This window comes from Hemiscyllium ocellatum, chromosome 44 (assembly GCF_020745735.1).
Source record: "Hemiscyllium ocellatum isolate sHemOce1 chromosome 44, sHemOce1.pat.X.cur, whole genome shotgun sequence".
In the NCBI taxonomy this organism is placed as follows: Eukaryota; Metazoa; Chordata; class Chondrichthyes; order Orectolobiformes; family Hemiscylliidae; genus Hemiscyllium; species Hemiscyllium ocellatum.
In genome coordinates this window covers 9,166,428-9,454,785 of record NC_083444.1, presented here as the reverse complement: position 1 = coordinate 9,454,785, position 288,358 = coordinate 9,166,428, and the positions used below count along the sequence as shown (strand labels likewise).

Sequence of the window (288,358 nt, the reverse complement as noted above, 5' to 3'; positions counted from 1 at the left end):
AATTAAGCTTCTCTGCACTAAATTACATCTATCTCTCCTCTGTCCATTCCACTAACCTGTCCACAAGTCATAGAATCATAGAGTTCTACAGCACAGAAACTGACCCTTCAGTCCAACTCATGCATGTTGACCATATCTCCTAAATAAATTTAATCCCATTTGCCAGCATTTGGCCCATATCCCTCCAAACCCTTTCTATTCATGTACCCATCCAGATGCCTTTTAAATGTAATTGTACCAGCCTCCACCACTTCCTCCAGCAGCTTGCTCCATACACCATCTACATTCTGCTTGAAAACATTGCCCCTTAGGTCCCTTTTAAATCTTTTCCCTTCCACCTTAAACCTTTATCCTCTAGCTTTGGACTTCTCTACTCTGGGGAAAAAAGACCTTGGCTGTTTGCCCTATCCATGCCTCTCATGATCTTATAAACCTCTGCAAGATCATCCCTCAGTCTCTGACAGTCCGGGAAAATAGCCCCAGCCTATTTAGCCTCACCCAGCAACATCCTTGTAAATCTTTTCTGAACCCTTTTAAGTTTAACAACATCCTTCCTATAGCTGGGAATTGAGCACAGTATTCCAAATGCCTTTGATTATTATTAATTTTTTAAAGAACAAATAATGTAGGGCCTGGTCTCTAGGGTCAATTGTTAAAGAAGTCCTAGAGAACTGCAGAACTGCTCTCTCATTGGACAGAGAGATGACTGGTGAGGATTTAACCTGAGGGTCACCACATCTCAGGCAATGGGCAAGGTTGAGAAGATGAGGCCTTCTTGGTATCCTCAGCTGGTATAGGAATTGAACCAGAGATTCTGTTGAACAAGTTTAAGACACTAGTCCAGCCTCAGCTGCAGTATTGTATACAGTTCTGGGCATTACATTTCAAGAGAAATGCCAGTAAATTAGAGCAAGTGCAGAAAATATTGAGGAGAGTGATTCCAGGGACGGGGAACTTCAGTCACATGGACAGATTGGAGAAGTTGGGACTCTCTTCATTAGAGAAGGCTGAGAGCTGTTCAAAATCATACAGGGAGTGGACAGGGAGAAACCGTTCCCATTGGTGGAAGGATTGGGAATGAGAAGGTCGCACTTTAGGGTCACTCACCAGCTGTCCAGCTAACTGATGCTAACCAACCCCTCTGTAGCAACCCACTGGGCAAATTAGAACATGGAACATGGGACATGGGACATGGAACATAAAACAGTACCGGCCCTTCGGCCCATGGTGTTGTGCCGAGCATTTAATTAATCTAAGATCAACCTAACCTACACAGCCCTCAATTTACTGCCATCCATGTGCTTCTCCAGCAGTCGCTTAAATGTCCCTAATGTCTCTGACTCTACTACCACTGCTGACAGTGCATCCCACACATCCACCAATCTCTGCATAAAGAACTTACCGCTGACATCTCCCCTAGACCTTCCCCCAATCACCATAAAATTATGACCCCCTGTGACAGCCATTTCTGCCCTGGGGAAAAGTCTCTGACTGTCTACTCTATCTACGCCTCTCATTATCTTGTACACCTCCATCAAGTCACCTCTCTTCCTCCTCCTCTCCAGTGTGGAAAGCCCCAGCTCACTCAACCTCTCTTCATAACACAAGCCCTCCAATCCATGCAGCATCCTGATAAATCTCCTCTGCACCCTCTCTAAAGCATCTACATCCTTCCTATAATGTGGAGACCAGATCTGGACACAATAATCCAAGTGTGGTCTAATCAGGATTTTATAGAGCTGCAGCAAAACCTCATGGCTCTTAACATTAATCCCCCTGTTAATGAAAGCCAAAACACCTTACGCTTTCATAACAAATTCTTCAGATGAAACCAGCCACAATTATTCCTGATCTCAAGACTGTGATGAGAATACCAGGACTGGTGGGGGGAGAGGGGGGAGCATTCAACTCCTCCAGCCTGTTCTCTCATTCAATAATCCCAGAGCTGATCTGTATTTTAGCTCAATGTATCCACCTAGCTTCTGTAACCCTTAATATCCCTTCCACCCAACTACGTTCCATCAATCTCCCAGAAGGAGGCCATTCAGCCCGTTCTGTCTGAACCAGCTCTCCTGACGCGCATCTCCATTTTGATATTTTCAGCTGAGCCTCCAGCCCCCGCAGACAGGAGGGTTAGAGGAAGCTCTATATTCCCACTCCCTTCTGAATAACAAACTGCTTTTTGGCATCATTCCCGGTTGGCTCGGCTTAAGAGTGTTAAGATTTTGCCTCTTAGTCTGAACTGCCTCAAAGGGAGGAAGTAATTTCTCTCCATCTGTCCAAGCCCAATCATCCTAAATGCCTCAATTAGACGCCTACTTGATCTTCAAAGCTTGAGGGGACTAAGTAATCGAACCTCATTGATTAACCCTTTAAGATTGCTGACCAGAATTGAACGCAGTCCTACATTATTACAAAGGCCACCCACCCCACATTTATTGGATCTTTATTGCAGATGCCCAACCTCCAGAGACGCAGCAGTTAAACCGAGAAGACAACATCTACATTGAGAACGAAGAGGTAGGACACCAGGGGCTTTTCCTAGACCATTCGACCAGTAACTTCAATTGTCTTCTCTGCTGAGCCTCCTGAAAGGGCAGAGGGACTTCTATGGGAGTGGCCTCCTCAAGCTGTTGTTACACCGAGCCCTGCTCCCGAGGGCTCAGTCAGGTAGAGCACAGGTCTTCTGCTCGTTGGCTTTCACTGAGTTACTGGGATGGACAATCCTCTGAGACCGGTGTAAAGGGAGCTCGGAGGGTGAGTCTGCCCAGAACAGAGCACACCTCAGAGATGGAAGTAACTCTCCCATTCTCCTTCTAAGCTAGGCCTCCTGACAAAAGACGGAAAGGACTGAAGGGCTATCAATATAAGGGAGAGGGGTAGTTTTTCAAAAGAAAAAAATCCTCACTAGTCTTTTATCCTTGACAGGCCAAAGCGATTCAAGAAAGTCGCCCATCAAAATCGAGCAAGCAGAAGAGGTTTCGTTGCTACACTGTGGTAATGAGGGAGGATATTAATTCAACTGGGACTGCAGTGTAGGGAGGAAGGAGTCTTAACGTCCATCTGGCAAATTGGTCTATTTGCTGTGAGGGGCGATGACAGGGAGGTGAGGGAGGAGTGCTGCCCAGTGAGGTATGGGTAGGGTACTGGTCGGGCTACCTGCACTGCCCGTTGACTCTGGCGTGGGGTCGACGCATTAAAAATACGGGAGACTATTACGTTCCATGGAGCTCCTCAGACCAACCAATCAGATAAGGGTAAAGCAGATAATTCCCTCTTGGTAGTCTTATATCTCTGGAGGGAGGATCACACTGGAAATTGAATCCCACTTCTCCTCGTGCTACTCCAAGAGTGCAAATCTTTTATTCAATCACCCAAATGGTCAATTTGTTTCTCTTTATTACAGTTAACTGGAACAACAAGAGACTTTCACCAGGCGTTTCCATTTACTATAAGCAGAACTAGTCAAACAAGTGGCAAACTGGGTGGCAGCTAAGCTACTGTGGAAATTAAACTAAACACCTTCATTACACACACACACACACACACACACACACACACACCCATGTTCAAAGATGGAGGTGGCACGGTGGCTCACTAGTTGGCACTGTTGCCTCACAGCGTCAGGGACCTGGGTTCGATCGGGTGACTGTCTGTGTGGAGTTTGCACATTCTTCCTGTGTTTGCGGGTGCTCCGGTTTCCTCCCACAGTCCAAAGATGTGCAGGTTAGGTGAATTGGCTGTGCTAAATTGCCCATAGTGTTTAGGGATGTGTAGTTTAGGTGCATTTGTCATTGGTAAATGTAGAGTAGGGGAATGGGTCTGGGTGAGTTACTCTTTGGAGGGTTGATGTGGACTTGTTGGGCTGAAGGGTCTGTTTTCACCCTGTAGGGATTCTATAACTCTGGAGAACGTGCAGAGAAGATTTACCAGGATGTTGCCCATATGGGGAGATTTACCAGGATGTTGCCTGGGCTGGTGAATTTCAGTTATGAAGAGAGATTGGACTGACTGGGATTGTTTTCCTTGGAACAGAGAAGACTAGGGGTGAATGTGTTTGATATGTGTGGAATTATGAGGGGCACAGACTGGGGAGACAAGAAGGAATATTTCCCCTTGGTGGAGGGACCAATGCCCAGGGGAATGGATTTAAGGTAAGGGGCAGGATGTTTAGAGGGGATATGAGGAAACATATCCCCTGGGAATGTGGATATCTGGATCTCACTGCTTGTCATGGTGGTAAAGGCAGAAACTTTTCATAACGCTTAGGAAATATTTAAATGTGCGCATGCAATGCTGAGACATCCAATGCTGTTGGAAGTGTTTGAAAATGAAATCAGAATTGTTAGGTGATTGTTTTTGATGAGTACTTTCCAAATGTGCTCTAGATCTCTATGACTCTATTACTAATCTAGTAATGTCCAGAACTCCATTTTCCAGTTCTCATCATACATAAATGTATGGGTTCCCAACAGCTGGGTCAATTAATTTGTCCAAACTACATGTCCCCCCCTGAAAAGCAGGGATGAGGAATCCTCTACATAGTCCTAAACTTTATATTAAATGATTGAACAATGCTCATTGTCTCAATAAATGCTTTTAATTTAACTTTTATTCCAGGATGGAGAGGAGGTCTTGGACACGATGACCACATGGGAGGTAATGATGTTTGTATTCAGTAGTGAAGAAAGAGCTAGCTTTTATTTACCTTTCATGTCACCACAGCATTTTCCTTTCGTTGCTGAGGCTAACTTGGCAGCAAATGTTGTACATAACAAGATCCTGCAAGGATTAAGTGGGAATGAATGATGCATTTTGTCTTTGGAGAAATTTGATTAATATTGCCGAGGGCAGTGGGAGGTCTCTGCCTCCAATAGAGCCAAAAGCTACATTATGTGTACACCACATGACCAAGTTAACAGGGCCACGGTTAAACAAACTTGTCCGAAAGGGGCCACACAGCACCTCCCCATGGCACTGTAGTGGAATGGCAGCTGAGTGCTACATGCTAAAGCCTGAGATTTCAGAGCCCCTTAACCCAGAGAGGTCAGTGGTACTGACCAAGCCAAGGTGGCCATCTAGTGGGAGAGGGACTGGACTGACATCAGCACCTGTAATCTCCTGCAACAACAGGGTATGATAAACAGGGCCAGGCATGTTATGAGTCACCAACCATTGTGAAATTTGAATAGGGAGAGATTCTTTATAGTAAACAGACAAAGGAGCATTCCTCAATCATCTAAACTAAAGAGAATTAATACATTGGTGAATGAGAATGAAGATGTCAGTGCTCCCAAGTGAATCATTGGAGTTTAACCACTTAATAACATCCAATTTAACCTCAGGTAGACAGACAGACCCATTTTGCCTTCTGAGAGGGTTAGTAAGGTTGTTGGGAGCTGGGTCGAAGGAGTCTCCTACATTCCCAAGCCTTAGAGCTGCATTAAGGATCTGCTTGCATCCAATCTCAGACCTCCATAGGAGCAGGAGGCCATTCAGCCCCTCAGGCTCAGTCCTCTATTCCGTTAGACCATGGCTGATGGGGGTTCTAAGCTAACATGCTGGGAGGCACCATGCCCAACATTTAGGACTTTGGAGGCTCCTGCAGCAACAAGAAAAATGTGGGAATGTTGGTCATAGCTCCAGTTACCTGTCTTGATATTGGAACCCTGAATCGTGCTACCCAATAAAAACCAATCAGTCTCCATTTTAACGGTTTCATCAGCCTCAATGTTTTGTTTTGTGAGAGGAGAGAGTTCCAGATTCCCATTACACTTCGAGTGCTTCCTTATCCTACACTTGCCAAAGGAAATAATTACCTTTCTCAATAGTACTGTGGGTGTACTGGTGCAAGAGACAGCTGATTCCAAACCAAATTCGGGTGCAGCCACCAATGCCCACATCCTGTGTCAGAATTAAACAAAAATTCTAATGAAATTGTTTAACCACCGTGAATAAGTCACCCCCGTAACTTTTGCATTCAAGGGAATGGAACCCTTGCATTGTTGCCCTTAGACCCAGTGCAGCCATCCTGTGAGCAGCGCCCTTCTCCAGGGTAAACCTATCCTTCCTGAAGGTATGGTGCCTGGAATTGAACCTCGTTCTTCCAGACTCCTGATGAAGAGCTTATGCTCAAAATGTTGACTCTCCCGCTCCTTGACCAGCTGTGCTTCTCCAGCACCACACTCTTTGACCCTGATCTCCAGCATCTGCAGTCCTCACTTTCTTCCAGATAAGGACTGATCAGAACCTTGTGCCATGGATTCTATCCCCTGCTTTTCAACCTGCCTGAGACAAAACTAATACTCCAACCCACTTCTACTTTCCTGGATCTGCTCAGAGGCATGTGTGGAAGAAGCTTTAATCTGTATCTAACCTTATGCTGTCCCTTTCTTGGAGTGTTTGATGGGGGACAGCGTAGAGGGAGCTTTACTCTAAATCTAATCCTGTGCTGTCCTGTCCTGGGAATGTTTGATGGGGGGGCAGTGTAGAGGGAGCTTTACTCTGTATCTAACCCCGTGCTGTCCTTGTCCTGGGAGTGTTGATGGAAGACAGTGTAGAGGGAACTTTACTGTGTATCTAGCTCCATGCTGTCCCTGTCCTGGGAGTGTTGATGGGAGACAGTGTAGAGGGAGCTTTACTCTGTATCTAGCTCCATGCTGTCCCTGTCCTGGGAGTGTTTGATGGGAGACAGTGTAGAGGGAGCTTTACTCTGTATCTAGCTCCATGCTGTCCCTGTCCTGGGAGTGTTGATGGGAGACAGTGTAGAGGGAGCTTTACTCTGTATCTAGCTCCATGTTGTCCTTGTTCTGGGAGTGTTGATGGGAGACAGTGTAGAGGGAGCTTTACTCTGTATCTAGCTCCATGCTGTCCCTGTCCTGGGAGTGTTTGATGGGAGACAGTGTAGAGGGAGCTTTACTCTGTATCTAGCTCCATGTTGTCCTTGTTCTGGGAGTGTTGATGGGAGACAGTGTAGAGGGAGCTTTACTCTGTATCTAGCTCCATGCTGTCCCTGCCCTGGGAGTGTTTGATGGGAGACAGTGTAGAGGGAGCTTTACTCTGTATCTAGCTCCATGCTGTCCCTGTCCTGGGAGTGTTGATGGGAGACAGTGTAGAGGGAGCTTTACTCTGTATCTAGCCCCATGCTGTCCCTGTCCTGGGAGTGTTTGATGGGGGGACAGTGTAGATGGAGCTTTACTCTGTATCTAGCTCCATGCTATCCCTGTCCTGGGAGTGGTTGATTGGAGACAGTATAGAGGGAGCTTTACTCTGTATCTAGCCCCATGCTGTCCCTGTCCTGGGAGTGTTTGATGGGGGGACAGTGTAGATGGAGCTTTACTCTGTATCTAGCTCCATGCTGTCCCTGTCCTGGGAGTGTTTGATGGGAGACAGTGTAGAGGGAGCTTTACTCTGTATCTAGCTCCATGCTGTCCCTGTCCTGGGGAGTGGTTAATGGGAGACAGTGTAGAGGGAGCTTTACTCTGTATGTAGCTCCATGCTGTCCCTGTCCTGGGGAGTGGTTGATGGGAGACAGTGTAGACCAAGCTTTACTGTGTATCTAGCTCCATGCTGTCCCTGTCCTGGGAGTGTTTGATGGGAGACAGTGTAGAGGGAGCTTTACTCTGTCTCTGACCCCATGCTATCCCTGTCCTGGGAGTATGGTGAAAGTGTGGAAAGGCCTTTACTCGAAGCTTTATCTAAACCATCCTATTCCTGAGTGCTGACTTCAGTCTGTTTCTGACACATAGCTTTGGTTGATTCTGATAGGCCAGCCCCTCCAGGCCTTGACTGTGCTTTTCTAAAACAAATGAGCTTTGATCTTCTTTTCTGGGTGCAGGTGGAGAATTGGGAATACGCTCAGCTGCAGGAGGTGCTGAAGCTGGATGAGTGTGTCATTGACCCAGCCCCGTTCAGACTCGTGGAGAAAGAAACCCTGTATGAGGTAAGAGCTCGGTCCCAAGAGTGGACTGATCTGAACCATCGCCTGCTCCTCTGATTGGCTCCCTGTTGACTGAGAGAGCAGGTTTACTGCGTCCAAGTGAGACAGGAGCCAACGTGCTGCTGACCTCCATTCCCCAACCTGCCTGGATGTTCAGCTCATCCACCTCAGTGGGACACAGCCTTGGAGGTACAGTCATGTGACCCACCTGTGCCCAATCGCCCAAGCTCCTTACTCTCCTGCCAATATGTCCATTCCTCACAGTGCCCCAACCATTTGTTGCCTGATAAAAGATACGACCATAAAATATAAGAGCAGAATTAGGCTATTCCGTCTTTGAGCCTGCTCCACCACTCGATCATGGATTAGATTAGATTACTTACAGTGTGGAAACAGGCCCTTCGGCCCAACAAGTCCACACCGACCCGCAACCCACCCATTCCCCGACATTTACCCCTTTACCTAACACTACGGACAATTTAGCATGGCCAACTCACCTGACCTACACATCTTTGGACTGTGGGAGGAAACCGGAGCACCCAGAGTAAACCCACGCAGACACGGGGAGAATGTGCAAACTCCACACAGACAGTTGCCTGAGGTGGGAATTGAACCCGGGTCTCTGGCGCTGTGAGGCAGCAGTGCCACCGTGCACAGTGGCTGCAATGTTACAACAAGATCATGCTCTGTAAGTCTTGTTTTATATCCCCAATGCCCCCTCAACTTCCCAGCCAGTGTCTTACATTATCTCGTAAGAGTTGATCGCCTTTGTTGACTGCTCCCATCTGTCGAATACTGTAAGACCCGACCATTTTGTAATTCTCAGTCTGAGAGGCGTAAATGTCAAGGGTGGATCCCTTTGGCTTGTTCCCTGGGCAGACAGTCGAAGTCATGTGGCAGAACGCCTCGTCACCAAAGCTTTGCAACATGCGCCAAGACATGGTTTGGCTAGTGGTGAGATGGGCATTACCTGTGAGATCCTTCACGCATGCCCGGACACTCAGCGCCATCGCATGCTGCCCTCAAGGTGGCTGCAGGGGTGGGGGAAGAGACTGTCACACAAAGAGACCACGAGGAGCAGGTGAATGGTTCACTGAAAGTAGAATCGCAGGTAGGCAGGATAGTGGTCAATGCATTGAGTGTAGGAGTTGGGAGGTCATGTTGCAGCTGTACAGGACATTGTTTAGGCCACTTTTGGAATACGGGTCATTCACGTATAACGCATGTTTCATTAACACAAGTTGGCTATAATGTGATTAACGAATTGGATAACACAAACTTTCTACTGAATGGATATAGTGACTTTCTATTAGCGATCTGCTACATTGAGATTTTCTATAGTGGTTTTCCACTGTGCAATTTTCGACAGTGCGAGATTATAGAGGAACGCAACTGCCGTGTTATCGCAGAACTGTGTTCAATTCTGGTCTCTTTGCTATAGGAAAGATGTTGTTAAACTTGAAAAGGTTCAGAAAGGATTTACAAGGATGTTGCCAGGGTTGGAGGGTTGAGCTACAGGGAGAGGCTGAACAGGCTGGGGCTGTTTTCCCTGGAGTGTCGGAGGCTGAGGGGTGACCTTATAGAGATTTATAAAATCATGAGGGGTGTGGATATAGCCAAGGTATTTTCCCTGGGGTTAGGGAGTCCAGAACTAGAGGGGCATAGGTTTAGGGTGAGAGGGGAAAGGTTTAAAAGGGACCTAAGGGGTGCAACTTTTTAACGCAGAGAGTGGTGCATGCATGGAATGAGCTGCCAGAGGAAGTGGTGGAGGCTGGTACAATTGCAACATTTAAAAGGCGTCTGGGTAATTATATAAGCAGGAAGGATTGAGAGGGATATGGGTCAAATGCTGGCAAATGGGACTAGATTAGTTTAGAATACGTGGTTGGCATAGATGGGTTGGACCGAAAGGTCTGTTTCCGTGCTGTACATCTCTGTGGTTCTACCTCCATCTGGAATGTGTCTTTGCGAAGGTCTGGAGAGAGATTTTGTTGCGGTTTTGTCCTACATAGCTAGTGACGCAGACCTCTACGGGCTTTTCCCCAGGACACACAATCATCGACTGTGCTTTGAAAAACAGTCTGTAATCTTCCTGAACCTCGTGGGTCTCCAACTGTAAGAAGTTGTCTTGAACTAACTATTACATTCTGGCAGCATCCAAGGCCAGAGTCTAGATTAGAGCGGTGCTGGAAAAGCACAGCAGTTCAGGCAGCATCCGAGGAGCAGGAGAATCGATGTTTCGGGCAAAATCCCTTCATTCCTGATGAAGGGCTTTTGCCCGAAATGTCGATTTTACTGCTCCTCGGATGCTGCCTGAACTGCTGTGCTTTTCCAGCACCGCTCTAATGTAGACTCTGGTTTCCAGCATCTGCAGTCATTGTTTTTACCTAGTATTCAAGGCCAGGACTTTATTCTGAGGGATGAACTAAACCTTAGGGTAGTCACTGCCAAAGTGTGAGAGGTCACTTTGAGGCCTAGTGGGCTGGTAATGTCTGCTGGTAGTGGGCTGGTAAGGGGCTGGTAATGTCTGGAACCCCTCAGGCTGTGCGCTTATAGTTAAAGCACAGTAGTGCAGTTGGAACGTGACACAAGAGCATGCATTCTGCTCAACTGAGGAAAGCAGAGTTTTATTGTCTTTTCCACAATGTCCAAGTCGATATGTTTTGTAACTGTGTTGCTGGTCAAAGCACAGCAGGTTAGGCAGCATCTCAGGAATAGAGAATTCGACGTTTCGAGCATTTCCTGATGAAGGGCTTATGCTCGAAACGTCGAATTCTCTATTCCTGAGATGCTGCCTAACCTGCTGTGCTTTGACCAGCAACACATTTGCAGCTGTGATCTCCAGCATCTGCAGACCTCATTTTTTACTCGATGTTTTGTAACTGCACAAGGTACCCCTTTACCTCCTCCCTGCTCACCACCCAAGGGCCTAAACAGTCTTCCCAGGTGAAGCAGGGTTTTCTCACCTGCACCTCCTCCATTCGCATGTTCGTTCCATTCACTGCGCCCAATGTGGTCTACTCTACATTGGAGAAACCAAACTCAGACTGGGTGACCGCTTTGCAGAACACCTCCAGTACAGGACCCCGACCTTATCGTAGCCAGTCATCTTAACACGGGGTCCTGTTCACATGACCGTCTTCGGCATGCTGCAGTGTTCCGGTGAGTCATAGCACAAACTGAGAGGCAAACATCTCATCTTCAGACTAGGCACTTTATAGCTTAATATTGAGTTCAACACCTTCAGATTGAGAACCCACTCCCATTCCTTCCCTTTCTTTTAGCTTTGCTTGTTGCACGCTCTGTCCTTGTATTTTAGATTACTTACAGTGTGGAAACAGGCCCTTCGGCCCAACAAGTCCACACCGACCCGCCGAAGCGCAACCCACCCATACCCCTACATTTACCCCTTACCTAACACCACAGGCAATTTAGCATGGCCAATTCACCTGACCCGCACATCTTTGGACTGTGGAAGGAAACCGGAGCACCCGGAGGAAACCCACGCAGACACGGGGAGAACGTGCAAACTCCACACAGTCAGTCGTCTGAGGTGGGAACTGAACCCAGGTCTCTGGTGCTGTGAGGCAGCAGTGCTAACCACCGTGCCACTGTGCCGTCCTCTCTCCCCTCCCCCCACCCCCAGGGGGACTTGCCTGTCCTTTCCAGTCTTTAGACTCACCATTGCTCTGCCACTCTCACATTCCAGTCACTTAACCTGAACTCTCAACACCCTTTCTCTCCCACCATTCCACCCTCTTCCCCCAACTATTGCCGGAATGCTGTCCCCCACTACAGTTCCCATCAGCTCTGATGAAGAGTCATCGAGAGTCGAAACCATAGCTTGCTCTCTCTCCGTGGATGCTGCCTGACCCACTGTGATCGCCAGCATTTTCTGTTTTGAGCTGTACTTATAGAAATTTCATAAATAAAGAATGTTTTTACAAAAAATAATTATTTTACAATTTCGCTCACCGTAGGGGCTCTGGCACCCTCTTGTCTTTTTAAGTTCACTGTACAATGTCAGTGTAACTGGGGGATAGATGGGTTTCGTCTGTCTGGGTATACATCAAGAACATAGAAACCAAGACCAGGAGTAGGCAATTCTGCCCCTCGAGCTTGATGTGCTGTTTAAAACAGTCAAGACTGATCTCATCTTGCCACCAATTCTAATTTCCTGCCTGCTCCCCATAATCCTTCAACCCGTCACTGATTAACTTCAGGCCGACTTGCATTGATGTAGCGCCCTTAAAATTGTGAAGCTGTCATTAAGGTGCTTCGCAGGGAGTGCTGTCTGCCGAAACTGGCGGGAAAGGTGGTGAAAAGCAGGAGGTTTCAACGAGAAGAGAGAGTGGGAAAAATTTCAGCACCCAGGCAGCTGAGGGGATGGCCGTCAATGGTGGACTGTTGTTAGGCTAGAACTGGACACATCGCATTGGAGGGGGAGTGGAGATGGAAGAAATTGCAAAAGGAGCAAGGGGATTAAGTCAGGGAGGGGTAAGCCAGTCTAGGTCTGTCAGGAGTGATGGATGAATGGGAGTTGATATGACAGAATGTCACAGCAAAGACATATATATTACGGTTTACATAAGATGGAAGCTACAAAAGTGTTGGACAAACAAACAGCAACGCTCAATTCGGGTGACGGTTGAACTTTGTTTATCTGCTTTTTTAAAAAAAATAAATGAATAAAAGCACTCCTTTAATTTCAGTGTTATGACCTCTTCAATCTCCTGGGACTGAGGATAGCCTACGTGACGTCAACTGGAAGACTTGTTGGTGTCGTTGCTCTGAAAGAGGTAAGGGAAGGCAGCCATCTGTATCCTGCATCCCTCAGGGACTTTCCCCAGATGCTGTGATTCAAAATCGTAGAGATTCGCAAAATGAAAAACCTGCATTTGTATATCGCCTCTCACAATCTCTAGAGCCCTCAGAGGGCTTACAGTGGCCACCCATGAGGTGCTTTATTGCTACAGTGTGTGAAACAGAGCAGGCTATTGGTACACAGTGAGATCTCGCAGACAGCTGTGCAATATCAACAAGATAAGTCATGACTGATGCTGAACGAGAAGTACAGGACTGGCTACTTACTTGCTCTTCTTTCAAATAGCAGCTAGGGGATTGTTTATTTACAACCATCTCAGAGACTAGGCAGGGCCTTCCATTTAATGTCATCCCAAAGGCAGCAGCAGCAACTCCAAACCAGGACAGTCAGCCCTAATGTTGTCAAGTCATAGGGCCATACAGCGCAGAAACAGACCCTTTGGCCCAACCAGTCCATGTTCCCAAACTAAACTAGTTCCACGTTCCTGCATTTGGCTCATATCCCTCCAAACCTTTCCTATTCATGTCCTGATGAAAGGCTTATGCCCAAAACGTCGATTCTCCTGTTCCTCGGATGCTACCTGACCTTTTGTGCTTTTCCAGCACCACGCTCTCGATTATTCATGCACTGATCCAAAAGTATTTTAAATTAGATCCTCTACAGTGTGGAAACAGCCCTTCAGCCCCAGCAAGTCCACACCGACCCTCTGAAGAGTAACCCACCCAGACCCATTCCCCTCCCCTATATTTACCCTGACTAATGCACCGAACACTCTGGGCAATTTAGCGTGGCCAATTCACCTAACCTGCACATCTTTGTGACCGTGAGTGGAAACCGGAGCAAACACTGGGAGAATGTGCAAACTCCATACAGACAGTCACCCGAGGCTGGAATTGAAGCTGGGTCCCTGGTGTTGTGAGGCAGCAGTGCTAACCACTGAGCCACTGTGCCACCCTTTTTTAAATGTTGTAACTGTACCTGCATCCACCACTCCTTCTGGAAGCTCATTCCACATACAAACCACTCTCTGTGTTTAAAAAAAATGTTGCCCCCATGTCCTTTTTAAATCTTTCCCATCTCACCTTAAAATTATGCCTCCTAGTTTAGAACTCCCCCACCCGTGCTGTTCATCTTATCCATGCCCCTCATGATTTTATCAACCTCTATAAGGTCACCCCTCCTATGCTCCAGTGAAAAACGTCCCAGCCTATTTTTATAACTCAGACCCCCCCCATTCCTGCCAATTTCCCAGTAAATCTTTTCCGAGCCCTCTCCAATTTAATAATATCCAGGGCAACCAGAACTGAGTCTCTGGATTGGGACTCAAACCTCAGTCACCTGTCTCAGAGGCAAATGTGCTACCCACTGAACGACAGCATCAGGTGGAATACAGTCTGATATGGTGGGCGGCATGGTGGCACAGTGGTTAGCACTACTGCCTCACACCGCCAGAGACCCGGGTTCAATTCCCGCCTCAGGTGACTGACTGTGTGGAGTTTGCACGTTCTCCCCGTGTCTGCGTGGGTTTCCTCCCACAGTCCTAAGATGTGGGGGTCAGGTGAATCGTTCATGCTAAATTGCCCGTCGTGTTAGATAAGGGTAAATGTAGGGGTATGGGTGGGTTGCGCTTCGGTGGGTCGGTGTGGACTTGTTGGGCCGAAGGGCCTGTTTCCACACTGTAAGTAATCTAAAACAAACTGTGAATGTTCCTACAGGGTGACCTGTGCGAAATGACCATGTCCAGTTCCATTCTCTGAATTAAATAAAAGCATGGGGACAATATTTACACAATATGCCTCCATCAACTAGAGTTAACCTGCAAAACAATGAGTACCCTTTTCTCAAGCAGTAGAACTAATTGCTACTGCTAATATTTGCATCAGTCCTGATGAGTACAAGTGAAATATTTGAATCAAATCTTTGGGAGCGTAATGGAGATAGATCAAGAGTTAATGATCGGGATGGACAATCACACAATAATTTACAAAGCAAACTACAGGTTTTCAGACACGGCATGGCTGGAGGTGGTTGTGACTGCATCGGGGTGTATTGCAGTTAATTTAAATTACACGCAGTTCTACAGCTGGCCGGACATTCTTCCACAGCATTCCCGGTGTGGAGATGCACAGGAGTGTCACACAACCTGAGATTAGACTGTCCTATCCCTGAAAATCGAACAATCGAGGTCAGTGCGAGAGACTTCTAGAGCCCAATACAGCTGTAACATGTCAAATGGCTTTTGTTCAACCTCCTCGCCAAGTTCATGTACACCATAGTGCATAAATTCACAGAACCTAATCAGGTATTTAGTGACAGACCCATCTGCACAAGTACTGTACACCAGTGTTAGACAGGGACAGACCTGTCCCCACCAGTACTGTACCCCAGTATTATACAGTGACAGACCTGTCCCCACCAGTACTGTACACCAGTGTTATACAGTGACAGACCTGTCCCCACCAGTACTGTACCCCATTGTTATACAGTGACAGACCTGTCCCCACCAGTACTGTACCCCAGTGTTATACAGTGACAGACCTGTCCCCACCAGTACTGTACACCAGTGTTAGACAGGGACAGACCTGTCCCCACCAGTACTGTACCCCAGTGTTATACAGTGACAGACCTGTCCCCACCAGTACTGTACCCCAGTGTTATACAGTGACAGACCAGTCCCCACCAGTACTGTACCCCAGTGTCATACAGTGACAGACCAGTCCTCACCAGTACTGTACCCAGTGTTATACAGTGACAGACCTGTCACCACCAGTACTGTACCCCAGTGTTAGACAGTGACAGACCTGTCCCCATCAGTACTGTATCCCAGTGTGATACAGTGACAGACCAGTCCCCACCAGTACTGTACCCCAGTGTCATACAGTGACTGACCTGTCCCCACCAATACTGTACCCCAGTGTTATACAGTGACTGACCTGTCCCCACCAGTACTGTACCCCTGTACTATATAGTGACTGACCTGTCCTCACCAGTACTGTACCCCAGTGTTATACAGCGACAGACCTGTCCCCACCAGTACTGTACCCCAGTGATACACAGTGACTGACCTGTCCCCACCAGTACTGTACCCCAGTGTTAGACAGGGACAGACCTGTCCCCACCAGTACTGTGCCCCACTGAGTTATACAATGACAGACCTGTCCCCACCAGTACTGTACCCCAGTGTTATATAGTGACAGACCTGTCCCCACCAGTACTGTACCCCAGTGTTATATAGTGACTGACCTGTCCCCACCAGTACTTTACCCCAGTACTATATAGTGACTGACCTGTCCTCACCAGTACTGTACCCCAGTGTTATACAGTGACAGACCTGTTCCCACCAGTACTGTACCACAGTACTATATAGTGACTGACCTGTCCTCACCAGTACTGTACCCCAGTACTATATAGTGACTGACCTGTCCTCACCAGTACTGTACCCCAGTTTTATACAGTGACAGACCTGTCCCCACCAGTACTGTACCCCAGTACTATATAGTGACTGACCTGTCCTCACCAGTACTGTACCCCAGTGTTACACAGTGACAGATCTGTCCCTATCAGTACTGTACCCCAGTGTTATACAGTGACAGACCTGTCCCCACCAGTACTGTACCCCAGTGTTAAACAGTGACAGACCTGTCCCCACCAGTACTGTACCCCAGTGATACACAGTGACTGACCTGTCCCCACCAGTACTGTACCCCAGTGTTAGACAGGGACAGACCTGTCCCCACCAGTACTGTGCCCCACTGAGTTGTACAATGACAGACCTGTCCCTACCAGTACTGTACCCAAGTGTTATGCAGTGACAGACCTGTCCCCACCAGTACTGTACCCCAGTGTTAGACAGGGACAGACCTGTCCCCACCAGTACTGTACCCCAGTGTTATACAGTGACAGACCTGTTCACACCAGTACTATACCCCAGTGTTAGACAGGGACAGACCTGTCCCCACCAGTACTGCATCCCAGTGTTATACAGCAACAGACCTGTCCCCACCAGTACTGTACCCCAGTGTTATACAGTGACAGACTTTTCCCCACCAGTACTGTACCCCAGTGTTATATAGTGACAGACCTGTCTCCACCAGTACTGTACCCCAGTGTTAGACAGGGACAGACCTGTCCCCACCAGTACTGTACCCCAGTGTTATACAGTGACAGACCTGTCCCCACCAGTACTGTACCCCAGTGTTAGACAGGGACAGACCTGTCCCCACCAGTACTGTACCCCAGTGTTAAACAGGGACAGACCTGTCCCCACCAGTACTGTACCCCAGTGTTATACAGTGACAGACCTGTCCCCACCAGTACTGTACCCCAGTGTTATACAGTGACAGACCTGTCCTCACCAGTACTGTACCCCAGTGTTATACAGTGACAGATCTGTCCCTATCAGTACTGTACCCCAGTGTTATACAGTGACAGACCTGTCCCCACCAGTACTGTACCCCAGTGTTAAACAGTGACAGACCTGTCCTCACCAGTACTGTACCCCAGTGATACACAGTGACTGACCTGTCCCCACCAGTACTGTACCCCAGTGTTAGACAGGGACAGACCTGTCCCCACCAGTACTGTGCCCCACTGAGTTGTACAATGACAGACCTGTCCTCACCAGTACTGTACCCAAGTGTTATGCAGTGACAGACCTGTCCCCACCAGTACTGTACCCCAGTGTTAGACAGGGACAGACCTGTCCCCACCAGTACTGTACCCCAGTGTTATACAGTGACAGACCTGTTCACACCAGTACTATACCCCAGTGTTAGACAGGGACAGACCTGTCCCCACCAGTACTGCATCCCAGTGTTATACAGCAACAGACCTGTCCCCACCAGTACTGTACCCCAGTGTTAGACAGTGACAGACCTGTCCCCACCAGTTCTGTACCCCAGTGTTAGACAGTGACAGACCAGTCCCCACCAGTACTGTACCCCAGTGTTAGACAGGGACAGACCTGTCCCCACCAGTACTGTACCCCAGTGTTAAACAGGGACAGACCTGTCCCCACCAGTACTGTACCCCAGTGTTATACAGGGATAGACCTGTCCCCACCAGAACTGTACCCCAGTGTTATACAGTGACAGACCTGTCCCCACCAGTACTGTACCCCAGTGTTAGACAGGGACAGACCTGTCCCCACCAGTACTGTACCCCAGTGTTAAACAGAGATAGACCTGTCCCCACCAGAACTGTACCCCAGTGTTATACACTGACAGACCTGTCCCCACCAGTACTGTACCCCAGTGTAATACAGTGACAGACCTGTCCCCACCAGTACTGTACCCCAGTGTTATACAGTGACAGACCTGTCCCCACCAGTACTGTACCTCAGTGTTAGACAGGGACAGACCTGTCCCCACCAGTACTGTACCCCAATGTTAAACAGGGACAGACCTGTCCCCACCAGTACTGTACCCCAGTGGTATACAGTGACAGACCTGTCCCCATCAGTACTCTACCCCAGTGTTAGACAGGGACAGACCTGTCCCCACCAGTACTGTGCCACATGGAGTGCTGCAACTCGTTGTGACTCCCTTATGCTTCTCTCCAGCTGAAGGCAGCGGTTGAAAGCTGTGTGAAGGGGACTTCTACCAGGGGGAGCTTTTCCAAGGAGGAGGACCTGCCTCAGAATATCACCCTGATCCACAACGAAGGTGCCAAGGAGAGCTGAAGGCCAAAGGAATGTGGCAGTGCCTGGATGTTGGAATCTCCTTGATCTGAACACTGCTAGAGTGATCACTTTGCCTTCCCATTGACAGTAGCCACTACTGAAAAAGCCAGAGAAAACCATGTTACTAATGAATCTATCGTTCACCTCTTGCATTCCACCCAGCTGCCCTCTCTCTACCCCTGTTCCCCCAACGCTGTCTCTGGAATAGAATCATAGTTTCTCTACAGAGTGGAAGCAGACCATTCAGCCCATTGAGTCACATCAACCCTCCCAGACCCATCCTCCTACCCTATCCATGCAACCTGCATTTCCCATGGCTAACCCACCTAACCTGCACATCCCTGGACACTATAGGCAACTTAGTGTGGTCAATCCACCCTAACTAACACATCCCTGGGCACTATGGGGTAACTTAGCATGGCCAATCCACCCTAACCTGCACATCCCTGGACACTATGGGCAATTAGTGAGGCCAATCCACCCTAACCTGCACATTCCTGGGCACTATGGGGCAACTTAGTGTGGCCAATCCACCCTAACCTGCACATCCCTGGGCACTATGGGCAATTAGTGGGGCCAATCCACCCTAAACTGCACATCTTTGGATTGTGGGAGGAAACACCGGAGGAAACCCACACAGACATGGGAAGAGCATGCAAACTCCACACAGCCAGTCTCCCGAGGGTGGAATTGAACCCGGGTCCCTGGTGCCGTGAAGCAGCAGTGCTAACCACTGAGCCACGGTGCCGCCAACGCCACATCTCCCACTTCATCCCTCCCCTGTCAACAAGCACGCCTTTGCCCGTCGGAATCTGAGCTTTCCTCCCTCCATTCTGTTGGAGGTGCTGCTAAGATGCAAGATGTTGTTGTAGTGCTTGCTGTTCTCAGTCTTGCCACACGGTGACACTGTTTCTCCATCCAGCTCTCGATCAAAAGTGCAGCTAAATTCTATCATTGAATTCAGTGGCGACTCTCTGCTGGATGGATTGAACAAAAAGAAAATGGTTGTGGTTGTTGGAGGTCGGTTGGCTCCATCCCATTGCTGCAGGAGCTGGTCAGGGTGAGGTTCCATCTTCAGCTTCTCCATCAGCGGCCTTCCCACCAGGTCTGAGGGTGGGTACCTTCGGCTGGTGATCACATGCAGTGTTTAGATTAGATTTCTTACAGTGTGGAAACAGGCCCTTCGGCCCAACAAGTCCACACCGACCCGCCGAAGCGCAACCCACCCATACCCCTACATTTACCCCTTACCTAACACTACGGGCAATTTAGCATGGCCAATTCACCTGACCTGCACATCTTTGGACCGTGGGAGGAAACCGGAGCACCCGGAGGAAACCCACACAGACACGGGGAGAACGTGCAAACTCCACACAGTCAGTCGCCTGAGTCGGGAATTGAACCCGGGTCTCAGGCGCTGTGAGGCAGCAGTGCTAACCACTGTGCCACCGTGCCGCCGTTTAGTTCCATTCCCCAGTTACAGGAGCACTCCACGTCCACAGGGGGCATGACCTGGTCAATATCCTGACCTGGACTGAAGGTGGCCAGCAAAAGAGAATCTAATCATCGATCCCCCCCCTCGACATTCAATTAAAAATCACACAACACCAGGTTATAATCCAACAGGTTTATTTGGATGCACTAACTTTCAGAGCGCTGCTCCTTCATCAGGTGGTTATTTAACCTGATGAAGGAATGGCGTTCTGAAAGCTAGTGCTAAACCTGTTGGACTATAGCCTGGTGTTATGTGATTTTTAACTTTGTTCACCCCAGTCCAACACTGGTACTTCCAGGTCTTGACATTCAGTGGTGTGGTTGTCACAGAATCCTCGACTCTCAACGGGGCTACCATTGACCCAGAAACTGAACTGGACCAGCCATATGAACACTGTGGCTACAAGAACAGATCAGAGGTTGGTAATTCCGCAGTGAATAACTCTGATTCCAACGTCGATTTCGCTGCTCGTTGGATGCTGCCTGAACTGCTGTGCTCTTCCAGCGCCACTGATCCAGAACTCTGATTCCCAGTCCACTATGCCTGTGTCATATTGACCTTCTCACACGGGTAACAAACACTCCCACAGAAAGTTGGGAATTTAGACTTTTTTTTGAGGAAGTGGAAGGGATTTTTTGATTCAATGATCAGTCCAGGTTTCAGGATAGGATTTCCAAATGATGGCATCGTGAACTGCGCATCCAAATTGTGCGAGACTGAGCTGCAAGCAGTCATGGTGGATCATGTAGCACAGAAGGAAGCCACTCGGCCCATCGGACCTATACTGGCTCTTTGCAAGAACTTTCTAATTGCACTGGATGTAGTTTGGCGAACCTTCAATTGGCTGACTGTTGAGGTGAAGGGTTATGAGGAACTGCTGTTGGAGTTTAGAAAAATGGCAGATGGTTTTATTGAAACGCATAGGATTCTGAATCAACTGGACTGGGTAGATGCTGTTTCCCCTCGTTGGGAGAGTGTACCACACTGTTTCCAAACAAGGAGCCTCCTGTTTGCGTTGGAGCTAGAGGAAATTTCTTCTCAGAGAGTAGTTAATATTATTGTTTCATTTGTTCGAGAGATGTGGGCAATGCTGACTGGGTCAGCACTTAATGCCTGCCCTAATTGCCCTTCAGGAAGTGTGTGGTGAGCTGTCTTCTTGATCTTCTGCATTCCTTGAGGGCTAGGGATACCCAGATAGTGCTGTTAGGGAGTGACGTCCCGGATTTTAACCCAACAATGGTAAGCAAACATCAAAACAGTTCCAAACTTCTCCTCTGTGGAACCTTCTGGAGACTGGTTGAGGCCGAGTCATCGGTTCTGTACAAGGCTGAGTTAAACAGATTGTTGCTGGTCAGGAGTTTTAAGGATTTATGGGGGGACAGATGGGAAAGTGACATTGAGGCCACAATCAGGTGAGCCATGATCATATAGAATGGCAGAACAAGGGACAAAATGGCCGTCTCCTGCTCCTATCTTATACAGTCTTAATGATAAAGGGGTCCCTTACTCGTTTCCCTGACTCTTGCTGGTCAACCCTATGAATTGTCATCTTTTTTGCTGTCTGGACATTGGTAGTTTTGAGGAGTTCAGGAAATGAATTGCCTCAGAATTACAAAGACTTGGTAGCCACAGTATTGATATCCAGTTCAGTTTTGGTGATAGATTGAAAGTAATGGGTAGAAAAATCAGGAGAGATTTGAGAAGAAATGTTCCACTCTGTTGAAGTTTGGAGATTGTTGAAGGACACTGTTGTTTGCATCACCAGTTGTGGTTAGAGTGAGTTTTGTAATAATTTTTAAAATATAAATTTACACTTTCATGCGTTAGAAAAGCCTTTTACTGATTCAGTGTTAGCTTCCTGTATGAATTCCCAAGATCCTTGAAGGTAGTGGTGGGGCAAAAGGAATGTTAGTTGTTTCCTGGAGTTGACGTGCAGAGGGAATTGGTCACAACAAAAATTTAATGCTTTCTGGTATGGACCCCTGATACAACTGCTCTCAAAGGAGATTTATACGAATGGTTTAATTACCCTGACTGCCAAAATTGTGAATACAATGCTCACCAACCCCGTTTTCAGTCAGCCTTTTGGTGAATTGAGGGCCAGCTCACTAGTACATCTGTTGACAACAGTGTGCCAACTGATGACTAAGAGATATATAGAAAAACTCACAGCAATCAATCTATTCTGAAGTCTGTTTATTTCCCAGAGTTCATTAGTGGGATGTGGGTATTGTTGATTAGGCCAGTATTTGTTGTCCATCCCCAATTGCCTCTGGAAAAGGTGCTGGTGAACTGTCTTCTTGAGCTGTTGCAGAATGCATGGCACTGTTAGGAAGGGAGTTCTGGGACACTGAAGGGTGGTGTGTGGCTTGGAAGGGAATCTGTCGTTGCTGGGGCTCCCATGTATCCGCTGCTGTTCTCTCTCTCTAGGTTGTAAAGTTGCAAGTTTGGAATTTGGTATGGAAGGAGCTGTGGTAAGTTTCTGCAGTGAATCTTGGAACTGGTGCACGCCGCTGCTATTATGCATCATTGGTGGTGGGAATAGATGTTTGTGGATGTGGTGCCGTACGAGTGGGCTGCTTCGTCCTCGAGTCATGGAGATGCATAACACAGAAACAGACCTTTCAGTCCAACCCGTCCATGCTGACCAAATATCCTAAATTAATCTAGTCCCACCTGCCAGCACCCGGCCCATATCCCTCCAAACCCTTCCTATTCATATACCCATCCAGGTGCCTTTTAAATGTTGCAATTGTACCAGCCTCCACCACTTCCTCTGGCAGCTCATTCTATACACGTACCACCTTCTGCCTGAAAAAGTTGCCCTTTAGGTCCCTTTTAAATCTTTCCCCTCTCACCTTAAACCTATGCCCTCTAGTTTTGGACTCCCCTACCCTGGGGAAAAGATTTTGGCTATTCACTCTACCCATGTCCCTCATGATGTTATAAGCCTCTATAAAGTCATCCCTTAGCCTCCAACACTCTAAGCAAAATAGCCCCAACCTGTTCAGCCTCTCCCTATAGCTGAAACCCTCAAGTCCCAGTAACATCCAGGCATATTCCTGACCTCTGTCTGGTAGATGGTGAGAATGATGGGCTTCTGGGGAGACAGGAAGTCATTTACACACTGAAGGGCTCCCAATCTTTCACCTGCACTTGTAGCCACAGTATCTAGGCAGATGGTTTCGTTACATTTCTGATCAGTACTAATCCCCTGGCCAATCCCCAAGATGTTGATAATTGGAGATTCAACAATGGTAATGCTGTTGAATATCAAAGAGATGAGGTTACTGTGATTTGTGTGACGGTTCTTTTGCCCGAAACGTTGATTTTCTTGCTCCTCGGATGCTACCTGACCTGCTGTGCTTTTCCAGCACCACTCTAATCGAGTTCAGAGAGGTCAAAGACCCTTTGGCCCATCGGGTAAGCAGCGGTCACAAACAAAACCACATGCTAGAGCAGTCTAGACACCTTACAAAAATGTAAGTCATGACAGTAACTGCAGCAAAGCCATCCAGTAAAAGCAGGATAATTTTTCCAGTGAAATACAGCCAGTAGGGAATAGTTACATAATACATAATCTGAGTGTAGATGCAATCCCATTCCCGACAGCAGTGGAATTCCAGGAATGATTGATGCCAATTAGCACAATCTATCATTATAATTATCTGCCTGTTTTATAACCTGGAGATGTACAAGACCCTGATTGGTTAATAAAAAATATCTTTAATTATGTAAAACGATATTGGTTTAGCTGTTATTAAAGAAGATGAGCATTGTTCAATTTTCCATTAAATAGTGAGTGGTTTAATTAAAAGAAAATGGCAATCTGGAATAGTGTGAAATAAAATGGATAGGAAGAACCTGTTTCCCTTAGCAGAGAGAGTCATTAGCTGGTAAATTTTTACTGCCGGGGCCAACATTTCTAGATTAGATTACTTACAGTGTGGAAACAGGCTCTTCGGCCCAACAAGTCCACACCGACCGCCGAAGCACAACCCACCCATACATTTACCCCTTTACCTAACACTATGGGCAATTTAGCATGGTCAATTCACCTAACCTGCACATCTTTGGACTGTGGGAGGAAACCGGAGCACCCGGAGGAAACCCACGCAGACACGGGGAGAACGTGCAAACTCCACACAGTCAGCCACCTGAGTTGGGAATTGAACCCAGGTCTACTGGCACTGTGAGGCAGCAGTGCTAACCACTGTGCCACCGTGCTTATTAATCTCTAATTGCTCTTGAGAAGATGATCGTGAGCTACCTTCTTGAAATGCTGTAGTCCATTTGGCACAGTGCAGCTAGGGAATGAGTCCCAGGATTTTGATGCAGTGACGGTGAAGAAACAGCAATGTATTTCCAATTCAGGATAGTGTGTGGCTCAGAGGGGAGCTTGCAAGGGGTGGTGCTCTGCTGCCCTGGTCCTTCTGGATGGTAGAGGTCGTGGGATTGGAAGTTGCTGCCAAATGAGCCTGGGTGAGTTGCTAAAATGCATCATGATGATGGAACACACTGCTGCTACCATGTGTCAATGGTGGATGTGGTACAATCAAGTGGGCTGCTTTGTCCCGGATGGCGTTGAGCTTCTTGAGTGTTGTTGGAGCTGCACCCATCCAGGCAAATGGAAAATATTCCATCACACTCCTGATGTATGTCTTGTGGATGTTGGCCAGGCTTCCAGGAGTCAGGCGGTGAATTGCCTTAGAATCACGGCACTCTGGTCTACTCTTGGTAGCCATAACATTTATGTGGCTGGTCCAGATCAGTTTTGGTGATAGATTTAAGGCAATTTAATATATAAAGATTAGAGGAGATTTGAGGAGAAATGTTTTACTGAGAGGTTGGGGATCTAGAAATCCAATGTCCAAAAAGATGATTGAGGCTGGAACACTCACCGCATTTAAAAAGTTCTTAGATATTCACTTTCTGTGCTCTAAACTATAGGGATATAGTTAAAAATCACACAACACCAGATTATAGTCCAACAGGTTTATTTGGAAGGACTAGCTTTCAGAACACTGCTGCTTCACCAGGTAATTAGGAGCAGTGCTCTGAAAGCTAGTACTTCCAAATAAACCTGTTGGACTATAACCTATGATCTTTAACTTTGACCACCCCAGTCCAACACTGGCTCCTCCACATCATGTCTATAGGGATATGGGAGCAAGACTGGTAGTTGGGTTAGGCTGGATATCCTCTGCCTGTGCCATACCTTTTTCATGTTTCCATACTTACAACTAGAAAATCACGAAGATACAAAACAATGCAGGAGGGAGTGGGTGGGTTGGGACAGGATGGATAGAGGAAGCTAAGTAAGTTTTATCAGAATGGGTTTGATTTAAAGAATCCTTCTCAATGCAAGGTGTTTGCCTGATTATCATGTTCTCTGTGATCTGGACTTCATTCCAGCATTTTCTAAGCCTGCGCAAATCATGTTTTATTGACCTTTTGCAGGTATTACATTTATCTGCCTCCTATCAGTCTGAGCACAGGACCAGGTGTAACCTCTCAAACCTGCTCCCCCGTTCACTGGTTGATCTGCATCCTAACTTTATTAACACAAATTAAGTCCCACAAAAATCTATCACAGTTCTGCACAGGATCTCTGGTAGTGGAGGAGGCCATTCAGCCCAAAACATCCTTGCTGGGTTTTTACGTTCCACTTGAGCCCCTCTCAGCTTCCCACATTTAAATCTGTTACACTAATTCTCATAATGTACTTGTCTCCTTGTCCCCTGAAATGCAACTAAGTTATTTGCCTCAACCATTTCCTAAAGGAATGAGTGCCACATTTTTACTAATCACTAGGTTTGCCTTTCGTTCCAAAATATATTTTATTCATAAATATAATCTCTGTACATACATACACACACACGCATGCACACACACTCTCACACATACAAACACGCATGCACACACACACACACACATATGCACACACACTCGCACACATACAAACACTCATGCGCGCACACACACATACACACAAACACACACACACACAAACATACAACCACACACATACATACACACACTCATGCACACACACACACATACACTCATGCGCGCGCGCGCGCGCGCACACACACACACATGCACACTCACACACACACACACAGAGTCACTGAAGCAGTTTGGTTCTGTACAGTAGAATATGAAGAAACAAATAAACATTGGAGTTTGACTCCATCCAGCAAACAGACTCTTTTACTTGTGCAAGATACGACCTACATATATTTGAGGAATGCTTCAATAACTGAATGCAGCCCCATTCAATTTTGGCTGAAAGATCTCAGGTGATGGTCTTTGGCCACTGTGCCTTGTCAGCGGCTGCCCCAGACCTTATCTACATCAATGGAGCTGAGGTGGGGATGGTGGAGAGCATCATATTCCTAGCAGTGACAATCACCAACAACCTGCCCTATACTGCTCACGTCGATGCGACGATCAAGAAGGCGCAACGACCTCTTCTTTCTCAGGAGGCTAAGGAAATTTGGCATGTCCATAAGGACCCTCTCCAACTTTTACAGATGCTCTACAGAAAGCAGTCTATGTGAATGCATCATGCCTTGGTACAATAACTGCTCTGCCCAGGACCGTAAGAAACGACAGTCAGTTGTGATCACACAAGCCAACCTTTCATCCGTTGACTTCATCGACACTTCTCGTTGCCATGGTAAGGCAGCCCAGTAATAATCTCTTCAAGCCCCCTCCATCAGACAGAAGATACAAAAGCAGTAGGTTCAAGAACAGCTGTTATTAGTCTTTTGGATGGACATCTCAAAATTTCAGATCTAATGTTGATTTTGTTTTTTGTGCACCTTCTTTGCAGCTATAACTTTGTATTCCTTGCTCTGTTCAATCACCCCGTGACCTTGGTGTCTTTGTATGAAAATGATCTGCTATACTGCATGCAAAACAAAACTGTTCATTGTACTTTGGTACATGTGACAATAATAAATTAAATAAAATCGTAGTGCGTCCCTCAGCATGTAATCCTGGACCCTGGAAGATGCCAGTCTGCAACACCCAGTTGGGATCAACTCCTTGCTCTGGAAGCAAGTGAGGACAGTAGATGCTGGAAATCATAGTCACAAAGTGTGGTGCTGGAAAGCACATTCCTGATGAAGAGCTTTTGCCTGAAACGTCGATTCTCCTGCTCCTCGGATGCTGCCTGACCGACTGTACCTTTCCAACACAGCACTCTTTGATTCTTTGCTCTGAATAACGAACAATTTTTGGGTGGACCAAAGAATGGCTTTCACCAAGTTGATGACCCTCCAGCCATACTTCCTGAGGAAACAACGGTAGAGCACCGAGTCCTGCGTCACGGAGCTGCTCGGGACAAACCCTGACAAACACCACTGCATTTCTGTCCAGGTCTCTTTTGCAAAGGCACAGTCCAGAGGAGATGTGTGACAGTCTCTATCCGCCATCCTCCACCACATCCCCTCCCCATCCCCAACAGCCACTTTGAGGGCAGTGCACGGTGGCACAGAGAGTCTGGGCATAAATGAAGGATCTCACAGGTAGTGGCCTTCTCACCACCAGCCAAGCAATGGTGCTTTTTGGAAAGTTCTGGCGATGATGCTTTATGTCAAATGCCTTTGAGAGTCTGCTCAGGGAACGTCCCGACAGAATCCACCCTCTCCTCTTCCAACAACGTCTCGAGGATGCTAGGTGCTGACTACTTCCTGATGGACTTGTGGTCAAAGGTATTTTGCTTTGCAAATTTCTCCACGAAGGTCAGGTGAAACAGAACTACTTCCAGCATTCCGCAGCAATGAGGCCAGACCCATCCATCACAACACCGGGGATAGGTAAAACCTCAGTACGTAGCGACACTTGGTATGTGCATACTGAGGGTCTATGTTTGGCCATATGCAGCTGCTTGCAAAGGTGGCCATCAGGACGTTTACTTGTCTCTGGCAAAGGGGTTTCTTCTGAATTACACAATCATGCAATATGGTGGTGTACTGGCACTGTTCCTAGGTTACTAAAACCTGTAGCCCATGCTAAGGCTCTATGGTCATTCAATCAAATCCCAACAGAACAACTACTGAAATTTAAATTCAATTTATAAATCTGTACTTGAAAGACAGTTTCAATAATGGTGACAACACTATTGTCATAAACAATACATGAGATTGACTGATGCCTTTTAGGGAATCTGCCATCCTCGTCTGGTCTGCCCTAAATGTGACTCCGGATCTGCAGCAAAATGGTTGACTCTTCACTGCCCTCTGAAATGATCCAACGAGGTACCCACTTCAAGGGCAATGAGGGTTGGGCATCAAATGGTGGTCTTGCCAGTGATGTCAACATCCCACAGTAGTCCCAAGGGAGTTTGCTTTTTATTCTACCTCATATCGACGACCTTGAGGAGTGCTCAAGGTCATCAATATGAGATTCCCCACAAAGGAAATGTTCTCTCTGTCCCTTGTAGGTCACGCTCGCCGTCTTCTCGCTAAACAGATCTGCTGTCATACATACATTTCTGGCATTGTTCTTGTAAATCTTCTCTATGTATTCTCCAGTGGCTCTTTATGCTTTCAGAAGATGGTGTTAGGGACCAGACCCCCTCAAAGTATGTTAAGAAGGTAGCGTAGACCCAAACATTTTGATATTTTTACAGGGAAATGTGAAATGCCATTTTCCAGATGCAATGCGACTGGTCCAACTTCTCCGTGTTAAGCAAGACACAATTTATTTTAACACTATAGTTAAAATACAAACAAAGAAAGAGGAATTTTGAATAACTTAACTGTATCGGAAAACTTAACAGACATACATACAGTGACTATTACTAATTAACTGTTCCAATACAGTAACATCCCACAAACACAGCCCTTGGTAAGAAAGAAAGAAACAGACACAGATTCTCACATGCAGTTCTCCAGTCTAGGAGGAAAAAAACATCAAGAGAAAATTCAGAGGAGTAACCAGGAGACATTCACTGAAGCTTCCAACTCCGTTGAGATCCCAACCAGCTGATGAAGGAGCTGCGCTTTGAAAGCCTGTGCTTCCAAATAAACCTGTTGGACTGTACCCTAGTGTGTGATTTTTAACTTTGTACACCCCAGTCTAACACCGGCATCTCCAAGTCATAGAGATCCCAATAGCTTCTGATGTTACTGACAAAACCAAAATCCAGAAATCCTAATCTGTGAGAGCTGGCCACACCAATTCAGGTTGTTTTAAAAAAAAAACAAAGCCTCCCGAACTGTTTAGTTGTTCTGGTAGACTGCTCCACAGCTCTGGCTTACAACCACTCTTCAAAACAAAATCAGGACGAAATAACTTTTTTAAATTCACAGCATCATCACAATGGCAGCCAGAACTCCATTCACAGCATGGACTAACCAAGGCTTTATACTGGCTTAGACCAGCCTTCTTAATTTTCAATTCTGTCCCTCTGGAAAATAATGAGTCGAGAATGTGGCACTGGAAAAGCACAGCAGGCCAGGCAGCATCTGAGGAGCAGGAGAATCGATGTTTTGGGCATAAGCCCGGACGAACGTCAATTCTCCTGCTCCTCGGATGCTGTCTGACCTGCTGTGCTTTTCCAGCACCACACTCTCGACACTGATCTCCAGCATCTGTAGCCCTCATTTTTTTCCTCTGGAACTAGCACCGAGTGTTTTGTTTTGCGTATTTTATTTATGCTCTTGCCAAGCTGTGTGTATGTTTATATCTGAAATTGAACACATATTTAAAATGGCTAATTGAGCTAAAATCTAACTCTTTATACGTTCTGCATTGGCAACACCCAGTGGGGAAGGTGTGTTATATAACTTGTCTGTTTCTACTTTAAGATCCTCAGATTTAATGCCTGATTGTGCTGAGTTAGATTCTGAAGTTCCCTCCACACCTCTTGAAATTCTCGAGTCTACTTGTGATGAGAAGCAAATTTAATGCCTATAGTGAAAGCAGAATGCTGTGGATGCTGGAAATCTGAAATAAAAACAGAATGTGCTGTAAAATCTCAGCAATGTTCCAAGTTAGATTTGCCTCTTCTTTTGAACCTGCTGTTTTTCACATTTTAGAAGTTTAATGTCTGATTTAAAAGAGGGCATTATGGGGTATCACAGCCCTCCCACACGTTTCAGTTTGGTGTTAGACTGCTGCATTGGCATAGAACTGGTCAGTCATTTGATGTGGCAACAACTTGTCCATCCCTTGCATATTTAAGGCTGAGGTAGACAGATTCTTGGCCAGTCAGGAAATCAAAGGAAGTCGATGTGAGGACTGTCAGATCAGCCGTGATCCTATTGAATGGTGAAGCAGGCAGGAGTGGCTGAATGGTCGCCTCCTGCTTTTATTTCTCATGGTCTTATCACACTTTTATGTTCTTATCATTGTTACTCCTTCCAAAGTGAATCACCTCACACCTTTCCACATTAAACTCCATTTGCCACCTCTCCGCCCAGCTCTGCAGCTTACCTATGTATCTCTGTAACCTACAACATCCTTTGTCCCCATCCACAAGTCATCTGACCTTAGTGTCATCTGCAACTTTACTAACCCATCCTTCTATGCCCTCATCCAGATCATTTATGAAAATGACCAACAGCAGTGGACCCATGCGGTACCCGAATAGTCGCTGAACTCCAGCATGAATATTTCCAATCAACCACCACGCTCTGTCTTAACAGGCGGCATACAAAGAAAGGGAACTCAGATTTCTCCAGTTTCCTCATTTCCCCTCCCCCCACCTTGTCTCAGTCGATTCCCTTGAACTCAGCACCGCCCTCCTAACCTGCAATCTTCTTCCTGACCTCTCCGCCCCCACCCCACTCCGGCCTATCACCCTCACCTTGACCTCCTTCCACCTATCACATCTCCATCGCCCCTCCCGCAAGTCCCTCCTCCTTACCTTTTATCTTAGCCCGCTTGGCATACTCTCCTCATTCCTGATGAAGGGCTTATGCCTGAAACGTCGAATTTCCTGTTCCTTGGATGCTGCCTGACCCGCTGTGCTTTAACCAGCAACACATTTTTCAGCTAGAAAGGAAGGGAAGCCAAAGTTCCTTTGTTCCCAATAGCTCAAGAAGGGTCCTGCCCCCACTACTCCACCCTGGAGTGTTGTACAGGTTGGCATGAAGAACCCAAGTTGATGCCATCATTGAGCCATGGACTGGCCTTCTTTGTTGAGGGTGAGGTAGGTCAGTGGAGGGTGGGTGGAGTGGGGTTGGCTCAGTGAGTGTCACACCCAAGACAATGATGCCCCTGAGCTCCTGTGTGGTGCCACCCCAAGGGAGGAGGAGCACGTGGAGGGCATTGGCGGGAAACGACAGCCACGCGTCACGTGGTACTCCGCGGCTGGGCGCTGGCGGGGATGACGTGGCGCAGGGGCGGGGCGGAAGGCGAGTCACGTGAGCGCGCGGCCGCCATTTTATCAGCGGCACCGGCGGCGGCGGCAGGAAGGAGAATGGAAATGTGAGGTAAAGGAGCTGGGGTCATCTCTGAGGGGGTGGGGAAAGGGAAAGAAAGAAGAGAGGGGGGTTCTGAGCTGGGGACAGCCTGATAGGGGGGGAGCTCCGAGCTGGGGACAGCCTGATAGGGGGAGCTCCGAGCTGGGGACAGCCTGCTAGGGGGAAGCTCCGTGCTGGGGACAGCCTGATAGGGATGAGCTCCGAGCAGGGGACAGCCTGATGGGGGGGGAAGCTCCGAGCAGGGGACAGCCTGATGGGGGGGGGAAGCTCCGAGCAGGGGACAGCCTGATGGGGGGGGAAGCTCCGAGCAGGGGACAGCCTGATGGGGGGGGAAGCTCCGAGCAGGGGACAGCCTGATGGGGGGGGAAGCTCCGAGCAGGGGACAGCCTGATAGGGAAACCTCCGAGCTGGGGGTAGCCTGATAAGGGGAAGCTCCGAGCTGGGGGTAGCCTGATAAGGGGAAGCTCCGAGCTGGGGGTAGCCTGATAAGGGGAAGCTCCGAGCTGGGGGTAGCCTGATAAGGGGAAGCTCCGAGCTGGGGACAGCCTGATAGGGGGGAGCTCCGAGCTGGGGACAGCCTGATAGGGGGGAGCTCCGAGCTGGGGACAGCCTGATAGGGGGGAGCTCCGAGCTGGGGACAGTGTGGTGTGGGGGTTGGGGAGAGTGGGGAGAGGGAGGAGCTCCGAGCTGGGGACATACTGTTATGGGGAGTGGAAGCTCCGAGCTGGGGACAGCCTGAGTTTGGGGGGGGGAGAAATCTCCGACCTAGGGGCAGCCTAAGGGAGGGAGGGAGATGGGGGAGCTCCGAGCTGGGGACAGCCTGAGGGAGGGAGAGGGGGCATCTCCGAGCTAGGGACAGACTGAGGGAGGGAGAGGGGGCATCTCCGAGCTAGGGACAGACTGATGGGGGGGGAGCTCTGAGCTGGGGACAGCCTGATATGGGGGAGCTCCGAGCTGGGGACAGCCTGATTGGGGGGGGGGAGCTCCGAGCTGGGGACAGCCTAATAAGGGGAACCTCCGAGCTGGGGACAGCCTAATAAGGGGAACCTCCGAGCTGGGGACAGCCTAATAGGAGGAGCTCCGAGCTGGGGACATCCTGAGGGGGGAGAGGGGAGCTCCGATCTGGGGACGGCGTTGGGGGGGGGGGGCGGGGGGGAAGCCTGAAGTGGGGGGGGAGCTCTGACCTGGGGGCAGCCTGAGGGAGAGGGGGGAGCTCTGAGCTGGGGACAGCCTGAGGGAGAGGGGGGAGCTCTGAGCTGGGGACAGCCTGAGCGGAGGGAAGCTCTGATCAGGGGACAGCGTTGGGGGGAGGGGGGTGGGAAGAGAGGGAGGAGCTCTGAGCTGGGGACATACTGTAGAAGGGGGGGGGAGCTCCGAGCTGGGGACAGCCTGAGGGAGGGAGAGGGGGCAGCTCTGAGCTAGGGACAGACTGATAGGGGGAGAGGGGGGGGGGAGCTCCGAGCTGGGGACAGCCTGAGGGGAAGAGATGGGACAGCTCCAAGCTGGGGACAAACTGATAGGGGGAGGGGAGGAGCTCCGATTGGGGACAGCCTGAGAGGGGGTGGGGGGGAAGCTCCGACCTGGGGACAGCCTAAGGGAGGGGGGGAGCTCCGATCTGGGGACAGTGTGGGGGGGGGGGGGGGGGGGGGGGGGAGAGAGGGAGGAGCTCCGAGCTGGGGACATACTGTTAGTGGGAGGGGGAAGCTCCGAGCTGGGGACAGCCTGAGGGGGAGAGATGGGACAGCTCCAAGCTGGGGACAAACTGATAGGGGGAGGGGGGGGAGCTCCGAGCTGGGGACAGCCTAGGGGGGCGGGGGAGCTCTGACCTGGGGACAGCCTGATAGGAGGAGCTCTGAGCCGGGGACAGACTGATGGGGGGTGGGGGGGACCTCTGAGCTGGGTACATTGGGGGAAGGGGGGAGCTCCGACCTGGGGACAGCCTGAGAGGGGTGGAGCTCTGACCTGGGGACAGCCTGAAGGGGAGGGGTTCCGACCTGGGGACAGCCTGATAGGAGGAGCTCCGAGCCGGGGACAGCCTGATAGGAGGAGCTCCGAGCCGGGGACAGCCTGATGGGGGGAGAGGGGGCAGCTCCGAGCTGGGGAAAGGGGGACTCTGAGCTGGGGACATGTGGTTGTATGTTTGGCACATTGAAAGCTCTAAGCTAGGAGAGCTACATAACTTGGGAGGGGGAAAGCTCTCAAAATTAACTGACAGCAGCAGTTCTACTCCCTGTCTTGTTATACCTTTAAATTTGTTCAATGTCCCCAGAAATGGTAGGGGGACAGATCTGGGCTATTGACGATCACCCTCCAAGCAAACAGCTCCCATCCCTCATCAGTCTGTTAGCCACCTTCATTCTCTCAAAGCAATTTTTCCAAAAAGTTCATAGGGTGACAGGCATGTTATCTGACTTAAAATTTTCGTATCTGTAGTCTTCTCTCCTCAGAAGGCATCCTTTCAGACCAGGCAAGCTAGTCTGCGTTGTATGTTCGGCACATTGAAAGCTCTAAGCTAGGGGAGCTAGAAGTGAGTTTAATATTCACTTCTTCATGTTTGTGTCAACTTTTCAATATAAACTGAGATTGTAACTTTCTGGTGATTTGTTTCAGTTAAACGCTGAAATTAGGTGAAAACATTGTGTTTTTGAAGAAGAATTAGAGATGAGGTGGAGCTCAATCTTGAATACAGTTAAAAAAACTGATTGCTGTTCTCTACTCAAAGGTTAGACAAAGATTCAAGACCCTCTCCAAGTGAAGAAATTTCTCCTGAACTCAAGAAATAAATGGCCTGAGGCTGTGATCCCCTATATTGAGATATTACAATCGGGGAGATAGTCTGGGGAGGGAATAGTCTTTTTGCAAGGCTATGTCTACACTCTCAAGCCTCCAAGTATTTGTATTTTTAGTGAGATTGTCCTTCAACTCCCAGAGTGCCTGCCTAATCTCTCCTTAAAAGACAGCATCCTCTTCCCAGGAATCAATCTCAGAAGCCCTCAGTGCAACCCCTCTGATTAACAGTTCTTGTTTGAAAACAGTGATACTTGAAACTTTAATTTAGCTCGAAATAGCTGTTGTTTTGTGTTTTGCTCCTTGGAAGGCCAGTCACACCATGATTGATCCATTTACTGAGCCAAGAAACTCAGCCTTGATCTGTACTTCAGCAGGTGTCCTTGACAAGTACTGGCTGCTGTGTAGCTGCACCTATATCAACACTGTGTGACAGACCCAGGTGTTGGTACCTGTTCTGTCTGCACCAGTGGAATATCTGATTAGTGGAAGTTATTTTTTTTTACAAGGATTATGCTATTATTCATTAATATCTGGTCTTGTTGCTTGTGTTATAATGATGGCAGTGTACATGAACAAAATAGCATTTATAAACTGCGTGTCGACTGTTCACCCAGAGTTGTATTTATAAATTCTATCTTTTCCAAGCCTTGGGCTTGAGTAAGCCATCGATTTATTCTGACCTTGACTAGAGTATATTTAAGGCAAATTGCAGATGTGACCTCTTCAGGATTGGAGAGCTGACGTTTTCTAAAATGTCATGTTAGGTGGTATTTTCCAAAAGAAGTTGCTGGTTTGCCTAGGAGTGTGCCACACCAATTCTGTGGCTTATGGCAACATTCATGGAAAGTCCTGTATCACCACTAACCAGAATGATTTTCCTCATTGTAAAGAGGGTGCCGTGGTGGTTAGAACTGCTGCCTGACAGTGCCAGGGACCCAGGTTTGATTCCACCCTCGAGTGACTGTTTGCATGTTCTCCCCTTGTCTGCATGGGTTTCCATGGGTTTCCTCCCACAGTCTAAAGATGTGCAGGTTAGGTGGTTTGGCCACGCTAAATTGCTGCAATGTCCAGGGATATTGCAGGACAGGTGGACTAGTCATGACAAATGTAGGTTATGGGGTAGAGGGTGGGGGTGGGTCTGGGTGGGATGCAGTTCAGAGGGTTGGTGCAGGCTTGACAGACTGAATGGCCGCTTTCTAGGCTATAATGGTTCCATGTATTTTTTTTAAAAAAGAATATTTTGTTGCAGTTGTACAGAGCATTGGTGAAATCCTATCTAAAATTTTCTAGATGTTGTCGCCTTGTATAAAAAAAGACACAATTGCATTGTAACCAGTTCAGAGAAGGTCTACTTGACTGATAACTGGGACTGAGGGACTTCAGAAAAGTTGAAGAATTTGGGTCTGTGTGCATTAGAAAGGAACTAGGAGAAAGTGAGGACTGCAGATCAGAGTCAAGAGTGTGGTACTGGAAAAGCAGTCAGGTCAGGAAGGTTCCTGATGACGGGCTTGTGCCCAAAACGTTGATTCTCCTGCTCCTTGGATACTGCCGGATGTGTTGTATTTTTTTTTCAGCACCACACTCTTGACTCTGCGCTAGAGTTTAGAAGAAATGAGAGGTGGTGTTACTAAAATGTAAAATTCAAGGGTAAATACTGAGGATGCTCCCCCTTCGTGTGGGGATTCTAGAATTAGGAGTACTCTTTCTAAATAAGTGGCATCCCATTTATTGTGGAAATGATGAGAATCTATTTGAGGGTTGTGTGTCTGTGGAACTTTCTTCCCCAGAGAGTGGTAGGGGCTGTGTTACTGAACATTTTTCAGGCAGAGCTACATAGCTGCTTGACTAACAAAGGAATCAAAGGGTAATGGGGACAGGCAGGAAAATAGAAAGGAGCTCACAACCAGATCGACCATAGTCTTATCAGGCGTGATGGACTGACTTGATAATGTGAAACACTTTGCAAATTAATTTACTTAGCACTGCCCAGTACCTGAAAAAAAATCAAGCTTCCAATAAACTCTATTTTTAAAAATGGTCCTTCTGCTTTTGCCTTTATTTTACCAGTAAGTGCGCAAAACAGGCATATATGTTGAGCGTCTCATGTCCAGCATTCGGGTCTGTTGCTCATCATTCCTTTACTACTTATAAAGGAAGTTAAGTCAAACCGGCATCCCTAATTAGCTTCGTTGATTTACTTACTTATGTAACTGCTCTCATATCCCATTGGATGCCAGAATGGTAAACACTGACCACATTGTATATCATTTACTCAGCTGCAGAAGTGTGGCTGTAAATTCTTAATTGGTTACAGTATTTGTTGACTCTCACGTTTTAATGGTCCATTAATCGCCTCTTGCCAAGGACCAGAGGAAATGAGGCTGCATGGCTCGGGATGGGGTAATACTGACCAACTACTTCCACTGGCATCCAAATCATGAGTAAACGTATAGTATGAGCTGTTTGTTTAGTGATGGGAGTGCTCAATCAATGGTGTGGACAAAGGACTGATAGAACTTTCAGTTCCTATTCCCTTGTTTCTCACTCACTTTTCCTTGGAAGTGCTGCATAATCGTGTGCATCTGCGTTTTGATGTTTTACGTCTTTGCCTGGCTGTTGAATTTGCAGAGTCGAAAAATGTGGTGCTGGAAAGGCACAGCAGGTCAGGCAGGGTCTGAACAGCAGGAGAGTTGATGTGTCGGGCTTAAGCCCTTCATCAGGAATTTCTCCCAGTCGTTGAATTTGCAGTTATGGATTAGTAAACAGGGAGAACCTGTAACTGTTGCCTGTTGCCAGCAGGAGGGTCACTGACTTGGAGGATTCCTTTCCCCATCGTAGTTCACTGATCTTCAGAAGAATTGAAGTTAATTCGGTGGTCAGCCAGAGAGCGAGTTGACATGAGCTGGGAACGATGTGTATCTGGTTGTGATCTGGAATACGCTATCTGAATTGTAGGCGGAGGCGGATTCATGATGCACTTGTTCATTGTCAAGTGAAGACATTGGATAAATACTTCGAGAGAACTATTAGAATGAGCCAGTGGCTAATTGGTCAACTTTTTCAAGGAGCTGGCATTGGCACAATATGTAAGTGCCAGCCCTGTATTATCCTCCCCTGTCATCGAATCTCGACAGTGTGGAAGTCCACACCAACCCACCCACGACCCTGTCCCAGTAACCCTGCATTTCCCATGGCTAAGACCCGGCCTGCATGTCCCTAGACACAATGGGACAAATTCGCATAGCCCGCCCACTTAACCTGCGTATAAAGTTATAGAGTCTAAACCTCTAGTTCTGAACGCCCTCACCCCAGGGAAAAGACTTTGCCTATTTACCCTAACCATGCCCCTCATAATTTTGTAAACCTCTATAAGGTCACCCCTCAGCCTCCGACGCTCCAGGGAAAACAGCCCCAGCCTATTAAACCTCTTAGGACTGTGGGTGGAACCCGGATATAGCTAGGGTCAGCCCCTCGAGCTAGTGCTGTTTCCCTCTGACCTTCAAGATGTTGCTTTTCTATCTGCGTTGCTGCCAGACACATGAATAGTTTACGTTTTCTGTCATTGTTCTTGCTGCTGCGTAGACCTCCAAGGTCTGTGCATGTGGCAACAACTTCAGGAATGAGAAATCACTGTGTCTGTGCGCTGACCAGCAAGTGCAGACCCTCTGAGCAACTGTATAGCTGATGATTGCAGAAAGTCAGGCTTGAATAGCCACACCGCTGTACATACCATACATTAATGCCTTCCATCCCCTTGAATTATTTTACATGGGTTTGAGGGCTTCCTATGAATTGGAAGTCTCTGCAAATTGTTGTTTGGTTTTGCAAACAACTGTAAATTGGTTCCTGGTAATTTAATATTTTTAACGTGCCTAATTGCAGGATTTGAGAGATCATTTATAATATGCAGTTTTCTGCTTTCAAGGTTGAACTGCACAAGGACTGAACATGGAGTTGGTGAAGAACGTTCACTCTGGCCTCCCTCTCCCTGAGCCACACTCCGAAATCCAGCGGCTCTCTCTGGTCCGCGGTGATTACCTCTACTATCATTACGGCTGTGATGGGACAGACGACTGTGGCTGGGGCTGCGGCTACCGGACGATGCAGACTCTCTCCTCCTGGATTATTCTGCAGCAAACTAACATAAAGAACCACCAGGTGCCTACCTTGAAGGAAGTGCAGGAGGCACTGGTGGAGATGGAGGATAAGCCCCCGAACTTCATTGGCTCCAAGACCTGGATTGGCTCCTTCGAGATCGCGCTGTGCATCGACAAGTTCTATGACATCCCATGCAAATTGATTCACGTGCGACGAGGGGGCGAGCTCTTGCAGAAAGTCGACGAGCTCTACCTGCACTTTGACACACTGGGGTCCCCTGTCATGATGGGTGGTGATAATGACAATGCTTCAAAGGGGATTCTGGGCATGTGCACAGGCATAGAGAACCATTACCTCCTCGTCCTGGATCCCCATTATTCTGGGAAGACCCTGGACAAGGAATATGCCCAAAGGAAAGGCTGGGTTGCTTGGAAGAAGCTAGACTTGTTTGACCAGAATTCGTTCTATAATTTCTGCCTCCCTCAGTGTAAAGGTGTGTAACCTAGTAACTTCACTGCCACAGACTGTTACTGTTCACAAGTATCATGTCCGTCTGCTGTGTTGTGATCTATTTATTAAACAGCCATAATTGGCTGAATTGAAGCTTCAAGTAAACAATTCTCAGTAAAACATGCTCCCTATCCAAGGTTAATGTAACGTGGTTCTGTGTCTCATGAGATGAAGGGGTGGGGTATTCGAGGAGCAGGCCTTCCTGACTGAAAGGGTGAATGTGGGGTAACATCGAAGGAATGTCTTATTGTTCTTTGCAAGGGCCAGCATTTGTTATCTGTCTGAAATTCCCCTTGATCTGAGTGGCCTGCCAGACCATCAGTTGGCAGTTCAGTCAATGATATTGCTGACAATCTAGAGTCATATGTAGGTCAGACAGGGTGAGGATGGTGGATCACATTCCCTCAAGGACATTAGTGAAACAGATGGTTTTTTTCAACGATCACCATCATACCCTTTCTTGTTATGATGTACCTGTATCCATTATGTGTATTCTGATATATCCCCTTAAGTACCACATCTAGAGTGACTCATTCCTTTCTCCTTTAAACAATGTAAAAGTCAATCACATTATAATAGTTGCTACCTGGATTTTTTTCACAGTGAGGTCTCACTACATAATACCATGTCTAATGTAGCCTGCTCCCTGGGATCAGATCCTGAGTATGCTTTTCTAAGAAACTATCCTGAAAACATTCTCTGAACTCACCTATGCTATATTTATCAATCTGATTTTCCCAGTCTGTATGTAGCTCAAAATCTTCCATGTAGCTTTTCGACACGTTCCATTACTTCATTTTTTTATACTTCAAGCTATTTTGAGATTACTGTTAAAGTAATCTTTCTACCACTTCCACATGTGATTTCTTGCCTTTTATCATTTCATATTCCTAGCCAAATTGTCTCCACACCTTGATTTCCTGAATTTAGGTCATCCATCTCTATTGTGATGATACCATCATTAACTAACACTTTACATTTCCTAGTTTCCTGTCCTGCTTTCAATGTGTACCTTCAATATTCTGTACCTAATCCATCTCAATCTGCAGCCATGTCTATGTAATGTTACCAGATCATATATATATTTATCTCGTTTCAAATAGTGTATGCAGGCATATATAGCATCTTTAGCTTGATTTTATTTCCCTTTAATTTTTTTTTTCTGTTGGAATTGTAGTCTGTCCCTTCCTGTCATGATCTGTTTATCATTTCCCCTATTATTACTTCTCTCTTTTGTCTTGACTCTATTCTTTAATTTACCTCATCCTCCCAAATTTATTCCCTTGCCACTATTAGTTTAAAATTCCCATCCACTTGCCAAGTTATGCAGCCCGCTAGAATCAGCATGGTTCACGTATAAGAGGTGTCCGAACAGTATAGATACCATTCTCCTCTGAACTGGTGTCAGTTCCCCATGAACCGGAGCCTATTTCTCCCACAACAGTCTTGGAGCCATGCATTCATCCCTTTGATTTACTCAAGTGACAATCTGTACGTGGCTGAGGTGATAGCCTAGAAATTAATACCTTTGAGGAGGTTTTTAAACTTTTGGACCTAACAACTCACTCTGACTGAACAGAAACTCTTTTTCTTTATCATAGAGATGTGATTCAACAATCCAGCAATATGTCATCTTCTACCTGGTATCTCTTAGCCTTAGCAGCTGCTAACCTGAATTGCTATTGTGTGCAAACGCATCTGTTGCTGAATTGGGATGCAGTGGCTCTGGTTTGAACTCGAGACAAAATTATGCATTTGGTTAGTTGTAACTTGCACTTCTGGGATAGGATTAGGCTTAACCGTGCTTGATACTTTAGTCAGTACCTAACAACACTCATTTGCCAGGACAGCAAGTGGCTGTTTGAGATTCTGAAATGTTTCCTGGATCTATGTGACTATAGGAGAAAGTGAGGACTGCAGCTGCTGGAGATCAGAGCTGAAAATGTGTTGCTGGAAAAGCGCAGCAGGTCAGGCAGCATCCAAGGAGCAGGAGAAGAAGGGCTCATGCCCGAAACGTCGATTCTCCTGCTCGTTGGATGCTGCCTGACCTGCTGCGCTTTTCCAGCAACACATTTTCAGCTCGATGTGACTATAACATGAGTCAGCACAGCTCCAAGAATCAGGAACAAAATAAAATTACATTGTCAATTAGTTTAAACATGTTTATTTGTAGATTCTGATCATTGTCAAACTGATTGGTTTCAACTTGCAAACTTGTTACTCCTAAATGTGCAAAGGGCTCTGCATAGCCAAATGAGATTTTACTTGCATTCAATGGGTAAAATTAAAATAACACATTCACGTTTAGTTTTACCCTATCTGCCATACAATACCAAGGAATCTGGATTACACAATTGGTCATATTCCTGCCTCTGAGCTGGAAAGCCCAAACTGAGGTCTCACACCAGCACTGAAAACTCCAGTCATGGTTTGGAGGAGGAGGTGTATAAACAGTCTGCATCTGTGCTACTCCCTCAGCCTGGATAAATGGGGAGGGTGAGCGGTTGGAATCATCTATTCTTCACACTTGCTGCTGGATGCAATAGGGTTAGCATTGTTTCCTCATGAATCCTCTGAATTGTACACACTTAAAATAAAGATGCAAACATTTATACCAAAAAATTACTGTTTTATAAATTGAGTGAAATATTGTCACACATAAAATCTCACTTATCATTCGACTGTGGCCTTACTGCCCAACATTGAGAAACAAAGCAAAATTTTAACACACAACCTGCATGATCCTGAGCTTATAATGCAAAATTGCAGACTTGTGTGATGAAAGATGTAATGCCATGCTAACAAACCTCATCCCTATCAACTATGATTCAATTTTAATTGAAAAGTGTTGCAATCTCTCAATAAGAAGTGAATGACATTCTGTAAGAGCAGGAGCTGTTGTAAGTTGGTCTAAACTCCACACCATTTTGCTTTGGATCTCACTATTCCAAATTTTTAGCTTGTATCCTTGCTTGGGATCCCGACACCAATGTTAGAAGCTCTGTGTTGTAAATGTTGTTATATACGGATAAAGTTCCTATGTACTGAATTAAATCGCATCAATATTGCTGTTGGTTTATCGTAGCTAAAAGATGTGAAATTCCATTTTTATTAAAATGAGATTTTGCAGAACAATTAATATTTTGGGAAATTACTTCCATTCTTTTGTCCAGTTTTGGATAAAAACTGTTCAGTGATCTGGACAACAAGGATGTTTATCCTATTAGCCTGACATTACATTGCACCAAATGTTGGCACTTTTTATTTCAACCACTTCCTCCATCCAAAGATTAACTGTGAATAAGCTTGCCAGTTTACAAAATCCCTCAGTTCAAAAATGATTTTTGAAGTCCTCCTGAACTTTTCAACATGTTAAAATCTTGGCTCACACTCCAATGTAGCTCACTAACATGGATTCAAGACTTCCCTAGATATCACCTGTTCCATCGGTGAAGCTTTGAAGTTTTCTCACATTGTTATTGTAGCTGTTGCTCAACTTTTGCATTATTGTTCACCCAAACAGATTGAGAGGCTGAACATCTGCCTCACCTATTGCTGATGCAGCCCGTTCAAGGAGTCTAACTAACTCAAGAAAAAGGTAATTCAAACTAATAGCCCACTGCTTCACATTCCTCAGGGACATAAACTCAAACAGAACTCTCAATACCATAAATAATTTCTAATTTTCACTTACTGATCCATTTGCTTTTTTGAATATTGAATTCTCAGTCATTAAACCAATAGAATTCATTTCAGTGCAATTATCATTCACCAGCAGCCACTTTCTGTATCTTTCTGAAAGATCTCAAATTTTAAACCACCTTAATATGTCCCAGCTGTGTCACAGATTAGTTCTGAAAATAGCTGTTCCATCTTCCCTGGCTCTCACTAATACCCACATGGGAGCTATGAGGGATAACTCGACAAGCTAGGCAGAATGAACTTTACCATGTTGAGTTTCTACAGTTGAATTAAAAATATTGTCAACATGGGGTAAAATCTTTGGCTGAAGATCTTTTTCCTCTATCTGCCATTGCTGTCCTACTTGGGCTTGATAACTTACATTTATTTATCTGTGGCCCAATTTCTTTTACAATATCTTCAAATTGTTTGACTTGGCTGTGCTAAGTAGGAAAGTCACAACTGCTGACTTCATTTTCCTGAGATACATCTGGCACAATGCCCACAAAGTCTACAGATTCTCTCCCGATACACAGCAACTTTTCAGTTTTAATCTTGGTCTCTGAGGAAGTGCTTGATGGTCTACCTTCAGATTTTGTGGATGCTTTAGTGGAATCAGCATATTTGAGTTCCCATTTAGACTCAGCTACATGTTTGATTTTATAAAGCTCTGTGGTTGGAGAAGATTCCATTGAAGTCTTGCTCCAGCTGTTAAACTGGGGGTTCTTTTGTTTGGGGACATCACAATCCTTTATATTAGAATCTTCTGGGTTGGCTGGTAACTTAACACAGTTTGTTCCAACATCCTGGTGATCCTTTGACTGGTGAACACATTTGCTCTTCAGTGTGCATTGCATGGTTTCTGTCCTTGTGCTGTCAATGTGGCCACACTGGCTAAGGTCCAGCAAGGTAGTGATGGCATCACGTTCTGCTGTAGATACAGGGTGGCTCTGCTCCTGGCATCTATTCAGAGAGTGAGAAGCATGACTGACTGGAGTGTGACTGTCTCTCTGGACACTGGGAGCCACACTTGCAGACATGATGGGTGAAGGAGTGTTGAGCCGTAAACCTTGAAGCACCTGCAGAATCAATTGGATTTTAACAATTAAGTCCCGGTTAATTCTTTATCAACTCCAGTCACAAGAGAAAACAAATCATTCATAGTTCTTGCTAAGGACAAATGGATGAAGACGGGTTTGGGTTTCCCCCAAGCACTTTGTTTTAAAATTATACCTCAAAGCCAAAGATCCAGACTTGGCAGAGCCCTTATTCAGAAGGAGAATTGGTAACTGTAGGGTGAGAGACAGGAAACTCATGTAACATCTCCTACGTAACAATTCAATTAATTGAACAGACATCTGCAACTGGAAGTATCTTTCAGGTAAGTTAACTTCTTTGTTCTATGCAGAATATTAAAGGGGACTTATAATAGAAATGCTAAAAATTGTGGAGGGTTTTGGCGGAATGTATAGGAAAAAAAACTTTCCATTGGTAGAGAGTGTCAGTCTCCAGAAGATTCGGATTTAAGATATTGACCAAAAATAAAGCAAAAAGGTTCAGAATTTTAATTTTACATGAGCTGGAACATGCTGACTGATGGTCATGAAAGATTTAATAGCAGCTGTGGAAAGGAAATTGAAAGAGCTGCAGGGAGCTTTTTCAAAAAGAGTTGATCCAAATATAATGGCCTGAATGGTCTTTCCCTGGGCTGAAAGATCATCATACAGTAACTTCTACATTATGAAAATGCAAAAGAAAAACAAATACTGGAGCCAGACCAAGGCAATAAAGTAATCTTAAGATATTCAAACAAAGACATGCATGAGAGGCATGGCATCTAATCAGAACTTGATCAATAAACACCGATTTTGACCCTATTTATCTTCCCTTGAGAGAGAAAAAAAGAACCAGAACCAGGGCAGCATGGTAGCACAGTGGTTAGCACTGCTGCCTCACAGCACCAGAGACCTGGGTTCAATTCCCGCCTCAGGCAACTGTGTGTGGAGTTTGCACATTCTCCCAGTGTCTGCATGGGTTTCCTCCAGGTGCTCCGGTTTCCTCCCACAGTCCAAAAATGTGCTAAATTGCCCGTAGTGTTAGGTGAAGGAGTAAATGTAGGTGAATGGGTCTGGGTGGGTTGCTCTTTGGAGGGTCAGTATGGACTTATTGGCCCTAAGGGCCTGTTTCCACACTAAGTAAACTAAACTTAACTGACATTACCCACCTTAAGAAACCAAGATCTATAAATATATACCCACTAGCACTTCACCAGAGACTCTCGGTGACGATGTTACCTAGTGACTAAATGTCTGAAAACAAACCTTCAAGCTCAGCGAGTTAACTTACATACATATTTAAACATCATGATCAACTTTTATCTTGGAGAATATTGCATGAATCCCACTATTAAATTGCTGAAACAATTCTCTTATCCCCAAAGTGGAATTCTGCCTATTGGATCAGGGAGATGATTCCAGTAATACAAAGAAATGCACAAATTTTACTTTCTAAATTCAAACTAAACAAATATCTTTTGAAAATCACATTTTTGCTTCTTTATTTCCATCCAGTAGTTGAGGAGGTAATAACACTGTAGTGATACCTTTTAATGTGGGCAGCAGGAAGTCAACATTGACTTGGACAGATTGTTGAAGTTCCCTCACATACATTAACCAGAACTGCCAGTTAGTGTCTTGGTGAAGCCTGCCAGGGTGAACAATGGAAGTCAGGCTGAAGTAATTCCTAGCAAGGCCAGCAACACATGGCAGGTCCCTGAACGCCCAGATTATTTTAGTTGACCTCGGATTTGAGAATATCTTCCATTTCCCTGTGGAAATTCAGTCAAATTGGTTCCTACTTTAAATGGCATCTGGTGTCCTATTTACATCGTAGGATCCCAATTTCCATATTAAAATAGGGCCAATCGCAAGTGGATGTTTTAGACACTTTGTGGTCAGTCTCTTTTCTAAATTATTGGCCACATTACGAATGTAAAGGAGACAAATGAGCTATAGACTTCACTACGAGGTGGCTACCACCTAGCCAAACACAGTCAATCCCAAATAGCATTAAATTTTAAAGAGTCAAAAAGTTGCGGAAGCTTAAGATCTGAAATGAAACAATGTGCTGAACAGACTCAGCAGGTCTGGCAGTGTTTGTGGACAGTAGAACAGTTTATTTTTCAAATCCAGTATGACTCCTTTGGAACTGCAGAGTTCTGAAGAGTCAGATGCACAGCACAGAAACAGACCCTTCGATCCAACTCATCTATGTCGACCAGATATCCCAACCTAACCTAGTCCCACCTGCCAGCACCCGGCCCATATCCCTCCAAACCCTTCCTATTCATATACCCATCCAAATGCCTTTTAAATGTTGCAATTGTACTTGCCTTCAACCACATCCTCTGGCAGCTCATTCCATACATGTACCACTCTCTGTGTGAAAAAGTTGCTCCTTAGGTCCCTTTTATATCTCTCCCCTCTCACCCTAAACCTATGCCCTCTTGTTCTGGACACCCCTACCCCAGGGAAAAGACCATGTCTATTTATCCTATCCATGCCCTTCATAATTTTATAAACCTCTAAGGCCACCCCCTCGGCCTCCGACGCTCCAGAGAAAACAGTCCCAGCCTGTTCAACCTCTCCCTATAGCTCAAATCCTCATAACATCTTTATAAATATTTTCTAAACCCTTTCAAAGTTTCATAACATCCTTCCAATAGGAAGGAGACCAGAATTGCACACAATATTCCAAAAGTAGCCTAACCAATGTCCTGTACAGCTGCAACATGACCTCCCAACTCCTATGCTCAATACTCTGACCAACAAAGGAAAGTATACCAAACACCTTCTTCACTATCTTTTACTTTCTACGAGGTATGAACCTGCACTCCAAGGTCTCTTGTTCATCAACACTCCCTAGGACCATACCATTAAGTGTACAAGTCCTACTAAGATTTGCTTTCCCAAAATGCAGCACCTCACACTGATCTAAATTAAGCTCCATCTGCCATTCCTCAGCCCATTGGCCCATCTGGTTAAGATTCTATTGTAATCGGAGGTAACCTTCGGTGTCCACCAGATTGGACTTGGAAACATTATTTCTGTTTCTCTCTCCAGATGTGCAGAGTTTCTTCAGCACATTATTTTTATCTCAAGTTGCGTTACCCTGGAGCATTCAAGACACCAACAACTTGCATTTATATAGCACCTTTAATGTAGTAAAATGCCCAAGGTGCTTTACATGAATATTGGGGATGTACTGAAGTTCAAGTGGAAACCCATTACAAAAATGCTGCATCCAAACAGCCTACATGTTCCAAGTGTTCCAACATTACCTGGCGTGTGGGAAGTGAAAGACGGTTGTAAACCCGATAACCAGATGGCAGCATTGGGTCAGTATAGAAAAACTCACATTGATGGATGGCCGGCACTGAAATATAATAGCAGAACATTGATGAAACAGTGAGTTAGATGTTTCCTTTTATTTAAGTCTCACCAATAATTTGCATTTAGATAACACCTTCCATGGAATATCACCTAGCAAAGTTCTAAGATAAAGATGAGAATCAAGAAAAACGAAACCGGTTTTTAAAATAAAATCTTCTGTGCCAACATTTATTGTCCATCCCAAAGTGCCCTGTGGAAGTGGTGGTGAACCACATTCTTAAATCGAATTTACTACACGGTGTTAGAGGGAAGTCAAGGGTCAACTGTTATAGGTCTGCAGTCACATGTAGACCTGACCGGGTAACGATAGCAGTTTTCCTTCCTCAAAAGGCATTGTGAAACTATTGGATTGTTGTAAAACGCCACCTTAGTTGTCTCAACTGAGCTCATCTTTTTAAAGTACGGATTTAATTAACTGAATTTGAAATCCCCAGCTAATGTAGTGAGATTTTGAAACAAAGTTGTGTGTTTTGGGACAAAATTCTCAGAATTGGCATGAACCACCAGTATCCAAACAGAATAAATATTGTTCACAGTAGCTCACTATGTCAGTATGCTTGCCACAATCTGAAGAGCACTAACTACAGTGGGGAGATTCTGATATATTGACAGTGTCACTGGATCAGAAGCCTAGGCTACTGCTGGTGAAACTTAAATGCAATTAACAAAATATGGAATTGAAAACTACTCTCACTGATGGCGACCATGACAACAATTATTAATTGTTACAAAAACCCATCAGTTTCACTTGTGCCCTGTGGAAGGAAGTCTATTCTAACCTGGTCTGGCCTACATTTGACTCCAGATTACAAATGGGTTGACTTTTTATTGGCCTTTGAAATGGATGAAGAAGCCAGTAAGTTCAAGGGCAGTGAGGACTGGGATATAAATCGTGGCCTTGCCAATGACTCCATGCCTTGTGAAACAATAAGTTGAAACTACACACCACTTGAAAAGTAATTTGCTGATTTTGAAGAACTTTGGGCTTGCCCTGTGGAAGTGAAAGCTTCCATATAAATGCTTTTTCTGCCTTTTGACATTCAAATGATGAAGAAAGATGTAAAGCAAAAAGTTAGACAAGAGAGAGATCTCGGATTGCATGACAGAATGTTGCTTAGCCATGCCTTGTACTGGGATTTTAAAAATATGTAATGCCTGTATTACTGTTTTGGACTGGAATCCAACAGAGCTTGTTACTTACTGTGAATTTCTTGGGAACGGAGAATGCTGGCTTCAGATTTCACTGTGTGGTCAGGTCTAGAGTGGCAATCAGTGGAATCTTTGTTCTTAAATCTGCAGTCATCAAGTTCAGCAAAGACACTCTGTGACTGCTGAGATGAAACAGCAGCATAAAAGGAGTGAAAAGATGGGTGTGATAGAGTCCTGTTGGAGAATGGAGCAACAACACCTGAATGTGCCACCTGAACAAAAAGAAGAGACACCTGTGAGTACTCAAACAGCTGTGTGTTGATTTCAAATTGAACCATGAGATTAACTAATGGCTCAGGGCCCAGAAAAGATCTTGCTTTTTGAAATTCAGAATCTGTTCAATGCTGCCATGACCCAGTACAAGGTGTAAGGGTGATATAAATTCAGTTTGAAAGTTGGTCAAAATGATAAGTATGTGTGGATGTCCCACCTGATTATTCAAAGGAACTGGATGTTGGATGAGAAGTAAGTCAGGGTGCTAAGAGCTGCAGTCACCCAACTAATCTTATGGGTCTCAGGTACTGCATTCTTGCTCCTCTCAGGGTCCCACAGAATAATTCAACTTCATCTCTGAAGGGCCTTTCCACTCTCCCCAATGAAGCTGAGAACAAACAACCTGCATGATCCCGGCCGTTTTGCAGGACAAATTGGACAGTTCAGCACACATAATGGCATTGCGCTATAACTTTGTCTTTGGGCAGGTTCATTCGTTACTTTAAGTCTCCCATCAATAGCCTAATCCACTGGTGGCAGTGCAGTCACAAAGGGGAGAAGAAATCCCAAAACTGACAATTAACGGTTGTGCCTATCTGCAACTCTGATGCACCTACATCAACAGGAGGCTCTCTCTCTCTCCCTGGCTCTCCCTGTTATTGTAACCGACTCCTGACTCTTAACACCCTGTTTAGCCAAGCAAACAGCACACAAAAACTAAATACTGGGAACATACAGCAAGTCGATTAGCATTCCATCAAAAGGATGAGATGGCATTTCAAGTGCCTGCCATGGAAGCATAAATGATAGCATTCCCCACTGAGTCCACATACTCACAAGTAACTAATGATGAGATCTATGGCAGGCACACTCTGGTATCACAGTCTGAATTTTTTAAAGGGACAGACTGCCACAGAACACATTTCCTTGTCTAAGATTTTCTACCAGTTCCTTTTCTTTAGGGAGAGTTGCTGTGAAGCAGGCGGCTTCCCTAGAAAGGAAGGGAGGGAGGGGCAAATCAATTACAAAGTGGTAATTGTGTAGGCCTGAAAACCGGTGGTTCCAATTTGGAACAAGTGCACGCGTGGGCCCGTGAAGCGGTGGGGGTGGGGGTTGACAGGTGGAGAGAGTGATACCGTAAGAGTAAAGTTCAAACCTCTCTGCACTGGGAAACATTCCTTGAACTAGATGTGCTTGCATCTCCCACATTGTTAAATGAAGAAGATTTATCTCTGTCCGATGATAATGCAGCAAGCTGATTGTGGACGGTCTCTCCTTCTCCTAGGTTGAAAGGAAGCATTAATTCCAGAGTTCCGTACAGCCTTTAAAGTATAGAATGATAAGATGTTGGGCATACACATCAAATCAGTCAGATGTCAACAGTTAACAAAAACATGCAGGTCACAGCACTGGGAGGAGGCTATTCATAGAATCACAGAATTCCTACAGTGCGGAAGCAGGCCATTCAGTCCATAGAGTTCACACCGACCCTCAGGAGCATCCCACCCAGATACACCCCCTACCCTATTCCTGTAATCATGTATTTCCCAAGATTAACCCAGCTAGCTTGCACATCCTTTGATGCTATGGGCAATCTAGAATGGCCAATCCATCGAACCTGCACATCTTTGGACTGTGGGAGGAAACCAGAGCACCAGGCGGAAACCCATGCAGGCATGGGGAGAATGTGCAAACTCCACACAGTCATCTAAGGCTTGAATTAAACCAATGTCCCTGGGGCTGTGAAGCAACTGTGCGAACCATTGAATCGCCATGCTGCCCTCAGACCCCTTGAGCCCACTCCACCATTCAATAAGATCATGGCCTATCTGATTGATCTCAACTCCACATTTCGACAATAACTATAAATTGTTGATTAACAGGAGTATCAATCAACTTCTGCTTTAAAAATATTCAATGACCCTGTTACCACGGCTGACGGGCGGGGGAAGGAGGGATACTAAAAACAGAAAGAAATCCTCTTCATCTTTGATTTAAACGGAAGACTCCTGATTTTTAAATTGTATCCCCTAGTCCTAAATCTCTCCCACAAGGGCAAGTATCCTTTCAGCATCCACAATGTCAAGTCTTTCAAAAAAAAAGATAAAAAGTTCACTCTGCCTGATTGCATTAATGTTTCTAAGTGCCCTGCTTGAAAAAGATATAAATGTGTTAAAATTAAAGTGATTTCCCACTGCAATAACCAATAATAACCAATGCACAATTAGAGAAAACACTGTTACCTCCCTGTAATCTCATCAATTCTCTTACCTCCAGCATGCAGGGATGAGAAAGAACTCTTTATTCCAGGACTATTCATAGCTTTCTCAAACTCACTGTAATATGGAAATGGGGGAGGTTCCCCAATGATTCGCAACAGGGACCTACAGTAAAAAAAAAGCCCAATGATTACTCACAGGCTCAGATTTAGTTTCATCCCTCCAAAACACAAACTTATCCTTTGTTGATCTGGCAACGAAGGCCCATTTGCTTTGTTCATCAGTCCCTTCCACTGTGAGGCAAGAGGTAACAATACCCATTCAGTTCCTTTAGTTTCATTGCTAGACTGGTTCCATCAGTCATTGGTCTTCACACAGTTAAATAACTGACCCAACTGGAGTAACTCTTCTAGCATTTTGATCTTTTTGTGCTTCTGTTCCTTTACCCAGGGAATGGTGACAATGTGGCACTCTACTATAGGGAATGGTTCAGGTGTACAGCATTTTAGGTGGATAAACATGAGGGAGAAAAGAACAGAAGGGTACACTGATAGTGTGATATAAAAGGAGCAGACTCTTTCAAACTAAAAACACCAGCATGGTCCAGATACCAAACCAACTGTTTATGTTCTGTACAATCTGCTAAACATTAAATTTTCAGCAACTATTACTTTTGTTTTTGTTCATGGAGTGCAGATGCTTCTTATGCTTTATTTCAAACTTGAAACTTCCATTTATCATTTACGAGTAATGCAAAACTTTCTTATCAGACCTGGACTGCACTCTCCAAGTCCAAAACCTCTCTGCTCATTCTCCAACCAAAGCTTGGTGTTATCTACACTGAAGCCATTAGCTTTGTACACTTAGGTGTCATATGGTCTTTTTATTGCTAATAATAAAATAGTGATATATGATGAAAACAATGGTTTTTGTCCCTGCTCCCCTGAAAATACCAATTCTAACTGCGTTGCAACCCTCCAGGGTATTTCCACCCCCTCCCCCAGTTCTTCATGGCTAAACTGAAAATTTGGAAGTTAGCAAGCTAATAGAGGGCTCACCCAGAATGTGCTTTGTGCCAGCAGGGGTAATGATTGGAACCAAAGTTGACATTCCTTCCATGCAACTGAATCAATTCTTTGTAATCAGTGAATTTGCAACTTTACCTTATGGCACTGTTCATAATCATAGAATCCGTACAGTATGGAAGCAGAGCATTTGGCCCATCTAGTGCACACTGGCCCTCCAAACAGCTGTCCACCCAGACACATTGCATGGACTGTTTCAATATTTGAGGATTTCAGAGGTCAGCTAAGAGTCATTTACATTGTTGTGGGTCTGGAGTCACATGGAGGTCAGACCAGGTGAAGATCTCAAATTTCCTTCCTTAAACAGGACATTAGTGAACCAGATGGGATTTTGTGACAATTAATGTGTTTGCATTCTTGCCAATAGGCCAGTTTTTTAGGTTCTAAATATTTACTGATTTCGAATTTGCTATGGTAGGATTCAAAATCCATGACCCCAGAACATTTACATGGCGTTTTGGAATACTGGTCTAGTGATACCATCACTTAAAAAGGACATTAATGAACAAGAGAGATTTAGTAAGAGTACAGATGATACTTTCAGTCACCATTGTTGAGACTAGCATTTTTTTCTCAACTGAATTTAAATCCACCAAATAATGCAGTGGGTCCCATGACTCTTACTACATTTTGGTAAAAACAAGGACTGCAGATGCTGGAAACCAGAGTCTAGATTAGAGTGGTGCTGGAAAAGCACTGCAGGTAGTTTTCCTGCTTCTCGGATGCTGCCTGACCTGCTATGCTTTTCCAGCACCATTCTAATCGAGACTCTTACTACATTTTGTCTGGGCCTCTGGATTACTAGTTTAGCAACATTAACAACTCCTGTTCCTTAACAATACTTGACTCAACACTTCTCTCCACAGTAAGAGAACACACAAGGATTCAGGAGCCACTTTGGAAGCCGGCAGCACTTTAGGTAACATATCTTGCAGGAAATACCTGAGATAGTCATGTTCTCCAGTTAATTCCTCGTCAGACAGCACACTGTCAAAGTCAGAAATGTAGTCATCCGAATCAGAAGTTGGGGATTCTGGGCAATCCCAGCTTTGATTCCCCTCGCTCCCTGTACGTTGGTCACTTCCTTCACCCATTGCTGGTTCATGGCTCCATAGTCCTTCCTCCTCTACAATTGCAGGGATAAAACAAAATTACAATTCCAAGTTAATTTGGGTTAAAAACGGTTGGCATAAAGTTTAAAAAATGTAGTAAAAGGTAGTTGCAGATGGGATTTAGCTAGAAACTATAGAATTGTAAGGGGAGATTTTGTTTCTGCTCTAATTTTGGAAATGGTGAAGTTCCCACCTGGTGATAGCATAGGTATTAAAATCAGTACGTACAATACCACTGACTAATTTTCCCAATTATTGCTTCATAATACCTACATGGTGGAAATATTGAAGTGAATAATCTCTCCTTTACAAGTGGCTGTAATAGAACAGATTCAAAGTTGTTCATATGCTCACATGACAATTCTAAGGGTAAAGGTACATATGGGTTTTTTTAAAACAGCAAACTATATGAACTTGGTGGCTGCGTTGAGCCACTTACCATCAGGTAATCAGTTCTACAATTCAGAGTCAATGCCCAAGCAATTCAGAAAGGATCCCCACTCCAAATTGCTATTTAGTGCCCCTGCAGGGAAGAGCAGGTAAAGGGTAGGATCAGATGTGATGCCCCCTATAGTTGAATAGGCTAGCAACACACTCTTATGCTCATTCTTGAAGAACGGCCAAAATGCTGGTGCCCATGGAAACGACATGAGCCACTGCCATTAAAGAGAGGACAAACACTCCAGGAAGCTAAAAAAGAAAAGAACATGCTGGGGGGGAAAAAGAAGTGATTTTATTTTTCCAGCTGTCGAGCTCCAGTTTGCAAACGTTGCTGCTCTCTCCACAGCCATCGGTGATCACAGAAAATTGGAATTACTTGCCTCCAGTGCGTGCAGAATTGAGGCTTGCTCCTGTCTTGGGTGGGCTATGACTGTCTTTGCTTGGAGTGGGATAGTTGGCCACGACACAGTCCGAAACTCTAATATCGGCCTCGACAACGGCATTATCGGTGTCGTCCATCTCTTGGTCAAAATGTCAGCAAAACCAGGAGTTGCATCATGAGAGGAGGTACCAGCACTGGGAGTCTAAAGGACAATGGCAAGTTACCAATCTCCACCCACATCCTAAACATGTTTGCCAAGTAGCACATGGTACAATGATCTGCAGGTAGTACCAGCTGGACTGAAACTGGCTTTCAATCAACTCTGAAGGAAGTTTTTTTTTAAAAAATGCAAGCGTAGTTTAATATAAAAGTCATGTAGAACAGCTCAGATGACAGTGCACCCACTCAGTGTGTTATAGAGGCACATGGACAAAGTTCAGTTCCCAGTCTGTGTTTGACAGAAGCTCCCACAAGGGTGGCATCCACTGTTGATCTAATAGACACCAGCTACAGTGGCTGTAAAAATGGGGTAATTCTTACCCCCACCATTGGAAGACTGAGGATGGATGTTATGCAAGAATGGGATCAGGTTTGACTGGGGTATCTCTTATGGTCCAATGGTTGTCACAAAGACATTTAAAACATGAGGAATGTCTACACAGGTCATGCCCACCAGCAGTGTCAGTAATTGGGAAGCAGACGGGTTGCCAAGGGCACAGAATGATGTTGCTCAAACTCACTGGAGACTTAGTTCCTCCCTGTTTTTCCTCAAAGAAGAAAAACAAATGGCTGAAGATGGAGGTAAACACAATCCCTGCAGTGAGGGACTGAGCTTGATCTAGCAAAAAGGGATGAGATGGCCAGTCTGAAAATGGGCAAGGGGGTACCCGTCATGTGGGATGAGGACAGCCTGAAAGTAGGTGGGGCAGGCCTGATACTGGCAAAAGGTGAGCTTTGTGGAGAAGGCAGGGCTGATATGGACGAGGAGCTGTGGCCTGAAATAGGCAAGGTAGGAGGTCTGATAATGGGTCAGGAATTGTATGGATGAGGAAGGTGGCAGCGAAGAGATTAATACAGGTGAGAAAGGGTGTGGGTGACAATTTGTGTCTCTGTGTGGGCAGGGGTAAGTCCGTTATGTGTGAAACAGGCCAGAAAGGGTGTGGACAGGGAGGGGTGGGAAAGCAGCTCTAGGTGAGGAGTGGAAAGGTTGGATTGGCTGAAAATGGGCAAGCAACAGGCCAGAAAGGGTGTGGGTGACAATGTGGGCATTGGGGGGGGGGGGTGCAGGGTTTGGCCTGAGAAAGGGTGGGGGTTGCTGCTATAGGTGGGCAGGGAGGAGATTGGATTGGCTGCAAAGGGCCCAGCAGTTGGCCTGAAACAGGCGAGAAAGGGTGTGAATTGGGGGGGGTGGTGTGGGGGCAGCAACCGGCCTGAAAGTGAGCGGAGGTGGCCCGCTACGGGCGAACGCCGCGCCCGTTTTGTGCTAAAAGCGGCCCCCACCCGGGGGGGAAAAAAAAGTAGATGGAGTTGATGTTGTGATATTGGGGGGGGGTAAAGAAATGAAGCCTGTCACCGCCTGGCGATGTTGGTGGGAGGAGGAGGAGGGGCCTGATTCCAGCGCCGGGCCTGACACGGGCGGCCGCCGGAATGTGCGCAACGTTGCGCAGACTGAAGGGACGGAGGGGCGGGAAGGCGGTAAACGACCGTTGGCGCCCTCCTCCCCCCACCCCCCCGACCAACCGCCGGCTCTCGCGCAGCTGTTGGAATCCTCCCGCGCCGGGGGAAGGGGGGGGCAACGCGCAGGCGCACGGCCCCTCGGGGTCCGAATGCGGACCGTGTCGGGTGAAGTCGGCGGACCGCGCAGGGAGAAGGCAAGATGTCGCAACCTGCCGGACTCGGTAGGAAAACAAAACTGGTTGGCGTCTTTCGTACACGGACGTGCGCTCGTTTTAAACACTCCTCCCCACTAATTCTCCGGGTCTTCTTCTCACTGGCTAGCTCCCGGTGGGGGGGAAGGCTGACTTTCTTACCCTTGCTTTACCGCGACTCTCGAGTTCGCAACGAGGTGCCCCTTTTGCAAACTTGTCCCAGTCCCTCGGGGGAGTGCAACAAACACACACTGGTCCCCAGATTTTGAAGCCCTTACATTTTTTATTTCCGTCAGGAACCCCGTGACCCCGATGGGCAATGCTCTCTCTCTCTCTCTCTCCCTCCCTCCCCAACGTATTAATAATAATCACCTGAGGATAGGTCTTTGGGGCATCTCGATGGGTTCTGCCCCTTCAGACCCTCTGGGACAGACAACATTTGGGTGCCTGTTAAGCGCCTTCCTTCTGTAAGATACATATGCCCTTAAACGCAACCTAAACTTTACCAGAATAGTCCATTCAGCCCATCAAGCTTGTTCCATACAGAGTCCAGGCTTACTTTTTAGGCACTTCAGGGCATAAAGATGCAGGATTGGCGCTGATGGGATTACCCTATATAGAGTTGATTCCTCTCTGACAGAATAGAGTCAAGTCCTTCTCAACATCTCCCTCACCTGAGACCTGGTTAAAACACCACCAGTTGTCTCTCTCTCTCTAAAGTAGACAGGGCTATGGTGACTTTTACCTTTTTTTTCCCCCTGCTGACCCAGTTGGATAAAAAGCTGCTTCCTGTAGTGTAAGATTTTGTGATTGTATAGGTTATTAAAGTGTTCTTAAGGTGGGAGGGGGATTCCACCAGACCGCAAACCATTACAGTCCATTGAGACCATGTCCATCAGAAAAAGCATTATCCAGCCCTAATTTCACTTTTCAGCTCATGGTCCTATAGATTATTAGGACTTCGAGTGCATATTTAAATGTACTGAGGATTTCTGCCTTTTCCGTCCTTTACAGTGGGATTTTCCACATCCCCTAGCTGTAAAACTATTCTCAACTTCCCTCTAAACCAACTTCTTCAAGTCAGTAAAAGCAAAATAAATTGGATGCTGGATATTTTAAATAAAAGTCATTTCTGGAGAAATTCAGCAGACCTGATCGTGTCTGTAGAGAGAGAAACAGGGTTAGGGTTTGTGTCCATTCTGACTGTGTATTTTGGTAGATATTGGACTCAAAATATTAATTCTGTTTCCTTCTGTTTTCAGATGCTACCAGACCTGCTGAGTTTTTCTCGCACTTTGATTTTTATTACTTTAAATCTCTGCCAGTGACCTCTCTGCTGAGGGGAAGGAGGTTTTCCCTATTCTCATGGCTCTGTGTGCTATTAATTAGCAAAGTATGATGATTGAAATCTTTTTTTTAAACTTATCAATGTGTTGCTGTTGAAAATAAGCAACCCAGTAATAAGGTAGTAGTCAATAATGAGAAAAGGTTTCTGAAGCCAGCCACTAAATATACTCTTAATCACCAATTTAAAACTAGGCACTATCTCTGATCACTAACTCTAATCTCAAACTCCAATCTCAATTTTATTTCCTAACCCCAAAATTGTATCTTAATCCCATGTACTAACCCTCACCTTAAGCACTGCTCCTAACCCTAAATGGTACAGTTGGAGTTCACTGTGTTGTGAATAATCCCTCCACAAAGTAAATGGGTTATGACAATGGTTAAGAAAAAAATCAAATTACTGTTTTAATATTAATTTTCTAGTATGGCATGGTATCATTTCAAGGTCTAAATTCATAGAAACATCAAAAATAGTTATAGGATTAGGCCATTCGGCCATGGTTGATCGTGCAATCTAAGTATTCCATTTCTGCCCTCTCCCTAAATCCTTTGATCCCTTTAGCTACAAGGGCCATGTGCAGCTCCCCTTTGAATTTATGTAAAGAACTGGCCTCAACAGGTTCCTGTGAGAGAGAATTCCACAGGTTCACAACTGAGTGAAGAAAGTCTTCCTCAGCTCAGTCCTGAATGGACTTGAAGAACATCAGGGATGTTCTTCCCTCATCTAGCCTATTCCTGATGAAGGGCTGATGCCCGAAACGTCGAATTTCCTGCTCCTTGGATGCTGCCTGACCTGCTGCGCTTTTCCAGCAACACATTTTCAGCCCTGTAGAACTGCAGCAAACCATTAGTATCAAGATTAGAGCGTGGTGCTGGAAAAGCACAGCAGGTCAGGCAGCATCCGAGGAGCAGGAAAATCGAAGTTTCGCGCAAAAATCCTTCAGGAATGAATTCTTTTGCCTTGCAGCAAGACATTGTCACTCCAAGACTCAAACAGCTTCCTTCTATTTCAAAACAAAGGAGTCATTCAGCCTGTTGTCACTCTCTTTAACCTTCAATGCCTGTTCTGAACACTTGCTGATCTCTTCTGCCTTTAAAGACATAAAATTACTTTTCAGTCAATGATTATCAAAGTATGGACCTCACACAGTTGGGTCCTCCTCGGGGGTCCACAGACTGGAACGTAGGATTTAGGAGTATTAGACCATTCTGCTGTGATGACTTTATTAGCATGTTGCAAGTAAATATGTTCTCTTGCAGAATTAATGTCCGTAATTTGAAAATTCCTACACCTTTATGGCATGAATAATTGACTTAAGAGTCATAGAGTTATACAGCATGAAAACAGACCCTTTGATTCAACTGTGCAGAGAAATCAGAGTTAATATTCTGAGGAAGGTTCACTCAACCCAAAATGTTAATTCTGATTTCTCTCCACAGATGCAGCCAGACTTGCAGAGTTTTTCTAGCAACATCTGTTTTCCATTTTATCTCTGATTTACAGCATCTGCAGTCCTTTTGGTTTCCTTTGGTTCAACTCATCCAAGCTGACCAGATATCCTAAACTGACCTAGTCCCATTTTCCCTTATGAACCCTTCCTATTCATGTACCTAGCCAGATGTCTTTTCAGTGTTGTAATTGTACCTGCCTCCATCGCCCCTTCTGGCAGCTCGTTCCATACATGCACCGTACTGTGCATTCTGACACTTTAATTTTTTTAAAAATGCCATTAGATGATAACACTGAGGAGCAGAAGTAGGCAGTTCATCCCATCAAGTTTGCTTCCCATTCATTGAGATCATGGCTGACCTGATAATCCTCAATTCCATTTCTCTGCCTTATCTCCACAACCCCCTTGATTCCCTTACAGATCTGTCTGTAATTCACATAATTTTACTCATTTAGTACTTTTAAGAGCAGAAAAATATTTATAATTCCCACAATTCTGACAAGGTTATTTGTGGTGCCAAGTGAAAGTGGTTGGGTGGGACTGGTAAGAGGCCTGTGGGATTTTACTTGCTTAAGTGGTCTGTGGACAAGAAAAAGTTTGAAAAACACTATTAAATAACTGCTTTCTCTGGGATGATACTCATTATCTTGGAAGGAATAAAAACTAATTTTAATCAGTGCTAAAAGTCATTGTATCCCCTCATTCTAGACACCTCCTTACTCTTACTTCTATCTTACAATGGATGTAGATGATTTTGAAATGAAAAGGAAAAGAAAAGAGAAACTATCCACACCTGAGAAATACTTAAAAGGAGAAATAATCCAAACCAGACAGCAAAAAAAAATCAACCAGGGAATTCAAGAGAAAGCTCTTCATCCAAAGAGTGATGAGAATGTGAACCTGCTCCCGTAGGGAGTATGTTGAAGCAAGTCATGGTATAAGCACCACACTATCTATATGGACTGAGTGGCCTGGATTTGGGCTGTATATCATATGTATTGAGATTGCAGTTGGAATAATGTCATAGAAACACACAGTAAGACAATAATACTTTGAATGGAGGTCTACCTCTGGAGTTTAGAAAAATAGGAACTGATTGGCTAGAAACTTACTTAAAGGGTTAGACAGAGTAGATGCAAGAATGGATGTTTTTTGTCTTGCAGTGTGGTCCAGAACCAGGGAACACAGTCTCAATTTAAAATGTAAGCCATTTAGCTCTGAAGTGAGGAGAAACGTCTTCACCCAGAGAACTGTGAACGTTCAGTTGTCATTAAGTTCAAGAAAGAGATTGATTGATAGATTTCTAGATATTAGTGACATCAAAGGATAGGGGAATAAGTGCAGGAATATGGCATTGAGGTAGACTATCAGTCAAGATCTAGAATGGAGGAACAGGCTTGAGAGACTGAATGGCTATGTTCCTATATAGTACTCAGTTTTCTCAGCATAATTGTGGAATTACTGCTGCAGCATCTACTTTCCCAATAATGCATCCTGTACTTCTCTCCGTTGGCTGTGGATCTGACCAACTCTGCCACAAAGTAATTTATTTAATTGTTCTTACATTGTAATATTGTCTACAACTAAAGTAATAGATTCCTACTTTGTTTTGAACTTTAATCTATGTGCCTTCCAATCCTCATATCCTGTTCCTAACAGAAGTTCCCTGGATACTTCTGCCCTGAAAGTCTGGCATTCTTTACCAGGCTTTTCCTATGTCTGCCATTTCTCCAGAGAATGAATTGTCATCCCTAAGACCGTCAATATGCAACTCTGTAACACCTGCAAACTCTACGCCTGCATCACCTTATCTTGCTTTAGAAACATTCATTCCAGGCTTTGTATAATTTGGATTTGACTATTCCAGTGCACTCTCCTTCCACCATCTATACATGACATCCATAATAGTGAGGTAATTTAAAGTTTATTTTCCCTTAAATTTCCTTAAATTCTAAATCCAATCACCGACCGCACCTTGTGCTCACTGATATTCACCAGGCTCCTGGTCAAGTTATGCCTTGATTTTAAAACTCATCCTGATTTTCAGATTCCTTCATCCTTTTCCTTGACTTTATCTTTGTGCTCTCTTCTGGCTTTAACTCTCAGGATATCTGTGCTTATCTCTTTTTATTTTGAATTGCACCATGAGTGGATTTGCCTTCAGCTGCAGATCCCTCCATTAACCTTTCCACTTTTCTCCTTTAAAACACCCCTTAACAGCAAATACCTTTGACCAATGTGAGATCACCTGTTTCAGTAGCATATTTGGCTTGATGTGTGGTATTGCTGTGAATTGCCTTTTATTATGTCAAAGCTACGATATAAATACAAATTATTGTTTAAATCCTAATGTAGGCAATCCTTTTTTAAAAGTCCTTATTCTTATTGAGTACTCTCCTTTCCTTTCTAGTTGCAACTTTATAAAGCATGAAATTGAACATTAGGGCACCTGACATAGATATTCCAAGACCAAACACACTACTTAATATCATTTCCTTGCACGTAAAAGGTGCACTCTTAATATAATACTTCTAATGACCAAATCACCAAACTTTACACTTGATTTCACAGATACGTACTCTGGTAACTGAGCAAGATGTTATTTACCATTTCTGTTTCACTATTTAGAATTGTGGATTGACATTTTGTGTCAGTTCACCAGAGACTCTTAATAAATTCTTACCCCTCAACTCCTTGTTCAGGAACTGTCAAGAATTCATTATTCAGTCTACATCTTGAGAATGAGATGCCTAAAATCATGAAGCATTTGGACATCAGCCTATTAAGATATATTAACATTTAAACCACTTATGTGCATATGAAGCCATAAACTAACATTTCATTATCAACACTAGATCATTTTAGATCCTTGTGACTGATCTGTCGTTCAGTGTGAAGATCATGGCTGATCTCTCCACTATCTTCATGTGGACCTTTGGCAATAAACCCTTAATAATTTGATTATAAACAAATCTTAAATTTAAAGTTGACAGTTGATCTGACATCAAATACCGATTACAGAAGAGAGTTCCAAACCTCAATCACCCTTTTAGTGTAGAAGCCTTTATTCATTGCAGTCCTGAAAGATTCAGATCTAATGTTTAGACTGTGCTATCTAGCCCTAGATTCCTGACCAGTGGAAATAGTTTCTCTCTTACTAAATCTATGAGGCACTAGTCAGACAACAGTTGGTATATTTTGATCAGGTCTAGTTCCCTTACATAAGGAAAGATATGCTGCCATTCGAAACAGTCCAGAAAAAGTTCACGAGGTTGATCTTAGTTATGTCTTACGAGGAGAGGTTGAGTAGATTGGTCCTATGTTCATTAGAGTTTAGGAGAATGAGAGGTGACATACAAGATTCTCAGGTGACTTGACAGGTAGATGTCGAGAGATTGTTCTCCTCTGCAGGAGAGTCTAGGACCAGAGAGTATAGTCTCAGAATAAATATCAGAATACTTTTAACACAGGGATGAGGATGAATTTCTTCTCTGAGGATAGTGAACCTGTGGAATTCTTTATTGTAGAGGCTGGATTATTTAATATATTCAGGATTGAGACAGACATTTTTAATCAAGAAGGTAATCAAAGGTTATGGGAAAAATGCAGAATGAGTGGAGTTAAGATTATCAGCGTAGTCATGATATCATTGAGCAACAGAACAGATTAGATGGGCTGAAAGGCCTAGATTAGATTACTTACAGTGTGGAAACAGGCCCTTCGGCCCAACAAGTCCACACCGACCCGCCGAAGCGCAACCCACCTATACCCCTAAATATACCCCTTACCTAACACTACGGGCAATTTAGCATGGCCAATTCACCTGACCCGCACATCTTTGGACTGTGGGAGGAAACCGGAGCACCCGGAGGAAACCCACGCAGACACGGGGAGAACGTGCAAACTCCACACAGACAGTCGCTTGAGTCGGGAATTGAACCCAGGTCCCTGGCGCTGTGAGGCAGCAGTGCTAACCACTGTGCCACCGTGCCGCCTACTTCAGCTCCTCAGCCTTTTGGACTCTCAATCTCCCCTACCAGTTTCTCTTGGGCAGTGGGTGTAGGGTTGCCCTATTAGTAAAAAATGAAATTGAATCAATAGTAAGAAACTAGGTATGGTCAGTGGTGTAGAATCTGTATGGGTAGAATTGAGGAAGAGCAAAGGTGATGTATAGACTTCCAAAAAGTGGAGGCAAGATATACCAGGAGATCGAAAAGATGTGTAGGAAAGGCAAAGTTACAGTGATCATGGGGGATTTCAAAATGTAGGTGGACTGGGAAAATCAGGCTATTAGTAGGTCACAACAAAAGGAATTTTTGGAATGTCTACGAGACAGCTTTTTGGAGCAATTTGTGATGGAGCCTACTAGAGAACAGACAATGCTGGACTTAATGTTGTGCAATGAGGCAGACTTGATAAGGGAACTTAAAGTGAAGGAGCCCTTAGGAAGCAGTGATCATAACGATTGAGTTTACTCTGCAATTTGAGAGAGAAGATAGAATCAGAGGTAACCATATTTCAGCTGAATAAAGACAACTGCAGAGGCATAAGGGAGGAGCTGGATAGAATGGACTTGAACAGGAGCCAAGCAGGAACGACAGTGGAACAGCAATGGTAGGAGTTTTTGGGAGTAACTCAGGAGACACAGCAGAGATTCACCCTGAGGGAAAAGACGCATGGTGCGGGGAGGATGAGGCAAACATGGCTGACTAGGGAAGTCAGAGACAGCATAAAAGCAAAAGAGAAAGCATATAATGTAGCAAAGAACAGTGGAAAACCTGAGGATTGGGAAGCTTACAAAGACTGTGTTACTCTTCACAGTTGAAGACATGAGTAGTTTCCAAAAAATTTAGGAGTGAGGCGGCAGAGCTGAGTATGATGGCCATCGCCAATGAGAAGGTGCTAGAAAAACTGAATGGCCTGAAGGTGGATACATCACCTGGAGCAGATGGACCCCAGAGTTCTAATGGAGATAGCTGAAGAGATAGTGGAGGCGTTAGTGGTAACCTTTCAGGAATCACTAGAATCAGGGAGGGTCCCAAGGACTGGAAAATCGCTAATGTAACACCCCTGTTTAAAAAGGGAGTACGGCAGAAGACAGAAAATTATAGATCAATTAGCCTAATCTCGGTCATGGCCAAAATATGGAATGTTTTCAAGAGGAATGATATAGTTCTTAGGCAAAAGGGATCAAAGGATATGGGGAGAATGCAGGAAGTGGATACTGGGTAGGATGAACAACCACAATTATACTGAATGGTGAAGCAGGCTTGAAGGGCTGAATCGCCTTTTCCTGTACTTGATTTTTGTGATTCTAAACAGGCATAGGAGTCATGGAAAAGTCACTTGGTGACAAACCACAATTTGTGGAAATGAGGCAGTCTTTGAACCACCACGGCATGAGTTATCCATGATAGACAGATTCAGGATAAGCCAGGGCCCTGTGTAGCCAACTTCCACTGCTGGGATCTCTGTGCCAACACCATGTGAACCTGTGGAGAGACACAAACAATGCTGCACACCACCTATGAGTAACCCCTCTACAGTCTAAAAGTGGTAAACTAATCAAATTAAGCTCAGCAAAAAAGCTCTGTGGATCTGTACTTGTCAAAATTTGGAATTGTTAACCAATCAAGTCAATAATTGGGCTAACTTCCAAAGCAATTCTGACAACAGTATGCAACATAGCTGATTATTAATTGAAGCTGACCTCAAACATTTTCCTTGGATCAGTGGTAGAATTCCTACTTCTGGAGTTTGTTGTATGTTCCACTCCAGAGATGTGAGCATGTAGCTGAGCTGAGCCTCAGTTGTGCCCAGTTAGTTGTTCCTGGTTGTACTTGTCCCTTTTTTGATAAGATGTTAAACTGTGGCCCACCTCTGGCCCATTGGCTGGGTGCCAAAGACCTTGTGAAGAAGAGTGGGAGCTCTCTTCTGCCCGAGACCCTAACCCCTCCCTATTTCCCTGGTGATCTAGACCAGTATTTTGGCTTTTGTCCAATGTTACAAACACACAAATTAGGAGCAGAATCAGGCCATTTGAACCTGCACCATCATTCACAAAGATCATGGTTGACTTGTTTGTGTTCCGCATTCCATATTCTCATCTACCCCAAATAACCTTGATTCCCTTGTCTATCAGGTATCTATTTCCTCCTGCCTTAAAAATATTCAGTGAACTCTGTTTTCACAGCTTTCTGAGACAGAGTTCCGAAATTGCACAGCCATCTGAGAGAAAAAAAAACACCCGACTTTAAAACTGTGTTCCCAAGTTCTGGAATGATTTGGTCATAGTTAATTACTGTTTGCGGGATCTTGCAAGCCACCATACTTGCCACAGCCATGACACTTTAAACATTCTTCTTTGGCTGCATACTCTCAGAAGGGTCTGAGGTTATGACAGGAACTAAATAAGAGAAGCCTGTCTCTAATAAATCTCCTATATCTGATCATTATCTGATCTGAGTGATATGTGTGCTCCCAGATGTGAATCACTTTAGCTGTGTTTCAAGGAATTGTAACAAGCCTTCAAAAAACAGGTCACAGGGCATGTTTACTTCCCTTCTCGTCGCTCAAATGAAATTAAACACATAATTTGAGTCAAAGGCTGTTTTTTTTAACATTCCTGCCACTCTTAGTTTCATTCTTCTCTCAATCCCACCTGAATTGGTTGGGTTATTAATCGGAGCAATCACCAGTTCACTGCCCAGACCTTAATTTTAACTCTCAACCCCTGCCCGCCCTTTCTCACCTGCCACAAACGGCAGTAGTGCCTCAGTATATTTATGCACGTGTGTATGTGTGCTAGGACTATCACTCATCATAATGCTTTACAAGTCCATGGCAAGGAGAGAAGTATGTATATTCAGATGATGTCTTTCACAACCTCGGGACATCTCAAAGCATTTCACAGCCAAAAGGTTACTTCTACAGTATAGTTACTGTTGTAGGAAAGTAGCAACCGTTTAATGTGCAGTGACCTCCCATAGTGAAGTAATGGTTAGATCATCTGCTTTAGTAAAGTTGGCTGAGGAGCCAGGACATGGGTGCAGTTGCCACCACTCCCCCTTGACTTATTGCCATAGGATCTTTTTATGTCTTACCCAAGAGGACAGAGACAGTCTAGATTATGGGATGTGAACCCTTGCCCGAAGAGGCTTGATCATTACATACATTCAAAACAGAGACTTTTTTTAAAATCTGTGAAGGACAAAGGACTACGGGATAAAGGCAGCAATGTGGAGTTGAGGATTATGAGATAAACTATGTGCTAATTGAATGGTAGAGCAGACTTGATGGGCTGAATGGCTTCTTTCTGCTCTGGGTTTTACAGTTTGACAGAGAAAGCAAGAACAAGCATAGACAGACACGGAAATGCAGAAGGTTCTGAGTCTTGATGCCCAATAGTTGGCTTCCATAGAGATGGCACAGACATGATGGGGTAAATAGCCCCCTCCTGTGCCATAACCATTCAATGATATTTGACTCCGTTGTCAATGACAGGATTACTGTGTTGCTGCCAATGAAATTTCTCCCCTACATTATAAGTGGTTACACCTCAACGAAACATTTAACTGGCCATCGTGCATATACAGGGATAGTACATGGAAAATGATATAAAACCATAAGACTAAGGAGCAGAAGTAGGCCATTCAGCCCATGTTGATCTGATAAAATTCAATTCTACTTTCTTGCCTTTTCTTCATAACCATTGATTTCCTCATTGATTAAAAATCTACCTATGTCAGCCTTGAATATACATACAATGCAGTAGATGATCAGCTTTGATCTTCTTGAATGGTGAAGTGGCTCAGGGGCCACATGACCCATTCCTTCTCCTGTTTCTAATAAATACAAGCCTATCTAAATGATAAGTTTTGTGGTTTTTCCCCAGTAGAAAATAAGGAAAGTAAATGAAGTGAATAAATGCTCCAGTATTTTTTGGTGGAAGTTATGATTACCTGAGTTGATCTGACAGACAACTGGTGCAGATATGATGGACCAAATCGCCCTCTTCTGTACTGCAACCTTTTTATGAATCTGATGAATCATGAGAAAGTTGTTTCCAATTTGTAGAGATCCAGTTTGGTCGGCACAGTGGCACAGTGGTTAGCACTGCTGCCTCACAGCGCCTGAGACCCGGGTTCAATTCCCGACTCAGGCGACTGACTGTGTGGAGTTTGCACGTTCTCCCCGTGTCTGTGTGGGTTTCCTCCGGGTGCTCCGGTTTCCTCCCACAGTCCAAAGATGTGCGGCTCAGGCGAATTGGCCATGCCAAATTGCCCATAGTGTTAGGTAAGGAGTAAATGTAGGGGTATGGGTGGGTTGCGCTTCGGCGGGTCAGTGTGGACTTGTTGGGCCGAAGGGCCTGTTTCCACACTAAGTAATCTAATCTAATCTCTCCAGGTCCAAGACTTGGACCTGAGAATTAGAAAATAGGAGCATTTTGGCCACTCAAACTTGCTCCATCATTCAATAAAAGCATGGCTGATTTGCTGGAAGCCTTAAGTCAACTTTATTCCTCGACCACCATGTCAATCAAAAATTCAATAAAGAGAGGCTGGGACTTCTTTCAATAGAATGTAGGAGTTCAGGGGTGACGTACAAATCATGAGAGGCATAGATAAGGTGAATAGGAAAGGTCTTTTCCCTAGGGTTGGGGAATTCAAAACCAACTAGGTTTAATGTGAGAGGGGAGAAAGTGAGGTCATGCAGATGCTGGAGATCGGAGCTGAAAATGTGTTGCTAGAAAAGCGCAGCAGGTCAGGCAGCATCCAAGGAACAGGAGATTCGATGTTTTGGGCATAAGCCCATTCCTGAAGAAGGGCTTATGCCTGAAACGTCGAATCTCCTGTTCCTTGGATGCTGCCTGACCTTAATGTAAGAGGGGAAAGGTATAAAAGGGACCTGAGGGGCAACTTTATCTGACAGAGAGTGGTGTGTTTATGGAATGAACTGTCAGAGGAAGTGATAGATGCAGGGACAGTTACAACATTTAAAAGACTTTTGGACAGCTCCATGGATAGGAAAGGTTTAGAAGGATATGGGCCAAATGCAGGCAAATGTTTATTTGGGAAACTTGGTCACATGGACAAGTTGGACCGAAGAGTCTGTTTTTCCTGATATATGACTCTATAATATTATGGGTGCTGAAGTAAAAACAAAGTTCTGGAGAAACTCAGCAGGTCTGGCAACGTCTGTGGAGAGTATACATTTTGGTCTGGTATGACTGATAAAGGTCATATCAGACTTGAAACATTTTTGCTGTTTCTGTCTTCACAGATGCTGTATCCCTCCAGCATTCTGTTTTGTCTTTGGTATCTGTCTTAACTCTGCCATTGAGTTCACCCAGCCTTTACCACTATCTGGAGGAAACTATTCCAAACATTAATAATTCTCGAGAAAAGAAATTCTTCCATAATCTGTCTTAAATGGGACCCCCCTCCATTTTGAAACTGTGCCCTGTCGTTCTAGATTCTTCCACGAGGGGAAACATCCCCTCAGCCTCTATCCTGTGCATGTTCGAAGTCTTTCAATAATGTTTCCATAAGAACACCTCTCATTCTTAAACTCGAATTCCAACCCATATAGGTTCAAAATGCTGAACTTTACTTCCTAAGACGAACCCTTAATCACTTGAATCAGCTGAGCTGCTTGCAATGCAAGTAGATCCTTTTTAAATAATGCGACCCAAATTATACACAATACTCTAGGTGTAATCTTCCCAACACACATTACTGTTGTAGCAAGACTTCCCTTACTCTCTTGTATAAATTAGCTCTCTGATCTGCTCACATGCCAACTGTGACTACACCTTAAGTAAAGTACTGATGTGAAACACTTAAGACTCCGAGTGTGTTGAAGAATTTAATTCATGAGTCAAAGCATTCAGCCTAATCAGACCTCAACAGCTTTAATAAGTATAGAACATAGAAAAGTACAGCACAGAACAGGCCCTTTAGCATCTAGTATTCCCAATGTTCCTATGAATCAACTTTCTTCAATCAACGCAATCTCACAATCATAAGGATTGCCACAAAGAGGGAATTTTCTGCAAATGTATACAGAGAAATTAAATGAAGGTAAATGCTGTTGGCTATTCAGCAGACGTAGTCCTGTTTAGCTGCAGAGAGCCAGAACAGTCACTATGGGCGAGATAGCCTGCTATGTTACAACCATTCTACAACAGTATGACTACAAAGTTTGTGAGTATGACTACAACCTTACCTATGTTCATGTGTGGTTGAGAGCTGATATCTCCACCTGTGAGGGATCTGCCTCTGGAATAGGTCCACGTTGGCTGTCTTGGCAAAAACTGACCAGATAGAAACTGTATAAAATTATCATCAACCTGCCCTTTCCCAGAACCAGTCAGGCGACCTGGAGATGGAGGGTGGGGGAGGAACAGGCAGCAAATGAGCTGCTAATGGCCCCATTGTCTCCGAGAGGCAACATCCATGGTCGGCTCCAGGTTGATGAATGCCCATCCCCCAAAGTGGAGGCTCAGCAGTCACATGAAAATATTGCTTTACATGTGTAAATGACATAACTAGACACTCCTTGGTCAGGAGCACAGCAAATGAGGGGGAAGGGAAATTGTGTATTCACAGACCAGATTCTCTATGGATTAAATGGGAAAATCAGCCAGTAAGGCCAGTGATTTTGTTTGTTACGCGTATGCCAATCATGGTCAGGAGTACCTATTATGGGAAGAGCCCAGAGTTTTATATTTTTGGACTTGGAGACTGTTACAGCATAGATGATGTTCATTAGGACAGTCTTATCTATGTTGACCCTCTGAAGCAGCAATTCATTTGTTCAGCCCTGCAAATGATCTCTTTTCAGATAATCTAATTTTTCCTTTGAAAGGCTTGTCTGAACCTGCCTCAACCTCGTTCATGCAACAAGTTCCAGATCCTAACCGTTTGCTGTGTCATAAAGGTGTCACCATTGCTAGTTTTTCTGTCTACCTTAAAAGTTTTACATTCTCTCTGTCACTCCTTCACCAATGACAACAGTTTCTCCATATTTGCTTATCCAGATTTTAGATTTAGATTACTTACAGTGTGGAAACAGGCCCTTCGGCCCAACAAGTCCACACTGACCCGCAACCCACCCATACATTTACCCCTTCACCTAACACTACGGGCAATTTAGCATGGTCAGTTCACCTGACCTGCACATCTTTGGACTGTGGGAGGAAACCAGAGCACCTGAAGGAAACCCATGCATACACAGGGAGAATGTGCAAACTTCACACAGTCAGTCGCCTGAGGCGGGAATTGAACCCGGGTCTCTGGCGCTGTGAGGCAGCAGTGCTAACCACTGTACCACCATGATCCCTCATGAGTTTGAACATCTTGATCAAATATTCTCCCAACCTCCTTTATGTCAAGAGTTATAGAGATGTACAGCATGGAAGCAGTCACTTTCATCCAACTCGTTCATGCCAACCAGATCAACAAATCTAGTCCCATTTGGCCATTAAACCCTTCCTATCATTGTAGCCATCCGGATGCATTTTAAATGTTGTAATTGTACCAGCCTCCACTAGTTCGTCTGGCAGCTCATTCCATACATGCATCACCCCCTGCATGAAAAGGTTGCCCCTTTAGTCTCTTTTAAATCTTTCCCACCTCGCTGTAAACCTATGCCTTCCAGTTTTGGACTCCCTCGTTCTTGGGGGGAAAAAACCTTGTCTATTTTCCCTATCCTCATGATTTTATAAGCTTCTTTATAAGGTCACCCCCTTATCTCTTGATGCTCCAGCTTTATTCCTGATGAAGGGCTTTTGCCCGAAACGTCGATTTCGCTGCTCGTTGGATGCTGCCTGAACTGCTTTGCTCTTCCAGTACCACTGATCCAGAATCTGGTTTCCAGCATCTGCAGTCATTGTTTTTACCTGGAAAATAGCCCCAGCCTATTCAGCCTCTCCCTATAGTTCAAAATCTCCAACCCTGGCAACGTCCTTGTAAATTTTTTCTGAACCCTTTCAAGTTTCACAACATCCTTCCTATTAGCAGGAAGACCAGAATTACATGCAGTATTCCAAAACTGGCCTAAGAGGTGTCCTGAAAATGTGTTGCTGGAAAAGCGCAGCAGGTCAGGCAGCATCCAAGGAACCGGAGATTCGACGTTTCGGGCGTAAGCCCTTCTTCAGGCTTATGCCCGAAACGTCGAAACTCCTGTTCCTTGGATGCTGCCTGACCTGCTGCGCTTTTCCAGCAACACATTTTCAGCTCTGATCTCCAGCATCTGCAGACCTCACTTGCTCCTCTAAGAGATGTCCTGTACAGCTGCATCATGACCATCCAACTCCTATACTCAGTGCTCTGACTAATAAAGGCAAGCGTACCAAACACCTTCTTTGCTATCCTAGCTACCTGAGATAACACTTTCAAGAAACTATGAACCTGCACTAGAAGGTCTGTTCAGCAACACTGTCCAGGATCTTACAATTAAATGTATAAGTCCTGCTAAGATTTGCTTTCCCAAAATGCAGCACCTCACATTTATCTGAATTAAACTCTATCTTCCACTTCTCAGCCCATTGGCCCATCTGGTCCAATCCTGTTGTAATCTGAGGTAACCCTCTTCGCTGAACACCATACCTCCAATTTTGGTGTCATCTGCAAACTTACTAACTGTACCTCTTATGCTTGCATCCAAATCATTTATGTAAATGACGAAAAGTAGAGGGCCCAGCACCGATCCTTGTGACACTCCACTGGTCACAGACCTCCAGTCTGAAAAACAACCTTCCACCACTACTCTCTGTCTTCTACCTCTGCACCCCAAAAGCTAGTGGTTCCAATTAAACCTGTTGGACTATAACCTGGTGTTGTGTGATTTTTTAACTTTGTACATCATCCCTACTAGTTTAGTAACATTAATACTGCACTGCAATGTTTCCTATTCATCATCCATAACACAACTTGCTTTTTTATTGTACTGTATGCCCCTCTTAATAAACCCAGGATGCTTTATTTTTGTCTCTTCCCCTCCTGAATCCCTAATTTCTCTTGTTGTGGTCCCAGAGGGTTAAATGCCACAGGTATCACTCTTGCTTGTGTACCAGCCTGATGCAGACTGAAGACATGTTCTCCATTTGCTAAGAGTAGGACCATTTGAGGGCCAGGGCAGGCCTCCCAGACCTTCGTCAGAAAGACCTCAATCAATGATTGATTTCCTCGATGCTGAGACAGTGTGGAGTTGGAAGCAAGTGCGAAGAATGGTGGATTGGTGGTTAGAGGTGGTGGGAGTTTTCTCGCACAAAAATATGTAAAGCCAGTCCTATTCCTCCTTCCATTGTGGCAATGGGAAACTCATCAACCATTGTGATTTGTGAGGCTGAAAGATTGTAACTGCTACATGTGGTGTTGCCAGATTGAATCACATTGAAACAAACAGGTCAAAAGAAGTAAAGAATATACAGAGTGCCTTTCACAGCCTCAGAGTGCTCCAAAGTTCTTTGTGGTTAATGGCACACCTCCAATTTAGGAATGTCTGACTTACAAACGCTTGTATTTATGAACATGATCCCACACATGGTCGTAAAATTTAAATGCCCACGATAAGAACATTTCCCATACTTATAAATGGCTGCTTTCCGTTGTCTTGTATTGAGCTCTGATTTGTGAACACATAGATTTGCAAATGGACGCCAGAAAAGAATCCGTTCACACCTGGGTCCTACCTATATCTTTGATAAGAGTTTCCTGTTGACGCAAGGAGAGGAAGGAATGGAATTGACCTTGGAAGTCTTTGTGCAAGAAGCCTCCTCCACACCCTCCATGGGCACCATTCTTTGCATTTGCTGCTTACTCATATTGTCTCCCAGATCAGTGTTGAGGAGTTGGCAATTGATCTACTCAGAGGCTTTTCGAGATGGAGTTCTGGGAGCTCCATTGGCACTTTGTAGCCTACTCCCCAAGTACCACTTTCATAAAGCAGTGAATGTAACAGTTTATTTTAACAGGGCAAGACACCACAGATACTGGTCTGGCAAATGACTTTACTCAAAACATCAAGTTTATTAATTTGTCCACACAGGCTGCCAGACCAACTGAATATTTCCAACACTTTGTTTCCACTTTGGATTTCCAGCCACCACAATATTTTGCTTTTCTTAGTCTGTTTTTAGGATGTTCGTTGAGACAGAAATACCATGAAAACCACCGGCCAAGTCATGTTACACCTTGTATAAAATCTTCGATAGACCACATTGATACCTGTTTTACTGAAAGAATACAGAGGCACTAGAGAAAATGTGGAAACCATTTCTTATTTTGGTGCCAGAACCAGGCTAGTTTTTTTTTGGTATCTGGTAAAAGATGAAAGTCTATTCTATACCTAAGCATTACAGAATGGTATAGGATAATCAAATATTTGAAAAAGGAAACAACTAATCAAATAAATTATTTATGTAGTTAAGATGACTTATTGAAAACTTAGCACATGATGTGTCACAACTGCAGCATGTGGATACTTTTGGATGCCAGGGCGATCCAGCACAAAGATAACTATTTGTATACATTTACAGCTGGAATAGCTTCAGCTCAGAGTTTGAGTTGCAGGCTGAACGACAGACACTGACACATCAGGAAGGGGACATTGACCTGCATAGAGGAGGTTCCACCCCTTAGAATTGGGTCTTCTGTTTTGGTCAGCAATCAGGGAAAGGAGGATTTGTTAGAGTGAGACAGGTAAAGCGTCTCAGAGGGGAGCAGTGCAGGAGTCTTAACTTTTGTAATTGTCCAACAGGTTCTGAGGTTATTTGTTTGGATGAGAGAAGGCTGCAGGTGGATACGATAACATGGTAGGGGAGGCTATTCGCATAGGAGGGAATAAAAAGGACTGTAGTCTTAGTAGGATGTGGTATAATGAAGGGGATAGAAAATTCTGTGCAGACATCAGTGTGAATTCAGAAGTTTCAGGGGTGGACAAAAATGTTCAGCAGGAGAGGGAGGATCCATTTGTTGTGGTCTCCATGAGTACCAGTGACATAGGCAGGACAAAGAAGGAGGTTCTGCTTGGACAGAATGAGAAACTAGGACCGAATGGAGCAGTTGAACCACAAAGGTAATGACCTCAAGATTATTCCTTGATCCAAATACCAATTGGTTGGGAAAAAAATAAGATAAATGAAATAATCACGTGGCTCAGTGACTGGAATGGGAGAAGTGGGTTGCAGTTTGTGGATGAATGAAATCAGTGTTGAGGAAACCTAGTTGTGCTAGGACCAGCATTTCAGCAAACTGTATAACTAGGGACATAAAATAGGCTTTAAACTAAACAATGAGAGCGAGAGATCGAGCTTATGGGTCCACGTAATAAATCTAGGGGTAGAGTCAAGGTAGGAAGGTAAAATAGTCACATTGGAAATTAGAGAAATATTAGAATAGTAGAAAAGTTTACCTAAGAGTATACAAAATGACCCTCAGATTTATTACTATTTCTGGCTACTTTAGATGCTTTTTTTAAGAATTCATAACTTCCTTTGTGAAACTACATAACATCCTGAATACGGTGTGGAGTTTCAGTCTCTTTATTTTTGGAAAGATGTAAATGACATTGGAGTGGATGTGTATAATGAGAAAAAGTTGGATAGACAGTTTATTTCCAGAGTTCTGAACAGTCTTGACAAGGGAGACATGGATTGGATTGTTTTCTATTGTGAGTGAGTTCAAAATTAGGGGCCATTGTTAAACAAGTAGAAGTTGTCTTTTTAGGACAGGGGCAAGGAGCTTTTTTTTAAACCTGTGAGACTTCTGGACTCTGCCTCAGAACTTGGAAAAGGTGCTGGTCATTGAATATTCTTCAGGCAGAGTTAGATTGAGTTTTGTTGGGCAAGAGAATGGAGGATTATTGGATTTGGAGGAGAATGTTGAATTTGAACCAAAAAAATGGATCTGGCATGGCTTTATTAAATGACGGCGCAGCCTCAAGGGGTTGAATGGCCAGCTGCTCCAAATTTATGTGTTTGTATGAACGGTTATAATGCACTGAAAGGATTGAACAGATTGAAACGGAGACTAGCTTTAAATTCAATTTTAGCTGATGAATTTGAATCCACATTTCCAGAGCCTGGACCACTGGATTACATGTCCAGTGACATTACCATTATGCTACCATATCCCCGAATTTATGGCATCTGTTGATTACATATCATTTGGTTCAAAGAAATACAGGAAGGAACACGAGTTGGCCATTGAACTTCATCTGCATTTTAATTTTGCTTACCTATCTCCTATTCTTAAGATCCACAAGGTGGCTCAGTGGTTAGCACGAATGCCTCACAATGCCAGAGACCTAGGATCGATCAATTCCACCCTTGGGCAATTGTCTGGAGTTTACACATTCTTGCTGTCTGGGTTTCCTTTGGGTGCGCTGGTTTCCTCCCACAGTCCATGGGAAATGCAGAGATAGGGTGGAGTCTTGGTGGGATGCTGTTTGGAGGGGCATTGTGGACTCGATGAGTCAAATAGCCTGCTTCCACCACTGTAGGGAATCTATGAGTCATATGTTCTGTTCACTTCAGCATCTTAAACTAACACTGAGGCTTGAAGATTTGACTGCTGAATAACAACAAAGCCCTGAGGCAGATGGAATCCCTACTGAAATTTGGCACAAATACACTCGAGATGGGAGACAGCTTTGATTGATTACAGTAGCTGTGGAGGAATCTCCACACTGTCTAACATTGGGAAGATCATTGGAAAGAACCTCCTTAGGAACATCTTTCAGGACCATTGCGCAGTTTCCTCCCATTGAAGCGTGCCACAAACATGAGGATCACTGCACTGCCAATTTAAAAGACGTGGAAGGAACAGCACCGACTGCTTTTCACAACCTCTATTATCACCCTGATGAGAGTCTTTGACTGTTAACTGTGAAGGCATCTCCTCCTCATCCAGTTGCAGAAAGTTTCTGCCCAATATTCGCCTTTTCCCAAGAGGTTCACTCTAAGGTCATTGTAACTTACAGCCTTAGCAAAAGTTGTTAATGAATTAAATTTCCTTAGGCCCTCTAAACACTTAAACCCCTCCAAACTGAACATCTCCCATTAATATGGCTATATCTCTGCAAATTCCATCTGCTTGTTTTACCAATAATTGGGATTAAATACATGCTATATTCTATTCTCACCACTTGGTGTGCTCTTTTTCATACGCTCAATTCTGAACCTGGAGATAGTGATAATTTAGAGCAGGCCTCCGAGAATTGGATACAAATTAAATTTGGGTCCCAGCAGCACTGTTTTGGATGTAAACTACACCCATGTTGGAAAACTTAACTGTCCAGGGAAAGGGAGATTAGTCCCCTTGGAACTTTTCTCCAAAAGTCAACACCTAGGGAGAGCAAATTGTTAAAGAGAAAACAACTACTAAATTAACTAAGTCTTTTACTGTCTTCACTGAAGTGGAAACAATCTGTATACAATTAGCAAAGATGTGTTTCCTGTTGCATCATCCATTCACAAAACAAATATTTGGTTTCTTGTGATGGTGTCTTTCTGTTTTATTCTTTGGAGTTATGCTTTGATGTCTCTCCTTGCTAGTTTCTTCATAGTAAATGATCTGTCCTTTTAATTAACTATTGACTATTTTATTACATAGAAACTCAGTGGTTACAGCAGAAGTGGTAGCCATTTAGCTTTCAACAGTAATTCAGCTAGAATCCATGCCCATTACTCTGCACACTATCCTATTATAGATTTTTTGAATGAAGTCATGATTGTGTGTTTCGCTTGCATACTCTCATATCCTGCTTATTCCAGATCCTAGTCACTCACTGCATTAAAAGGTTTTTCATGTCACCCATCACTTTAAATTGGTCCTGTCTGGTTCTTGACCCTCTGACATAAGAAACATCTTTCCCCTCCCCTATTTTATTAAAATCTCTTAGGAAATCCACACTTCATTTCCTGAAAGCATTCCTGTCTCCAATTATAAGATGGCATAGCGTAACAGAGATGTAAAGCATGGAAACAGACCTTTGGTCCAACTCATCCATGCTGACCAGATATCCTAAATAAATCTAGTCCCATTTGCCTATATCCCTGAAAAGAAGGAAAATAGCTATTTGGATACAGAACTGGCTCAAAGGTAGAAGACAGAGGGTGGCTGTGGAGGGTTGTTTTTCAGACTGGAGGCTTGTGACCAGTGAGGTGCTGCAAGGATCTGTGCTGGATCCAGTACTTTTCACCATTAATATAAATGATTTGGATATGAACATAGAAGGTATAGTTAGTAAGTTTGCAGATGACACCAAAATTGGAGGTGTGAACAGAGAAGGTGGTTACCTCATATTATCCCTTAGTGGGATCTTGATCAGATGGGCCAATGGGCTGAGGAGTGGCAGATGGAGTTTAATTTCAATAAATGTGAGGTTCTGCAATTTGGGAAAGCAAATCTTAGCAGGATTTATACACTTAATGGTAAGGTCCTAGGGAGAGTTGCTGAACAATGAGACCTTGGAGTGCAGGTTCATAGCTCCTTGAAAGTGCAATCACAGGTAGATAGGATAGTGAAGGCGGCATATGGTATGCTTTCCTTTATTGGTCTGAATATAGGAGTTGGTACATCATTTTGCAGCTGTACAGGACATTGGTTAGGTCACTTTTGGGGTATTGCATGCAGTTCTGGTGTTCCTATTGGAAGGATGTTATGAAACTTGAAAGGGTTCAGAAAAGATTTACAAGGATGTTGTCAGGGTTGGAGGATTTGAGCTACAGGGAGAGGCTGAATAGCTGGGGCTGTTTTCCCTGGAATGACGAAGGCTGAGTGGTGACCTTGGAGGTTAGTGAATTTTGAGAAGATTTGTAGCTCAGGTTGAAGTTCTGGATGTAGGTTTGCTCATCTTCAGTGAGCCTCTGGATGAAGCGCTGCTGATGTTTCCTGCTTTCTATTTATATGTTTGGGTTTCTTTGGGGTGATGTCATTTCCTGTTCTTTTTCTCATGGAGTGGTAAATGGGGTAAATACAGAAGCAATCATCCCCAATATCCATAAACAAAGCTGCATCAGAACATTATTTCAATGAGTTACCACACACTGCAGCACAGAGGAAAATCACCTATACCATGTATTAGCAAAGAATAGGTACCCAGTGAACACAGCCTGCCGATTTCTCAGCAACAAACCCAAACAAACAGACAAAACGTGTCCAGAAACCCTAGCCACTGTCCCCCAAGTCAAAGACATCTCAGAAATGACTGGCAGACTACTCAGACCCCTTAGCATCATAGTAGCCCACAAACACACCAACACACTAAAACAGCAACTAATGAACTTGAAATACCTTAGACAACAAGCAAAACTAATGTCATTGATAAAATACGGTGGAAGAACTGTAACAAACACTACATTGGACAAATAGGCAGAAAACTAGCCACCAGGATACACGATCATCAACTAGCCACAACATGACATGACCCTCTCTCATTAGTTTCCTTACATTTGGATAAGGAAGGATACCACTTCGACTGGGACGACACATCCATCCTAGGGCAAGCTAAATGGGGACACGCACAAGAAATCCGAGAAGCATAGCATTCCAACCGGAACTCGATCAAACACATTGACTTGGACCCCATTTACTACCCCCTGAGAAAAAGAACAGGAAATTACATCACCATGGGAAATGATGTCACTCCAAACATTTAATAGAAAGCAGGAAACATCAGCAGTGCTTCGTCCGGAGGCTCATTGAAGATGTTACCTAGCCTGGTGATGAAATGTTTGAAAATGAACCTTTGAGCTCAGTGAGCAAATCTACGTCCAGAACCTTATGAGAGGTTTATAAAATCGTGAGGAGCATGGATAGGATAAATAGACAAAGTATTTTCCCTAGGATGGGGGAGTCCAGAACTAGAGAGCACAGATTTAGGGTGAGAGGGGAAAGATATAAAAAGGGACCTAAGGGCAACTTTTTCACGCAGAGGATGTTGCATGTATGGCATAAGCTTCCAGAGGAAGTGGTGGAGGTGGTACAATTGCAACTTTTGAAAGGCATCGGATGTGTATATGAATAGGAAGGGTTTGGAGGGACATGGGCCAAGTGCTGGCAAATGGGACTAGATTAGGTTGGGATATTTGGTCAGCATGGACAAATTGGTCTGAAGCGTCTGTTTCTGTACTGTACATATCTATGACTGTATTCATATACTCATCCAGATACCTTTAAATGTAACTGTACCACCCACATGACTTCCTCCATTCCATATATGCATCAACCCTCTGCCCCATAGTTGCTTCTTAGAACTCTTAAATCTTTCCCCTCCCACTTAAACCTATGCCCTCTTGATTTGGACCAGAATGGCACAGTATTTCAAAAATAGCCTTGCCAATAGCTGCAACTAACCAATAAAGCATACCAAACACCTTCTCCACTATTCTATCTATAAGTGACTCCACTTTCACAGAATTATGAACCTGCACTCCAATACTGTGTGCAATTCTGGTTTTCCTTCTATCGGAAGGATGTTGTCAGGTTTGGAACTATAGGGAGGCTGAATGGGCTGGGGATGTTTTACCTGGAGCTTCAGCGGCTGAGGGGTGACCTTAGAGAGGTTTATAAAAGCATGAGGAGCATGGATAGGATAAATAGACAAGGTCTTTTCCTTGGGGCGAGGGGAGACCAAAACGAGAGGGCATAGGTTTATAGTGAGGAGGGAATAATTTAAAAGGGAGCCAAGGGAACAACCTTTTCAAGCAGAGGGTGTTGTGTGTGGAATGATCTGCCAGAGGAAGTGATAGAGGCTGATACAATTACAACATTTAAAAGGCATCTGGATGGGTATATGAATAGGAAGGGTTTTGAAGGATATAGGCCAAGTGCTGGCAATAGGAACGCGATTAGTTTAGGATATAAAGTCAGTTTAGAAGAGTGAGACCAAAGGGTCTGTTTCCATGCTGTACATCTCTATGACCCATTTATTCCAACTCTTATTTGTGTCTGCCAATCAGTTTATATCTATTTAATTGTATTTGTTTGGAGTATTGCTGAAAGCAACATCTGTACTCAGCACAGCAATTCACAAGAATATCACTTTGAGGAGGAAAGAAAATCAACATCTGTTTTGCATGAGATTAGTTGTCAAGTGGACTCTGATTGGAAAATGCTCCAGTCAATGCCTCTACTAATGGTAATGATGATTGACAATTAACTGTCAACCTTTGCTTAAACGAGCAACAAGGCAGATTGACAATTGGAAGCATTACCCTGAGAAATAAAGCAGCAAATGGCTGCAACCTATTTGTTGAGTTGAAACAGGCATCACAGCAAGCCCAAAGTAGTGTTAGAATTCTTCCCACACCCAGGATTATCCAGAAATTGTCATCCATTTGCAGAATCACATCTAACTTTGGACAGCACATGATGGGTACAGCCATTCGGCCTTTAGTCCAAAACATCGATTCTCCTGGTCCTCAGATGCTGCCTGACCTGCTGCGCTTTTCCAGTACCACACTCTCGACAGTCAAGACTTCAGCTGTTCAGAAAGAAGACTAGTTACTGTACCTTCAGGGCATTTTTTGAGGTGTTGAGGCATGTTGAATTTCAGGTTTTACCATCTTCCCACAAAAACAAATTAGATCAGGATAAGTGAAAGTAAATCTGGTTAAGTTGCAAATGCAAAACAGATGGCAGCTATATTTGCTGCTGCCAACAATAACTTTCTTGGGCCTCAAATTAGGCAGTTTCTCAAGCCTCTCACTCTACTGAACCCCTGATCATTTGCTCTTTGATTGGAACATAGGGCTGCAGAGCAGGAGGTTCTTTAAAGCCTACTCCATTTGATAAGATCATGGCTAATCTGGTAGCCTCAAATATGTTGTCACCTTAAAAACTAACTCTGCCTGGAATAAGTTGAATGAACAAGCTCCACTGTTTTCTGGGGAAAAGAATCCCATAGGTTAATAACCTTTAAAGAAAAAGAATTCTCATCAGTCTGAAAAAGTATACTGCTTATGTTTAAAATGTATCCCCTAGTTCTAGTAAGTCACTTCTCATTTTCCAAATTCCAATGGGCAAGGTCCAGCCTGCTCACCTTTTCTTCACAAAATATGCTAATGAATTGAGTGAACCTTCTCTGAACTGCATCTAACTCTCAAATAAAATATGGACACCAAAGTTACACTGAGTACTTCAGATCATAAATCAATCTTGGACTCTTCTGAACCTCTAGTATTCCATCTGTTCTATAACTTGCAATTCTGTAAAGCTTTGATATCACTCTTCTTGCATTGATTGATGTTTCTGCAATAGTAGAACCATCAAACAATCAGTGGAACCTTCTGACAAGAAGTTAAACTAAGTAGGTGTGTGCTGATTGCCCTCAAAGTCATGCCCCAATATTTTTCTAACTTCTACCAGAAATCAAAAGCAACTGGCAATGGTTGGCTTAACAGTATCACATGGAATTGAATCTTAAATGGTATGAAGGTACAAGGTAATATATTTTGGCAGGACTTAAGTCAAGGGAGCATATGGAAAACATCCTTTATTAGTCAAGGCATTGAAGACAAAAAGTGGTTATGATGGCAGCTGGAAAACCAGAGCGTAGTTTTAAGGTGAGAAGCAGGAAGTTTGAGGGGATTTGATAAATGCTTAATGACTGACGCAGATACAATGGGCCAAAGGTCCTCTTTCCACGCTGTAAAAATTCTTTGCTAGTGAATTACACTGGTACAGTGCCTGCTTCTCACATCAGAACTTGCCCCATCTTGTGTGTAACCTAGGCTCTATCTCACTATCAAAAAGCACGCAAGCAGGAACTGCGACTTCAATACAACAGGGCTAGTGTTTACACAACCATCAACACTCTCCCAAAAGCACACTACAAGCTAAGCAATTACTTGAAAGCATTGCAGTTTAGGAATTCATGTGTTGAATGTGCCCACAAGCAAAAGACCATATAACCCATTTTACTGACTTATGACACAAGGTAAACCACTGTGGCAAGCTGATTGATCTGATCACAAACTATATTTTCAGAACACCTTGAATGTAATGGTGTATAATTAAGGCAATTTAAAACAGGATTATGACAGACACAAGATTAGGTCAAATGATTGAAAGCTTGATCAGACAACTAAATTGTAAGAAGCATCTGAAAGGAGGAAAGTGAGTCAATCATGGAGGAACAAAAATAGAAACTGCTGGAAAAGCTCAGGTCTGGCAGCACCTGGGGAGAGAAATCAAGAGTTAACCTTTTGATTCCCCTTCACAGAAGCTGCCACACCTGAGCTTTTCCAGCAGTGTCTGTTTTTGTTTCTGATTTACAGTATCTGCAGTTCTTTTGGTTTTTACTGAATCAGGGAGGGTTAAGGAGTGGATTTCAGAGCTGAACAGCTCTGGTCAAGAAAGGCATAGCCACCAATAGTGGAACAATTACAGTTGGGAGAATCTGAGTGACCATAATCAGAGAAGTGCTGATAAACTTAGGAGGGTTCAGGTGATGGAAATTAAACAGACAGGGAAGGGCAAGGTCAAAGAGGCATTTGAAAGTAAGGATACATTTGTTTCCTGGATAGGCAATGTAAACCAGTGAGCACAGGAACTTGTTGCAAGACACAGGCAGCAGTCTATCAAATGGCCAAGTTCAGGATGGGTAGAATGTGGAACACAAGCCAGCAGAATGTTGGAACAGTGGAATCTAGAAGTAATTAGGGTAGGTGCATGCAGAGTGTTACACAAAAATGTTTATAACGTGTGCAGGATTAAACAATTATGCCTAGCCACCAACTATGATAATCCAAACAAATGGAAAAAGATAGAGGCACAAAAAATCAGTTTCAGAAACCCAGGTATGAATTTATTTTTTTTTACATTTCAAACTATGTACATTTGCTTCAGTTCTCCCCCCACTCCCCTGACATCCCTTTCATATTCACAAAAGAACGCAAAGGTTTGAAAGACTTGTGAAAAGGCAGTATTCACAGGGCTCCCTAATCTCTGGTTTTGGGGCGGGAGGGGATTTTTTTTAAAAAGCAGGGAGAAGTTTAAAGTTTACTGTGTAGTGAGTCTTCCAATGAACAAAAAAAGTACAAGTTATCATACAGCAGAGATGTAAGCAAAATATCTACAAAGCTCAAAGACTATGCACAACATTTTTTTTAAAAAGTACATTATACACCTGTACCCTCTTCCCTCCCCCCCACCCCCCCCAGTATTCATGACAGATAATCGTTGGTAAAATCAAAACCACAGGCCTGTGCAAAGAAGTCAAACTTGTATTCACATCCCACCCCCTCCCCAAAACAAACACACAAAAATAAGTCCTTCATCTGCCAGATTCCTGGATGTACTCCAGAAAGTATAATGTGGCATGGCGCAAAAACTAGATAGTTTAAAATACACACTTCCACACCCTTGAAGAGTGCAGAATTAAGTTAGCTTATGTAACAAGTGGTGCTTCATATCTGATCGAGTAACAGCCTTGGATGAGCTTACGGTTCATCAGTCCCACGATCATTGTCCTATTCAAAAATAGTTGAACACAACGGAGTACAAAATGAATCAGCATTTTTTTTTTAAAAGCAGCATAGCTGAGCCCAGATCAATGCACGACCTCCATGGCCAGGGTTTTTGGTGGGGCCAGTAGTCAGTGCAGCACCCCAGATTGTGACCCGTGCAGCAGTTGATGGGTTTTGTCCTGTGCTCATCTTTCCAGAAATCTCAAGGGCTTTCCATTCGTGGTGATGTCAGTGCTGTCACCAAGCCTGCAGCAATGCTGGGGGCCCGTGAAGTTTCCATAAAGCCACATTGTTACCTCATCAGGGTAACTTCAGTACAAATAGCTCATTTGACTTAAGAACAGTGAACAAAGCAATTATACATTCCTTTGCATCCGCATCTGGGCTGTTTCTGAAGAAAAGACCTAGAGTTGGACAGCGATTGGCTAAAGTACTGGTAGATGTGGATTGGTCATGGTTGGTGGAATGGTATAAATTAAGAGCATTGTACATCAACGTTTCAATGTACAAGTGACAATCAACCAGCCTAATGACAACACTGAATCCTCCAATTCATTAGACTAGGGTCACCAATTTTACCAACCCAGGTGATTTATACTATTTTTAAAAAAATGTTGTCAAGGAGAGGGCAAAAATATATAACACCATCAGTGGATTGGAAGTCATGCAGTGACTCTCATTTGAAGATCTCTCCTAAGAGAGAAATATTGTGCGTTATTCCCAAATTTGCAGAACTCCATCCCTCACCTTGGGAAAAGACTCAAGTGAATCCAAGGACTCATACTTACTTAAAGCAGAGAGATTGGTGGAGTGGTTGGGTGGGGGTGGGGTCAAGAAACAGAGGAATAGTTGAGGACACACTCTGATAGTGCCACCTTTAACAATCTTGCTGTGGCAATACTGGATTCGTGGGCATTGCGTATAAGTGGGGAGTGAGGGGGAGGTGCAGGCAAGTGCGACACTTCCCTTACCCCAGTATAGGTTCAGCTCAAACACAAACTGCACAAGCAAAGGACCAGTGTTAAAACCTTGCCTTGTGCTTGCACCCTGTGAATGGATTATGCTCAAGGCAGTGCCAACTTGGCAATAAGAGATGGCTAAAAATAAAATCGCACTGTTCAAAACATTCAAGGGCAAGTCTACTTTATCGCACCACTTCCAATCAATTAAAGCTGCAGTACCTTCCTTATGTTTCAGCAACATTTATCACTTTTTAAAAAAATCTGTATTTTGTCTAAGGGTTAACTTACAAAGTTCAGTTGCTTGCATAAAGGTAGTTTTTTTTCTTTTTATTAAAAAGGCTTCCAACACAATCTAAAACAAAATAATCACATAACATAAGCAGTAACCCCCAAATCAGGCTAAATGCATTTCAGAAATTCCCACCCACAGAAGGGAAGTTACAGCTGCAACAAGTCTATCACTCTGCCTTCTGACCTCGGCTACTGTTGGCATCCACTAACAGGAACAGCATAGAGCTGCACTGTAGGTGAATCGAGAGATGAGGGCATGGGAAGCAGCACAATGAGCGGTCGGCATTCTTGTTAAGGCAATGGAGAGATGGCGCCTGTACAACCAACAGCGGCACTCTAGTAAATGATGTGACTGACAGTTCTTGGTCCCCAAGGTTCTCGTGCACAGTATCCTGAGTGGACACGAAACCTCTCTCCACCTCCTTCATGTACAGTAGGCTGGCCCATTCCTATTTTAAACAGTGGGAGGCTTATGTAAATCCTTCCTGAAGGAGACGGATTTGGGACGGGGAAAGAGAAGTTGCATTCACGAATTTCAAGGCAGTAGTATACAGAGATGCACTCACTGAATTGGGAGGAAAAGTACACTTGAGGTTTATCATAGGTAATACTGAACTGGTCTTTACAGTTACACTCAATGATATTGTAACCGCAGAAGAGTTGTGCGCAACTACTGGCAATACCCCTTTCCATTTTCCTCATGTCCTGCAACGTGTCTCTCTTGTGGGGATCCAGTTTAAAAAATCAACTGCCCTACAGGTACAAAGGTCAAAGGCTTATTTAACCTGGCCTTTGCACAGAGACAGGCTACAAGACCAGAGGCAACTGGTTTAGTTTTATCTGATTACCACATGCATGTTCAAACCAGCAGTTGCCAGGCAGCCATAAGTAGCAGATAGCCCTACCTAGGTGAAACCACCTCCTTACAATGCTTCAGGTCCAGTTTATCCAAGTCAAGGGGCACAGACTGTGACCTGGGATAGTCCATTACGGGTGGCTCACTGAGTTAAATGGTGCACTTTCCTAGCTAAGCAGAGGAAACAGCAGGTGGGAGGGAAAAGGTATTTACTAGCATTTTTAACACACTTCTTAGGCAAAGAGAAGCAGTGATAGCCTTTACCTCGTCCAACCACTCATTGATAAAACACAGGTGGGGTCCCAATCTTCCAATGGAGCATCATGTTATGAAAAAAAAATACCGCACAGGTCCGCCTTGCCTTGCTAGATGCTATTTTTGAATGACCATATTTCTCAAAAGTTGTAAGACAAGGTGTGGTTCATTGCGAGAAAGGAACTTGTGGGGGAAAGAAAAAGCATAATTTTAAATTGGAGCCACTCTGTTGGAGATAAAAACTAAAGCAGCAAACTCTCTACAGAGATGCACCCTATTATAACCAATTCTGGATCAACATCTATGGGGAACAGAAGTTTGGAAGGGAAAAAACCTACCAGTAGGTCAAGTAAAATGACCTCTCCTTTTTAAAGGAATACATGCACAGATAAGTCTGAAATGGTCCCATATCAACACTGGCGACGAGCATACTGCTGTTGCAGTACTGTCAGGTCAGTTCTTCTTTGGAGTGGGGGATGGTAGCGGCAAGGCGGATTCTAGGTTTGCTGCTGTCTTGTCACCTCCGAAAGAACGCTGAGCAGAGTGTATGCTGTTGCCATTCCAACCCTTTCCTCTTGTCCATTCATTCTAGCACCCGCTTCTGGGTCTGCCTTGGCAGGATTGGTCATCAATGGCTGCTTTCATCTTGCTGTAGGGGGTAGGATTCCTAAATTAACAGAAGCATGGCTGGGGCAGTGAGTCGAGGCATGCCATGTTTGGGTGGGGGGCTGCAATAGCTGCTTGTTTTAAGAAACAAAACCAACCAAAAAAGCTGTCAACGCAGCAGTCCACTTGAACCACCCTGTCCAAGTACTTATTTATTATTTTTTTTACATTCCTTGTATAGAGCACCACGAAAACGCTGAAAGTCCACACTCGCGCAGTGCTGTCTAGTTAAGTCCAATGTAGCTTGGTGCTGTGTGTGCAACCAAAGTAAAACTCAGAAAGTGGCCTCCTGACGCTTGGGTTTCCCTATCTCCCTCTCTCTGCCCCTCCTTTTATTTTAGGTAGGGACCCAAACTCGCAATCACATTGTCCAAATTATAGCACGCCAAAAGTTCCAGTTCTGGATTCAGTCTCTAAGTGCATTTCTTCAGGCTCCACATCCTTTCAAAAAAAAACATTTTTAAAAAAAAACAGTAACAGTGTTTTGCAGATATATTTCCAAAAAAAGGAACTTTTTAAATTCAAGAAAACCTCCAGTTTCAGTCTATGTACAACGTCTAATAAAGTGCATGGTTATTAAGGTGCTTCATCCAATGAAGAACAGAAGTACCCAGAGGATTCACCAAAAAAATTAAGTGAATTTCACACTTCTTGCCAGCAGAGGGAGCGGAGATCCTGGATCCATCACTGTGACCACCTGCCATGAAGCATGTTCCAGGTACGGTCGAGTAGGAGTCAAAGGCAGCTTTTAGGAATATTTTTTGTTTTTAAACCTTGTTTAAAAGTCATCCAATGTCTCTATTTCGCCCATGTTCAGTCGCTCCGATGATGCGTTCACAGAAAAGCCTGTGTAAAGAAATAAAGCATGGGAATTAATTTAAACTCAACTCATCTCCTCTGCTCTATTTTAATAGACAATTTCAGTGCTAGATTTATGCTTAATCATGTGTTTAGTTAATAAAGCACAGAAGAGTATGCTAATGCAATGGTTATGCTCATGGAATCCAAAGGCCTGGATGGATAATACAAGGATGATGGGAGTCAACTTTCAATATGAAAGTGCAAGGAGCTGAATTTAAAATCTCTGGAAAACAGAAACAAAGCTGGCAGTGGAAGTCACCGTGAAGCTGTCAACACTGTCAAAAATACAGATTTGCCAGGTCCTTTAAGATTGCTTAGTAAGGCTTAGCCTTGCCTGCAGCACCCATGCCAAAATATTCAATACTCAACAAATTTCCATACAGAAAAGTGACAGCACCTTCATCTCGTACACTGCAGTGGCTCAAGAAGGAGCATCATTGTCTCAGGCCAACAAACGCTCACCTCGCCAAATGCTCACATTACAAGAATGTAGGATTTCTCAATAGGACTACAAGGAAACATCAGGGCCAAGGCAGGTTCAGTTCTCCAGTGATTCATTCAAACTTTCCCCTCCCTTGTCTAATGTATGCCAGTGTCAGTATAACTACCCATTGGATGAGCTCAGTTAGCTTCACATTGTACGAATCCAAGAGATATACTAGTCAAATGCATCAACACAAGGTCCATTTGGCCCATCAAATTTATCCTGCATCTCCATGGATTAATCCAGTCAGTTCCATTCCCCTACTCTACCCCACATCCCTGCATTTATCTATTTCAAGTGTCTATCTAATTTCCTTCTGAAATCATTATCTCCACTTCCAATACCCCTGTGCGTAGTGAGTTCCAAGTCACCAGTATTCAATGACATGAAGTATTCTTCCTTGTATCCCTGAGCAAAATCTTAAATGTGGGCTTCCCGTTCTTACATCATTAGGAATGGAAACAGCTTTCCCGTTACTGCCTTATCTAAAAGATGTCATAATTATGCACGCATCAATCAAATCTCGAGTCCATTTTTCTTGCTTCTAGGGAAACAGCTCGGATTTCTCAGACCAACCTTGTAACTAAAATCTCTCATTCCCAGAAAATTGCCTCTGCACCTTTCCCAGGGACCTTGCCTTCTTCCTAAAGTGTGGTACTTTGTAATAATATTAAGTATTTTGATAGTCAAAGACAACAGGGCAAAAAGCCAATCAATTCCATGCACAGAAGAGACTCAAGTATCATGGTTCCTCAAAATCCATTGCTTTCACCTGACTTGCTTCACGGAGTGCTGTCTTTTCTGCATGCCATGATGCCATTTCATCCAACAGATAAGCTAAGTAGCCAAAAGACCCTCATATTTGGTTTGTGAACTGAAGGTACAATTGAAGAGTGAAGGAACACACTGGATCAGAGCAAGACTTCTTACTTTATCTCAGTCATGTGATACTTTATTCCAGGGATTGCAGGAGCTCTCCATATTGGATTCAGCATGTCATATTCAAACTGTGGCGGCACCACCGACAGGAACCAGTTTCTAACACTGCAGACAGAACGCAAACAGAAGCTCGGCTTTCCGTACAGAATGGAAATTGTGGGAAATGATTATTCCCTACTCATTCATGAACTGCTCCATTTGGTGGTGTCTGGTAACTCCATCAAGATGTGAATATGGAGAACTGAAATGGAGCAATAGGGAATTATTCAACTGCTGAGGAAGGCAGCATCATCGTCGTTGAGCTCCATACTGTCATCACTTTCCAGGAGCGGTCACTGCTTGTAGTCAGCAGGAATTGCAACCGATTCTTCCTAGTCTTTGCTGCCCTCTTGATTGCTCTTCTTGCTGACAGAGACAGCTCAGCAGAGGCAAGGAATTGAATCTGAGGCAGTCTGTTCTACTGTGAGCGAAGATTTCTTCATGCAAGAAGCATGCTCAAAACCCAGCTCTACAATTATTCTCAAAACAATCAATTAGGGGTGTGGGCGGAATGAGACAGACTGGATTTTGCAAAAAAGCAAAAGCACCCAGAAAAAATAGCACATCTACTTGCATTGAGACATTTCTATGGGTGGGAGTGATGGTGGTAGGAAACAAGAGTTAGAATGAAGTCTCCTGTTAGAAATAAGTCCTAAATGAGGACTGGAAATGAAGAGATTAGCAATTTTAGAGCAGGAAGCAAGAATTCAGTCCCCAGATCTACATCCCTTCTAGGCTTTAAATAAAAAAATCTTTACATGAAATGTCACTAGTTTTATTCTTCCATCTCCCATTGCCCTTGAACTCAGTGACTCACTCAGACAGCAGTTAAGGGTCAACCACATTACTGTGGGTCTGTATTCACATCTGGGCCACAACAGACACGGAGAGAATTTTCCTTCCCCAGAAGGACAATGGGGAATCTGATGGATTTTGAACGCTTTTCATTCCAGCTATTTTCCTGAATTCACCTTCCACCATCTGCTACAACAGGATTCAAGCTTCCATCCCCCAAACTTTAGCCTGGGGTCCTGGATTAAGAGACCACCATTTCCCTCTTGCAAATAGTGGCAATGCAATCAGAATGGACAGTGACTCTTACCCAGGATACTAGGATCAGCCCGCACCATCTTTTGCTTCTTTTTCTTTTTCCCAGCTTGAGAGCTCTCGTAAGACGACTGCTGTGCACTGTTGTGATTACCCTGGAAGAGTGACTGTAGGCTGTTTGAACCGATTCCCCAGATGGAGTCCTGGCACAAGAGAAGCCATCACACAATTAGTTTGTCACAATCCTTTTAAGGAGCAACTGTAATCAGTTGTGTGGGCAGTGGGGTTGCATTCAGTGCCCGTTGACTTGTGGGGGCAAGAGTTGCTAATGAGGACAGGAAGCACACGCAGTCTCTGCTTCAACTCCTGAGCCCCCGTGGAAGTCTACATGCTGTCTCCACAGGCAACTGAGGCTGGGCACAAGTGCCCCTATTACTTGGATAAGGTCATAAAGCCACCAGCATGTGTGGAAATAGAACCCTTCATGAGCTGGCATCTTCAGCAAAGAGCAAGCTAAGGGAAAAGCAGGGCAGAACCAGTGACCAAATCGCAAAGACAGGACCCGCCAATATCACTCCACAGAAAGCAACACTAAGTCACACCTGGCTCCCTTTTCATACCCCTCTCCCTAGCTCATCCCAATCTAACTTTGGAAAGTTACAGAATTAGTTCCGTTAATGAGGCAAAAATTGAGGTGGTCAGGTGGCTGGTGTGTGCAGTACTCAACTGGGAGCAGTGGATGCTGCTTATGTGAGAACTATTGCACACATGCTCTCATCGCTAAGACAGATAGCAGGTTTGGAGCCATTTTGATTATATGGCACAACAATGGATGATGAGAGGGAGTGACAGCCTTCAAAGGTCAGCCTATTCATGACTCACTCTAAGCATGAAAAGTCACATTATCGACACTGCTGCTGGCTGCACATCACAGCCTGAGAAACTGCTACAGGCCGTGGCAACTGGGAAATCTGACATGGCGGCCAAGTTGAGGATGTTTGCCACCAACCTAGGCTCAGACCATTAGCTGTATCTCAGCAATGTATTGTTTAAGCTGTTCAATGGGTCATATGCCCTCATTCAACATCAATTTGATAGTAAAACCCTATAAAGCAACAAAAATCACCTACTGAAATTGACAACAGCTCTTCTGGCCAGCCACGACAATCCCAGCTAACGCTGAACTTTATAGAGTTCAATTATTTTTCCTCCTTTATCACATCCAACATTCCCCAGTTTTGCTGGCTTCCACTGACTCCTTGCAGCACAATGCTTCCAACTTTAACTTCTGCATCCTGCCAGTTCTTAATCCAATTCATCTGGGCAACCTTCTTGAGCCACAAGTCACAGGCCGATTCCTGCCCACCTCCTTTCCTTCATGCCAATGTCAGAGTCCCATTCTGTCAGACTACATTCTTTGGAACTGAGTCCCAAAATAACACCGTCATCTACATCCCTTTCCTCCAACCTTAGAAAGATTGTAAGGTCTGCCCTCTTCACATCTACTCTTTTCTTCCTCAAGGTGATATGGTGAGATTCATGCTGTATTTGCTTCATCCGATTATGGCAATTTATTTAATATAATTTAAAAAAAAAACAGACAGTTCTTTTCTGTAGTCAATTTCCAAAATACGTGCTTTAAACTGAACTGTTCTATAATCCAAAATACACACGAATAAATTTAGTATACCAAGTTAGAATGGTCATGCAAAACATGACTTGTGACTAAGTATTTAGCATTCCTCCTTGGGTTGGGTGGCCTGATATACCATCCTTTGACCAAGTAACAGCTTTCACCAGACTCAAGAGCCATTAAACATCACCAAAACACAATCCTGCACTTGGTCTGCTGTCTATGGCAGCAATGAGATAGGCTGGAAAAAAAAAAGTTCCATGCTAACCTGTAACCTGTCAGGCTGCAGAGCGAGGTTCCCAGTGAGGCTTAAAAGTTCCTTTGTTAACTAGGAAAGAAAGGGAAAACACCATAAATCCTCAGGGAATTCGATCCAAACATAATGTCCACTGCACATTACTGTGGCACATGATTCATCGACAGGATATATTCCCCCCACCCCCCCTGCCAAGATCAGGAAACCCATGAGGCAAGGATAAAAAGGCAGGGAGGGAGGGAGATATTTTCCCAGAATTTGCCCTCACAACCCAAGTGCTCAGAAGATAAAGTGCTTATTCAGGATGAGGCTAGTTACTAACTGATGTTTGCTGATATACAACTGCTTTTCATATACAACTATACATAACCAACATGGAGACCTTAATCAGTAATTATTGACCCGACTGCGTGGAACCCCCACATTACGTTTAGTCATAGGTTTGAAGAATGTTACTTGCACTGAAGACAATTCAAACTTACTCAGTTCCCCCATCATTGCCATGAGTTTCCCCTCTATTCCATAAACTGTCCCATAACCAAGGGGCAGGTAAAAATCAAACACTAGCAACTGCCAAAAGAGAGTACGATGACACAGTGGATGAGAGAAATAAGGTCACAGATCACGTACCTTGTATAGACTTCATTCTCCAAATAGTGTACATCCTCTAGACATCGCACCACACTGATGCCAGACTTGGCCTCCTACCTCACACTGCCTGCCCCCAGTGCTCACACCAGTTTGCTTTAATTAAATAAAGCAGAGAGCTATAAACTTAAAGATTAGGATAAGACTGTTATCTTTAAAGATAAGGTAAAGATAAGCAGCCCATCTACATTGATACACTGCAACAACTCAAGACCCCTTCAAAAGCTGGGGTCTCAACCACTGAGAAAAACAAAGATAGCAAGTGTCTGAGTATAAAATCTTCTCCAAATTAGAGGGAAGATAGTAGAGTAGTACGGTAATAGTAATGTTAATGAACTATTCAAAGACATGGGCTCAAATCCCAGCACAGTAGCTGGCAGAAATTAAATTCAATTAATAAACCTGAATCTGAAGTCTGGTGTCACTGACACCATTCCTTAGACTACTGGTGGCTGATGTAAAAAACGATTTGTTTCATTGTTGTACTTCAGGTAAAGGCAGCAGATTTCCTTCCCAGATATGGCTGATGTGTTTCCAGCCTCTGACATGGCAGAACAAGCCATTCAGTTCAAAGGCAATTAGGGACAAAGAAACCAATATTGGCCTTGCCAGCAATATCTATATCTGATCAAAGAATATAAAAGAAAACTTCTTGCTGCTCCTTTCAATACTACAGGGCCAAAATGCTGGATGTCCTGACCTACCTGGCTGATAGCAGTGATTCAAAGCATGCTCGTGTATGGGTGGAATGAATGCCAGTAGTTAGCCTTGCCCATAGTTTTAAGAATGAATTTTTGTTTCAGCAAGTACAAGGATCCAAAAATGTAACCTTTCCAAAGAAAAACAATTCTGGCCTTTGATTGAGGGCAGTCACCACTCACTTGGCCAGGGTGGAGTGGTGCTGGTTTCCTTTCTGCTTTTATCCATGTTATGCAGGGTTGCCACAATGCTCATTTTGGTTTTACAGCCAGTTTGGTCCTCCCTGCTGCTAACCTTTTCCATTTATTCCTGAGCTGGGATCCATTGCACAGTTGACCAGGAAACTTTTCCACTCTTTCCAACAGTCCGTTGACAGAGTGCGAGATTAACAGGCTGACGACCAATGCTTGGCCATGTTACAAATGCATCTTCTGTAGCCATCAGGTCCTGGAGTTGGACACAAACCTGGACTTTCTGGCGTAGAGGCAGGGTGCCACAAGACTTCTACTTTGGGGACGAGTTAGGCACCCCACCATACAGTACCCACATGCATCACATTGGGGGGGGGGCTCTCCTTTCTAAATTGGTGATACTTGAAAAATTATCTATGATGCAAGACAGTTTCCAAGGCCAAAGGCCTACTCAATAGTTTTATTGTACAATTAATTGCCTGCCTGGTCAATGCTATCAGCTTTGTTTGATATTTTGCCTAACATTAATCAACCTCTCCTTGCTTTGTAAACAAACAACAAAAAGAAACTAAAGAGCTGTTGGATGGATGATAGATTCAATGCTCTACCCAACTTGATATTGCGGAGTACAAAAAACCTGGCACCAAATTTTGGCAACCTAAGCTCAAAATATAAAGCTAGGTACAGGCTCGAGGCTTCATAATATTGTTACTGGCTTTTCCAATCACATTAATTGACGTGCAAGTATAATGGAGAATGGTCTTCCTCTGTGCTGTAATAATTAAGATTCTTTGAAGCTGGGCTATTCTCCCACAATGTGCAGAGGATGTTGAACCAAAGAAAAACAGCTACAGAATAAATTACTAGTGAGCGAGCTGGAGAATTTAACCCTAGCCAAAAGTAAAGGCTGAACGGAGAAAACATGAAATGAAAAATAAAATTAAAAGATTGCCGGTTTCTGAAGTGGTTTCAATTCTGTTTGAAAAAAGGAACATAACTCAATGTGATGCCAATTCATTAGGTACATTTGCAAAAATAAGAAAGATATTGCAGACTTATGGAAGATGTACTCTGCTGAATGGGAAAGCAGAGCCTGTCCTGCATTCGTATCATTCATACTCTACCTGTTGCTGTTGTTGCCTTTGCTGGTTAGCCTTTTGTTTGGCACGACGCTCCAGGAACTGCTTGGCAAACTCTTTGGCCTCCGGGGTGTCACCCAGGTAAGCACGGATGTAATCATGCACCTCATACGGCGAGTCCACTTCTTTAAGGAAGGATACAAACGTGGGGACTGCAATGACAAGGAAGCCCATGAAAACACTGATGAGGTCAGACTACCTTCCAAATGAGAAATTCTGTGTGTCCAAACCAAAGATCCACACAAACCAAGTTTACTTTCTCTCAGGTCCAACTTACAAGTTAAATCTTGGCAGTTGTAATTCTGATCTGAGTGAAGGTGGGCTGAAAACCATACAACTGCCCCAGTTCTGTGTGGTAAAGTGAAAAATTTAACACTGGCCTGACTGAAGGCTGTTCTTCTGAAGTTGAGATAAAGCAACATGAACTTTATCACATGTTGTCTAGGATTGCTCAATACAGATGCTAAGTGCCAAAAACACACACCTGGTTATCGGGATGCTTTGAAAACACAACTTCATGACTAAAGAAAAACCCAACCAAACTAGAGAAAAAGAAATCAGAATGGGGACATGCTCTCTTACTGACCATCCCTCAGCATGAAGGAATTAAGTGGAATTCCAGATCAAGATTTTTACATTTCTATCAGATGGCAGAGGTGAACAAAGCAAGGTGGAAACTCAAACAGAGGACAGTATGGAATCACTCAGTGCTGAAACAGGCCGCAAGGGTGGCCAATTTAATTGGGAACAAGGACTCAAAGGTGGCAAGTAACAAAAACGAAAAGCGGTACATCATGCAGTGAATGCATTCACATTCAGTGCTGCCAGTACACTAAGTCAGTGAATTGTAAGCAGTGTATGTGCTTTGGGGGTGGGGAGAGGTTGAAGGACAAGGAGTTTACTATAGGTGGCAGCACACGGAACAATTTGGGGGCAGGTTATCCATTAGCCTCCTCATTATAAAGGTGTGAGAATCCTTATTAAACACTTGATGAAAACTTCGAGATACGGTTCCATTACTAGTGCAATGCAGAGGCACAACCCCTCTTCCGTAGTCACACTACTCCGAACAAGCTGCCTCATGCTCTCAATACCAACAGCAGGGAATATTACCTTCCAATACAATCAGACTGACAAAACAAAAATACCTGACTAATCTTTACAGCAGGATTTCAGAGCACATGATTCCAGGCCCTACTGGACTACATCAAAGGGAGTTAGATTGAAGAGAAACGGACACTATTTATACATACCATCAAGATTATTGGCTGTGTTAAGGACATGCAGCATTTGCTCACACCACTGAGTGAAACCGTCCTGAGTTTTGTTCATTCCCTGGAACAGCTTCAGTAACTTCTCCTCGTCCTCAGTTTTCTTTTTGCTCGGTCTGGTAGGAATTCCATACGAGTCACTGTAGAAGGGATTTGAAGAAAAAAGGTTTGGCATCGTGTATTCATCAATACAGTAACCAAATAAGTTCAAAATATGAGGCTCTTTCCAAGTGAACTTTACAAGTGAGTTACATAACACTAAGTTTTGAAACAAGCTATTACAATCTTCATGTACTTATGTTTGTGGAATTAATCAACTGAAGTAAAACATCAAACACACACCGGGCTTGTTCACTAACAAAAGCAAAATACTGAATATGGCACAAATGCAGGTTATTTCACCTATTGCAGTAGTACAGATATATTTCAAATCTCTACCCTTAGTCCATGACCCTGTTGAGTTCCTAATTTTTGGGTAACTACTCAACTCCCTTTCACAATCTCATCTGCAATTGAGTTTCCTTCCCTGAGTTTCAGACAGAGCATTCCCATTCCTGACATGGTGAAAACAAATTACAGCACAGCAACTCCCCCCTCCACCAATATAAAGTCTCCAAGTCTTTTTCTTTTCCATTCAATGAATTCAAATCCAGGTCCTGTGGAAACTGAGGAATAATTGTTTTTGACCTACCCTATTGAAACCTTTCATCTTGAAAATATCCACCCTTCTCCATTTAGATGCAGGAAAACAGCCTCACTGCTGAAGCTAGAAGGTGGGAGGTTGGATTAGACTGATCACTGGTTCTGCTCAATTTAACAAGCCAGACAGGCGTTACGCAATAAACCGAAGACAGTTTACACAGCACTGTCCTGGTACCCCCCAACATGCCAGGGGGTTGAATTCTGACAGTACCTCGGATTCATATTGGGAATTTGGAATGTTGGACTCCCCCTCCCCCCTCACTCAAATCCTGCCCCATTATTGGCACTGCAGGTCTACCAGCACCATAGGACTGTAGTTATTCAAGAAGGCTGCTCATCACCACCTTCTCAAGGGCAGTTAGGGCAATGAATGCTGGCCAGGTTAGTGACACGCACGACCCAGAAGACATGAATGAAAATTTTGATGGCGAAATATTAGATGACTGTTGGATGAAGTATGGTCAAAGCCAGGATTTTTGAAATGGGCAAAGTGCTCTGTGTACTGTTTCTCATGAACCAAATGCTAAAACACAACTCTCACTGTTTTTAAAATTTTTCGATAACACAAACATCTGCCCAACATCATTTGTTTAAACATGAATAAAGTGAGCACTCCAAATGGTTTGGAGAAGAGAGACAAACCTGAGCGAGGGGCTACTCCTGCTGTTCTTCAGTCCAGCACTTCTAATCACAGGGCCTGTGCTCTTCACAGCTTCATCACCCCAAAGGCTCATGTTAGAGTTCTTATTTTCATGCATGCTCCACATGCTGCTCATATCAGACCCCCACTGGCCAGGCAATCCCCACACCGACGAGTTGTTCATAGGCATACTGGAATGCTAATGGCAGGCAGACAAAAAGAGACGGAGAAACTAATCAGCAAAGTTAAGGTAAAACAACACTGCAACATATTCAAGCCACTGTCCATTAGGTTACAAAACCAAACTAACAGACCAACCCAAAGGGAAATAAACAGGAAATTATTTTGCAGCTGCCGTCCATTTCAGACAAACTGAGTAGGAATCAGGTGAAGAACAAAGGTCAAACAAGTACCCCACAAGGAGCAAGGAAAGAGTGGAGGGCAAGGGCACAACAGCCAAGTCAAGGAGACAAAACAGTATGTGATAGGAACAATAGAGACACTGCGGGGTGGAGGGGGAGACAGACAGACAGAGAGGGAACGGGAGATTTGATGAGAAAGGGAAAGGATGAAGGGAGGAGGCTGATGGTAAGGAAAAGAAAAGAATATGAATGAGGAGGAAGAGGAACAAGATGTGGTAGAAGGGATAAAGAAATAGAGGAGGAAAAGAGGAATGCAAAATATTATGTCAATACAAGCTGCAGAATTTTAAAGAGAGTTTTCCAAAAATTGTTACATTTCAATTTTCGCATCCAAAAAGTCATAGATTTATACAGCATGGGAACAGACCCTTTGGTCTAACTCGTCCATGCCAACCAGATATTCCAATCTGACCTAGTCCCATATTTCTTTCATCCCTTCCTATTCATAAACCATCCAGATGCCTTTTAAATGCTGTAATTGTACCAGCCTCCACCACTTCCTCTGGCAGCTCATTCTATACACTTACCAACCTCTGTGGAATGTGTTACCTTTCCTTTTTAAATCTCTCTTCTCTCACCTAAACCAGTCCCCTCTGGAGTCAAGACAGCATGGAAACAGACCAGAATTGTATGCAGCATTCCAAAGGTGAGCTCACCAATGTCCGGTACAGTCATATGACACTGACTCCAATACTCAGTGTTCTGACTAATGTAGACAAACATGCCATCACCCTATCTGCAGCCCCACTTTCAAAGAACTATGTACCTACACTGCTGTAGTTTTGCATGGCAACACCCCCCACGGCCCAACCATTAAGGTAGGAATCCTACCCTGGTTTGCCTTACCAAAATGGAATACCTCAAATTTATCTAAATTAAACTCCTCAACCCATTGGCCCATTTGATTAAGGTCCCACTGTACGGAGATAATCATCTTCACTGTTCACTACACCATCTACTTTGGTGTCATCTGCAAACTAACCATGCCTCCTATATTCACATCCAAATAATTTATATAAATGACTAAACGGAAGGACCCAGCACCGGTACCTGTGGCACACTGCTTGTCACAGGCCTCCAGTCCAAAAAGTAACCCTCTACTACCAGCCTGCCTCCTACCTTCAAGCCAGCTTTGCATCCAATTGGCTAGCTCCTCCAGATCCTGAGAGATCTAACCTTACTAACCAGTCCACCATATGGAACCTTGTTGAACACTTTGCTGAAGTCCATTTAGAAATTGTCTACCGCTGACTTCATCAATCTTCTTTGCCACCTCTTCACAACCTCAATTAAGTTAGTGAGACACAATTTCTCATGCACAAAGCCATGTTGATTATCTTAAATCAGACAGTCAGAGATGCACAGCATGGAAACAGAGCCTTCAGTCCAACCCGTCCATGCCGACCAGATATCCCAACTCAATCTAGTCCCACCTGCCAGCAGCCTGCCCACATCCCTCCAAACCCTTCCTATTCATATACCCATCCAAATGACTCTTAAAATGTTGCAATTGTACCAGCCTCCACCACTTCTTCTGGCAGCTCATTCCATACACATAACACCCTGTGTGTGAAAAAGTTGCCCTGTAGGTCTTTTTTTTAATATCTTTCCCCTCTCACTCTAAACCCATGCCCTTTAGTTCTGGACTCTCTGACCCCAGAAAAAGACTTCACCTATTTACCCTATCCATGCCCCTCAATTTTGTAAACTTCTATGAGGTCACCCCTCAGCCTCAGACGCTCCAGGGAAAACAGCCCCAGCCTGTTCAGCCTCTCCCTCTAGCTCAAATCCTCCAACCCTGGCAACAGCCTTGTAAATCTTTTATGAACCTTTTCAAGTTTCACAACCTCCTTTTGATAGGAAGGAGACCAGAATTGCACGCAATATTCCAACAGTGGCCTAACCAATGTCCTGTACAGCTGCAACATGACCACCCAATTCCTGTACTCAATACTCTGTCCAATAAAGGAAAGCATACCAAACGCCACCTTCACTACCCTATCTACCTGCGACTCTACCTTCAAGGAGCTATGAACCTGCACTCGAAGGTCTCTTTGTTCAGTAACACTTCCTAGGACCTTACCATTAAGTGTACAAGTCCTGCTAAGATTTGCGTTCCCAAAATGCAGCACCGACATACTTTCAGAATGCACGTAAATTCCTTTCAACAACTTGCTCACCACTGACATAAGGCTCACCAGTTTCCTGGCTTTTCCTTGCCACCTTTCTTAAATAAATGGCACATTAGCCAACCTCCAGTCTTTTGGCACCTCACCCATGGCTATCAATGATACAAATATCTCAACAAGGGTCCCAAGAATCTCTTACTCAGCTTGAGAACTGCCCAATCAGGCCCCAGGAATTTATCTACCGTTGCGCTCTAAGACGCCAGCACCTGAAATACAAACTCCTTTCAAGATGTCCCTGTTCATTTCCCTCACTTCCATGTCCATTTCCACATTAAATACTGAAACAAAGTATTCATTTAGTACCTAACCCATGTGCTGTGATTTCACAAATGACCACATACTGATCTTTACTCATTACTCTTTTAATGTACGGAGAGAATCTCTTTGGATTCTCCTTAACTCTATTTGTCAAAGCTATCTCATGTTCCCTTTAAGCCCCTCTTGGTTTCTCTCTCTTGAGAATACTTCTGTTTCCCTTATGGGGAATCTAGGGATTCATTCAATCCCAGCTGTCCATAACTGAAATATGCTTCCTCATTTTTCTTGACCATACCTGCAATTTCTCTAGTCATCCAGCATTCCCTACAACTATCAGCCTTGCCCTTTACACTAGCAGGGACATACCATCTCTGAACTAATGTTATCATCTCATTTTTAAAGGCCTCCCACTTACCGGTCACCCCTTCACCTGCAAATAACATCCTCAGGCAACTTCTGAAAGTTTCTGTCTAATACTGTCAAAATTGGCCTTACTCTAATTTAGAACTTGAACTTTTTGATCAATCTGTCCTTTTTCCATCACGATTTTAGTAACTAATAGAATTGTGATCACTTGCCCCAAAGTACTCTCCCATTGATACCTCAGTCACTCGCTATGCCTTGTCCTCCTTTGGGGAAATAAGGATCGCTCCTTCTCCAGTAGGTTCAGTGACATTTTAAACAAGAAAGTTTTGCTGCACACACAAACTCCTTCCTTTCCAAGCCCTGAACACACTGACAGTCCTAAGTTATGTTTGGAAAGTTAAAAGCCCTCCCCGTTATAACCTTTTTTTTATTACAGGTGTCAGAGATCTCCTTATATTTGCCTCTCAATTTTCTGCTGACTAATATGTGTGGTGGGGGGGGGGGGGGGGGGGGGGGGGGGGGGAAGAGAAAAGAGAGGAACGAGGAATGAGAACACAATCCCAATAAAGTGATCATCCCTTTCTGGTTTCTCAGTTCCACCCATATAACTTCACTGGACAATCCTACAGGAACACCCTAAGTACACCTGTAATGCTATCCCTAATCAAAATGCCAAGCCCCTCCTCTTTCGCCTCCCTTCCTATGGCATCTATAACCTGGAACATTCAGCTGCTAATCCTATTCATCCCCGAGCCATATCTCTGTAATAGCCCTTAATATTCACTAGAGATTGAAGTGCATGCACCGGTTGATGTAGAGGTGGTAGCCAAGCAATGCTGCAACGAAACTGCGCTAGTGAGGTAAAGCAGAGATGGGTCTTCATCTCAGTGACAGCTCCTTCCTGGTTGCAGTTTCTGAATGTGAACAAACTCTGGGAGGATCTGTGACATTACCACAAGTTGTTAGCGAAGGTGTTCATGCCCTCTGCCCAGCACAAGGTTGGGTTAAAGTGAGAGACGCAGCTGAATGCCCTTACTGACGTGTATGTCACACTGACAGAAAGACAGGCAGCCCCAAAAAGGAACAGCTTGGCAGGGAAAGGCATTGCCCGAGGTAAGATTTACATGTGGGTGAACTAAAGATACTCACTGCTCGTGCCTGCGCTCTCTGCTGTTGCTGTTTCTGCAGCTCTTGCTGCATCTCCAGTAATGACTTGACAGACATCGACTGCTTGGGAAGATTGTTCCAGCCAGGTGACTTCTGCTGCTGGTGCTGTTGAAGGGCCTTCATTATCTCCTGTTGCTGACGACATTGCTGCAGCAGAGAATATTAACATATACAGAAAGGTTAGAGCGCACACATTATCAAGCCAAATCAGAGAAGGTTGACAGGTCTAGACACGAGCAACCTGAGCTGGTGCTGCTTTCTGCCAGTCAGCAATAGCACACCGAGCCATCACTGCGCCTACGGAATAACCACTGATCACATTCTACATGCACAAATCCCGTAATTGATTCTTCAATACCATTCAATATGTGGCTGCACCAGTTGATGCGAACCTGACTTTAACAGTCAAGGAAGAGAATCCAGAGTATTAATGGACCAGATCAGCCTGGCAATGGCCTGTGTAAAACGCTCACCCGAGTTTTCAAATCCCAGTGAGATCTTGCCCTTCCTCATCTATGACCATTTCTAGCCCGATAAGTCTCCAAAATGCCTCCTGCTCCTCAAATGTTAGACCTGTGAGCATTCCTGGTTTTAATCACTGCATCACATTAGTTTTCTAGAGATTCCAAGCTCTAAAACTTGCCTCTTTCCTCCTCACTTCTTACTGAGCAAGCTTTGGAACCCTTCTTAATATCTCATTAGGAGCTTGGAACCAAATTTTGGCCAATTGCACTCATGAAATGCTTTTGAGTGCTTTAGACAGTCAAGGGCACCTAGGAAATGCAAACTTTTTTTTGTTGATAGAAATGCAAGTTTTTTTTTGTTGACTACAACAAATAGAAGCCAAAGCTGTTCACCAGCATACAACAAACTAAACAGCACAGGACAGAGTCGTGGGTTCAATTCACAGCCTACACTGGTTTGCTGACCTCAGGAGAGCAAAAGGTACAAATCTTCTTAATTATCAGAATAGGGTAGGAGGAGGGGATTCATGCTCAGAGTTCTCCACTCATTGTGTAAGACAGGGTCAAGCCTGACTGCAAGTCAAACACCCTGTATACGCACAAATCTGATAGTCCCTCAAGATTAGTGCTCACTTTGACAAGGTGCAGAAAGCCCTTGTCGTACAGCAGTAGAACTGATTTACTGTGCGAGACTTTACAGCAGAGCCTGAAGGCATTATGTGGCGTCCCTAGAGTAGGATCACTTTCAACCCTACATTGGATTACTACAAAATGCAAACACATATGTGTTGAAAGGCTGCACTTCAGACGATAGCAATTCTCAGTAATGTAAAGCAATCCACACCAACCTCAGGGATCCTTCAGATCAGAAATACCAGTTTCACTGATGGCACAATGGCCTTACATACACACTGCTTAGGACAAAAGAACAACTGGCCACAATTGGGCACACTCAATCTCCTGCCAACTTCTTTAGTTTGTCCCCATCAGGATCAGCACGCAGGAAGCAGAATTTCTCAATTCCAGGGACAGGGCTGGATACAAAATTGGTGTAACCACCGGAGAAGAAACCGATGCCCAAGAATGTTGGGCAAGAAGAACAGGTTCACAAAGATCACATATTACTAATATGTCAACAAGCAAAAGCTCACCACAGAAATGGTGATGTTCTTGTACAGGCTTCCAGTCTGCAAAAGGCAAGTGCATCATGGTAGCACACAGATATATCCTTTGCTTCAAGGATGTGCATTCTTACCTCCTCCCTACGGTGTCGCTCCCTTTCCTCCTCCAGCTTCTGAAGTGGTGGTACCGAGTTGGACTGCTGTCCCCATGAAGTGGAAGAGGGGATCTGAAGAACAACAGCTCATTTCAGACATTGCAAAGTTTACAGTAACAGAACAACACAGGAACTAATCATTCAGCCCACATGAAAAACAGTGGCCAATCGGTTATGTCAGTGAACCAATAAACCAGCAGCACAGAGTCATACTGAGAGGGCATGGTTTCAAATACTACCTTAGCAACCAGTTAACAAACAGCGAAGTAATAAATCTGGAACCGGAGCTGGTGACCACAGACGCCATTACTGTTGATATTAAACATCTAGTTGCATTTCAGAGAAGGAAATGTGCTGTACTTACCTACTCTGACCTAAATGTGACGAGACTCACAACAATTTGGTTGATTCTGAACTGCTCTTTGAAAATAACTGAGCTTGCCGCATTTCAAGGACAATTAGGGATGGGCATCAAATGTTGACCCCAACTCTTGACATAAGATTAGCAAATATCATGGAATCCCTTCTCTCAAGACACGTCCCAGGAAGGCATGCATTGTCGTATGGTGGGCGGAGGATAAAAATCCATGTCTTTTTAAAAAATACTCTTTTCACTTGCTGCAGGGAAACTATGATAACGCTGTCTCGTCTCTGTTGACACTGTCGTGTCTTCTGGAGAGAGAGACAGGCAGTTAACCTCAGTTTACTCAGAATGAGATCAGAGGCCCAGGATACATGGACCAGCCAGCCTGTAAAAAGACCAATGGTAAGGGAGAGATGAACTGCAAATGCCAATTAACACTTGATTAACACAAGCCAGGCTCATCTCATTTCACAAACTGACAGGAGGACTTTGATCCCAGCAGTCTGATAGGAATCAAATACAGGACTTTTGATAAGCATGGAGATCCAGTTCCAGAGGAACTAGGTGAGTGGTACCTTTATATGTGCTAACTGCTGCTGCTGCTGTAAGCGCCTCAGTGCCTCTTGCTGCTGCCTGTGTCGCAGCATCTCTTGCTGCCGCTGAAGCTGCAGATCCATCTCCTTGCGTTTCCGTTCCTCCTCCTCGGCAAGCCTGCGCCTGGCTTCCTCCTCCAACTGGCGCCTGCTCTCCTCTTCCTCCAGCCACCGGCGGGTTTCATCCTGTTGCCGCCTGTCTTTCTCCTGGAACAACAACATGTGACCACATGGAGCAGATGAGAAGAGAAGCACTGATGCACTTCAGGGAAGGCTGAACACTGGGGCAAAAGCAAGAAAAGGAAGACCTGCATTTATACAGTGACTTCCACCATCAGAGGGAACATCTCAAAGCACTTTCCAGCGAAAGTACATTTGACTCAGATTGTGAAGGAGCAAAAATGGCCTTTGCAGTGGTATGTACTTCTTGTCAGATGTGGGAGTTTAAAGAGAGTTTAAGGGTTACTGTGGATTATATCTGCCATAAATGCTGCTGGATATGAATCTTATCAGATCGAGTGAATCGGTTGGAGAGACAGATAGAAGCAATGAGGAATTCGCAACAGCAACAGTATGTTGGCAGTTATACGAAGAGGGGAAAGTCTCAGATCCAGTCACATAGATGGGTTAACTCCAGGAAGGGGAAGAGAGGTAGGCAGCTAGTGCAGGAGTCTTTTGTGGATTTCAAACAGGTATGCTGTTTTGGAAAATGTAGGGGGTGATGGATTCTCAGGGGAATGTAGCACGAACAGCCAAGTTTCTGGTATTGAGACTGGCTCTAATGCAACGAGGAGTACGTCGGCTTCCAAGAGATCAATTGTGTTAGGGGATTCTGTAGTCAGAGGTACAGACAGAAGTTTCTGTGGCCAGCAGAGAAAAAGCAGAATGGTGTGTTGTTTCCCTAGTACCATGATCAAGGATGTCTCAGAGGGTGCAGAATGTTCTCACAGGGGAGAGGGGCCAGCAGGAGGTCATTGTCCACATTGGAACCAATGACATAGGAAGGGAAAAGGTTGAGATTCTGAAGGGAGATTACAGAGTTTGGCAGAAATTTAAAAAGGAGGTCTCAAGGGTAGTAATATCTGAATTACTCCCAGTGCTACGAGCTAGTGAGGGCAGGAATAGGAGGATAGAGCAGATGAATGCATGGCTGAGGAGCTGGTGTATTGGAGAAGGATTCACATTTTTGGATCATTGGAATCTCTTTTGGGGTAGAAGTGACCTGTACAAGAAGATTAGATTGCACCTAAATTGGAAGGGGACTAATATACTGGCAGGGAAATTTGCTAGAAATGCTTGGGAGGATTTAAACTAGTAAGGTGGGGGGGTGGGACTCAGGGAGATAGTGAGGAAAGAGATCTCAGCTATCTGTAATAAGAGGGTGGTTATGGTAGGGGATTTTAACTTTCCAAACAGACTGGGACTGCCATTGTGTTGAAGGTTTAGATGGAGAGGAATTTGCTAAGTGTGTACAAGACAATTTTCTGATTCAGTGTGTGGATGTACCTACTAGAGAAGGTACAAAACTTGATCTACTCTTGGGAAATAAGGCAGGGCAGGTGACTGAGGTGTCAGTGGGGGAGCACTTTGGGGCCAGCGACCATAACTCTATTCATTTTAAAATAGTGATGGAAAAGGATAGACCAGACCTATTAGTTGAAGTTCTAAACTGGAGAAAGGCCAATTTTGACGGTATTAAGCAAGAACTTTCGAAAGCTGATTGGAGGCAGATGTTCACAGGTAAAGGGACGGCTGGAAAAAGGGAAACCTTCAGAAATGAGATAACAAGAATCCAGAGAAAGTATATTCCTGTCAGGGTGAAAGGGAAGGCTGGTAGGTATAGGGAATGCTGGATGACTAAAGAAATTGAAGGTTTGGTTAAGAAAAAGAAGAAAGCATATATCAGGTACAGACAGGATAGATCGAATGAATCCTTACAATATAAAGAAAGTAGAGTATACTTAAGAGGGAAATCAAGAGGGCAAAAAGGGGACATGAGACAGCTTTGGCAAATAGAACTAAGGAGAATCCAAAAGGGCTTTTGCAAATATATTAGGGACAAAAGGGTAACTAGCGAGAGAATAGGGCCCCTCAAAGATCAGCAAGGCGGCCTTTGTGTGGAGCCACAGAAAATGGGGGAGATACTAAATGAATAATTTGCATCAGTATTTACTGTGGAAAAGGATATGGAAGACATAGACTGTAGGGAAATAGATGAGGACATCTTGCAAAATGTCCAGATTACAGGGGAGGAAGTGCTGGATGTCTTGAAACGGTTAAAAGTGGATAAATCTCCAGGACCTGATCAGGTGTACCCGAGAACTCTGTGGGAAGCTAGAGAAGTGACTGCTGGACCTCTTGCTAAGATATTTGTATCATCGATAGTCATAGGTGAGGTGCCGGAAGACTGGAGGTTGGCAAAAGTGGTGCCACCGTTTAAGGGCAGTAAAGACAAGCCAGGGAACTATAGACCGGTGAGCCTGACCTCGGTGGTGGGCAAGGTGTTGGAGGGAATCCTGAGGGGCAAGATGTACATGTATTTGGAAAGGCAAGGACTGATTCGGAATAGTTTACATGGCTTTATGCATGGGAATTCATGTCTCAGAAACTTGATTGAGTTTTTTTGAAGTAACAAAGAGGATTGATGAGGGCAGAGTACATGTGATCTATATGGACTTCAGTAACGTGTTCGACAAGGTTCCCCATGGGAAACTGATTTGCAAGGTTAGATCTCACGGAATACAGGGTGAACTAGCCATTTGGATACAGAACTGGCTCAAGGGTAGAAGACAAGAGGGTGGTGGTGGTGGAGGGCTGTTTTTCAGACTGGAGGCCTGTAACCAATGGACTGCCACAAGGATCGGTGCTGGGCCCTCTACTTTTGGTCATTTACATAAATGATTTGGATGCAAGCATAAGAGGTACAGTTAGTAAGTTTGCAGATGACACCAAAATTGGAGGTGTAGTGGACAGCAAAGAGGGTTACCTCAGATTACAACAGGATCTGGACCAGATGGGCCAATGGGCTGACAAGTGGCAGATGGAGTTTAATTCAGATAAATGCAAGGAGCTGCATTTTGGGAAAGCAAATCTTAGCAGGACTTATACACTTAATGGTAAGGTCCTAGGGAGTGTTGCTGAACAAAGAAACCTTCAAGTGCAGGCTCATAGCTCCTTGAAAGTGGAGTCAAAGGTAGATAGGATAGTGAAGGCGGTGTTTGGTATGTTTTCCTTTATTGGTCAAGAGTATTCAGTACAGGAGTTGGGAGGTCATGTTGCGGCTGTACAGGACATTGGTTTGGCCACTGTTGGAATATTGCAATTCTGGTCTCCTTCCTACCGGAAAGATGTTGTGAAACTTGAAAGGGTTCAGAAAAGATTTACAAGGATGTTGCCAGGGTTGGAGGATCTGAGCTACAGGGAGAGGCTGAACAGGCTGGGGCTGTTTCCCCTGGAGCGTCGGAGGCTGAGAGGTGACCTCATAGAGGTTTACAAAATTATGAGGGGCATGGTTAGGATAAATAGACAAAGTCTTTTCCCTGGGGTCAGGCAGTCCAGAACTAGAGGACATAGGTTTAGGGTGAGGGGAGAAAGATATAAAAGAGACCCACGAGGCAACTTTTTCACAGAGGGTGGTACATATATGGAATGAGCTGCCAGAGGAAGTGGAGGAGGCTGGTGCACTTGCAACATTTAAAAAGGTATCTGGATGGGTATATCAATAGAAAGGGTTTGAAGGGGTATGGGCTCGGAGCTGGCAAGTAGGACTAAATTAGACTGGAATATCTGGTTGGTATGGACAAGTTGGACCGAAGAGTTCGTTTCTGTGCTGTACATTTCTATGACTTTATGACTGGACTGCCTTTGAGGGAACCAGCATGAACTTGATGGGCCAAATAGCATCCTTCAGTGCCATGAGTAGCTAGGATTCTAGAACCAGTGATTGAAGATTTAAAATCATTTGTGAAGAGGTAAAAGGAGACGTGCTTTCCTCTCCAATTCCGTTCACAGGATCCAATCTTGACCCGAATAAGGTGGTGCAGATTGAAACCATAAATAATTTTAAAAAGGATTTGCTCGGCTACTTGGGGATGAATAACCTGTGCAGTTACAGACAAAAGGCTGAGGCAAGGAACAAGGTGGAATTGCTCTTTCAGAAAGCCAACACTGGCACAGAGTAAATGGCAGCCTATAGGTTTCTGTCATTTGAAGAAGGCAAAATGCATATTTTTATTAAAAAACTAAAAGCAAAATTCATTCTAGTCCGAACTAGACTTTGCCCTGTGAAAATCCTTGAGAATTATATGTGCAATGTGGGTGTGCAGAGATTTTGTAGCTACTCAGTTACAGGGCTCCATAATGTGCCCCCTTAATTTCTCAATGTTTGCATAGCATTTGCTGAACTGAGTGAGGTGGTTTGAGGGACCAGTGATTCATCTACTTGTTGCAGTGTGGAGGAGGGTCATGTGAGACACACATCCCACTGTCCCCCAACATGAAAGGCACAGCAAATCACCTGCTTCCGGAGGATGTCCTCCATCTGCCGCCTTTCCTCCTCATCACGTCGCCTCAGGGCCTCCTCTTGTCGGCGATCCTCCTCCTCTCTTTGGCGCCGGGCAGCCTCCTCCTGCTGCTCTCTCTGAAATCGAACCACCTCTTCCTGGAAGGAAACAGGTCAGTTACTCTGGGATGTGGTCAGCTCAGTCGACTGTAGGCTGTGAATTGAGAAGTCTGCCTTCTCAGATCCCTCAAATGTACGCGCCAAAACGCAAACAGCAACAATCTCGGGCGGTTCCATTGTGATCTAGCACGTTGAACAGCAGAACCTGGACACAGATGAGCCCAACTTCCCTCCTCAGAGGAGGGGGGAAACACACTGGACACAAAGGGGAGTGCAAGTGATGACAGACGAATACAACAGAGCTGATGAAATCTCCTACCCTGCTGACTTGCTGCCAAACAGTTGGGAGATTGCAAATGGAGACATCCAAAAGGAGTTTTTTTTTGAGAGAATCTGGTCTGTTCAACATTAGCCACAGGAAAGAAGCACTGCCTTGGCACCCTGAGAAGGGCAAGTTCGTTGATTTTTCAATAACACCACCTAAATATTGCTTCTAAGCCACACAGCCTGATTTGGAATATCACTCTTGAAGTCCCTCCTCAAATGCCACACCTGCAGCACCAACAGCAAGAGGACTGCTTGGCTTAAGGAACAGTTTTCCTTTCAAGTTTCCTTTATAACCCACCTCACTTCTCTCTCCTTGAGCCCAGATTTACCCCAGACTGGCAGCCAAGTCTCTGGTTATTTCACATTCCGTGGCGATTGCTCACAAATGAGTGTTCTGACCACAGATGAGCTGCAGCAACACTCTAATCCTGCCCTGGCTCATTGGAAACATGCACTCGCCCAGCAGCCTCAATGACTAACAACCTGGAGACAAATGTCATCCACTTTCTCACCATATGGTGCCAATACAACTCAGAACAACTCCCCGAGCATAAAAACTTGGGACTTTCTAGGCTAGACATCTCCATATTCACTGTACAATACACTGAGTCTGGAATAATTGCAAATACCTAGGTCAATGCAAACACATAAGAAATAGGAACAGAAATAGACCAGAAAGGTTCTTGAGCTTGCTTTGCCATTCAACGTAATTGTTACTCATCTTTAGCTCCACCTCCAGTTTCCCACCCAAATCAATATCCCACAATTCAAAACCATCTATCGCAGGCTAAATTACACTCAATGATGGAGCATTCAACTTTGGAGCTAGGGAATTCCAAACATTGAGACAAGTCACTTCTCGTTGGAAAAGGGGTCAATCATTTAGGGCTCCAGAGATCCATGTATGTGTTCTAGATTGTCCAGCAAGCACAAACGACCTCTCACTGTCTATCCTATAGAAGGTTCTGAAAGGGTTTGACATTTCAAAAGTGATCCCATCCTATTTTTCATAAATCCAAACAGTTTTGGCCCAGTTCTCAGCCCTGAATGGCATCCTGGAGCCAATCCAGTGAATCTCCACTCTAGTGTTCGTTCCTTAAATATGGAGACCAAAATGGTACCGAATATTCCAAGTGTGGCTTCAACAAAAGCCTGTGCAACTGCAGAATGACTTAGTTATTCCAGCACTCCAACTCTCTTGCAAAAAAGGTCAACGTGCCACTTTCCTTCTTAATTGCTTGCTATTTCTGAAGTTACTGTTCATTGGTTCCCAGATAAGCACACCCAAGTCTCTCTGAACATAAACAAGTTTTATGCTTGTTAAAACCTCTGCTGGCTTTCCATTCTTATGACCAAAGTGAACAATCCAACACTTATCCACATTACAGCCTGTCTTGATGCCCACTCATTAACCAGTTTCTGGCTGAAAAAGTTAGAACAAATCATTACTTCATAAAGATCAGAAACCTACAGAAGAAATCATAAAACCCATGGGACTCAGGAGTGGGTTATAGTAATAAGAACCATACAGTGGACAATTACCTGCTTCCTCCTAGTTAACTCATCCTCATCCCGACGTTTGCGTTCTTCCTCTTGCCACCGAATTTCATCCTGTCGTTTTCTGTCATCCTCTTCCCTTTTATTCCTGAGTTCAACGTCTCTTCGCTCCTGCTTTAGCTAAACAAACAACACTCAAGTTATCCAAGACAATTTAGGAAGCAGTTTCCTTCACCTATACAATTCCCAGGCCCTGGAAGCACCTTTGCCCTGAAAGGATGACAAAACGTGGATTCACATTGTACACTTCACCCACCTGCTTCACCTGAACGTACATTTGGAAGTTTCTCTCTGCCCATGTGAGCAGGGTATGGTGTGTTGAGCTCCATGATCTTATGGTGTTCTGTTCCAACTTGACAGGTTGGACTTTGATGCCAGATTTATACAACTTTGACCCACATGCCAAGTGAAACTGCTCCAAAGTGGTAAAGTAGCAGCAGCCTCACGACCTGCTACAGGTTATCGAACATTGCACAGGGGGAGTAGGGGATGTGAGCTGAAGAATAAAAGCGTTCTTGTCAAGCAATTCAAAACAAACATGGTTGCACTTGTTTTAGTGGGTCAGTGTCCCTTTGAGCTACTTCTTCAAAACTGGATAATTCCTTTAGTTAGTACCTTATGAGCCCCCTGCCCTAACCTCAAAAATAATAAATCTGTCTGCGTGTGCACACAATACACATTTCAACACTGTTCTTATTACTCTGAAACGGAATAAAGCACACACTTCATTTTACTAGCATTTTTTTTTTGGAAAACAATTGCTACAAGCTGCAGTTAATTCCATTACAAAGTTTTTAAACATAGCAACTAACTCCACATACAATCAGAAGCCTACAGCATGGCAACAGACCCTTCAGCTCAAACTTGCCCATGCTGTCCAGTTTTCACTATTTAAACTAGTCCTATTTGCTCGTGTTTGGCCCATACCCATTCATATCTATCCCATCTGTGTATCTGACCAAATGTTTCTGAAATGACAAAATTGCACTTGCTTTCACCACTATCTCTGACAGTCCATTTGACACACACACCACCCAGTGTGAAAAAGTTGCCCATCTAGACTCTTGTATCCCTCCCCTCTCACCTTAAACCTATACCGCCTGGTTTTAGACTCCTCCTCCCTAAGGAAAAGCTGTTGGCTGCCTATCGTATACATGCCTCATGATTTTATTGACCTCGGTCAACTTAACAGCAACAGAGCAGAAGGGAATTGTCTAAATCTTCACACACAATCTCAGGAGTAGTCACAGGGATACCACGCAGTTGGCTGCAGTGACATTTGGTTGTGCATCAGCTGTGGTTCAGTGGTAGGACTTCTGCCTCAGAATCAGAAGGTTCCGAGTTCACGTCCCACTCTCATGAAATTTTGAGGGAGTGTTGGAGGTGACATCTTTCAGATGAAATGTTAACCCTAGCTCCCATCTGCCTGCTTGTGTGGGATGCAAAAGATTCCACTCTGAAGAGGAACAGAAAAACTGTCCACCGTGTCCTAGGCCAATACTTAACCCTCAACTGACAATACAAGAACAGATCTGACCCTGACGACACTGCAGTTTGGGAGAGTCTTTAGCTTGCAAAAAGGCACTTTTTTCATTACAACAGCAGTTAGACTTCAGGAGTACTTCACTGGGTGCAAAATGCTCAACATACCCAGTAATTGTGAAAAGCCAAGCTCCAGTACCTGATCACCAGCCAGCAAACGACTGGGAGAAAAAAAATATGCAACTGTAACCTGATTCATCTGTGATGCTTCCCATGATATATACGCTGTCAAACCAAACAGTTTGGGACATATGAGGAATGGGCACAAATCACACAAGGTGTAGATGCCCTAGATTCACACCAGTGCATGAACTGGCACAGAGGATGGGTGTAGGAAGAGGAAGGAGCCTCTCTCTCAATGAAGGGAAATATTGGCTGTTCCACTAGTTTGCAAAGATAACGTGCATCACGATGCTTACATTAGGCACAAGGGTGGCTTTTATAGAATACTTCTCAATAACCTGTGTCCTGGCCAGACAGTTACAGAAGCAAATCAGTGTAACAATAACACATAGGTTCAACATGCTCAGATGAACTGCTCATTTCCTGCACTTAGCATCTCTCAGATTTCAGTTACAAATATACCTTGCTCCATAACGTCAGAACTTATTTCGATTTGCAAATACTGACAGACTTATGCAAACTCTCAACAGATTAATACAGACTGTGGGCAGCACGGTGGCTCAGTGGTTAGCACTGCTGCCTCACAGCGCCAGGGATCCGGGTTCAATTCCCGCCTCGGGTAACTGTTTGTGTGGAGTTTGCACATTCTCCCCGTGCCTGTGTGGGTTTCCCCCAGGTGCTCCGGTTTCCTTCCACAGTCCAAAGATGTGCAGGTTAGGTGAACTGGCCATGCTAAATTACCTGTAGTACTAGGTACATTAGTTAGGGGTAAATGTAGGGGAATGGGACTAGGTGGGTTGCTCTTCAGAGGGTCAGTGTGGACTTGTTGAGCCGAAGGGCCTGTTTCCATACTGTAGGTAATCTAAGGCTAACACCCCTGGCAACCTGCCACAGACACTTGCACAAGTTCCCATATGAGTGACTGAGATGTAAAGGCAACATATTGTTTCCTAAAATGTTTACCATATCAGAAACTCAAAATTTTATTAGCAAGTTGACACATGTTACTAGAGATAAGAGGTCGGATATGAGGAAAGGTTGAAATAGTCCAAACCTTTTTCCTTGGAACAGGAAAAAGATGGCCTTTTGGAAGGTTCTAAGATGGTGAGGTCTGGACAGTGTAGAAAGAGAAAATCTGACCCCTCTGACTAGTGGGTAATGACCAGACGTTATAAAACTAAAACTTTGGGTAAAAGGTGAAGAGAAGAGATGAGAATCAGATTCTTTCAGTTGTCAAGATTTGGAAGGTTCAAGTTAAAGGAAGCTCATTTAAGGGCAGCATGGTGGCTCAGCGGTTAGCACCGCTGCCTCAGCACCAGGGTCCCAGGTTAGATTCCAGCCTCAGGCGACTGTCAATGTGGAGTTTGCACATTCTCCCCATGTCTGTGTGGGTTTCCCCCGGATGCTCCGGTTTCCTCCCCAAGATGTGCAGGTCAACTGAATTGGCCATGCTGAATGGCCTATACTGTTAGGTGCATTAGTCAGAGGGAAATGGTCTGGGTGGGTTACTCTTCAGAGGGTCGGTGTGGACTGTTTGGGCCAAAGGGCCCGTTTCCACACTGTCGGGAATCTAATCTAAAAATTGTAATCTGTCCAACAATCTCTTACAACAAGGAGGACGTGGGACTTGGCACAACTGAGTCTTTCAGAAAGTCATCATGCAAAGAGAACCATGATACAAGTCATACTCAAACAAAACAGAATTTAATAACCTTGAAGATCTGTGGGTTAAAAACAAATCACAAAATGGTTGCAGTGCTGGAGATTCAGCTCAAGCTCGGACCTCTGGGGATCCTAGTTTGAAAGCCGACATGACAACATTGCAAGTGGACTCCATGAGCATGCTGAAATATCCCCTTGTATTAAAGCAGGATGCATCTTTTCTATGGAACCAAAGAAAACAACACCAAGGTCTTACTTTTGTAGCTTTCTCTCGCTCTAGTTTTTGAATTTGTTCCAGCAGTGGACCCTGAGATGCTGAATCCCACAAGCTTCCTGTATCACAACCTGGAACAGAAAGTGTACATGTTTTTAAAAACAAAACCCTAGAGTGTCTGAAACTCAACATTAATTAACAGGACTACATCAAAAGCAGGTTTTAGGAGACTGTCTAAATGCCTCTCTCCTTCCCCCCACCAGCTCTGCCATCACGCGCACACCTGACTTGAATGGGTGACCTGTATATTGGCCGACAGTTCGCAATGTTTCATCATTGGTGTGGAACAGCCAGTCGTGAGACAATTGGCATGGACTCTATGGGCTGAATGGCCAGTGATCTATGTTCCCTGTAAGCTGCACACATGCGCAGCAGCTCACAAAAAACACATTCCAACATACTACATTGCACAACTTCCAATCGTTTAAATATACCACTCAGACTCCACAGAAGTCCATGCAGACACTGCAAAACTTAGCAGGTTCTTTGCCTATGAACAAATGACTCCTTCAGGATCATCATAAGCATGAATCTTTTTCATGCATTGCATTGAAGATTATGGCTCAGGTGGATAGGTTCTGATTAGGCAAAGGAGCTAAAGGTCATTGGGGGTGATAGGAACATAGATTTTGAAATGCAAACATGGTCGTATTGAACAGCAGTGCAGGCTTGAGGGGATGAATGACCTACTTCTCTCCTAATGTACACATTCACCTGCATGTTCTTCTTTTAAATCGGTTGCAAAAAGCCTGAATCACAGGACATAGCACTAATGGCCTACAGTGATGAATTTTGGCAACGTTTACAGAAAATACGAAAACAAAACTGGTGAGCGTGAAAACTTAGTAATGTAGCAACAACAAAAAACCCATCACCAATCACCAAAAGCACTATCACTGGTCCTGCTCTGGCCTGCTCGCCCACAAGAACTGGGAGCCAAGCAGGAATTCAAGCCTACAGGGAAGCAGAGGAGAAAATTTGCGAAGGGAGAGATGGGGCTCATTTTACACAGCAGAATGAATGTGATGTAATTTGATTTGAAAATATTTACACAATTAGTGCACATCATCCAACAAACCAGTCCACTGCATAACCTTGGCTGCTTAGCAATATCCCATGGAGCAGCAAATGCTGTTCAAAACCCCAATGAAATGAATGTGGATCCTCACCTGAGGGCTGTGAAGCAGAGCTCGGAAGGTCCCACAGAGACCCAGTTTCGGGCACAGACATGGATCTGTTGATAGCAGGAATCAAATTTTGCTCGGCACACCTGTGAGGTGGGGGACATAAAATGGAGGAGAATTTTCAGGTGGGCAGGTGGTCATGTTTAGATAAATAAGACATACTGCACTGGGGAAATAGTCCAAATCATTGTTCATTCTTGCCTTCAGAATGACCAGAATACTATACAATCACGGTCACTGCTTAAAGATGACTGGACAAGTTAAACTGCGATTGTCAGCATTCAAATCTGAGTGTGTTTCATAACTCCACCCAGTGATCAGGAAACCTGCCCGAAAGCCAAAGGGAAAGCAAAACAGTCACACACTCTCGCGCTCTGGTGAAACATTATCTAAATCAAAGAACTATTTTCACGTCAGAGAATGCAGTTAACAATTCTTAGATCATCTATTCCACATCAATATAATGTTGCCCATTTAAACTACCCTCCTTTGTCACAATTCATGTCAATTTCCACCAAACTCTGCTGACTCCACTTCCACTAAGGGAAGGATGCCAACAGGCTGGGATAATACCATTTTTGAGCAAGGCTTAAAAAGGATATTTCTGTCTGGGTCTTGATTAAAAAAAAATCTATTCCCACCTTTCATTTACTGGGTTTGTAACAACTTATAAATTCATCCATACATTCTGCATATTGTCATTTTTAAAATAATATCAAAGCTATCTTTATGTTCATTAAATAAAGAGCCAGGAAATGGATAAATAAGAAATGGAAACCAGAAATAGGAAGACTGATGGTATAACACTGGGGGTCTCAGGAACAGTTGCATGATGATAAGGAGCAACAAGAGCAGAGATTCCAGAAACACAAGTAGACAGACTGGCATTGGACTTATGTGGGACTCAGGGATGGCAGCAGTGAGGTTATGAAAAACAGCAAGGAGCAGGTCCCTTTTATTTTTGTTTTCTTGTCAGAGTCAGTCCCCTAAACTGAGGAGATTCCCTTGGTTTCTCTCTCTCTTTCTTAACCCTGCACTACCAACCAACTGCAGTAGTGCTTATTTTTCCCCAGCATTCATGCTGTGTGCGTGCATGTGTAGGACACAATGAAAAACAACAGGTGCGTAAATCTATTTGTATTCTACCACCAGGAAGAAAGGAAACACCCAAAAGGCCAGTGACAAGCAATGCCCTTCTCAAAAGGCAGTAGGTCCCTTTTAAACCTTTCCCGTTTCATCTTATTCCTATACCCCCTCTAGATTACGACTCTCCTACCTGCAGGGCAAAGACCAGAGCTATTCACCCTATCTATGCCCCTCATGAATTTATAAACCTCTAAGTGTCACCTCCCAGCCTTTCCTTATAAACTCAAAACGCTCCATGTCTTGGTAACAACATTGTATATCTTTATTCCACCCCTTAATTACATCCTTCCTGTAGCAGGGTGACCAGACTTGTATGCAGTATTCCAAACACAACCTTACCCATGCCTTGTACAGTTATTACATGATGTCCCAACTGCTGTACTCAATGCTCTGACCAATGAAGGCAAGCATGGCAGTACCCAATCTCAGAATCATAATTAACTGATCAAGCATCAACTACACCTTGCAGAAGAGAGTTCTAGACTGTGGGTAAATTGCTTCCTAATTTCTTTCTTAAAGTCTATAAATTAGAACCAGCCCTATGTTACTGAGTCCCGGATCAGTCAACAGGTGGAAGCTAATTCTCAGTCTTCCCTCAGTTCCCCTCAATTTCTTGAACTTTGATCAAATACACCCTTTATCTCCAAATATCAGGGAATTAAAAATTTGCTACTTAAAAATTTCAACAAGCCTGAAAGAACACAGTATAACACAACTTTCATATTTGCCTCCTTTTATTTTCACCTCACCCAGAACACAAATGCCTGCATGTGCTCTGTGGAAAATCAAGCCGAACCATGAAGTCAAGTCAGTCCAACATACTCTTCACAACACCATCCTTCATTCCCAACTCCTCCGCCGCATCTGTGCCCAGAATGACCAATTCCACCAGATTGCCACGTCCTTCAAAGACTGCAATGTCCCCTCCCACATGGTTGATGCCCTCCAGCAAATCTCCTCCATTTCCTGCATCTCTGCCCTTGAACCCCCACGCCTCCCAATGCAACTAGGACAGGACCCCGGTCCTCACCTTCCTACCCCACAAACCTCCCTACATCACATCATCCTCTCACACTTCTGCCACCTACAAGTAGACTCCACCACCAGGGATATATTTCACACCCCACCCCATCCTACACGACTCCCTTGTCAGATCCACACACTCCCACCAGCCCACAACCCACACCCAGCACCTTCCCCTGCCATCGCAAGAATTGTAAAACCTGCACCCTCACCACCGTCCAAGGCCCCAAAGGACTCTTCCACATCCGACTGAAATGTATACCTACGTTCATCAATGTCACCTACTGTATCCATTGCACCCGATGTGGTCTCTCTACATCGGGGAGACAGGATGCTAACTTGCAGATCATTTCGAGAACATCTCTGGGACACCTGCACCAACTGACCCCGACCACCCTATGGCTGAATTAATTCAACTCCCTCTCCAACTCCACCAAGGACATGCAGGTCTTGGGCCTTCTCCATTGCCAAACCCTAACCAGCCAACATCTGGAGGAAGAATACTTCATCTTCCACCTCGGGACCCTGCAACCACACGGGATTAGTGTGGATTTCACCAGTTTCCTCATTTCCCCATCCCAAGCCTCCAACTCGGCATCACCCTCCTGACCCATCCATTGTCTTACCCATCTATCCATTCCACCCTCCTCTCCGACCTATCACCTTCTCCCCTACCTACGTCTACTTGTTGCATTCTCAGCTACCTTCTCCCCAGTCCCACCCCTCCTCCCATTTATCTCTCAACCTCCAGCCCACAGCCCCATTCCTGATTAAGGGCTTTTGTCTGAAATGTCGATTTTCCTGCTCCTCGGATGCTGCCTGACCTGCTGTGCTTTTCCAGCACCACACTCTCTGCTCTGATCTCCAGCATCTGCAGTCCTCACTTTCTTCTATATTCTTCACAACAGTCTACTAATAGAAGAGAATGGAATACTCAAGTCAACTAGCACTGCAAGTCTACAATGGACACAATAGTGTTGTCTAATAGCAGTACACCTTTAAGAGACAGGCTCACGATATCACTTCCTTGGCAGGCAACCCGAGAATAGACAAGTCCCAGACTCCATCTTGGCTTGAAGCATTCTCCTTATGGCAACTGTATGCTGTTGTATCCTTCAATGTCACATTACCCATGTTCCTAGTTTATGTTACAAGACATTACAATCATTGATGATCTCATCTTGCTGGAGACTGATAAACTCAGGTGCCAAATTAACTGTTGTAAGTGTTTAGTTTATGTCGATGGTTAAGAATATTACACACGCAGTTTATACATGAAGTGCAAATCCCTGTTATATTACATTGTTGCTGTCAAGTGCGACAAATTCAGAGTTTTCTAACTTTAATCTACAATTATTTGAAGGTAAAACAGAACAGTTAGTGCAACTATTCCACATCATTACCTTGATTTGAGGGCCTGGATCTGCTGCAGGAACACCAAAAGTTGCTGTTGTTGCTGGGGCGTCATGTTTGCCTTCTGCTGTAGCGCACACTGTACAAGCTGCTGCCGGCTACAAAAACAAGGAGAGGGCCATTATGAATTTTGTATTCAGCTTTGAAACATGTTAGTTTCTCTACCTGTGAATGGGGTTGGTTGCCTTGCTCCCTGGGAAAAACACCCACCAAGACAAAGACAGACACAGCAAGGCCAGGCACACGCCACAGTTACAGGAGGAGTAGAGCTTCCTTTGTCTAGACCAAATTCTCACTCCGACGTGCAGTGCTGCCACTGCTACCAGTGCTACCAGTGCTCTGTAATTTATCAGGTGACCATTTCTCACGCATCATATACTACAAAATAATGTGGAGTTGGAAGCTATAGGCATTAGACAAAGAACAGAATCCACCCAAGACATCTCAGGCTGTACATAATCTGAAAACAAACCCACTTTAGAAACATGCGTAGAGTTGAGTGGTTAGAATGGTTTTGGGAATGACAAAAGTGGGTTACAACATTGGCTCTGAAATTCTATTCAATAAACTTGATAAAACACGGGCTATCTACAGAATATTAATCAGCAACGAGAGCCACTGAGGTGTTCCAAAGTCCCACGTGCTTCCTTCACGGGAGGGATCCTATCACCTCTATCCAGACTTGCCGACAAACGACTCCAATCACACAAATAGGTGGTGATTTCAGGGGACACTGAAATTTCAGGGGGGGGGTCGAGAGATCAAACTTTTCTACTTTTGTGCCAAAAGCATATGATGATGTGTTTACCAGCTAGGATGCAAAATATTTCATTGCTCTGCATCCAGTTCCATTCCAGGCAAAATACTGTCACTATTCATGCCCACTCTCAGGTGTAAGGTGAGGCAGCTAGGAAATTTGCAAATAATGCAGTGTTCTGCTGACATCCCAGAGACATGCAAATAAGTGACTGATCATATACCCGATTCAGTAGACCAAGCAAAAATCTAAATCCAATTCATAAAATTTGAGAATAATGCAATAACTGATGGACAAGGCCTCACCCTGAAACACTGGCCCACCTTTTCTCTTTGCACGTGTGGCTGTGAGAGAACAGATTTTCAATGGGAACATGCACATGAGTGTTACTCTATGTAAAGCACAAATGCTCTAATAAACCTGGAAACCCCGTAGTTCAGAACCAGATCATGCAGCCAAGAACAAAGTTTTCCCTCTTTTCCACTAATATAGGGTGTGAAGTGAATCCAGATCGGAGTCATAGTGGGCCCTCCTTGCTCACACCACGATTCCCTACACATGAAATCATCAGAGACCAATAAATGCGTCATGATGGAAATAATCAGATGACATTAGTACAGAAGAAAGCTGAAGTCCATCTCTGTTAGCTTGTGATATGTCTCAACTTGGGCATGTTAATGGAAGCTAATAATGCAAAAAGGTGTTCCATTGCACAACGTTAACACTAATCATCCCAGCCAACACGTAGCATTCATAAAAGTTTGGATTGACGAGTGCAGAGACCATGGTAGCAAATGACTTGATGACATTATGCAAAGATAGAGTGTTTTAACCTGGGGGCCAATAATCAATCCACTATAGCTGAAAACAAGTTAAAAAACGAGATGCAACTTAGAGACACAGGCTTGCAAACCATCTGTGGGGCCCAAAAAGGCATTTTGGGCCAGACTAGCTCTGCATGGACTAATCAAGCATCATCCACATGTCCCAAACAGACAACCTGAATTTAAAGTAACATTGTCAAATCATTGCATGACATCCCTTGTGTGACACTGCGGTGGGTAAGTAAATGGCAAAATGAAAGATATTGCAGGTCATGGGGTGCCCTGTAGTCCACAGAGTACAAGAGATCTGCACTTCTTACCTGTTTATGAGTTGCAGAAATTGCTGGTATTGAAGCTGATGATACAAGGCAGCTGCCAACTCCCGCTGCTTTTTCAGTCTCCCCTGGTCCATATCGCCCTACCAAGACCAAACAAACTCCATTTGAAAAAAAATAAACTCCAACTTCTCCGCCTCTCGAACCAACATGTGCTCTGAAAAACCCAATTCTGCAAATAGATTGCTCGGTCACCTTTACACTTAGGTTTTACCACAGGCAAATATTTGTACTGGTTAGTCTTGTGAGACACCTGTGAAATGCAGATAGGGAGAAAAATAAAATGAAAAAAAAGTGATAAATAATATTAAACACAAACTTTACAAATAAAATTCAAACTAAAGGTCTTTATTTGAAGCTATAAATTTGCTAAGTTACTGGCCAACGGGGAGATTTGATGGATGGAAGATAATCAAGTAAGCTCCTTTAAGGGACAGGAAGAGATCATGGGACTGGAATTTGGTTGGTTTTAATCTGCACTGATGTCCAGGCATGGCCCACACTGGAACCAGTGACAATGGCGTTGGTTCGATTTCTAATTTAACAAGATATGCCTGTGATTTTAGCTTCCGAGTCTTGGGTAGCACTCCCTATCACACACTGATGTCTAATTTTTTTTTTTACAGACAATGTATGCCTTTTAACGGCTGACATAACGCAGCATTTTCTGCAGGGCTGTGAGGAGACCACAATTCCACTTGACTGTTCTCTTGGTTGACGGCTTACAGAGTAAGGGACAAGCTGTTAAGTAAGGGAGGATAAGAACTGACCACCTTCCCCCCTCCCGGCCAAAAATAAATTACTGTCAACTTTACTCCTAATGAGAAGGATGCAATGACCAAGTGGCAACCTTAAAAACAATCAACTAGCAGAGAGGTCAAGAGATTAGAATGATAATGACGCTGTTGCAGACCACAGGGATGTCAAAACATCAGACTGTTGACTTGGGTTGAGGATAGTCCATCCCTCCAAGGTCATGCACTCACTGAGACAAGAGGGTATCAAAGAGAAATACAATTAGACAAGATCACAGTGTCAACACACTCTCCACTCACGAGTGCCGATGAACAATGGGCACTACATTTAACAAAAGGTACATAGTTGGCTGTTTAGCACCAAGAGGTCTGGTGGCTATGAAAAATGTGATAAAGATGCAAATCCTTTCACTGTAAGGGAGCCGGTTGTTTGAGGGGGGCCAAGATTTAAAGGTGGGATAGTGAGCACGTTAAGATATGGGCAGAAAATCAAAAGGTGAGGAAGCAAGAATGTCAACCAGCTGACAAACAATGTAGATTTTTACCATGCTACACTCTAACCCAACATGCTTTGTCAACAAGGCAGAAAACAAATGGTTCTGAAATCTGACACCTCCTTTGTGTGGCCAACAAACCAAACCATTGCAACAATTAGATCATGGTTTGTGCCACTATTTCAGTATGTGTACAAGCTGTATCTCACTAGTCTCCCAAGCTAAACCACAGAGCAGATCCACAAGTTAACAGTGTATCAGCAAGAAATCACTATTATGTCCTCACTTGAATCATGTCAGTGAAATATGCTGACAAGAGAGAAGCCTCAGCCACCCACATCAAAAAGTAGCCATAATGGAATTCCTAGTTGTCTTTCCACAGAATTCCATCTCCCACTTAAGGGACACAAAGATGCAGTCATGTTGATGCCTAGCTTGCTTTGCTGCCACCTCCAATCAGAAATAAACCATCCATTTGTTAAGTAATGAGAAAATGAACAGGTCAGCTTACGTTTCTGAGTTCAGCACTGGTAGCAAACAACCCTTGAAATCATTTCAAACCACAGGTCTGCTCCCCACATTTAAAAGTATTCTACAAAAAAACATGATAGCTTGGAGGCTGCACAGTGATCTCAGACCATGGCTCCGAATGGTACTGAATCAGAACTTGAAGATTCAATCCTGCACCTTACATTTTTCTGGGTGGGGCAGGGGAGGCAGCGTAATCTGCTCCCAGAAGAGACTACAGCATGAATTGGGAACTGGTAGGGCTGCCACCAAATTATTGCTCAAGTGCCTGCAGATTAGCCACTCGTCACGACAGCAGAGAGGAGAGTTGAGAGTTCAGCTCAATAGCACTCACTGGGGGACACATTTTGGCATTATCAAGAGGTTGTGGTTCAAAGGGTTCACTGTCTCAAGTTATGCTAGTGGAGAACCTAGCTAGGGTCTGTGCACCAGGAGGAGACAAAGCTAAAATACAGGACATGGTGAGGCATTAACTCTCATTTTCTCCCCTCCACTGACCCCATTACAAGGTAATCTTGCACAAGATGAGTATTTGCATGGGGGTGTGTGTCTGTGTGTGCGCGCGCGCCAGTGTCATGACAAAACAATATATAAAGTAAGGAATGTGGACTTTTAAATAAGCCACTAAAGTCAACATCCCCCTTTCAAACCCCAGCAAAGAATGCTTACTTACCAGCAACGGAGGAGGAGAGGGACCAGGAGCAAAAGGCACTCTTCCCCACATCTTAATCACATCCCCCAGCGGCTGGAAGCCCTCATCACAACCCCGTTTAACCAAAAGGGACATGGGAAAATATCCAGCTTGGAACCAGTCAGCCATTTCCTGCGTCGTAAACGGACCTAATAAAAAGTCAACATTTAGTTTTAGGCTTCCCTGAATTGGAGAGAAAACAAGCAATTAAGCTCCCCTACCCCACTGTTAACCCACACAATTAAACTGCAACTGTGTTGTGTAAAGGAGACAAAGCGTTCCAGATTTGCAATGTCAGTCAGGCAGGCAGAGTCTTTCAAAGGCATATCACACAAATTGCAAGACTTACATTTGGTACCAGTGCTGACGAGTGTGGTGCTGGAAAAGCACAGCATATCATGCAGCATCCAAGGAGCAAGAGAATTGATGTTTCAGGCAGAAGCCCTTCATCAGAAAGAGGCCTGTGGGCCAAGGGGGGAGCTGAGAGATAAATTTGCTGGGGTTGGGGGAAGGAAGCTGGGAGTGCGATAGGTATGGTCTGAATGCGGTCTGGAATCCCTGTGGGATCAGTTGATTCTGTAGGCAGCTGGTGAGGAACGAGATGTGGCTGTGGTATGAGTGCTATTTATCTCTCAACCCCCTTGGCCCACAAGCGTCATTCCTGATGAAGGGTTTATGCCAGAAACATCTATTCTCCTGCTCCTTGGATGCAGCCTGACCAGCTGTGCTTTTCCCATGCCACACTCAAACTCTAATCTGGGTGTAATTTTGCTCACTGAGCTGGAAGGTTCATTTTTAGATGTTTTCTCACCATACTGGGTAACATCTTCAGTGAGCCTCCGGATGAAGCACTGCTGGTGTCTCCTGTTTTCTATTTATATGTTTGGGTTTCCTTGGGTTGGTGATGCCATTTCCTGTGATGATATTATTTCCTATGGCAATGTCATTTCCTGTTCATTTTCTCAGGGGGTGGTAAATGGGGTCCCAGTCAATGTCTTTTTTGATAGATAATCCAACTCTGACCTCCAGCATCTGCAGTCCTCACTTTCTCCTATTTCATTTGGTACCAGAGTGATCATCAAAAACAGTGACCTTGTCAATTTTTACGTTGCTGCAGAAGCTTTGACGCCAAGCACAGCAAGACTACATGCTCCCTGGATGAGTATAACAAAACCTGGACAAGTTGGAAATCCGGCATGTGACGCTGTAGCCTGTGCAGTTGGTAGTTTAAAAAGTGACTTGAAGGCTCCCTCAGTTACCAAACCCAGAAACGCACCAAGACATTTCTGTTTGATTTTCAAAACGGCCCACTTCCACTCAATTCCTTACCTTGGATCTCTCCCTGTGGATCCTTGTAGAACCATTTCATGGCTGCCTCATGAGAGAGGGGTAAGGCAGCAGCAGCTCGGTTCCTCTGATCTTGCATCATCTCCACAAATCGCTCATCATCCAGTGAATTGTCATGTAGTGATGCCACCATTTTCTCAGCCTCCTGCCACACAGAAACCACAACATGGGAAGGGTCGCAGCAAAGTTACATCCAGGTGGTCGCAAAAGGCTGGCACTACATATCTGAGGATCAGCTTTACACTTAAAAGAAAATCGGGCTCAACTTCTGAGGATCGAGGAAAAGGGGTGGCACCCTTTTGCTTGGGAACATCGACCCACATCGGAAAGTTCTGGGAAAATTAAATGTTTTATATTGCTATGTGGAAACTGGCTGCTGTGTTATCAGCATCACGACAGGGACTACTTTCAAAATTACGTCAGTAGTTGTAAAGCACATTGGGATGTCCTGAGGTTGAGAAAGGCACTATATAAATGCAAGTCTTCCCTTTATTTCAAGTTAAACTTCAGGGAATCCACATTCAGTGGCAATTCTTTGAACAGAAGTATCAGCAAGATTGAGAAAATTTAAATAAACCATCTGCTGGAGCAGGTAAAAGGCAGCCTGCAATTGAGCCACCATTTACAGGTTCCTGAATTTTCTACTAGGAAAGAACAAGGCAGTCATGCGACAACATGTTCAACCCCCTCCTCACCTGTTCAAAACGTTTCATCCCATCGTCATCATCGTTGTCCACTGGTGCGAATTCGGCAACGGTGCTGGGATAGGGAGGAGAGGAAGAAGGCGAGGACGAAGATAATGTGGACACTGTTGCAGGGCTTAGCTGAGCAGGTTGGCCCAGATTCACAGCTTCTGCGTGGGAAGCAAAGCATGACCGAGAGAGAAAACAAAAGGTCAGGACGCAGGACAATTTATTCCCCCAAAACAAAAGGAAGAGGGAAGAGAAATAGCAGTTATAGGTCTAAAAATGCACCTGAAAGACAATAAATAAATGGTCTGGGTTCTGTCTTAGTTTGTTCCACTTTTAACAAACAGCTCACAACTGAAATGCCCTTTCTAGCTGCTACCAGCCTTACGTACTCCCTGTCATTTCTAAATTCCAGGGCATTTTTCTGCACCTCAATAAAGAAGGGCCAGTCAGCACAGCCATTCTTATTCACTTCCTATAGCTGCTTCCAAGATTGTGCTGGCAGAGCCACATTTAAAACAAAACATTTTAGAAGTTGTTCAGAGGTCGGGAAAGACTAGGCGAGTAATGTTAACTAGATTGCATCCAAATAGTATGTGCACATTTAGATTATATTTGATTAGATTCCCTAGTGTGCAAACAGGTCCTTTGCCCAACCAGTCCACACTGACCCTCTGAAGAGTAACCCACCCAGACTCATTTTCCCTCTGACTAATGCACCCAACACTGTGGGCAGTTTGGTATGGCCAATTCACTTGACCTGCACATCTTTGGACTGTGGGAGGAAACTGGAGCACCCGGAAGAAACGGGGAGAATATACAAACTCCACGCAGTCACCAGAGGCTGGAATTGAACCAGGACCCTGGTGCTGTGAGGCAGCAGTTCTAACCACTGAGCCACCGTGCATCCATTTAATGGCTTAACAGTCCCCTTTCTGCAGTATATTTTATGCTTTCATGAAAACTCCTAACAACTTCCACGCAGTACCATCGAGTCCAGCAATCATCCTCTTCAACAAGTGCAGCAATTTACTAAAATTATCAATTAAAATATTTCACAAACTGGAAACTTAAAAAGGAGAAAAAGTTTCTTCAGAACAAAGGATGGACAACAGGTTTGCAGGGAGAAACTATACCAGAGTATAAACTAGGATTTATACACTCTAGGGCTGTGCTGCATTCCAGGACTGGGCTGGTTATAGTAGCTATTGGCTGAAAATGCCATCAAGTGATCACAGAAGTTGCGATATAAATGCAGGCGGTTTCCTTTTTAATTAGTCCACACAGCTAAGCTGACATTGCACTGTTGTACTGAGGGACTGTTGCACTGCCGTGAGTGCCAAAGGGTTGAGTCTTTGTGACCAATATTTTAGGCAATAATTACATACATGAATATTTTTGAGAGGGTTGAGAAATTAAAGCCAACCCTTGACAACTACCAATACTGATAATGCCATAGTTCGGAATGCAGCAGAGAACAGCTGTCCTGTGCTGCTACTTGACAGCTTAAATGAGAATATTCTTGAGATATTATAATTTTTTAAAAATCAGCAGATTGTTCCTACCAACTCCACTCTCAAAACAGGCACAAGGAACATGGAAAATTCAGGATAACTGGGGCAAAAAAAGTCAGGCAACAACACTTGTATGCTATTCATTAAAACCAAGGAATTCTTAGCTGAAAGTCGAGGTCAACATCTACACTTATATAATGTACCTCAGAAGTAGTGGATGTTAAATGTTCCAAAGCTCCATTCTGAACAGGAGACAGAGGCTCTATGTCACCCTGACCAACCTTCCTTCCTTAAACACTGTCAAAATAACCAATCTGCCATTCCATCACGGCAGAGATGTTTCCCATTACAACAGTGACTACTTTAGACAAAATATTTCAGTGGTTTCGAAATGCTTAAAACAACTGTGGCTGTGCATGACAATAAATGCAAGTCTTCCTCTCTAGGTAACCATCACAGCAGGGACTGTTTGAAATGTGCCAATACCATCTAAGCATTTACAAGACCATGTTGATTTGCTCCAAAGTCGACCTGGGTTTACCTACCCGCATCCGTGGGTAGGTTAGCCCAAAACCTTTATAAAAATTAAGTCACAGCACTGAACCAGAGGAGCAAAGGAAGCCATTTAGTCCATCTAGTCTGTGCTGGCTCTCTATATAGTAATACAGAATGTTTACATTATATTAAACAGATGACTAATCTTTTAACTTTTGACTGGCCTCTTGTTTGGACACTATATCAGCTCTTCCTCAGGAAATGAGGAAGGGGCCTGTGGAAGTTTCACAGCTCTTGCTATTGTGACAAAATACTCAACATTAGGAAAACGTGTGTAGGGTGCGCATGCATGTTGTGCTTGGCTGGGACCTCCCGCATACTCCAGATGCCAGTGTCCTGCCCGGAATCAGTTTAGTATTTTGACAAATCGGCAAGACTGAAAAGCTGCCCATTTTACTGTTTGTCAATGTGACAGGGAAAAGGAGTGCCAGCGGGGGGAAACTGGGAGCAGCCAAAAGGGAAAAGGAATGGTGGTCCTTGTGAAGTGACTGGATATGTTTTTAAATGTATTAAACATGCAAAATCAGGCGCAAAGTACAAAATTCCTTCCAATCCTTCAGCTGACTCTGTGCTGCACTGTGTGGTCCCCTCAAGATGGCTGCTGCATGCATTTTAAATCAGAACTGCGCATGGCCTGTCTGTTGCTGACTGCTGTGGAGCCACCCAACCGTGCAGCTTGGAGAAATAACATTACAAATAATATGTATTCTAATACGGATTTTCAACAGCAATTAATGCACACATGGTTTTTAGGGGAGGGGGGGTGGGGGGAGGAAAGAGACTTCTTAATTTTTGCTTTCTTTTGTTGCATCAACAAGATTTAGTTGATAACAGCAGAAGCTGAAAATATATTATTAAAATCTGAAGGAAGAAATGTTCAATGGTGAGTGTGCACAGTTTGACATTGTTACATTTCCACACTGATTACGTAAGTGTCAAGCACCTCAGGTTGCTCTTACACAGACTTCAATAACAATTAGTCATTATTAGAATTTCATACCATCGGCAGGTTTGCTCTGTCCCTGAGCATCTGATGCAGAGTCTGACATATCAGGTTCTGCCCTGTGCACAGTGGGTTCACACTCTTCTGGTACTGCGAGAAACACTTCCTGGGCCTGTGACTCTGAGGGAGAGGATGATGAGCACGATGGCGAGACTTTGCCATTGTAAATCTCAGCTGGTAGGTCTGTCTTGTCTGCTGTGAAGGAAGAGGTTATTCAGGAGCAAAACCCTTGAAGGACAGCAGGCACATAGATTAAACTTGAAGAGCTCCCCAAAATGGAGAAGGAGAAAAAACTACCTTGGCCAGTCCTTGAACGTTAGTCAATTTCAGACAGGGATAAATGTATGAGGCAAACAACAAAAGCAATATTATAACTGGACTAGAGTCATGGAGTCCTACAGCCTGGTCCTTGCTAACCAAAATGTCCACCCACACGAACCCCACTTCCCTGCACCTGGCCAATACCCTTCTAATCCTTTCCTATCCAGGTATTTGTCCAAATGCCTTTTTAAACATTGATGATGTATCCATCTCAATCACTTTCTCTGTCAGATTATTCCATATGCATACCACTCTGTGAAAAATGTTGCCCCTCAGGTTCCCTTTTATTATTTCCCCTCTCACTCTTGATTCCCCAATGCTGAAAAAAAGACGAGTACATTCACCCTATCCATGCCTCTCATGATCTTATACACCTCTATTAAAGGTCCCCCACCCCCTCAGTCTTCTACGCTCTAAAGAAAAAAAAAAGTCCCAGCTTGTTCAACCTCTCCCTATAACTCAGACCACTGAGTCCAGGCAACATCCTTGTAAATTTCTTCTGCACTCATTCCAGTTTAGCTACCCCTACCAGCTCTCTGCGGAACGTTTCAGAGAACACCTCTGGGACACCTGCACTAACCAACCAAACCGCCATGACTGAACACTTTAAACTCCCCTCCCACTCCGCCAAGGACATGCAGGTTCTTGGCCTCCTCCATCGTCAGACCATGGCAACACGATGCCTGGAGGAAGAGCGCCTCATCTTCCGCCTTCCAACCACAAGGGATGAATGCAGATTTCTCCAGCTTCCTCATTTCCCCTCCCCCCACCTTATCTCAGTTCCAACCCTCGGACTCAGCACCACCTTCTTGACCTGCAATCTTCTTCCTGACCTCTCCGCCCCCACCCCCTCTCCGGCCTATCACCCTCACCTTATCCTCTTTCCACCTACTGCATTCCCAATGCACATCCCCCAAGTCCCTCCTCCATATCTTTTATCTTAGCCTGCTTGGCACACCTTCCTCATTCCTGAAGGGCTTATGCCCGAAACGTTGATTCTCCTGCTCCTTGGACGCTGCCTGACCTGCTGCGCTTTTCCAGCAACACATCTTTCAGCTCTGATCTCCAGCATCTGCAGTCCTCACTTTCTCCTATCCCTACTTGCTATCCACATCTGAAATAACATGTACAATTCTGGTTGCCCAGCTACAGGAAGGATGTCACTGAACTGGAAAGGGTGCATAAAATACTTTCAAAGATGTTCGAGACTGGAAATAAGGAGAGGCTGAATAGGCTGGGACTTTCCTCCCTGCAGGATATTGAGAGGTGATCTTAGAGAGAGTTATGAAATCATGAGGGGTATAGATAAGGTTTCCCCCCCCCCTCCAGGGTAGGGGAGTCCAAAACTAGAATGCATAAGTTTAAGGTAGAGGGAAAAGATTTAAAAAGGGACCGAAGGGGCAACTTCTTCACACAGGGGTGGTGTATTTATTGAATGAGCTACCAGAGGAAGTGGGCGAGGTGGGTACAATTACAACATTTAAAGATATTTGGACAGGTACATGGATAGGAAATGTTTAGAGGGATATGGGCCAAATACAGGCCATTGGAACCAATCCAGTTTGGGAAACCTGGGATGGCATGGACGACTTAGCGAAGGTTCTACTTCCGTGTTGTATGACGCTATGACTCCAAGTCATGAATGAGCTGTAGTGTGACTTCTGCTGAAAGATGCACACCAGGGGTTAAGACAGGTCAACCGTTACACTCACTGCAATCAATTGGCCTGCCATTACCATCTCATCTCACCCACTTGATCATTTGGAGATGGTGCCAGGTCAAAAATCTCCCTTCCAAAAACAATGCACATGAACAGGAAACTGGATCATGGAGAGATTGATTGGAGGGTGGTGGACATGGGGGCTGCTGAAGATGATGTAAAAAAAAGTGGACAAAATCCTCATGATGACGATTTCATCAAAACACTGGACTACTTAAGGTTCAGGGCATAGGAAATCTATTCCCTGTACTGCCACTTGGTGCCCTCAGCACACTTCCAACACTAATTTGGAGCACGAGTTCATTCTTTCGGTTTGCTGGACAAAGATGATTGTCCCGGCAGTGCAGGCATCTTGCTGTAAACCAATATATTTACTGCTGACTTGGTTACCAGGGCTGTTTCAGTGCTGTCCTATCTGCATCAACACCATCCTCAGCGGGTGGGAGAGACAGACATCTATCTCCAATGTCTCCACGCTTCCCCCCCCCAACTCTGTTGTTAAGTGGCTGCATTTGGCTCACAAGTGAGGAGCAGGGCCAAGGGAAAATGGGGAAAAAAATATTGTTGTAAAGGGGCTGCTTGCAGTGAGAAAATCTTGAAGCACGAGAGAATCTTAAGCACAAATTGAATCACTGATCTACAACAATGATGCTGGATGCCTTGAACTGTTGAGCATGTATTCGTTTGGTTACCTGCATCCTCGTTTTCTGTTCTATCAGGTTCTTTATAGAATTCCATATCATATTCATTTTCTGGTCGTTCATCCAATTCATCTACTCCTCGAAATTCAAGCTCCTGCTCTTCAGGAATTGGTTCTTTGGAACCTTTCTGTTTAACACAGCAATTAAGAATTAGCTAGGAAAACAGCATAAGAAACCGGATGGGTGCTTTGCAAAAAGCTACAAGAACTACATTAAATAGCAATTACATGACAGAAACAGGTCATTAAGCCCAGTGAGTCTGAGCTGGTGTCTGCACTGAACATGGGCCTCTTCTACCTTAACACATCTCACGTTTCCTTTCTTCATGTATGTTCACTAGCTTCTGTTTAAATGCACTAACGCTACTCACCTCAACTAGTCTGCAAAATAATGAGGGCTTTATTAATGCTTTACTCAGAGCATCACAGAGCTTGACAAATATGAGGCCATTCAGCCCCTCTGATCTGCATTTTAACTCTATCAAAATGGACGGATTCTGCAATACGAATATCCTTGCCGAATGTAATTCCTTAGTCCTGAGATTTTCAAATGACTGAGACAACCTTTTGGGGAAGACTTTCATATTTCCCGTTCAAACGAGGAAATGATTCCTGTCATCACTCCGAATGCTCTATTCTGATGATTCTGTCCTCCCTTCCTCCGGACTCCTCCCAATGAAGAAAATAGCTTCCTCCCCATGAACCCAATAAATTCCAATTAGAAACATCTCATTTTTCTCAATACAAAGGAATAGAAACAGTCAATAGGCTTATGAATTAGGAGTAAGAGATCCTTGGGCATCTGATCAGATGCAACCTATCCTTATAATTAAATCCTATTAGCCCCACTAGCAATATGGTGAACTTTCTGTCCTCTCACCAAAAGACCAAATGTCCCTTTTGACATTCAAACTCTGCACTGGAGTTAGCTCATCTCAGCTCAAGACACTGACAGTTGTCACTAAACACTGACAGTTGTCACTGTACAAGAGAATGTTAATGGTGTGTGAATTAACTAGGGCTCCTGTGCACACGTACAAAAATGGCCCCGGGTGATGGCAGAACAGTGATCAGTCCATTAGTTTCTATCCACCCGGGACTGCTTGGACAAGCCACTAGGAGATAATAGCATAGTGGCAATATCACTATACAAGCAAATCGAAAGTCAAAGCTGCTTAATGCACTAGTTCAAAGATCAGTGACAGAAATTAAATTCAATTAATAAATTTGGAATTGAAAAGTGACCGAGGTAATGCTCTGGTCCCTGGGCCCAAAATCCTAATATCTGCCATAGTGGAATTAAATTCAACAGAAATTGAGAATTAAGAGTCTAACGATGATTGGCGAATTGGCGTAAAGATTCAGCTGCGATGTGAGGAAGAAAATCTGCCACCCTTACCTAATCTCTCAATTTTACTTAAGGCCCCTGACCCACAGTAATACGGTTGACTCTGAAAGGGATGGGCAATAAATCCAAAGCCCGCACTCCGAATGAATCAAAAAACTTGGAGCACCCGTAGGAAAACACACCAGCAAAAGTCAGGGCCGCCAGATTTCGAGGGAGGGGTACAGAGGTGTCATTCAACAGAATTAATCACATTTATCTATTGAAACCCTGGAGGGATGAGAAAATATTGCCTACAGCACATGTACAGAGAAACATCTGCAACAGTCACTCATTTTTCTACCATCCCACTTCAACAGCCAAACATTCTGTACCTTCAATGACATGAAAGCCCCAGATGAATCAAATGTCCCCATTTCCTCTTCTGCATCTTCTAGGCACCACTCAGGTAAATTATCCTTCTCATCCTCATAGCTTCCACTACCAGTTCTTCCCCTTCTGTAGGTACGCTCCTCATCTCGCTCCCGGAAGTCAAAGTCAAACCTTCGCCGCCGATCAGCATGGTCCCTCCAGCCTGCTGAGCGAGGACCATCTGCAATAAGCGGATAAGGTTGAGAATGGGGACACACACACACACACACACACACACACACACACACAAAATGGTAAGGACGCATATCAGCCTCTCAACTGAAAAGCGCTACAAGATCTCATGGTATTTAGTGCCAGTCTCTAGCATTACAGTTGGCACAATAGAATCCAAGACAGAAAAATCTTTGAGTTTGTCCCGTCAAATCCCAGAGTGGGTTTCTAAACTTATACATACAGAATGCTTTATAGAGTTGAAAAGCTTGCCCTTCTTCTGCACATTACCCAAGATAGAAGGATCTGATGCACCTACACAACACCTCCCCCTTTGAAGTAACTAGTGATAGTGCTGGATGGAGAAGGGCTAATTTCATCTGGGCATCCAACCAAATGAACTCATCACATTAACTTTCTTTGGGACCTTCCAACCTGTAACTCCATCTTGAAAGTTTGACACTACCCTGGTTTGGAATTAAGCAGCTTCCAACTCCGTCCCAACAGCACAGTGGACTGCAGCAGCACAGGACTGAAGCTCAGTCACATTCTCAGGAGCAATAAAAGCTTTTTTTTCTTCCCAATGTTGGTCATATTCTCCATTTAACAAAAAACCTAAAACCTGCAAGTTTACAGGGACCTTTATGTTTCCGATTATCCAGTCATGACTCAATCCTTCTTTGTGACAAATACATCATCGGGCAACTTCCCATGAGGAAAGAGTTGCATGAGGCACCTAATCAGAAGACCTGCAAGTTAGACATGCTTGCGCTCTTACCCCAGACATGGCATTAGCTATATAATCAAATATGCTCTTTATTTAGGTATGGCTTCCTATCATAAAGCCACAAACTTTTAATGCTATGCAAATCAGTTCTGGAAAACTAACTCTCTACGGTTCCAACAATTTCAAAAATCCTCTGTCAGCCTCCAGTACTATCCACTTTTGTTACAGATGCGGTGTACCTATCAACTGCGCCGAGAACATAGGTACCTATTCTTTATTCATGTACTTTAATTCATTCCAAGGTTATTTAAACCTACAGCATCAATTCTGCACAGACTGATGAATTTATTATGCTGTCCTATCTTGAAGCCAAAACTACCCCAACACACAGTGGAGTCCCCATATCCGCAGAATTGGCTTCTATGGTTTCAGTTATGTGCCATTTACTGCAGCCTGAAAATAGGAACATGGAACATTCCATAACCAGGGACCATGGGCTGCCCACTACTAACCACGGTTTGGAACGTATAACCCTCAGATACGGGGGAAATTCTGTATAACTAAAGGATACGGTTAACAAATAATAGCCAATTCCACATCTTTGCCACCATGATTCCCTGCATAGAAAAGTCAGTGACTTCAAATCTTTGCAGCTTTTCCTTGGTCTTTACTTTCCAGGTAATTTTAAATTCAAAGCAGTTTAACCAGCTCTTTTTCATTCAAGTTTGTCTTCATAATTCTTAGCGCTGTGCTTCAAACAAAGGCATTTTAAATGTTTTCACTTTACTAGTTTTAATCACGTTCAAATCCTCCAGTGAAGCCTTTGTCAATCACAATTCTTCAAATGTCTGGTTACACATGTCATTGCCTCCCCCAGTTATTATTTCAAATGATGTTTCAGCTATGTCAGTTAAGCACCTGGTCTGTACACCTTCCTAATGACTGCCTTTAGGTAATATAATGGCCAGATGTTTTTACTTGTTCCTTACCCTGAACTTATGACCTATAATTAGAACCCTCTGCCCATCCTAGTCCTTAATTCGACAGCGAATCCTGCTATAAATGCCCCCCTGCGACATCAAACACTGTAAAAGGTACTCTAAAACTATCTGGCACAAGTTGGAAATGGGCCATCTGTGGTACCTGGACTTGGGGGCCGCCACCTCTCGCCTTCTCTTCTTGCTCCAGCTGTCCTCCAGCCTCCGTCGTCCTCCTCACCGTTTTGTTCTTCTCTAATGGCTCGCCAGTTCTCGCTGTCAGAACGTGCAAAATCCTGTTTGCGCGACGTGGGAGCTACTTCCTCAAACCCTACCCGTACTTAAAGGAAAGAGGAGGAGAAAAAGGAAGGAGGAGGAGGAGGAGGAAGAGGAGAAAAAATGTTGGAAGGGAGGAGAAAGAAAGATGATAAAGTCAGACTTTCAACCTGCCCAGCCAGACTCATAACTTGCTCAGCCAAAAGAGTCTGCATTTAACGTTAACATTGAAATTTCACCTTATAGAGGTTTACAAAATTATGAGGGGCAAGGATAGGATAAATAGGCAACGTCTTTTCCCTGCGGTGGGAAAGTCCAGAACCAGAGAGCATAGCTTTAGGGTGAGAGGGGAAAGATATAAAAGAGACCTAAGGGGCAACTTTTTCAAACAGAGGGTGGTACGTGTATGGAATGAGCTGCCAGAGGAAGTGGTGGAGGCTGGTACAATTGCAACATTTAAGAGGCATTTGGCTGGGTATATGAATAGGAAGGGTTTGGAGGGATATGGGAAAGGTGCTGGCAGGTGGGAGTAGATTGGGTTGGGATATCTGGTTCACATGGACGGATTGGACCGAAGGGTCTGTTTCCATGCTGTACATCTCTCTGACTCTATGTTGATGCATCTGGATTATTCTGAAAATGAGTTTCCCTAATAACTGATGAGTGCATAAAGTTTCTTCGCAACTTGTAAAAACGCAGTCTTAATCACTCTGGGTTCCAGAGAGAACGCAAAATGAATCTTATTTCCACTAAAGCTCAAACCATACCTCCATCTCGACGCCCAGGCTTCTCAAACCTTCTGTCACCCCTGTGGGAAACAAAGAATTGGCAGTTGGAAAACAAACACCCAAAAGTAGAGAAACATCAAGAATGAAAAGACTGCCATATGACCATTTAGTATTGCTCACCATACTCGCACTCCCAGCTGGCCATACAAAAGTATGGAGCAACCACATATCGTAGTGAGAGCTGTGGGATTCATGCAGATAATTGCGAATGTTATTTGTTGAGTTTAGGTTCTGCTTTTTTAAAATAAAAATAATTGGTGGATTTTTCTGTGTCTGAAATTAATAATTAACTTTTAAGCATTTCTGCAGCTAGGGTAACTTCTTTCAAAAGCAGCTTTTGAATAGTGGCTTTACGGTAATTGTTTCTTGTGCAGCACTAATAGACTTCTGGTTAGTTTAGATTATTTACCTTGAGGCTCCATTGTTTTGCAATCCTGCAAGATTTGTTAAAGTATAAAATAAAGAACTGTGGAGGTCTGAAAAAAAAACTGCTCTAGAAACTCAGCAGGTCTGGCAAGACGTGTGGAAAAAAAAGTCAAGATTTTCAGAGTTAAAGTGATATTTACACTGAAGAGAGGGAAAGAGGGAGATATGAAAAAGGAGAAGGTGGACAAAGATTATGAGATAGTAAACCAGGACAGAAGTCTGGTCAGAAACTTCAGTGATAAGAACAGCTAAGAGCAGGGAAAATGCATTAGCTGTACTAAATGCAACCCACGGAATCTGATAATGTGCCTTGAGTATGCGGGAATGGATGATTGTTCTAAAAACAACCCATGACGTAATATGACAGGATGTGGGGTTGGTTTAAAAAATGTGGAAAGGTGGAATTACTGAAATTACTGAAGTTGATATTGAGTCCTAGAGATTGCAGGGTCCCCAGACAGAAAATGAAATGGCGTTCTTCGAGCTGGCGATGAGGCTTGATGGAACATTGCAATAGGCCTACGATGGGAATACTGGCAAGAGAATATGGTGAGATGAAGTGGCAGGTAACTGGAAGCTCGGGTTCCATCAGCATCAAAAAAACGACCCTAAGTGTTCACCCAGTCTGCATTTCATCACCCAATGTGCCCTGTCAGATTTCTTGATATCAAGTGGTGAATCAAATCAGCTGACAACTGACAACCCTGATGGTGGAGATCTCAGTCAAAATGGATTGTCCACTTAGCACTTCAGCTGAGGATGGCTACAAATGCTTCAGCTTTTTAAATATATTGATGTACTAGGCTCTTTTATCATCAATAGGCTTTTTTGTTGAGGCTCCTCCAATTGTGATTTTTTTCTTTTTTTTTCTAACACCCCTGTTCTTTTTTTAAAATTTTTTTTTCCCTTTTCTTTTAATTAACCCTCACACTATCGCCTAACTGCGGTAGTGCTTATTTTTTCCCCAGCACCCATGTTGTGTGTGTGCATGCAGATGAGAGACACAGTGAGAGACACAAAGTGCACAAATCTTTATTCAATTTCCACCACCAGGAAGATAGGAAAACCCCCGGGTGGCCAGTGACAAGCAATGCCCTTCACATCAAAGGGCAATGCTGTGTGATCAGTGAAGGGGAGGGCAGGGACTAAATCAAAATGGAGTTGGAGGGGGAAATAATGCACTCCACTCCCTGCGGCACCCAACTCTCCCTGAACAACTCCAGGGTGGTGGTAGAGACCGTGCGCTCCTTCTCCAAGGACACCCAGGCTCTAACGTAACCGCAGAAGAGGGGCAGGCAGTCGGCCTTAATGACTCCCTCCACGGTCCGCTGCCTGGACCTGTTTATGGCCAGTTTGGCCAGGCCCAGGAGCAGACCCACGAGGAGGTCTTCAGACCTGCCCTCCCTCCTCCGTACCGGGTGCCCGAAGATTAGGAGCGTGGGACTGAAGTGCAACCAAAAGCAGAGGAGGAAGTTTTTAAGAAAATCAAAAAGGGAGTGCAAACGCCCACACCCAATATATATGTGGTACATGGACTCCACAGCACCACAGAACAAGCAGTTGGGCTGGGAGTCCGTGAACCACCGCAATCTGCGGTTGCGGGGGACCAACCTCCAATTGTTAAAGTATTCCTGATCGATCATGACTGATTAGCTAATCTCTATCACTGCAACAAGCGAAGCAATCACTATTGGTGCCCCTGTTGCCTGGGAGGTAGACAGGGAAGAGTCACCCATTAAAACCTCTGCTGCTTTTGAGCATCCATCTCCTGGAAAGCTGTCAACTGATAGCCAACGAGAATCTATAGCTGGTCAAAGCCTTAACTGGACTCTTGCTTTAAGAGCTATCGATGGGATTGAGTGCTGGAGGTCTGCTGGGACGAGGAAACCATACTAAGGCTAAAGTTAGGCCTTTAAGGAGAGGCAATCAGAAAATGCAAGCAACATATGCTTTTCTGGAAACCACTGAGCCAATAGTGGTTAATGGATTTCTGTTTTGTGCAATTCCTTCATTTTGCACCTGAACCAATTCCCATTTCACCATTCGGAGTTTCAATATGGCAGCCAGTGCCCCTGAAAATAAGCTGCCATATTCCTGATAGTGATCTAATAATTAAAATGTTCCTCAGGGATTGATTAACGCTGTCAGTTATTGTAAAACAGAAAAGCACAAGTAGCCATGACAGCATGTGCCAATTACAAATTCTTAGCAGACTATCTGGCAGGCAGAATTGCAACACTACACACAGAGCAAGTGGAGTCCTTAAAGGTGAATTCTCTTAAAGGCAAGGTAGACTTAGAACACAAGAGTCAGAAAAGTCACAGCGTCAGATTCTTTCTTGGTATCAGTCATATCTCCTGATATGGATCCTGTACAGCAGCTGCCATGCAAGCAATCTTGTATCGCAGTGATTTAAGAACTCAGCTCTGCAGCATGGCTTCAAAATATTGACGTAAACCGAGCCATCAGTTTCCATGCACTCATACTTGGATCTGAGAAAGGCATAACATTATTGCAGTACCTGGCCCTGCAGGAAAGATTTTAATTCAGTACCAGGGTAAATATAGCTTTAAACGCATTAATTTTCAATAGCATTCACAACAACGTTTCAACTTGAACAGTTAAAGAACACAGGATGGAGGACCATCAACCACCTCGTAAAAACCTCTTAGCCATAGTCAACCTCCCCAGGCCTCTGTCCAATTGCACGTAACACCTGTTGCAATTACCTTTCTTCCCAACTTTGACTTCGCAGCATTTCACGTGCCCCACGGCCAAAACCCCCTTCACCGTCTTCGAAACTTCTTTGGTAGTAACCACTTTCACCCCTTCCTCGACCTGTCGGGTAAAGGGACAAGGGAACAAAAAAAAGTGTGAAATAACACATGCTGCAAAACAATTTCCTGAATCTGATCAAAACTCAAGGGATCTGGATGAAGTAGATTGAAAGAAATTGCTCTGTTTAGTGGAGGACTGGGGAATCAGAATACAAGATTAATGATGTATTGCTTCAGTTGCACAAGAGCTTGGTTAGATCACACCTGGAGTAGTGTGTAGTTTTGGTCTCATTAACTCAGGAATGATATTATTGCCACAGAGGCTGTGCAAGGAAGGTTCATCAGTCTTGTTCTAAAGATGGTAGAACTGACCTATTAAGAGAGCTTGGCCTAACTGGGCCATTACTCTCCAGAGTTTCGAACAGAGGCGAATTCTTTGAAACTTACAAAATAGAGATACGCAGGGTTGATGCAAGTAAGAAATTTACCCTGGTTTGGGAGTCTAAATCTAGGGGCACAACTTAGAAATAAGGGGAATAGAGTGTGGCTGCCATGTCTGTATTTTGGATAATATTAAAAGGAAAAGAATGCCAAGTGTGATCTAACAGATTACTTTTGAAAAAAATTGCATGCACTTTTGGTAACAAAGAACCAACAAGTTTGGTAATGTCTACAGCCAGAAAGCAATCAGAGTTTTGTTTTAAAGATATTATGAAAACATGCAAGGTTCGCCTAGAACTCCTGAATTAGACAGAACAGTAATTAATGGGAATGGTCACTTAGAATGACAGGAAAGTGACAAATCGAATAGGAATAACTCAGTTAGTTATAGTGCATTGGAATATACCATGTGAAAGTGTAGGTGGAACTGGTTATTGACAACTTTCATTTGAGATTACACGTCCTTATTCATGAAGCTTTTCATTTTAGAAAAGAAGTGAATTTGATAATTTGGCCACCAAATGAAGTGTCAGGACCATGTGGAGAGGATACACATCACTTATGTATGTGAAACAAGATTTTACAAAAAAGATTACAACGGGATGAAGAGGACCCGTCAAGCTAGTACTGTGAGGGACATTTTATAAGGCGGAAGACTTGTGTTGATTGTAAAAACCATTAAACGCAAACAATGAATGTGTATTCAGCATAAAGCTGTTCGGTTTATTTTTTTGATATGTATGGTACAGAAGTTGGACAGGGGGTGGATGACTGCCAGGTGGTGGATTATACAGAGTTCAGTTTAGACAGTCAGACTTTTTCTCCAAGATAACACAGTTAATCTGCATACCCATGTCCTCCTGCGGCCTGAGTAGGAGAGTAACCACAATATAAGAGACAGCCAGGCAGCATCCAATAACAAACAGCACTGCTATTTGGGAATAAAGCGATCTATGGAGATAGGGCAGTGAACTGGACGTGGGGTGGCTCTACCATGATTTTGTTGTAGGGTTGAGCAGGTTCAAGAGGCTACATGGCCTACTCTTGCATCCCTTCTGCTTCTCTGCGAGATCACAACTTGTACATGCTGCAGTCCTGGTTTCTTACCTCGGCCTCTTGCACTGCCTCGGCCTCTGACAACCCCTGCCGATGGGGCTCCTCCTCCCCGCCCCATCAACCTCATCACTGCAGAGCTGTTCACGGACATAGAAAAATTTCTCTATGCAGAAACAAACAAAAAGACAGGATTTTCAGTTTAAGGTAAATTTTAAAAAAAGACAGCTCTTCCTTGCAACAATGTCAAGGCTGTTATGACACATTCATGTCTGTCCAGCAGTCCCACTTTCTTGCCCAGCTGTCTCAACAAGTGATTTGTGTAAAAGTTTTCTCTGCTGGATCCCAAGATCCATCCACCTTTTTCCTAAGCGGAGGTGAAGCTGCTCAGACAATATTTTAAACTCTGAATGTTTCACACTATGATGAACTATAATTCAACAATTGCTTTAAATTAGTAGCTGTATTTAAAGCCCATGGGAACAGCTGCTGTGGTCAATGAGGAACAAACAAAAATGGCAAAAATTTATGCATACAGGATTGCCTCCACCCTCCATAAAGTGACCAACCTTCAGACTTGCCCTCACTTGCAAGTCCCATTTAATCCATCACCTGCAACTGAAACATTAGAATTAAAGCTTTTGATCTAGCCAAAGTAATTGTGTTCAAATTCCTCTCTAACACCACCTGATCTCTAACCCCCTTGAACTTCACAACCTCAAGATCTTTGCCTAGCTCCAATTCTAGCCTTCTAAAATGCCCTGATTTTAATCATTCCAATGAGAGAGACAGCTCCTGCAGTCCGAAGATCTATAATTCCTACTCTAAAATATTCCGGCTGCTCTTCATCTTCAAGATGCTCCTTAAAGCCTCCCTCTCTCCATCTACAATATCACACTTTATGACAATAAAATCTTGTCCCTACAAAGCACTTTGGGATATTCTATACTGGAGTGGCTACATGAATACAGATTGCTGTTGTCATAGTAAACAAGTGCATTTTAAGATAGCACCCAAATTCACTCCACATTTCAACAGCTATATCTCCTGCAGTAAATAAGGTCTTGAATTGAACAAGTATGCAGTGACCCAAAGGGGCAGAAGGAGCGCCAATTCCCTTTGGCCACACTATCCTAACTGCTGCATCTAATGAGTGTACTGCCTCCTTGCAGCCACAGACAGATTGGATTTCTGATAGCAACATAAAAAGTCAACTTGAGGATGGATAACGCAATTCCCTCCTTCCAGAGCAGCACTGCAACTACATAAGAGAGTGATTTCTTGCAAAGACCCAGATAGCAACTACTAGTCTAGAAATTTCAATTTTTAAATGCATAACAAAGCCAGGAAAAGTCCTGAATTTTTTTTTAGATTAGATTACTTACATTGTGGAAACAGGCCCTTCGGCCCAACAAGTCCACACCGACCCGCCGAAGCACAACCCACCCACACCCCTACCTTTACCCCTTCACCTAACACTACGGGCAATTTAGCATGGCCAATTCACCTAACCTGCACATTTTTGGACTCTGGGAGGAAACCGGAGCACCCGGAGGAAACCCACACAGACACAGGGAGAATGTGCAAACTCCACACAGTCAGTCGCCTGAGGCTGGAATTGAACCCGGGTCTCTGGCGCTGTGAGGCAGCAGTGCTAACCACTGTGCAGGTCCAACAGGAAAGGAAATAAAGTGTAATGCAGCAGATATTCCGGTATTATTGCGGGAACAAATGAGTGGTATCTATGTAAAGCTGATTAATCTTCCCTGCAGACTATGCGGAGACAGGGGAAGCAACTGCAAAATATTTACTCTCATGGCCACTGTTATATTTTTAGTTGAAGCTTATCAGCGGTGGCCCACTTTGAGTCCACAAGAGCATGAGACCTTGAACGAATCCAGCTGACAGTATATCAAAGAAAAACTACATGTTTACACACTGCATCCAGCAGTATTTGCAGGTTTTAAACAAAACACATTAACTCAACCCACCTGCTCTTCCTCTGTAAGAGGTACAAGTGCTAAGGGCAGAAGCGGCTCATCTTGTAAGACAGCCAGAAATTCTTTGTCCGACAGCTCTTCAGGAACCTGACAAAATAAAACCAAGAACAGGTCTCAGCACGTGCACTGGATTTCTCTAGTCACTGAACTTAGAGCTATTGGTTATGGGTCCACTGCTCGAAGGTTTTGTAATGTCCCATGTACTGTTGATCTGTCAATATTCTCAACTATTTACTGAAAGCAGGGCTGCAGATCAATCTTTCAAGATTCTGAGGGGGGTTGATGGGATAAAGAGAGAAGGCATATTTATTCTCTGGAGAAGTCGAGAACCTGGACACCACTTCCAATTTCAGGTGGAGCTCAAGACAGCTAAGAGGGTGGCTAGCATTTGGAAATCTGGAGGCTGGGTTGCAGAATATATTCAAAGACCAGTCAAACTGAACGTCAATCTCCAAGAGAGTCAGTTGTTATGGAATGGGAGTGGGTTAATAGGGCAAGCAGGAAAATCGATTTTAGATTAACTGTGATCCTAATGAATGTAAACTTGAAGGATCAAATTGCCTACTCTGCCCCTATTTCTTAAATTCTAAGCAAGGCAGCAAATGAAGAAGTTTGGTAACAGTGAGTTGCTAACTTTTTTGTGGCTTGGGACAAAGGAGGAAACAAAACTGAAGAGGGAGATGGGAAACAATAACTGATGGCTATTTTGCATTACTAAGTTTAGGAACTAAAATGATACATTCAGAAGCCTACATATACCAAAGCTTACCAGACCACCAATGAACCTCTACCACAAATAATTATCCCAACAAAACTTTTCCATTTCTTTCTCTGGGGCTCCAAGGACTGTAACTGAATATTTCAAGGGTATCTGACTAATGCAATGGATAGCTTCCACTCATGAATTCTCACTCCATAAATCTTACTTTCCATTAGCAACCACAGACCCAGATTATGGAGAGTGCCACTATCACCAGAGTCCGCACCCTCCTTCAGATTCTTCCATAGTAGTCAGCTTAACTACTTCAACCAGCTGGCTGAACAGTTTTACATCTAGCACCACTTAAACCTATTTTGCCAGACATCTGTCAGTATCAAAGGGTAACTTACTCATCCTTGGACACAGTCATGTTGCCCAACTCCAATAACCTAAGTACTCTGGATTTGAATCTAACTTTAGTTTCCTCACCATACTCCAGTTGCACAAATGGAATGCCTCCATGCCAAACTAAATCAGTGTTGTTCACTAACAAAAGTTCACCAAGTCCCACTTCAGTTTCACTCATTTACACCATTGTGTTCTCGCACCGAGTTGCAAACAGAGAGTACATTCACATCCAAACATGCCCACTCCTGCTACTGAAATACCCAACATCCAAACTCAAGTGCTGTTGGGCAACTACTCAAACTCAAAAGGTCAAACAATAGTTTTTTTTGTTCAAGGAACCTAAAGTTTTCAATTAAAAAAAATCTAACAGAAAGCAAATATCACACCCAAAAGTAAACAGGGAGGCACTGATCCTCAGATAATCAGACAGTAGTACAATCACTCTTCATGACTGACTCCAGACAGCTCCCCCACAATTTCATGCCTCTCTGCACGCTCAGAAATCATCTTCTTTCCTCACCTAACTCTATCGTTCTTACCCTTCCTGGCTGTGAGCAGTCACTACAAATGGCAAAGAATTGTCATGCAAAATAACGAGCACACAACAGACTGTCAAAAAAAATCAGCACATCACAGCCAAACACAATTCAGCTTGTATTCTCCAATTCAGAAACATTCCTGAACTGATAAATGTCACCAAGTTACAGAAAAGTACAGGCAGAATGCAAAGGAAAACTCAACTGGTTAGGCTTGTTAAAAGTACCTTGTTATCTTTCATATAAAGTGCTAGCATTTCCTCTCTCCCATATCGATAATCTGCTAATTTGTATTTTGGCAATGCAGGTGAAGGAGGTGGGGATGCAATGCTTCCACCACTGGACAATGCACGAAGCCTGTAATGAGAGAATACAATTCATTCGATAGTCAATTCACTTCAATAAAATTAGTTTAAAATTAATATACAAAGCTATAAACAGGAATTAAACCAAAGTCCTTCCTGGAACAGGGTGTGTGATGCAATAAATGTGCTGGGATATATCAGTAGCCAATACACACAGCTAAGAAAAAAAACTGAATGATAGCGTAGTGAATCTAAACACATTTATATAGCACTCTGCACTTACCCATACCACATTTTTTTTTACAAACTAATACAGGCCAGAGTTCTGCTCAAGGGCTAGTTCCATTCTCCCACAGCAACATTTTAATGACACCCAGATTTCTCCTTCCTGAGCTGATAAGCACTGATCAGGAAGAATAGCTCATAGCTGGGACCAGAATTAAATAGGACTGAGCCAGCGCAGGCACAATGGGTTGAATGGCCTCCCCTTTGCTGAAAGATTCCATCGGCTAAATTTTAATGGCTCAAGTGAACTGTTTTTGAAGGAGTTAAATTAGGTGATTCTACATAAAGCTGGAGAGATACAACACAAAGGTATAGCAGCATCTGCACTATGTTAGACTGCAAAATGGTTAATGGAAGGTGTACTGATTAACTCAAGCAAGACAATCCATTGATGGGGAAGAGCATTTTAATTTTTGGTACTGCATTAGTTTGTACAACTACAGCGTAGTCTGTTTAAGAGATTGCTAGTAATTTTCACTGAAGCTGAACTCCACTGAAATGAAGTGCAAAAGGTCCAAGGTACAATAGAAGTGAGCATCTCACATCTCAAATAAATGCAAAAAGCCAAGTCCCCAGTATCCTACAAACTTCATGAACACTCAATTATCACACAAAGTAAGTAGATAGTTATATTTTACACATATTTTACAAGAGAACTGCAGGTTGACTGGCAAGTTGGACTCCGGTTGGTAGAGGTGTCATCATGGAGTGCGCACCAGTAATTATGATGACAGTTAATTGCTAAGCTTTGTTTAAAGAATTTGCAGCTAGAATTTAAACAATCAGCATTTTATTCTCACAGTATAAGTGTAATACCAGGTTAAAGTCAAACAGGTTTATTTGGAAGCACTAGCTGCCCATCTGATAAAGGAGCAGAGCTCTGAAAGCTAGTGCTTCCAAATAAACCTATTCGACTATAACCAGGTGTTGTGAGATTTTTAACCTTGTCCACCCCAGTCCAACAATGGCACCTCCAAATCATCCTTTTACTTGGGTATTTCTTAACCTCTGTCCTGATGAGGGCAGGATGAAAAGCTCCAAAACATGTCCTTTCTCAGAAAGCGCTTTGGTTATACATTACCATTCAGGTCCAAAGTTGAGCGTCTGAGTCTCTGCTGCCATTTCCTTGTCTTCCGACAAACAGCTCTACAAGATTAAAAATAAAATCACATCACTAAAGTTATGATAACAAAGTTAAGCATGTAATTATTCTCCCTCGAGAGCTACATATCATTGGCATCTTCTCTTCTGTCACCCACTTAAGACCACACACTGCCAAAATGCCTGTTTCAAATCTTCACTGGGAGGAGATAGACTGAAGTATATGAACTGAGCTACAAGTAACTGGCATTAGCTTTCTCTTCTCACGGGATCAAGTCATAGATTGGCAGGATGTGCAAAGAACTGAATCTACAAATCCAAAAGCTATCAATGTTACCTTGGCTCAACGGCAACACACTCTCAGTTCCATCAGAAGGTTCAGTTCTAAAGCCACTTCAATTAAGTGCCAAAAAAAAAATAGCAAGCAGCCAAAGAACCACACATCAGCATGGAATCAAGTTGTTCTGAATGAAACGGGAAAACGAAGGGAAACATTCTCAACCACCACCTTTGGGCACTTCCTTAAAGGAGGAGTTAAAGGCAGCAGAGTGAAATAACCCACTTTACCAGCACCGGCAATTGTGCATAAAACCCTGAGGGAACAGATGAACAATTTAACTGTTGCACCTCTGAATGCCACTCTTCAAGCCAGCTTCCAGGTAGGATGTGGAGGGATGCCTAGATGAAATGGTCACCACTACTTCTGGTCCATGGGCGAGTGGCTGCTTTAACAACAACGTAGCTGGCAAAAGGAAAATAATTTACCAAAAAAAGGAAATGGTTCCCACTCATCACACAATGTAGCTGGCAGAAGGAAACATGCAGACAGCTTGATATGCCTCTTAAATGATTCATGGTAATGAACAAAGTAGAGCAGCAAATTTCAGGATTACAGGAGGGCCATAAAAACCCATGGATATAAGTGTCTTCCCATTACAAGCAGAGTCAGGTCAGCTTGTAATGGAGAGACAAGGCAGCAAAATGGTTCAGGTGCAACTTCAAATATATTACCCAGTCTGTGTTTAGATATCACCTGCGATGTTGCGTTCACCACCTGAAAGAATCAAATTCTTTCAAGTGCAGCCTGACTCAAAGCCAATTTCAAAACCACTGCCTTCAAACCACAAGGCTGTTTAAATTGCAATCAACGCTGTCAACTTACAGAAGTTACCGCCCATTTCAGCACAGACTCTTCCCATGTTCAGTTGCACAGATGTGAATCATTCTCTCCTCCCACACATCACCAAAATAAGAGAACTTCCTCCCAAACACCAAAATAAATGGAATTGTACCAAGCAGCCCAATGTATACTGCAACAATGCTTATTACCAAATATTACTATATTCACCCGTTAAATACTGACCAGAAAATAGTCTCAGTGCACAAGTTTTTCCAGAGGTCTGTGGTGGTGGAACAAAAAAGCACTCCTCAATATTTACCACTTTCCAATAGATACTCAAACAGCAGTATTAAACAAAAATCAACTTAAACTGAACAGTGATTATGCTCAAAATTGCAAAGCTATTAAATCCAGTGAAATTTCACAGCTCCACCACATGTACCTACCCTCCAACTAATCCTCCATTTTAATATCAAAGTCACATAGCCAGAAAGTTGAGATAAATTTTATGCCACTGTAAAATGGATACAAGGAATAGTTAATTCATGTACTACACTCCAATATGGCACTAAGTTTCACTTGCAGGTTTGTATCGTGGGAACAAACTTAAGAAATGCATTTGAACTGCACTGGAGTCTTAGCAAACACTATAACATGGAAAGCTCTCTTTTGTGCCTCCTTTTAATCTACATTCCTTGTTTAACCACATAGTAACAAAGTATTAGCTGCAAGTCCTAACTACTTTAAAGGTGCCCCTGCAAACAGTTTAAGGCTTTAAATTGTTTTAATGCTGTCCTATGAAGTTGGACTTGTACAGCTACTTTCAGAATGTCCAAAAGGGTTTTTTTTTTACAAAGAATCGCTTTTAAATGACAATCTCAGTTATTAGAAATGGAGCTAATGTTCACATGGTAAAATCTCAAACAGCAATGATATCACCAGATTTTAACAGCACTGGCTGAAACACAAATATTGGTGAGGTTATGGAGGAGAACTCGGTCGCTTGAAGTCTGACCAGATCTTTTTAAATCTTTGGCTGAGAGCATGGTAGCTCACCCAAAAGATGGCACTGCATCCCTCATTCGAGTCTGAGGGATTGAAGGTTCTAGGTCTATGGGATTGGACTGACTCAAAGGTGAGTGTGGTACCATAGAGCTGAGGCTGACACACAAGGGATAACAGATTACGTTAGCAGCAGCATTGAAATACAGAAATAATTTTCAGTGCAGAAATGTGGAAGCTTGTCTCCTGTACAGATCAGTAACACCATGATGCCTATTTCAAGCACAGTATTCACAGTAGCATTGTTTGCTATCATTATCACCTCAAGTCCATTCCATTAGCTTCTGAGTGATATTTTGGGTGTCCTAGAACTGACTTCAAATCATCCTAGCCAGAAACGATATTTTTGGAGGCTTCAGACAAAGATAGGTGTTGGTGGAGCAAGGAATAACTTGCAGTCACATTGCCGGTCAAGGGTTAAGTGCTTGTTTGAGATGAGAGTAATGGGCAGTTGGGCAAGGTGGCAGAGGTCAGTAGTTGTCCAAGTAACCACAGCAGTTGGAGGCTGTAGTTCTAAAAGGATGCTATTTTAATGCTCTTATAAAGTTGATAAAACATGATCTCTGATCAAAGTCTAGAATTTGTACTTGCAGAGTTACATTGTACTTTGCTCAAAAACTGCATGAATTATGTAAAACTCTTATCTCACTTTTCAGATTAGAATCAATCTAAACGTCATGGCATAGACAGAATACAGGGGGCTAACACCTTCAACATATTGTCTAGCTAACACCAATTGTTACAGCTAACCTGAGAATGCAACTTTTAAAAAAGATTTGGTGATTTACACATGAAAGAAGTTAAACTATCATGGTATTCGAACAGATGAAAGACTCAACAGACAATCAAGGTATTTTTCATTGTATAATTTCAGTTACATTACACTGTAAATTTTTGCTATAAATTCTGTGTTATGATCAAACCCTCCACTATCACCTGATGAAGGAGCGGCGCTCCAAAAGCTAGTGTGCTTCCAATTAAACCTGTTGGACTATAACCTGGTGTTGCGTGATTTTTAACTGAGAATTCCAAAGTACTGCTCTCCTCTATTCCCAACAAAAACTCCTAACGCACTCCCAAGCAGAATACTTATCAACTGGTCTAACGAGATTAGTCTAAACAGTCACAGTGGTTGCTGATAAAGTTTGAAATCAATATTAAATGCTGCTAATTTGCAAATCACCACTCACTGAAAGCTACATTTCAGACATAATGCCAACAAAACTCCCCTGGAAAAGGAGAAAAGAAAGACCAATGTTTGGATTTTGAAGGGTGAAAGACCAACTATGTCACACTTAACCTTAAGATAGGCCAAGTCAACTCATTTCAATGAGCTGATAGTTAGAATGCAACCATTAGTAATTAGGTAAACACAGCAGTAAATTTCACATTCAAAGGTCCAAAATAAGATTAATGGCTGGTTAATTTACTTGTTGACCACAGTGACGGTTAACAGGAATGTTAACCAGGCCTGACTCTTCATTTTAAATTTCATTACTAGGGCTTGCAAGGACCTCTGGCTCCTGTGTGTCTCAACATGGCATTCAGCTTAGCTTCTGTCCTAGGTCTCAGCACCGTTTTAATATAGTCACCATGATTAAGGGAAGACATCAAAACTTGGTGGTAGCAGAGAGATGCAGAGGTATTGTACTAGGGAGAGACTAGCCTCGAAAAATTGAGGAACCTAAAACAAAGGGTCACACATCAGGTGGTCAGTCACTCAAGACAGATGAGAAATTTCTTTTCAGTCAAGGGCTTATAAGCAGCATGTCAGCCATGATCATATTGAATGACAGAGGCCTGAGGGGCTGAATATTTCTGTTTCATATGAATCTTTGGGAGAACTCTCTACTTGGAGAGCTGTACATGTTATATTAAACATTGGGTTTAATGGAGTTCTGGGTATTAAAGGAATAAAGGATACAGCGATAGAGGGGGGAGGCGGGCAAACATACTGAATGGTGGAGCAGGGTCTATGGGCTGGATAGCCTTTCCATGTTACTACTAAATATGTCAGAGCAGAAAAACAGAGGAGACAACGGAGACATTCAAAATCTTGAATAGCTCTGATGGAAGACACTGTTACATCAGACAGACGAGATGTTACCAGAGTATAGGTTCAAGGTGATTAGTTAAAATAAAAAGGGTGATAAAAAGGCAGCACGGTGACTCAGTGGTTAGCGCTGCTACCTCATACCACCAGGGGGACAGGTTCAATTCCAGCCTCGGGCAACAGTGTGGAGTTTGCACATTCGCCCTGTCTGTGTGGGTTTCCTCCACATGCTCCAGTTTCGTCTCACAGTCAAAGGTGTGCAGGTTAGGCGGAGTGGCCATGGGGATGGCCTGAGCAGGATGCTCCTCAGAGGGTCAGTATGGACTTGATGAGCCAAATGGCCTGATTCTATACTGTAGGAATTCTATGAGAGGATAAAATCCAAATGAAAGTTTCTGTTATCTGGAACATACTTTCTGAATGGTGGTGAGTTGAATGAAAAGTTACATTCGATAAGTGAATTGGATAAACACTGGGAGAGAAGACATTTGCAGACCTACAGAGAAAGAAGGAAAAAAAGCAGAAGAATGGGACTAACTGGATTATTCAAAGTATACAGCCTCCATGGGCTGAATGGTCACTTTTATGTTCAGAAGTGCATTTAATGAACCCGTTGACACCGGAAGGACAAGAACTCCCATCTCTTAACAGCAAAGGAAAGGCAGCACACTTTTCAGCAAAGCCATCCTCTCAGTGGATAGATCACAGCACAAAGCAGGAAACTGTGCAGGCAGGAAAATAACTTGTATGCATTCCTTCAATACACATCGCAAAACTCTACACTGTATCTGAATCTGGTGTGCTGAATGGATCAAAGCGTTTTAGGGTTTTTGATCAGAAAACATACACCTTTTCAAGAAATGTTTACAATCAGCTTCCTGTACACAGTAAACTAGATAAAAGCTAAGCGAAGTGAACTTTGGTTCTCACCAGGAATTTCAAATTAATCAATCTTTTGTTTCCATTACACTCTCCCCTCCCTCAAAATATCAGGTTAAGGTTTTCAGTAAAAAACAGCAGAAAAAACAAAACAAAGATAAGAAATGATAAAACCCCAGGACTTATTCAAGCCCAAGCTGAGCTTACTGCATCAGTTCCTGCACAAGCTGAACACATTTAGGGACAGCTATGTTGAATCAAATGCACTCAGCAAAAGGCTCATCACGCTCAGAGGAGGCAACAGAGCTTCAAGGTGGCAGCTACACCAAAATCCAAAGCAAGTCAAACCTTTCCAGTGGAACAAGAGAATGCCTGTAAGAAGGTCATAACAACATTTTCTTAATAATACCGATCAATATGCAGTCTTATGAACACAGGAATTAGGAACAAGAGTAGGCCATCCGGCTGCTCAAGACTCATTCACAATTCAGTAAGATCAGATCATTTTTGCACCAGCACCGATAACCTTAGACTCCCCTGTTACTCAAGAATCTGCCTCTGCCTTTAATACAATAAAAATGGCTCCACCTCTGGATAAGCAAGTTCCAAAGACGCAAGAATCTCAAAATGTGTTTCAAATTACTGTTAAATTGCATTTTATATTAGATTAGACTTAGTGTGTAAACAGGCCCTTCGGCCCATCAAGTCCACACCGACCCGCCGAAGCGCAACCCACCCATACCCCTACATTTACCCCACCTAACACTACGGGCAATTTAGCATGGCCAATTCACCTGACCCACACATCTTTGGACTGTGGGAGGAAACCGGAGGACCCAGAGGAAACCCACGCAGACACGGGGAGAATGTGCAAACTCCACACAGTCAGTTGCCTGAATCGGGAATTGAACCCGTGTCTCAGGCGCTGTGAGGCAGCAGTGCTAACCACTGTGCCACCGCGCCGCCCACGTCTTCTTCTATCCTCCCTACAAGAGCAAGCAAATATCTGTTTAGCATCGATGCTGTCAAGTCCCCTCAGGATCTTATACGTTCAATAAGGTATATAAATAGGAAGGGTTTGGAGGGATATGGGCCGGGTGCTGGCAGGTGGGACTAGATTGGGTTGGGATATCTGGTTGGCATGGACGGGTAAACGAAGGGTCTGTTTCCATGTTGTACATCTATGACTCTGACTTCCCATTCTTCTAAGCTCCTAAGGGGACAGGCCCAGCCTGCCTGACTTCTTCCTCAGGCAGGATCCTCCCTATCCTAGATTTCAGCATTTATATCCTTTCTTAAAAAGGACAAAAACAGTAGTTCTCCAAATATGGCATCAACAATGCCTCGTGCAAATGTCCTATGGGTATATCCCATTTATCATGCGATAAATGACAAGAGCTGAAAATGTGTTGCTGGTTAAAGCACAGCAGGTTAGGCAGCATCCAAGGAATAGGAAGTTCGACGTTTCGGGCATAAGCCCTTCATCAGGAATGATGATCAGATTCCTGATGAAGGGCTTATGCCCGAAAAGTCGAATTTCCTATTCCTTGGATGCTGCCTAACCTGCTGTGCTTTAACCAGCAACACATTTTCAGCTGTGATCGCCAGCATCTGCAGACCTCATTTTTTACACGATAAATGACAAGATCCAATTTGCCTATTAAATCACTCACTATATCTGTGCATTAACTTTGCAATTCATGGATCCACCTGTAGCTCAGAGGTTTACAAACACTCTCCATTTATATAACATGCAGCTTTTTGACTTTTCCTGCCAAATCACATTTCTCCATGCTATACTCCAACTGCCAAATCTTTGCCCATTCACAAATCAGCCGTATCCTTTTGCAAATTAATTTTGACCACGCCACAGTGTATCTTCCAACATACCTTTGTGCTATCAGCAAATTTAGCAACTGTACAGTCAAGATTTGTTCACACCTTCTTTGTGCGGAAGAAAGGCATGCTTTTATATGCGCTTTCTAGGACCTCACATTCAAAGGCCTAGCCAGTGCACTGTATTCTGTCGTTAAAAAAAAATCTAAATTTACCTCTGGCGAGGTCTAACAAATAGCAAGGAGGCAGATGATCTGTGAAGCTATTTTGATGTTAGATGATATACAGATTTGACGCAGATAGTGGGACTGTGTGTGCACGGTAGCATCACAGGACCTCACACAATCACGTGACTAAGTATACAATTCTAAAATCACCATGCTGTGTACTCAGATATTCAGTCAAATCGCCCCACTAAAATTTAACTTCCACCACAGAATCATAGAATCCCTACTGTCTGGAAACAGGTCCTTCAGCCCAACAAGTTCAGACTAACCCTCCGAAGGTAAACTGGTTCCCGGATCAGAATGCAACTGATGTAATTCTGCAGTTGCATGCAGCAGTGGGAGAGCCCTGACACCACTTTTTCTGTGCTGCTGGTAGCCATGACTAGTTCTATACTCATTAGTGCTGACTGAGTCAGAGGAGAAAGTGAGGACTGTAGATGCTGGAGATCAGAGCTAAAAAATATGTTGCTGGACAAGCACAGCAGGTCAGGCAGCATCCAAGGAGCAAGAGAATTGACGTTTCAGGCATAAGCCCTCCTTCAGGAATGATTCCTGAAGAAGGGCTTATGTCCGAATCGGCGATTCTCCTGCTCCTTGGATGCTGCCTTACCTGCTATGCTTTTCCAGCAACACATTTTTCAGCTTGTGACCGAGTCAGAGGAATAAATCGCTCTCCGCATCAAATACAAACAGGACATCATAGAGAGCTTTCCTTTGCTGTATCAACATGATGTTAGAGTGGCAAAAAACACCGCACAGAGAATTGATTGGCAGATTTTTTAAATGAAACTGACACAAGGGAAAATAACTTTTGTTGCCATTGCTTTTGACTGTTTGCCTGGCATTTCTGGATTGTGGTCAGTTCTATAGGACAGAGGCACTGGATTTCGGTGCTTTTCTACAGCAGTCATGCTTTGTGATGGTCTGTTCAGGGGCACCCAAGATCTGCACATTTGTGTGGGTCAGTGGGTTACAGCCAATAGGATGGACCCTGGCCAAAATCACTTTTACCCTATGCCAGCCAGGCCAGTGCCAAACGCCACACAAAAGTACCACCAGCTTAGATCTGTGAACTCAGCACTGACTGCAGATATGATTGGAGGCTCTCTGAATCTATCTGGTTTCCCTTTCAGATAAAAAAAATTCTAAACAAACTGACTGGGGGGAATTAGAACTGTAAACAAAGTGTTTGATGATTTCCGGCTGTTGTCTTATTAGGAAACTTGAAGGGAGTCTCGCCAAATTAAGTTTGCCAGGCAGGCAAGGAAAATTGTGCAACAGCATCTGTTGCTGCGTTTGACCCCATGTGCGGGGGAAGAGAAAGCTTCAGAAAAAGACAAGTACCACCTGGCAGAAGCAGAGGCTGCCAGCTGCAATACAAAGCTTCTCTAACAGTTAACTACGTTACTGAACAGGATGTCCTTGGCCTTTTCCAAGTCCAAACCTGCCAAGACACTCCCCATTCAAGCTGTGTGCACTGCCCGACAAACAGTTTTGTGATACGTTGCAACTTTGGCTTACTGCACCAATTCAAACCATGCACATTGTTCTAACCAGAATAGTTGTATTCTGGGAATCAAAAGGGAAGAAAAAAGGGCAGGGAGTATTGGCTAACCCAATCCCAAATCTGCATAAAATATAAAACAGCACACTCCCATTTTTAGACAGGAGGAAAAAAATCTTTTGTCCATCCCCCAGACCTCGTGTCATTTTTCCAATTTAAGTATGACCCCTGGACACACTGTGTACTGTTTCATAATTCACTTCAAGACAACTAAGCAGCAATGCTGCCCTCAGGAGTTTATCTTAATCTGAGATTTACCATCTACGGATTAAAAAAAAGGTTTAGTGGTAAAATTACTTCCTTAGAAGGGGCAATAGTCTTATTGGGAACAGAAATAGTGAGTTGACATGCTTAATGTAGCTCAAATTGACATTTGTCATGAGTCACAAACTGTTGGAAATCTTGCACAATTCTACAAATATCATTGCCAACACAATCTGGCTAATTCCATTTTTCAACAGTTTTCATTTAAACTTCCTTTATAACATGTCACAGTCTACATGACTGTGCAGTGATTCATACTACACTGGAACTTAATGCCACATGAACTTCAGTAACAAGACAAGTGGGGCCCCAGCACACAGCTGCACCATTGCCAGCATTAAAATAACAGCCAAATGGAGGCGGTTACAATAAACAAGCTATTTAACTTGGATGGAGATTGCAGGACGACAAAATTCACAAGCTTCAAACGAGATTAGAGACAAGAAATAATACCTTGCTCTCAGGAATAAGGAATTACATTCCAAAATGAATGTGATTTAGAGGTCCATTTTTAAATAGTAGCTGAATCAGTATCACTTGGGAATTCACACAACTTGCTTTGCATTGTATCGAAGAGAGACTTTTAAAAGGGGCCTTTTTAACAAGGAGAGCTTTAATAATAGGAGGGAAACCCATGATGTTTGTGACATTGCAGGATTTCTTCTTTAAGCTAGAACTCTTTTCCCTAAGAGGAGGACTTAAATTTACTGTTATTTTCCTGCATTACATTACCAACAAATCTTGGTTTTTAATTCTTTAATGGTATGTTGCCAATGTTGACAAGGCCAGCATGTGTTGTCAGTCCTTGTGGCTTCTGAGGCCATTTCAGAGAGCACTTAAGAGCCGGCTATGTGATTCTGGGTCTGAATTCACATGTAGGCCAGATTGGGTAAGAAAAGCATACTTCCACCTTTATGTGTTAGGTGATACTGCTTCTGACAAGGAGATCGCCTTTACAAATCTTGACGACCAGATCTGAAGGCAAGCTTTATATTTCAATTTTATGAACTAACTTTCGCCAGTGGTTCTTGAACACAAGTCCTCAGTGCTTCAGACTGAGAGAATTCGTGAGGAGAAGAGAGTCGTTTTAAGAGAGCCTGATATGGGGAGATGAGAGGGCTAGGGGGTTGAGGAGAAGGAAGTGTTGCTTATATCCCCTTAGACCAGTTCTCTGGCTCTGTTGGAAGCAGCAATCAGGCCTGAGAGCTGATTGTATTATGGCAATATCAAACCAAGACAAGAAAAAGAAGCTGCATGTGCCATGCTGATAAGACTTTTGGAGTACAGTGTACTGCACTGGTCTCCTAGATTATGACAAATGTAAATGTATGTTAAAAGAATATCGGGAATGGATGGCTGTCTTACGAATAAACGTTGAACAGATTAGACTTGCTTCCATTGGACTTTAGAAGAGTAAAAGGCAACATGATGAAAACATAAGATCATGAGGGGCCTTGGGAAGATGTGGAGAGCATGTTTGCTCAAATGGGAGAATCTAGAATTTGGGGTCACTGTTCAAATGTAAGGAGTTACCCATTTAAGAAAGGCAATAAAAACTTTTTTTTTTCTGGAGGGTTATAAGTCTTTGAAACGCTCTTTCTCAAAAGGTGGTTGAAGCAGAGTCTTTGAATATTTTTAAGGTACAGGTGGATTGATTCCTAATAAGCAAGAGCTGAAAGGAGGTAGGTCAGAATATGAAGTATTCAGATTGGCTGTAACCTGACTGAATGGCTAAGCAGGCTCAAGATTGACAAGACTTCAAAGAAAACTGCTAAATTAATAATGCAGGATTTTTTGCAATTTACCTTTAGTGTTATCTAAACTCAACACAAGCTTTCAGAGGTACTCTAAAAGATAATACAAGGAGGCTTTGAACGTACATCCTTTGTGTTGTCCAAACTACTTCAAGCTAATATTCCATTACTGTTTAAAGACTTGCGTGCAAGTTAGTAAGACATGAAGTAGAGCTACCCCTTGTTTCACACTCTTAAATGTGATCTGGAAAAGAAAGCACGTTAAACGAAAGTCACTTTTGTGAGAAAACATACAGTAGAAGTATGGCATGCTTCTGGTATGGAGGTTTTTCATTAATAGCCTGCTTTGATGTATTAACTGAACACTTTGTATACAGAACACTTATGCAGTAGATGCTCAATTTTTAAAGAATGATGAACAAAACGTTGAATGAATAAAAAATGTGCCATCTTCCACAGAACAATGTTATGGCACTGTTGTCACTAAATATATCATTGGCACTCAAAATGACAACAGTAGCATGTTAATGTATGTGCAGTTACTGAGTCAGTGTGAAAATGGAGGTCATGGAAGGGAGATGTATTCAGGCAGGTTCTTTTTTTTTTAAAATAAAAGTTTGAAAACAAAATGTAATATTTGATTTTGCTTTTAAAGGGCTACTCATTTGAATTCCCCCTGCTTTCCACAGTTGCTAGTTGTTTCTTAAGAACACATGCATTCAAGCCAAGAGATGACCTACCATTATTCATGGCACAACAATGGGGTTCAATGGCAGACTCTCATCCTTCCATTATTTTCAATACTGAAAAAAAAACTAACCTCAAGGTGTTGGGGCACTGAAATGGTGCATGACATGAATCAGCCTATGATTGATAACCTGAGCCTTCAAAGAGAATGTCAACGTGTTTGCTGCACCAATGCACCAGTGTCCAGGCTCCAATGCTAAAGAAGTGTTAAAGTCCAGCTTTGGTGTACAATAAAGCATGCATCCTTCACATGGGCAATTCAGGAGACACCCTGCGCCACTGAAAATACAAAAAAAAACACCACTGCTGCAATAGCCTTAATTTCTCATCTGCAAATCCAGTCCAGGAATCATATCAAAATATAAGGAAGCCAGTCTATTGGCTCTGAATCAGGTCTTTCGCTTGCCAGCTCTTGTGATAGCCATCCCAGCCAACTTACATTAGATTAGATTACTGACAGTGTGGAAACAGGCCCTTCGGCCCAACAAGTCCACACTGACCTGCTGAAGCGCAACCCACCCAGACCCATTCTCCTACATTTACCTCTTCACCTAACACTACGGGCAATTTAGCGTGGCTAATTCACCTAACCTGCACATTTTTGGTCTGTGGGAGGAAACCAGAGCACCCGAGGGAAACCCACACAGACAAGGGGAGAATGTGCAAACTTCCCCGAGGCGGGAATTGAACCCGGGTCTCTGGCGCTGTGAGGCAGCAGTGTTAACCACTGTGCCACCCATCCTTTCACCTTCCAAGTTCGTCTTTGAAAAGAAATTGTTCTGTTTTACATGGGCATTAGTGAAGAGAGGGGAACATGTTGCAAATTTGTGCCTTGCACTCATCAGGACGAATATAGAAGTGACAAATTTCAAACAAACAATCATACAACACTCTTTTCTCCAGCAGTATACAAATTTTGCATTAATCTAATTGTTCTGATAAGCAATTTTCCTAAATTGGGATGTGAAGAATCACTCCATACTCTCAACTAGCCTTGAGAATGTAGTGAGCTCCCTTCTTGAATTACTGCAGTTTATACTCTGTGGGTATATGCAGCATCGTTAGGGAAGGAGATCCTAGATTTTGATCCAGCAATAACAAAGGAGCAGCAACACAGTTTCAAATTAGGATGCAGATTGGAGGAGATATTGCTGGTGGTGGCTGTCCTTCTTGGTGGTAGTCATCATAGGTTTGGAAGATGCGGAAGGAATTCAAATCAAAAGGATTGGCAACATATGGTGTTTTGGCTTTCATTAACATGGGGATCAAGTTTAAGAGCTGCGAGGTTTTGCACGCTTAGAATATTGTGTCCAGTTCTGGTCGCCCTACTACAGGAAAGGTACAGAGGTTTTGGAGAGGGTGTAAAGAAGATTTACCAGGATGTTGCCCGGACTGGAGGGCTTGCCTTATGAAGAAAGGTTGAATAAACTCGGACTTTTCTCTCTGGAGAGGAAGGAGAGAGGAGACCTGATCGAGGTATACTAGATAATGAGTGGAACACAGAGCCAATAGCTAGAGACTTTTCCCTAGGGCAGGACTGACTGGTACAAGGAGTCATTGTTTGAAGATATTAGGAGGAAGGTATAAAGGAGACATCAGAGGTAAGTTCTTTACGCAGAGACTTGTGAAAGCATGGAATGCGTTGCCAGCGGTGGTGGTGGAAGCAGAGTCATTGGGGACACTTAAGCGACTGCTGGACATGCACATGGATGGCAGTGAGTTGAGGGGGCGTGTGGGTTAGTTACTATATTTTACATTAGGACTAACCTCAGCACAACGTTGTGGGCCAAAGGGCCAGTTCTGTGCTGTACTTTTCTATCTATTTCTCTTCTCCATAACAGACAGTGCACTCTAAACTCTGTCCAGCCACTCTGCAAACATGTTTTGCTTTTGAATGTAAACCAGTAGGCCACCAGAATGTTTTTCCTGATTTACTCAATCTAAAACCTTTATAATTTTAAAAATTTGTGACAAATCATTTCAACCTTTTCTGCTCCCAGGAGAATGCCAGAAACATACACATGAAATGACCAAGATTGACTTTGTGCACCAATCTCATATGCAAAAACTATCTCCAGAAAAGGAAAGGTTTCTTGGTTTCTAATTTACTTTAGCAGAAAGAATGTTTTCCTCTTTGAAAACCTGATTATCAATTACAAAAAAGAAACCTAGAAATCTATCAGTGGCACACCAGATTAAAATGAAGCGGAGAGTTCTGACGAGCTACTGCGGGCAGGATTGGGAGGATAGAGCAGATGAATGCATGGCTGAGGAGCTGGTATGTGGGAGAAGGATTCACATTTTTGGATCATTGGAATCTCTTTTGAGGTAGAAGTGACCTGTAAAAGGATGGATTGCACCTAAATTGGAAGGGGACGAATATACTGGCAGGGAGATTGCGAGGGAAGAGATCAAGCGGAGACTGGTACAGTTGAGAACAGAAGAGAGTCAAATAGTCAGGGCAGGCAGGGACAAGGTAGGACTAATAAATTAAACTGCATTTATTTCAATGCAAGGGGCCAAACAGGGAAAACAGGTGAACTCAGGGCATGGTTAGGAACATTGAACTGGGATATCATAGCAATTGCAGAAACATGGCTCAGGCATGGGCCGGACTGGCAGCTTAATGTTCCAGGATACAAATGTTACAGGAAGGATAGAAAAGAAGGGGAGAGAGGAGGGGGAGTGGCATTTTTGATAAGGGATAGCATTACAGCTGTGCTGAGGGAAGATGTTTCTGGAAGTACATCCAGGGAAATAAGAAAGGGACGATCACCTTATTGGGATTGAATTACAGACCTCCTAATAGTCAGAGGGAAATTGAGAAACAAACTTGTCAGGAGATCTCAGCTATCTGTAAGAATAATAGGATGGTTATGGTGGAGGATTTTAACATAGACTGGGACTGCTAGTGTTTAGGGCTTAGATGGAGAGGCATTTATTAAGTGAGTACAAGAAAATTTTCTCATTCAGCATGTGGATGTACCTACTACAGAAGATGCAAAACTTGGACCTAGCCTTGGGAAATAAGGCAGGGTAGATGACTGAGGTGTCAGTGGGGGAGCACTTTGGGGCCAGCGACCATAATTTCATTAGATTTAAGACAGTGATGGATAAGGATAGACCAGACCTAAAAGGTGAAGTTCTAAATTGGAGAAAGGCTAATTTTGACTGTATTAGGCAAGAACTTTCAAAAGCTGATTGGGGTCAGATGTTCGCAGGTAAAGGGACGGCTGGAAAATGGGAAGCCTTCAGAAATGTGATAACGAGAATCCAAAGAAAGTATATTCCTGTCAGGGTGAAAGGAAAGGCTGGTAGGTACAAGGAATGCTGGGTGACTAAAGAAATTGAGGGTTTAGTTAAGAAAAAGAAGGAAGCATATGTCAGGTATAGACAGGATAGATTGAGTGAATCCTTAGAAGAGTATAAGGGCAGTGGGAGTATACTTAAGAGGGAAACCAGGAGGGCAAAAGGGGGACATGAGATAGCTTTGGCAAATAGAATTAAGGATAATCCAAAGGGGTTTTACAAATACATCAAGGACAAAAGGGTAACTAGGGAGGGAAGAGGGGCCCCTCAAAGATCAGCAAGGCAGCCTTTGTGTGGAGCTGCAGAAAAAGGAGGAAATACTAAACAAGTATTTTGCACCAGTATTTACTGTGGAAAAGGATATGGAAGATACAGACTGTGGGGAAGTAGCTGGTGACACCTTGTAAAATGTCCATATCACAGAGGAGGAAGTGCCGGATGTCTTGAAACGCATAAAGGTGGATAAATCCCCAGGACCTGATCAGGTGTACCCTAGAACTCTGTGGGAAGCTAGTGATTGCTGGGACCCTTGCTGAGATACTTGTATCATCAATAATAACAAGTGAGGTGCCGGAAGAGGTTGGAGGTTGGCTAACATGATGCCACTGTTTAAGAAGGGTGGTAAGGACAAGCCAGGGAACTATAGACCAGTGAGCCTGACGTCGCTGGTGGGCAAGTTGTTGGAGGGAATCCTGAGGGACAGGATGTACATGTATTTGGAAAGGCAAGGACTGATTAGGGATAGTCAACATAGCTTTGTGCATGGGAAATCATGTCTCACAAACTTGATTGAGTTTTTTGAAGAAGTAACAAAGATTGATGAGGGCAGAGCGGTAGATGTGATCTATTTGGACTTCAGTAAGGTGTTTGACGAGGTTATCCATGGTGAGCAAGGTTAGATCTCACAGAATACAGGGAGAGCTGGCCATTTGGATACAGAACTGGCTCAGAGGTAGAAGACAGAAGGTGGTGGTGGAGGGTTGTTTTTCAGACTGGAGGCCTGTGACCAGTGGAGTGCCACAAGGATCGGTGCTGGGTCCTTTACGTTTTGACATGTACATAAATGATTTGGATGTGAGAATAAGAGGTACAGTTTGTAAGTTTGCAGATGACACCAAAATTGGAGGTGTAGTGGACATCGAAGGAGGTTACCTCAGATTACAAAAGGATCTGGATCAGATGGGTTAATAGGCTGAGAAGTGGCAGATGGAGTTTAATCAGATAAATGCAAGGTGCTGCATTTTGGGAAAGCAAATCTTAGCAGGACTTATATTGAAGGGCTTTTGCCCGAAACATCGATTTCGCTGCACTTTGGATGCTGCCTGAACTGCTGTGCTCTTCCAGCACCACTGATCCAGAATCTGGTTTTCAGCATCTGCAGTCATTGTTTTTACCTTATACACAATGTCAAGGTCCTCGGGAGTGTTGCTGAACAAAGAGACCTTGGAGTGCAGGTTCATAACTCCTTGAAGTGGAGTTGCAGATAGTGAAGGTGGCATTTGGTATGCTTTTCTTTATTGGTCAGAGAATTGAGTACAGGAGTTGGGAGGTCATGTTGCGGCTGTACAGGACATTGGTTAGGCCACTATTGGAATATTGTGTGCAATTCTGGTCTCCTTCCTATCAGAAAGATGTTGTAAAACTTCAAAGGGTTCAGAAAAGATTTACAAGGATGTTACCAGGGTTGGAGAATTTGAGCTCTAGGGAGGGGCTGAACAGGCTGAGGCTGTTTTCCCTGGACCGTCGGAGGCTGAGGGGTGACCTTATAGAGGTTTACAACATCATGAGGGGCATGGATAGGATAAATAGACAAAGTCTTTTCCCTAGGGTCAGGCAATCCAGAACTAGAGGGCATAGGTTTAGGGCAAGAGGGGAAAGATATAAATGGGACCTAAGGCGCAACATTTTCACAGAGGGTGGTACGTGTATGGAATGAGCTGCTAGAGGTAGTGGTGGAGGCTGGTAGAATTGCAACATTTAAGAAGCATTTGGATGGGTATATGAATAGGAAGGGTTTAGAGGGATATGGGCCGGGTGCTGGCAGGCGGGACTAGATTGAGTTGGGATATCTGGTCGGCATGGATGGGTTGGACCGAAGGGTCTGTACATCTCTGACTCTTAGAGGACATCCTTGACACATAACTAAACAACAGAATTCAGAGCGACATGTTTTAAATACCACCACGCATGTTAGATTTCTAGTAGAGGGATCAGAATGAATAATAATGGAGCTTTAAATATGCAAAATGTAAATTCACTTCCAAAAAAAAGTACACAAGGCCAGAAAATAGCTAATTAGAAAAGGATTATGTTGAAAAAAAATACAAATCAAAGCAATTGACTGCAGGCCCAGTCACGTTTTAAATAGACAGCAAGTTTCAATGATGATCTAAGGACACAAATTTGTTCACATAACAAAATGTCTTAGAATGCAATTACGAATACGACAAATGCTACAACCCATTTTGCAACAACAATTATCAATTTAGTTAATGGCTGGGTCATCTAACTCAGTACAGTTGATTAAGATGTTAGGCAATCTGCACTTCTGGTAATGCATTAGAATCACTGAAGTTCACGTGAAAGGTTGACCGTTTCATTTTAAACATGGAAACTGCGACAATGCAGCACCTCCTTCAATACTGCATTTTCACAGTCTCGATTATGAGCATGCAGTCTGAAGCTTTGACCTCCTGGCTTTGACATGTGCAGAAGTGGTACAGGCATCTGAAATAGTTTTTCAGATGTCTTTGTCGGTTGATAGCAGTCACACCTCATTTGAAATTGATGGGTTCAACCCATGTTTGCACACAATTGTGGTTCGTAATTCAACACGTAGCTGAGGGGGTGCCACAGTGTCAGAGGTGCTGTTTTAGAGTGGACCTCTTAAGCTGGAGGTTGCACTGATCCTCATGGTGGGCACCTTAATACCCCAGGATCATTATGGAGACTTTCCACCTGTCAATTTAACCTTCAAATGAACAGAGAATTCTGACCTATTATCACACTGCTGTTTTGAGAGAGCTTGCTTGCATAAATCAATTGCAAGATTTCCTGCATTATGACAGTATCATAGAGGTTAGAGAAGATTTAAGGAGAACTTTTGCCACCTAGAGAGTGGTGGGTATCTGGAGTGTTCTGCCTGAAAGGGGGTAGAAGCAGGAATAATTTCACATTTAATTGAAGACTTGAAACACCAAAGCATACAAGGCTGTCGATCAGTGTTGGGAAATGGAATTAGTGGATGGGTGCTTAATGACCTATTTTCGTGCTGTAATACTCTATGACTCAATTACAACAGTAACATGAATGTTTAGGCTATCAGTGGAGGGGGAGAAAGAAGATTTCTTTTAACCTCTCACTCAAGTTCAAAAGTAATACAGAAGCCCTTCAATGCCTCATGTATGTTCTGCCATGCCATGTCTGATCCATGACTCAGCCCCATTGACTCAAATGCTTTTTATAAAAATTCTATCAATTTCAGATTCAAAATTAATTTGTTTGGCATCTGATGTCGTTTACAATTAAGAGATCCAAACTTCTCAATTTTATGCTCGAGAGCTCTAATTTTTAAATTTTCTTCCTAGTCCCAGCCCACCAAGCCTGTGGAAATAAATTTTGCTTCAGTGTCCCTTATTTTCATGAGAATGTCAACTAATCTATTTTTCATCACCTTGCAGTGTATGTAGTACAGCGTCAGGGAACTGCTACAGCACCAGAACTACATTTGAGACAAAATTCTGAATTATCTAGGACTTCAAGTTTTCCCCCCACTGTGACCCCAATTAAAGGTTTGAAACTTGTTGCAAGCACTGAGATCTGAGAGTTGGAGACTTGTTAGAGCAAAGGCATAGATGTCATTACATAGTCAAAACACAATGGCAGCAATTACTGCCTCAGATACTGCAAACCCATTTGAGGTGTGAAACCCAATTTCAAGCAGCCCTGATCTTCTGCCTATTCATGTGGGCATTAAATACCCTATCCTAAGAGAAACAGGAGAGCTTTCCTGTCCAATTTTACACCAGCATAAATAAGAGGTGACTTAGCTGAATGTAATATTGAACTGATAAAATAAAAATTCAAAATAAGAAAGGATGCAGACCAAAGCAGGTATGCAACAAGCAGAACTGGAGCTCAGAAAATGATACCACCCAAAAAAAAACATTCTTGACAGAAATTGAGCACATTCCAACAATTGTTATGAGGAAAATTTAAAACTAAAAGAGAGATCTTAGTCAAATGAGACCAACAGCAATGAACAAATTCAAGGGAATGAGGAGGACCAAAGGCACTAACAGGAAAGAAAGAGTGTCCAGGACAACAACAGTCCAATTGGCCCATCAAGTCTGCTCCACCATTCAAATAAATCATGGCAGATTTGGTTTTAACTTCAATTTTACTTTCCTGCACACTCCTGACAATATTTCATCCTCATGTTAATCAAGAATCTAGCTACAGCTGCCTTAAAAATACTCAAAGATTTTACATCCATGCCACATGAGGAAGAGAATTAAAACACTCAAGGCCACTCAACCTTCAGAGGGAACATGCTCCTTTGTTTATGAAATGGGTGACCTCATATCTTAAGCTCTGATCCCCTAGTTCTAGACTCTCCCACAAGAGGAAACTTCCATCCACAATAATCCTGTTTACTAACCTTGTGATTCAGGCACACTTCTTTGCATCTCACCTCTGCAATAATTTCACATTTTCCCACAGTATTCTTCATTTGCTAGTTATTTGCCCTTTCACTTCACCTATATTCCTTTGCTGGTTTAGTATCTCATTTTGCTAACTCACTTTCCTACTTATCCTGATGTCCTCAGAAAATTTAGCTACCATACCTTTGATTCCTTCATCCAAACCATTACTATATATATATATCAAAGAGTTGAGGCCTCAGCATCGACCCGTGACACACCATCCAGGATATCCTATCAATTGAAACCATTTATTCCTATCCAAATTAAACAGTTCAAGACAGACTGCAACCAAATGCGGATGTAGTGGGAAGACTAATTTATTATTAAGGTGCTACGGGGATTTTAAATAATAGGCATTGGATTTAATTAAAACAGTGCCCCAAGGGCAAGTAGGGCACCACTGCAATGTTCAAAGCACAACACAAACAGAAGAATGTTACCTACCTTGACCACAGGTCAGGTTCCCAACCTACAACCGGTGTTGGAGACTCCCCAAGATACGTTGTTCTGAGTAGCTAATACAACAGATGAATTGGTCTGATAGTAATTCCCTTTATCGTTCACAAAACACTGGTTTACTTCACTGAAAGAAAGGACAAAATTCACAATTAGAAATCAGACCATACTAGACATTTACTTTTGGGATGTGGGAACAGGGAATTCGGTTGATAAAGTTACCAATACTCTTAACAATAATCCCTTGACTAATTAAACATTATATTATTGCATATACATCATGTATACAGCTCAGAAACCTAACATTCAATCACCGAGTGGTCATATTCCACCGAAGCCTTCTTCCATTTTTCTACATCACTGTAGCGCACTATTTCCTTCTCTGTCCTATATTTGTTTAGCTTCCTCCTTTTAAGTGCACCAATACAATGACTTCAACCACTTGATGTGGAGGCAAGCTCCAAATTCTGACCACCCTCTGGGTAAAGACAATCCAACTCAACTTCACATTTCTTGATAACCACCTTGCATTGGCCCTTGGTCTAGAACTAGAGGGCATAGGTTTAAGGTGAGACAGGAAAGATATAAAAGAGACCTAAGCGCAACTTTTTCATGCAGCATGTGGTACGTGTATGGAATGAGCTGCCAGAGGATGTGGTGGAGGCTGGTATAATTGCAACATTTAAGAGGCATTTGGATGGGTATATGAATAGGAAGGGTTTGGAGGGATATGGGCCGGGTGCTGGCAGGTGGGACTAGATTGGGTTGGGATATCTGGTCGGCATGGACGGGTTGGACCGAAGGGTCGGTTTCCATTCTGTACATCTCTATGACGCCATTTGAACCCATTCTATCAAGACCCGCAGAACAGCAAACATCTGAGGCCTCCAAATAAATATCAAAAACACAGATTTACTATCAATCAACATGAAGGCAAGACTAAAAAGTTTGAAAAGGAAAAACTGCATTAGCTGAAAGATGTTTTTATACATTATTTGCAGCCAAGAATCTCTGCCAGTCAAAGGCTGCCAACGATGATAAGTCAGTAACGGATAGTCACCCAGAAAAGGAAACACGCAGGAATCAAGACCAACCCACACTAAATGCTGCCTAAGTGCAAAACAGCATCTTAAAATAGAAGTATAGCTGGTGCAGAAACACAACAAGCCTGAAGATAGAGGGAACCAATCGTCAGTCTGCTATTTCGCCAGGAACCATATTTTCAGCTATGGCATCTACAAGATAACAAGTTACAAGAGCTGCTATGAAGTGCCAAACAACATGATAGTCTAACAGCCATGATCTAGTAACCACTGAATTAGTAATCTAGAATTCTGGACCAGCCATCTGGAAACGCAAGTTCATTTACTGAGTCAGCTAAGAAATTTCACTTCAGTTACTTAAGTAAATCTGAAATAAAAAGTTATGATCCGTTTGCTGTAAAGAAAATCTGACTGGCTAGTGTCTTTCATGGAAGGAATCTGCCGCTGTTAAGTGAACTAGCCTGAAAGTGACTCCAGACCATATCAATGTGGTTGAGTCTCACCTAGCCAGCCTCTCTCACATTGGATACAAAATATACACTACCAGGGTTCTTGGGAATGGGGCAAAGAGGGTAAGCAGAGAAAGAGGGGTTATCAGTAAAGTACAACCTAATATTACAACAAAGAAATTATTTTCAGCTCCCCAGCTAAAGTGAAATTACATGTAACCCTAGAGGAATACAGAGAGCAGGCATGCATTTGAATTTTCAGAGACAAAGTTTGGGGAGAGCCCTGGAATCCCTTTTTAAAATAGCAAGAACTACAGTTTGAGGTGACATCAGCAAATACTCTGCAATCTGTTTGCTGTGTAAAATTCTGAGCCTGGCACACCGCCATAGACTTTTGTTTGCCTCATTTAATAAGAGCATAATCAAAACGCAGAACTGACTAACTAACTTAGTAATGTACACAACTTTCTATTGCAGCCAGATTTCTGACTATATTGGAAAGCAGCCAAAGAAGTCAGCAACTTTTTTTTTACAACCACAAAGGATTGAAGGTTGGCCATTGAAACAGACCCGCAATTCACCCACACCATGACTTCCCACTGTCAGCAATCCTGTTCACTAAACGTACCATCCAGAGGGGAAGTTAAAAATAGAGAACCTAGCCCCTCTAGCCACTCATGTCTAAAATTGAACGAGCCAGTAGCTGAGAAAACGCTAAATCCACAACATGCTCAATGCCAGCAAAGTCAAGCTCGAGAACGATACCAGTTTTTGGGTCTGCGCTGGGGACCCAAGACTTGTTCAAAAATACTAGTTTTATGTTTTACATTTCAGCAGCTACTTGGCCTGACAGAGGAGGGTGGGAAGCACTCACTCAAGACACCTCATAGGAAACAGCAAAAGAAAACACTAGCTACCATTAAACTCTTGCAGTTTCCCATCAGATTACACTCTCTCCTGCAGACCACACACTGATGCACAACTGAATGAATTACATGGAGTGATCCAGTAGTTAGCACTGCTGCCTCAGTGCCAGAGACTGGGGTTTGATTCCACCCTATCAAATTCCTCGTGATGTGCGACATGACACCATTTTCCCACATTGACAGTTAACCAGTTTAAATTAGTTTCCACGTCTGCTTGCTCGTGTTTTTCTGAACTATCCTGTTAATCCTCCCTCAAAGAAAAGGCCACTTGTTGGAATCTCAGCACTCACCCACGCCAAAATAAAATCGCCTCTCATGCTCCCTCTCACTGAGTGATACTTTCTAATATGCAGTCACTATGAAGAATCCAGCTGCTCCACCCCTCCCCCAAATAGGAGTAGCCTTGCCGCCACCTCAAGTCAAACTTGTTTCACAAAACTTCAGTGGGAAACTTGCCAATTCAGAGTGGCACCACCACAGCAACTTTCACCAAGCTTAACCATCGGCATCCTCACCATTTGGTCAGTCAGCTAATTTAACTAAAGAGTAGAAGAGATCCAACTGCAGAGACACTGACATCTGGAGAACTGCAGAAGGAAAGGGGGCCATGTTCCAAATGTTTAGACTAACTTTTAAAGAGCTTTATTCTCTAAAGTTGAACAGATCATTCAGAAAAGTATGAAATAAGAATGGATCCATTAAAACTGCCCGTCCCAACAAACCTATTCAAAGGTTGTACTCACAGTTTCCCTAGGAGTTCAGCTGGTTACACACTGTCTCCAAGGATGATGGAAGGGGATACTACAATTGGTCTCAGCACCTCTAGATGGGAGCAATGTGAAAAAGAAGAGATAATAGGACAGTGAGAAACTGCTACATTAGCATATTTAAAGAAAAGAAATTTTAGCATTTGTGAGCAGATTTCTCAAAGTAGCTGATAGCCAATAAGTAACGTCACTGTTTCAAGTCGCAAACGTGCAACCAATTTGCACACAGCAAATTCATTAATGAGATAACAACCAGAAAATCTGTTTTTTCTAACAGTTGGTTGAGGATTAAACATTAGGCAGGTGATCAGGGTTAAATCCCCTACATCTTCAAAATAACGCAGGGAATTTTTTTCAAAATGAAAAACATAAACAGAGCCTCAGTTTACCATCTAATTCAAGAGAGAGCACCTCAGAAAATGCAGAACTCCCTCTGTAATGCAGTGAAGTGTCAGCCGATATTGTGGTGTACAAGTCCTGGAGTGGGACTTGTACAACCCAATGATGAAAACACTTACAATGGGGAAAAAAGTTGGAGAAAGAAAGGGACAGTAAAGAAAGATTACAGTGATGAATGCAATGATAAACAGTGATAAGGCAAATTAGGGGGTATGGGTAGAGAAGACATACAAACATTCAAATTAGGAGTAAGAGTACGCCACTCAGCCCTTTTAGTCATTCTGTAACATTATAAATGATCTAAGTAGCAGTCATTTTCATCTATCCACAATAACCTTTCAACCCTTACCTACCACTGCCAGAAAAAATATTTTGCCCCCATAAGCTTTTGGAACAAAAAGTGCCCCAAAGACTCATGACCTCTGAAAAATACACCTCCTGGTCATTCTTAAAAGGACAAGATCTTTTTTTTTTCATCAACCCCCTAGTTACGTGCACCCAGTCAAGACCTACATTCCCCCTCATTTTTCTTGCAACTGAGCGGACCGGAGTTCCATGCACGGCAGCAACTTATGGAACCAGAGGTTAATGCTAACACACACCAACTGGTATGTGCAGACGCTCCAAGGGAAATTGGGATCTTAAATGTTTCAATCAAGTCACTACTTGCTAAAGTCCAGTGAATACAAAATGTTAGAAAGTTTCACTGATTTGCAAATGTTTAAGATTAGAAAAGCTTTTAGAAGTTATGTCTTCCAAAGTGGGACAAGTGAATAGAGCCGGTTTCATAAACAGGTTTTGTATTCAGGGATTCTAACAGGTAATACAGACCCTGTACACCCTATTACTGAATATCACGACCCAGTTTGGTTGCCTTAAAGAGGATTAAAGAGGACTATCATCAATATAATACTGGAGATGCAAGGCTTTAGTGACCATGATGACCAGAGAAACAGGTGGTCCCTTGAGGTGACAGGAAAAACAAAATCAAGGGATGCTCAAAATGATTAGAAGTTAGGAAAAAGTTAACAGGGACAAAAGATCTACTCATGGTGAATGGCTTGGTAATAGGAAGGCATAAATCTAGGCTGGAATTACATTTTGTAAAATATGCAACAGACTATATGGCCCAACTGAAAGTGGGAGAAGTAGAATGAAAAACGTGCTTTAAAAGGAAAGATCCAAAGGAAAGATTCTGAAAGAAAAAAAGATCAAGTGAATAGATCACTTTCTGAAAAACAGTATGAACAAAACAGGTCAAACACACGTCTTATTGATTTGAGTCCACGGCTGATAACTAACTGCATGACTGATTAAAATGCATGCACTTAAGCCACAACAGGGTCTGACCAGAGTGTGAAGCTTCAACAGCCAAATAGCTGACTGGCACTTAAATCTGGAGAGCTGTGCTGAAATGCAACTAGTGCTTGCACAACTGTAACCCAGCGAGGATCTGCAGATCAGGAGAGGGGACGAGGAAAACTAGTTTGCTGTCAGCTGTCTGGAACATACCCTACTGGAGATCATCCCATTTCACTGTTGGCCGAACACCAAACATGACAGCCATTCCAAAGTTAAAAATATATACGAACCATGTCGCTTCCTGAGTGACTGTTGAATAATGAGACCATGCATTACTTTACACGATCTTGAAGCTACATCTTAAGGTCTGTCCATGGCAAAGCAGTGCTGTCACAACTGCCATTTCCGAACTTCTCAGCACACACCTAAAACAACTGACACTTCGGAATTTGCAACCGACGTGTGCTGAGCAGTTGTATGTTTCGACCTGCCTCGACAATGTGTTTGTCACCTATGCGGCCACAGAACCTTTTAATAGAGCAAAATTGTTTCCCTATTAACTTGGGAATTTGATCCAAGTTTCTGGTTTCCTGAGTTTTATACATCAAGATAGCCCACTGTTTCATCCCAATCCGGTCATACCCTCTGATCAGAATTACAGCAGGTGGCTAGAATTATGCTTAACTGTTACCTCTCCAGTGAGGAATAACCTGGTGAGACTTGCTGTCGCATTCACTCCCAAGGCATAGCCACTGACCATGATACATGGTAAGGGTTACTGATTTTTATGGAGCTGAGCTGTTGGCAGCATGGGAACAATGAAGCAAAAAGAAAATCTCGTCATCACCCCACCCTCTGCCTTCAGTAGAGATGGTTCATGTTGTAATGGCTGTCTGGGAAAGGAATTGGCTTCCTACATAAGCACTGATCGATTCTGACTTCTCCAGATCAGTGCAACAGCATTCAATTGGAATGCTACTGATGGCCTTGGTATAAAATCTTGGGAGGGCAAGTACAAAGGTTAAGCAAGGTTCCACAGCCTTCTGTCAAAGAGTTACTAGGTGAGGACATTATTTGGTGCCACCCAGCTAACATGGTTAAGCAACCTGTAACATCAATTGCTCCAAATCACAAAAGAGGTTTTGCCATTTGAGCAAGGTATCAAAACAAAATCAAACAAGAAATTGATAGAGCTTGCAATTATACCTTAAAGTACACACTCCAAGATTTTTCACAAAAGTGCTTCCTGCTAAAGTTTGACACTGAGTCACAAAGATTGTTAAACGCTTAATCAAAAAGACAGGTTCGCAAGGAGCAACTTAAAGGAAGGGAGATAACCAGTAAGATTTAGGGAGAGAATTTCAGAGTGAAGGGCCTTGGTAAATTGAAGGCACAGTATCAATGGAGGAGAGTACCAGGTTTGTATGCAGGGAGCCATGGTGAAAAGAAGGGTAAGTAGTAAAAAATAACGAGGAACAGAAATAGGTTATTCAGCTCCTGAAACAGATTCTGCCATTCAATGCGATTATGGCTGATCTATAACCTAATGCCATACAGCTTCCTTTGGCCCATATCCCTTAATAATTTGCCTAACCAACACTTCAGATTTAAAGCTAACCCACCTAGCAACAACTGCTGTTTGGAAGAGTTCCAAACCTCTACCACCATTTGTGTGTTCTACCTCCTAACATCTCTCTTTAACAGTCTGAATCTTGCACTTAAAACTATGCCCCCTAGTTCTAGAAACCCCAACTTGTGGAAACAGTAATTTTATCTAAGTGTCTTTGCCTTTTAATACCTTGGAGACTTTGATCAATTGACCTCTTAAAAATCTTCTAAATTCAAGAGAAAATAAGCCTAATTTATATAACTGCATGAAGTGAGATACTGCCAGAACAGATTGAATGAGTTTTTTTTTGGGGGGGGGGGGTGCCAAAGAAAGGAGAGGCTGTGGACAGAGACAGTGGACGAGGAAGATGGCTAAACAGGATCTGGTACCAATTAGCCAAAGTTAGTGGAACTTTAAATAAGATCGGGTTTTGGCTGGTCAGTAAAAAGTGCAAAAGATTTGAAGTTATTCTAGGATATGCAATAAGAAAAAAATTGAACTTGACAGAATAAAAGGCCAGACAGTATGATATCCACAGTGCATGCTTTAGTGTGGCATTCAGCCACGTAGCTGAAAGTTAGCTCTCTGGTAATGAGCCCATTTCCTTCTCTCTAAAATAAAGTCAACAATGTTTCGGGATGAACTGCATGTATTTTACTGATCAAACTAAGATTTCTGACTCTTCTCCAGCACTGAGGTTTTCTGCAGTTCAGGGGAAATCTTTAAAAATGCTGCTCTCCTGCAAAGCTGACAGTTAACAGATAGAAGCCACCAGGCACAGAAGAACTTGAAGCTCATTCCAAGAGCTTAGTGACGTATGCAAGGGATCAGAATACTCAATTATGGAAGGCACTGTTATTGCACAGTTGGACGATGCTGCAGAGAGCTGGAATCCTCAGCCAGGAATTATATCCAGAGGGGGATAACGAACATACTGCATGTACAGTCTAGCTTCTCACACCTAGCTATTGCTTGTGAGTCATTCATCAGCTTAAACGTCAAACAAAAAGCAACAGTGCAACAGCCAAGCTGTTCCATTTTATATTTTTAAAAAATCTCATTTCCCATCACAAATAACTTCCTTGAGTCTACAGAACTGAGAATAAATCTGCCACCTTCGGAAAGGTGATTAGACCGAGGCCCCGCACTCCTTGTTCACACAAATGCAAAAGGTCTGAAACGAGTGAAGAAACACTCATGTCCTAGCCAACAGCTACCATTAGACCAATAACACAGATAGGCTTAACTGATCTTGCTGCAGTTTATGATACTAGGCTATGGGACCAAGTACAAGAAAATGAGATTAGAATAGTTAAGTAGTTGCTTTTGAGAGCTGAAGGGACATTTTGCTGAGCTATAAACCACTATGTCAAGGCCAATCACACCTTGCCTGCCACGACTGCTTAGATTTTGAAAAGCAGTTAATGCAAAAGCACATTTGTTTTTTTGGGGGAACCTCTGCTAAGGAGAGGATAACCAAATGCACAGGCAACTAAAGCACAATCTTTCAGTGATGACGACTTCTGGCATAAGGATGAATGCCATTCCAAATACATATGCCTTGCTAATTCTTGGAACGCTATACAACACCCCTGGCATGAAGATCCGCATGCACTGAGTTCAGTAAGATACTTCCTCCCAAGATCAACCCCACAGGATTCTGAACTCTGAAATAAGTTTGATGGGATGTTTCCAGAAGCAGCCTAAAATTCTGGGCTTCAAAAAAAATCACTATTTTGCAGTGTAATTGTCACCTGTCTCTCTGCCACTACCATATAATATTCACTTGCACATAAACAGGATTAATTTTAGCCTGGACAAAATGGCTGCAGCCTTGAAAATGTGGCATAATTCTGCTCAACGGAAGACTACTGCTAAATAGGGTTACTGCCAGCCCCAAAGAAGCCATACCTGATTCGATCTCAGCATGGAGGGAATGAGATACGCTCTACACAAAATTCTTGCTAGACTCAATGTTGTAGATACAGGAGGAATATTTTTGCTGACTGGGGCAGGAGTCAATAATCATGGGCAGGCCATCTGGGACTGGGATGTGTATGAGCACTTGAAATGTCATAACATTCATGACTGTCGACCACGTGCTGGAAAGTGGGATTAGTGTAGATAGGTCAGCGAAGACTTGATGGGCTGAAGGACCTGTTTTGTGCTGTATAACTCAGATTGAGTAAGAATTTCTTCAGTCAGAGGCTCGTGAATCTTTGAAATTCCCCAGCCCAAAGGACTGTGAAGGTTCAGTCATTGAGTATGTTCAATACAGAGATCCATAGATTTCTACATATTAAAATATCAAGGGATAATACTGATGAAGCAAAAATCAACCTGCCACAGTAAAGTGCTTTGAAACTATTGGAAGACCAATCTCCAAATTTTCCATTGATTTGGCAAAGGGTTAAATGGTCTTCAAAATAGACATATGGAGGATAGTGGGCTAGTGTAGGTTAGGTGGGCTTGGATTGGTGCAACATCAAGGGCCAGAGGGCCTGTACTGCGCTGTATTTTTCTATGTTCTAAAATGCTTAATTCAAGCAGCGGTTTTGTACCATACAAGGATGTTGCATTTCTATTCCCACCAATAGCAAAGGTGATCATTAAACCATGTTAAACACTGACTGTTTTAGACAGATCAAACTGCTCAATCAGTAGGTGAAGTTACCGTAGCTACTTAATCTGTAGTCACTTTGTCAAGTTACAGTTTACAACAACATGGCTGGCAAAAAAAACCCTTGGCATAAAAACTGACCTCTGAAACAAGACAGATGAGCTGAAGACAACCCAGTGGTGCATTTGCCTACTTCGTGTACTGCCATTGACTTTGAGCAATATTAGCAGCAATTAATAGAACAGCCAAAGAGAAACCAACAAGGAAAGCAACCTAAAGGCATTTCTACTGCTTTTGGAATGCCAAAGTAAAAGATCCTGATTAGTGCACCCCTTTCTGGACCAAAACACAGGCAACTGGCCAAAACAGTAGGTAGGTCTGATTATAATGTCAAAGAAGAGAGGCTTCACAGACAGAAACCTAGACACAATTTAACTCAAGATGCCAAAACAACTGACAGAAACATGCTGCATGACCAAGTGAGAAATGTATAAAACCTGGATCCATATTTAATTGTGACAGAATGTGAAAAGAAATCAGTTAATGAACCTGAAACGTTAACTGATTTCCCTTTACAGATATTGCTGGACCTACTGAGCTTTTCTGGCATTTTCTGCTTTTGCTCCTGGGTGACTGCTGACCAGGGTAAGAGCGTTCTTAAAGAACTGGATTGTCAAAGTCAATCAGGAACATACCTCAATTGAAGCACTTATGTTGCTCTCCTGTCACTGTTCCACCCAGGTTTCTTTAGGATATCTGGGCATTCTTATGGTTGAATTTGAAAACATGGGAGAAAGAAACACACTCAGAAACAGGGAACATCGCTGTCAGCAGATAAGCACTGTTGGATCTCCCTTTGGTAACAAGGAATGGATGTACGAGCAGATGAGTGCTCCAATATATACAGATTATAGACTGACAAATGCCTCACCAGGCAACTGCTGCTTTGATTCAACTTAATTCAAGAGTTGCAGGGTGGTGTGGCAATGGTAGTGCTGCATTAATCCACATTGCTGGTTTATGCCCATGTGCTCCATTCCCTCAACTAGCTGCACAAAACAAAATAGCTCCACATGCTGCCAAGATTTGCTCAGGAAGTTGCAGGCTTGCCAATATTCTTCATGGAAGACATACCACCTACAGAGTCTGGTCTATATAAAAAATACCACTAAAGAAAGTGTACTTGGTTGTCATCACACTGTTGTTTATGGAGGCTTGCTGTGCATATACTGATTGCTGCATTTACTACATTACAACAATGACAATACTTCCAAAGAGTTTCACTGGTTCACTTTAGGACACCCTGAAGTTTGAAAGGATCTGGATAAAATACAAATACTATATTTTAAACCTTATGAATAGAAAATATTAATGATTAAGCACTAACATTGACAGCTTCTTTTTAAAACAAAAGAATTTCAAAAACAAGTCAAAGCTTTGTAGCAGCTATAGCCATGGAAACCACCACCTGCAAGCTCCCATTTGAGTTCTTTCACCACCAGTGGGCCAAAATCTTGGACCTCTTTTCCCAACAGCACTATGGGGGGTACCTATACTACACAGGTTACAGAGGTTTCAGACTGTGGCCCTCTTCCATGTCTACCAGGGCAACTGGGTAAATGCTGCCATTGCCAATGATTCACCAAATGAAAAAACTTTAAAAGATTATTAAACCTCCCAGTTTCTCAAGTTTCACGATGGTTGTAATTTCAGCTGAAGACAAGGCATTCTCTCAGGAGAGGGATGAAATGAAAAAAAAATTAGCAAGCCTCTATGATTCAAAAGATGGGGAGTCAGCTGTCTACATTATACAGGAACGACTTCTTCTGTTAACAACAAGCATTTGTAAGGCTTTCATCTAAATGTATCTGCATTCATTCTCATAAATACATAGATAGAGAGAGAGAGAGAGAGAGAGAGAGAGAATATATTTATGTGTGTGTATAAATAATCGATCTAAGGGTGCACCCACCGCACAGTACCCTAACAGAGGTATGCAAACCACATGCATTATCAATTGGACTACTCAAAAATCTAACCATACACTGTCATCTTCTGTGCTTCACCAATACTTTCCAAATCAGATTAAGCTGGATCAAAGTCAGGTTGTCCATTCATTGTCCCCCTGCATTAATGAGGTCATCAACTTTACCAAGCTTCTCCCCTGGCTTTATTAAAAAAAATCTCCCTCAATCCATGCCTCATTGACATTCACGCTACCCTGTCAAATGGAGCAGAGATAAGGCAGTGGAAAACATTACCTGAGAATGGAGGGCTTTCAGAAGAGACATGGCCAATTAAATAAAGAGAAAACAAAATAACATGCCAACATGGTAAACGAGAGAGCAATGAAATTAGTTGAGTAGCTCTTGCAGAGAGTCTAAACAGATGTGGGCCAAACAGCCTCCCTCCATACTGTCATGGAAATAGATCAGCATGAAAAAAAAACTAAGTTGTCACATCCCCAAACTGGCTTGCTCTGGCTTTAACAACATTTTCCAATGTCTGCTGCCTTTCCATAAGACATAGGAGCGGAAGTAAGGCCATTCGGCCCATCGAGTCCACTCCGCCATTCAATCATGGCTGATGGACATTTCAACTCCACTTACCCGCATTCTCCCCGTAGCCCTTAATTCCTTGTGATATCAAGAATTTATCAATCTCTGCCTTGAAGACATTTAGCGTCCCGTCCTCCACTGCACTCTGCTGCAATGAATTCCACCTGCCCACCACTCTCTGGCTGAAGAAATGTCTCCGCATTTCTGTTCTGAATTTACCCCCTCTAATTCTAAGGCTGTGTCCATGTGTCCTAGTCTCCTCGCCTAACGGAAACAATTTCCTAGTGTCCACCCTTTCCAAGCCATGTATTATCTTGCATTATCTTTCATTTTAACCTTGTTTTGAATTAGCTTGATTTTGAAACAGAAATTAACTCAATTACGAATCCTTTAACAATCAAAATACCAAATGTGGTTGTATAAAAGAGTAATAATGTGTTTTAAATTCGAAGGCCAAACAATTTAAAAACCACATGAGCCAAGAGTCGCAGCTCGGTAACCATCTAATCTGTTGAATAAGTGAGGTTTCTCAACTCCCAGCATTTCATACTTTTATAAGCCTGGGGTACATTCTAAATGAGGGTCAACCATAGCGTTTCTGAAGGCACAAGATTAGATTTATGAAGTAACTTCATAGTTAAAAATGTATTTATTTTACAATGAGAAACTGCAATTTATTCTCAGCTTTCCCTGCCCTAGCAATGCTGAAGTTACTTGCTGTCTTCTCATTCGCTACCATTTCATCTTTTTTCTAACTGTACTGGCTCCTGCTCCAAATCAATGCCTACTTGAATGAAAAGAATGCAGAGAGAGAGAGAGAGAGAAAAAAAAATCAAAAGATAATCTGGAACTAACCAGTCTAATGATGACCACAAAACCATTGTTGTTAAATGGAAAAACCCATCTGATTCACTAATTTCCTTTAGGGAAAGAAACTGCCAAGTTTACCTGGTCTGGTTTATGTGACTCCAGAACCACAGCAATGTAGTTGGCATTTAAATTACCCTCTGGGCAATTAGGGCGGACAATAATTGCTGTTTGACTGAAGATAAGTGTTTAGCAACAAAGACAGGTGCCGGATAGGCACGTGAAATAGGACTGGAGTGGTAGGCAAGTTGCCACTCCCTCACACAACTCCTAACCCATTTCGAGCCAACTCAAACTTCAGTCATGCGCACTGTACATTTGCTTAGCCACAGGGTACTTAGGCTGCATCTTTAACCAAAGTAATATACTTACATCATGCTTAGATGGAACAGAGAGAAAGCAATGACTTTGGAAAGAGGGACCACTTTAATCAACAAAAAAGAATATGGAAATTATGTCTGTGAATCCGCCAGGAGTAATGGGTGCCCAATCATGCACTTTAGTTAGAACAAGTCATTCTTCAGGTGACAACTTTCTGCTCAAATATAGATGACAGATTCAGGGCACCATTCCTTACTCCAACCCATACAAATTACCGTGAGATCTTCCTGCAACACACAACTCAATGGCAGACTGGAACATTACAGAATGGGAGCTGGTGGGCTTCAAGGTTCTCACGCCACACAGGGGCAATCTTAAAACTTGTAGAACTGGCATAATAAATTGGAAATGCAAGATAGTAGTTTGAGCAGAGCACTGCAAATAAAGACTTATTCCTTTGCCAAATCCAATGTGGAACTCAGCAAATGGCTCTATTGCTTCTACTTACGTGTCTGAAGTTAATGCTTTAGTTCAGATATTGGTGGGGACAGCGTCTGACTCGAAGTCGAGCGCTGGCAGCCATAGAGACTAGGGCATCAGAAAACTGTGGGTATCAACTCCGTGTCCTTTCTCGTTTCTGTCAGGACAGTATCCCAGACGCGAATCAAACCTTTAAGGGAATGTGCAAATAAGTCATGCAGAACAGTGCAATGGTGGAGGTTAAAATATATGAATATGCAAAATGCTGTGCCTACACAAACGTTGTTTGCATTTCAAGAGTAGATGTAACAACCTCAGGACACAAGTGATGAATTACTTGAGTAGCAGCCCCTGTTGGAAACATGGCTGCCAACAACAACATAACTGTGACCAGTAATTGTTTTTTGACATGTTGTTAAAGGGTTAAATGTTGGCCAGGACATTAGGGAGTACTTCCACAATCATCTTTAAAATAGCAGTCTCGATGGGTCGAATGGCCTTATGGGATCTTCATCTCAAGATGGAGTAGACTGTTTTAACATCTTGACAAAGACACCTCCTAACAGTGCAGCACACTGTACTGCACAGAACTGACAGCCTACATTTTTGCACAAGTCCGTGAACCCACAAACTTTTGACACAAGTAGAAAATGCTAACCACTGAGCCACAGATTTCCTTACTGGTAAGCTTATGTTCTGAGGAGGAGAGAGATCAAAAGGTGATAGATTGTTGGAGGAGTTCCATCATTACTTCAGGCTCTTAAAAGCACTCATGCCAAACAAACCCAGGCTCAGAAAGACAAGCCTCCCAAATTCAAGTGGACAAAATACAAACATTTCACACACTTGCCCCCGCCACAACACTGAAGAAATAATTTAACTTTCACAGTACGAATTTAGGAAGAAGCTTTACTTACTGCAATACAGCTAAAAATATATCTTTGTAGAGAATTATTCTGATGACCTGATGTCTCACCACCACCTAAGAGAAATAGATCTGTAAAGAGAGGAGGAAAGGAAGTGTTAGAAATCTTTTCTAGAATAACAGTGCAACCACCAGTCTCATCATTAGGATCTCTTATTAAAATCTTGAACACATTTGCCTTCTAAAAGTGCCAAATCATGGAAGGTACAAATACACAAAGGATTCTGGTAATTTAAACACATGGCAATTACCAGACAGAATAGAGGGACATCAAACCTCAGTCGGTCAGTCATTCAACCATGAAGAACTATTACTGCCAAACTTAATTCTATTCTACCCGGGTCACTGAATTATAATTGCAAAGATTTACTTATAGCACAGCAACAGTCCAATTGGCATTTCGGTCCAAAAGCTCCTTCCAGCTACCTCTTCATTGCATACTATACAAAATTTCCTATTATTTTCTCTGTCCTGTGTTTAAGAGTTTCCTCTTCAAGGTATTGATAATATTCGGCTCAAGCTTTCCCTTTGAAAGAGGGTTCCACATTCCATTCAGTGAACCATCTCCTTTCATTAGTGACCATCTACGGCTCCCAGCCATGAAGCCTCAGCAAGTTGAATAGTCTTCCCAACATTAACCCCATTGAGGCTCCTCTTAACCATAATCTACTCTAAATATAATCAGAAGCAGAAAATTTGGCTAATATGCCCTACTTGGAAGAAAGAAATGCAGATCTACTTCTGCAATCAGCTCTCAAAACAATCAAGGTAGCAGACCAGAGGCATTCACGATTTGGATGGATCAGGGCACTAGTGAGAACTTACACAATAGAGCAGCACGTTAATCAGGCTGTGCTCACATGAAGTATTAAACTTAAGCCAGCCATGACAAGGCTGCCTGTACTCTTGCAACCGCACCAGCAATCGAGAATAAGTGCATCCGGCTGACACGAAAAGAAAATCAGGTTTAAAGTGGAGAAAATTTGATGATAGTGTGTCAGTCAATCACACTAATTTTCAACCACCCATCAGTGAGGGTTTAATCACAGCCATGTCAAGATGACAACCCAAATGACTGCCAAACACTTGAAGGCAAAGGAGATGGGAAATAAGGCAACAGTACTCAGTATACAACTGTCACATGCCTCCAAACAGCTTGGTGAGCTGGGCTTGCAGCAGTAATACATTACCTATTCAGGGAAGCAATGACATTTGCAAGAATAAAAAGAAAGTGGGATATGGAGTATATGTTACTTCTCAGATATTGTTACTGTCACAGATCCAAACAAGGGGCATCAAGAAAAGATTTTGCAAGGTGATTTATATTCATATTTATTACAGCTGTAGCTTCAATTTTGGAATACAACACAACCGTAAAGCATGCTGCATTACACAGAAATTGGTTTCGAACAACGGGCAACTGGTTACTTCAGCCATTCTAACTAGCTGATGTGTAGGGAAATTTAAAAAAGGAGACACTCATAACAAACAGTGTAAATGCATGAAGGCTGATACACAACTATGTGAATGGTATTAAATTTCACCCTAATCAGGTGAAATTTATAACTTCAGACAGAGCAGCAATGATCGACACTGGTGGCTCTGTGTTGAACATGGGAGAGAAAAACCAGGCCCTTCACCACAAGATAGTCTACACTGGGAAATGCATACATCAACATTAGGATGCAATGTGAACATGACAGCCTGTTAAGTTCACAGGAACAACAAATGCTACCTCACCACAGTAATAAAAGCAAAGTACTGCAGCTGTTGCCTATCTGAAATAAAAACAGATATTGCCAGAGAAACTCAGCATTCTCAGCAGCATCTGAAAGGGACTGTTTTGGACTGAAAACATTAAATGTATTGCTCCTACCATAGTTGCAGACAGAGCTGCTGGATTTCTCCAGCACTATTTATCATACCATGGTCCTGTTAGTTACACAGAAATATACAGCACAGATCCCTGAGTTCATAGATAATTGAATGAGCAGTAGAGAAATGATCAGTAGTGCAAGTAAGACAACAGGAACCTCAGCTCTCAACATGTGCTTCTAGTTTTTTGTTGACAAAGAATTAAAGTGAACTCCTCAAATAAACTCTTATGTACACATCTGCAATACATATAACTGCTGCACACATTACAGTAAAATATTATTTTCATATCAGATCTCCAACATGCATGGAACCAAAATTTTGGGTGTCATGCACATGAAAGTGCATTAGTGCTGGTGATACACCTAAAGTAATAAATACAAGCACCAGACAACAATCCAATCTTGACAAGTGGACCATATTCACATCACTACTGGTTACACAACACCCTGGCCATAATATCAGAGCTACAAGTCAATGCCATATCTAAAACAAAAAAAAATCAAATGAATAACAGGCAAAATGATTTTTTCACAATCATTTAGAACCACAAGAAATTACTGCAGTTGCATATGTAAAAATCTATTCAGCCAACAATTTATGAACTTATGAATTTATGAAATTTTCTATTACAAATACTGAAGCAAAACTTAAAATGTACAACATATTCTTTAATAGAGTGCCAAAAAAATAAGACAGCAGAACAGAACTCAGCTGTAAACAATCACCATATGCAGCATTCAAATGTAAGATTCAAAGATAAAATAAGATTTTAAAACCTGACCATAACAAAAAATTGCAAGTGGAGTAGACATCTTTATTCCTTTATCAGTAGCAAAGCGTGCAACAGGGCCCACTCAAGCCAGGTTCAATCCTTTACAACAGTTTCAAGTTCTCAATGCACAAATGTTTACCTTATACAAGAAAAGGTCATTGCGCTCAACCTTTCCACTTTTTTGGGAGGGGGAAGAGGGAACAGGAGGTTAAGTCACACAAGTGAGCGACTTATAAACACAAAACAACCTTTTTCCAAAAAACAAACCACAACTCAGTTAGATCTAACCTGAGCATTAAGAGAAACAGCAAAACATACAGGCACTGCTTCTTTATTGGGGTGGTGGAATCTAAGGTCATGGCTTGTTTAGAAGCTGACCTCAAATTTTCAGATCTAGTATTTTATTTTTTTAAAAAACTCGATTTATTTTTATGGAACACTCGAGGTCTTGTTTATTTCGGTGCATCCCACATGGAGGCCAAAGAACTAAAACCGTCATTATGATTGGAGGGGGCGTGGGAAGCAGCTTCTGGGGGGACGGAGGAAGAGGTGAAATTATTGAGGAAAAAAATAAATAAAAATCCAGCAGTTAACTTAAGTCAAAAAAAAGTCATAAGGCCTGTCACTCCCAAACAAATTCCCTTGATGCCACGTCTGTTGTTAAATCACCTCCTCCCCCTTTTCAGGGCTAAACTGGGAGGGTTTTAACACGACTAGATGTTATTTATGTTTTACTTTGCAAAGAAGAACCACGATTTTGGTCAGTGCAGGTAGGGTTTGAAGATTTTTTCCCCCCCTTTTGGACTTAAAAAGAGTTTCTGGGAACGGGTTTTCTTTCTATCCCAACCACCGTGATGCACGGGGCCTTGCCTGCCTGCATCCCAACCTCCTATTTCTCTCACCCTGCTCTCACCGGCCCCACTCCAGGTAGGCCTCAGAGCCGGGGCCTTGCCCTAGGAGCCAGCCTCGGTCACTCGTAGGCCCCCCTCCCCTAGGGTTTGAAGATGTGGTGGGGGGGGGGGGGACGCTCCAAGCGAGCGCAAGGCTGGGAAGCCGGTCTCACATGGGGTGGGCTGGAGGGTGCAATGGTCGCGCGAGCCCTCGCCTCGCCGTTACCTCCGGTGAATCAGGAAAGTCCGTCTCCGCCTCTCAGTCGCCGCCGTCGCTGCGGATTCTCCGCCGATTCTAAGATGGCCGCCGCGCAGCGCGTCACGTGACCACCCCCTTTCCCCAACGCTCAGCGGGCCCCGGCGTTGCCCGGATGTTGATGGGCGGGGCCTCCTCTCTTTCCCCACCCTCCCCCGCCCCGGAGGGCGAACCACGTGCCGCGCGGGAAACAAAACAGTGGCTTGCTCCGCTCCCCTCCCCCCAAAAGAGGTACCTGTCCTCACCCTCAACGGGCGTCAGGCCCCGCCCCCAGAAACGTACCGCGCCCCGAGGCTCAGGCCTCTCCCCGACAAACACTGACCCCGCCCACAAACGTTCAGGCTCCCCACGACACTCAAACCCCGCCCCTAAATCACGCTGACCCTACCACAACTCTGCTCCAAAGTCACTCAGAGAAAAACAAACAGAGCCCGCCTCCATAGCCGTTCAAACCCCGCCCCAGACATTAAGACCACGCCCTAAAACACGGAGACCCCGCCCCCAACGCGTATTCAAAGCCCGCCCCCACAAACACTCGGACCACCCATCTACAAATACCTAGACTCCGCCCCCGCACTTTCTCAGGCACGCCCCGCGAAGAAACACAGACCACGCCCCAAAACACTCAGACCCGCCCCCACATGTACTCAGACCCGACCTCAAAACACTCAGAGCACACCCCAATACCCTCAGACCCCGCCCCCAGCCATTCAGACCCCGCCCAAAACCCACAACACCGTCCCAAAACACTCAGACCCCGCCCCAAAACACTTAGACCCCGCCCACAACATCCAGACAGCGCCCCCACCCACTCAGACCCCCGCCACAGCCACTCAGACCCCGCCCCAAAACGCACAACTGCGCCCCAAAACACTCAGACTCCGCCCCGAAACACACAGACTCCGCCCCGAAACACTCAGACCCCGCCCACAGCATCAAGATCCTGCCCCACCCACTCAGAACCCGCCCAAAACACTTAGACCCCGCCCCCAGCTACTCAGACACCGCCCTAAAACACTCAGGCCCTGCCCCCAAAACACCCAGACTCCGCCCAAAACATTCAGACCCCGCCACAAATCTTATACAGGAATACTCAAGTTCTATTTGTTGGAAGTATTGGTCGTTGTGAAGTCGTATTTTGTAAAATTCTTACAGTGTGGAAGCAGACCATTCGACCCATCAGGTCCACACCAACCCTCCAAAGAGAATCCCACCCCATCCCTGTAATCCTTGCGTTTCCCAAGGCCAATCCACCCTCACCTGCACATCTCTGGGCACTATGGGGTAATTTAGCATGGCCAATCCACCCTAACCTGCACATCTCTGGGCACTATGGGACAATTTAGCACGGCCAATCCACCCTAACCTGCACATCCCTGGGCACTATGGGACAATTTAGCATGGCCAATCCACCCTAACCTGCACATCTCTGGGCACTATGGGACAATTTAGCATGGCCAATCCACCCTAACCTGCACATCCCTGGACACTATGGGGTAATTTAGCACGGCCAATCCACCCTAACCTGCACGTCCCTGGGCACTATGGGGTAATTTAGCACGGCCAATCCACCCTAACCTACACATACCTGGACACTATGGGACAATTTAGCATGGCCAATCCACCCTAACCTGCACATCCCTGGACACTATGGGACAATTTAGCATGGCCAATCCACCCTAACCTGCACATCCCTGGACACTATGGGACAATTTAGCACGGCCAATCCACCCTAACCTACACATACCTGGACACTATGGGACAATTTAGCATGGCCAATCCACCCTAACCTGCACATCCCTGGACACTATGGGACAATTTAGCATGGCCAATCCACCCTAACCTGCACATCCCTGGACACTATGGAACAATTTAGCACGGCCAATCCACCCTAATCTACACATCCCTGGACACTATGGGACAATTTAGCATGGCCAATCCACCCTAACCTGCACATCCCTGGACACTATGGGACAATTTAGCATGGCCAATCCACCCTAACCTGCACATCCCTGGGCACTATGGGGTAATTTCCCATGGCCAATCCACTCTAACCTGCACATCCCTGGACACTATGGGACAATTTAGCACGGCCAATCCACCCTAACCTAAACATCCCTGGGCACTATGGGGTAATTTCCCATGGCCAATCCACTCTAACCTGCACATCCCTGGACACTATGGGACAATTTAGCACGGCCAATCCATCCTAACCTGCACATCCCTGGACACTATGGGACAATTTAGCACGGCCAATCCACCCCAACCTGCACATCCCTGGACACTATGGGACAATTTAACACGGCCAATCCATCCTAACCTGCACATCCCTGGACACTATGGGACAATTTAGCACGGCCAACCCACCCTAACCTGCACATCCCTGGGCACGATGGGACAATTTAGCACGCCAACCCACCCTAACCTGCACATCCCTGAGCACTATGGGACAATTTAGCATGGCCAATCCACCCCAACCTGCACATCCCTGGGCACTATGGGACAATTTAGCATGGCCAACCCACCCTAACCTGCACATCCCTGGGCACTATGGGACAATTTCGCACGGCCAATCCACCCTAACCTGCACATCCCTGGACACTATTGGACAATGTAGCATGGTTAATCCACCCAAACCTGCACATCCCTGGACACTATGGGACAATTTAGCACGGCCAATCCACCCTAACCTGCACATCCCTGGACACTATTGGACAATGTAGCATGGTTAATCCACCCCAACCTGCACATCCCTGGGCACTATGGGGTAATTTCCCATGGCCAATCCACTCTAACCTGCACATCCCTGGACACTATGGGACAATTTAGCACGGCCAATCCACCCTAACCTGCACATCCCTGGACACTATTGGACAATGTAGCATGGTTAATCCACCCCAACCTGCACATCCCTGGGCACTTTGGGACAATTTAGCACGGCCAATCCACCCTAACCTGCACATCCCTGGGCACTATGGGACAATTTCGCACGGCCAATCCACCCTAACCTGCACATCCCTGGACACGATGGGACTATTTAGCACGTCCAATCCACCCTAACCTGCACATCCCTGGGCACCATGGGACAATTTAGCACGGCCAATCCACTCTAACCTGCACATCCCTGGGCACTATAGGTAATTTAGCACGGCCAATCCACCCTAACCTGCACATCCTTGGATTGAGGGACGAAAGCGGAGCACCTGGAGGAAACCCATACAGGCCCGGGGAAAATGAGCAAACACTAAATAGAAAGTCCCTGGAGGGTGGAATCGAACCCGGGTGCCTAATGCTGAGGCAGCAGTGTTAACCACGTGTCATCATAAAGCGACTGTGATGTACTGTAGTAATTTAGAATGAATCCTAATAATTATTACTCTGTCACAACCTGTCACCGTGAAAATACAAAGTTTTGAAGATACTCTGCAGCCTGGTTTGTATCCAACTCATGATCCCTCTCCATAGATATTGCCAGGCCTTCCAAGTATTTCTGGAGCTTTATGTGGTTTTCTTTTTCAAGTTTCCAGCTTTTGGCTATAAATCACACATTTTTTCATCCTGTGACAAAGACACTTGTGGACATACCTGGAGTGTTTTTCTTTAAAAGTGGTTGTTGAAAGGTAACTGTGGACTTGAGTACTTGTTTTTAACAAGGTTTCCTAGAAATTACATGACTGCTTGCTTTGCTGTAGACGTTACTTGAGGCTGTTCCTTGAACAGTGGGTGGGAGAGATTCTTGTTTTACAAAGGCAGCATTGGAGGAAAATTTGTTAATAACAAGCAGAATTGGGGGAAAACCTACCAAGAACAAGCTACCTAGCTGACCACTCCCTTTTTTTGAAAAGGAAGCCCCTAGACATCAGCACAGGGTGAAAATCCCTTTTGAAAGAACTATTGCAAGAATAAGTCAAGATTGTACTTCCTGAGCTAGCTATGTCTGCAAGACTTCAGAGATAAACCTGCATGATGGGTCCACAATGTAGAGCAGGAAAAGCACAGCAGGTCAGGCAGTATTCGAGGTGTAGGAGAATTGAAATTTTGGGCACAAACCCTTCATCAGGAATGGTGAAGGGCTGATGAAAGGCTTATCTGAGCTGAAAATGTGTTGCTGGTTAAAGCACAGCAGGTTAGGCAGCATCCAAGGAACAGGAAATTCGACGTTTCAGGCCAGAGCCCTGCATCAGGAATTTCCTGTTCCTTGGATGCTACCTAACCTGCTGTGCTTTAACCAGCAACACATTTTCAGCTCTGATCTCCAGCATCTGCAGACCTCACTTTTTACTTGATGAAAGGCTTATGCCTGTAATGCCAATTTTCCTACTCTCACACTCTTGACTCTGATCTCCAGTATCTGCAGTCCTCACTTTCTCCTGCATTGTGAGTGACTTGACCATAGCATCACAATCCAGAACATCCTACCTTTGTGTTTTTGCTTTCAAGAATATCCCATTGGCCAAAACAGTCTTTTTTTCACAGATAGCCAATCTCGGCAGAGAAATGTGATTTTTATCCTTCTTCCAAATAGAAAGAATGAGCATGTGTTTTGGGATGCGGACATAGAACTAAGTCATTTTACACCTCAGGTGGTTTAGTGGTTAGCACGACTGCCGCACAGCTCCAGGGACTTGGGTTTGATTCCAGGCTTGGGCAACTGTCTGTGTGGAGCTTGCATATTCTCCTCATGTCTGTGTGGGTTTCCTTCCACAGACCAAAGATGTGCAGGTTAGATCGATTGGATGTGTTAAATTGCCCACAAGTGACCAGGGATATGTAGGTTAGGTACATTAGCCATGGGAAATGCAGGATTCCAGGGATAGGGTAGGGGGGTGGGTTTGGTTGGGATGCTCTTCAGAAGGGCGGGTGGACTTGATGGGCCGATTGGCCTGCTTCCACACTGTAGGGATTCTATGATTCTGTGATACTATGGACCGAATGGCCTCCTTCTGTTCTGTAATTATTCTATGATTCTCTGGTCTCCAATCAGGATGTAAAATCTGGATGTGTGGAGCCCAGAAAGAGCAAGAAGGAACAACCATTGGTACCAGTGGATTTTAAGTTATCAAACAGCTATGGGCATGCTATGAATTGGGAAAATAGAAGTGCATATAGCAAGGAGAATCCAATAATCATGGGTGATAGCAATCTACATGTAGACTTGATCAACTATGACTGTGGTGGAAGAATTCCTGGAGTGTGTTCAAAATAGGTTTCGAGAGCAAGATGTTGAGAATTCAACAATGGACAAGGCTATTTTAGATGCAGTGCTACACAATTAATAACCTTACTATCACAAAAGAACCTTCAGGAAATAGTGCTCATAACATGTTGGGCTTTTCCATTAAGTTTGAAAATTATGCAATCCAATCTGGAATGGGGTCTTCAGTCTAAACAAGGACAATTATGAAGGGAGGAGGAGGAAGTAGACTGCAGTGGATGAGAGAAATCATGGGCGGCACAGTGGTTAGCACTGCTGCCTCACAGCGCCTGAGACCCGGGTTCAATTCCTGACTCAGGCGACTGACTGTGTGGAGTTTGCACATTCTCCCCGTGTCTGCGTGGGTTTCCTCCGGGTGCTCCGGTTTCCTCCCACAGTCCAAAGATGTGCGGGTCGGGTGAATTGGCCATGCTAAATTGCCCGAAGTGTTAGGTAAGGGGTAAATGAAGGGGAATGGGTGGGTTGCGTTTCAGCGGGTCAGTGTGGACTTGTTGGGCCGAAGGGCCTGTTTCCACACTGTAAGTAATCTATAAAGGAAAAAGATTGACAGTAGATTGAAAATGACTAAATATTTATACAAATAATGCTTGATTTTCAAGACAAAACAACGTGCATTTCTTTTAGGCAAATGCATCCAACAGGAAAAATGAGAGAGCCATGTTGAGTGAGAGAAGTCACTGATAGTATTGGATGAAAGAAAGACACTTATAAAGTGTCCAAACAATAATAAAAGTCAGAGAATTAGGAAAAGTTTAGAATACAACAAAGGAGGACTACAAAAATGAAAAACAGAGAGTTGAAGATGAATGTAAAATATCAAGAAATATAAAAATAGATTGTAAAAGCCTCTGTGTGCATGCAGAAAAGGAAAATATGTGAAAAGACAAATGTGTAATTCTTAGAGGGAGAGACAGGAAAATATATAAAAGGAAATAGAAATGGAGGGAAAGCCATGTGTGTATTGTGTGTCTGTATGACGCAAGATGTCTCCCCGAAATAATCAACACCCTCAGGTTTACTGAGGGCCTGGAGCTGGAAGAAATTAATATACATAAAGAAAATAGGATTGGAGAGATTAATGGGGCCAGTAGTAAATAAATCCTTGGTACCTGCTGACCTTCATCCTAGTGTGTTGAAAGCAATGGATAGAGAGCAAGTGAATGAAATCGTAATCATTTTGCAAAATTCTACTTATTTGGCATTGGTGCCTACAGGTTAGAAGATTGTCAATGTGTTTAAGGATGATGGGAGAAAGGAAGTGAGAACCTCAGAACTGTTAGCCTGACATGAACAGTAGGGAAAATATTGGAATCTATTCTAAACAATGTGAATGTTAGGAATATTAGGAGAAAATAATTGTCTAATTGGATAGTGTTACAATCCCAGCTGATGCTATTAACAGACAAGACAGATCTCTGAAAGGAAGCTGGCTTGATAGATCATATGTTTATGTATCCTGGTTTTCACAAACTGATCTCTCATTGAAACCTAAACACGTCATGTTACAGAACAATAAAATATAAGATTATTACAAAAAATATTAATATAAAATAGAATAATCCAAACTACCTGCTTAAAACACAAATTCAGCAATTTGAAAATTCACAGTAGAAGTACAATCTCCAAACCACTTTGTAAATTGAAATGAAACAAAGTAGCCTTTGTATCGCAATGAAAATAGCATTCACTGAGTTCTCACACAGAGTCCCTGTATATAAAACCTGGATAGGTATAAATCAACTGTGACTTCAACTGGAACTGCAGATAGATTCTTCCTGGAACTATTGTACATCTCAGCTTCAATGTGTGCTGTATTAAGTAACCTCTTCAGGGTATTACTCCAGCACCACTGCTTGGGGACTAATGCAATTCTTTAGTCTAAGGTAATCGAGTTCACTGTGCAACCTTCCCTTCACAGAAGCATGTTTCTATATTACCATCCTGTTCGAAGAACCTTTCTATTCAAATTTTTAAAAAGTCTGAAAGTTTTCTGCTGTTATCTACATGGGTGTTTCCCTTTATCTTAAAAAAAGCTTGTTAAAGTTTAACATATCTTGAGGCATGTGGTGCTGGAAAAGCACAGCCGGTCAGGCAGCATCCGAGGAGCAGGACAATCAACGTTTTGGGCATAAGCCCTTCATCAGCCCTTCCTGACTCTGCTGTTCCTCGGATGCTGCCTGACCTGCTGTGATTTTCCAGCACCACGCTCTTGACTCTGATCTCCAGCATCTGCAGTCCTCGCTTTCTCCATATCTTGAGGCATACCTTTTTGGATTCAAAAATAAGCAAAAGTCGAATGATGGTGCACTTACTTTAAAACCAGGCCTCAAAAACAGTTTTTAATGGAAATCACCAGGTCACAGAAATACTTACAAAGTAATGTCAACTCCAATTGCACAGAAAGCCCACAGGTTACTAACTCAAGGACTAAACCCAAGCTCACAACAAATACTATTCAAAATTACACATATAAATACCAAAGTTTTAAATCATAACAGAGTTAACATGGAATTTTGAAAGGGAAATCATGTTTGACAAAGCTGGTAAAGATTTTTGAAGACTGTATTACCAGAATCAAAAAGGGGTTACCAGTGGATGTGGCGTATTTGGATTTTCAGAAGGCTTTTGATAAAATCCCACACAGGGTGTTACAGAATAAAATAAAAGTGTACGTAATTAGGGGTAATTTACCCGCATGGATTGGTTAACAGGCAGAAAGCAGAGAGTTGGAGTAAGCTAACACTGACAGGAAATCCTGCCTATGTGCGGGTGTCAGTCTCTTAGGTATGATTTGGGATGCATGTATGTGAGGTCCTGTGCCTGCAGGAATTTGACCATATGTGTCAATCTCTGTATATTAGTCTGTGCGTTTGTTGGAATTGCACTATGTGTGTATGCATGTTTGTGTGTGTGTGCATGTGCACATATGCATATGTGTTATTGTGGGTGTGCCTCATGGTGTTTCTGTCTGACTTTGTGCATGCCTGTGTGTGTGTGTGTGTGTGTGTGTATATGAGTGTGTGTGCGTGTGGGTGTGTGTGTGTGTGAGTTGCTGTGTGAAAGAGTAGGAATTCATGTCCAGCTTAATATTCCAGGATATAAATGCTACAGGAAGAATAGAAAGGGAGGCAAGAGAGGAGGGGGAGTGGCATTTTTGATAAGGGATAGCATTACAGCTGTGCTGAGGGAGGATATTCCCAGAAATACATCCAGGGAAGTTATTTGGGTGGAACTGAGAAATAAGAAAGGGATGATCATCTTATTGGGATTGTATTATAGACTCCCTAATAGTCAGGGAAATTGAGAAACAAACTTGTCAGGAGATCTCAGCTATCTGTAAGAATAATAGGGTGGTTATGGTAGGGGATTTTAACTTTCCAAACATAGACTGGGACTACCATAGTGTTAAAGGTTTAGATGGAGAGGAATTTATTAAGTGCGTACAAGACAATTTTCTGATTCAGTATGTGGATGTACCTACTAGAGAAGGTGCAAAACTTGACCTACTCTTGGGAAATAAGGCAGGGCAGATGACTGAGGTGTCAGTGGGGGAGCACTTTGGGACCAGCGACCATAATTCCATTAGATTTAATTAGTGATGGAAAAGGATAGACTAGATCTAAAAGTTGAAGTTTTAAATTGAAGCAAGGCCAATTTTGACGGTATTAGGCAAGAACTTTCGAAAGCTGATTGGGGGCAGATGTTCGCAGGTAAAGGGACGGCTGGAAAATGGGAAGCCTTCAGAAATGAGATAACCAGAATCCAAAGAAAGTATATTCCTGTCAGGGTAAAAGGGAAGGCTGGTAGGTATAGGGAATGCTGGATGACTAAAGAAATTGAGGGTTTGGTTAAGAAAAAGAAGGAAGCATATGTAAGATATAGACAGGCTAGATCGAGTGAATCCTTAGTAGAGTTTAAAGGAAGTAGGAGTATACTTAAGAGGGAAATCAGGAGGGCAAAAAGGGGACATGAGATAGCTTTGGCAAATAGAATTAAGGATAATCCAAAGGGTTTTTACAAATACATTAAGGACAAAAGGGTAACAAGGGATAGAATTGGGCCCCTCAAAGATCAGCAAGGTGGCCTTTCTGTGGAGCCGCAGAAAACGAGGGAGATACTAAACAAGCACCAGTATTTACTGTGGAAAAGGATATGGAAGATATAGACTGTAGGGAAATATATTGTGATACCTTGCAAAATGTCCATATCACAGAGGAGGAAGTGCCGGATGTCTTGAAACGCATAAAGGTGGATAAATCCCCAGAACCTGATCAGGTGTACCCTAGAACTCTGTGGGAAGCTAGAGAAGTGATTGCTGGGCCTCTTGCTGAGACATTTGTATCATCGATAGTCACAGGTGAGATGCCGGAAGACTGGAGGTTGGCAAACGTGGTGTCATTGTTTAAGAAGGGTGGTAAGGACAAGCCAGGGAACTATAGACCAGTGAGCCTGACCTCGGTGCTGGGCAAGTTGTTGGAGGGAATCCTGAGGGACAGGATGTACGTGTATTTATAAAGGCAAGGACTGATTAGGGATAGTCAACATGGCTTTGTGCGTGGGAAATCATGTTTCACAAACTTGATTGAGTTTTTTGAAGAAGTATCAAAGAGAATTGATGAAGACAGAACGGTAGATGTGATCTATTTGGACTTCAGTGAGACGTTCGACAAGGTTCCCCATGGGAGACTGGTTAGCAAGGTTAGATCTCATGGAATACGGGGAGAATTAGCCATTTGGATATAGAACTGGCTCAAAGGTAGAAGACAGAGGGTGGTGGCGGCGGGCTGTTTTTCAGACTGGAGGCCTGTGACCAGTGGAGTGCCACAAGGATTGGTGCTGAGTTCCTTACTTTTTGTCATTTACATAAATGATTTGGATGTGAGCATGAGGTACAGTTAGTAAGTTTGCAGATGACACCAAAATTGGAGGTGTAGTGGACAGCGAAGAGGGTTACCTCAGATTCCAACAGATTCTTGACCAGATGGGCCAATGGGCTGAGAAGTGGGAGATGGAGTTTAATTCAGATAAATGCGATGCTGCATTTTGGGAAAGCAAATCTTAGCAGGACTTATACACTTAATGGTGAGGTCCTAGGGAGTGTTGCTGAACAAAGAGACCTTGGAGTGCAGGTTCATAGCTCCTTGAAAGTGGAGTCACAGATAGATAGGATAGTGAAGAAGGCATTTGGTATGCTTTCCTTTATTGGTCAGAGTATTGAGTACAGGAGATGGGGGGTCATGTTGCGGCTGTACAGGACATTGATTAGGCCACTGTTGGAATATTGCGGGCAATTCTGGTCTCCTTCCTATTGGAAAGATGTTGTGAAACATGAAAGGGTTCTGAAAAGATTTATGAGGATGTTGCCAGTGTTGGAGGATTTGAGCTACAGGGAGAGGCTGAACAGGCTGGGGCTGTTTTCCCTGGAGCGTCGGAGGCTGAGGGGTGAGCTCATAGAGGTTTGCAAAATTATGAGGGGCATGGATAGGGTAAATAGACAAAGTCTTTTCCCTGAGGCTGGGGAGTCCAGAACTAGAGGGCATAGGCTTAGGGTGAGAGGGGAAAGATATAAAAGAGACCTAAGGGGCAACTTTTTCACACAGAGGGTGGTGCTGGTATGGAATGAGCTGCCAGAGGAAGTGGTGGAGGCTGGTACAATTGCAACAATTAAGAGGCATTTGGATGGGTATATGAATAGGAAGGGTTTGGAGGGATATGGGAAAGGTGCTGGCAGGTGGGACTAGATTGGGTTGGGATATCTGGTCGGCATGGATGGGTTGGACCGAAGGGTCTGTTTCCACACTGTACATCTCTATGACTGTATGTCCATGTAAAGAATGTATGTGTCAGTGTCTACATGTTTGTGTGTGAGTAGGAATCAGAGTCTATGTACATGTGTGTTTGTGTTGCATTTGTGTGTGTGTGTGTGTGCACGTGAGTATATGCATATGTGTCATTGTGGATGTGCCTCATCTTGTTTCTGTCTGACTCTGTGCATGCCTGTGTGTGATCCTCTCTCTGGCCCACATCCCCAGCATCGAGGCACTGGTCAGGGTTAATGAGCTGCACTGAGCAGGCCACGTTGTCCATGTGCCTGACACAAGGCCTCGAGAACAGGCTCTGTACTCCGAGCTCCATCAGGAGGGCAAAGCAAACGTCCGGGGAATCTCTTGCCCAAGATTGGTCCAAACTGGAGAAGAACCATTCACAAAGGTAGAAACATCCACCTGGACCATCTGTGGCAGGCCCAGTGGAGGACAAGGGCAATCGGTGGAACGAGTGTGCAGAAACCTTAGACTCTTGCCCTCCCCTTCAAGCAGCACCCAGCCCCCGGCAAAATTTGACTCTTCAGTTCCATCCGGATGACTCCGGAGTGGAAGAAAGTTTACCTCAGGCTGAATTGGCTGGTTAAAAGGAAGCTGCAGGAATGTGTCAGTGTCTCATCCTCTCAGGAAACACTGTCTCTGACAACTCTGGGGATATCAGCTGTGTAGAAGCTGGGCAGGTGGACCTTAGGCATGTGAACGTACCTCAGTACCTAGGCACCTGTACAGGTACATCATCCTGTACTTCCCTACACTTAACTGTACAGGTACATTATTCTACACTCCCCTTCAGTTACCTGTATAGGTATATTACCCTACAGACCCACTCACTCACCTGTACATATACATTATCCTGTACTTCCCTGCACTCACCTGTACAGGTACATTATCCTGTACTTCCCTGCACTCACCTGTATAGATACATTATGCTGTATCCCCCTCATTCATCCTTTCAGGTACATCATCCTGTATTTCCCTATACTTAACTGTAGAGGTACATTATTCTACACTTCCCCTCACTTGCTTGTGCAGGTACATTATCCTACGCACCCACACACTGTACAAATAATTATCCCATACTTCCCTGCACTCACCTGTATAGGTACATTATCCTGTACTGCACCTCAGTCATCTGTACAGGTCCATTATCATACACACCCCCTCACTTGCCAGTACAGGTACATAATCTTCACTCACTCTCACTCATCTGTACAAGTACATTATCCTACACTCCCCCTCACTCACCTGTACAGGTACATTATCCCATACTCCTCCTCACTCACCTGTATAGGTACATTATCCTCCACTCCCCCTCACTCACCTGTACAGGTACATTATCCTACACTCCCCCTCACTCACCTGTATAGGTACATTATCCTACACTCCCCATCACTCACCTGTAGAGGTACATCATCCCATACTCCCCCTCACTCACCTGTACCTGTACTGTTCCATACTCCCCCTCAATCACCAATGCAGGTACATGATCCTGTACTCCCCTCATTCACCTGTACAGGTACATTATGTCATACTCCCACTCACTCACCTGTATAGGTACATTATCCTACACTCCCCATCACTCACCTGTAGAGGTACATCATCCCATACTCCCCCTCACTCACCTGTACCTGTACTGTTCCATACTCCCCCTCAATCACCAATGCAGGTACATGATCCTGTACTCCCCTCATTCACCTGTACAGGTACATTATGTCATACTCCCACTCACTCATCTGTATAGGTACATTATCATACACAGCCCCTCACTCACCTCTACAGGTACATTATTCCATACTCCCCCTCACTCATCTGTACATGTACATTATCCTCCACACCCCCTCACTCACCTGTACCTGTACTATTCCATACTCCCCCTCAATCACCAATGCAGGTATATAATCCTGAACTCCCCTCATTCACCTGTACAGGTACATTATGTCATACTCCCACTCACTCATCTGTATAGGTACATTATCCTCCACTCCCCCTCACTCACCTGTACAGGTACATTATCCTACACTCCCCATCACTCACCTGTAGAGGTACATCATCCCATACTCCCCCTCACTCACCTGTACCTGTACTGTTCCATACTCCCCCTCAATCACCAATGCAGGTACATGATCCTGTACTCCCCTCATTCACCTGTACAGGTACATTATGTCATACTCCCACTCACTCATCTGTATAGGTACATTATCATACACAGCCCCTCACTCACCTCTACAGGTACATTATTCCATACTCCCCCTCACTCATCTGTACATGTACATTATCCTCCACACCCCCTCACTCACCTGTACCTGTACTATTCCATACTCCCCCTCAATCACCAATGCAGGTATATAATCCTGAACTCCCCTCATTCACCTGTACAGGTAGATTATCCTGTACTCTCCCTCACTCACCTGTACAGGTAAATTATTTTCTATTCCCCTCACTCACTTATGCAGGTATATTATCCCATTCTCCCCTTCAATCACCCCACAAGTACATTATCCTACACTCCCCCTCACTCATCTGTACAGGTACATTATCCCATATCCCCCTCAATCACATATACAGGTACATTATCCCATACCCAGCTAATTTGAATGTTAGCTTGCAAGGGGAAATTAACGAAGAGTAAAACATTTTCAGTCATTGATCCATCTTTTGGGTTGTAAATCTTACAGTGATTTAGAAGCAGTTGTCTGCTGCATTTGGGCATCTTTTCTCTCGGGTTTCGAGTGTAATTGAACTTTTAAAAAAATGTAAATTTTCCTTCCTCGAAGCTGTCTTGCAATGAAAGTGATACGATGCTACCCTCTGCTGATCGGGGGTTGCAACTGCATAAGTAGAGCGGACAAGAGGCTGAATTAATTCAACACTGCAGGAGGCATCAGCAGAGCTGGACAGGGAAAGGTCTTTAACAAAACTCTCTGGAAAACTTGGAGTCACGTCAATAAAGATCAAAACTATTTCCAAAAAAAAACCTCTGAATACGTTTATCTAAATGTTCTATGAATTGTGAAAATATGGCAAAATGTAAAAAGCTGAGAAAAGGAAAACACAGCTCTTTTACAAACATGGGGGGCGGCACGGTGGCACAGTGGTTAGCACTGCTGCCTCACAGCACCAGGGACCTGGGTTCAAGTCCTGCCTCAGGCGACTGACTGTGTGGAGTTTGCACGTTCTCCCCGTGTCTGCGTGGGTTTCCTCCGGGTGCTCCGGTTTCCTCCCACAGCCCAAAGATGTGCGGGTCAGGTGAATTGGCCATGCTAAATTGCCCGTAGTGTTAGGTAAGGGGTATATGTAGGGGTATGGGTGGGTTGCGCTTCGGCGGGTCGGTGTGGACTTGTTGGGCCGAAGGGCCTGATTCCACACTGTAAGTAATCTAAAAATAATCTAATAATGTTGATGAGAATAGTGCAAATGGAGATTTACTCTGTATCTAACCCCATGCTGTCCCTGTCGTGGGAGTGTAAAATGGAGGAGCAGTGTAGTGAAGCTTTACACTGTGTGCTGTCCCTGTCCTGGTCCTGCTCCTGCTCCTAGCCCATACTATTCTGAACATTTCTTATTCAAGTACAGTACTCACCTAAATGTCTTTTAAATATTGTAATTGTACAGAGAGAGCTTTACTCTGTATCTAACTCCCTGTCCCAGGAGTGTTTAATGGGGGGACAGTGTAGAGAAAGCTTTACTCAGTATCTAACCCTGTGCTGTCCCTGTCCTGGGAATGTTTGATGGGGACAGTGTAGACAGAGCATTACTCTGCATCTAATGCTGTGCTGTCCATGTCCTGGGAATGTTTAATGGCAGACAGTGTAGAGGGAGCTTTACTCTGAAGCTAACCTAATGCTGTCCCTGTCCTGGGAGTGTTTGATGGGGACAGTGCAGACAGAGCTTTACTCTGTTATCAAACACTATGCTCCTTCTCAACCTCTCCCCTTGTCTGAGGTATGGTGACCCTCAGGTTAAACTTACCAATAGGTGTACTTTACGTAACCAAAGTCTACATGTTGCCACAACCACAGAGCAAATAGCATCAATGCTTCTAAAGGGAGGTAGGGAAAGGAATTGGGATTTATGCTGCTGAGTTCAGATGAAGAGTGAGGTGTAAGGAGGGTCTGACAGACCATAAACAACAGGCCTGAAGGCCCGAAGGCCTCTTCCAGTGCTGGAAATGCTAAGTAACACTCTGTCTGTTACCTCCTGGAAATGTGTAGGATATTGAGACATAGTCCTGAAGCTTTGGAAGACACCAAGCCACTGATTGCAATGTAATAATCCTAATATTTTCGGATTTTAAATCCACCATTGGACACCATGTTTGGCCACACCAAAAATAAACTGAAGTCACTCTCCACTCCTCTCCTGTCCCCAAATGATGGAACGCCCCCCCCACAAGGTGGTCATCAAGACCACACACTCGTCCTGGATATAGGCCACTCTGCCCATTAGATGGTGCTGCTGTTCTTGATATTCGAGGGCTGGTATTCCAGATCCAGGGTCTCGTTACACTCTTGGATTGTGCGATCGATCACCCTCAGCTCCTCCTGAGATTTCTTGATGACGGTCTTCATCGCCTCCTCGGTGAAATATTCCCCGTGGCCGCCAGGTTTCCTCTGGGTGACAATCGAATGGTTTCTGTTCAGTTGGGTGCAGCTATGCTGCATTCGAAATGGGAGGTGTGGCAGGCGCTGGGTGTTCACAAGGGGATATGAGGTGACAGTCCCAGTGTCCCAGGATCCTAGTGGAAAGACCAAACAAGGCAATCACCACTTTAATGTGGTTTAGGTGGGGCAGGGCTCAGGAGAGGTTATTAATGTTTCCAGAACAGAGAGTACTGAAAGGGTCAGGAATCTAACTTCAGGCACAGCAGATAAGGAAAGGGAGGCAGTCTACGCAGGACTGAAAATATTGCCCACAAGTGATTAGATTAGATGCCCTACAGTGTGGAAACAAGCCCTTCAGCCCAACAAGTCCACACCGACCGTCCAAAGAGTAACCCAACCAGACCCATTTCCCTCTGACCTAACATTATTTAGCATGGGCAATTCACCTGACTTGCATATCTTTGGACTGTGGGAGGAAACCCACACAGACACAGGGAGAACGTGCAAACTCCACACAGACAGTCACCCGAGGCTGGAATCGAACCTGGGACCCTGGTGCTGTAAGGCAGTAGTGCTAACCACTGAGCCACTATGACGGAACCAAAATTAACAGGCATTTTTGCACAAGTCAAGTTAGGAAACGCAGGCTCAACCGGGATTTGATCTATCGCAAGCTTACATAGTAGAAGACCCAAAGTAAGAAACATACCCCATGTCCAATGAGCCACATGCATACAGTCTATGAAGCAAGGTAAATGAGCTTGTAGCATAGATTGAATTTGGCACGTATGATGTTGTGGCTATCATGGAGCCGTGGTTGTAATGGGATCAGGTCCGGGAACTAAATATCCAAGGATACGTGTCCTTTCAAAGGACAGACAGATGGCAGAGGGTTTGCCTTGTTTGTCAGAAATGAAGTTAAATTGATAGCAATACACGATTGGAAGGAGTATAAACTATCTGGGCAGAGTTGAGGAATCGCAGAGGATTAAAAAAAACTTGATGGGAGTTACATATTGGGCTTCCTGGCAGGAGTCAGGATGTGGGGAAGAAAATAAATTAGGGAGAAAGGCCAGTCTTGTGAGAAAAGCATGATTGAAGGACTTCAATGTGCAGGTGGGCTGAGATAATCAGTACAACCCAAGAAAAGGAATTGGTGGAATGGCTACGTGATGGGCTTTGTTTGGAGCAGCTTGTGATTGAAGCCACAGTTCTGTATATGATGATGTGTAATGAGGCAGACTTGATTAGGGAGCTTGTGGTGAAGGAACCTCTAGGGGGCAGTGATGCTATTAGGAGAAGGAACTGCAGATGCTGGAGATCAGAGTTGAGGGTGTGGTGCTGGAAAAGCGCAGCAGGTCAGGCAGCATCCAAGGAGCAGGAGAATCGACACTTCGGGCAAAAGCTCTTCATCAGGAATGAGCTGAAAATGTGTTGCTGGAAAAGCGCAGCAGGTCAGGCAGCATTCAAGGAACAGGAAATTCAACGTTTCGGGCATAAGCCCTTCGTCAGGAATGAGGAAAGTGTGTCCAGCAGGCTAAGCCCGAAACGTTGAATTTCCTGCTCCTTGGATGCTGCCTGACCTGCTGCGCTTTTCCAGCAACATATTTTCAGCTCTAATCTCCAGCATCTGCAGACCTCACTTTCTCCTTCATCAGGAATGAGGCTTGTGAACCAGGGCTGAGAGATAAATGGGAGGGGTGTAGGGCTGGGGGGAAGGGAGCTGAGAATGCAACAGGTAGATGTAGGTAGGGGAGAAGATGATAGGTTGGAGGGGAGAGTGGAGCGGATAGATGGGAAAGATGATGGACAGGTCAAGAGGGTGGTGCCAAGTTGGAGGGTGGAGACTGGGGTAAAATGGGGGAGAGGGGAAATGAGGAAACTGGTGAAATCCACATTAATGTCCCAAAGACAGTGACGATAATCCTGATAGAATTCATGCTGCAGTTTGTGAGGTAGAAACTGGAATCAGATGGTATTACAACTGGGTAAAGGTGACCATAAAGACGTGAGGGAGGAGCTAGCCAGAGTTGATTGGAAGGGGAGCCTAGCAGGGAAGATGGTGGAGCAGCAATGGCTTCTGGGGTAATTCATCCCAAGGAAGACGAAACATACTAAGGGGAGGACAAGGGGAGCGTGGCTGACAAGGGAAGTCAGGAACAGCATAAAACCAAAACAAAACGTGCCTAATGTGGTGGAAGTCTTTAAAAGCCAGCAGAAGACAACTATAAAAGAAGCAATAAGGGGAAAGAGATGACATATTACTGCAGCTCAAGAGCCCTCAGCTGATGGCGATATTTGTTTTGGGATAATTAGTGTGAATTCTTTGTATAAATACCAGGAGCTAGTGAGTTGTATGGAATGTGATTAACAAAGCTGTTGATTTTAAGTGTGGACTGGGATTCTGTTCAAGTACAGTTATATTCTCATGTATAATGTCAGCTTCCTGGGCCCTACGGTCTGGAATTTCTTCCCAAAACCCTCTCCCTGTCCTTTTCAAGCTGACCTCTTTGACTAAATGAGCCCGGATCCAATGGCGCCTCGAGGCTGCACGTTGTTTGCTAGACTCTCCTGGGTTGTTTACATGATAGAAGGCGCTATGTAAATGCAGATTGTTTGGTGCGAAGTTGACTGGGTAGCTCCTCACCCATTCCAGGCTCGGGGGTGGGGGGGGTGGTTGAGGGTCCACCAAACAGCCACCTGGATGCAGGACTGGCAGATGTTTGGCAGAGATTCCACGATGTATTCCGTCGACACGGGCCCCTTTCCGGACGGAGGGGGCTTCCTCATGGAGCTGGGCGGCCCAATCATACTGTTCGAAAAAGGGAAAGGAAATCAGACTCAGAAAGATAGAAAGGGCTTTCCTTCAACAGTGGGAACTCTCCCTGCCCTGAAACCGATCCATCCAGGACTCTCCCAGAACTGGATTCCAATGTCTCTTACAGCAGAGGTTAAAAATCACACAACACCAGGTTAAAATCCAACAGGTTTAACTGGAAGCACTAACTTTCAGAGTGCCACTTCCTTCATCAGGTGATAGTGGAAGCTCCAGAAGCCCACTGAAATGGGTTCAAGTTTATATCTTGCACCGACAGCCTACACGTTCAAGTGCAGGAGTGAATCAAGAAACTGTTAAAAATTGACCATTAAAAGCGCAGTCCCCGATTCCAGTCTCCTCCTTCGCCAGTCACTCCAGTGATGGACTGAGCCGGGAAAAATGAGCTTCAGCAATATTCCACGAGTCAATCCTCCATCAGCTTATTGCGAGTATGGATCTGGTCAGTTCGAAAGAAGTTTGAGGTTTCCCAGGCTTTGAAGTAATGACAAGCCTCTCAGCTTTACAGAGCTGTCGGGGTCTACAGCACAGAAAAAGGTCCTTCAGCCCATTGAGTCTGTGCCAATCAAAAGCAACTACCTCACTACTCTAATCCCATTTTCCAGCACTTGGTCAATGTCTTGGCATTGTGAGTGAACTCTGAATTCTCCAATGTTCTGCAGTTTTTGCCTAGACCACCCTTACACGCACTGAGTTCCAGACTCCTGGGAGAACATTTCATCCCCTGGTAAACCTCCTGCCCCTGGCAGTCAAGCCCCTGATCAACGATTCCCTCCATCAAGGTGGAAAAGGTTCTTCCTGTCTGGTCCTCGCAGCTTTCCACATCTCAATCATGTCTCCTCTCAATCTCCTCCACTCCAAAGAAAACAGCCCTAGTCTGTTCAATCTCTCTTCATCACTGAAACTCTCCAGCCCAGGCAAACATTCTCGTAAATCTGTCCAGCCCAGGGCAACATCCTGGTGAATCTCCTCTGCACCCTCCACCACCATCACATCCTTCCTATAAGATGTATTTCCAGAACCGTGTACTGTATCCTGAATTCCATTCTTCCCAACACTATATCTGCTATTTATTTTTTGGTGGGGGCAAGGTTTATATGTGCCTTTCCAGTGTTTCCTTACTTGTCATCCCTTCACTGTAACTGGACCCACATCCACCATTTTCTCTCCAAGTTCATACCACACTCAGTGGAAAAGCAATTGCCCATCATGTCTTTTTAACTTCTATTCTTCTCTCACCTTAAAAATGTGTCCCTTAGTCTTGGAAACCCCCACTCTAGGGAAAAGGCACCTGCCATTCATCCTGTATATACCCCACGTGATTTAGTAAACGGCTGTAAGGTCACCCCTTGACCTCATATGCTCCCGTGGAATAAGTCCAAGTCTATCCAGTCTTTCCTTCTAACTCAAACCCTCCAACAGCCTGGCAAATCTCTTCTGGGCCCTTTCCAGTTTAATAGTATCCTTCCTATAACAGGGCAGCCAGAACAGGATGATATACTCCAGAAGGGGCCTAACCAACATCTTGTACAACAGAATCATAGAATCCCTACAGTGTGGAAACAGGCTCTTCGGCCCAACAAGTCCACACCGACCCTCCGAAGAGTATCCCACCCAAACCCATTTCCCTACCCAATTACTCTATATTTACCCCTGACTAATGCACCTAACCTACACATCCCTGGTCTCTATGGGACAACTTAATATGGTCAAATCACCCAACCTGTACATCCTTGGATTGTGGGAGGAAACTGGAGCACCCGGAGGAAACCCACGCAGAATGTGCGAACTCCACACAGACAGTCGCCCGAGGCTGGAAACGAACCTGGGTCCCTGGCTCTGTGAGGTAGCAGTGAGCCACCGTTCAAAGAATTATTAGGTTAGATTAGATTACTTACAGTGTGGAAACAGGCCCTTCGGCCCAACAAGTCCACTCCAACCCGCCGAAGCACAACCCACCCATATCCCTACATTTACCCCTTATCTAACACAAGGGCAATTTAGCATGGCCAATTCACCTGACCCGCACATCTTTGGACTGTGGGAGGAAACCGGAGCACCCGGAGGAAACCCGCGCAGACACGGGGAGAACGTGCAAACTCCACACAGTCAGTCGCCTGATTTGGGAACTGAACCCGGGTCTCAGGCGCTGTGAGGCGGCAGTGCTAACCACTGTGCCACCGTGCCGCCCACTAATTATGTATCTAAACCTTAGGTTAGTATGGACTTGTTGGGCCGAAGGGCTTGTTTCCACACTGTAGGGAATCTAACCTAATCTGATTAATTGGAAAGTCCTTTCCAAAAGCCAGGACAGGCTGAATGGCCTCCTGTGATTCAGTGAGCTACTACGATTTCACAGGTCAAGAGCCAGTTTACATCTAATTACTAGAGATCTTAATGTCTTGAAATCCTACTTCAGGCCTGAAGCTCAGGGTCACCCAGTACTTGCCAATCCTTTAGGTAGTAGAATGTTACCACATTGGTTACAAACCTAAAGGCCATGTGAAAACAGGTTGACAATCAGCGAGGATTGCAAAAACACAAAATGCTGTGCCCTTTCTCCTTCTTCATTGAGTGATGTGGCTGTTAATATCCTCATCCCCACTTGCCCAGCCTTTGCTCACACCCCATGATGCCCTGACTGATTAAAAATCTCTCTCTATCTCAGCCTTGAATGCCTTTCTCATCCCACAATTGCTTCTTTTGAAGTTCCCTCTGGTTGTCGATCCCTTTCTCTAGGGCAATAGTAGCTCCCTATCGACTCGTGATCTTGAAAACTTCCATCAAATCTCCTCTTAGCCTTCCCCTCTCCAGGGATGGCAGCCCCAGCATCTCGTGTCACAAGTGTCTCACCCCTGGAACCATTCCACCAGAGGTGCTCGGAGCTGCATGCAGTTATTTCTGAATACCGTCTGACTTGAACCTTACCCCAATGGGGGATCACTTCAACTCTTCAACTCCCCCTCCCACTCCACCAAGGACATGCAGGTCCTTGGACTCCTCCATCACCAGACCATAGCAACACGACGGCTGGAGGAAGAGCGCCTCATCTTCCGCCTGGGAACCCTCCAACCACAAGGGATGAACTCGGATTTCTCCAGTTTCCTCATTTCCCCTCCCCCCACCTTGTCTCAGTCCCAACCCTTGAACTCAGCACCACCTTCCTAACCTGCAATCTTCTTCCTGACCTCTCCACCCCCACCCCCACTCTGGCCTATCACCCTCACCTTAACCTCCTTCCACCTATCGCATTTCCAACGCCCCTCCCCCAAGTCCCTCCTCCCTACCTTTTATCTTAGCCTGCTTGGCACACTCTCCTCATTCCTGAAAAAGGGCTCATGCCCGAAACGTCGATTCTCCTGCTCCTTGGATGCTGCCTGACCTGCTGCGTCTTTCCAGCAACACATTTTCAGCTCTGATCTCCAGCATCTGCAGTCCTCACTGTCTCCCAATGGGGGATCAGCCTCCATTCCTTTGCGCGCCTGTCCCTTTTGTGACACATGCTCATGTTGCATTAATCTCTCAGTTATATTCGTGAGGTTTGCTCACACACAGGGTCCTGGGAGCTTCCAATTTCCTTGCCTCACTGTGAGAACCCCTATTTTTCACTTATGTATGAGGGGGTTACTTAGCTCAGTTGGCTGGCTTGCTATGCAGAGTAATGCTGCATAAACACAGGAGCGGGTCAGAGACTTGGGAATACTGCGGTGAGTAACTCACCTCCTGACCCCCCAAAGTCTATCCGTCAGCTACAAGACACAAGTCAGGAGTGTGATGGAATACCCCCGCCACTTGCCTGGATGGGTGCCCCTTCAACAACACTCAAGAAAGTTTGACACCATCCAGGGATGAAGCAACCCGCTTGATTGGCACCACATTCACAAACATCCCCTCCCTCCACCACCAGCGCCCAGTAGCAGCAGTGTGTACTATCTACAAGATACACTACAGAAATTCACCAAAGATCCTCAGACAGCATCTTCCAAACCCACGACCACTTCCATCTACAAGGACAAAGGCAGCAGCTACTTGGGAACACCCGCCCCCTGCAAGTTCCCCTCCAAACCACTCACCACCCTGACTTGGAAACATACCGCTGTTTCCTCACAGTCATTGGGCCAAAATCCTGGAATTCCCTCCCTACCAGCACTGTGGGTCAACCCACAGCAAGTGGACCGCAGCGATTCAAGAAGGTAGCTCACCACCGCCTTCTCAAGGGCAAATAGGGATGGGCGATGAATGCTGGCCAGCCAGCGATGCCCAAGTCCCAGAAAGAACATACAATGTGGGTTTGATTCCACATTGGCTGTGGTCACCATGAAGGATTCTCCTGCTCAACCTCTCCCCTTGCCTGAGTTGTGGCCATCAATCACCTCCCTGACGAGAGAGCAGCCCTGGGTGAGGCTGTGGCGACTTGTACTTTACTCGTGAATCGCAGACCATATCAACAGGCCATCATCCTTGTATTAGTAGCCGTTGAGTTCTGCGACGCCATACTGCTGTAAGCGGTCTGGCAGACATAGCAACTGGTAGGTCAAGGGATCGAGCTCTTTCCAAGCGAGAGCAAAGAAACCCTCAGTTCTGATGCCAAACGCCTGTGGAATGCACACAAGAGATCGGGGTCAAAGATGCAACACAGGACTGCAAGCAACATCCTCTCTGAGCTACTCAGAAACTGGCAGAAAGAGCGAGCTGATGTCACTCAAAAGAAGTGAAATATCGACTGGGGCTATTTCCCTGAATGGTACAATCCAAGGCAGTGTAGGAGAGTAACAGGCACAATGTTCTCTCTAACTCTCTCACTCCACTACTGTTCTGTTGTGAGCCCAAAATATCGATGCTTTTTGATCAACCCTGTTCAGAAATGGTATCACACCCCTCTGGAACAGGTGGGACCTGAATCCAAACCTCCTGGCTCAGAGGTAGGATACTAACAGTGCACCACAAGAGCTCCTGGGCCCAACCTAGATGCTTACTAACTGGATACACAGTATCTCTAATATGGGACCCCCTCCACTCCAACCATCACCCCTTGACATTGAATGGTGTTATCCTTGCTGAATACCTCACTATCAACATCCTGGCAGAATTGACCATTGACCAGAGACTGAAATGGGTCAGCCGTATAAATGCAATGGCCACAAGAGCAGGTCAGAGGCTAGGAATCCTGCAGTGAGTAACCCACTTCCTGACTACCTAAAACCTGTCCATCATCCACAAGTCAGGAGTGTGATAGAGAAGCTAGAAGCAGGGAAGTCGATTCCACTGGCGGATGAAACGAGAACGAAGGGGCATAGCCTGAAAATGAGTGGGGGGAGCAAATTTGGAACTGAGGTGAGGAGGAATGTTTTGACCAAAGAGTTGTGAATCTGTGGAATTCCCTGACCAGGGAAGCAGTTGAGGCTCCCTCGTTGAATGTTTTTAAGGCAGAGTTAGACAAATTTTCGAACAGTAAAGGAATTAAGGGTTAGGTTGAGCGGGTGGGTAAGTGGAACTGAGGCCATGAAAAGATCAGCCATGATCTTATTGAATGGCAGAGCAGATGGAATAGTCCCCCATTTGCCTGGATGGGTACAGCTCCAAAAATATGCAAGAAACTCAATACAATCCAGGACAAAGCAGCACACTTGACTGGCACCACCAATGCTCAGCAGCATCAGTGCATATCATCTACAAGGTGCACTGCAGGAATTCACCAAAAATCCTCAGGCAGCACCTTCCAAAGCCATGGCCACTTCCATCTAGAAGGACAAGGGCGGCAGATACATGGGAACACTGTCCCCCTGCAAGTTCCATGCCAACTCATTCACATATCAGAGAGAAACCTTCAGGGTGGAGCCTGGGTGAAATTTCTGTAGTGTGATTTGTTGATGGCACACACTACTGCTACACGGGGTTGAATGTAGGTGAGGGAAATCGGGCCCGGCTGGCTTGAATATTAAAAATGTGAGTGTCCTCAAGTTGTGTGTGGAGAGATTGGTCAGGCAAAGGTTTGGTAAGGAAGCAAACAGCTGTGGTGAGAAGCTGGAAGTGAAGGTATATATACTTGCCACAAAGGCGTCCCAGACTGATTCCAGGGATGGTAGGAGTGATATATGAATTGAGATGGGATCGATGAGGAACTATATTCACTGAAGTCTGGAAGAATGAGAGGGGCATCTCACAGAAACGCATAAAATTCTGACAGGCAGGAGGGATGACTGGGGGCAATCTAGAACCAGGGAATCACAATTTAAGGAAACGAGTGTAGGCCCTTTAGGATGGAGATGAAGAATAATATCTTTGCCCAAAGAGTGGGAGCCTGAGGAATACTCTGCTACAGAGAAAGATCAAGGTCAAAACATTGACTTTTTCCAAGAAGGAGTTAGTTATAGTCCTTAGGGCCAAAGGGAGAAAACGGGAATAGAGTTGGATGAGTCTGTTGAATGGTTTGATTAGATTCCCTACAGTGTGGAAACAGGCCCTTTGGCCCAACAAGTCCACACTGACCGTCCAAAGAGTGACCCACCCAGACCCATTTCCCTCTGACTAACGCACCTAATGCTATGGGTAATTTAATATGGCCAATTCACCCTAACCTGCACATCTTTGGACTGTGGGAGGAAACCAGGCATGGGGAGAATGTGCAAACTCCACACAGACAGTCACCTGAGACTGGAATCGAACCTGGTGCTGTGAGGCAGCAGTGCTAACCACTGAGCAACCGTGCCCCCCCACAGTGGAGCAGCATTGAAGGGATGAATGGCCTACTCCTGCTCATATTGTCTATGCTTCTGTTTATAAAGTGAGAGGGCCAGAGCAGTGAAATGTTGGTCTTGCAATGAGCAGATTTCCTTAACCCAGAATGCATTGCTATCTGTGACATGGAGATATTGGGAGAAGATGGGCAGGGTAAGGGAAGGGTGTAGACAGGCCCAGTACTCTTGCTGTTACTTCCTAAGGCACCTCGAATACCTCTGGGCTTTCACTGTTTTAAATCAGAGGCATCTTCAAAACGTAGAATCAATTCATCATCGTGTCATTACAGCATGGAAGCTGGCCATTCAGCCCATTGAGTCCTATCCCTGTAACCCTGTATTTCCCCATGGCTAATCCATCTAACCTGCACATCCCTGGACACTATAAGACAATTTAGTATAGCCAATCCATCCTAACCTGCACCTCCCTGGACACTGAGACAATTTGGCACGGCCAATTCACCCTAATCTGCACATCACGAGACACTATGAGACAATTTAACACGGCCAATCCACCCTAACCTGCACATCTTTGGACTCTGGGAGGAAACCCATGCAGACATGGGGAGAATGTGCAAACTCCACACAGACAGTTACCCGGGTGAGCACTGCTGCCTCACAGCACCAGAGACCCAGTTCGATTTCACCCTCAGGCGAATGTCTGTGTGGAGTTTTGCACGTTCTCCCTGTGTCTGCGTGGGTTTGCTCCAGGTGCTCCGGTTTACTCTCACAGTCCACAGATGTGCAGGTTAGGGTGGATTGGCCATGGGAAGTTATCCTGTAGTGTTCAGGATGTGCAGGCTAGGTGGGTTAACTATACTAAATGTGAGGTGAGAGATATTTGATCCTTATTATTGTGAAAGTTGATGTAGCTCAGTTGGCTGGATGGTTAGTTTATAAAGCAGTGTGATATCAACAGCATTGGCTCAATTCCCATCACTGGCTGAGGTTACAGTGAAGGGCACTCCTTTTCAACCTCACCCTTTGCCGAGGTTTGGTGGTCCTCAGTTAAATCACCACTTCTCAGTCACCTCTCTCTGATGAGAGAGCAGCCCTATGGAGACATAAAAACAGCATTATTATCGTCACATGTACCAGATACAGTAAAGTTGGGATGCTCTTTGGAAGGTTGGTGCAGATTCAGTTGGGCTGAATGGCCTCCTTCTGCACTGCAGGGATTCTATGAATTTTCCCCATCTCAACAAATTAATCAAAATGCTTTGGCGTAGCAATGAAGGGATGACACGAAACTCAACCCACCTTGTTAATACGTCCATCTGGACCCAACACGTCTGTTCGGCTTTTGACGTTAATGTGCATCGTGTCTCTCACATGAGGAGCCAGGAGCTGAAACGGGAACACAGAATTCAGAGGAAAGTAGAGTTGAGGTTTATCAGATGAGCCAACGATCACATTGAATGGTGGAGCAGACTCAATGGGCTGGAGGCAGGAGGAAGTGAGTCAAACTGATTTGAAAGGACACAAAGATCTTCACCCCATAAGGTGAGTTGTACGAGACTGACTGGGGGAGGTGATGACTTATCGCTGGGCTATTAGTCTGGAGATTAATATTCTCAGAATTATGTAATGTTCTGGGAAGGACAAATTCCTGCAGGCGCTGGGAAGCTGGCTTCAAATCCCATCACGGCAGATGTTGGAACCTTTGTCCCTCAGAGGTGGCTCAGTGGTTAGCACTGCTGCCACACAGGCCAGGGACCTGGGTTCAATTCCAGCCTCGGCGTCTGTCTGTGTGGAGTTTGCATGTTCTCCCCATGTCTGCGTGGGTTTCCTCCCACTATCACAAAAATGTGTAGGCTAGGGTGGATTGGCCATGCTAAATTGCCCATAGTGTTCAAGAATGTGTAGGTCAGGTATATTAGTCAGGGGTAAATGTAGGGTGGGGCATGGTTCAGGGTGCGATATGCTTCGGAGGGTCAGTGTGGACTTGTTGGGCCAAATGACCTGCTTCCACACTGTAGGGATTCTGTGGAGAAAGTGAGGACTGCAGATGTTGGAGATCAGAGTGTGGTGCTGGAAAAGCACAGCTGGTCAGGCAGCATCCAAGGAGCAGTGGAATCAATGTTTCAGGTAAAAGCCCTTCATCAGGAATGAGGCTTATGGGCATAGGGGGCTGAGAGATGGGTGAATGGGGCTTGGGGGGAAGGTAGCTGGGAAGTCGGTTGGGTGTGAAGGTGATAGGTCAAAGGGGAAGGTGGAGCAGTTATGTGAGAAGGAAGATAGACAGGTCAAGAGGGCGGTATTAAAACCCTTGAGATCCTGCACTCCTCCTTAAACAAGCAACTCTTCCGGGGGATGCATCCTTGGGCCCGCAGTGTACCTTGTAGATGGGGGTGCACGATGGCAGCTGCCGGACGGTGGCAAGACAGAAGGTCTCGGTGAGCAGGTGAGTCTACAGAAGGTGGGAGACCAGCTCGAAGTATTGGGTGTCGCTGTCCCGCACCCAGATCTTGGCCAACAGCCAATCGAGCTCTGTGTCCGAAGGCAGGAACATGGGGCTGGCTCTTCCTGGCATCTGCTTCAGCTGCAAGAGACGTCAAGGTGGGGCATCACCGCGCAGCAACAACACCCTGCGCCCACCCCCTCCCTGATCAAAATCTGACGCCATGTCACATGTGGTGGTGGGTGGGGGAGGCGGGGTGCAGTGGCTGATTGAAGGCTTCTGGGAGTGGAGTGAGGAGGGGTCTGGAGCTGGACCAGAAGAGAGAAAGCTGACACATTTCAAGGAGAAGGTTCATGGCTTCCATCTCAGCACTGGGGCTATTAACATTGGAGAGGTGTACTTGGTGGGGAGCTGGGTGCTCGCAGATGTTGAAGTGCCAGCACTCCTGAGCAGTTGTGTGCAACATTCTGTCAACCCTGTGAGGGTGTGCGCACAGCCACCAAGGCATCAACGTCCACCTCTCGTGAACAGGGCACCCATCGCTGAATGGGCTTGTGCACTAGAGACCTACCAACGGTCTACACCTTCACTGCCCAGTGCTTTACTTGGGCGGGGTTTCTGCCCCGGGGTCAGCAGAGGGAAAATCCGCTGCAAGTTGCCACGGCAACTTGAACCACGTGGACCGAACACGGGGAACGCCTGAGAAATTCAGCAGGTCCAGCAGCATCCGTGTGAGAGAGAGAGAGAGAGAGAGATGGAGTTAACATTTCGATTTCTGTCTAACTCTGAAGAAGAACGATTGAGGAAGAGTCATACTGGATTTGCAACGTTAACTCTACATCACTTGTGGCATGGTGGTGGTGTCCTTACCCTGGACCAGGAGGCCTGTGTTCAGGTGTCCCCGCTCCAGGGGTATGTAATAATATTACTCAACAGGTTGGTTAGAAGGATAGGTTAAATTAAAAACAAAACTCTTGCTTCTCTCTCTCCCACAGACGGCTGCCAGATCTTATAAAGTCATAGAGCACAGAAAGAGACCCTTCGGCCCAACCTGTCCATGCTGACCAGGTTTCCGAAATTGAACTAATCCCATTTGCCTGCATTTGGCCCTTTTCCCCCAAAACCTTTCCATGTGCCTGTCCAACTGTCACTTAAACATTATAATTGTACCCACTTCTATCACTTCCTCTGTCAGTTCATTCCATACATGCGCCACCCTCTGCGTGAAAAAGTTACCCCCTCAGGACCCTTTTAAATCTTTCCGTTCTCACCTTAAACCCATGCCCTCTAGTTTTGGATGCCCCTACCCTGGGGTAAATGACCTTGCCTATTTACCCTATCCATGCCCCTCATGATTTTATAAACCTCGGTAAGGACACCCCTCAGCCTCTGACGCTCCAGGGAAAACAGCCCCAGCCTATTCAGCCTCTCCCCATAGCTCAAACTCTCCAACCCTGGCAACATCCTTGTAAATCCTTTCTGATCCCTTTCAGGTTTCACAACGTCCTTCCGATAGCAGGGAGACCAGAACTGAACGCAGTACTCTAAAAGTGGCCTAACCAATGTCCTGTACAACCACAGCATGACTTCCCAACTCCTGTACTCAATGTCTTGACCAATGAAGGCAAACGGTCTCTGTGTTTGAAGTTTCCAGCTTCCACAGCGTTCCAATTTATTGGAATCCCTCCGAGACAGACCGCAGCATTCCCTCTGACATTCTTTCTGGTTCTGCAGGAGTTGGAGGCCCTTGACTGTCCGGAAAGTCAATGCTGCGGTCAGCAAGGGACGTCTCAGCGGTTTCACAAGCAGGCAATTTAGGTGGATCATTGGACAGAGGGCAGGAGTTAAAACTGGAAATGCTCCCAGAGGTTTGGTGGGACGGGGGAATGGGTGCTTTGCCCAGGTTTTGGAAGGGGCTGCTGCAAGGCCATGGGAGGGGTGTGGGATGGTGACAGTGATATCGGCGGGCGAGCCCATGGCCTGGGTCTGCTGTTACTCGCCTGGATAGCGATGGGCACCATTCACTTCTGTTGGTCAAGGTGGAGCAGGCACAGGGGTGCTGTGAGGTACTGCTGAATGCCATTGATGACATTGGCTGGAATGCCGTCCAACATCCCGGAATTCACGATGAAGACTTTTCCATCCTGCAGCGGACATAGAGAGATAGGGAATCACACCAAGGCAGGTGCTGAACAATCACGGGTCATCCAACTACAGTGTCTTAGAATCATACAAATGAGGCCCTTCAGCCCATTGAGTCAAAACTACTCGAAACCCACACTTTTCAGCACTTGGCCCATGTTATGTTGGTATGAGAGTGGCTTGGTGGCTTGGTGGTTAGCACTGCTGCCTCATAGTGCCAGGGACCTGGGTTCAATTTCACCCTCAGGTGATTGTCAGTGTGGAGTTTGTACATTCTCCCCCGTGTCTGCATGGGTCCCCCTCTGGGTGCTCCAGTTTCCTCCCAAGGTCCAAAAGCGTGCAAGTTCGGTGGGTTGGCTGTGCCAAATTTCCCATAGTGTACAGGCTAGGTGGAGTAGCCATGGGAAATATAGGGATAGTATGGAATGCTATTCGGAGGGTTGGTGAGGACTTGATGGGCCAAGTGACCTGCTTCCACACTGTAGGGAATCAAGTACTTCCAGGTAAGGGCTGTGAGGTTTCCTGCCTCTACTACCCTCCCAGGCAATGCATTCAAGATTCTCAGCAACCAACTTTCCTCAAATCCCCTCACCTTAACAGTTTTCCCCTCATGAATGTCGCTTCAACTAAAGACAATGGTTGTTTCCTAAGCATCTGTCCATTGCCTCATTATTAGATTAGATTACTTACAGTGTGGAAACAGGCCCTTCGGCCCAACAAGTCCACACCGACCCACATTTACCCCTGCACCTAACACTACAGGCAATTTAGTATGGCCAATTCACCTAACCTGCACATTTTTGGACCGTGGGAGGAAACCAGAGCACCCGGAGGAAACCCACGCAGACACAGGGAGAATGTGCAAACTCCACACAGTCAGTCGCCTGAGGCGGGAATTGAACCCTGGTCTCTGGTGCTGTGAGGCAACAGTGCTAACCACTGTGCCACCGTGCCGCCCACTCATTATCTTGTATACCTCAGTCAGGTTCCGCCACGCCGTCAATCTTCTCAGTTCTAAAGAAAACAACTCAAGTGCTGTGGGTGGCACAGCGACTCAGTGATTAGCACTACTGCCTCACAGTGCCAGGGACCCGGGTTCAATGCCGCCCTTGGGCGATTGTCTGTGTGGAGTTTGCGCGTTCTCCCTGTGTCTGCGTGGGTTTCCTACGATAGTCCAAAAATGTGCAGGTTAGGTGGAAGGGCCATTCTAAATTACCTGTGTAAGGTCGGTGGGTTACCCATGGGAAATGTGGGGCCTGAGTGGGATGCTTACCTTGAGTTGTGACTCAATGGGACAAATGGCCTCTTTCTGCATTGTAGGGAATCTATGATTTTTATGCAGCTTCTCTTCATATCCAAGCTGTTCCATACCAGACATCAGTTTGGATCTCCTGTTGGTGCAGAGATCCAGTCCTTCCACTTAGGGAGGATGTGGGATTACACTCTCGTTCCAAATTCTACCTCATACCAAGTCCCACTTTCCCAACACCTTTTGTGCCCCCAACCCAGGATTGGGGAGAAGTAGATGGCTTGGAAAGGGTGGACGCTAGGAAATTGTTTCCGTTAGGCGAGGAGACTAGGACCTGTGGACACAGCCTTAAAATTAGAGGGGGTCAATTCAGAACAGAAATGCGGAGACATTTCTTCAGCCAGAGAATGGTGGGCCTGTGGAATTCATTGCCGCAGAGTGCAGTGGAGGCCGGGACTCTAAATGTCTTCAAGGCAGAGATTGATAGATTCTTGATGCCTGAGGAATTAAGGGCTACGGGGAGAATGCGGGTAAGTGGAGTTGAAATGCCCATCAGCCATGATTGAATGGCGGAGTGGACTCGATGGGCCGAATGGCTTTACTTCCACTCCTATGTCTTATGGTCTTACGGTCTATAGAAGGAGCAACCATGATAAAATTCCAGTGGAAGTGACATTGCTGCTCTGAGCTCCATTTTCAGGAAGTCAGGTTCGAGTTCAGTTCCATCAACTCCATGTTTTTTTCTGGTTTATCCCTTTGACATCTAGGCTGCATTTGACTGAATGTGGCATCAAGGAGCCCGAACAAAACTGGAATCAATGGGAAAACTTTCCACCGGCTGGAGTAATAGCCTGCACAAATGAAGATGTTTATTGGAGGTCAGTCATTTCAGCTCCAGGAAATCCCTGGAAGAGTTCCACAGGGTAGTGTCCTATGCCCAACCGTCCGAGCGTAGGAGGTCAAGGGGTGACCTTTTAGAGGTTTATAAAATCACGAGGGGCATAATTAAGCTGAATAGCGAAGCTCTTAGGGGAAATTCAAAAGTAAACACCATAATTTTTGGGTGAGAGGAGAAAGATTTAAAAGGGACATGAGGGGCAGCTATATCACACAGAGGGTGGTTCGTGTGTGGAATGAACGGCCATGTAAAGTGGTAGATGCAGGTACAGTTACAACATTTAAAAGATAGTTGGACAGGTACAAGAATGGGAAAGGGTTAGAGGGATATGTTCCAAAAGCAGGCAAATGGGATAGATTTAGTTTGGAAAAACTGGTCGGCATGGACAGTTTGGACTACAAGGTCTATGAGTCTATGACTCTATCGTCAGCTGCTTCATCAATGACCATCCTTCCACCATAATGTCAGAAGTGGGCATACTCATGAATGACCACTTGATGTTCAGTGTCATTCATAACTCATGGAATACTGAAGCAGTATTTTGAATACAAAAGCAACAAAAGATCTGGGCAGTATCCAGACTTCAGCCGACAAGTGGAAAGTCACATTTTCGTGACACACAAATGCCAGGCTATGACCATCTCCAATAAGAGACAATCTAACCACTGCCCCTTGATATTCAATGGTGTTACCATCACTGAATCCCCCATTATCAATATCCTGGGGGTTAGAATTGACCAGAAACTCAACTGGACTAGCCACATAAACACAGTGGTTACAAGAGCAGGTCAGAGGCTACACTACAGCAAGGAACTCACCTCCTGACTCCCCAGAGCCAGTCCACCATCTACAAGGCACAAGTCAGGAGTGTGATGGAATACTCCCCACTTGCCTGGATGGGTGCACCTCCAACAACACTCAAAAAATTGTGGCAGTGTGTTGGAGTTTAAAAGTAGGGAAGTCTTGTTACAACTGTATCCTAAATTGCTAGAAACCCTTGATCAAACTAAAACTTAGTTCAGTCTGCGTGTTAGTGTCACAGATTTATGTATGACAGCTGACATAAATGGAGTTTCAGTATTTTCCGTGTTTTTGTGCAGTTTAGGTGGATTAGCCATGGTAAATGCAGGGTTACAGGGAAAAGGTGGGTGGCTGGGTCTGGGTGGACTGATCTTCGGAGAATTGGCGCTCTCTCGATGGGTCAAATGATCATGCACACTGTAGGGATCCTATGCTGTAGTCTTGGGATACAACCAGGTGTGCATCTAGGGTGTTGTGTACAGTTTTTAACAATTCATTCATGGGATAAATGCATCACTGGCTGAGCCCAACATCTATTGCTCATCCCTAATTCCCAGAGGGCAATTCAAACTCAACCCCATTGCTGTGGGTCTGGAGTCACATGTGGGTCAGATCAGGTAAGAATGTCAGCTTCCCTCCCTGATGGACTTGAGTGAACTCAATGGGATTTACCGACAATTAATTCATGGTTGTCATTAGACTGGCAATTCCAGATTTTTACTGAATTCAAATGCCACCACCTACTGTGGCAGGATTTGGACCTTGGTCCCCAGGACATTACCAGGGCACGAGATTAAGAGTCCAGCAATAATACCAATTGACCATCACCTCCCCACTTAGTCCCTGCCTTTAAGAGAGGACACATTAGCAATGGAGGCAGTTCAAAAGAGGTTCACTGGGCCAAGTCCTGGATTGTAGGGGTTGACTTAAAAAAGAAGTGCATTATTAGGCTTCCTGCCTTGGATTGGCACTCCGTGGACACCGTGTTGAACAAGATTAGGCTGCACTGTTGTCCATAGTCAAATAGGCCAGCAACAAAAGCAACCTGCAATGGTCTGGCACCTTCAGGTGGTGAAAGGTCCCACAAGGTGCTTCACAGGGACATGTTCGACAGTGACACCACTGCAGTGTCAGGGATACTGGGGCTGGCTGACCCAGGAAATGTTCAAAGACTCAGGGGGAGGGAGAGAGAGAGGGAGAGAGAAAGAGAGAAAGAAGGAGGGAGAGAGAGAGAGAGAGAGAGAGAGAAAGAGAGAAAGAAAGAGAGAGAAAGAGAGAGAAAGAGAAAGAAAGAGAGAGAGAGGGAGAAAGAGAGAGAGAGAGGGAGAAAGAGATTGGCATGAAGCTTTTCAGGAAGGCCGTTCCAGAGCTTAGGGCCCCAGACTGCTCAAAAAAGAATTGGGGAAGGGGAGGTGTCCGGAATCAGAGTGCAGAGATTGTCGGGCTAAAGGAGAGGCGAGGGAGGAGGGTGATGTTGAGAGCAAGGAGGGATTTGAACCCTGCCATGTCAAATTACAAGTGAAACAGCCCTTCCCAACGAGGCTTGGGCATCACGGATGATCTGCCCTGCCCCAGCTCTCTGCTTGCTTTGTGTGGAGCCAGTTCCATGGAGATTGGCCACTCAGCCTCCTGTTAAGGTGGAAGGTCTAGCTGTCCCCTGTCTTTTCTGGTGCTCAACAGATTCTCTGTCTATTTGTATGAGTTTCTGGATTAATTCCAAGATTATGAAATTCTTCCCTCTTCCAAGAAATCACTGCCCCCAGGGCTGAATGGTTATTTTGAATGCAGGTTTTGAGCGGCACAACCTACTTACAGCTCCTCACTCCAAGTCTGCTTTGCAGCAATTGTCCATGAGGGTTTTCTGGCTCTCCCCACACTCTCTGACCAGCGTACAGTAAACAGAGCTGTTTGTTCCCACGTACTCCATTATCCCAGTCTGGAATGTGACTTTATTTGTAACCATTCCCACTGCTGGGTCAGACTGATATTAGATTTCCTACAGTGTGGAAACAGGCCCTTCGGCCCATCCAGTCCACATCGACCCTCCGAAGAGTAATCCACCCAGACCCATTTCTCTCTGACTAATGCACCAAACACTACGGGTAATTTAGCATGGCTAATTCACCTGGTCCACACATCTTTGGACTGTGGGAGGAAACCGGAGCCCCCGGAGGAAACCCACACAGACACGGGGAGAATGTGCAAACTCTGCACAGACAGTAACCCGAGGCCGGAATCTGTCACTATCCAATGCTGCAGGTAAACTGAAAGTCTGGGTGTATGCACATCTCGTCTGAGATTTGTTTGAATTTAACAGGAAGAATTTCAAGTTCTGCTTTTTACAAGGTGTGGGTGTTGCTGGCTGGGTCAGCATTTCTTGCCCAACCCTAATTGCCCTGAGAAATTGTTGGTAGATTGCATCACCACAGTACTGCAGACAGAAACACTCACTCACACACTCTCACACATTTACACACACACACTCACACATTCGCACACATTTACACACAGTCACACAGTCTCACACACCAAGTCTCACACATGCACAGACACGAATTCTCACACACATACATAAACAAACGCACACGTACACAAACACACAATGTCACACACATTTACAAACACACACAATCTCTCACACATACATGAACACAATCTGACACACCCACTCCAACACATTAACAAACACACATACACACACACATTCACTCACGCACATACACAAATGTAGACAATCTCACATTCAAACCCACATGCGCACACACACAATCTCACATACCAACTCTAACACATACACAAACACATTCACACACAATCTTACACACTCACTCATGCACATACACAGTCACAATCTCACATTCACACCCAGATGCGCATACACAATCTTATACGCCCACTCTCACACATACACACATTCTCTCACAAACTCTCAGACACACACACAACCACAAATACACAAACAAACACATACAATCTCACATTGAAACACGCACTCAAAATTTCACATTGACACACACTCACAAGCTCACACTGACATAATCTCATGCTTACATACACACAATGTCATGTTCACACAAACTCACTCACAACACACACACACACACACACACACACCTCTCTCTCTCTCCTGCACACACATTTACATTCTCTTTCACACACAATGTCAATCGCACATACCCAATCAGAGACTCTCTCTTGCACACATACACACGCTCTCTCAAACAGACACACATTTTTTTCTCTCTCTCTATCTCTCACACATGCATACAGTCACACACTGAAACATTGCAAGTCAGATATACACAGTGACATAAACACCCAAATACAGAATCACACATATAAATCCCCTAAAAGTTGAAACACATTGAACTACGCACGCAAACACAGACACACTCATTTACACACACACACATACAAATACACACATGTACAGATACATCTGGAGTACTTAATCAAAACTCTGATCCACTGACTTGAGGAGAGATGAAGTTGCATTGCAGGCAGTTCAGAGCAGGTTAACCCGATTGATTCCTGAGATTGAGGGGTTTGTCTTACGCAGAGAGATTGAGCAGTTTAGGCCTATACTCTCCAGAAGAATGAGAGATGATCTAATTGTCTAGAACACACTAAAGGGAATTGACAAGGGAGACACAGAGAAGATGTTTCCCCATGTGGGGAATGAGAGGTCACAGTATTAGAATAACGGGTAGCAGATTTAAACCAGAGATTAGGAGGAATTACTTCTCTCAAAGGGTCTTGACCTGTGGAATTCACCCCCCCAGAGTGTGGTGGCTGCTGGGACATGGAGTAAATTTAAGGAGAAGATAAACAGTTAGTAATGGGTTAAGAGGAGCGAACAGGAAAGTGGAGTTGAGGCTGGAATGAGATCAGCCACGACCATATCAAATGGTGGAACAGGCTGAATGGCCTCCTCCTGTTCCCTGCTCTTACATTGCTATGTGCTCTGTTGTTATGTGCTTACGTTGTTAAACTTGAGAGGGTGCAGAAAACATTTACAAGGATGTTGCCGGGTTTGCAGGGTTTGAGTCAGAGGGAGAGGCTGAATCGGCTGGCTTTATTTTCCCTGGAGCATTGGAAGCTGAGGGGTGACCTTATACAATCATGAGGGGCATGACATGGTGAATATCCAAGGTCTTTTTCATAGGGTCAGGGAGACCAAAATTAGAAGGCACAGGGTTTAGGTGAGAGAGAAAAGATTTAAAAGGAACCTTAAAAGCAACCTTTTCACACAGAGAGTGGTGCGTATGTGGCATGAGATGTCAGAGAAAGTGGTGGAAGCTGGTACAATTACAACATTTAAAAGGCACCTGGATGGGTATATGAATAAGAAGGGTTTAGAGGGATTTGGGTCAAGTGCTGGCAAATGGAACTTGATTAATTTAGGATATCTGGGTGGCATGGACGAGGTGGAACGAAGCATCTCTCTCTACACTGTACATCCCGTGACTCTTTCTCCTGCCCACACCAGAGATAACAGAGCTGCCATCAATCCCTCCCTTTCTCGGACTGCGAGAGAATTAGACAGGACGGGCACTGGATGCCCAATGTTCAGCACTGCACCCGCTATGAGAAGATACCCATTGATCATGGCAGGTCCTGTGGAGACACAGAAACTTCCATGTCACAGCAAAACAGCAAGAAACATTGTTTACTGAGCTCTGACGTGGTGTCATCTCAGATTCGAAACGTTAACTCTTGTTTTCTCTCTCTTCCACAGACTCACAGTTGACCTTGGCTGGGATAGGAATCGAAATCTGTGCTGCTTGTCTCATTCTGTACTATAAATCAGCCATCCAGCCAACTGAGCTAACTGCTCACTGCCAGTTACTGCCACTGGGAATGTATTCTTAACATGCCAGTACCTCCACCTCTTGTCTATCTTCTGTCTCCTGCAGGTCTGGGTGGCATGAGCACAGATTGTATAGTAAGCGACCACTCTCCCAGATTGAGAGGCCCTGAACTGTATATGAATTGGCCAAGGGAGAGGAGAGGCAGTAAACAAAACCGATTGAATGGAATCAGCTTGGAAAGGATTGTGATGGAAGGTGCTGAATAAAGTCGAAGTTTAACTGTGTAAATCCTGAAGGAGGAAGTGAGAACATTGTAACCCAATGGTCTTGCGGCACTGCTCTGCTTCTCAGTCATTTTTCTGCAAGAAATGGTAAGAAATGGGAACAGAAAGCACACAGAGGAGAGACTTTCTAAGAAAAGACTATCCCTGGACAAAGATCAACTGATCACAAGTTATCAAGGTCTTATCTTAGTGTGTTTCTGCACAATCTCTGTCAATGACCACTGGGCCAGTGAGAATCACAGAATCGTAAACAGGACATTCAGCCCAGTGAGTTTGCACTGACCCTCCAAAGATCATCCAATCCAAGCCCATCACTGTCTTGAAGTGCGAGGGTTAAGCATCTGAATATATCCAGGAAAGAGCTTGATGATGCTTTTACATAGTTAGGAGAATGGGCAAAGAAGTGGCAGATGGAGTTCAACATGGGAAAGTTTGAGGTTATGCACTTTGGTAGGAAGAGTTTAAGTCAGCATCTCTCATCAGATCATACCGGCTGTTAATTGTGATCTCATCGAGAGAGCTTTACTCTGTATCAAACTTAATGCTCTACCTGACCAGGGAGGGAATGATGGGGACAATGTAGAGGGAGCTTTATTCTGTATCTAACTCCATGCTGTCCCTTCTCTGGAAGTGTTTGATGGGGACACAGTAAATGGAGCTTTCCTGTGCATGTAACCTCATACTGTCTCAATTCTACGGGAAACTGGACTCATTTGTACAATCTCTCCTCAGAATGTAACCCCTGATGTCCAGGATCATTCTTGTAAACCTCCTTTGTGGTCCAACCTGATAGCCACACACTTGCTTGCACTGACCTCCAGCTAACACAGCTTTACCCATTCACTCTCTCCATCAATCTGCATTGTCTACAATGCTGCCTAACTGTGTCGTAGAGTGATTGAGTCAGAGTCCTACAGCACGGAAACAGGCCCTTCAGCCCAAACTGGTCCATGGGACTAAAATGCCCATTCACACTAACTCCATTTCCCTGCACTTGGCCTATATCCTTCTAATCCTTTCCTCTCCATGTATTTGTCCAAAAGTCCTTTAAATGTTGATAACGTATCCACCTCAACTCTTTCCACTGGCAGCTCGTTCCATATGCGCACCACCCTCTGTGTAAATAATTTGACCCACAGGTTCTCTTTTAGTCTTTCTCCTGTCATCTTAAACTGATGCCCCCTCGTCCTCGCGCACACCCACACACACACACTGACATTCTCATTCTCACACACTGTCAATCGCACATACCCAATCACACACTCTCTCTTGCACACATACATACTCTCTCTCAAACAGACACACACGTTTCTCTCTCTCTCTCACACATACACATACAGACACTCACACTCAGAAACATTGCAAGTCAGATATATGCAGAGACATAAACACCCAAATACAGAATCACACATATAAATCCCCCAAAAGTTGAAACACATTGAAAAACACACGCAGATACAGACACACTCATTTATTTACACACACACACATACAAATACACGCATGTACAGGTACATCTGGACTATTTCAGAAAAACTCAGATCCTCTGACTTGAGGAGAGATGAAGTTGCATTGGAGGCAGTTCAGAGCAGGTTAACCCGATTGATTCCTGAGAGTGAGGGGTTTGTCTTACGCAGAGAGATTGAGCAGTTTAGGCCTATACTCTCCAGAAGAATGAGAGATGATCTAATTGTCTAGAACACACTAAAGGGATTGACAAGCGAGACGGAGAGGAGATGTTTCCCCATATGGGGAATGAGAGGTCACAGTATTAGGATAACGGGTAGCAGATTTAAACCAGAGATCAGGAGGAATTACTTCTCTCAAAGGGTCGTGAACCTGTGGAATTCACTCCCAGAGCGTGTGGTGGCTGCTGGGACATGGATTAAATTTAAGGAGGCACGGTGGCACAGTGGTTAGCACTGCTGCCTCACAACGCCTGAGACCCGGGTTCAATTCCTGACTTAGGTGACTGACTGTGTGGAGTTTGCACGTTCTCCCCGTGTCTGCGCGGGTTTCTTCCGGGTGCTCCGGTTTCCTCCCACAGTCCAAAGATGTGCGGGTCAGGTGAATTGGCCATGCCAAATTGCCCGTAGTGTTAGGTCAGGGGTAAATGTAGGGGTATGGGTGGGTTGCGCTTCGGCGGGTCGGTGTGGACGTGTTGGGCCGAAGGGCCTGTTTCCACACTGTAAGAAATCTAATAAACAGTTAGTAATGGGTTAAGAGGAGCGAGCAGGAAAGTGGAGTTGAGGCTGGAATCAGATCAGCCACGACCATATCAAATGGTGGAACAGGCTGAATGGCCTCCTCCTGTTCCCTGCTCTTACATTGCTGTGTGCTCTGTTGTTATGTGCTTACGTTGTTAAACTTGAGAGGGTGCAGAAAACATTTACAAGGATGTTGCCGGGTTTGCAGGGTATGAATCAGAGGGAGAGGCTGAATCAGCTGGCTTTATTTTCCCTGGAGCATTGGAAGCTGAGGGGTGACCTTATACAATCATGAGGGGCATGACAAGGTGAATATCCAAGGTCTTTTTCATAGGGTCAGGGAGACCAAAATTAGAAGGCACAGGGTTTAGGTGAGAGAGAAAAGATTTAAAAGAGACTTTAAAAGGGGACATTTTCACACAGAGAGTGGTGCGTGTGTGGAATTAGCGGTCAGAGAAAGTGGTGGTGGCTAGTACAATTACAACATTTAATAGGCATTTGGATGGGTATATGAATAAAAAGGGTTAAGAGGGATTTGGGTCAAGTGCTGGCAAATGGAACTAGATTAATTTAGGATATCTGGTTGGCATGGACGAGGTGGACCGAAGCATCTGTCTCTACGCTGTACATCTCTGTGACTCTTTCTCCACACCAGAGGTAACAGAGCTGCCATCAATCCCTCCCTTTCTCAGACTGCGATAGCATTAGACAGGACGGGCACTGGGATGTCCAATGTTCAGCACTGCACCTGCTGTGAGAAGATGCGCACAGACCATAGCAGGTCCTGTGGAGACGCAGAAATATCCATGTCACAGCAAAGCAACAAGAAACATTGTTTATTGAGCTCTGATGTGGTGTCATCTCAGATTCGAAACGTTAACTCTTGTTTTCTCTCTCTTCCACAGACCCACAGTTGACCTTGGCTGGGATCGGAATCGAATCTGTGCTGCTTGTTTCACTCTGTACTGTTAATCAGTCATCCAGCCAACTGAGCTAACTGCTCACTGCCAGTTACTGCCACTGGGAATATTAGGGGGACTTGTAAATATATAGCTTACATGTAAAATAGATTGCAGACCGCGAGTGGGGTTGTCCTCGGCGTTTGGAGGTCACGTGATGCTCCAATGCGCGCGCAGAAGAGGATCACGTGATGCTCCATGGCACAGGCGGGGGTCACGTGGTCTGCCGTTTCGCGCCCCGGAAGAGGGCGGGGAGGTCACGTGGTCTGCCGTTTCGCGCCCCGAAGGAGGTCACGTGGTGCTCCGTTTCATGGACAAAGGAAGGTCACAAGGGATCAGACATCCAGGAATGCCAGGAGGCGGAGGATGGAGTCAGCTCAATAGCCAATCAGAAGACAATCCCACCTCAGTGATTGCATTACATTTTGTATTGTATAAAAGACTGGGTCAGGGGCAGGAATAGGTCTTTTCTTTGTGAACTGACTCGCTTTGTAGTTTGTCAGGGACAGAAAGGTTTGGACCCAGAGCTCTGTATATTTTATCTACTTACTGCTTGAATAAAACTAAGAGTGTGAGACCGAAAATCTTCTCCTACTTCTTCATTTAGAGAACACGCAGAACTGGGCTTACACATAGAAGAAAGTAAGTTGGTAGATTGAGCCTAAGTCCGACAGAATGTATTCTTAACATGCCAGTACCTCCACCTCTTGTCTATCTTCAGTCTCCTGCAGGTCTGGGTGGCATGAGCACAGACTGTATAGTAAGCGACCACTCTCCCAGATTGAGAGGCCCTGAACTGTATATGAATTGGCCAAGGGAGAGGAGAGGCAGTAAACAAAACCGATTGAATGGAATCATCATGGAAAGGATTGTGATGGAAAGTGCTGAATAAAGGCAAAGTTTAACTGTGTATAAACCTGAAGGGGAAAGTGAGAACATTGTAACCCAATGGTCTCGCGGCACTGCTCTGCTTCTCAGTCATTATTCTGCAAGAAATGGTAAGAAATGGGAGCAGAAAGCACACAGAGAAGAGACTTGCTAAGAAATGATAATCCCTGGAAAAGATCAGCTGAACACAAGATATGGAAGGGTGACCTTAGTGTGTTTCTGCATAGTGGAAGGTCTAGCTGTCTCCTGTCTTTTCTGGTGCTCATCAGAATCTCTGCCTATGTGTAGGAGTTTCTGGATTAATTCCAGGATTATGAAATTCTTCCCTTTTCTAAGAAATCAGCTCCACTGCCCCCAGGGCTGAATGGTTATTTTGAATGCAGGTTTTGAGCTGCACAACCTACTTACAGCTCCTCACTCCAAGTCTGCTTGCAGCCAATTGTCCATGAGGGTTTTCTGGCTCTCCTCACACTCTCTGACCAGCGTACAGTAAATAGAGCTGTTTGTTCCCGTGTACTCCATTATCCCAGTCTGGAATGTGACTTTATATGTAACCATTCCCACTGCTGGGTCAGACTGATATGAGATTCCCTACAGTGTGGAAACAGGCCCTTCAGCCCAACCAGTCCACGCCGACCCTCCGAAGAGTAACCCACCCAGACGCATTTCCCTCTGACTAATGCACCTAATACTATGGGCAATTTAGCATGGCTAGTTCACCTGGTCCACACATCTTTGGACTGTGGGAGGAAACCGGAGCCCCCGGAGGAAACCCACACAGATACGGGGAGAATGTGCAAACTCCACACAGACAGTAACCCGAGGCCGGAATCTGTCACTATCCAATGCTGCAGGTAAACTGAAAGTCTGGGTGTATGCACACCTCGTCTGAGATTTGTTTGAATTTAACAGGAAGAATTTCAAGTTCTGCTTTTTACAAGGTGTGGGTGTTGCTGGCTGGGTCAGCATTTCTTGCCCAACCCTAATTGCCCTGAGAACATGTTGGTAGATTGCATCACCACAATACTGCAGACAGAAACACTCACTCACACACTCTCACACATTTACACACACACACACTCACACATTCGCACACATTTACACACACACACATACTCACACAGTCTCACACACCAAGTCTCACACATGCACAGACACGAATTCTCACACACATACATAAACAAACACACACGTACATAAACACACAATGTCACACACATTCACAAACACATACAGTCTCTCACACATACATGAACTCAATCTGACACACCCACTCCAACACATAAACAAACACATTCACACACACACACACTCACTCACGCACATACACAAACATTGACAATCTCACATTCACACCCACATGCGCACACACAATCTCACATACCAACTCTAACACATACATAAACACATTCACACACAATCTTACACACTCACTCATGCACACTCACACACAACCACGATCTCACATTCACACCCACATGTGCACACACAATCTCACATACCAACTCTAACACATACATAAACACATTCACACACAATCTTACACACTCACTCACGCACACTCACTCACACACAACCACGATCTCACATTCACACCCACATGTGCACACACAATCTTATACACCCACTCTCACACATACACACATTCTCCCACACACTCTCAAACACACTCACAACCACAAATACACAAACAAACACATGCAATCTCACATTGAAACCCACACTCATAATTTCACATTGACACACACTCACAAGCTCACACTGACATAATCTCGTGCTTACATACACTCAATGACATGTTCACACAAACTCACTCACAACACACACCCCTCTCTCTCTCTCCTACACACACATTTACATTCTCTTTCACACACAATGTCAATCGCACATACCCAATCATAGACTCTCTCTTGCACACAAACACACAGTCTCTCAAACAAACACACACATTTTTCTCTCTCTCTCTCTCACACACGCATACAGTCACACACAGAAACATTACAAGTAGGATATAGACAGAGACATAAACACCCAAATACAGAATCACACATATAAATCCCCTAAAAGTTGAAACACATTGAAATACACACGCACACATAGACACACTCATTTACACACACACACAGACAAATACACACATGTACAGGTACATCTGGAGTACTCAATAAAATCTCTGATCCTCTGACTTGAGGAGAGATGAAGTTGCGTTGGAGGCAGTTCAGAGCAGGTTAACCCGATTGATTCCTGAGAGTGAGGGGTTTGTCTTACGCAGTGAGATTGAGCAGTTTCGGCCTATACTCTCCAGAAGAATGAGAGATGATCTAATTGTCTAGAACACACTAAAGGGAATGTGGCGAGTGAGAGGTCACAGTATTAGGATAACGGGCAGCAGATTTAAACCAGAGATTAGGAGGAATTACTCCTCTCAAAGGGTCGTGAACCTGTGGAATTCACTCCCCCAGAGTGTGGTGGTTGCTGGGACATGAAGTAAATTTAAGGAGAAGATAAACAGTTAGTTAAGGGTTAAGAGGAGCGAGCAGGAAAGTGGAGTTGAGGCTGGAATCAGATCAGCCACGACCATATCAAATGGTGGAAGAGGCTGAATGGCCTCCTCCTGTTCCCTGCTCTTACATTGCTATGTGCTCTCTTGTTATGTGCTTACGTTGTTAAACTCGAGAGGGTGCAGAAAACATTTACAAGGATGTTGCCGGGTTTGCAGGGTTTGAGTCAGAGGGAGAGGCTGAATCAGCTGGCTTTATTTTCCCTGGAGCATTGGATGTTGAGGGGAGACCTTATACAATCATGAGGGGCATGACAAGGTGAATATCCAAGGTCTTTTTCATAGGGTAGGGGAGACCAGAATCACAGGGTTAAGGTGAGAGGGGAAAGGTTTAAAAGGGACCTTAAAAGCAACTTTCTCACACAGAGATGGTGCGTGTGTGGGATGAGCGGTCAGAGAAAGTGTTGGAGGCTGGTACAATTACAACATTTAAAAGGCATCTGGATGGGTATATAAATAAGAAGGGTTGAGAGGGATTTGGGCCAAGTGCTGGCAAATGAACTAGATTAATTTAGGATATCTGGTTGGTATGGATGAGGTGGACCGAAGCATCTGTCTCTAAGCTGAACATCTCTGTGACTCTTTCTCCTGCCCACACCAGAGATGACAGACCTGCCATCAATCCTTTTTACAATAGCATTAGACAGGATGGGCACTGGGATGTCCAATGTTCAGCACTGCACCTGCTATGAGAAGATGCGCACAGACTATGGCAGGTCCCGTGGAGACACAGAAACATCCATGTCACAGCAAAGCAGCAAGAAACAGTGTTTATTGAGCTCTGACGTGGTGTCATCTCAGATTTGAAACGTTAACTCTTGTTTTCTCTCTCTTCCACAGACCTACAGTTGACCTTGGCTGGGGTAGGAATCCAATCTGTGTTGCTGGTTTCACTCTGTTCTGTTAAACAGTCATCCAGCCAACTGAGCTAACTGACCAATGCTTGTTACTGCCACTGGGAATGTATTCTTAACATGCCAGTACCTCCACCTCTTGTCTATCTTTTGTCTCCTGCAGGTCTGGATGGCATGAGCACAGGTTGTATAGTAAGCGACCACTCTCCCAGATTGAGAGGCCCTGAACTGTATATGAATTGGCCAAGGGAGAGGAGAGGCAGTAAACAAAACCGATTGAATGGAATCATCATGGAAAGGATTGTGATGGAAAGTGCTGAATAAAGGCAAAGTTTAACTGTGTATAAACCTGAAGGGGAAAGTGAGAACATTGTAACCCAATGGTCTCGCGGCACTCCTCTGCTTCTCAGTCATTATTCTGCAAGAAATGGTAAGAAATCAGAACAGAAAGCACACAGAGAAGAGACTTTCTAAGAAATGATAATCCCTGGAAAAGATCAGCTGAACACAAGATATGGAAGGGTGACCTTAGTGTGTTTCTGCATCGTGGAAGGTCTAGCTGTCCCCTGTCTTTTCTGGTGCTCATCAGAATCTCTGTCTATTTGTAGGAGTTTCTGGATTAATTCCAGGATTATGAAATTCTTCCCTTTTCCAAGAAATCAGCTCCACTGCCCCCAGGGCTGAATGGTTATTTTGAATGCAGGTTTTGAGCTGCACAACCTACTTACAGCTCCTCACTCCAAGTCTGCTTGCAGCAATTGTCCATGAGGGTTTTCTGGCTCTCCCCACACTCTCTGACCAGCGTATAGTAAATAGAGCTGTTTGTTCCCGCGAAATCCATTATCCCAGTCTGGAATGTGACTTTATATGTAACCATTCCCACTGCTGGGTCAGACTGATATTAGTAAGCGACCACTCTCTCAGATTGAGAGGTCGTGAACTGTATGTGAATTGGCCAAGGGAGAGGAGAGCTGAAAATGTGTTGCTGCCTGGACAGAGTGGTCGCTTACTGTGGAAACAGACCCTTCGGCCCACCTAGTCCACACCGACCCTCCGAAGCGTAACCCACCCAGACGCATTTCCCTCTGACTAATGCACCTAACACTACGGGCAATTTAGCATGGCTAATTCACTTGACCCGCACATCTTTGGACTGTGGGAGGAAACCGGAGCACTCGGAGGAAACCCACACAAACACGGGGAGAACGTGCAAACTCCACACAGACAGTAACCCGAGGCCGGAATCTGTCACTACCCAATGCTGCAGGTAAACTGAAAGTCTGGGTGTATGCACATCTCGTCTGAGATTTGTTTGAATTTAACAGGAAGAATTTCAAGTTCTGCTTTTTACAAGGTGTGGGTGTTGCTGGCTGGGTCAGCATTTCTTGCCCAACCCTAAATGCCCTGAGAACAAGTTGGTAGATTGCATCACCACAATACTGCAGACAGAAACACTCACTCACACACTCTCACACATTTACACACACATACACTCACACATTCGCACACATTTACACACACATACTCACACAGTCTCACACACCAAGTCTCACACATGCACAGACACAAATTCTCACACACATACATAAACAAACACACACATACACAAACACACAATGTCACACACATTCACAAACACATACAATCTCTCACACATACATGAACACAATCTGACACACCCACTCCAACACATAAACAAACACATTCACACACACACACACTCACTCACGCACATACACAAACGTAGACAATCTCACATTCACACCCACATACGCACACACAATCTCACATACCAACTCTAACACATACACAAACACATTCACACACAATCTTACACACTCACTCATGTACATACACAACCACAATCTCACATTCACACCCACATGCGCACACACAATCTTATACACCCACTCTCACACATACACACCTTCTCACACACACTCTCAGACACACACACAACCACAAATACACAAACACAAACAATCTCACATTGAAACACGCACTCAAAATTTCACATTGACACACACTCACAAGCTCACACTAACATAATCTCATGCTTACATACACTCAATGTCATGTTCACACAAACTCACTCACAACACACACACACACACACAACACACACACACACACACACACACACCTCTCTCTCTCTCCTACACACACATTTACATTCTCTTTCACACACAATGTCAATCGCACATACCCAATCATAGACTCTCTCTTGCACGCATACACACGCTCTCTCAAACAGACACACATTTTTTTCTTTCTCTCTCTCTCTCACACATGCGTACAGTCACACACAGAAATATCGCAAGTCAGATATACACAGTGACATAAACACCCAAATACAGAATCACACATATAAATCCCCTAAAAGTTGAAACACATTGAAATACACACGCAAACACAGACACACTCATTTACACACACACACATACAAATACACACATGTACAGATACATCTGGAGTACTTAATCAAAACTCTGATCCACTGACTTGAGGAGAGATGAAGTTGCATTGCAGGCAGTTCAGAGCAGGTTAACCCGATTGATTCCTGAGATTGAGGGGTTTGTTTTACGCAGAGAGATTGAGCACTTTAGGCCTATACTCTCCAGAAGAATGAGAGATGATCTAATTGTCTAGAACACACTAAAGGGAATTGACAAGGGAGACACAGAGAAGATGTTTTCCCATGTGGGGAATGAGAGGTCACAGTATTAGAATAACAGACAGCAGATTTAACCCAGAGATTAGGAGGAATTACTTCTCTCAAAGGGTCTTGACCTGTGGAATTCACTCCCCCAGAGTGTGGTGGCTGCTGGCACATGGAGTAAATTTAAGGAGAAGATAAACAGTTAGTAATGGGTTAAGAGGAGCGAGCAGGAAAGTGGAGTTGAGGCTTGAATGAGATCAGCCACAACCATATCAAATGGTGGAACAGACTGAATGGCCTCCTCCTGTTCCCAGCTCTTATACTGTTTTATGTTCTGTTGTTCTATGCATATGTTGTTAAACGTGAGAGGGTGCAGGAAACATTTACACCGACCGTCCAAAGAGCATCTTATCCAATCTCATCACTGCATCTCCCATCTGTGGTTAGCATTGCTGCCTCACAGCACCAGGGACCCGGGTTTGATTCCTGCCTCTGGTGACAGTCTGAATGGAGTTTGCACATTCTCCCCGTTTCTGTGTGGGTTTCCTCTGGAGTTTGCACATTCTCCCTGTTTCTGTGTGGGTTTCCTCTGGAGTTTGCACATTCTCCCCGTTTCTGTGTGGGTTTCCTCTGGATGCTCTGCAAATGTACATGTTCCCTCTTCAGGAATGGTGCGATCTTGCTGTGATGAGAGACTGGATAAGCTCGGGTTGTTTTCTTTAAAGCAGAGAAGGCTGAGGGGAGACCTGATAGAGGGTCAATAGTGAGAGTGCTTTAATTTAAGATGAAGGCCCCTCCTGCTCCCCCCATCTGAGCTATATAAACCTTCACCTCCCTACTTTACCTGTATTGAGTAAACATATCAGGTTAGTAGTTCAAACTGACAATGACTTCCCAACTCCGTATTACCCCTTTTCCTTCAATGCTCTATCATCCACCCCACCTTATATTTTGTTGCCCCCGCCCCTTGACAACTGTAATATCCCCTGCATCCCAGCATGCTACTTCCAATCACCACCAAATCAGGACAGGTCTTATACACTCAATGGTAAGGTCCTCGGGAGTGTTGCTGAACAGAGACCTTGGGGTGCAGGTTCATGGTTTCTTGGTACAGCCACTGGTAGACAAGGTGGTGAAGAAGGCATTTAGTTTGCTTGCCTTTATTGGTCAGTGCATTGAGTACAGGAGTTGGGAGGTCATGTTGTGGCTGTACAGGACTTTGGTCAGACCACGTTTGGAATACTGCATTCAATTTCTGGTCTCCTTGCTACATGAAGGATGTTGTTAAACTTGAAAGGGTGCAGAAAAAAATGTTTCTGGGGTTGGAGGGTTTGAGCAACAGAGAGAGGCTACCTCAGGCTATTTTCCCTGGAGTGTTGGAGGTTGAAGGGTTACCTTATAGAAGTTTATAAAATCATGAGGGGCACGGATAGGGTGAATGGCCGAGGTCTTTTTCCCAGGGTGGGGGAGTCCAAATCTAGAGGGCATAGGTTTAAGGTGAGAGGACAAAGATTTAAAATGGACCTAAGGGACAACTTTTTAACACAGAAGACGGTGGGTGTGTGAAATGAGCTGCCAGAGGAACTGGTAAATGTGGTTAGAGCTGCAATGTCTAAAATACATTTGGTCAAGTATGTGAATAGGAAAGGTTGAGAGGCATATGGGCACAATGCTGGCAAATGGGACCAGTTCAGATTGGGAAATCTAGTCAGCATGGATTAGTTGGGCCTAAGGCTCTGGTTCTGTGCTGAATGACTCTGTGGCCACACCCCTCAGATTTTGAGACATGACCATTTTCTAAAAGCATGTGCAGTTTGTCTGCCACGTAGATGCAAGTGCGGGAAGGAATTGAAGGATATGGTGGCGGATGAGATGAAAAGGGTGTGAGGTGAGGCTGGTGAGGGTATTCCCCAAGGGAAAACCCCATAAAACTGGTGAAGGCACCAACCTAATTTTGTACACTTCAAAATGGAGGATCCGTCTCTTCATTTCCAAACATTGCTGCTCTCTCCCTCTGGTCCACCATTGACTGGTTGGGAGTGGCGCAGTGTCTCAGTGGTTGGCGCTGTTGCCTCAGTAGGCAAGAGACCCAGGTTTAATTCCATCCTCGGGGATTGCCTCTGTGTGGAGTTTACACGTTCTCCTTGTGTTGGTGTGGGTTTCCTTCCACAGTCCGAAGATGTGTAGGTTAGCTGGATTGGCCACACTAAATTGCCCATTGTGTCCAGGATGTTCAGGCTCGGAGGATTAATCATTGGAAATGTAGGGTTATAGGGTGGAGGGATGAATCTGGGAAAGACCCTGTTTGGAGGGTTGGTATGGACTCGATGGGTGGAATTGCCTGCTTCCACACTTGGGTATTCTATTATGGGGCCGGTGTGAGATGGATATAGTCTGAAGTCCGATAGCAACATGTCCACCCTCTTGACTGATATGTTGCCTGTTGTTGTGCCTATGCTAAATTACCAGGCACAACAGAAATACTGTTAATCTTTTAGCTCAGGATGGGTGACAGCAAAGCAAGGATAGGCAAGGAGGAGATTGTAAGAGAATCTAGGTAATGCATAAAGTGAGTGAGTGCCAAGAGGAACCCTGAGCTGCAGCCTGCATTGAGAAGAGCTGGTCTTCTCAATCTATGGGATCAGAGAGGTGCCAATGAGGATGCATTTAGACTGGTAGCTGCCTGATGCCAAACTCCATGCACATGGGGGTGTACATGGTCACTGCCTGTGGAGTGTCCTGAGGTGTTGCTAGTGGGTATCCAAGCTGGAGGACTGCAGGAGCACGCAGTTGCCCAGTGGCCATTCCTGGCTTTCACAAGGAGTTCTCAAGCTCTAGTTTCCTGGTGGTGGGCGATTGAATGGGTAACTGCAAATCAATGAAGTGAGATTGATCAATATTGAGGATGGTAATGCAAGACAATAAATGAAAATAGGTCTCTCGCCACTCACTAGCAAGAATCTGATTGGAAATCAGAACTTCATATTCTTGACATTGAGAAGCTCATTGCTGGATGCTCATCCAATATTCCCAACTATTTTCCCAACATTCAAGGCTTGGGAAGATTCTGCCCTATCACTCCAAATCCCGATCACTTACTGAAGAGGAGCTTTGTCTCACGTTGTTCCTGGCTGTTGGGCCAATTGCCTTAAACTTGCACCCTTGGATTATGGGACCCTCAACTGATTATTAGCAGGGGCATGTATGATGCAGTGGTAGGGTCCTTACTTCTGAGAGTTCCAATGGTGGTAGTTTAGCCTGGGGGTCACCATGCCAAGGGCAAGGTTGAGAAGGTGGGACCTTTGTATTGATATATGATTATTATGGCTCAGAGACAGGGTCATGGTGGTAGTGCCCATGACTCTGAGCCAGGAGGTCCAGGTGCAAGACCTGTGCATGATATCCTTGAACAGGCAGATTAGGGGAAAAAGATTGATTCTCACAACAGTGATGGGCGAGATTCAGAAAGCAAATGTGGAGACGACAACGATAAAGGAAGGGGCAGGGTCCTACCCACATTTGAGGGGCACTCCAATGTCGAACGCACAACGTGAACCACCTCTACTCTGTCCCTCCTCCCTGCCTGGTGTCGAAACAGTTGGAACAGAATTTCCTGTGAGATGGCATGTCAGCTGTTTCCCCAGAAAAATCCCTGGTTTCCTTTTCTGTTTCATATATAAACACCACGTCTGCTTTCCTTACCACACAGTCAGAGGTTGGAAATTCTGCCAGTGCTAGAATATGATCACTTACAACGTCACGATTGAGACTGGGACAGGCTTGTGTGCAGGAACCGAGAGTAACGTCTTCTGCACCCTGATCGGAGAGAGGGAGAAGCGTCACAAGGCTAGTGTGAACAGATGGCTGCACAATGAGTTGAAACGGGGAACTGTGAGTATATATTCCAGTAGAAATCAGCAGCTTGTCGCGATCAATATCATTCGGTGCTTGAGAAATAATTTTGAATTGAAAGATTTGCATGTGTGTCACAATAATCCTTAGATCCAATGAAATTCTAAGGTGAGAGGAGAAAGATTTAAAAGGGACCTGAAGGGTAATTTTTTTCAGAGAGGGTAGCTCCTATGTGGAATGAACTGCCAGAGGTGGTGATAGAGGTGGGTACAATTCCAACATTTAAAAGACATTTGACAGGTACAGGAAGAGGGAATGTTTAGAAGGCTATGGACTAAATTCAGGCAAATGGGACTAGTTTAGTTTGGGAAACTTGCATTGACATGGATGTGCTGAACTGACCTACACGAAGAAATATGTTCCCTCATCCACATTAACAAGACCGTTTAGTATCTTATACCCTTCAATCAAGTCAACCCTCACTCTTCTATAGTCTCAGCCTGTCCTCATAAAACGAGAACAGAGAGGCTTAGGGGTGCAATTACATCATTCCTCGAAAATGGTGTCACAGGTTGATAGAGTGGTGAAGAAGGTGTTTGGCACATTTGACTTCATCGTTCAGAACACCGAGAACAGGGATTGAGATGTCAGATTACCATGGAACAAGACATTGGTGAGGTTTTTATTTGGAGCACTGCATGCAATTCTGGTCACCCCCTACAGGAAGGATGTTATCAGACTGGAATGCCTGCAAAAAAGGTTAACAAGGGTGTGACAGAAACTGGAAGTTTTGAGTTATAAAGAGAGGCTGGATAGGGTAGGACTTTTTTCACAAGAGGTTGGAGGCTGAGGGGTGACCATATCCAGGTTTGTAAAATCATGAGGGGCATTTTTAAGGTAAATCGCCAAGGTCTTTTTTTCAGGGTAGGGGAGTTCAAAACTAGAGAGCGCAGGTTTAATGTGTATGACTGCCTCACGAAATCGGACTTTGTATGTAACCCATTCCAAACCCATGATTAGATTCGGTTTGCACACATTCCCATTGTAGAGCATTGCTGGGGAGGTGGGTGCTATAATGGTCCTGTCACTGGCCTAGTAATTCAGAACCTCCACTGCCGAAAGGGTCAAATCCCTCAGAGGTGGATGAGGAAATTTAAATTCAATCAAAATCTTGAGCGAAAAGCTAGCGTTATGGGGACCACTGTTGTTCCTTAAAAAAAAGCATCTGATTCACCTATGCCTTTTAGGGAAGGAAATCTGCTGTCCTTACTTGGTCTGGGCTACATGCGACTCCAGACCCAATGTGCTTAACTCCTAACCGCCCTCTGGGCATTTAGGGATGGGCAATAAATGCTGGCCTATCTGACATTACCCATGAATTTTTAAAAAAAGTTTCTGAAATGAACCATTCAGTTGGCTTTAGTCTGTAACTCATTCCCGAGTGTCCATTATTCCGTGTATAAACAGTCTAAACGTTTTTAAAATCATAACACCTTCCTAAAATCCATGATTCGCTTTGTATAGTTGTTAAACCTCCCAAGTTCTCAGTCTTCCTTGGTTATTGCCTTTTGTAATTAACATAGGCATGTTCTGTTTCAGCTAAAAGAATCTATGATGATGGACCTTTGTTCCAGTGTCATCGTAAGAATGAACTGCGAGAGAAACAACAGCTCTATCGGTAATAGAACATAGAAAAGTACAGCACAGAACAGGCCCTTTGGCCCACGAAGTTGTGCCGAGGGTTAATCTTAATGTAAAATAAAATAACTTAACCGAAGCACCCCTCCATGTGCATGTCCAGCAGTCACTTAAATGTCCCTAATGACTCTGCTTCCACCACCACCGCTGGCAATGCATTCCATGCATTCGCAACTCTCTGCATAAAGAACCTTCCTCTGACATTCCCACTATACTTCTCTCATAATATCTTAAAACTGTGACCCCTTGTATCAGTCAACCCTGCCCTGGGGAAAAGTCTCTGCTATTAACTTTATCCATTCCTCTCATTATTTTGTACACCTCAATCAGGTCTCCTCTCTTCCTCTTTCTCTCCAGAGAGAAAAGTCTGAGCTTATTCAACCTCTCTTTATAAGGCAAGCCCTCCAGTCCAGGCAGCATCCTGGGAAACCTTCTTTGTACCCTCGCCAAAGCCTCTGTATCTTTCCTATAGTCGGGCGACCAGAACTGGACACAATATTCCAAGTGTGGTCTCGCCAAGGACTTGTAGAGCTGTAGCAAAACCTCACGGCTCTTAAACTTGATCCCCCTGTTAATGAAAGTCAAAACACCATATGCTTTCTTAACAACCCTATCCACTTGGGTGGCAACTTTGAGGGATCTATGTACCTGCACACCAAGATTCCTCTGTGCCTCCACACTGCCAAGAATCCTGCCTTCAATCCTATATTCAGCATTCGAGTTCGACCTTCAAAAATGCATCACTTCGCATTTATCCAGGTTGAATTCCAGCTGCCATTTCTCAGTCCAGCTCTGCAACTTGTCTATGTCGCGCTGTAGCCTGCAGTAGCCCTCAATACTATCACGGTACCTCCAATCTTTGCGTCATCTAACTCACCCTTTGATCTCCTCATCCAAGTCATTATAAAAACTACAAAGAGCAGAGGCCCAAGAACAGAGTCCTGCAGGACCCCACTCAACACTGACCTCCAGGCAGAATACTTATCATTTACAACCATTCTCTGCATTCTGTCATCCAACTAATTCTGAATCCAGATAGCCAAATCTCTCTGTATCTCATACTTCCTGACTTTATGAATGAGCCTACAGAGAACCTTATCAAGTGCCTTGCTGAAATCCATATACACTACTTCCACTGCTCGACCTTCGTCGACCTGTCTTGTCACCTCCTCAAAGAACTAGCCAAATAAAAGCACAACACTGTGAATGCTGAAGATCTGAAATGAAAAGAATTGCAGAAGTGCTAAGGAAACTCAGCAGCCACCAGCTGCTATTCAATCTCCTAGAATTCATCCTCCTGGAACATTGGAGGCTGCGGGGTGACCTCATGGAAGTTTATAAAATCATGAGGGGCACGGATAGGATGAATATTCAAGGTCTTTTTCCCAGGGTAGTGGAATCCAAAACTAGAGGGCATAGGTTTAAGGTGAAAGGGAGAAGATTTAAAAGGGATCAAAGAGGCAATCTTATCGTGCAGAGGGTGGTGTGTGTATGGAATGAGCTAGAATTAGAATTCCTACAGTGTGGAAACCGGTCCTTCGGCCCAACAGGTCCACGCCGACCGTCCGAAGAATAACCCTCCTAGACCCATTCCCCTATTTGCCCCTGACTAATGCACCTAACTTACACATCCCTAAGAGTAACTTAGCAAGGCCAATTGACCTAACCTGCACATCTTTGGACTGTGGGAGGAAACCAGAGCACCCGGAGGAAAGCCACGCAGACATGGGGAGAATGTGCAAACACCACACAGACAGTCACCCGAGATTGGAATCGAAAGTGGGTCCCTGGCACTGTGAGGCAGCAGTGCTAACCGCTGAGCCACCGCGCCACCCCAGGGGGTGGAGTCTGGTACAATTACAAAATTTAAAAGGCGTCTGGAATGGTATATGAATGTGAAAAGTTTAGAGGGATAGGGGCTAAATGCTGGGTTTTGGGACTAGTTTAATATATCTGGTCAGCATGGACAAGTTGGACCTAAGCGTCCATTTCCGTGCTGCACATCTCTATGACTCTGTTTTTCTGTCTCATTATGCTCTATCTCCCCCTATAATATACTCTTCCCCCTTCCCAACATCTATCTTCTGCAGAAATAACATGCTTTTCTTTGCTACCATCAGCTCTGAAGAAGGGTCACTGGACGTGAAAAGTTAACTCTGATTTCTCTCCACAAATGCTGCCAGTCCTGCTGCAACTTTCCAGCAACCTCTATTTTTGTTAAAGGACATTGGAACTGTTTGGTCATTCAATAGAATATGGATGATGGATACAACTGAGTTAACATTGTGCATACTGAAGCAGTATTCTCCTTCTGTGATTCAGTTCTATTCAAGTTACCATCAAGGATAAGTACCGATATAAATTAATCACAGTGCAATTAAAAATTCACTAAAAAGTGGCTAAAACAATAAATCTCACTGGAAAGCATTGTAATCAGAGTATAACCAATAATCCCGAGAAACAATTTGAATTTCCGAGCAATGGTGTGGGAACTTGGTTCCTGGTGTTTTTCCTCTACCATTATACACCAATTATAAGTAGTCAAAGAGGAATGGGGGGAGCAAACTGACTTAACCACAAGGTAGCAGCACTGGCTTTGCAACACATGCAACAGTCTCTAGATAGAATCTTGGAATTATTACACAGTGCAGAAGGAGGCCATTTGGCCCATTCTACCTGTACTGGCTCTATTATCTAGTCTGGCTTGATTACCTTGTGCCAATCCCTTTATTCCTTTTCCCTTTATTCCTGAACATCATTACTATCCAAATAACCATCCAATGCCCCTCATGAATGCCTCAATTCAACTTTCCTCCACCACATTTCCAGGGAGCGCATTCCAGACACTCTTTACTTGTAATGTTACCAAGTCTCTTCTCACATTCCTCTTGCTTCGTTTGCCCATCACTTTAAATCCATGCCCTCTCACTCTTACAAGAGGGAACATTTGCTCAGTCTAGCCTGCGCTTGCTTTTGGAGACCTTAATCAGATCTCTTCGCAGCCTTCTACTACTCAGGGAGAAATGTCTGTCTTCTTCAAAACTCCCAACTTCTTCAATCTATCCTCATATCTGAAGTTTCTGTTTCCTGCAGCTCTCTGCATTCTGCACTCTTTCTCCATTGCATTTGCATCTTTCCTATATCGTGGTACCCACAGCTATACGCAATACTCCGACTGAGTTAACTGAATTAGACTTAATCAAGCCAAGTGATTGAACCAAATAATTGGGCTCAGAGTGTTGGAGTCTCGTTGTAAGAAAAGTTTAAGAAAGAATGTGAAAGTGAATGGAAAGGAAGGCAAAACCCGGACAGGTGCACTTTTTAATAGATAACATGATTAAATAGGATGAAAAACTTAACTTTATTTGAAGTAATAATGTCTGTTATAATTTAACATGTGTTCATTGGCTTCAGTTCCCTGGGACTTGCTATTGCCAGAAAGTGTTTTCCATTTAATTTTAAATCTTCATTAACGCTACCGAATCCTGGTCTAATTCAATAATTTGATATTTATACAGACATGTCTCTGCCTCATGATTGAATGCTTCCTCCCTTTGTGTTCTAGGTGGAGGGAATTACCCTCGAAAATGCCAAAGTCAATTGATGCCCGATCAGTGGAAGATCTCCCTATGGATTTGAGGTTCAGTTCTGTGAAAGAACTCGGCTTTGAATTGTCCACGATAGAGAGGTAAGAATCACAGTCTGGATGAAAGGCAGCATAGAATCCTTACAGTTTGAAAGCAGGCCATTCAGCCCATTGAGTCCACACTGACCCTCCAAAGAGGATCCCACCCATCTACACTATCATCGTAAAGCTGCATTTCCCATGGCTAATCCACCTAGCCTGCATATCCCTGGACACTGCGGGGCAATTATAGCAAGACCAATCCACTTAACCTGCACATTTTTGGACTGCAGGAGGAAACTGGAGCACCCAGAGGAAACACAAACAGGGGAAGGATGTGGTTCGAACCAAGCCCTGGCGCTGTGAGGCAGCACTGCTCGCCATTGAGCCACCATGCCACCTTGGAAAGCACTTTATGTTAGGGGGGTGGAGAACAAGATCAAAGAGATTACATTGAACTTGTTTAAGACACTAATTCAGTCTCAACTGAAATATTATGTCCAGTACTGGCCACTGGAGAAGGTCCAGCAAGATTCGCAAGAATGATTCCAGGGACAATTAACTTCAATGATGTGGATAGATTAGATTAGATTACTTACAGCGTGGAAATAGGCCCTTCAGCCCAACAAGTCCACACCGACCCTCCGAAGACCAACCCACCCAGACCCTTTCCCCTAAATTTACCCCTTCACCTAACACTACGGGCAAGTTAGCATGGCCAATTCACCTAACCTGCACATCTTTGGACTGGGGGAGGAAACCCACACAGACACGGAGAGAATGTGCAAACTCCACACAGACAGTTGCCCGAGGTGGGAATTGAACCCGGGTTTCTGGCACTGTAAGGCAGCAGTGCTAACCACTGTGCCACCATGCCACCCCTAATTTGGAGAAGTTGGGACTGTTTTCCTTAGAGAAGGCTGAGAAGAGATTTGATAGAGACGTTCAACATCAGGAGAGGTATTGAATAGGGTGGATAAGGAAACACTCCATGAAAGGAGCAGGAATCAGAGGGCACGGAGTTAATGTAATTGGCAAAATAAGCAAAACACGCAGCGAGTGGTTAGGATCTGGAATGTGCTGCCTGAGAGTGTGGTGCAAGCAGTTTCAACTGGGGATTTCAAAAAGGAGTTAGACAGTTAACATGAGAAGGAGGAAGGAGGAATGTGCAGGATTACAGGGAGAAGGCAGGGGAATGTCACCTCCTTCTGTGCTGTAACGATCCTGCGATTCTGTGATGACAAGTTTACTGCTGCAAATTTAGCACCGATACCAATGGTCAGTAAAATGTGACCTGGTACTGACTGGTGTGCCCTATAATCACTGGAAATGGACTTGGTACTGGGCCCTGTATTCAATAGACAATAGGTGCAGGAGTAGGCCATTCTACTCTTCGAGGCTGCACCACCATTCAATATGATCATGGCTGATCATCCTTAATCAGTATACTGTTCCTGCCTTATCTCCATAATCCTTGATTCTACTATCCTTGAGAGCTCTATCCAACTCTTCCTTAAATGAATCCAGAGACTGGGCCTCCCCTGCCCTCTGGGGCAGAGCATTCCACACAGCCACCACTCTCTGGGTGAAGAAGTTTCTCCTCATCTCTGTCCTAAATGATCCACCCTGTATTTTTAAGCTGTGTCCTCTGGTTCGGCACTCACCCATCAGCGGAAAATGTTTCCTGCCTTCAGAGTGTCCAATCCTTTTATAATCTTATATGTCTCAATCAAATCCTCTCTCAATCTTCTAAACTCAAGGGTATACAAGCCCAGTCGCTCCAGTCTTTCAACATAAGGTAGTCTCGCCATTCCAGGAATTGACCTCGTGAAACTACGCTGCACTCCCTCAATAGCCCGAATGTCTTTCCTCAAATTTGGAGACCAGAACTGCACACAATACTCCAGGTGTGGTCTCACCAGGGCCCTGTACAGCTGCAGAAGTACCTCTTTGCTTCTATACTCAATCCCTCTTGTTATGAAGACCAGCATGCTATTAGCCTTCTTCACTACCTGCTGTACCTGCATGCTTACCTTCATTGACTGGTGTATAAGAACACCCAGATCTCTTTGTACTGCCCCTTTACCTAAATTGATTCCATTTAGGTAGTAATCTGCCTTCCTGTTCTTGCCACCAAAGTGGATAACCATACATTTATCCACATTAAACTGCATCTGCCATGCATCTGACCACTCACCTAACCTGTCCAGGTCACCCTGTAATCTCCTAACATCCTCCTCACATTTCACCCTGCCATCCAGCTTAGTATCATCAGCAAATTTATTTTACTACTGTTACTACTGCCACCAAATCCTGTTACTACTACTCCTGAGTTCTCAGTCAGTCAGGGTCTGATACTGGATATCTTTGTACACCATTATACAGCATTCCCAGATCAAATCCCAAGGAAGATGCCCAATAAAGATAGATCAATAATCAGAGTAATATCGAAACTTAAGTAGTTATTCAGCCTGTTGTGCCTGTGCTGGCCCTTTGAAGGAACAGTCATTCTCAGTCTCACGCACTCAGATTGTGTCCAAATCATTTTTAAAATCATTTATGAAATCTGCTTTTGCTACATTTCTACATTCTAGAACGCAACAACTCCCTGAGTGAAGTCAATTCTCCTCATCCCCTTTGCCAATCAATTTAAATCTGTGAAATGCCTCGGTTCTTAGCTCAGTCACCAATGAATCAGGATCCTGTCCACGTGCCATCAAAAACCTCCCACCATCTTGAAATCATCTATTTTGTCAATGTTTAAACTTTGTCCATTGTGTTTGTTTTACTATAATCCCAGTGGCTGGTCACAATGCACAAGTCAGATTTATTTTGCAATTTGTTTACAGTGTTGGTCAGTCATTGAGTATATTCGCATGAGGCTGCCAGTGTACTTTTAACAAAAGAACATCAAAGTTTATTACACAAAAATAAATGCTCGTGAATTACCAAAGGTAGGCATTTTCGGACTGAGATAAGAAGAAAGTTGGCGGCACGATGGCTAGCGCTGCTGCCTTACAGCACCAGGGACCCGGGTTCAATTCTCAACCTCGGGTGACTGTCTGTGTTTGTGCAATCTCCCTGTGTCTGTGTGGGTTTCCTCTGGGTGCTCGGGTTTCCACCACAATCCAAAGATGTGCAGTTTATGGCGGATTGGCCATGCTAAATTGCCCATAATGTTCAGAGATGTATCGGTTAGACGTATTAGTCAGGGGTAAATGTAGAGTAATAGGGGAATTGTTCTGGGTAGGATACTCTTTGGAGGGTTGGTATGGATTTGTTGGGTTGAAAGGCCTGTTTCCACAATGTAGGGATTTTGAAAAAAAAGGGGTTTTACTCAGAGAATGGTGAGCCTATGGAATTCTCTGCCACAGAATGTGGTTGAAGCTAAAACATTGCATATTTTCAAGAAGTTAGATATAACAGTTAGGGATAAAGGGATCAAAGTGATGGGGGCGAAAGCATGAACAGGATACTGAGTTGGATGATCACTATGATCATATCGAGTAGTGAAATAGGCTAGAAGGGCCAATATGGCCTCCTTCTCCTCCTATGTTCTAATTTTCCATGTTTCTTTAAGAAAACAAAACAGTTATATATCTATAAGACACTTTGGAAAGATCTTTTCATGAACAGCAACAATAAAGGTTTAACTCTTTCCCAGAAATGTTCTTAACAGATACTCAATCCCCATAAATTATGACTCTTATGTTAACTCTTCAAACTTACTTCCTCACATATTACTGAAAGAAAAACACATCTTGTCAAAGCTTTTTGTCTTGCATTCATTGTGTCAATGATCAAGGAGCCAATTTATGTGGAAAACTAATACTAATACCTATACTGAATGAGAAGAGAGTTCTGATTGGTTGGCAAGTGCATTTTGATGCCATGGACAATAGACCTTTTATTCTTACTTAACCTACTTGCTGCACATTCACCAAATGTGATTTTTTTTCTTTCTCTCCCAGAGATACATAAATATAGATGAACTCACAACTCTTTTAAGCTGCCCTGATTGGACTATTGAAACAGCTTAAGATTTATTTCCAGCACTGACAGACTGGAGATTTCTATCCAATTCTGACAACTTGGAGATTCTTACAGCCTGGAGACATCTAGAAATTAAAACCAATCTTTTGATTGTTTGACATCTGAATTCAACTTACTGGTAGCACTGACTGTTCATTTTGCTAGATGATAAAACTCAACAAATGATCTGCAATTAACTCCCCAATATAGCAGATTGAGTCATTTAGCTTAAGTCTCTTTCTTGGAAAGATTGCCTTTATTTCAGTTTAAGGTGACTTTCTGACCCTTTCTTGAAAGTCACGGAGCGGAAAACTCCGCGGAAAAATTAATTTTTCTCCACTTTTGAATTCAAATTGCAAAGTAATGATAATAATATACTACAAATAGCTCTTATCACAATTTCTTTAGCCTTTCAGAACTCAGGCTGAAGGAGACAGTGAACAAGTTGGAATGCTCTTGGACCACCGTTGAGGACTTTAATGACATTTCTTGTGTCAACCATTCTGATGCAGATAATGGAAATTTGGCAATAATTAGGAGAAGGGAGGTTGAACTTGTCATTGCACGGAGTACCACTAAAGTATCAACAGTACAGTTATGATGAGCAAGTGACCAAATAGAAAGAAAGAACCTACATTGCTGTGGAACCTTTAATTACCTCCTGATTTTAGTGCCAATTAAATATTCTTTAGAGTAGCCATTCTTGGAAAAGAGGTACTGGGCAGGGTTACATGCACTGATGACCATATTTTTCTGCTTTTGTACCATGTATTTTTTCCCCCCTCCAAAACATACCTCATTCATAAAAATACATTTTAAAACATTTTGAATAGAAAATTATGGAATGCCGTCAAATTCAATTAGTCTCCATTCAGCTTTGCCAGTCTCAGGTGCCTCCATACAATTGCAATATTCTTAACATTTACATTGTACACTTACTGTACTGTAGCTTCGTAGTTGGCACTGCTGCCTCACAGTACCATGGATCCAGATTTGATTCTACCCTTGGACTACTGCCTGGGTGGAGTTTTCATGTTCTGCCCATGCCTGTGTGGACGCTTTGGATTCCTCCCAGAGTCAAAAAGATGTGTGGGCTAGGTTCGTTAACGATAGGAAATGTAGGGTTACAGGGAAGGGGGTAGACTGGGTGGGATGTTCTCCGGAGGTCAGTGTGAACTCGGTGGGCCAAATGGCCTGCTTCCACGCTGTGGAATTCAATGTTTCTATGTCACACATACAGACAGACTAAGGGCAAAACATTTCAAACACAAAACTAAGACCCCATTTGCCCTCTCAGATGGATACTTAAGATTCCATTGAACTGATTCAAAGGATATTTAAAAGTCATTTGGGTAAGTTCGTGAATAGGAAATGTTTGGAGGGATATGAACCAGAAGCAGACAGTTTGGGATGATGTTTGGCATGGACTTGTTGGACCGAAGGGTCTATTTCCATGCTGTATGACTCTGCGATATTGATGGTGACGACAAGAGCAAGGGAGTTGTTCAAAAGGTCACAAGATCATAAGAAATAGGAGCAGGAAAAGTCCATTTCGTCTATCAAGCATACTGAAGAAGATCATCGCTGATCTTTGGACTCAACCCCAGATTCCTGCATGCCTAACTCCTCCGTAACTGTAGACTCCCTTGTTGACTCTATAATTCAGCCTTGGATATGCTGAACTATTTATTTTCCACTGCTCACGAGGTAGGGAGTGGGGTAGGGAGTGGGGTGGGGGTGGGGGTTGGGAGGGGGAGGTGGGCGTCAGCTTCAAAGCGTTCAATAGCCTTTATTACGAATGTATTACGAAACAACTAGATTAAAAACAGTTGAGTTCCCAATACTGATTCCCATGGGATTCCACTTGTTGACCTAGATTCTAGCATTTCCCAATGGCGAATGTCTGTGTGGAGTTTGCACATTCTCCCTGTCTCAGTGTAGGTTTCTTCTGGGTCCTCCAGTTCCCTTCCAAGTCTAAAGATGTGCAGATGATGTGGATTAGCCATGGGAAATGTAGGCTTCCAGGGATAGGGTAGGGGTTGGGTTGGGATGCTCTTCAGGGGTTAGGTAAGGACTTGTTGGGCTGAATACACTGTAGGGATTCTATGATTAATATTGACTTGTAGGGCTGGTTGTTGAGGAGGGAATGACCACTTTCACTTGGACTTGTACAGGGTTGGCTTTAAGTTGTTGTTAGCAGCATCTTGCTATTTCTGCACTACCAGCTCTTTATGTTCTACCCCCACTCCCAATTCCTTCATTTGCAGTGTTTGCCAAGCATCTTTGGAAGAAGGATTGGTTCTTTGGTAACCAGTTTTTGAATGGCTTCAACCCAGTCCTGATTGAGAAATGCAACAAAATCCCACCAAACTTCCATGTGACAGATGACATGGTCAGGACATCTCTCAGGAACTCCACTCTGAAGCAAGAGATAGAGGTGCATTGGTGTTTTACTCCTTCACATTGAGGACTAGAGATTGAACCAGGAGATGTAAACTTCTTGCTGAGCACAGTGTAGGAATTTGACTCTTTCCCTAGAGCTTCTGAGAAATTTGATATCCAAACAGGAACGTAAGTTTCGGAATACCTTATTTGAGTGCCATGTTAGCTCATGACAAATTGGAAGGAGGTAGTATTATGCTGATGTCACGCAGCTAGCAATCCAGAATCTCAGGCTAATGTACTGGGGGCAGGGGTTTGAATCTCACCAGGACACAGGGTGAAATTTGAATCCAATAAAATGTGATCTTAGAAAGCTCACTCACATGGTGATCACTGTTGATTGACATTAAGGTCCACCTGGGTCACTAATTCCTTTCAGGAAAATATATCTACTGTCCTATACAAGGTGACTCTATGATCAAAGGATTAGATAGGATGGACAGTGAGAGCCTTTTTCCATGGATGGTGATGGCTAGCATGAGGGAAAATAGCTTTGAATTGAAGGGTGATAGATCTAGAACAAATGTCAGAGGGTAGGGTCTTCACTCATAGAGTACTCGGGTGTGGAATGCCCTGCCAGCAACAGTATTAGACTCACCAACTTTAAGGGCATTTAAATGGTCATTGGATAAATATATTGTTGGAGAAATTAGTCCAATAAAGCAGAGATCACAAAACACAGATCGAAGTGAAATTAACTGTTTATTAACACAGCGATATTGCGGAAGAGCAATTGGCTAAGCTAAAACAGCACAGACAGTCTGTCTGAGTAGCTGGAATTCTCTTCCTCGAGCCGAAAATCAAGCCAGGTTTTATAGGAATCTTGTCCAATGATTTTAATAAAAATAGGGAAAATGCAATGTATTTGATAATTAAGTAATCCAGTTACGATGGTGATAACTGCAAATCAGTTATCAGAAGAATGTCCTGATTGTAGATACAATGTAGCATCCTGGCAGCATCACACAGTTTTTAATGGGATCAGGAGATTCCAGCTCTCTTTGAGGGTAGGTGAGAATGTTCCTTTTAAAGCAGCAAATTGTTTTCATTGTTTCCCTCCTGTGAGCGGGGTATTCTGATGCCTCTCTGTCTGACCTGTCCTTTGTGTGACTTTGGTATCACTGGGTATGAGACTGCCCTTAGGGCTTTGGAACAGCTGTGTTGATTGGGTCCATGAAGCTTATTGTTAGTTTATCTTGGGAAAGGTATTCCCTGGTCTGCAAGTGACTATGGTCATGTCCGGTTTCCCATGTCAGCTTGTTTGGTCAAGGCTGAGGTATTCTGGATGTTACTTGTATGGTTTGGACAGGCCTGATTTCCTGTGTTCCCTGTGGCCATGCTGTGGGTAGGCAGGGTGGCAGATCTTTTCCCACACATATGGATGGTATTTGAATAGTATAGGTTAGATGGGCTTCAGATTGGTTTCACAGGTCGGCACAACATCGAGGGCTGAAGGGCCTGTGTTGTGCTGTAATGTTCTATGTCCTTACCTAGTCTGGACTACACTTGACTCCATACCCACAGCTATGTGGTTGAATTTTAATTTCAGAGGCTGGAGGCCAAACAGAACTCAAGAGATGGTGGTGAGTGACTTGGTGTAAGTGTAAATAAAGCAAGGCTTTGGGTTGAATTTTTGTTGATGGAACTTGAGGCCAGCCAGAACAGCTTTGGGATTCAGCAGTTATAAGATAATCCACATTGATATTGTATTCAGACAGTGTCTGATTATATAACCATTCCTGTTTGAATGAAAATATCTATATTGAGGAGGTATACAAGATAATGAGAGTCATAGAGAGAGTTGATAGCCAGAGACTATTTCCCAGGGCAGAAATGGCTAACACAAGGGGTCATAGTTTTAAGCTGGTTGGAGGAAAGTATAGAGGGAATGTCAGAGGCGGGTTCTTTACACAGAGAGTTGTGAGAGCATGGAATGCGTTGCCAGCAGCAGTTGTGGAAGTGAGGTCATTGGGGACATTTAAGAGACTGCTGGACATGCAAATGGTCATAGAAATTTGAGGGTGCATACATGAGGATCAATGGCCAGCACACCACCGTGGGCTGAAGGGCCTGTTCTGTGCTGTACTGTTCTATGTTCTATGTTCTATGTCAATTATGAGATCTTGGATGGAATTCCTGCCAATGTAATTGAAGGTGTGCAACAGTACACTGCAGCACCTATCTGCCTGCTTTACCGTAATGAAAAGAACTACATGATACCCATTGCTATCCAGGTAGGACCCACATTACTTCTTATTTAATTATCACTGTAGACCACCATGTTGCGTGAGAAATCCTAACTGCTATCACTATGTTGTATGAGGCTGACTTCCCATTATTGTTGACCTTGGGCTGAGTATGCTGGTATTCATCAAAGATCCTCCAAATCCATGACCACTACCACCTAGAAGGACATGGGCAGGAGATTCATGGGAACACCACCAACTTCAAGTTCCCCTCCAAGCTACCCACCATCCTGACTTGGAAGTATATTGCCATTCCTTCACTGTCACTGGATCAAAATCCTGGAATTCCCTCCCTAATGGCATTGTGGGGTAACCCAAAGCAGGTGGACTATAGCCGTTCAAGAAGGTAGCTTACCACCATCTTCTCAAAGGCAACTAGGAATGGGCAATAAATGTTGGCCAGCCAGTGACACCCATATTCCACAAAATCAATAATTAAAAAATAATCAACAGTGTCCACTTGGTCTTGTGTGGCAGAAGAAAACTATTTTGTTGTCTAACCAAGAGAGATTCTTGGCTTTAACAAGATGAAATTTATTCCATGTTAGCAAATAAGTATGAAAAGTACAATAGACATTTAAAAGGCATCTGGATGGATAGATGGTAAGGGTTTAAAAGCATAAATTGCTGGGAAAGCTCAGCATCGTGGAGAGAAATCAGAGTTAACATTTTAGGTCAAGTGACCCTTCTGAGGATCTGTTTCTGTTTTGGTTTTTGTTTCTGATTTATAGCATCCATAGTTCTTTTGGTTTTTATTGAGAATTTAGAGAGATATGGGCCAAATGATGGCAAATGGGACAAGATTGGTTTGGGAATCTGTTCAGCGTGTACAAGTTGGACCAAAGGGTCTGTTTCTGTGCTGTGCAACTCTATGGCTCTATGGTTTCAACCAACAGTGATCTGCCTCTGAATGTTTCCAGGATTCAGTCCTTTTGCAGTGTTGTTCTTTGAAATTCTGCTGTTGAGTTGTTCTGGTGTTGGATTCTTGCAGTTTTCTCCCTTTCAAGTTTGCAGTGTAACATTATTGATACCCTTTAGATTCTTTCACCCCCAACATTGAATACACCTTCAGAGACTTGAAATCTGCAGCTTACCTTCTTATTAAAAATAGCTCCTTTGTTCCTTGTTACATTTGGGGTTAGCTCGCTGTTTAAAACACAGCTTTTCTTTCTGCAACTAACCCCCTTTACTTCAGAACATTACTTCTGCAGGCATTTGTCATGAGGTAGCAGATTATCAAATAGGTATTATCTCCTCTCTCCCTGGAAACAGTTTTGATTTGGAGATGCCAGTGTTGGACTGGGGTGTACAAAGTTAAAAATCACACAACACCAGGTTATAGTCCAACAGGTTTAATTGGAAGCACACTAGCTTTCGGAACGACGCTCCTTCATCAGGCCTTTGAGAAGATGGTGGTAAGCTACCTTCTTGAACGGCTATAGTCCACCTGCTTTGGGTTACCCCACAGTGCCATTACGGAGGGAATTCTAGGATTTTGATTCAGTGACAATCACCTGATGAAGGAGCGTTGCTCCGAAAGCTAGAGTGCTTCCAATTAAACCTGTTAGACTATAACCTGGTGTTGTGTGATTTTTAACTCTGGAATCAGTTTGTGTTGTTTCTGTAGCTTCTTCATCCCCAGGAATGGTTAATTCACATGTTGCTGCAACTTCTTTTTATAAATAATTTCTTGTTATTCCTTTCATCTCAAGAAAGAGTTTAACCAAAAAGGAGTTATTGCTGGTTCTTTCAATCAATGTGTAGTAGTTTATGTTTGATAATTCTTTCCAATCCATGAACAGTTATAAAAAGTTTGAAGTGTATATTGTCACAGTCCCTTTCGTTATGATGTTCCTCGTTGGGTTCATCTCAGTCAGGCAGTGGTAGATGATTGATCCACAATAAGTTCTAGCTTCAGGGGTTACCTCATACACCTCCTTAGGGTGTGTGAACAATATAAGATCACTGCTGGTCTGCAGCTCCTTGAATGACCATATGTTTCTTGCTAAGATCTTCTATCCACACTTGTTGGCCTGCACACAAGTATGTCAATCATATCCCATGGTGACGCCTACTGTAGTGTGATGCATGCATTAAAATTGTTCCTCCCCACATACAGATTGCTTGTCCAAAGGGCACATCTGTGGAGATTTGGTTGTATCGGGAACTGACTCTTTGACTTGGTGCCCACCAGCAACTCTGGTGGTGATAGGCTAATTGGAGTGGGCTGGCTTGGTAACGTAACCATGCTGTGTCAAAGTCAGCATTTCTTTTCAAAAGTGACCTGATTGTTTGGAGCCCACCTGTTTGTTTGTGTTTATTTCAGTGGGCTCATGAGGCACTCAGATTCAGAACTGGCAGCAGACTGGCTGAAGCACACATTAGCAAAATGTGTTCTATCAATGTGCTTTGCAAATACTTCCTGCAAGACCCTGATGATCACATCCATGGTGGTGGTACATAACATCCTCACCTCGATCCATGAATTATTCAATAGTTACAAGACAAGACTTCCAATTAAAAATGAATAGGTCTGTGCTCATAAATGCCTGTGGTCTTGCAGGGCAAATGCCAGGTATTAGTGTCTCTCATTGCTATGGCTTGTGACTAATTCAAACTTCTCAGTCTGCTGTGAGATCTTCCACCTCTTTGGCGATTTCGGAACACCATGCTGCTGACTACACTTGGTAATCCCCAATAGTCCCTGGCATATCTTGTGTAGAAGTGAGGGTGGAACAACCACCCGCTCACTACAAATGGCCAAGGTCATGAAATGCTGTCGGTGCTCAACATACGTTTCCATGGCCAACACAGTAGACATTTAGTCTGTCCAACTTCTTTTCAGTGAATGGTAACATACTCTTGATCTCTCATCCCCATATTCAGTGGCTGCCAATTGAAGCAAAGGTTTGGTTTACCATCCATAAAAATATTTGTAAGTCACAAACTGACTTCAGAGTAGCGCGAGCCTTGTTTTGCCTTTGGTTTTCCATAAGTCTGCCATTATTCTATTGTTGGTGACAATGAGTGCCAAGACGTGAACTGAAGAATGCCTTTGAAGAGTTCATACTTGTATTGTTATGGATGAGGCTTTCTGCCTACGAATATTTTAAGAATGTGTCTACACTCTGACGATGCTTCCCCACTGTTTACCGATGTATCACCATGCCATCCATGTGTTATGTCTCTTCTTGAAGACCTTGCAAAAGACTGGATGCAGTGCTTTTGAAACATCTCTGGAGGTGAGGCAATCCCAAATGGTGATCTGTTGAAGCTGAAACTCCCAAATGCAGTAACAAAAATGGCACATGCCGAATCTAATGCTTACATTGTGTTTCAGAAAGGGTCTACATTTAAATAACTTAGACAACTTTTCTTTTAAGTTCACTCACAGAATGTGGGTGGCATTCCCTACAGTTTGGAAACAGGTCATTTGTCCCAACAAGTCCACACTGACCTTCCAAAGGGTAACCCACCCAGACCCATTTCCCTACTTCTATCCCTGACTAATGCACCTGACATGATGGGCAATTTAGCATGGCCAATTCACCTGACCTGCACATGTTTGGACTGTGGGAGGAAACTGGAGCAAAGCCACGGGGAGTATGTGCACACTCCACACAGACAGGCACCGAAAGTGGGAATCGAACCTGGGTTCCTGGTGTGGTGAGGCAGCAGTGCTAACCACTGAGTCACCGTGCCGCCCAGCATTGATTGCCAATCCCAACTTGCACAAAGGGCAGTTAAGAGTCAACCACATTAGTGTGGGTCTGGAGTCACATGTCGGCCAGATAGGATCAGAATAGCAGATTTCCTTCCCAAACAGATATCATTGAGCAAGACAGATTTTTCCAATGATCAGCAATGATCTCATGTTCATCATTACACCTTCAATTCCAGGTTCTTTATTGAATTCAAGATCCATCATCTGCCATGGTAGGATTTGAATCCAGGTCCCAAGTATTAATAGCCTAGTGATAGTACCACTAAGCCATTGGCTCCTCATCATTCTCCACTCTCACCTACTATAGCCATAGGATAGATGTGTCTGAACACCACCCCATTGAGCTGTGAGGCCAACATGAATTTGGATGGATCCATTGGATTTGGGTATAGTCATTGTCCTTGAGCATCAACTGCTTGGATTCCTAAATAGGGTAATGACATCCATTCTAATTCTTGCATGCTATGTCTCAATTTTCTTTCATGAATGGATGTGGAATGTTCCTGGGTCCATCAGTGTGATGCTGCATTTAAGGGTTTGAAGGGATATGGGCTGGGTGCTGGCAGGTGGGACTAGATTGGGTTGGGGTATCTGGTTGGCATGGACGGGATATCTGGTCGGGTTGGACTGTAGGGTTTGTTTCCATGCAGTACATCTCTATGACTCTATGTTCCATTATTTTGGGTATTCCTGTTAAAAAAAATCTCAACTCTGTTTGAGTAGGATATTTGGCCCTCTAGCCTGCTCCGCCACTCAACAGGATCTCAGTTGATCATCTAACCCAACAGTTCCCTGTTCCTACTTTTCTCCCATATCTTGTGATCCTGTTAGCTCTAAGAGCTAACTTTCTTCTTCTGTTAGACCTTGCCTGCTTCTGCTTCAAATCTGCCTCTTTACTAATTTAATTCAGGCTTCTGCTTCTGTTTTTTTTATTGCCCTCACTATAAATGTAATTTCCCTTACTGTGGCTGTCCCTATGGCATAGATACGTGAACTTCTGCTGTAGGTACTGTTCTAAATTTTAAGCTTTCCCAGTCTGTAATTCTGCATAATTAAAAAAAAAATCCCTTGCCCACCAATATTTTTAACTTTACTCACAAACTCTGAGATGTCTCTTTACTCCCCAGCTGAAAGGTGATTTGGAAGGCTTATATAGATTATTGGTATTTGATGCCATCTGTAACTGCATTGGATTAACTAATACTCCAGCTCCAAGGAGTTCCTAATTCTCCTGTTTCTGTGCTTCTCTTACCAGGTTTGAACTTTTCTGTAATCCTTTCAAACACTTATAACTATATAAACCAATTCCTAATCCATCATCTTCCCCTTTTGTTGTCCTTGTTCACCCATGTTCATGTAACTGTCTGGAAAGCAGAGCAACATCTCTACTTCCTTAGGTGGCTGAGGAAATTTGGCATGTCCATAAAGACTTACCAATTTTCATAATGCACCATGGAAAACATTCTATCCAGATACACCATGGCTTGGTATGGTAACTGCTCTATCCAGGACTGTAAGAAACTACAGAGAGTTGTAAACACAACCCAGTCCATCACACAAGAACAATAGACCATCTATTGACTCCATCTACACTTCCCGTTGCCTCAGAAAGACAGCCAACATCATCAAAGAGCCCTCCCATTCCGGTTATAATCTCTTCCAACCTCTTCCGTTAGGCAGAAGATATAAAAGCTTAAACACATTTATCAACAGATTCAAGAACAGTTTCTTCCCTGCTATTATCAGATGTCTGAATGGACCTCTCAAAGTTTAAATTTACTGTCGGTCTCACTCTTCGTGTACCTTCTCTGCAGCCATAAAATTGTATTTCCTGCTCTATCCCTTTACTCTTACGCATTTTGTATAGCATGACCTGCCTGTGCTGCATGCAAAACAGAACTGTATTATGTACCTAGGTACATGTGACAATAGTAAATCAAATCAAATCAAAATCCTTTCATGTGTCTAGCAGTACAGCTCTGATAATTGTGCATCTTCAATTCTAACCTTTTATATTCCTGGTTTTAACTTTTACATTATATTCCATGAAACAAATTTATAGATAAACTAAGAATATATGATTTGCATGAGCAGATCCCCCAAAAGGCCTGTAGCTCCATGAGTTGGGTTTGAAAGATAAGACACAAAGTCAATGAGGCATTAGAAATGCTTTAGAGGTATACTAGTACATTCTGCTTAAAAACAGACAACTACCAGGACAAATCATTGGTTCAGTTTCTCAGACGTTTGCTGCTGTACAAACGGCACAAATTATCACCTGTAACAAATGACTCATTGTTGGTGCCCTGTGTGAACAATGTCTGTGACTTAAAATTCAGACCCATGATATAATCAACTCCTTTTGAAAAATATGTCCTGCCAAATTTGTTGATCATTACTTCACATTAGCCAACATATTTCATCTGTTTAGTGACATATCTCAGATACCATTTGCTCCTTACAACACGCCTGATGAACGATCTGGTGCAACATCAACTTTAACATTTTCATCCTTGTTTCTAATAGCCTCATGCTTTCCTATTACTGTAACCTCATCCAGCCTTCAAGATCTCCATTGTTCTCCAACTCTGGCCTCATTTACATCCCTGATTTCGCATACCCACCGCAGGCCATTCTGCCTGGATCCCAAGCTCTGAAATTCCCACCTTGAAATCCATTCATCTTTCCATACCATAATGTAGGATACATAGGCTTCCTGATGCTCCATGTTCATCTTTCTTGTTGCTTACAGCTGAAGCAGACCCCTGGAGAAGACAATCCCATTTTCCTTCCCTCGGACGCTGAACACGACTGGATGCTGGCCAAGATGTGGGTGCGGAGCTGTGACTTTCAACACTTTGAGATGATCTCCCACCTTCTGAAAACTCACCTGATTGCTGAGACATTCATCATGGCCACTCTCAGACAACTGCCGTCCGTGCACTCCATTTACAAGGTACGAAGCATGAAGAAGAATGTGACTCCATTTTAATTCAGGGAAATTGCAGCTGGTGATAGCGGCTGAACTGATGGTGGGAATGTCATCGAATCGTGATCTGTGCGCCGTAGAATCAAAGGAATTTATAGCAGGGAATGGGGCCATTCAGCCCATTGTGTCCTTTCCATCCGATAAGGAGCCATCAAACCTAATCCTTTCCAGTTCTTGGTCTCTAACTATGTTGGTTAGGGCTCTTCATGTGGCTATCCTAATACTTGTTGAATGTTATGAACATTTCTGCCTCTCCTACCCTTTTAAGCAGTGAATTCCAGACCCTGCAGCGAAACATTTCCCCTTGAAATCACTGTGACTCACTGACCACTTATCTTAAAACCATGGCCCCTTTTTTATTGACCCTTTAACCATGGGGAAAGACCTTTCCAATCCCTTCGATCTTGGTCCAACATTGTTTTTAGACTTCAAAGTAGGATTCCTCCAGCCTCTTCTATTCCAAAAGAAAATCACCCCTAGACTATGCAAGCTTTCTTCATCACTGAAATTCTCCAGTCCAATCAATATTTGTGTAAAATCTCCTCTACACTACTTCAAGCTTTTAAACATTTATTCTTCTGATCTGAGCATTGTTGGCTAGGTCAGCATTTATTGCACACCCTTAATTGCACTGTAAAAAATAGTGGTTAGCTGCTTTCACGAACCGCTGCAGACTGTGTGGTATACCTATGTTCTTATTTCCCAGGCTGTGAATTGCAAACATTCACTACCATTTTTGGATATTACAACTGTTATGTTTCTATTTTAGCTGCTGGCTCCTCATGTGAAGTACACGATGCATATCAACACCGTTGCTAGAATAAAACTGATAGGCAATAATGGATATATCAGCCAAGTGAGTTCTGATTTATGTAATCTCTCAATTCTGAGTCTTTAATTTCAACTCACATAAATTCTAATTCATTTGTGCTTATTCAAGTGAAAGATATTTAACTAAGGCTTGAATTAGCGATGTTTGAGTTTCACTGTAACGACTCCAGTGAAAATGTAATGTGCAGAATTTTCACGTGGTTATGGCTTTGTCTAGTGTTTTAATGGGACTTGCATTAGCTCTAGAATCTCAGGCCTGTTTGTGCATGGGTGCATGTCAATGATTGAGTTAAAAGTGTTATTCTGAAACACCAAAGATAACTCACCTGCTCTTATCTATAATCATAGCCATGGGATATTCTACATCCTCCTGAGAGGCAGATACAACCTGAGTTCATATTTCATCTGAAAGATGGTGCTCTTATGTTGAACATTCAGCACTCTCTCAGTTCTGGGATCAGGGAGTGTCAACCTATATGCAAACCTCTGGAGTAAGACTTAACCTCATCACTGTTTGATTCAGACCAAGTGTTCCCCATTGAGCCAGTGCTGACTCACCATCACAGGTTTCTTCCTTTTTTCTCAGCTTTGTATTTGGATTAGAAACATACCCTGTGATGAAGCAGATGATCAGTAACAAAATCTGAAATTGCTGGAAAAACTCAGCAGGGTCTGGAAGCATCTGGAGAGAGAAAGCAGAGTTAATGTTTATAGTACAGTGACAATAGCAATGAGGTGGCCTTCAGTCATGAAGAAGGGTCACTGGACATGAAACATTGACTCTGCTTTCTCTATCCACGGATGCTAGCAGACCTGCTGAGTTTCTCCAGCAATTTCTGTTCTTGTTCCTGATTTCCAGTATTTTCAGTTCTTTGGTTGTTCACATAGTAAGTGATCCTATTATATATGAGTGCCTTGTGACTGTTAGCTTTCTGCTTTGCCTTTGTGACTGTGTGCGACGTAGGTACAAGTATGTTGAATGCTAAATCGCTTTCAATATGCCTTCTGCTCATTTTAAACCAGGCCACCTCTTGTTGTCATCTTGAGGCTTACACGTCACTTTCTCAGAAACATAATCCAAACAAACCTGAGAGACCAGTGTCTATTCAGGAGCTGGGTTAATCAATGCTGGTTCTGCCAATACATGGGATTTAATCTGTCTCTTATTTTCCAAAGATGTTTGGTGTCAAAGAAGATGATTTTCATTTGCTGTGTTCAAAAGCCTTCCAAAGGCTAACATACCGGTCACTGTGTCTGCCAGAAAACCTGAAGGACCGTGGAGTCACAGAACTCAAAGGGTATTGTTACATGGATGATGGCCTGCTCCTATGGAGAGCGATTCATGAGTAAATGATCATTTTGATTGTTCTAGTGACGGGAATGCTCTCAGGGCAGTGTCTCATCAATTCTCTGGCACATGCAAAACCCCTTGACAATCAGTAACCCTGTTGAACACATCAGAGTCAGTGTAGATAACCTGAAATAACTCTGCAGAGGCCAGTATCCCGTCACCAAGTCACCCTTTATTTACACCTGCACAATACATGGACTCAGAGCCCAGAGCCAGTCCCTAGAGTGAGGAGAATCCCCAAGACTCCTGTTTATACTGGCCCAACGTACCAGCCTCAATCAGGATCTCCCACTTAATGAGATCCACACTTGGCCCCTGTTCCAACCGCTACCTCTCTACATCTGGAGAAGCAAGCCTACTCTGTTGTCTCAAGTCTTCAACTGCGATGATTTGCTGGCCTGGATCCTGAAGAACATTTTAGCCCTTTGGCCGTGGCGTGGATTTGTTTTTGGGTTTTCCCCTGAGCTGACCTAAGGTCCCTCTGCTCAGGATGTGTCCTGCGTGAGGGTCTGCAACTGTCTCACTCAAGTGTGTTCCCAAACTCAGTCGGACACTTCCTTTGGGAGACCCTGCAGTTCCCATGCTCCACCTGCTGCATTTTCTAATGACAAGCCCTGTGTGAAGTTCAATTGGGCTTCAGTTAGTAGGCACTTTTTCATCTTTACATCATTAATCCCACACTCGTCACCACTGAAATAACTCCATCGAGGCTGATAACTTGTAATTAGTCATCCTTTATTTACATGTGGATTCTGACTACCTTGCTCAGTGTCAGTCACTAGAATGAAGAAAATCTCTCACAATCCTGTTTATGTCTGTCAGCCAAGGCTCCCTGATTGGCCCAAGTTAACAACCCCAATCAGGGATCTACATCTACATCAGATACTACATCCGTTCCTTCAGCAGATGGTGGTGCAGCTTGAGTAATTTTGTGTCAGTCACTGCAGCTACAGAGGCCAAAGTGTGAAGATATATCTGGTTCATAGTGGTCACGTTCACATTGGCTCATTTATCTGTTCACTTCAATAGGACACTTTTGGGTCCTTGGAAACATCTTTGATTGAAACAGTACTTTTCTCAACAGAGTGTCTTGGAGTTTAGCAAATCATATCACATGTCCCCAGTACATTTTCAATTTCAGCAGCCTCAGCATCACTGTGAAGAGAAAGTGTGTCTGTGTTCAACATCACATTCCATCTGCCATGGCCTTGCCTACTCACTTGGCCTGTTGATACTCCCTTGAAATATCTTTGCAACAATCCACACTTCCTGTCCAATTTTGTGTCATCATCAGATTTGGAAATCTTACATTTACTCCCTTCATCTGAATCATCAATGTAGATTATGAACATTCTGGAACAAAGCACTAATCTTTATATTAACCAGCTGGTTACAACCTGCCAACTGAGAATGGCCTTTTTATTTCAACTTTCTGTTTTTTTTGCCCATTAATCAATTCTCAGACCGTACCATCAATTCTATGTGCTCTAATGTTGCTTACTAATCTCTCGTGCGGACCCTTGTTTAAAATCTTCCAAAAGTCCAAATAAAAATCTAAAGTGTGCTAAAAGATTTACCAGGATGTTACTGGAACTGAAGGGTTTAAGTTATAAGGAGAGGCTTTATAGGCTGGGAACTTTTGTCCTGCGACATCAGAGGGTGAGGGGTGACCTTATATAAATTCACGAGGGCACTAGATAAGATGAATAGCCAAGGTCTTTTCCCCAGGTTGGGGGAGACTGTAAAATTAGCGGACATAGGTTTAAGGTGAGAGGGGAAAGATTTAAGAGGGACCTGAGGGGAAACCTTTTCACACAGAACGGTGCATGTATGGAATGAACTGCCAAGGGAAGTGATAGAGGCAGGTACAATTACAACATTTAAAAGACATTTGGACAGGGACATGGATAGGGAAGGTTTAGAGGGATATGGGCCAAATAAATATTAGAATATTTTCTCTACTACTTCAGTCAGGCTAACTGGTCTCTGGTTCTTTGTTTTCTCTCTTGAATAGTGGGGTGACACTTGCACCTTCTGAGTTGCAGGAAACAATCTGTGGTCTTTCTGGGTTCTACCAGGATTACTCAGTTCTTGACCTCATTATGGCTTCACTTCAAACATGGACAACAGAGCTGAATTCCAGAGGTGAGGTGAGGTGACAGTGACAACCCTTGACATCAAGATCACATTTGAACAAATGTGATTTTGATGGGAACTAGCAAAACTAGAGTTAATGGGAATCAGGGAGGGACATTTTCTGCTGGTTGGCATTATACTTGACACAAAGGAAGATGGAGAAAGTGAGGACTGCAGATGCTGGAGATCAGAGCTGAAAATGTGTTGCTGGAAAAGCGCAGCAGGTCAGGCAGCATCCAAAGAGCAGGAGAATCGACGTTTTGGGCATGAGCAGGAATTCCTGAAGAAGGGTTCATGCCCGAAATATCAATTCTCCTGCTCTTTGGATGCTGCCTGACCTGCTGCGCTTTTCCAGCAACACATTTTCAAGAAAAGAAGATGGTCGTGGTTGTTGGAGGTCAGTCTTCTCAGCTCCAGGATGTCACTGCTGGAGTTCCTCAGGAGAAGTTACTAGATCCATCCATCTTCCATGGGTTAATCAATAACATTCTCTCCATCATAAGGTCAAAAGTGGGGATGTTTGCTGATGACTGCACAATGTTCAGTACCATTCATGACCCATAGGTACTGAAACAGTCTATGTTCAAGTGCAGCAAGACTTGAACGATATCTATGTTTGGGCTAATAAGTGATGTGACATTTTAGATTACAGGAATTAGATTAAAATCACACAACACCTGGATATAGTCCAACAGGTTTAATTGGAAACACACTAGCTTTTGGAGTGACACTCCTTCATCAGTTGTGTGATTTTTAACTTTGTACACCCCAGTCCAACACCGGCATCTCCAAATCGGGATTGATTACTTACAGTGTGGAAACAGACCCTTCAGCCCAACAAGTCCACACCGACCCTCCGAAGGGCAACCCACCCAGACCCATTCCCCTACACCTAACACGACAAACCACTTAGCATGGCCAATTCACCTAAACTGCACATTTTTGGACTGTGGGAGGAAACCCACACAGACACGGGGAGAATGTGCAAACTCCACACACACAGTTGCCTGAGGTGGGAACAGAACCCAGGTCTCTGGACTTGTGAGGCAGCAGTGTGCCACCGTGCTGGCCTTGTTGGAGATAGTCTTTACTTGACTATCTCCAACAAGGGAGAATCTAACAATCACCACTCAATATTCAATGGTAGCATCATCAGAATCTCCATATTCTGTGGTGGGGGGGGATTTACCATTGACCAGAAACCAAACTTAATGATTCATGTTAATTTAATGGCTAGGAGAGGAGGTCAGAAGCTAGGAATTCTGCACATCCTGGCTCCCCTGTCACCATCTTCAAGGCACAAGTCAGAAGTGTGATCAAATACTCCCCACTTGCGTGAATGGGTGCAGTTCCAACAAATCTCAAGAAGCTAACACGACAAAGCCCCCGCTTAATTGACACCATGTCCATAAACATTGACAGCCTCCACCTCAGTTGCAGCAGTGTGTACCATCTGCAAGATGCACTGCAGAAATTCACCAAAGATACTCAGACAACTCCTTCCAAACCTATAACAGCTACTGTCTAGAAGGACAAGGGCAGCAGATGCATGGGAACAGAACTTCCTGCCTCCTCCCCTTTAAGCCTCTCACCATACTAGCCTACTGTTGTCAGTAGAATGATGGTCATTTTTCAATTTGATGGTTGATCAGATAGATTTAAGTCTTCTCTTAGATTAGAATTCTTTTTTAAGTTTTCTGGCTTTTCTATCTTTTCACTCAGTAGAAGGGAGAAAGACATTTTCTTTCTGGCTCTGAATGGGTCTCGCTGCGCTGCTCCTACCAGTCAGCAGCAAATTGCAGCTGGGTCAGTCAGAGGCTGTCATCAGGCAGTTTTCCTTTAACTTAATGATACCGAGTGGTGCTCTGACTCAATAATCTGACAATGTCATTGCTCTAAAAAGCAAGATAGACATGCTCATCTAAAATTGGGCACCATTTGATTTATAGTTTATAGTCCAAAACGGAAAAGTGTATGATCCTTTTTACCACAAGGATCTTGTGGTAAAAACGTTCAACTTTGAGGTGGTCATTGTATCTTTTAAGCAACTTTCTTATAAAGAATAAAATACATTTCAAGGACTACAGGTGCGTCTCAATATTATCACTTTCAGGGTCCCTTCCAGCTCTCACATTAACCTGGGCTGGGATAAAGATCCTTCCTTATCATCGCTGGATTAAAATCCTTAAACTCCTTAATTAGAACAGTACTAGGGAAGACACGATCACCACATGGTCCTATATGGCTCAAACAAACTGTCCACCAGCACCTACATGGAAGATCTAAGGGGTCAAATGTCAAAAAATGGACCTTTCCATTTGTTCATACATCTCGAATAAGAATTCATAAGGCCTGACAGACTACCTATAACACTTTTTCATTTCTGGTCCTTAACATATTTGAAAATAACTTTCAGGTTTGTCACTGGAATTGTCATGTATTATTATAAGGAAGACAGTGAAATTCAAGATGACTCTGAGCTTCAGGCCTGGATCAAGGACCTCACTGAAGTTGGACTTGAAGGTATTGGAGACTCTGGTAAGTGCGTAATACGTTCAAGGCAACATGATGGCTCAGTAGTTAACACTACTACCTCACAAGCTATAGGGACCCAAGTTTAATTCCAGCCTCAGATGTCTGTGGAGTTTGCACATTCTTCCCATGTCTGCATGGGTTTCCATGGGGTGCTCCAGTTCCCTTCCACATTGCAAAGATGTGCCGGTCAGGTGGATTGGCCATGTTAAACTGTCCGCGGGTATGCAGGCTAGGCAGATTAGCTAAGGGAAATGTAGGATTATGTGAGTAAGTGCGGGTGGGTCTGGATGAGATCACCTTCAGACGATCAGTGCAGTCTTAATGGGCCAAATGGCCTTATAGAGATTCTAAGAATGCAAGCTCATAACAGTACAAAGAAATTGATAGGTCTATATAAACAGCCTCCTCACTGCCTGACCAATGTAGCAGTGCAAACAGCTCTTGTAATGAGATTCACCAACTTGCTTTAAAAAAGTGCAGCAATTTCATCCACAACCTTTGATTTGCAAACAGTCCTTTTCTCATTTCAGTCCACAATAAAACAATATAGAAAAATAAAAAGGTTTGGTCTTTACACTGTTGTAAAGTGAAAGCAAGGGTACTGGGGTAGAGGGGCAGGGTGGGAATGACCTGATAGAGGTTCTGAAAACTATGGAAGAATTTGAAAAAAAATAAATAGACTGTTTCCGTTGGTCAAAAGAACAAAGGTAGTACTCATCACTATAAGACAGTCAGCAACAATCACCCACTGTCAGAACTCTGGGAGTTACCACTGACCAGAAATTCAACACAGAGGCCACAAGAACAGGTCAGAGGCTAGGTATACTGCAGCAAAAACTCACCTCCTGACTCCCCAAACCCTGTCCACCACCTATAAGGCACATGTCAGGGGTGTGATGGAATACTTACCTGGATGGGTGCAGCTCCTGCAACACTCAAAAAGCTTGACACTATCCAGGAACAAAGCAGCTGCTTGATTGGCACCACATCCACAAACATCCACTGATGCTCAGGAGCAGCAGAATGTACCATCTACAAGACGCACTGCAGAAATTCACCAAGGTAGCACCTTCCAAATCTATGTCTAGATTAGAGTGGTGCTGGAAAAGCACAGCAGGTCAGGCAGCATCCGAGGAGCAGGAAAATTGACATTTTGGGCAAAAGCCCTTCATCAGGAATAGACCGCTACCATCTAGAACAGCAAGGGCATTGGAACACCACCTGCTGGGAGTTCCCCTCCAATCTATTCACCATTCTGAATCAAAACATATTGCTATTTCTTCAGCGTTGCTGGGTCAAAATCCTGAAATTCCCTCTCTTAGGGCATTGTGCATCTATCTACAGCACATAGCAACTGATACTGTATCAATTGTAGATTTTAAATGAAGATTGTGTTTCCAAGTGAAATGGATAAGTCTGGCTATATGGAGATGTGGATCAGTCTCAATCTCATTGAATGGTGAAGCTGACAAGAGCTGAATGGTCACCTGTGGTCCTACAAAAGTGGAGTTGAGGTGTGGAGCTGACTTGAAGGGACATAGCACCTACTCTGATCCTGTAAAAACTGAGAGAGCTTTGATGTACTCTTGTGCTCATGAAAGTGGGAGATGTTTGAGCTGGCGAAGGGGGTCACCCCTTTCTCAGCTTTCCTGGTGCAAGCATCATCCCACATAAAGCTCCTTCGATTTGCTCCCTGATACATCCTGTGAAATGGTGTTTGTCTTTCAGAATTTCCGACATCATTCCACACCAGGGACGACCTCTGCAAATTCCTCACCATGATTATCTTCACATGCAGTGCCCAACATGCAGCCCTGAATAATGCACAGGTAACCACCACACAGACAGAAAGGGGGAGAGAGAGATAGAGATAGAGATAGAGAGAGAGAGAGAGAGAGAGAGAGAGAGAAAAGTAGCCAAGCGAAGAACAAGAGAGGGAGAGATAAAATCAAGAAGAGAGAGCAAAACAGACAAGGAGAGAAAGAGCAGCGAGAGAAAGACGGAAAGCAGAGAGACAAAGGAACAGAGCAAGATCAAAGAATGACAAGAGAGACAAGGAGATAGAGATAAGGAGAGAAAGAGAGAAAAGGGATTAGAGAAGAGAGTTAAAGATAGAAAGAGAGCAAGAGAAGGGAAGAGAGGGAGAGGGGCCAGGAAATAAGAAATACAAGGAGAGGGAGCAAGGGAAAAAGAGAGATAGAGAGACAATGGAGAGAGAGAGGAGAGACAGCAAGAGAGAGAGAGAGAGAATTTAAAAAAAAAGACTGGGGAGGTAGAGGAAGAGAAAGAGAGAGAAGAGGAGGAAAGGAGAGTGAGAGAGAAAGAAGAGAGAGAAAAAGACAGTCATAAAGAAGAGGAAATTGAGAGTGAGAAACAGAGACTGAGGCAGAAGGGGTGTCAAAGAGGACTGTGGAAAGAGACAGTCTTGCACATTATTACAGGGACAGTATTACACATGGGTAGTCATCTGCAGTCTGGCTCAACATTACTGAAATAACAGGTTCCCTGACTGAGGTCAGGCAGCACACAGACTGAACCCAGCACGTTTTGATGTATTCAAGCTCAGTATTATAATTTGCCTAAGCCTCTGGAGTAAGAGTTTCTGTTCCTAGCTTCCATTTCGAAGTAGACAAGAAGAGTTAATCCATTATGTCTAATTTGACAGCTTTCCGGTTTCCCCTCCTGGCAAGATGCCCACTGGACTGTACGCCAGTGCTGTGAGCAGCAAATGCCAAGGAGATTGGTCTCCTGATCTAAATGGATTTCAAAACCATAAAGCATTTTGAGGCAGGGGAAATGCAGTTGTAAATGAAAGTCTTTTCCTTCTTTCTACCCAACTGAATTCGATTTCCTTTCCTTTCTTGAACAGTATGATTGGGGTGCCTGGGTCCCCAACTCACCCTGCTCCATGAGGAAGCCTCCTCCCACTACCAAAGGGATCGTGACCATGGAGGACATCATGGAATCACTGCCATCTCTGCACCAGTCTTGCCTACAAATGGCAATTCTCTGGATCCTTAATCAGAAGCAATGGGAGCTGGTAAGGAATTGATGAACAAACTCAACATCTTCCCCATTTCTGAAGGAAAGGTGGGAGTGAGTCCAATCAGGAATGGAAAGTGGAATTTGAAGGCGTACTGCATTGACTCCAGAGACGGTAGCATTGACTTAGGAGCAGAGGTTGAATCAAACTGATCTATCCTCCCCGGTGCTCAGAAGAATGAAGTGTATATGTATATTGTGGGGCGCACTCTGAGAGGCCATTTCTCAAAGAGTTAGCAGGTTGAGATCATTGTCAACTCCCCCACCCACTCTGCCAAGGATATGCAAGTCCTGGGCCTCCTCTACTACCAAATTCTAGCCACCTGAAACCGAGAGGAAAAACACCTCATCTCCAACCAGACTGGATCAATGTTGATTTCACCAGTTTCCTGATCACCCCTCCCCCACCTTATCCCAGATCCAACCTTCCACTCGACACCGCCTTCTTGAACTGCCCTACCTGTCCATCTTCTTTCCCACCTACCCGCTCCATCCCCCACTCCGAACTATCACCATTACTCCCCGCCTCCATTTACCTATTACTTTCCCAGCTACCTTCCATGTCCCCCCCACCCCACACCCCATCCAGCCAGGGGGTAGTGAACTGTTGTAAAAGAGGGGAATTATTTCTCTCAGAGGGTTGTGTGACTTTGGAACACTCTCCCTAAGTAGCCAAATGGTCTGCTTTTGCTCCTATTTCATATATCGATCAGAGCATGGGCCCTCTAATATCAAGTTCACCAAGTTATTACTGAACGTGCCTGAATTCAACGAAACATATTCCATATTTTGCAGAGGAAACTTGGCAATTACAACGAGAAACATTTCACTGAAGAGAAGGTGAAGACAATCATTGGGAGATTTCAAGACAAGTTGAAAGAAATTGCTGACCTAGTCTGTGATGAACGTGATGCGAAGCTGCTCCCGAGATATGACTACCTGTGTCCGAAGAACATTGAGAACAGCATCACCATCTGAAGGCCCTCATTAGCAGGATATTCCTAACATTATACTCCATTCCCTTTGAAATAAAGGATCACATACCATTTGCCTTTCTTATCACCGCTTGAACTTGGATGATAGTTGTGAATGATTTGTCAATGAAGACTCCCAAATCCTTCTGTTCTTAGCTTTCTGCAGTCTTTTCCCACTTCAATAATATTCAACTCCTGTATTCTTGCTGCTGAAGTACATAACCTCTCATTTCCCTACATTATATTCCATGTCAATTTTTTTTTAATCCACACACTTAACCAGTTTATATCCCTCTTGCAGACACTGAGTTATCTTCACCACTTGCCTCCTCACCGATGTTAGTGTTGCATACTTGGCAATAGTGCGTTCACTTTCCTCATCCAAGGCATTAATACGTTTTGATGATACAATGGCTTTCAGAGGTGCATATGTTCTGTTGTTTTTTGATGAGAGGTTTTCGGGCAGAGGTGAAAGGCGGTCCACTACAGGCATGAGGGTAAAGAGCTTGTGATGCTTTGGACTTGTTTTTAAAGTCGGAAAAATAGAAGCAATCCAAATGGGTGTGGTCAAGCTCTCACACAACCAGGATTTTCAGTTAATTTTGTTTTTGTTTTCAGTCACAGCAGTTGTTGCTGGTGTCTCAGCAGGATTGGAAACTGCAGTATATCTCCTCTGGCTGCTACACTCTCTCAGAATTTTCTCTTGCTGCTTCTTTCCTCCTGGGCTACTGGAGTTGGGTGTTTTCCAAATTTGCCTTTTTACAAGAGTCTGTTTATGGGATGTTACCACCTTGGAACAGTTAATTAGTGATAGTTACTGTACCTATTATTCTGTTAAGCTTTCTAGTTAGAGTTAAATTATTCCAATTCCCTCTTTCTTTTGTTGAATTTTAACAATAGTGGAAGAATAAACTATATTTTGCTTTAACTCCAGCAGTTTGATCAATCTAATTTCACCTGAAATGCAACACCTTATATTTACCTTTTAAATAAGGAAATTTAGACTATCTTCTGAATATTTTGAGGGGGTTTGGTTTGGTCTGTAACCATAGAAATTGCAGCAGGTCAGGCAGCAGACGAGGAGCAGGAGAAGCAACATTTTGGGCATAAGCCCTTCATCAGGAATATGGAGGTCGGGAAGGGGTTAAGAGATAAATGGGAGGGGGTGGTAGGGCTGGGTGGAATCTAGCTGGGAAGGTGATAGGTAGATACAGATGGGGGTGATGGTAATAAGTCGAAAGCAGAGGGTGAAGTCAATAGGTGAGAAGAAAGGTGGACAGGTAGGACAGTTCAAGAGGGTGGTGCTGAGTTGCAGGGTTGGATCTGGGATGAGGTGAGGGGAGGGGAGATGATGAAGCTGGTGAAATTGACATTGATGTCATGTGGTTGGAGGATCCTAAGGCAGAAGAAGAGGTGTTCTTCCTCCAGGTGTCGGATGGCTAGGATTTGGCAGTGCGGGAGGCCCAGCACTTGCATGTCCTTGGCGGAGGGGGAGGGAGAGTTGAAGTGGTGGGCCACAGAGTGATGGGGTTGTTTGGTGTGCATGTCCCAGCGATGTTTTCAGAAATGTTCCATGAGTTGGCATCCTGTCTCCCCAAAGTAGAGGGGACCACATTGAGAGCAATGGACACAGTAGATGATGAGCAGAAAATGATGTTGGAGATGTGCAGGAGATGATGTTTGGATGTGCAGAAAAATTTCTGCCAAATATGGAAGGATGTAGCCTTCGGTACTCACATTCATGGCTGCAGAGAACATTATCTATCCCACCCAATTACCCCCTTGTCCCCTTCTATCACTACATTCCCATTTCCTTCTCCCACTTGAATGGTTTCCTGTGCTATGGTGTCAGTTTGCTCATCTCCCCTTCAGTCCACAGTCTCATCTGCACAGCATGCAAGAACCTCTTCACTGTTTGCACATTCTCCCCATGTCTGCATGGGTTTCCTCTGGGTGCTCTGATTTCCTCCCACAGTCCAAAGATGTGCAGTTTAGGTGGATTGCCCATGGGAAATTGGCCTGTAGGTGGTTTAGTCATGGAAAATGCAGGATTACAGGGATAGGTCTGGGTGGGATGCTTTTTAGATGTTGGCCCGGACTTGACGGGTCAAATGGCCTGTTTCCACACTGTCGGGATTCTGTGTTGGAAAATTGGAGGGGCTGAAACTCCTCGAAAGCAACCTCCTGGTTCCACAGTCACACCCCCCCCCCCCCCTTCTTGCGATCACAGACCAATCTTGGATAATCAAATCTGAGGGGGTGTGACTGCACTCTGGCGCAAAGGGTCAGGTCAGACTCCAGCTTTTCATTTTGGATCCCAAGTTCCTCGAACTGCAAATGCACTACAGCAGTGTTGCCCTGGATCGCATTGGTGTCCAGCAGGTTCCATATGCTGCAGCAACAGCACATCACAACACTCATCCCGCCACCAATATCATACTTGATTTATTTTGTAAATTAATTACTGTAGATTCTCTGGTCTCTGTAAGACTCTAGTGCGGCTGCATCTGAAGTATTGTGTGCAGTTTTGGTCGCCATACTATAGGAAGGATGTGGAGGCACAGGAACGGGTGCAGAGGAGGTTTACCAGGATGTTGCCTGGTTTGGTAGGAAGATTGTATGAGGAAAGGCTGAGGCACTTGGGGCTGTTTTCATTGGAGAAAAGAAGGTTTAGGGGTGACTTGATAGAGGTGTACAAGATGATTAGGGGTTTAGATAGGGTTGACCATGAGAACCTTTTTCGACATATGGAGTCAGCTATTACGAGGGGGCATAGCTTTAAATTAAGAGGTGGTAGATATAGGACAGATGTTGGGGGTAGATTCTTTACTCAGCGAGTTGTGCGTTCATGGAATGCCCTGCCAGTATCAGTGGTGGACTCTCCCTCTTTATGGGCATTTAAACGGGCATTGGATAGGCATATGGAGGATAGTGGGCTAGTGTAGGTTAGGTGGGCTTGGATCGGTGCAACATTGAGGGCCAAAGGGCCTGTACTGCGCTGTATTTTTCCATGTTCTAAAAAAACACCAGTATTGATCTTTTACTTCACCAGCTTTTAAAGAAGAAGAGGAAAAAGAAATCCTTTGGTAGCATAAATAAAAATTGAAGATCTTACTTTTACCTCATAGATTAGAAATATTCACCAAACTGACTTACCAGTTGGTCTCTTTCCCCATCTTGCTGTGATTTGTGATGGTACTCCACTGCTGGTCTTACTGCAAATAGGCCTCTTGATGCACACCTTTTATCCTCTTCCTCTCAACTCTTGTGCTCGAGTGCTTCTTGCAGTTAGTTAAGCCACCTCTGTCCCACTTTGCAATGAATTCCTAGTAGAACTAAATTACCAGTTCACTCACTCAGCCTCTCTCGGCTGAAGTCTCCTTCACACCGAGCTTTCTTCAACGGTAATTTTGCCAGTAGTGTTGTCAGGTGGATTGACGAACCCAATTTATTTGGCTATGAATGAGCATGATTAAAAAATTGCTTTTTAAGGCCTATTTCCCCCTTCAAGGCAGGGAGAGGCCATCAGCTGATCAAGTCTGCACCAGTCCCAGCATTAACTGTAGATAACCCCCCTGACCTGGGCACTGCTGGATACTGTGGGGAAATTTAGCACAGCCGATTCACCTAACTTGCACACGTTTGGACTGTGGGAGGAAATTGAAGCACCCAGAAGGCAGAGGGAGAATGTGCAAATTCCACACAGTCGCCCCAGGCTGGAATTGAACCCAAGTCCCTGGTTGCCACTGAGCCACCTCACAATAGAAATAGAATCCCTACAATGTGAAAACAGCACCTTTGACCCAACAAGTCCACACCGACCCTCTGAACAGTATCCCACTGAGACCCATTACAGTACGTTTTCCCCTGAATAATCCACCTAACCTATCCCTGAACACTATGGGCACTTTAGCTTGGCCAATTCACCAAAGCTGCACATCTTTGGACTGTGGGAGGAAACCAACGCAGACACATGGAGAATATGCAAACTCCATACAGACAGTTACCCAAGGCTGGAATCGAACCCAGGTCCCTGCCACTATGAGGCAGCAATGTTCACGACTGAGCTGCCATGACACCCTAGTTTTGCCTTACAGGATAAAGCAGTTATCAGGTGGCTACAGTGGGTGGACAGGATGACATTAACCTTGTTCTGAACACAATAGTTTACCATCGGGTGCCAGAACACGCCAGATTTCTGGAGGAATCAAATCAATGAGTTCCCATTGGCAGCAAGGGCCTGTAATATGCCCTGCTCCACCCACAATTCTACCAGCGCTCCAGACCTTGCCCCTCTTCCTTTCAGGAGTGGTCCCATTTCTCAAAATTAGCCACAGGGTGTCCTCCCAGCTCAGTCCCCATTGTCTGCATCCTCCCTTTGTCCTGCTTGTAATGTAAATGCAAGTGCATTTCCTCGGCTCCAGCACCCTTTTCAAGAATTCCTGTGACTTTAAATTACAACTTGTAATTAGTGGTGTGCTACAAGGATTAGTGCTGGGGACACATTTACTTACATTGTACATTAACAACTTGTACCATCAACAAATTTGTGGATAACACAAAAATTGCAGAGGGAGGGGAAGACGGTGTACGCTAAGGAGAGAGGATGACATGACAGTCAGCAGAGAGATATACACAGGTAAATGAATGGGCAAAAACTTGGCAGATGGAATCTAAATTGGGAAAAGGTAAAGTTTGGCACTTTGGCCAGAAGAATACAGGAACTGAATATTATTTAAGTGGAGAAAGATTCCAGAAAGCTACAGGACAAAGGGATTTGGGAGTCCTTGTCCATAAGTCACAAAACAACTAGCAGCTAAACTTTACAGGTACTGGTCAGACTCCAGCTGGAATACTGTGAACAGTTTCGGACTCCTTATGTAAGGAAAAATAGACCGACTTTGGAGGCAGTCCAGAGAAGGTTCACTTAGTTAATCTCTAGTATAGAGGGATTGTTTTATGAGGAGAGGTTAAGTAAATTGGGCGTGTACTCATTGGATTTTGCAAGAATGAGAGACAACACAAGATTCTTATCAGACTTGACAGGGTAGATGTGGAAAGACTAGTTTTCCTTGATTCCTGGCAAATATATATTTCTCATCTGACACCACTAACAAAGTTTATTTTTGGGAGCTCACTATGGATGATTACACTTCAAAATGCCTCATTGGTTGTTAACAGGAGCTACTGGTTGCCCTGCTCTCGGAAAGATATTATTAAATTGAAGAGGCTGCAAAAAATATTTGCAAGAATATAGCCAGGATTAGATGGTTTGAGTTATAAGGAGAGGCTGGGACATTTTTCACTGGAGTGTAGGACATTGAGGGATGACCTTATAGAGGTTTATAAAATCATGAGGTGCACACAATAAGGTGGATAGCAGATATCTTTTCGCTAGGATAGGGGAGTTCAAAACTAGAGGGCACAGGTTTAAGCTTAGAGGGGAAAGATGTAAAGGGACCTAAAGGGCAATGTTTTCACACAGAAGGTGGTTGAAATGTGGAAACAATTAGAAGTGGTCAAGATAGGTATGATTATAACATTTCAAAGACGTTTGAATGGATACATGAATAAGAAAGGTTTAGAGGGATATGGGCCAAATGGGACAAGTTCAGTGTAGGAAACCTGGTTGGGAGGGATGAGTTGAACCAAAGGGTCTGTGACTGTGCTGTATGACTCTTATGACCCTGTGGCTTTGAAAGCTGTAGCTGCATTATTTCAATGGGTCGACTTTACCAAGGAGGGGAGGGTGAACGAGGCTCACTATGATTTATGGGGCATGCATGACTGGTCTTCCAAGATTGGAGAGACCTGGTTCAGTGTTTGTCGGTTTTCACCATTCGAGAGGATGGAGAGTATTTGAGTCTGACGGTCTGAGTCTGAGTGAAGACTCTACAAACGTGACCATAAGCGGTTGGTCACTTCTCCCTCACTGTCCTTAACTCCTGAATGTTCTTTCCCAAAAGCCACCAGAATGTATAATATCTCTGAGTAGGATTTACACAAACACAATTCATCTTTACATTCAATTTCTCCTACGTTGTTACGTTCCTCGGCATGGTGGCTCTGTAGTTAGCACTGCTACCTCACAGCGCGAGGGACCTAGGTTCGATTCCACCTTTGGGTGACTGTCTGCGTGGAGTTTGCATGTTCTCCCTGAGTCTGCGTGGGTCTCTTCCCACAGTCCAAAGACGTGTGGGTTAGGTGAATTGGCCAAGCTAAATTGCCCCTAATGTTAGGTGCATTAATCAGGGGTAAATGTCGGGAAATGGGTCTGGGTGGGTTACTCTTCGGATGGTCAGTGTGAACTTGTTGGGCCAAATGGCATGTTTCCATACTGTAGAGAATCTAACCTAATCTCCCCATTCCAAAGGAGTCATTCCCGTTCTTTGATGCTTCACGCTTATTAAAACATGTGGAATATTTCCAAGACACAAATTTCGTAATGGACCAAACAAGTTCTATTTTAATTCAATGTCATCTTTCTTCAGTCGGATTCCATGGCCCAACATCCATTGGAGGTCAGTCTTCCAGGACATCTCTGCAGGGATTTCTCAGGCTAGTCTCTGAGGCCAAACCATCTTCAGCTGCTTCAACAATGACCTTCCCTCCAACAGAAGGTCAGAAGTGAGAGTTTGTCAAAGATTGCACAATGTTCAGCTCCATTTGCGACGCCTCAGTTACTGAAGCAGTCCATGTTCAAATGCAATAAGATCTGGACATAATCCAGGCTTTGACTGAAAAGCTGAAAATGTGTTGCTGGAAAAGCGCAGCAGGTCAGGCAGCATCCAAGGAGCAGGAGAATCGAGGTGTTGGGCATGAGTCCTTCTTCAGGAATGGAAGAAGGGCTCATGCCCGAAACTTTGATTCTCCTGCTCCTTGGATGCTGCCTGATCTGCTGAGCTTTTCCAGCAACACATTTTCAGCTCTGATCTCCAGCATCTGCAGTCCTCACTTTCTCCTTTGACTGAAAAGTGGCAAGAAACATTCACATCGCGCAAATGCCAGACAATCTCTGATAAGAGACAATCTAACCACTGCCCCTTGTCATTCAATGTTACCATTACTGAATCCCCCAAATAGGGACAAGTCAGGAAAGTGATGGAGTACTCCCCACTTGCCTGGATGGGTGAAGCTCCAACAACACTCAGGAAGCTCGTCATTCCTAGGAGATTTCAAAACTGGGGACGCGTTTTTAACATGAGAGAAAGACATGGGGGCATTTTGATTTTACACAGAGCATGGTTGACTTGTGGAATAAACTCCCTGAGGAAGTGGTAGATGTGGGCACAATTACAATGTTTAAAAGACATTTTGATAAGTACATTAAAAGGAATGGTTTGGAGGGATATGGACCAGGGGCAAGCAAGTGGGAATAGTTTAGTTTGAGATTATGCTCAGCATGGGCTGGTTGGATTGAGGGGTCCGTTTCCATGCTGTATGAATCTGTGGCCATCTAGGACAAAGCAATCTGCTTGACTGGCATCACATACACACTCATTTACTCCCTCCATCACTGATGCTTAGGAACAGCAGTGTGTACCATCTACAAGATATACTGCCAAAATTCACCAAAGGTTCCTTACAGACCCTTTCAAACTCACAACTACTTCCATCCAGATGGACAAGGGCACCAGAAACATGGGAACATCACCACCTGCAGGTTTACCTCCCAGCTAGTCACCATGCTGAGTTGGAATTGGCTGTTCTTCAGTGTCACTGGGTCAAAATCCTGGAATTCCCTCCCTTAGGGCATCGTGGACTGGAGCAGCTCAAGAAGGCAGCTCATCACCTCTCAAGTGTAGTTAGGGACAGGCAATAAATACTGGTCCAGCCGGCGACACACATGTCCCACAAGTCAATCAAGAAAGATCTTCCAGCTTATGTGAAATGGCATCACCAGAGCATGAACAGACATGCTACTTGGCCTTGTACAGTTACTTGAGAATGTCATATATTACAGCACAAGGGAGTTTCTGAACTTCATAAAAATGAACGCCTCTTTCTCTTGCAGGGACCCTCGCTCCTTTGTAGTCCTACACACGGAGGAAAAAAAACCATTTCGACTGGAACAACACATCTATCCTGGGACAGGCTAAGCAAAGACATGCCAGAGAATTCCTAGAGGCCTGGCACTCCAACCACAATGCCAAAAACAAACACGTAGATATAGATACCATCTATCAACCCCTAAGAAAATGAACAGGAAATTACATCACCACAAACCCCAGGAACCCCATCCAGGACAAACATATAAATAGAAAGCAGGAGACAATAGCTTTGCTTCACTTTGAGGTCACCACTGATGATGTTACCTAGCCAGGTAATGAAACGTCTGGATATCAAACCTACAGCTCAGAAGCAAACCTACACCCCTCTTTCTCTTGTATCAGGGATTTGCAACCTGTGACTCCTGAATCACCAACAACACCACAGCCACACATGAGTCCACACTCACCAGCAATTCCACACTCACCCGCGACTCCAGAGTCACCAACATCTCGCTTACAAATCTCTAACTTTGCCTAGTCGATTGCTGTAACATGGAAAAAGACTAAAAAAAATGTCAAGCAAACTAAAAGCTATGCCTTTATTGTGGGAATAAAAAGTCAACTGTTAGAGTGAGTTTTTCAAATGAATACTTTAACAGCAAAGATCATATTGCTCTAAATAAATCTATTCATGCAATAAAACGAGACCAAAGTTATGGTGAAAGAGCAGTCATTGGTATTGCAATGATTATTATTTCTGACATAACTAAGATGATCAATTAATCCGAGAATGCCTTGAGAAACTATCTTTTATCATGTGCAGAGCTAAGAAAGTTGTCTTAATGCTATCCATCTTACACTAGTAGATAACTACTGACCAAATTGTACATAAGGAAAGACTGCTCTGCCCATCAGATGGTGATGCTAATCTCAATGCCATCAGGATGCATCTGTTCATATTTCAGGGCCCGATTATCATCCTATTTCTGGATCACACTACCGATTTTCTTCAACTCTTCTTGAAATTTCCCAATGATGTCTGCATCTTCTCTTTGGTGAAATACTTCTCGTTGTATTCGTCCAGTTTCCTCTGCAAAAAAGTAAGTAGCTTGTGATTAATTGGGTTCTTGCACTTTCAGAAATGTAAGGTATAGGGTTAAAATTGTGCAGAATAAGGGAATAGATGTTACTTCTGCAATAGTTTACATTATAAAATTAGGCTGAGCATACCAATACTAAACAATGAGAAGTGAAAACAGGTAGAATTATCGATGACTAATAGGGCAAAGTGACCGTGTAGCGGGATGTACCAGTAAGAGGAGAATAGTGTGCCCATCTCAGGAGGGATGTGGCCAACGGATGGAATTTAGTTTGGCAGGATGATCGCACGAAGACAACAGCAAAAGTAACCAATGGGGTGAAAGGTGAGGACCGAGAGACGTAGCTGAAGCGCATCAATCAGAATGTAACCCTCAGATTGGGGTGCTTACTCGTGAGGAACCCGTTCTTGCAAGTACATATCAATAAAATTCGCTGCTTCAGAATTTGACTCAGACTGAAATTTATTAATATGTGAGTTTTGTTTCTCACAATTTGGGGGCTCGTGTCCAGGATATCCATCATCACCAGCAGGATGGGCACCATGGACGGCTGGGAAGATGCGTCCCGTTTCTTTTAGAACGGTCCTGCGTTCCTCGGCGGTGGGTTCCCCCTTCTGGTTGACTGATTGAGATCCGATGAGCGTCTATCTGAACCAGGTGAAAGTAAGTAGGCACAGGGAGCCAGGCAACTCCGTGCATGGACCAAGGTAGGGAAATTGACTTTTAAGAACTGCCTTGGTGGCTGGGATTGACTTCTAGTAGTTAATAAGTGTCTAACGAAAGAACTCAATATGGGCTGAGCTGAAGTTAAAGTATAAGCCTCCGGGAAAAAAAATGGAAATGGAGGTGAGGTCCCTGACAATATACCTCCAGAAAATCCGTTGGGCAGGATGTTGTGGAATTGGAAAAATAATACTTGTACACGGGGAAAAAAAAGCAAAAGATTATTAAATATTGTTGCTTTGTATGGACTAAGGAATCCATTCTTCGTCCTGCCGTCTTCTGGACAAAGTATGGGTTGGACGAAGACTGTGTTTGTAAATATTTGAATTTATACGTCAACAGAAAACAGCCTTTCAGTCAGGAGGGGTCAGATTATGCTTAGTGTTGGAAGGGCTAGTAGCTGAAGGGCTACTGAGGGTACTTTGTAACTAAATCATGGCCAGACATCAAAACAAAATTCTGAAAATAGATGGGTGGAGTGAGAAATCACTTGATGAATTGTTAAGAGATGCACAGAAAGTATTTGTAAAGAGAGAGGATGAGAAGCAAAAACAGAAGGCAAAAATGATGGTAGCCACAGTTGACGAAGTAGTCAAGAAAAAAATTGAATCAGTGACTAGCAACCGGAGTGGAGGGTGGCAGCATGTAGAACATAGAGGAAGGGGTAGAGGATGAGGAGGACCTTTCGTAGGGTCCAGTCAACAGGGACAAGGTCAGAGGTGGAGACCCCAACAAGCAGGGCGTTACACCCAGAAAAAATAATCAAAAGATAGAGGGGTGGAGCGAGAAGCCTCTAGAGTTGTTGTTGCAGGAAGCTCCAAAAGTGTCTGTGAGGTACGGTGTGTGTGTGTGAGAGAGAGAGGGGGGGAAAAGAGCTGACAGCTAGTAAAAAGTTTAACCCTTTGTGATTCGGTTTGAATGCACATTTGTTTGTCTTTGTTCCCTGGGGCTTGAGATCCGGGACTGTTTTGAATCGGATTTCTATTATGGAATTTTAACATGATTTCTTTTAAGTTAAGGATTTTACAGTGATTATGAAATAAAATGTTAACTCCTTTTCTTTTTACAGGTCATGACTGCCTTACTATCAGTTTTAATTAATCTCTTTTATCCTTACATAAAGGCAATTTCAAATCAGCTTAATACAGAGGAAAACAACATGATAAAGTTTTTTTGTGTTTCAGACTCATTTGTTTTCACTTAATTTTAAGCTGTAGCTTTATTCAGAAAGTTCCCTCCCTCAACGACTGTTGAAGTTTCAATTCAACATTAGATTGTAATAAATCAATCCTATGGTTAATATCTGTGACCTTGGATTCGACCATTATTCATGCATTATAAGTTTTTTTTAACTTGAATAGACAAATCTTTTTAAGACAGCTCTGGTTATATCACGACCTACAGCATTGTAATTGAGTAATGACTGGTCAGGCCTACTTAATAAAACTAATTTTGGATTTAAATTAAGGGACTAAAACCGTGTAATAATAGTGATTTCAAAGTTCGGAACTGTATGCATTTTACATTTTAAATATTAAAAACTGAATAAATTAATTTATAATATATTAATATATATTTACAAGTAAGATTCCAAAATGTATAGTTAGGAACAGGCTTTAAAGTTAGACAAGCATAAATTGATAAATTGGTATTTGAAGCTATAGCGAGCAAGAAATATTGCAATATTTCTTATAAAAAAGGTTTAAACAAAACATTGGGTGATGAAGAATGGTCATTAGGCGGTCCTAAAGCTGTTCAATTGGTTAAATTGGGTCAGCAATTGATCTGGCAACGTAACATGGGAGCGAGAATGAAAGAGTTAATTGGACTATGGTGACAGTTTTGTGATAAGAGGCACGAAGAATCAGTTTTGCGCTCATGACAAGATACTGCCACCAAATTGGGGATTGAATTAACTGCAAATGGTGCTACGGAATCTGTTGAGGTTTTTATTTTGAATGTGCTCGAGCAAAACAATTACAGAAACAGAATGAGAAGTCACAAGTGACTGGTAAACAAACAGAACTACGCGATTACAGTTTCTAAAATGTTTTAGCCACTTGTTGCGTTTCCACCCTGTATTACCGATAATGATTATTTTATTTATATAATATATATAATTAATATTTATAATATATCAATTGTATTAGCCTGAATCAATATTAATTGACAGGATTCCTTCACACTCTCTCAGTGACCTGTCATATTGATTCATAGCTAATTTAAAACATGGCAGCATTAATTCATTGTTAATTAAAGAATGGAAAGCTATATTACTGGCCAGAGTGTGTGCAGGCAGTGGCAGCAACAGTCTTATTGGTAGAGTAGAGTCAGACACTTACTTTTGGGGGAGCCTTAATAGTCAGCACCCCACATCAGGTATGGACCATATTAAATCAAAAAGCATGGCGGTAGCTTACGGACTGTAGAATTCTAAAATATGAAGTAATTCTAATAGGGATGACCTTACATTGATCACAGACATTTGTCTGAATCCAGCTACCTTTCTGTGGAAAGGGGAGGATGATGCTCTCTCAGACCCAGAGCATGACTGCCTCGACATTATAGAATATCAGACTAAAGCAAGAATGGACCTTAGAGATATCCTTCGACATGCAGGGGCCAGGCTGTTCATTGATGGGTCCTCCAGAGTGATTGAAGTTAAAAGACACAATGGATATGCAGTAGTGGATGGAATAGAGGGGAGTGTTACTGAGGCTAGTTGACTACCCAATGATTGATTGGCGCAGAATTGCAAACTTTATGCACTAGGAAGGGCCCTTGGAAGGCATAGAAGGAACTGCATACACAGATTTTAAGTATGCCTTCAGGGTGGCACACACATTTGGGAAGATGTGGCAGGAGAGGGGACTGATAAACAGTAGGGGTAAAGAACTGGTTCATGAGGAATTGGTAAAGCAAGTATTGGAATCCCTTGTGTTGCCAAAGGAAATAGCGATAGTCCACATAAATGGACATCAGCAGGGAAATGATCCTGAAGCAAAGGGAAATAGTTTGGCGGATGAAGTCGCTAAGGAGGCAGCTCTGAACCCTCAACCCGCTACAATATAGATTTTGGTACCGATGGTGCAGGAACCTGGGGGGAGACCGATATTTAGCGCTAAGGAAGAGAGAGAGTTAGAAGAACTAGGAGCTATACAGACAGTAGAGGGGCGCTGGATGCTGCCGATGGCAGGGAGATGCTAAATAAGATGATGATGCGAGAAATTATGGCTGTCTGACACCACGGGAGTCACTGGGGAGTGCAAGCAATTAAAGTCTGGTTGAAGATTTGTAGCTCGGGTGTCCGTTGTTGTGGTTCTGTTCGCCGAGCTGGAAGTTTTTGCTGCAAACGTTTCGTTCCCTGGCTAGGGAACATCATCAGTGCTATTGGAGCCTCCTGTGAAGCGCTGCTTTGATGTTTCTTCCGGTATTTATAGTGGTTTGTTCTTGCCGCTTCCGGGTGTCAGTTTCAGCTGTAGTAGTTTGTATGTGGGGTCCAGGTTGATGTGTCTGTTGATGGATGTTCTTGCCGCTTCCGGGTGTCAGTTTCAGCTGTAGTGGTTTGTATATGGGGTCCAGGTCGATGTGTCTGTTAATGGAGTTTGTGGATGAATGCCATGCCTCTAGGAATTCCCTGGCTGTTCTCTGTCTGGCTTGTCCTATGATGGTAGTGTTTTCCCAGTCAAATTCATGTTGCTGGTTGTCTGAATGTATGGCTACTAGGGATAGCTGGTCGTGTCGTTTTGTGGCTAGCTGATGTTCATGGATGCGGATTGTTAGTTGTCTGTATAGGGTTAAAATTAGGCTGAGCATGCCAATACTAAACAATGAGAAGTGAAAACAGGTAGAATTATCGATGACTAATAGGGCAGAGTGACCGTGTAGCGGGATGTACCAGTAACAGGAGAATAGTGTGCCCGTCTCAGGAGGGATGTGGCCAACGGATGGAATTTAGTTTGGCAGGATGATCGCACGAAGACACCAAACTATGCCAGGATAGTCACATATAAGGAATGAGATAAATAAGAGTAAGGGGCGACAGGCTTAGAGTAATGGGAGAAGTAAACAGAGGCGGAGAGAAGCTAGACAAAGGTGAAGTGAAGTTAGAGCTTGTGATAGACTACACGCGACAGCAAAAGTAACCAATGGGGTGAAAGGGGAGGACCGAGAGATGCAGCTGAAGCGCCTCAATCAGAATGTAACCCTTAGATTGGGGTGCTTACTCGTTAGGAACCCGTTCTTGCAAGTACGTATCAATAACATTCACTGCTTCAGAATTTGACTCGGACTGAAATCTATTAATTTGTGAGTTTTGTTTCTCACAATAAGTAACTTGGTAAGCTTGACAGTGGAGTTCTCGCGCTCTTACCAACCTATGAAATAGAAGTGGGCCATTCGGCCCCTCAACCCTGCTCTGCCCTTGAAAAAAGTTTGTGGCTGAATTGTTTCTGTTTCAAATTCCACATTTCCATCCAACCTAATAACCCTTAACCCCCCCTACCTGACAAGAAACTATACACCTCCTCCTTAAAAACCGTCAAGGAGCTGAGTAGACTACTCTTGTTCCTCTAATGAGGAGATGGAAAGGGTGGACGCTAGGAAATTGTTTCCGTTAGGTGAGGAAACTAGGACCCGTGGACACAGCCTTAGAATTAGAGGGGGTAAATTCAGAACAGAAATGCGGAGACATTTCTTCAGCCCGAGAGTGGTGGGCCTGTTCAATTCATTGCCGCAGAGTGCAGGGGAGGCCGGGATGCTAAATGTCTTCAAGGCAGAGATTGATAAATTCTTGATGTCACAAGGAATTAAGGGCTACGGGGAGAATGCGGGTAAGTGGAGTTGAAATGCCCATCAGCCTTGAGTGAATGGAGGAGTGGACTCGATGGGCTGAATGGCCTTACTTCCACTCCTATTGTTATAAGTGAATTCTGTCTAGGCTTTCTGAATCTCCGGAGAATAGTTCCTGACACTTGGCTAACTATTCTAACTCTAGGGATCTGATTCAGAACAACCGGGTCCTGCCTCCGAACTCTGCCAACCGCAGACTGTCCTTTAACCCTTGTATTAAGGGAGACTGTCCGCAAGGTTAAGTTCAAAAAGGCGAACTCCAAGTTGACTGGTATCAGCTCTTATTCCCACCGGCTATCACTTCTCCCGTGGCAAATCGAAATACTGCGAGACACACACAAACGGAGCAACAGATGTTTATTCAATCTTCGAAGATTGGGCGAGTTCCAAAAAGGACTTCGGAAGTCGCAACGGGAGATTTTACAGCACTAATACTTATACATTATTTTTCCATTCAAATACATTGGTGATAATTTCATTGGTTTAAACATCTCACGCTATGGATTTTTCTTACATTAAAAATCATTAATGACAATTCCATTGGTTAAAGCATTTCACGCTTTTCTCTGCCAATTTCTTTAATTAAAATGTTATATTATTTTACAATTTCTGCTACTAGTTATAACATTTATTGATGTCATGAAAAGAGCTTTCATTGTATTTTGCCCTCTGTGTCTAACTGAAGCATTCCTTGGTTTCTTGCCCAAGGTTACCATATTCCTGGCATAACAGAGGTGACTTCTAGTTCATGCTTCATTATGGCCTAGTCAATCATTAGTTTCATAATTTAGCTTCTATTCATTAAACCTCAGTTTTAGTACAGTGAGTGTGCGTGTAGGTGTGTGTAAGTGTGTGAGTGAGTGTGTGTGTGTATGTATGTGTGTGAGAGTGTGAGAGTGTGTGTGTGTGTGTAGGTGTGTGTGTAGGTGTGTGTGTGTGTGAGTGTATGTGTATGTGTGTGTGTGTGTGTAGGTGTGTGTATGTGTGTGGGTTATGTGTGAGGTGTGTGTGTGTGTGTGTGTGTGAATGCATGAAACTGCAGAAATTACATTAACCATATCAATCCCCCCTGTCTTTTTATACAGTCTGTAATTTCTGCAACATAATCATGGCCTGTCTATTCCAATCAGCCTCAGGATCATTTGCATCAGCTTGAAGGTGAATGCCCACAACTGTATGCGGGTCACTCTTAATCAAAGTAGTCTCAATAAGGCGGGTAATTAGACCACGCAGACATGGAATTATACAACAGCCCAAAGCAACTAACATCCCGATTACCAACAGAAGTGTAATCACCACTGAGACCATCACCCCCTTCCATTTATCGAACCACCGCTCTAGCCAGCCAGTCCAATTAGGTATTTACACCTGAATTCTCAGCTATCTCATCAGCCAGTGCCTGGAGACCTTCCAGGGAACAGGTCACCGAGCCATCAGGGGCCGTATTGTTGGGAATAAAAGTACAACATTGAGAGCCTATCATGACACAAACGCCCCCCTTTTCAGCTAAGAGCATGTCCAAGGCCAGTCTATTTTCCCAAGCCATACGACTGGTGGCATCCAGTTATTCGGCCAAACCCTTTACTGCATCTTTAGTATGGTTAATAAACCGTGCTTGGTTATAATAAATGTAGTTTATCCAATCCACATTCTTATTAATAGTAACCCACCAGAATAGGGATGATTCAAAGCCTGCTGAAGTCTGGTTACGAGCTTTGAACTCACCAGGCACCCCCCCTAGGGACCCCTATTGAATCAAGATAAATCCTTTCATCAACAGAAGTGGGTAGCAGTGATCTCTTATCTCTTCCTTTTCTCCCAACTAACTGTTCTCTTTCAAATGCCAAGGTGAATGGTATTGCCAATTGTACAATTGCACATATCCCCTTCCAATCAGGGGGCAGGGTGGGTCTCAGTAGTTTTCCTCCACAATACCACCACAGATCCGCTCGGGGAACGTTTAAAGATGAGTAATTTCTTCCTTCCACTGCTTCAGTAACGTTTTTAATCACCGAACACAATCTCAGCTCCCCCAAATCAATAGATCCACCCTGTCTATAAACACACGATGTGTGATTCCCAACAGCGGCAGAAAACACAGGGGGAGCTTGCCTCTTATGTCCTTTTAAGGAAGAGAACATCAAAGACAAAGAAGCACAATTCGGATTTTTCCATGCAGTCTCATCTTGATATAGGGCTATCATGCATTCCATGCCCTGTTTGTTTCGCTCCCACCCGAGCGGAAAGGGAACTACCTGAGACACTGTCCTACCGGAGGCACATGCATAGCAATTGCTTTTGTTCAGGCTTTTTACAGTATATTTAACCCATTCAATCCAGGCATTTGTTTATCCATATCCTGTTTCTATTTCAAGAGTCTGTCTCAGGTCTTTAACCTCTATAATCTGCAGTGACTTTGGATCAGTGTAAGGGGTTAAAGGTTGCAGTTTAGAATCAAGGAATCCCAAAGGCTGTCCCTGTCCGACGCCAATTCAAAAATAGCAGCCCACAAAACGCTTCCCATACACTGTCATCTCTATCTTTAAATCTTTACTAAGGAGTTGAGACCCATTTTTATGGGGAAATGAGTCTTCAGAGGAAGCATTTTTAATGGTGAGATATATATAGGATGACACTTCCTGTCAAAACAGTTTAGGGCTGGGCTAAAGGGGGCTCTATGGATAGTGATGCTAGGCGGTGGCTTTTGCGGTTCGGTAGGGTGTGAAGAAATATCTTGGAGGAAAGATATTCCCTTTGAAACTCTACATCTGGGCATTCTACTTAGGCTGCAAGCATCAATTTTTATAACTTGTGGAAATTCCGAAACAGAAATCATTAACACAACATCTGAAAAAGATATATGAGCAAAACTCAGAAGTAACAGGAATAGCAGCATAATTCTGACTAGTGCTAAGAACTTAAACAATATATCAAAGCACAAAACAAGATTAACATACAATTCTGAAGAAACAGTCCCCGCACTCACGTCGCCATAGTATAGTCAGTTAATCAAAGTCTGTTCAGTCTGAGTTATAGTGGGTCACGTGTTGATTCGGCTGTCCAGACTCCTTTCTTAACTGGAGAGGTGACTGGCCATTTGCCAGCTTTTCTCCGCCGTTCAATGGTGAGGAGTACTAGGAACGGGCCGTCCCACACAAGTTCGAGAGTTAACTGTTGTCAGTGTTTGATCAAAACCCCTTCACCGGGTTCAATAGTGTGCACAGCGAAATCCAGAGGTGGTGTCTGAGTCAGGAGTCCCTGGTGAAGTAAACGAGAAACAGCGAAGCCCAGGGTCTCAACATATTTACAGATACACATATCTCATGACTCAAGCTCTAGGTGATAAACACTCAAACATTCATGCACTAACGAACAGATGACTTTCAGCCAGAAACACAACAAAATGTAATAGCTTCCGTTCTCTCTCTGTAGGTCCTCACACACAGCCAATCTCTCTCTCTCTCTCTCTCTCTCATACGGTGTTGGTCTCTCTGTCTATGTCTGCCTGTCACTGTCTCCTGTGTCTGCGCATCGGAGCTCATAGCGACCTCCCCTCGACCACCAGGACTTCAAGTGCTAACTCTTTTCCCCAACTATCTCCACTCGCAGTCTCCAGTACTGCTGGGCAGTCCCCATGTGGCAGATCTTCCCCCCCTTTTTCCCGGAGGTCACTGCTCTACATATGGAACTGTTCAGGGTCGGTTGTCAGTAACATTTTAATTCTTTCAAGCACATCGCAGTTGTCAAGTGTAATGTTTTCCCCGTGTCTGGGCGCATCCGCCCCCGGAGCTCCCACTCCCTACCTACCGCTGTTCAATGCAGCCCTACGCGCCGTATAGCCCCCACGAACAATCTCAGCGCAATACAGTCTACTTACTGTCTCAACGTCCTGAAACTCACTCTCAAGTTACCCATATTAATTCGCATCTACCCTCAGAGTTTCTGTTCCCCCCTGCCTTATCAGCAGCCTATTTCTTTGTACATCTGTTCCGGAGCCACTGCTCCCCTGCCTCACCGGCAGCCTATCTCTCTGTGTAACTGGGTACATTTGCCCCTGGAGCCCCTGCTCCCCTGCCTCATTTTCCTGAAGGTGGATACCACCCCTCATGTCGTGTGAATTTGGAATTGTTCTAACTTATTACTACCTTGCACTCAATCTCATGAATGGTCCTCCTTTCCATAAGAAGTCAGCCGGATTTGAACATACACCCACCTCTATCTTAAGGTCCTCTCTATCTAAGAGCACTGCCTCATATTTCAGGATTCGGGAGTCTGTGAGCCATCGTCCCGCTTTTTGATTCAGAATAGTGCGGACTTGGTGAGGAGTAACCACAGTCAGTGGTGCTCCAAACGTCAGTTTCTGGCTTTCTTCCACTAGCTTAGCAGTGGCTGCTACTGCTTGTAGCATAATTATCTATCCAGAGTCTGCAATAACCCAGCAAACCCAGGAACTTTCGGAGTTCCCTCTTAGTTCGGGGTAGTCCTAATTCTACAATTCCCTTTACTCTTTCAGGGCTTATTCTCTTCTGCCCTTGACTGATCAAATGCTTTAAATATCTTACTTCCCGTTCCACATACTGTAGTTTGTTCTGACTAACTCGCAATCCCTTCACTGCAAGATAGTTTAATAAATCATTGGTTCCCTGCTGTGTGTCAGTTTGGGTGGGACCGGACAACAGGAGGTCGTCCACATACTGAATTAACTTTAAAGTTGGTCTTAAAGTCAAGCCCTCAAGAACTTGTTCTAGGATCTGTCCAAACAAGTTTGGTGACTCGGTAAAACCTTCAGCTAAGACAGTCCACCTATACTGCTGTTTTCTCCCAGTACCAGGGTCCTCCTTAAGTTCTAATAAAATCATATCATGAGAAAAAAAAATAACGTTGAGCATTCATAAAATTACAATCAAAAATAGCGCACTGAATCAAATGACAAACAACAAGTTTCACACATAAAACCATTAACAAACAGATGAATTCAAGCCAGAGCACAAAGTGTTAAACTGCTTGTTAGCTGAGAAGCCTTTTTTAAAAAAAATCCATACACAAACACAAATTCTCACATTCACAGAGACCTTTTTTTACAATCAAATTTACACACACAAAGACACACATAAATCTTCACCAACACAAAATTCCTATTGGGGGCCGGCCCACAAAGACATAAATATTCAGATTTAGATAACCACCTTATTTATCCGACTCCTTTTGTCTTTCATACAGTCCTCCCTTACTACTGCTACCATTATCTTAGCCTTCCGTTCCTCCGCCATTATGTCTCTCTATACAAATACTTTCTGAACCTCCTGTAACAACTCCGACTCATTTCTACCGTTCCCGTCCTCTATCTTCTGTAACTTCTTCTGGATATCAGGCCATGCCTTTGTCACGAAGTGAACCTTTACCATCCGTCATCCTATTTCCCCATCTGGGTCTATACCCGAACATTTCCTAGCCGACTCCCTTAATCTGTGTAAGAATGCACAGGGAGACTCGTCCTTTCCCTGCCTCAGGTCGAAAACCTTGGCTAAATTTTGTTGTTTGGGGATGCAAGTTTGTATCCCTTGGATTATCAAATTTTGCATGTCTAACATATTATTCCACCCTTCTATATTGTGGTGGTCCCAGTTAGGGTTCTGAAGGGGATATTTGTCTTCACCCCTAACCATCCCCCTCTCATGCCAAATTGTCCGGCAAGCTTAATACCGGCACTGCTACTAGTTTTTTTTAAATCTCAATTAACACTTTCCCTATCCAGTATCCCCATATAAGTCTCCTTTCTCCCCCAGTAAATAGTATATTCAAAAATAGACATTAACTCAGCCCACATATACAGACTGGGCCTCAAAAATTAATTTGTTCTGACAATCCTATCGGATTCTCATCCAGGACCGTCATTTCCTTTTAAATGTTCCGACCTCCCCACTGGTGAGGGGGTCACACACAAACCCAATCTCCTTGTCCTCTATCGGCACTTTAGTCGATACGTTCTTCCTTTTTTTAAGAAATATTGCAATGTTCCTAGCTTCTCATATCCTCAAACACCAATTTATTAATTCACGCTTGACTAACTTTAAAGCCTGTTCCTAACTTGTAAACATATTTATATATTTACGTCCATTTATTCAGTATTTAATATTTAAAATGTAAAATGCATACAGTTCCCAATTTTAAAATCCACTGTATTCACCCAGATTTAGTACCCTAATTTAGATCCAAAATTAGTTTTCTTATGTACTCCTGACCAATTATTTCTCAATTACAATACTTTAGGTCGTAAAATAATCAGAGCTGTCTTACAATAATTTGTCAATTCAAGTTTAAAAAAAAATTCTAATGGCCGAATCCAAGGTCTCAGATAATAACCATGGAAGTTATCGTCTTTTTTTCCCAACAGTCTACTGTTGAACTGAAACTACAACTGTCCTTCACATATTGAAAATAAATCATGTTAAGTTTACATAAAGATCACATTTAAAACAATCCTGGAACTCAAGCTCCAGTGAATAAAACTTCCTCATTCAATCACCAACAAACCAATGTGCATTCAAACCGAATCACAGAGGGTTAAATGTTTTGCGAGCAGTTCTCGCACTCTCTCTCTCTCTGTCGGTCTTACTGCAAGCTGCTGGTAAAAAATAAACTTCAGTTGTCTTATATAATTTGAGTTTAATGGGGCTACAACAAATCCTGTGGTCCGTTCCCCAAACGGGACCTCCCGTAGGGGACACAGTCTCACTACTTCTTTATCACCTTTTCCCCTCATCTCTCTCTCCTTTAGTCGTGCAGATCTCCTTACCCCCTCAGCCCCTGCTGCTGTGGCTTCCACGTCCCCTTCGCCAGATCCCCTGGATCCCGCTCCCTGATTCTCCAACGGCCGCTGTCGTTGTTCCTCCTGAAGAGCATATGGCGGGGGTGCCACAGGCGGGGGTAAGTTCTCTAACACTTCCCACTTACTCTCATTCAGTGGGATTAAAGGATATAAGGGTACTGGGGTTGGAGCAGTTGCTGTCAGGTTCCCTACCCAACAT

General features: G+C 44.1%; 5 protein-coding genes across 11 annotated transcripts in view; 3 read left to right on the top strand and 2 right to left on the bottom strand.

The window, feature by feature from the left end:
* The window catches only part of LOC132835291 (chloride channel protein ClC-Kb-like), an 83,241-nt gene extending 63,180 nt beyond the window's left edge, over window positions 1–20,061 (top strand). The window contains exons 18-23 of one of the 2 annotated variants that reach the window (XM_060854710.1): window positions 2,456–2,520; window positions 2,929–2,997; window positions 4,621–4,659; window positions 7,838–7,942; window positions 12,652–12,738; window positions 18,325–20,061. In XM_060854710.1, coding sequence (XP_060710693.1) covers window positions 2,456–2,520; window positions 2,929–2,997; window positions 4,621–4,659; window positions 7,838–7,942; window positions 12,652–12,738; window positions 18,325–18,444 — 485 coding nt within the window. In that variant the 3' untranslated portion in view covers window positions 18,445–20,061. The remainder of the gene's footprint in view (window positions 1–2,455; window positions 2,521–2,928; window positions 2,998–4,620; window positions 4,660–7,837; window positions 7,943–12,651; window positions 12,739–18,324) is intronic. The other variant, XM_060854711.1, reaches the window with a different exon arrangement.
* An 11,266-nt stretch (window positions 20,062–31,327) lies between these two features.
* Window positions 31,328–41,913, top strand: ufsp1 (UFM1-specific peptidase 1 (non-functional)). Its single transcript, XM_060854622.1, has 2 exons — window positions 31,328–31,389; window positions 38,096–41,913. The coding sequence occupies exon 2, from the start codon at window positions 38,119–38,121 to the stop codon at window positions 38,767–38,769; it is 651 nt and encodes a 216-aa protein (XP_060710605.1). The 5' UTR covers window positions 31,328–31,389; window positions 38,096–38,118; the 3' UTR covers window positions 38,770–41,913.
* A 612-nt stretch (window positions 41,914–42,525) lies between these two features.
* Window positions 42,526–55,339, bottom strand: LOC132835239 (uncharacterized). Its single transcript, XM_060854621.1, has 7 exons — window positions 53,570–55,339; window positions 52,579–52,762; window positions 50,604–50,716; window positions 49,489–49,613; window positions 48,112–48,331; window positions 46,799–46,893; window positions 42,526–43,538 (listed from the first exon to the last, which is right to left on the bottom strand). Exons 1-7 carry the CDS (start codon window positions 53,706–53,708, stop codon window positions 42,903–42,905), a joined length of 1,512 nt encoding a protein of 503 aa, XP_060710604.1. The 5' UTR covers window positions 53,709–55,339; the 3' UTR covers window positions 42,526–42,902.
* Window positions 55,340–82,435: 27,096 nt separating this feature from the next.
* Window positions 82,436–183,319, bottom strand: LOC132835238 (GRB10-interacting GYF protein 2-like). Of its 6 annotated transcripts, none has more exons than XM_060854615.1 (33): window positions 183,235–183,319; window positions 179,461–179,540; window positions 178,572–178,733; window positions 168,364–168,442; window positions 165,191–165,329; window positions 145,206–145,270; window positions 143,762–143,891; window positions 141,882–141,977; window positions 139,945–140,056; window positions 138,349–138,457; window positions 135,173–135,213; window positions 134,296–134,469; window positions 132,218–132,435; window positions 130,491–130,626; window positions 127,755–127,952; window positions 124,692–124,849; window positions 123,979–124,141; window positions 122,632–122,798; window positions 120,167–120,264; window positions 118,256–118,363; window positions 114,669–114,769; window positions 113,482–113,570; window positions 109,884–110,018; window positions 107,910–108,053; window positions 103,376–103,600; window positions 102,416–102,508; window positions 100,679–100,843; window positions 96,297–96,493; window positions 94,935–95,092; window positions 93,667–93,833; window positions 91,017–91,076; window positions 89,171–89,318; window positions 82,436–86,591 (listed from the first exon to the last, which is right to left on the bottom strand). In XM_060854615.1, the coding sequence occupies exons 6-33, from the start codon at window positions 145,244–145,246 to the stop codon at window positions 86,524–86,526; spliced, it is 3,699 nt and encodes a 1,232-aa protein (XP_060710598.1). In that variant the 5' UTR covers window positions 145,247–145,270; window positions 165,191–165,329; window positions 168,364–168,442; window positions 178,572–178,733; window positions 179,461–179,540; window positions 183,235–183,319; the 3' UTR covers window positions 82,436–86,523. The 6 variants fall into 6 exon arrangements, with proteins under 6 accessions (XP_060710598.1, XP_060710600.1, XP_060710601.1 ...); XM_060854617.1 differs by having other exon boundaries at window positions 127,755–127,949; XM_060854618.1 differs by having other exon boundaries at window positions 134,296–134,460.
* Window positions 183,320–234,929: 51,610 nt separating this feature from the next.
* LOC132835215 (polyunsaturated fatty acid 5-lipoxygenase-like) lies at window positions 234,930–266,669 on the top strand. Its single transcript, XM_060854579.1, has 11 exons — window positions 234,930–235,079; window positions 236,640–236,718; window positions 246,663–246,836; window positions 248,932–249,071; window positions 255,560–255,763; window positions 256,566–256,652; window positions 257,804–257,925; window positions 262,531–262,652; window positions 264,378–264,478; window positions 265,519–265,689; window positions 266,487–266,669. The coding sequence occupies exons 1-11, from the start codon at window positions 234,930–234,932 to the stop codon at window positions 266,667–266,669; spliced, it is 1,533 nt and encodes a 510-aa protein (XP_060710562.1).
* The last annotated feature ends 21,689 nt before the right edge of the window (window positions 266,670–288,358 follow it).

Excerpts from the sequence above, each read along its gene's own strand:
- ufsp1 (XM_060854622.1), top strand. The coding sequence starts at position 38,119 with ATGGAGTTGGTGAAGAACGTTCACTCTGGCCTCCCTCTCCCTGAGCCA.
- LOC132835239 (XM_060854621.1), bottom strand. The coding sequence starts at position 53,708 with ATGGACGACACCGATAATGCCGTTGTCGAGGCCGATATTAGAGTTTCG. Across the intron at positions 49,614-50,603 it reads CTCATCCCTGCATGCTGGAG|GAGAAGGAGAGACCGTCCAC; the intron begins GTAAGAGAATTG and ends CTTTCAACCTAG. Across the intron at positions 46,894-48,111 it reads CCGTTCCCAAGAAATTCACA|TGCCGGCCATCCATCAATGT; the intron begins GTAAGTAACAAG and ends ATTATATTTCAG.
- LOC132835238 (XM_060854615.1), bottom strand. The coding sequence starts at position 145,246 with ATGGCAGCAGAGACTCAGACGCTCAACTTTGGACCTGAATG. Across the intron at positions 124,850-127,754 it reads ACAGAGCAAACCTGCCGATG|AAGCTGTGAATCTGGGCCAA; the intron begins GTATGAAATTCT and ends CTTCCCACGCAG. Across the intron at positions 118,364-120,166 it reads TTTCTGCAACTCATAAACAG|CCGGCAGCAGCTTGTACAGT; the intron begins GTAAGAAGTGCA and ends TTGTTTTTGTAG.
- LOC132835215 (XM_060854579.1), top strand. The coding sequence starts at position 234,930 with ATGATCACTTACAACGTCACGATTGAGACTGGGACAGGCTTGTGTGCA. Across the intron at positions 235,080-236,639 it reads ATGAGTTGAAACGGGGAACT|CTAAAAGAATCTATGATGAT; the intron begins GTGAGTATATAT and ends GTTCTGTTTCAG. Across the intron at positions 246,837-248,931 it reads GAAGCAAGAGATAGAGGTGC|GTTCTATGTTCTATGTCAAT; the intron begins ATTGGTGTTTTA and ends GTACTGTTCTAT.